This window comes from Mesocricetus auratus, unplaced genomic scaffold, assembly GCF_017639785.1.
Source record: "Mesocricetus auratus isolate SY011 unplaced genomic scaffold, BCM_Maur_2.0 Super-Scaffold_100025, whole genome shotgun sequence".
NCBI lineage: Eukaryota > Metazoa > Chordata > Mammalia > Rodentia > Cricetidae > Mesocricetus > Mesocricetus auratus.
The window spans coordinates 7,566,678-7,855,035 of record NW_024429206.1 but is presented as its reverse complement, the minus strand read 5'-3'; the positions used below and the strand labels follow the sequence as shown (position 1 = coordinate 7,855,035).

Below are 288,358 nucleotides of genomic sequence, written 5' to 3'. Positions count from 1 at the left end.
ACTTTGGAGGGGTGGGTGGAGATAGAAGTGAAGTGCTGGTAAAGATCAGACCTGGGTTATCAGAAAAGCCTTTCCGGAGAAAGGAGAAATCTGACCACCGGGTCGGGAGCTGAGGAACCCAAGGCTCATGACACAGACAAGACATAGAAAGAACGATGCTTCGGAGCTGTCGCTTTTGTGTGGACTCTAAAATAACCAGACTTTCCAAGAGAGTAGGGTGTGGCTGTCAGGGGCTGGAGATGAAGGGGAACAGGGAATTGGGGGCTGGGGAGTTAGTTCAGTCTGTATAGTGCTTGCCATACAGTAGGTTCTGTGTTCCAGCCCTAGAGCCCTTGGAGGAAATCCCAGTGTGGTGTCTTGAGCTTGTAATCCCAGGGTTGGGGAGGCAGAGACAAGAAGATCCTTGGGATTTGCTGGCCAGACAGCCTAGCCTAATCAGGGAGTCCCAAATCCCCATAATACATGTGGTCTCAATAATAATAATAATAATGACAAATAATCATCATCATAATTAATAATAAACAAGCTGGGCAATTACTCAGGAACAATGTCCATGGTTGACTCCTGATCTGCACATGCTTGTGCACACATATGTGACCATACCCACATGAAAGCACACACAAACACACACACACACACACACACACACACACACACCACAAACTGAAAAGAGGTACCATGGGATTCGAACACAGGTCGCTGTACCTCTGAAGCCCCAGATCTTCCTGCTGGGTTACAGGAGCTCAGATCACAGCTTCCACACACTGTCCTCACTCTACTCAGCTTCACAAACTTCCATTTCTGCCCCATCACCAGCTGAGGACTTTTTCTCCCTCTGAGGTCTGCTCACTTTTAATAAAGTCAAATTCTCCCCTGATCCCTAAGAGAGGCTCCTGTGGGGGAAATAAACCCCAGGAGGCTAACTCTCTAGTTATTTAAGGTCCCTTGCCCTGGGGCCCACATGTTAAACCAGCTCTTAATGGGAAATGAAAAGCAGTTAGTGTCCCCAGGCCCTAGAGGTGTCTAGGGTATTTAACACTCACCGGGGAGTCATTCAGAGGGCCTAAGGGATCTCTTTAACTTCTTCCCACATACTTGGGAAGTCAGCACTCTGGTGAGAGACCCTAATCAAGTCTACTCACACCTCTAGGCCTCAGTTTCTCCATGTACAAGGTCGTCCTTCTGGGCCAACAGGAAGGTCTTTGGGCTCTGATGTCTGTGCAACTTGCCTTTACGTATCTACAACTGTCTGTCAGGATGTCAACATGAAGGGATGGTGACTGCAGGGCATCCTAGCACCGCGACCCAGCTGCTGGGTCCTCTTCTGACACTGGCTCTTTTCCCTGCACGGAAACAGGATCCCAGAAGTCAGATCATCAGCTCACATTCAGACAGTTGAGAAGCTTCAGAATTTGAACACAGGTCTCCTTGCCTGCAAGGCCCGTTCTATGGTTGTACCAAGGGTGCTCACTGGCTGGCGCACAGCTAATGGTTAAACAGAGTTGGCCCCTCCCTAGCAGTGGGAGGAGCCGTGAGAGGGGCAGTGGGAGGGGGCTCACAGCAAGGCTTTGTCTTCTTGCTTCCCTAAGCTTGGCCTGGCGACTATCCAAGCCCTTCAGCAGCACCTTTGTTAATCTTCAGAGTTCCGATTTGGCATGGTGGCTTTGGGTGGACGTGGCTCACAGGGCCTCGGGCTTCTGATGACAGGAAATGACTCCCAGGGCCCTCGGGGAGAGTCCTGATCACATTCAGGGGTGGGCAGACCACTCCCTGCCTGTACAATAGGCCGAGCTAGTCTGGCCTATGGTAAGGTCTCTGGTCCCTGCAGATCCTGGCTCCTCTGACCTTCCTTCACATGGTTGGTGCTGGGGAAGCCGGAGAACTTTGGAGCCCAAAGTTTCAGTTCTGAGTCCGTCTGCTGGTGGGAATTGTGCAGCTTTGGGCAAATGCTCTATCGTCTCTGAGTCTTAACATCCTTGTCTGTAAGCGGGGTGGGGTAGTAGTAGAATCTTCTTGGCAGGATTCTTAGCAACTGAATATGAATAGACAAGTCAGGTATAACACCTGGAACTTTAAAAGTGCTCAGCGAGTGGTGAGGTTTTTTTTTTTTTTTTTTTATTCTTACCAATAGCGCATCCCAATGAAACCTTTAACGCGACACCATGGTTTGGGTTCAAGTTTGTTGAAGAAATCATACACTGGGTAGCTCCATTCACTCCAAATAACAAAGAAAAAAAATTTAATCCTTAGAACTGGGCGTGGTGACACATGCCTACATAGTCCTGAGGAGGTTCAGGAGCTCAAGGTCATAAGGCCAGCCAAGGCTATGTGAGACCCTGTCCCCTTCCACCTCTCAAATCTTGTGAGAAGTGAAATCAGATTTGAGTACAGACGTCCCATCTTTGGCGCTGAGTCGTTGAGCCTGACTTACCCCGAGTCTGTGAAACAGAAGCTTAATTAAGCCCGCGTTATTCACTCTTCTAAAAATTGACAACATGGGGCCTGAGTTCAGATTCGGACACCCTTAAAAGAGCCAGGCATGATAGCGCTCATCTATAACCAGAGGTGAAGAGATGGGGACAAGTGGATCCCTGAAGCTCATAGGCTAGATAGCCTCATCAAATCCATGATCTCCAGGTTGAGTGAGAGATGGCAAGCAATACGCGGAAGAAACCTGACACCAAGCTCTGGCCTCCACATGCATAACGTGCATGTGCACTCAGGTGCACACCGCAATACAAACACATACACGTATGGAACACACACATGCACATGTTTCCATGCAAAAGAACATTTTCTTCCCAACAAGTGCAATTGTTTCCGCTGTATGGAAAACAACAAATGGGTAAGATCTTGTGTTTTGCTCTCCTAGGCTTCCCGCAGAAGTGGATCCAGTGACCGTATTTGCCTCACTTTCCCCAGAGGGCCTGCTCATCATCGAAGCTCCCCAAGTACCTCCTTACTCACCCTTTGGAGAGAGCAGCTTCAACCACGAGCTTCCCCAAGACAACCCGGAAGTCACCTGTTCCTAAGAATTCAGCCTCGGTCCTTTGTTCCTGTCCCCAGTGCCAGGGAGTCTCTGGTCCGGAGGGTACATACACTACTTTAGCAGAACTCAGATGTTGGGGGATGGGAGGGAGACGAGAATGACCACAGAGTCCCTGGATAACATAGTAATAGATTTCTCCACAGGGTGACGCAATGGGCGAGCCTTGCTTGGTTGCGTTAGGTCAAAGTATTGGGAGGATGTCCCTTCACCTTGTCTGGTTGAAGGCACCATACGGTCTATAGTTGCAAAACAAGTGAAGGGGGGTTGAACACTTCATGTTACATCTTTACCTTGCAGCTAATGCGAGGGTTGCTTTTCTCTGGGGACCGTCCCATCACCCAGATCCCTGCTCTGGGCTTTCTTAATGCGTGGCTTGGTTGATGGGGCCCACTGGCTTACCCCAGTGTGTTTGTAAAGTCTTTGTCTAGGAGAACTTATAGGCAGGCCTAATATCCCCATGTGGGATTTATCAGCCACACAAAACAGTGCCTTTTGCCCCTTACCCAGATATATACGGCATGACCCATGGCTCTCAAACTGTCACCACCAATGATTCTGGGAAGCCCTCAGTTGATTCACTGACTAAGGTTTCCCTTTATTGTGTCCCTTGTGTCCAAGTCAGATTTTTACAGAGAGCTGTCTCCAAGCGGCTCTTCCAGGAACCAAGCAAAGGCCAGACAGCCTGGCATGCAGGCTAGTGGTATCGTGTATGTGGGGGTGGGGGGAATGTGTGTGTCTTTGTTGTGTGAATTGTGCTGTTGTTTAGGAGGAAAATAACAGTAAATAATAATAATACCAATAAAGGAGCTGATGTTCGTAGCATATTGTGCTTCATTTTATGAGAAACTAAATGTTCTGTCACGACGACGATACACACTATCAGGAGTATTACGGCTTTAAGTGATGATTCCTGAGTGGAGAGTGGGGTGGACGGCACACATGCCTTCAGCCAGCTCTACAGCAAGTTCAGGTGTGTGTTTGCAGAGCTGTTCCTTCAGCGCTAGTCCCTGTGTTCTGCCTCTGTCCATTGTGATGGTTCTACACAGCTACAGTCTGTCCTCATGGTTGCAATAAGGCTGGACCTATTAAACAAGAATCTCATCCTACAGCGACAGTTTAGGGGAGGAGACGGCCAAGGGTGAAAGGTTTCCTTGTCATTTCCCAGAAACCCAGTAAACCCAGTAAATGTCTTCTTTGATGTCCTTGGCCTAAAACTGGGTTGTTTGTCTGTCCATACACCAATTCCTGGACCCAAGAATGGGATGATATCATAGTTGCTTTTCCAGTTGCTGTGACAATTTCTTCTGACAAAAGTGACTTACGGAAGGAAAGGTTTGCTTTGGCTCACAGCTGAAGGGTGTGGTCCAAGCATCTTCCCCAGTTAGGTTTGGTTAGTGTATTATTATAGCAACAGAAATCAAGCTATGCCAGTGGCTGAATCCTTACTAGACGTCAGACGCCTCATCTGAAGCTAACTGATTTCATATGTTTAATCACACTAGGATCCTATGAGTTAGGTCCAATCTTGTCTCCCCCATACAGATGGGGAACTGAGGCTTATGAAGATGAAATGTGCCACCCAGATCACACACCAGGTAAGCAGTAGCCCCAGGCAGCCTGGGACTTTCACCCTCAGCCATTACACTCTCCGTTCTCCCAGCAAAGCAAAATCAAAGTTGTAGTTAAGTGAGTCCATCCCAGTTGCTAGGAAAGGAGAGATGACATTGCAGGTTGGGGCTTTGTGTGGCTGACCACAGGAGAGTTAGTCAAGTCAGGGTTGGTGATCAGGCACAGTTCTAAGACTTGAACAAACAGGGAGTGGTGTGAGGTGCCTGAAGGAGAAGAAAACACATGAGCCGAGGAGAAAGGCATGTTGCTGCTGTTCTGAAGTCCAGTGTTCTTCACAAGACTGCCAGATGCCTCTTGTGTCTGTCCGTCCATCCATCCATCCATCCATCATCTATATCATCTTTCTTTCTGTCCATCCATCTTTCTATCTATACCACCTGCTCTTTCTCCCTCTCCTCCCTCCCTCCCTCCCTCCCTCCCTCCCTCCCTCCCTCTCTCTCTCTCTCTCTCTCTCTCTCTCTCTCTCTCACTCACTCACACACACACACACACACACACACACACACACACACACACACACCTTTCTTCCCCATAACCTGATTCCCCATTCTCCTGCCCCATCCAGTTTCTCTCCCCTCTTCAGAAAAGACTGTCCCTTGAAGCCACAGGACCTTGATCACAGACAGCTGTCTCCTTCAAGGATGACTCCCCTACAGTGTTCTTCAGTTAATTCTTTAGGATCTCAGCTGAGCCTCTCATGCTGGCCAGAGCCCCTGTCACTTACCCCTCTCCTAACACAGTAAAACCTGCTGTACTAGGCTGGGTGCTCACAAGGCAAGACAAATAATAATGATGTCGACCAAAACCCATATGATCCTAGCTGGCCCACTTTCAAGGAAGAGAGTGAGAAATAATCGCAATTAGAGAGAAATTCCTACTCCTTTGATGTTTGTTCAGCAAATACTTTTTAGACATCTAGTGTGCACAAAACACAGTATTAAGTATTAACAATTCTTAATAATAAAGGATTCCAATTGGCTATGGTTTCCTCTTTAAGGGGACAGGAAGAGACAGGCAAGGGCTTTATTTCCAGGTCTGTGGATTCAGTTCTGGTCTTACTAAAGGACACTAAGTGGGTAGGATGGAAGGTTGAGCCCCGTGAGTCAAGTGCAGAGGGACTGGATGGAGTTGGACTTCAGTGTGAAGTGGCCAGTGGGGAAGGCTAGGCACAGTGCACACCTGCAAATTAAAAATATGGTGCCCAATGTTGCATTTAAAATCCTTTGCACTGTGATATAAACATGGCATCTCTGTCCCACCTGCAGCGACGTCTTATGCATGCACAGGTGCTTCATATGAGTAAACTTGGGGGCAGGGGTGGGGTAGGGTTTGAGGACAACGCAGCAAAGGAAACAGAGGGGAATTCCTTTCAGGAAGGGACTTGGAGTGAGAAGGGGCCACGAGACAGGACTTCCTGAGAAAGAAGACCATCCCAGGGAGGGCACTTCTCAGGAAGTCACATCATGCTTATCCAAATACTTCAGGAGAGTTCGGATTTCCCAGATTCCTGAACTGTCAACTCACAAAGTAGACTAAGGTCTCATGGTGGACAGACAGACAGACCTATGTCTTGGTGCTTCTCCATTAACTCTAAACACACTGCCTGCAGTGTAAAAAAAATGGCTCACACTTGCTGAATACACAGACCAACGGACTGAACAAACAAAACCCAAACTTCATCCCCCTGCCTCCATCATCCTGTGTACTCTGGACTGTGTCACCACCTGCTTCCCTTCCCGAGGCCCTCTGCTGTTACTTCCTTTCTCCCCTCAGACACACTGTGTTCACTCTCACCCCAGGACCCTGGCCCTGCCCCCAGATCTTTGCCTCACTGCCTCTTTCTTGTGCTCTCCTCAGATCTCCCCTGGCATCTAGCTGTGAATCTGTATTTCCGCTTGCTCAAGTCTCGCGGGTCTCACAACAGGCCTATGTGACCACGGTTAAACCCATCGCCACATACCTTCCATTAAAGCCCTTTCCCCAACTGTGCTGCATTGGTGGCAGGCACACAGGTGTGTTGAACGGGCAGCTCGCCAAGCCTGTCTTTCATAGCTATAAAATGCAATCCAGCCACAAACATACCTTTTGTGGTCTTTTGTGTTGCCCAAAAACGTTCAATAGAATGTTTGGTGCCTTAGAGAGAGCTCATACTTACTGGGTGGATGGAAGAGTGGGTTGGTGGATGCATGGAGCAAGGGGTGTAAAGACGGAAGGAGGCTGGGGAGACAAGAGGATGGGTATATGGAGGGAGGGAGGGAGGAATGGAGGGATGAAGAGGGGGAGGATTGGTGTGTGGTAAAAGGACAGATAGATGGAGAAATGGATGGATGGGGAAGGAATGAAGGGATGAAGGAGGAATGGAAGAATGGGTAGATAGATGGAAAAATGGGTGGAGGGATGGGAGGAGAGAGAGATGGAGGGAGCAGGGAGAGATGCAGGGGGAGGCAGAAAATGAGGAAACAGACAAAGGGATCATCCTTGTGAACTAAGCAAAGCTCACAATCTCAAGCTTCAGAAATCGTCCCCTTTCACTTGGGAGCCACAAAGACATGAGCCATGACATGAAATCAGGGGAGCTGAGCCCAGTGACTGGGGAATACGTCTCCTGACTGTACTAGTTACTTTTCTTGACACTGTCACAAGATTTGTAAAAGTGAAAACAAATCTCAAGGAAGGAAGGGTTTACTTTGGTCCACAGCTCATCGGGACAGGGAAGGCAGGATGAAAGCATGAGGCAGCTGGCCCACACACAGTCCACGTGCAGTGCGTCAGAAAGTGGACAGCAATGAATCCTTAGGCTCAGCCTGCTTTCTTCTTTTTTATTCGATATGGGGCTCTAGGCCATGGAATGGAGCCAGTCGCTTTTAGGGTGGGCCTTCCCTCAACTCACCTAGTTAGATGATCCCCTATAGGCATATAGGTCAGGGGTTTGCCTGCTAGGCAACTCTAGGACATGTCAAGTTGACCATCAATATGAGTCATCACACTGACCCTTCACTTGGATGATGTTGGGACAAGGGATGCCTGGAGTCTATTCCTTCCCTCTTCCCTATCTCAGCTTCTAGGATATCTGAACCACAGAACACCTCCACCCTTCCAGCTGCCTTCTAGCCAATCGGTTGCTGCTGATGGTGATATATGGAGATGACTTGATTTGACCTTGAAGGGAAGAAACAAATTAATGTGTCTCAAAATAAATTCCCAGAATCAGTGGCTGGCTTCTCCTCCACCCCCTCCCTCTGGTGTCTTGTGAGCTATGCATTATAATTTGAAAATCAATACTGTCTCTGAAATGATCCAACACCTGGAGCTAGCTGCCCAGAAGTCCCCTCCCTCCCAGTGTCCTAGGCTTAGGAGTTGTTAGAAGCAGTGAGAACTTTAAGGCCTGTTGTTGGCTTTGTTCTCTGGCTGCTGAGGGTTGGCCAGGCCCCTTGTCTGCAGGGAGGCTAAACCACCGGCTCTCCACCCTCACCTCAATCCAACAGCTTCCCAAGTACAAGGCGTGGTTATCTGGTGACTCCAGAAGGGAAAGAGTAGGGCAGCTGAGTGGGCAGCTTCTCCAAAGTTTGGAGAACACTAAACCTTTATTCACCAGTTAAACATATATGGACTAAGCTCTTGTGCTCAGTGCTAAATTCAGCTGGGTCGCCTGGATACAAAGACAACACATGTCCCAATCCTTCAATATTTGTCATTTAAGTGCTTCTGTATCCCTGGGTTCAGTTCACTGCCTGGGCCTCTAAAGTTTCTGTTTGAGTTAATCATGTCTTTCTACTATGATGGTTTGTCAAATCGGAGCCCGGCTAACCCTTGAGATGGTCTATCCAGGGCTACCAATGGTGAATGTGCCTTTCTTTTATGTGCAGAGTCCCTGTGCCCTCCTCTTTTGTGCTCTGACATGCTGGGTTCACTACCAGTCTTCATTACCCCAGAGTGAGGTACCAGACACCCAGGGACCATCTCTGTCCTTCCAAGCCTGCCAAGATTGTTATGCTAGTCAATCCTGAGTCTAGTTCCTTTCTTGTCTATTCCTTCCTGTGAAAGTCACACTTAATATTCTTGCTCCCTTGGCTTCCTGTCTCCTGATCAACCCATGTGCCATCTTACATGGTCCCTTGTGGCTCAGTATGCCCTCCTTCATGGAATCTGTGAGTATAACAAGATATCTTTTGAAAGTCAATTGTCCCAATGCTTAACTAATGAAATCTATGTATGTAAACAGCTTCTACTCCCCAACCCAAACCTTCATCAAAACCAGCATATGAAAGGATAACGTCTCCTAGGCAGGAGGCCTTTGGGACAATGGTCATTCTGAATGGTTGGTGTTCTGGTTCTCTGTAGCAAAGGCTTTGAAACACACACACACACACACACACACACACACACACCACCATCACCACCACCACCACCACCACCACCACCACCATACAAACCACCACTCCTGCTATAATGCATCAGGCCCAGCACTGAAATCCAGGCAAGGCAGATAGGGGTCTCTGCTTTGTCCCTCTTTCCCTCTTGAATATTACAAGGTTTCACGAAATGGGTAAACAAAGACTCAGCAGGATTTCAGGCAGACTAGTGCAAGCTTGCAAAGTTTCTTGGGTTCTTCTGCTTGCTGCTAGGTATGACCCTGACCCTCAAACCTCTGTGGTTTATTTCTTCATCTGTCTCAGCTTTACTTCTGTTGCTGTGTTACCGCAGGGCTTATTTTAGCTCTCAATCCCAGGTGATCGTCCATCACTGTGGGGAAGCCACCGTGGTGGGACCTTGAGGCAGCTGGTCATGCTACACCCACAGTCAAGAGCAGAAATGAATGCGTGTATGCTCACTTGCTTTCTTATTTATATGCCCAGCTTAGCTTCTCTACTCTTGTATAATTCAGGACCACCTGTGTAGGGAACGGTGTTGCTCACAGTGAGCTGGGCCTTCCCACACTAATAAACTTTAGACAACCCCCTACAGATATGCCCAAAGCTGACTCAGTGTAAATAATTTACTTCCTTGTTGAGACTCTCTTTCTAGGTGAGTCTAGGCTTTGTCAAGTTGGCAATTAAGGCTGACCAAATGTAGGTCACGTGTGTACAAAGTGTTTAGCCCACAGGTACCAAAGCAGAGAAAGCCAATAATAAAGGCATTCTACATTGGTGGAAGACAGCTCTTTGGCTTGGATGTGCCTGAACCAGACTGTCTCCGTCCAGAAAGGAAAAACCCTGGATCTTCCAGGAACCAGTGAGATGTTACTGGGTCAGTGGTCTCCAGAGTCTGTACCTGGAGTTGACACTCTGTGAATGTTGTCATCCCCACAATTTTTGTCTCTCAGAGAAAAAGGATTAGGAGACACTGAGTGGTCTTCCTAGTCTTCATTGTTAGAGGCTTAGCGTTGACTCTGACACCACCACATCCCCATTGTCTTAGTTAATGTATCCCCAATCCCTGTCCAGGAACAGACCCTCAATGGTAGACTAGGACAAATCTGCAGATATTACTTGGAGATCTGAATCCTGTACATTTCTGGAAAGATGGTGTCACTGATGAGTAGAATTTAGCAAGAAACACAGTGTAAGACACTACTATATTCACTTTCTTGCAAAACAATAAAGAGGGTTGTCTTCAAACATTCAGGTTCCTGCAACAGAACAGCACACTGGAACTTATACAGAAATGCTATTTCTCATCGTTCTTGAGACCCAAAGTCTAAGGTCAAATGGGTGACAGATTAGGTATCCAGCAAGGACTCACTCCCTGCTCCATAGAGGGCAGTTTCTCACAGAGTCCTTCCTCGCTTGGATGTAGGGGAGAGGAACTCTCTAGGGCTTTATTCCCATTCCTGAGAGCTCCATCCTCTTAGCCTTAGGCGCCCCAATTGGCCCCACCTCCACTGTCATCACTATAGGGGCTAAATGTTGATCCCCATGTTTGGAGCTAGGAGACACAAACTCAGAAGGCGGCAAGGGTTCCTTTAAAAACAGATCACAGTAGAAGGAGAGGACCAGGCAGCAGCTGGCAGCTCGTGAAGAAACTTCTTCCGTAAGGATTAAAAACCCAAGGAGAATCACTGGGCCATGCTGCTTGGCTGAAGTCTTGTCTAGCCTCATTGTGCGGCGGCCAGTCTTGAATGCAAGGGTCCAGGTGGTGTCCTAGGCTGCATTCCAGACACTCAAGATTCCAGAACCTGAACGGCCCAGGACGAGGATGAGACAGGAAATCCCACTGAATGAAACGTCCACATCCAGGAAGCTCACAGTCTAGAAATACTTCAAAAGACCTTGATATAGCCTGGAGAGAGGCTTGGACATGAACACTTTCACAAGCCTCCTAAGGGAATCTATGTTATAGTCAGGATTGAAAGAATCAGTAGGGGTTTGGGATGCTGTGATGAGGTCTTCAAAGAGCTATACCCAAAGGCAGCTTGGTCACAGAACAAGCTGGGTAATAGGAGCTTCTAAGAAGTTGAAATGGCAAGTTGAAACCTGAAAGATGACTACTGATGACGTTATTGAATGTCCATTAGCTGCAACACACTACCTGTGTTCCTCCCATCCATCGTTCCATTTAGTGGGTAGCCATCCCTGCAATGTGGCACCACAATGCTACAGAAATGTGCCCAAGGCTTTACAGGCTGGAGATTGCAGAGTAGCTGAACCAGTGTCAAACTAGGACAGTGTAGTCCCAGACTAATATCACCTAGGATGGGGACAGAACAGGTAGGATGAGGGGTTGAATTTTCTGACATCCGATACTCATTTTTCTGAGTCTAGTTTATTTCATTTAGCATGCTTATCTCCAGTTCCATTTCTTGCAGATGGCAAAATTTCATTCTTCATGACTAAATACAAATCCCACGTGCATCAGTGCATACGTGTGTGTGTGTGTGTGTGTGTATTTTATTCATCTGTCTGTTGGTGGACATTGTTGGCTGGCTGCATAACAGCTATTGTGAATAGCAACACAATAAGTACAGATGTACAGGAATCTCAGCAGCAAGCTGGCTTAAAGCCCTTCAGGTATGCTCTCAAGAGTGGTATGTACAGCTGGATCATATGATCTTATAGATCTACTGAGTTCTTTCATTTGCTTTGTTTTAGATGCCTCCATACCAATTGCTACAGTGGCTGTACTAGTCCATATTTCCAGCAGGGTGTATAAAAGTTAACGTCTCCATATCTTCACCATCATCTCTGTTCTCTCATACGTGGAATCTGGGGGGAGGCGAACAGTGAAAGGGGGATCCTTAGCAATTTAGAAGGAGAACAGAGGGAAGGGAATAGGGATTAGAAAGGGGAATGAAGGGGAGTGAATATTATCGAAGATACAGCACACATGTGTAGAAGTGACATCATGAAACCCATAACTTTATACATTATAGGCATGCTAATAAAATACAAACGCATAGGGGCTGGAAAGAGGGGCTTGGCGGTTAAGAGGGCTTGCTGTTCTTTCAGAGGAATGGTGTTCAGTTCCCAATTCTCGTGTCTGGTGGCTCACAACTGCCTGTAACTCCAGCCAGGATTCCCTCTTCTGCCTTTTGCGGGTGCCTGTACACCCATGCACAGCATGCACACATACACACATGAATAAAACTATTCTTAAGAAAAAAGGAGGAATAGCCTCCCAGATACATTTCTGGAGAATAATTCTCTTCAACCCAGAAGAGAATAATTCATAGGTTCAGTGTGTACTAAAAGGCAAAAGAGAAACCTAAGCTTTCAGTCCTCGCAGAGCCTTAGTTTATCTGTTCAATGAGAATTTCATTATGATTTTATTATCACAATATTATTTTATGTGAAGAACTGCTGGGAAATCAGATCAGCAAACAAGTTGGAGAGTAAACAGGACCAGGAATTATGACCACCAGCCCAGCCTCTGAGGGCAGCAGAAAGGACCGAGAGTCAGCTGTCCTGAAAACAGTGCAGTTACTTAATGTCATGGGGCAGCTCCTTCCATCGTGAGCCTGTGCGTGATCCCTCAAAGATGCAGGGCACACTTGCTTGTTCTGGATCCAACAGTGACAGCTCATAAAATCCACAGCAGACCTGACATCCTGTGTGTGTACGCGCGTGCGTGCGTACTGTGTGTGTGTGGGGGTCTGTGTGTGTGTGTGTGTGTGTGTGTGTGTGTGTGTGTGTGTATACAGGCATACCCACCCACTCATTTTCACCTCTGATCCAAGCCAGGAGAATCCATATATGCAAGGGGCAGAAAAGAAGACACTCAGAATGCGTCCAAGATTCCATGTGAACTCAGATGTTTCAGAGTGGGTCTCACAAAATGGCAAGGAGTAGGTGAGGGTTCTATAGTCAAGTAAGTTTGGAAAGTGCAAGGTTAGACCAAGGAGTCTTCTTTAGGCTGTTGTGTACATGGTAAACTTCCAAGAGCACCATAGAGTTGGGAGCAGTGTTTGAATAAAAATAAATTTAAGAATATGAACTTCCTATCTAGAAGGTCAAAACCATCCAGTCTTTACTGCAGTTTCTAAAACCAAAGCATTTGGCTGAGACTTCCCTGGAGATTTTCCATTCTGGGTCTCAGAAGAGGTGGCAGTCAGTACATTAACCCAGACCACAGGCTGGACCAATCTGGCCCTGAGCTCATTCTTGTGGCTTTCTGTAGGAGGCCTCAGGTTTCTGCCACACGAATCTTTCCAGGGGACAGACAGACTGCCGGAGTATCCTCATGACACGGCATCTGGCTTCCCCCATAGCAATTGACCCAGGAGACAGAACCTGAGGCAGCAATTAGCCTTTGGTGACCAATCCTGGAGCATGTCAAAGAGCATGGGTGAGTCTTGATTTGTCCCCACCTAGGACCAGGAAGCTGGGTCTAGATTTTCTGGCTCCTCTTTGCCTTGGGGATAGATGATCACGGCAGCTCCACTCTGAGAGCAGAAGCATCACACTTTAACCCTGTGTACAGAGTGGCTATAGTCACCCCAGGATTCTATGGGAGTCACAGTTAAAACAAAGTAATGCTGGACGGTGGTGACACATGCCTTGAGGCAGGTGGATCTCTGTGAGTTTGAGGCCAGCCTGGTCTATAGACTGAGTTCCAGGGCAGCCAGGGCTACACAGAGAAATTCTGTCTCAAAACAAACAAGAACAAAAAGCGTATAGTAACAAAAGCCCCCCAGAAACCAGGAAGGTGCCCACAGAATCAGCACCTGGGCCCAGGGAGGCCTGAGCAAACTCCCAGAACTACCAGCTTTGTTAGTCTCACAAACAACCAGAAAGGGATAATCTGCTCACCAGCAGAGGTCCAACTGGACAAATGACTCGTCCAACAGTCACACAGCCATTAACTAGCACATCTCTGGAGGTGAGTGTCAGTCACAGTCATGGGGAACCCAGAGTCAAATAATTAGTACCGATAGAGCCCCATTTTGAAGCAAAATGTAAAATAAATTTGCATTTGCACTTGTTGCTTTAAATGATAAAATAAAACAAGGAAGCTGCATCTGTTGGAAATCTGTATATCTCAACCTTGCATGTTGACACTTTCAGCCTTCAGTGTGATGATGTGGGAGAGAGAGGCTCTGGGAGAGGGTTAGGATTTGAGGGTGAGCCCTTAGACATGAGCTCAGTGCCCTTCTAAGAGACCCCGGAGCACTAGCATGAGGTCCTGAAGAGAGGCTTCTGACAGAGCTAACAGCACTTGGCGTAGAACAGTTCCTACTGCCACAACCTGCCTAGTTTATAGTATATGCCCAGACTAAGGCAAAGACTTTTCTGTTGTTTGCTGTTATCCTTTGGAGAATTAATGTGCCTCACCGGTAGCCTTGTAGCCCAGGCTGGCCTCACACTCAAGATCAGCTTGCCTGAGTTTCTCAGGTGCTGGAACTAACTACAAGCGCACACCATCACAGCCAGCTGTGAGTGGCAGGGCTTCAAACAGAAAAGGACCCCAGCTGTGACACAGAGGCAGCATCTCACAGCATGGCAACGTCACCTGATAGATCCTGCCCCCTGCAGGGTTCTGGCTTCATGTTGCCCTCTGGGTTTGTATGGATACATACTACCGCCCCCAGTTTGAATACTCTCCTGTCATTTATTAGCTGGGTGACAATGAGTAAATGCCTTAACATCTCGGTCCTCGGGCTCTCCTTGGCAACAGTACAGGGGTGATGACTGAGTGCCCTGTCAGGCTGAGGGGAGGAATAAATGAGCCCAGGTGTGTAAAATACTTAGGGCAATTTTTAGTCAATGCAAAAGCCCTCGGGCAGCCTAGATACCTTCTCCCCACTCGATCCTAATTAGTCTGAATGACTGAGGTCATTTTATGAAACACCTTCCCTCTTGTCAAAGCGCACTGCCCTACCATGTACCGCATTCCTCAGGGATCCCAACAGACCTAAGGCAGTCCTAATGAAGTCTTTAGGTTGGCCAACCACACTGCACACCTGGCTTACCTCCTAAGGGAATGAATGCCCTTGAGCCCAGTTTCTAAATATCCTGGGAGTCAGTCCTGTGAGGGAGTAGAGGTGTGGGAGGCGGACACCTTTGCCTTCTGTTCATTAGCATCTGTGGCCTTTCTTAGGTTCACAGCCCCCCCCCAAATGAAATGTGGTTGGGACGCTGGCTCAGCTGATAAAGTTCTTGCTGAGTTTGAGCTCAGATCTCTTAATTAAAAAAAAAAGTAAAAGGTGTATGTCTGTGCATATGTGTACATATGCATATTCTCACAAATTTAAAGACAAGATCTTGCTTTGTGTTAGAGGCACACACTTTTAACCCCCATAATTGGGAAGTGGAGACCAGATCCCTTGGGCTCTGGTCAGTCAGCCTGGCTGAATTGGTGAATTATGGGTCTCCCAAAAGGACCCCGTGTCAGTAAACAGGATGAACAGTTCTTGAAGAACACCACCTGAGGTTGTTCTACACCTTGGGTCTACCCTCAAACCAACCCACACCCACCCATACCCTCATACACACAACCTGTTGGAGCAACCTTTTCACCCCTGAGGGCCAGTTCACCAGGACTTTGCACCAAAGTGCCTCATTTTCCTCCAGCAGAGAGAGAAACATGGTCTAAGCTAAACCAACGAGAGCCTGCTGTTGGCATCAGAACCCTTTGCAAACAGGCTTGAGCACAGGCAATAGTTGAAATGGACTCATCTCAGAGACAGGGCCTGAGATATCCATCTTTCTTTGCCCTCCCAGAGAATCAGAGGTGGACCCATTCTTGTCCTCTCCTGGGATGCAGTGCTCAGCTTCTCTTTCAGTTCCGTGAACTATCCCATGACTTTATCATCCCCAGTTTAGTAGATCCTGTCCCTTTCCCCCAGAGACACGGAGAATCAAGAAGTAAAGAGAAGTTTGCTTCTAGAGATGGGACGAGAGAGATGCTGGGCTGTGTTATCTCCCACATAACCTATACAGTAATACATGACTTTGCTTTGGGGTTTTCTTTCTGAAGCCACCCTACATGTGCTTAGGTGAATGGTGCTGGAGTCCTGGCCTGGTCCCTAGGCTTCTCCCAGGATGTACCACCTGTACCCCATAGCTCTAGTAACCATTCCCACTTAATATCCCTCAAGCCCTACTCACAGTGGTCCTAGTTTGCTTTCTATTGCTGTGACAAAGACTACAACCAAAAGCAACTTGGGGATGAAAAGAAAGGGTTCATCTGGCTGATTTGTCTTATACATCCTGATCACAGTCCATCAGACAGGGACCTGGAGTCAGGAACTAAAGCAGAAGCCGCGGAGGGATGCTGCTTACTGGCTTGCTTCCTATGGCTTGCTCTCCCTACTTTCTTTTACCACTAAGGACCACCAACCCAGGGGTGGCACCACCCACAGTGGGATGTGGGCCTTCTCACATCAAGCATTGATCAAGAAAAGGCCCCACGGGCTTACCCAAATGCCAGTCTGAGGGAGGGAGGCATTTTCTCAATTGCAGTCTCCTCTTCCCAGATTATCCCAGTTGTGTCAAGCTGACAAAAACCCAGCCAAGTTCTCCTGACCTTCAGATAACTCTTGGACATCTCCATCCACAAGCTTCTCAAATTTCCATGTGTCAGTAATGAAATTCAGCATGTGCCTGCAAACATCTCCCTTTGCCTGCTTTAGCAATCAATACCAACACTCCTAGCTAGATTTTCCTTTTCTTATGGGCATGTCACCATCTTGCTTTCTGATACCCTCTGTCATAGATGACCCCATCATCTGTCCAGCAACTGACATTTTATAATGTCATGCATCACTTATCCTTTTCCATTGGTCCAGGAGGTGGGTGGTTTTTATCCCAGTTGGAGGAAGTGGGAGACCAGAGCAGGGAAAGTATTTATCCAAGGTCACAGAGGAAATAGGAAGCACGGTGAGATTTAAGTCAGGACTGTCTGAGCCCCATTGCTGGTTCCCCCATGATCTATTCTGTCCATGATGTCCAGAGTCTGGAGGGTGAATTTGAGCCCATCTCTCTCTGATTTGTTACTAAGGTCTCCATGCAAACATCCAAGTGTTGTCTATGAGCTCATCCGCTCCACCCAATTCCTAATCAGGACCTGACCTGGGAACTCATCTCCTAGGCAACTAGAGTGATGTAACAAACAGAGGCAGACCTGCCAGCACAGTGCTGAGCTGCCCAGACCAGACTAGTGGTGCAAGCTTTGGACAGATGGCTGACATGCTCTAGGGCTCCCAGCCTAGAATGTCTCTGCTATGGAGTTTGTTCACATGGCTCTTAGAAGCCAGCCCCATTCAACACCTTGTCCTGGCAGGGCAACCAGGAGCTGGTGACTCACCCTGATTGCACAACACTCCCTGTGCATGGTCCCATGGGGTTGGAAGGATTCAGGGCAACAGAGTCCCCATCTGTCCTGAGAGTCCTAGAGACAGCCAGGAAACATTTACCTCACAAATACATTAAGTCTTCAACCATCTTCTCCTTTGATCTAAGTCTGTATTATAACAAAGACATCCTATGTGTCTCGATGGTCAGAATTTTAATCCCATTTGTGAGGGAGGGGCATTCATATGCCACAGCACATGCGTAGGGGCTAAAGAACAATTTATAGGAGTCAGCTCTTCTTCTTCTTGTGGGTTCTAGGGAATTAAACTCATCAGTCTTGGCTGCAAGCTCTTTCTCACATTGAGCCATATTGTCAACCTAAGATGATCAAGTTTTTAAAACAGTGTCGTCATAAAAGAGAAAACTCACCCCTCCTTTCATCGTTTTTGCTGGTGAACAACTCGGACATTAATTATATTCAAATCACAGGAAATCATTACCATTGCTGGCAAGACATAACTCAGTCCTCATTCAGCCTGTCTCTAATAACTCTGATATGTTCTGTCCCTGAATGTGCTCCTCACACTACTCAAAAGGGTTCATACAAGTAAAACTGCTTGCATGGTGTGTGTGTGTGTGTGCGTGCGAGACAGAGAGAGAGAGAGAGAGAGAGAGAGAGAGAGAGAGAGAGAGAGAGAGAGAGAGAGAGAGAGAGAGGAGAGAAAGATTATGCCTGGCTTTACTCACTTAGCATAAGTTTTCAGTGGTTGTTCATATTGTATGGTGTCAGTACTTCTTTGCCTCTATGGCTGCATGGTATTTCACACTGTATGAACGTACTATGTCCCATTTCTACCTTCGTCTTCCGACAGATACTTCATATAATGCTCCTGGGAAATTGTGACTCAGATGACATAACTCTATTCAAATATTACACATCACATCTCAGTTCATTCAAAGAAAAATCTACAGTTCTTACTATAGGTCATGCAAAGCCCTAAAGAATTCCTCTGCCATGACCCATCCAATCTCTCTTACCTTTGTGGCCCCTCCAACCTCACCACTCCCCCCATTCTCTCTACCTCTGTAACTCAGAGGAGGTAAGTTGAATATCAAGGGCGCTTTCCTGTAATGACTCTCATTCCATTAACCCCACTTCAGAGATTGAGAAACTGAGGCTCTAGAGCAGGAAGTGGCTTGTCCGAATATTGCTTAACGTACAACCTACAATCGAGGGAAGTCAGAGTCTCAACCCAGCTGCCAGGCCTTTTTTTTTCTGCTAAACTGCTTCCATCTGTGAGATTTCAGAAGCTTAAAAGAAAACTCCTTCTCCAGAGACCATCTAGGAGCCCAAGGGAGTTGTAATAAAGATGAAGAAAAAAGCTTCTTTTTTATTAAGAGCTTCCAATGTGTGTGGAGCTTGCTGTACCGTGTGTCAGGTGTTTTCCAGATGTGTTCCTCCCAGCAAGGCAGGATGGAGAATCATCCACATAGCCGATGAGGAATGGAAGACACCAGGCTTCCTAGTTCATAACGAACAGAGGTGGTATTTAAGTCTGACTCCCACAGTGCCTTGCAAAGACCCATGATCATAAAGCCATTGGCGTCTCTAAAGCCACCCACACATTCATTTTCCCAGTGACCTTCCTACACAAAGAGGATCCAAGAGGCTGCTTACAGAGGCGGAGAGGTAAACATTGCGCCAGCGCTCACATACACCTTCTCCGTGTGAGTAGCAGAATAGAGAGGAACCAGGTACTGGTGTGGTGGGGGCTGTCACTGGGATCCTATGTACACAGCAAGGATAAAGAAAGACCCTGAGACAAAGAAAGCCAGGAGACTTCCACCACAGAGCAAGTAATCCTGACATTGGCAAATACATCACCAAAGTCCCATGCCAGACAGGCCAATTTCAGCGGGAGGAGATGGGTTCATTTATCTGCCTGGTGACATGTTTGGATGTCTTCGGGCTGTGAGAGGGTATGAAAATATTCCCAGCATGTACTTTGCCCAAGGCTGGCTCCAAGTGGGTAGTGAGAACCATTGGAAAGGTCTGAATGCCAGAACCATGTTTGTCTTTGACTTCCCAGGTTGCTTTGATACAAGGTCCTGGTAGTCTCTGTGGCATTTGGAATAACCACAGTCCTACCAAGTACCATGTCCTGATGGTACTTACTGTGCTTACTGTGTGCCAGGCTTTGTGGGGTGTTTTTTAGATGTATATTATCTCACTAACTGGGTACACAGAAATGATTGTGGGAAAGTCTACATCCTACAGGAAAACAAATTCTGAGTCTGAGGTCATCTATGCTTTACTCTAATGTTACATAACAAACATTTAGAGAGGTGGCCCAGCTCTGGGTCAGAAGTCATCTCCTAAGGATGTCCCCAATTTTCTCGGAGCAGTCACTCCCAGAGTCCCATCTCTGCAGTGAGCTCTGGAAGAGATGGAAGGAGAGTGGATGAGGCAGAGTGGGAGGCTGAAGAGAATGAATTGGAAAATTCCAGCCCTTGGGGAGGTAAAGGGCATGGAGGCCTTGGAACTGAGGCCCTTTCATTCAGAGGAACCTTGTCACACAGCGCTGCCAAGGTCCGCTGTGTGCTGCCAAAAATAAAAGGCCGTCTGGGCAGAACTAAAGCTACAATATGCATGGTCTGTGGGAAGCGGGAGGGGGATGCAGAACCCTCCCAAGGGAGTTGGGTGGATGGACAGAATGACACTAGATGGACATTTAACATGAGCATTTCACTCAACTCCCCAAACATCCATGAGACAGAGGCATCCTGGGTGAGGGACTCAGCCTCATGATACTAGTAGAATATTACCCCCAAGCTTTCCTTAAATGTTGCACAGCAGAATCTTCCAAGACACTCCAAACCCCAGAGCCCTCTTGAATGCTCTTGGCCCTACAGACAGGTAGCCACAAAGTACTTCCCTCTCTCACCTCTTTGGGACTAGGACATAACCAACAAAAGGAAATTGACAGTTACAAAAATTGTGGCAGGGCCTGAGAAGACAGCTCACGGGTACTAACAGAACCAGTGGCATCTGCTGAAGAGGTGGGGATGCCCGAGGCTCACTGACAAGTCCTAGGCCAGTGAGGGACCTTGTCTCCATCAACAAAGTGGATGGATCCTGGGGAACAACACACAAGTTTGACTCGTGGCCTCCACATCAGTGCACGCACACATGAATGCAAACAGGTACTCACACATGAACCCACAGAAACGCACGCTTAACAGACACGTTCACATACAAGCCTACGCACACACAAATCATGCTGAGGAATTGCCTTTATGATCACAATAAGTGAAATCCGCCAGTTTGCATATATGTACGCGATGATGCCGCTTTAAAACTGCGCAAAAACCAAAGCCCAAACAGACATATGCCTGACAGCACCAATGACACGTCAGTGTAGGAAAGGGTAGATTCATCGGGAGTCTTTATGGATGTTTTCTAACATACCAGCAATGCATTTGTGCTGGGTGTTTCCTAGAACACAAAGGGTCTGCTCCCCTAAAGAAGAATGAAGAGAACGCTTTGGGTGTATGAAGCCGCTGCTGCATCTATCTACTCTGGTGACCTTCCTTCTTGTTCTCTAACATCTCCACATGACCACTGGACAAAGATACAAATGGGAAGTCAGCCGGGTTTCCACGATCTTTGTTTTCACATGCCACAGAGAGAGCGAACTGGGCCTGTCCATCTGACCCCCAGCTGCTTCTCTTCCTTCCCCTAAGTTCTCTGCTATCCAAGCAGAATCCTGAGAGCTGCCCTCCAACTCCCAGAATTCCTCACCTCAAGTCCCCACCCTCCAGCTCCCAGAATCCTTCACACAAAATTCTGTGTCTTTCAGCTCCCAGAATTCCTCATTTCAAGTCCCTGTCCTCCACTTCCCAGAATTTCTCACATTACATCTCTGTCTTTCATCCCCCAGAATCCTTCACCTCAAATCTCTGCCCCTCCCAAGCTCCCAGAATCCCTCACACCAAATCTCCACTCTCCAGCTCCCAGAATCCTTCACACCAAGTTCTTCCCTCCGTCTCCCAGAGGCCCTTCTTGCAGAGTCCCTCCCCACTCAGCCCTCAAGAGCAGGACCCCATTTTTCATTTTTTAAAACTTGTATTTGTATGTGCATGTGTGCGAAAGAACGCATGTGTGTGGAGGCCCTAGGACAGCTTTAATTGTCATTTCTCAAGTGCCTCCCCCCCACTTGTTTGTTTTGAGGTCTCTTGGTGACCTGGAAGTCACCAAGTCAGCTAGGCTGCCTGACCAGCAGCAAACCTCAGGGATCCACCCATCTCCACCTCTTTAGGACTTGGGGATTACGAGCGTGAACCACCACGCCCAGCTTTGTTTCTTTTAAACATGGTGCTGGAGATGGGACTCAGCTCTGCAAGCTCGCCAGGCAAGCTCTTTACCCACAGAGCTACCCAATGAAGGTCTGGGAAAGCTATCTTTGCAGGGAGTTGAGGGAGGAAAGTACAAATCTGCAACCAAGGCTATTGGATTTTGAGTTCAAATCCCCATTCTGCCCTAGATGACAACTTTCCCTGCCTGAGTTCAAATTCCCAGCTGAGGAAAAATCCTATTCTAGGTTCAAATCTAACTCCGCCTAAGGGTGAATCATGTTCTGTCCTTGGTGATGAGATGAACTTACAGAAACCACTTCACCTCTCTTTTCATCATTATCCTCACGGAAGGCATAGTTTAAAACGTTTCTTTTATGTGTATGTATGTATGCCTGAGTGTGTGTGTGTGTGTGCACTATGCATGTGCAAATGCCCATGGAGGCTAGACAAGGGTGTCAGATCCCCTAGAACTAGGTTTACAGACAGTGGTAAGCCACCATGTGGATGCTGGGAACCAAACCTGGGAAGTGCTCTTCGCCGCTGGCATCTCGCCAGCCCTTAAAGGATGCTTCCATAGCCAACCCCGAGGATGGCTTATGGGAGAGAAATGCATGCAGAGCTCTGGGCCGCATATGGGAGCCAGTGTGAGCTCCTCCTCCTCTTTCCCTGCCGCTTTCTCTTATGAAACTAACCAAAGAGTCAGAGTGGTGCTTGGGGGCATAACAACATTTTCCTATCTGGAGCTCTGACACTTAGAGCTCTGAGGGGGGACCTGCCACACACTGGACTCCCATAGAAGTCGTAGGGTACCTAGCCACCTGGCCCGAAGCCAGACCATCAAATACACACATTTGCTGAATTTGCTAAAAGTGTGTTCTTGGAGATGGACGCTCTCATATTCAATGAATATGAAAATGGTCTTAATAAATTCGTCTTAAATATATTCAATGAACACATTCTCCTTGGCAGCATTTTAAGCCCCATTTGTCTGAAGCTAAATATCAAGGGGGCCGTTTAGCCTTCTTAGGACTGCTTGCTCCTAAGGAATATCTTAAACAGAATCTGGAATATAATTAAAATCCCTTGAATAATTTCATGATAAGAGTATTCAAGAAATATAAATTCACTGAGTGTTATCACCGAGTGAGTTAAAACAGCATTTTGCTGTCAACTTTATTCAAAAGGAATATATTCCTAGTCATCACTATTGATAAGAAACAGCCTTAAAATCGGGTTCTGAAAAATGGGCAAATTGAGCCAAGGTGATCAATTGATCAGGAGCATTTTGATCTTTAGGGAGCTTTGATGAAATGATTTTTGACGACCTGGCAAATCCTCTCACAGTGTATACAGCGCCCCCTGTGGAAACTGGAGGAAGTCCACCCAGGTTCATCTCCCACTCAGCTCATACCTCGGCTAGGACCCTCCAGCTCTGTTTAGGCGCTTTGAAAAACCCACCTTCTCCCGTCCCTGAGGACGATGGCCCACATTTTAAGGGGACCCTTATTCTTCAGGTCTTTTAACACACGCACTATTTTATGCTACGGACACACACATTATAGATGAAGTTGGGACTCAAGCACGCAGCTCTGAGTTTAAATCCTAGTTAAGGGCTTTGATCAGCTGTGCAATCTTGAACAACTGAGCTTAAAAAAAGAAGTAAAAGTGAGGCCTGCTCTAAGAATTGCGTCAAAGACTCCACGAAGCGCTAAGACACAGGAAGAACTCTGTGCCTGGTAGTCTGTGCCACCGCTGTCATCTGATAAATTCATGTCTCCAGCTCTTAATCTCACCTAGAAGTGATATATGTGGGTCATATGGTAGTCTGTCCATTTTCTGAGAATCTTCAATACATTTTCCATAAGGGCTGGAGTGATTAACCTCCCCTTCCATCCACATCGTAACCTCACCAGAATCTGTTGTTTCTTCTTTTCTTAATGCCTGACATCCTGACTGGGGTTAGATGGACTCTCACTGCAGTTTTGCTCATCGAGCCTCTGACAGTTAACGAAGCTGGAAATCTGCACATTTGTACTTTGCCTTTTGAGGATAATCTGTTAGCTCATTTGTTGAACGGAGTTATGTCATCTGAGGGAAAATGCTTGCCACTATAGTCATAGTAAGCAAATCAATATAACATATGCTTCCTAGATTTTATACGTGACTGTTTTACCATCTGAAAAATGGCAGTTGGTATAGAGGGACCGAGCACCTCTCAGGGCTGAGATGAGCACAAAAACTTAAGGTTGATAGTGTTCAGAGTGTGTAGGCAGGGCTCTTTCTCATCTGGTCTGAGGGCAGCAGGGGTCATCACCCCTAGTCAGTGTTTGAGACATCACCTGCCGTGTGTGTATATGTCCTTACCTCGACTCTCCATCCACCTTCCCCGCTAATGCCAGGGTGTGCTCTACCAACCTCAGTGGAGCGGAAATGCTTCATTAGTGTCTGCTTCCCTCACCCCATACTCAATGATCTCTTGATTCATAAAACCTGCATGTGTGTGTTTCTCAGTGGACATGCTTTGACCCCATTAGAGCAGGGGCTCTGTCTGGCCCTTGCATATATCCCAGAACCATACAAAGAGCTGGGTAGTAGTTCTCCTTAAATGTCTGCTGTAAAATCGTAAAATGGAGACAAATAAACCCGCATTGAGCATGTTGAGCATTTTGAATATAACAACCCTAAAGGTGGGCTTAAATGAGAGTCCATCAGACCCAAGATAATCGATAAATAGGTATTTATTAGGGAGTTACTTACTCAGATAAGAGCAAATAACCGCCACGGTCTTCCTGCTCCAGAAGATGCAGTCTTTGCCCTCCTGATGCTCTCTGCAACCCAAGAGAGTGGGAGCCCGCCCCTCCTCTACCTTATAATGGGTCACATCTGTACCTGAAACCACACCCAAAGGGTGTGGCCACCACCACAAGTTCACTGGCAAGGCAAGATGCCACTATACAACCCTCTTTCTCAAGTGTGTGTTTTTGGTGTCTTTATCAAAAATCAGGAGGCTGAAGCTATGCAGGTTTTTATCTGGACTTTCTGTCTTATTAACTGATCTCTGCTTCTGCCTTTGTGTCAGCATAATACTGTTTTGTTTTGTTTTTTATCCTGTGGCCATGTAATATAACTTCAAATCGGGTATGGTGGTACCTCTAATAGTATTTTTTCCCTTAAGACTGAACTATCCAAGGTCTTGTGTTTCCAAATGGATTTTAAGATTTTTTTCTGCTTCTACAAAGGATGATGTTATAATTTTTATGGGAATTGTATTGACTGCGTGCCACTTTTAAGATAGTCATTTTCACAGCATTAATGTTCCCAATCCACAAGCATATATACGATATTTTCTCCATCCATTCATCTGTTGTGGATATTTTTTCAGTGGGAGATGATGTGATTAGGCTATGGAAGACAATGTTAGCCCCTTAGTTCTTACTGCATTCAAGACGGCAAGTAGGCAACCATTATTTCCACTGGGCAGATGACAATGTACAGCCTCACAGTGGTGAAGGATATGGCCAAGGTCACACAGCCAAGCAATGGCAGAAACAGGTTTCTTTCCCTTCCAGACAATGCATGCAAGAAGCTTCTCAGTGTTGTACAGAGCTGAAAGCTGACCACAGGGCTTAAACACAGATGTGTATTATCTCACAGCTCCCCAGGTGTAAGTTCAGAATCCAGGTACTGGCCAGTTTGGATTTTCATAAGGACTGTTCTTTGCAGTTTCCAGAGATGGTGATGAGAGCCGAGGGAGAGAGATCTCTGCATCTCTTTGTGAGGCCACTAATCATGGAATCGGGCGGCAGGACCACACCTTTGTGACTCACTTAAACATGGCTACTTCCGTAGCCTCTCCATTGCTGTTAGTTATGCTCACAAAGCCCTGACCAAACACCTGAAAGAAACGAGAAAATAAGATTATTTTGTCTTATGGTTAACGCTGAGACAGCAAGAAAGCTGAATGCCTCTGTTCTCAGCAAAGGAAGCGTGTGGGGGTGACTCCTCACCTGCTTGGCAGTACCAAACGGAAGATGTTCAGACCAGGGGAGATTGTGCCCTTCAGAGGCCACAGTGACCTGCTTCTGCCAGTCAGGACCCCACCATCCCAGATTTCCAGAGCTCCAAACACAGCATCATCAGATCAAGAAGTAATGTCCAGCATCTGAGTTTGAGTCGGACACAGCCCAATTCAAGCTGTAATAACTTTCAAACACAGTCACACTGGGGCTGAGTGTTGATATCCTGGCTTCTCCCTCTCTCTGGGTCCTGGGCAACCTGTCCCTGTCCCTGCTCCCAACACCTCTCCTTCTCCTGCCCCGGGAGGTTTTTAAGAAGTGTGTGCAGTGTATGTGGTTTCCTGTGAAGGCCAGAAGACAGCCTCAGGCCCCCTGGAGCTGGAGTTCCACATGGTTATAAGCCATTTGACGTGAGTGCTGGGAACTGTGGTCTGGAGGAGCAGCAAGCGTTCTTAACCACTTAGCTACCTTTCCAGCCCTGAGGTATGCATGGGCTTTGAGGCCCACAGACATTCAGTCTCTAACGGATTCTTTCCCAGTCTTTCTACCTCCCTCATCTGGATTCCACTCCACACACCCTGCTGATGGAGAAGCTGTTCCTGGTGAAAGCAAAGAGACGGAGAGACAGAAGACGAAAACACTCAACCAAGCAGCAAATATTTACCGACTCTGTGGATTCCTCCCTGACTTCCCACACAAATGCAAACAGACCACAGCTTCCACTACTGTCTCCTCCGATTACTGAACTAAAACCATTTGCCACCAGAATTCTTTTATTAGTAGAATGATTAGATGTGTTTTTTTTTTTCTTGCAGAAAAGTCATTACTGGAGCAGGAGCCTGTGGCCATCCTAAGAAACACCTCAGAGTGGCTTAAGCTGACGGCTTTCTCTTGGCTCGCTGGCAGCAGGGACTACATTAATTTTCTTTCCCACCCTTAATCGTATTAGTTTTTAACTCCATAAAAACATTTTAGTGCAGCAAAATGAGAAAACTTAGAAGAAAAATAAACAATATTCTCCCTGTTCAGAGAAGGGAGCCAACTGTGATTCTCTTTGTTGATCCCATCAGCATCTTGATTATTGTGATTACTGGTTTATCAAAACAATAGCAAGCCCAGTTCTAGTGCATAGTGTGCCTGCCATGAGCATCTTTCCACCCCCTAACCCAATACAGGATTCCCTTTTAAATGTCTGCCTACTACTCCATTCTGTCAAACAGAGAAGCCCCACTGGCTCATACTTTGGATGTTTCTTGCTTTTGTTCTTATAAATGAAGCTGGCAGAAGTAAGTGTCCTGGGAGCTAAGCAGTTATGCTCATTCACACTTTCTCTCCTAGAAGTAGCATTTTTGAGCTAATGGATGTACATAGTTTTGTTGGTATTACTGCTTAGTCACATACTTTACTCTCAAAATCAGGGTTTGTTTTTGTGGTTTTTTTCCTTTTTGTTTTCCTCTCTTCCTGTTTCTCCTTTCAGGAGACATCTTTAGGGAGATAGGTGAAACGGAAATTTAAATAAATACAACTCATCAGCATTATACCAGAAGAGCTAATTGATCATTAAATTGGAATTGTAGGGCCTATTTAATTAGCTTGAATTCGATGGTATTTCGTCAAACGTAAAACAATTGATTTTAGGATGCACCATTATTTGAGATGAAAAGAAGGGAGAAAAGTAAAATCTCTTCTAATTAAGTGATGGCACACTGCCTCCACAGCCCTGTGCAGGATCTCAGCCAGCTGCAGCCTCCTTCCTTCATGTGAGTCTCAGCATTCTTCACGTGAGAGTATTTCAACCTGTTCTAAAGAACTTGGTAGTTTCCTCTCATCGCCACTGCCCAAGGCTTGGTGTATAGTATAATAAGAAATTGTTTTAAGGGCAAAGGGGATGATTTCATTGGTAAAGAGCTTACTGTGCAAACATGAGGACCTACAATGATCCCCAACACCCCCACAAAAAGCCAGGTGTAGTGGTCCATGCTTGTGATCCTAGCACCATAGAGATGAGACCCTGGGACTCACTGGCCCCAGCCCAGTCTATCTGATAATCTCCAGGCCAGAGAGAGACCCTGTCTCCAAACAAGAGATGTTTACAACAACACCTGAAAAACCCAAAATTGGCCGGGAGGTGGTGGCGCACACCTTTAATCCCAGCACTCGGGAGGCAGAGGCAGGCAGATCTCTGTGAGTTTGAGGCCAGGCTGGACCAAAAGCCTCCAAAACAATACAGAGAAACCCTGTCTCGTAAAAACCAAAAAAAAAAAGTGTGCAGCACGTATGCACGCACATCCTCATATACAAAAGCAGATGAAATTCTTTTATACATGGCTCTGTGACAAAATATAACACAGCTTCATCTGTGACAAAATATAACACAGCGTCATCTACTTGTGGTTGTTTTTATTCTGGGGGTCAAGCAAAGATTTGTTTGCTGCTTTGTAAGAAAAAAAAAGGAGACCAGAGTCATTCCCCCAAAACAACAGCTTGTTTCACTAGTGTCACACTTCTGTCCTTGCTCTATTGGGAGCCTCTATGGATGCACAGAGACTTTCTGTTTCAATGGGAAATCATATCATAACATAATTTTAGAGGACATTCCAAGTGGCAATTAAAACCAATGGGTCAAGTGTCAGCCACATGACTCAGCTAGAGTGGTCTCAGTGTGAAACCTGAGACCAAGGGTGCTCAGGAGCAGAAACTGCGAGTCCAGCGTGCTCACTGACTGACTGATGGAGAATTATTGAAGTCCAGCATGCTCACTGACTGATGGGGAATTATGAAACACATCTCAATTGTGAGGAGCTCATCATGGAAAAACTATGCATCTTAATGAAATATGGTTACTAGAAGCCTCCAAAATTAATGTTAAAAGTGGTAAGAATATACAGGTGCTTGTAAATTATGCCCCAGCATAAGGGTGAGACAGGAAGAGGCCTTTGCCTGCTGTACCTTCCCTTAGTACCATTGTCCACCTGCTTCTCAGACAGGGGACACAGGCACCATGATAGAGGAAGGTTCTAGAGTCTGAAGACACATAGAAATGAGCAGTACTCCTATTTAGATAGATGATATATAGGTGATAGGTGATTGATAGTGACAGGTAGATATAGATGTCAGATGGATAGATAGGTAGGTAGACAGATGATAGATAGATAGATAGATAGATAGATAGATAGACAGTAGGTGATTGGTAAGTAGAGAGAGAGGGATATAAATGATAAAGAAATAATATAGATGGAGATAAACAGACAGCAAATAAATATTACAGATATAGATATAATCTCAACATGGTTTATAACCACAAATGCAGCGAGCTATTCTCTGTTCTTGGAAGTAAGTCTTAGAAAGAGACCATTTAGTTCCCCCAACATGTTCCTTCAAGAACAATTTTGAATTTTGAGGCTGTAATCATAACATTTCTGATCTAGGATAGATATGGGACATGAGGAGAGAGAGAGAGAGAGAGAGAGAGAGAGAGAGAGAGAGAGAGAGAGAGAGAGAGAGAGAGAGAGGAAACTTAACAAAGGACTATAAGCTAGGGAAGAGAAAATGGGCAATGGTGGGGAAAAGGGACCGCACCCGAACAGGATCCTAAGGGGACTAAGAGGTTCAGTGGGGAAAGCCCTTATTGTCTCAGTCACTGAACTTGATGTCTGTTGAAGCCCACAGCTTTCTGCTGTCCATCCTTCCAGCTGTTGTAGGCACTATCACAGGACTGGTTCCTGCAGTCATTTGAATATGGTCTGTGCCGCCAAAATTCACATTGACCTTTGACCACCACTGTGGCAGTGTGTTGGGAGGTGGGCCCTTTGAAAGGGATTACCTCCTTAAGAGGGGCTAATGCCTGTGATAGCGTGAATGCCATTTGTCCTCATGGAAAGTTGTGTTGTGTTGAAACTTATGATTGTTCAACATTGGAGGTAAAGCCTAGTGGGAGGTGCTTGAGTCAATGGGAAAAACATCTAGGTGACCTTGGATTTGGCATTGTCACCCCAGATTCAAATATACATTGCATGACTTGTGAAAGAAATAAGTTGGAATTCATTCAAATTTATATGTTTCATTTCTGTGAAAGACAGGAAAATGTGAAGACAAACCACAGATGGGAGACAAACTCTTCAAAATTTACAAAGAAAACCCAGAAACACCATGACTCCTGAAGGACAATAGCAGAATACAATTCAGATTTTAAAAATGGTAAAAATGGGGGCTCAGAGGATAAAAGCACCAGTTGCTCTTCCAGAGGACCCAGGTTCAACTCCTAGCAACCACGTGGTGACTCACAACCATCAGTAATGAGATCTGGTGCCCTCTTCTGGCCTGCAGGGATACGTGCAGGCAGAACACTGTATACATAATAAACAAATAAGTCTAAAATGGTAAAAAAAAAAAAAAAAGGTCTGTAGAGACACCTCAACAAGGAAGGCATACAGATGGCAAATGTGTATGCAGTAGGCATGTTATTAGAGGACTGCAAATCAAACAATACTGGAGTACCACAGTTATACCTATAGGATGACCCAACAGCACCAAATAGTAGTGAGGACATGGCCGGATGACTCATTCATTGCCAATGGGACTACAAGAAGGCACATCAACTTTAGATGCAAGTTAGATTAGTTCCTTTGCTTAAATGATGACTCAGTGCTTAAGAGCACCTATTGCTTTTTCAGAAGACCTTGGTTCTATTACCAGGACTCACATGGTGGCTAAGAACCATCTCCAAGTCCAATCCCAGGGGACTGGGACTTCTGACCTCTGTAGAATCCCAGCACTCTTGTGGTGCACAGACATGCAGGTGAAACCTTCACACATAAAGCAAAATAGCCTCATTTTAAGATAAAAACGTAAACCCACGCATACCGTGGTATCCGTCCATTGTTCCTTGTCATTTTGTGGCATTTACCCAAGTGACTTGGGGGTGGAAATCTGCACGTGAAGGCTTAGAGTGGCTGTATTCATAATCACCCCAAATTAGAAGTAGGTAAATAGATAAATAAGCTGTCACACAGTCACACAATGGAATGTTATTTAGTGTTAAAGTAACAGGGACAGGGCTCTATGGATCAAGCTTGAGGACCAGGGCTTGGATTCTCATTATCCACTTACATGCTGGGGGTGGCCTGCCCTGTAAACTGAGTCCTCAGGAGGCAGAGATAGACTAGCCATATCAGCAAGCTTTAGGCTCAGTTGAGGAAATCTTGCCTTAATGAATAAGGAAAGTTCCTAACATTAACTTTGGCCTACACACACACACACACACACACACACACACACACACACACACACACACACCTATACAATATGCATGTACACCAGCACCTGCACACTTCAGGTGTTCCGGGCAGTGGGACCCTGCTATGTGAAACCATCATAGTAAAGGCACATCATTACACATGTATCACAACACATAGAATTAACAATACACAGAACAAACCCAATTATAAGCAATATAATTTATAATGACGTGCCCGTATTGACTCATCCCATAGCAGCTTACAACGTTCTACTGCTTGGTAATATTCCATTGTGTGGATGCATGGCATTGACGTGATATTAATGAAAGGGGGACTCTGTAGGAGGGATGAGGTCAGCCTCTGCACTTTGCACTCAATATTTCTATAAACACAAAGCTGCTTAGGAATTGTCAGTTAAATATGCATACTAGCCAGATGTGATGATCCACTCCTGAAATCTAAGTGCTGAAGAAGCTGAGGCAGGAGAATCTTAGTTTAGTACAGCCTAAGCTACAAGGGAAGACCCTGGTTTTCAAATATGTATGATATATATGCAATTGATATATTAATTTATAATTATAACCATTAGACATATTTAAAATAAATATATATTTTAAAACAACCACTATTTAGTTGTTAAACATCCAGTCCTGCTTCCATGCAGATAGATTTATGTAATTAACTTAAGGAGCACCTGCTAAATGTACATACCGGCCTTTAAGGGTTTCAATATGGAGGGTCAACCTTCCCCACAGGAAGGCATGGATTTCCAATACCCACTGAACGCACATGCATTCTTTACCCTGCATTCCTGCCTGGGCCCTAGCTGGGTTCACGGGAAATTGCATGGCTTCTGTGTGTGTCTGTCCCTGAATAGAGTGAGAGAGTGCTGAGCATGTCCTGCCAGTTGCACACTGTGCCTGGCTGGGCAGGGAGAAGGGGTGTGGGATTCACCTTAGCTCTAACATCTGAGCCCCCAAATCTGCCCTCCCTGCAGACATCAGCTGCATGGGGTCTAGAAAGCCAGGGCAGTTGGGCAGGATGAGATCTGTCTTTTTGCTAGCTCAGGTTTGTCAATAAAACTGTGACTGTGCTGTTGTCAATGTGGACTCTTGTGCCTCGTGCCTGTCACTCTTGGGATAGCACTGTTCTTCGGATAATCAATTCTTCAGGATCCCCAGTGCCTTGACTGCCCAAGATAAAGGTAGCCATAGAATAAGAGAACAAGCTGGATGTAAGGCTGAAGCTTTGGGATTGCCTTTAGTCAGACTTTCTTTGGACTGCCAGCTCCCAAATAATGGCATGGAGACTTCTTGTTATGAAAGCTTGGCCTTAGCTTAGGCTTGTTCCCAACTAGGTCTTAAAAGTTAAATTAAGCCATTCATATCTACAGTCTACCACATGGCTTGTTACCTCCTCAGTACAGTATCTCTCACTTCTTCCATGTCTGGTTGGCAAATCCCTGCCTCTCTGATTCTGCCTCCAAGTTCTTCTCTCTCTCTCTGGAAGTCCTGCCTATCCTCCCCTGCCTAGCTATTGGTCATTCTTAAATCAATCAGAAGTCGCCTTAGGTAGGCAAAGAAGAACAGAGACACATCTTTACATAGTGCTCCACAATTGCCAATCTAAACATCTGAGACCCCAGATTGGATAATCTTTCCCCAAGATGCAAGATGACTCTGCTATAGAATTCTAGAGACAATTAGGTTCTACGGCTGTCTTTAGATGCACCCAGCACTTAGCAAATGTCACCTGGCTCAAGCAGCTTTCCATGTCAATATCCTCACTGGTCATGCTCACCTCACAGGATTCTTGTGCATTTTAACTCCTTCCTTTAAAGGCGGTCTGAATATCCTAGGGTCATCAGAGATGGCTGAGTCCAAACCTCCTCACTTGGCCCACCAAAGCTCAGGGAAGGAAATGCCGTACCCAAAGTCAGACATTGAGTGGCTGGTAATGAAGGCTCAGCGCAATGCTTTTCAAGACATGAAGTACTCACGATGCAGCCTCTTACTGGTTGTTCATCTCTCTGTTGACTCTGTGGAGCCCTAGAGACATAGGGGTGTGTTAAATATTTTCTCAATACAGGGGCAAAATAATCTGATAAAAGCAGCTTCAAGAAAGGGTTTATTTATTTGCATCCAGGGAACACAGGATGGTAGGGAAGGTGTGGCAGCTGGAGATTGAGGCAGTGGTCCACACAAGCTCTGGAGTTAGGGAGCAGAGGGGTTAATGTGGATACTCAGCCCACCCTCTCTGTTCCACTCCACCTGAGCCCCATGCAATGGTGTTGCCCATATTTAGGGTGTGTTTTCCATCTCCATTAACCCAGTGTAGAAACTCCTTCACAGACACACCCAGAGAGTGATCTGCTAGATGATTCTAGATCCTGTCAAATTGACCAATACTAAGTGTCACATGAGGCAAGAGAGTGCAGTCAACATTGCAGACTGTAGCTCTCCAACAGAGTTCTGAGTCAGCATGTTATAACAATAGTCCATAGATCAATACTGTGACATGGTTTATAAGAAATATGGGGGTAGCTGGGACACACATGGTTACCAAGAATACTTTTGTTTGACATTTTTTTTTCTATGAGTCTCAAGCAAGCAATCCTCAAGTCCTCAAGTGTAGGGACCAGAAAGCTGCCACTCATGGGTGAGGCATCTAGCTTCCCAACAATGGCAAGATTCCCTCACACCCATCTCTGTCCAATGGAGTTCAGTCTTTATATTCTCTTCTCAAATCTTCTGTTTCCTGCTTTCTCTAAGGACCCCCACCTGAAGAGCCATTTCTTGACAGGTCCTTTTAAAATCGTGTGTGCACACATTCACTAGTGTAAGTGTGGGCACCCACATATCATAGTCATATGTGGAAGGCAGACTATCTCAAATGGTCCTTGCCATCCAACTTGTTAGAGCGAGGGTCTCCTGATGCTTGTTTCTGTGTGTAACTAGACTAGCTGGTCTAGAAACTTCTTGGGATTCTGGTCTGCATCATCCGTCTTGCTGTAAGCACCACATTCTGCTTTAATGGTTGAGATCTGAACTCAGGACCTCGCACTTGTATGGCAAGCACTCTACCCACTGAGCCTCCTCCATGATCTGGACTTCTATTAAAGGATACATTTCCAAATTAAGTCTTTGTAGTGAATATACAGAGCACTGGGATTCTTCATGACCTTTTCATCTGTATGTGTGCCTTTCCTAGCCCCCCACTAGTGGGCTCCTTCATGCCCTGACCCCAATTAGTCTTACTCTGTCTTCGTGTTATTTAAATCTAAGTTCTGCATGTGAGAGGGAATGTGAGATGTTTTTCTCTCCTTTTCCCTCCCAGGATCCTCTCTTATCCTCCTACTCCATCCCCCACATATCCCCTTTCTAATCTATCTAAATATATATTTCACATGTAAGAGAAAACATGATATTTATATTTCATTGAACACAATGATGTTCAGATTCATCCATTTTCTTGCAAAAGGCATAATTATATTCTTCCTTACATCTCAGTAAAGCTCCATTGTCTATACCACATTCTCTTTATCCATTCACCTGTTGATGGACAGCTAGGCTATTTCCATATCTTGGCCATTCTGAGAAGTGCCATGATAAACAAAAATGCCCTTTCCAGATCTTTCTACTGGTCTCTTTGTTTCCATCCAATCTCCTCTACCCCCAATCACAGAATAACACCAGTTGCTAGCATCATAATGTACTCACTGGGTTCAGATTATTTCCTGAGTGCTACAGAGTCCACTGTCCAAGATCACACTCCCTCTCTCCGGGATAGCTTATGTAGAGATCTTAAGGCCCATCCCTGGCTCAGAGAACTCACAGGTGCTGAGCCCTTGGGCAGTGCAAAGACCCTCAGGTAGGTTCATGCCTGACATGGATCAGTGTGCAGAGTGAGATAGGGGGAGAGAGGAGATGAGGTTAGAAGCATGGATAGGGGCTGGAAACCAGTGGTGCTTGGTAAACAATTCCAGGAACTTTGGCTTTTATCCGGAGCACACATGGGAGACCACCAGATAGTGCTGAGTAGAGAAACCTGTTTAAGTGGCTCTGATGCTTTAGAGTGACAGGTACAAAGGTGCATTTGACAAGACTAACAATAATCCAGAGGAGAAAGCACAGCGACTCCCATCAGGGACAAGATGGCACTAAATCTGCCAGTTTTCTAATGAAATCCCATTTTTCCTTTCTTGCTTGATGATGGAGGAATATGAGCCAGTTAAGCTGGGAACTACATTTCCCAGCCTCTCTTGGGGCAAGAACTTGTTGTACGAAGGGTCTAGTTAATGGAATGAAAGCAATAGTGATATGGCTAGCATCACTTCACTTGCTTGAAAGAAATATGTGTGTTGTGTTATTTTCCTCTTTGTTCCTGTCTACAAAGGGTGTGCAAGGATGTGCACTCCTACAGCAGAGCCTCAAAAATGAGGACAATGCTCCAGAAAGATAAGAGTTCCTAAGGAGCAAAGCCAAGAATAATAAATAAACTATCTCCTTGAATGCACTGAGGCGGGGGGGGGTGCTCTTTGTTACAGCAGCTTAAACTTCACCTCAACTAAGACATTCTTCAGCGGGGCTTGTAGTCTCATGTGCATTGCAACACAGTGAGGAATAGGAGATGATACACAATGTAACACTCACAGGTGATGGTATACAATGTAACACTCACAGGAGATGATTACAATGTAACACTCATAGGTAATGGTATACAATGTAACACTCACAGGAGATGATGTACAATGTAACACTCATAGGTAATGGTATACAATGTAACACTCACAGGAGATATTATATAATGTTAACACTCACCATCTCCTTCATGACTCTCCTTAGGCAAACTGTGCAGGGACTTTCCAGGCAGTCTTTCCCATTAGGTCCTTTCCTGATAAATTTTCTTTTGATACATTCACCTTTCCATCCTAGAGGTGCATCTATAACTTCTCAGTACCTGTAGACATCTGCAAAATGTATCAAGCAAATGAGTGGTTCTTTTCCCCACTCTCCTTCACAGGACAGCTCCCTGAAGTTGCCAGGTATAAATCCAAAGGCCTAATAGTCCATTCTCAAACAAGAAAGATATGCCTAACCCAGGCCATGATCCTTCTACAACAGATTACAGAACTATCTGACACACTCCATATGTGGTTGTTTAAATAGGAATGGTCCCCATAGGTTCATATATTTGAATACTCAGCATAAGGAGTGACAGTGCTTGAGAAGGATTAGGAGGTGTGGCCTTATTGGAGTACATGTGTCTTTGTTGGAGGAAGTATGCCACTGGGAGTAGGCTTTGAGGTTTCAGAAGCCCAAGCCAGGCCCAAGGTCTCTTTCTGTTCCCACTGTCTGCAGATGTGAACACTCAGCTACTTCTCCAGCACCATGTCTGCCTGTGTGTCACCATGTTCCCTGCCATGATGGCGATGGACTAAACCTCTGAAACTGTAACCCAGCCCCCAGTTAAGGGCTTTTTTTATGAGTTGCTGTGGTCATGGTGTTTCTTCACAGCAGTAGAAGAGTGACTAGGACACTACTCTCACTTGTCTTGTGGTCGACATTTTGGTGACACATCTCCCTTGCTTAGAAATATTCTATGCAGAAGCAGGGAGGCAGCATAACAGATAATCTGTTTTTCTCAATCTTCATCAAGCTTTATGGCTTGCCCCTGGGAGTTGAAAGCCTTCTCCCATTTACTCTGACACATAATCACACAGTGGCCACTCCTATGCATGTATCCACAAGGTTCTTTCTCAGAACACGAGCTCAGGCATGCACAGCCAGTAGTGCTGGAAGATGCCAGGCTCTATGTCCTCTTACAGTTTCTAAGCCCAGCCTGCAGCAGCGGCTTTCTCTTTCTGGCATCATGCCTTTCCCACTTGCTGGTTCTTTGTGTCTCTCCCTGAACGTCACAGTGGGTTTGCTGTGCTGACTCATTTCCTGCCTGCTTTTATGGTCTGTTGTGTTCACTAATGACACTTTGGGGCGGACTGTAACTGCATTGGAAGAAGGCTGCCAGGAAGCCAAGCTGTAGCGAGGCACTGTCATTACTGACTACTGCGTCAAGACAGGTCATACTTTCCCGCTGAGAGAGACAAGATGTCTTGCAGGGCCACTAGCTTAGATAATAACCATGGCTTGCCAGTGTTCACACCACCACCTGAAAGTGAATAGAGAAAATGCCACGGAAGGCCCTCGAAGCTTTTCTTAGTGTCTGTCTTAGATGAACTCTTCTGCCACCTCCCAGGGAATAAAGGAATGGACTAGAATAAGGAGGTGTTCCATGTGGTTTTAGGGGGCTTTGTGTTGATAGATGTGTGTGCATATACATTGTTGGTTAGGAGATTAGGTAGCTAGAAGCATGGGCTGCATACATATTATCATGTCGTCCTGTGGTTTGGTGTGTGCCATCATCTGCTTATGCTTTATCCATCCTTGCTTATTTCTCCAGCCCACCTCACACCATCCTTCCTCCATCCTCCATTGTAAACGATGCAGCTAACTCCTCTCTAATCCACAGTGCTCACTCTCTTTGGACCTGTTATTCACTGTGGTGCAAAAAAAATAAAACTAAATAAAAAATCCATAAATAAGGAGTTCATAAGCTCTACATAAGTGAGGGTTCCAGATCCCCTGGAACTGGAAGTTACAGACAGGTGTGAGCATGGGGGTGCTGGGAATTAAACCCAGGTCCTCTGGAAGAGCAGCAGTGCTCTTAACTGCTGAGTCATCTCTCTAGCCCCAATTACATTCTATCCCAATCATTCAATATTATCCATTATTGTTGCCATTTTTCTATGGCAGATTTATGAATTGAACTGGTCATAGATATCAATAGAAGAGGACACACTATATCCAGGGTTCAATACTGTCTGTGGTTTCATATACCCCACTGGTGATCTAGAAATGCATTCTCAGACAACCGGGACTACTCTCCTCTGTTCTTGGAACCCTTAATCCTGTCTCTCTCTGTCTTTCCAACCATTGTCTCTGTTATTGCACGATTGTCCCTCTCTCATTTCTCTCCTTTTTTCTTCTCGTCCTCTTTCTCCTTCCTCTATGCCCCGTGTCTTTCTTTTCTTGTCTCCTACCATAAGCATCTAGCTAACCCCTCTTTATCATACCCCAGCATAGGTACCCTTACTCACTGAGCTTGAGCTCCTAGGCAGTGTCAGCTCCTCCTGGGCAAGAACCCACGTCCCTCTTTCCTTCCTTTCCCATAATTCACCAACTATACTGCCAAACCATCTAGAAATCTTCAAAAAGCATAACTTGAATATGTTGAGTGTCCAGCACCAAAATGAATCCAAATGAAGTGATGCACCCAAGCCCCGCTGTAGCCTCCAGTCATTTCACACACCTTAGTCTCTGGCACCTATTTGAGCATCATTTGCCCAGAGCCATGTTCATGTGCTGTGCAGCTGAGACCTACGATGCTTTTGTTTTGTGATGATTTTGTTATGTCTGCTTTGAAGGTTTCTAGACTGTATTTTGTAAATAGTTTTAAATCTACCATTGAGCCAAACCTATGAGTGTGAATTCCCAGACAGGAGGAGTTGGTTATGCATGTATAGAAGTGATAGCAAGGGCTGGAGAGATGACTCAGTGACTAACAGCATTTGCTGTTTTAGTACAAGGATCCAGATTCAGTTCCCAGCATGCAGTTCAAAAATGACCATACCTCCAGATCCAAGATATGTCTTCTTCTAGCCTTCAAGAGCACACACACTCAAACACAGGCACAACCCCCCATCACACACATATAATTTTATATCAGTTTGACACATAGTAGGGTGATTTGATAAGAAGGAACCTCAACTGAAAAAATGACCCTATTAGAACTGATATGCAATCAAGCCTGTGCCACATTTTCTTGCTTGATCATGGGTGTGTGAGGGTCCATGTCAGTGTGGGTGGTACCAGCCTTGGGCAGGTAGTCCTGAGTAGTATAAGAAGACAGGATGGGGAGAAAGCTGGGGGGAGCACCCCTCCATGGCCTCTGCATCAGTTCCTGCCTCCAGGTTCCCTGGACAACAGTTTCGCTAAGTGCATGGTATTTCTATCATACAAGACTCTGAAAGTGATACAGAAGTGGTTTAAAGTATACAGAGGATGTGTATGAATTATATGCAAATGCCAGGCCCTGTTATCCACAGGGGTTGAGAATCCTCGACTGTGCAGACCTGATACCAACCTGAACTTAGATGACTTACTATATGTCACACTTAAGTCTGTCCTTAAGTCTGTCAGAATATAAATTACTATCTCCCACAGCACATGTAATGTGTCATTTCTTAATCCATTATGTTTACATGATGCTCTGCTTATGTATTTGATGTATACATATATGTATACATATATACACACACATACACATGTATGACTATGTTTACATGATGCTTTGTTTATGTGTGTAATATGTATATATACACATATCTGTATGTCAAAACACTGTCAGTCTGGGACTCCATAAGACTCCTTCTGATCTCATTTCTGTATGTGTGCTTTACCATAGGTAACCATAGGTAAAATGTCTACATTTTATAATGAAAATATACAGGTAGGAAGATGGCCTTTGGACAAAATGACACAGCTATACATTATAAGTTGTTTGTGTCAGCTGCAGTCACCATCACCCTTTCCTACCCACATCCTTCCCACTAGTGTACCCCTCACTCAAACACTGCAAATGTTGGCCGCTAACAGTTGCTCACACCCATCTATCTACCTTGCTCAAGGATGCCTGCATGGGCATCCCATGAAGAAATACTTATCTGATAGGTGACTGTTTTGAGATGTAAGAATGACCCCCACAGACACTGGGTATTACTATCTAGAGGGAGGAGAGCAGGGTTGGGGGCTGTGGGGAGAAGGAGCCGGACAAAGGGATTCTGGGAGGAAACTGGTCTGAATCCCCATATGTGGCTTTGCTTTTCAGGATCTCAATCTAGACATTATTGAATCAAACATGGAACATAGGTTCTGTCTAACTACAAAGCCTGGGGATTTTCCTCCATGCCACACCACGTCCTCCGTGGGTGTTTGCACTGTGAGATTCATGTTCATCATGGATGGTTTCTCTGTACCTTTCTCCAGAGGTAGCAGTGAGTAGGAACTGTTTGTTTGTCTAAGAGTAGAAGCTAACCCGTCTGAGACTATGAAGCGCATAATGGACACTGTGCCTGTTACATTACATTTATGGTTTTATAGCAATTACACTGCATTTTATGGTGTCATAACGTATTACATTTTATGGCTTAATATCAGCTTTAATACAAGACACCCTGGCCCAGAATTTTAACCAGGCAAAGGTGGTAGAATAGCCATGGGCTTTTGGCATGACCAATGCCTGCCAGCAGAGGGCCAGGAAGGGGACTCTAGGACCAGAATGAGATCTCAGCTCTATCACGTCACAAGCAAAAGCCCCAGTGAGTTTCTGGCCATTGCCAACCATGCCACACCCTTTCACAACTCCATGCCTTTACACACACTGTTCCATCCAGAGGCCTTTTTTAGATATATTTTAAACTGATGCATTCATTCCACAAACAGTAACTAAGAACCTTTCATGCTTGGTACTGTTCTGGCTGCTAAGGATGCAGCAGTGAGAGTCTCATGAAGTCTCTTCTCTCACAGAGCCCACTATCTAATGGGATGGATGATAATGTATCTGGCCCTTCAAAATGCATGTTCAGAGCTGGGCAGTGGTGGCACATGCCTTTGATCTCAGCACTTGGGAGACAGAGGCAGGTGGATATCTGTGAGTTTGAGGCCAACCTGGTCTACAAGAGCTAGTTCCAGGACAGGCTCCAAAAGTTACATAGGGAAACCCTGTCTCAAAAAATCAAAAATAGCTTCTGGCCTACTCAGAACCTCCTGAAGCTTGGGGACTGCACACTGGGGAACCCATCCTGGTGGTCCAGCCCACCCAGAGACTGCCAGTATCCTAGTTCCGCCTCCACTCACAGGATGAGGCAAGTGTGGGCCTGTTTCCAGCCTGCCTTCCAATTCCCTGCTTGGAGTCTCCTGAGGCCTAGGGACTACTGGAGAACTCATCACTGCAGTCAGGCCACCCAGAGGCTGCTAAGGTCCCGGTACTAGTCCCTCCTCCACTCACTGGAAGAGGAGAGCAATCGGAGAATTGGACCTGCTTGCACCCACCAAAAGGGAACCTTGAACCAGTACCCACCAGTAAAGTAAGAGAAGATTCTTCCTGCACTCACTGGAAGAATGGATGGGAAGAAAACAATATAAAAACACATTAAACAACAGAAAAGCCAATATGATACCAACAGAGTCTAGGGACTCTACACCAGCAAGACCTGAACATCCCAACGCAGAAGAGAATAACCTTAAAAACAACTTCATGAAAATGATAGAGGCCCTCAAAGAGGATATGAGAAAATCCCCTAAAGAAATGGAGGAATAAAACAAACCAAAAATACAAGAAATCAACAAATCTCTTAAAGAAAGCCAAGAAAAAAATAAAACCGATGAAGGAAACAATTCAAACAGATCAAGAACTTAAAACTGAAATAGAGATAATAAAGAAAACACAAACTGAGGGAATGCTGGAAATAGAAAAGCTGGGTAAATGATCAGGAACTACAGATGCGAGCATAACTAACAGAATACAAGAGATAGAAGAGAGAATCTCAGGCATTGGAGATACACTAGGAGAAATAAATTCAGTTACTAAAGAAAATCTTAAATCCAACAAATCCCTAACACAAAATATCCAGGAAATATGGGACACAGTGGAAAGACCACACCTAAGAATAACAGCTATAAAAGAAGGTGAAGAAACACACCTCAACAGTGCAGAAAACATATTCAACAAAATAATAGAAGAAAACTTTCCCAACCTAAAGAAGGATATGCCTATGAAAGTGCAAGAAACTTACAGAACACCAAATGGATTGGACCACAAAAAAGTGCTCCTGCCACATAATAATCAAAACCCAAACATACAGAATAAAGAAAGAATATTAAGAGCAGCTAAGGAAAAAGGCCAAGTAACATATAAAGGCAAACCTATCAGAATTACACCTGACTTCTCCATGAAAACTCTGAAAGCAATAAGGTCCAGGATAAATATTCTACCGACACTAAGAGATCACGGATGCCAGCCCAGACTGCTATGCCCAGCAAAGCTTTCAATCAATATAGATGGAGAAAACAAGATATTCCATGACAAAACCAGATTTAAATGATACAAGTCCACTAATCCAGCGCTACAGAAAGTTCTAGAAGGAAAACTCCAACCCAAGGAAGTTAACTACACCCAGAAAAACATAGGCAGTAGATAATCCCACTTTACCAATAGCAAAAGGACACAACAACAACAAATCCAAAACAAACAAGAATGAACAATCAATCAATGGTCATTAATATCCCTTAACATCAATGGTCTTAACTCACCTATAAAAAGACACAGGCTAACAGAATGGATACAAAGACAGACATTACCTCAGAGTAAAGGGCTGGGAAAAGATTTTCCATCTCTAAAATCTACCACATAGTTGGTTACATAGAAAACTTCAAGAGGTACAAAAAAATTGGAATAACCCCCTGTATCTTACCAGACCATCATGCTTTTAAGTTAGAATTTAACAACAGCACAAATTGTAGAAAACTTGCAAACTCATGGAAATTGAACAATGTGCAATTGCAACATTCCTGGGTCAAGGAAGACATAAAAAAAGAAATTAAAGACTTCCTAGAATTCAATGAGAATGAAGACACAACATACCCAAACTTATGGGACGCTCTGAAAGCAGTGCTAAGAGGAAAATTCATAGCACTAAGTACCCATATGAAGAAACTGGAGAATAGACACACTAGAGAATTAACAAAACAACTAAAAGCTCTACAACAAAAAGAAGCAAACTCACCGGGGTGGAGTAGATGCCAGGAAATAATCAAATTGAGGGCTGAAATCAATAAAGTAGAAACTAGGAAAACAATACAAAGAATTAATGTAACAATGAGTTGTTTCTTTAAGAAAAATCAACAAGATAGACAAACCTTTATCCAAACTTACCAAAAAGCAGAGAGTGAACACACAAATTAACAAAATCAGAAATGAAAAGGGGGACATAACAACTGACACCAAGGAAATCCAGAGAATCATCAGGTCATACTTTGAAAACCTGTACTCCACAAAATTCAAAAACCTAAAGAAATGGACAATTTTCTGGATAGATATCACTTACCAAAATTAAATCAAGAACAACTAAGCAATTTTAATAGGCCTATAACTCCTAAGGAAATAGAAGCAGTCATCAAAAGTCTCCCAACCAAAAAAAGTCCAGGGTCAGATGGTTTCAGTGCAGAATTCTATTAGAAATTCAAAGAATAGCTAATACCAATTCTCCTCAAAGTATTCCACACAATAGAAGCAGAAGAGTCATTGCAAAATTCTTTCTATGAGGCTTCAATAACCTTGGTACCAAAGCCATACAAAGACACAACTAAGAAAGAGAACTACAGACTAATATCCCTCATGAACATTGATACAAAAATACTCAATAAAATCCTGGCAAATTGGATCCAAGAGCACATCAGAAAACTTACCCACCATGATCAAGTAGGCTTCATCCCAGGAATGCAGGGATGGTTCAAAATACAAAAATCTATCAATGTAATTCACTATATAAATAAACTGAAAAAGAAAAATCACATGATCATCTCACTAGATCCTGAAAAAGCCGTTGACAAAATCCAACACCCCTTCATGATAAAGGTCTCGAAGAGATCAGGGATTAACAAGAATATACATAAACATAATACAAGTTATATCCAGCAAACCAACAGCCAACATCAAACTAAATGGAGAGAAACTCAACGTGATTCCTCTAAAATCAGGAACAAGACAAGGCTGTCCATTCTTTCCATACCTTTTCAATATTGTACTTGAAGTTATAGCTAGAGCAATAAAACAACAAAAGGAGATCAAGGGGATACAAATTGGAAAAGAAGAAGTCAAACTTTCACTATTTGCAGATGATATGATAGTTTACATAAGTGACCCGAAAAATTCTACCAGGGAACTCCTACAACTCATAAACACCTTCAGCAAAGTGGCAGGATGCAAGATTAACTTAAAAAAAAAATCAGTAGCCCTACTATATACAGAAGATAAAGGTGCTGAGAAAGAAATCAGAGAAACTTCACCCTTTACAATTGCCACAATTAACATAAAATACCTTGGGGTAATGCTAACCAAACAAGTGAAAGAGCTGTATAACAAGACTTTTGAGTCTTTAAATAAAGAAATTTAAAAAAATGGCAATCTTGCCAAAAGCAATCTACAGATTTAACACAACCCCCATCAAAATCCCAGCACAATTCTTCACAGACCTTGAAAGAACAATACTCAATTTTATACGGAAAAACAAAAGACCCAGGATAGTCAAAACAACCCTGTACAATAAAGGAACTTCTAGAGGCATTGCCCTCCTTGACTTCAAGCTCTATTATAGAGCTATAGTGTAGTGCACTCCTGGTGTGTTCGCGGCTATGGTGCTACCATACTTCACAAAGATCCGAGAATCAGGGCTAAGGATGTAAAATGAAGACAAAGACAGTGGCTCATTCTTACAAGGAGAATGGTGTTTATCATTACAAAAATTGAGCCTTAAATACCAAAGGCAGGCATGATGGAAAATCACCAAGGTAGAAGCCTGTGTTCCCAGGGCCCTCCTGCAAAGGGTGAGCCCAAAACAGGAATTAGCATTTAGACAAAGGATGGATGGAAAACAGGAACTTGCATGCAGGCCTTACTAGGAGGAGGGGACAAGAAGTGTTTAGCTAAAAGCTCCTAGTAACAAGCCATCAGCAGGCAGACCCCCATGGGGGAAGGGTGTAACACTATAGTCCTAAAAACAGTTTGGTAGTGACACAAAACTAGACAGGTAGACCAATGGAATCTAATTGAAAACCCTGATATAGACCCACACACCTATGAACACCTGATTTTTGACAAAGAAGCTAAAATTATACATAGAAGAAAGAAAGAATCTCCAGTAAATGGTGCTGTCATAACTGGATGCTGGCGTGTAGAAGACTGCAGATAGATCCATATCTATTGTCATACACAAAACTTGAGTCCAAATGGATCAAAGACCTCAACATAAATCCAGCCACACTGAATCTCTCAGAAGAGAAAGTAGGAGGTACCCTTGAACAAACTGGTACAGGAGACCACTTCCTGAACATAACACCAGTAGCACAGACACTGACATCAACAATTAATAAATGGGACATTCTGAAACTGAGAAGCTTCTGTAAGGCAAAGGACACAGTCAACAGACAAAACGGCAGTCCACAGAATGGGAAAAGATATTCACCAATCCCACAGCTGACAGAGAGCTGATTTCCAAAATATACAAAGAACTCAAGAAGCTAGTCACCAAAACACTAAATAATCCAATTAAAAAGTTGGGTACAGAACTAAATAGATCTAAATAGAGGAATCTAAAATGGCTGAAAGACACATAAGACAGTGCTCAACATCCTTAGCCATCAGGGAAATGCAAATCAAAACAACTCTGAGATACCATTTTGCTCCTGTCAGAATGGCTAAAATAAAAAACACCAATGACAGTTTGTGGTGGAGAGGATGTGGAGAAAGGGGAACACTCCTCCACTGCTGGTGGAAGTGCCAACTCGTACAGCCACTTCGGAAATCAGTATGGTGGTTCCTCAGGCAAATGGGAATCAGTCTATCACAAGATCCAGCAATTCCTCTCTTAGGCATATACCCAAAAAGATGCACATTCATACAACAAGGACATCTGTTCAACCATGTTCACAGCAGCATTATTTGTAATAACCAGAACTTGGAAGCAACTTAGATGCCCCTCAACAGAAGAGTGGAGAGAAAATGCGGTGCATTTACACAATGGAGTACTACTCAACAGAAAAGAAACAATAGAACCTTGAAATTAGCAGGCAAATGGATGGAACTAAGAAAAACCATCCTCAGTGAGGTAATCCAGTCACAAAACCACAAACATGGTATGCACTCACTCATATATGGATTTCAGACATAGAGCAAAGGATTACTGGCCTACAATCCACACTACTAGAAAAACTAGGAAACAAGGAAGACCCCAAGAGAGACATACATGGTTCCCCAGAGAAGGGGAAATGGACAATATCTCCTGAGCTAATTGGGAGCAGTGGGAGGGGAGAGGGAGGTAGGAGAAAGAGAAGGGGAGAAGAGAAGGGGAGAGAAGGACATGAGGGAGCATGAAGATTGAGTCAGGGGACAAATAGAGAAGAACAAGATAAGAGATACCACAATAGAGGGAGCCATTATAAGTTTAAAGAGAAATCTGGCACTAGGGAAATGTCCAGAGATCTACATGGATGACCCCAACTAACAATCTAACCAATAGTGAAGAGGCTACCATAAATGCCCTTCTCCAATAATGAGATTGATGACTACCTTATATGCCATCCTGAGTTGTCATCTATTAGCTGATGAAAGCAGAAGCAGACACCCACAGCAAAACACTGAGCAGAACTCCTGGAATCTAGTTGCAGACAGGGAGGAGTGATGAGCAAAGGAGTCAAGACCAGGCTGGAGAAACCCACAGAAACAGCTATCTTGAAAAAGGGGGAGCTCATGGACCCGGACTGATAGCTAGAAAACCAGCATAGGACTGTTCCAGACACCCTGAATGTGGATGTCAGTTTGGAGGTCTGGTTAATCTATGGGGCCTCTGGTAGTGGATCAGTATTTATCCCTAGTATGTGAATGGACTTTGGGAGCCCACTCTGCATAGAGGGATACTCTCTCAGCCTAGACACATGGGGGAGGGTCTAGGACCTGATCCAAATGATATGGCAGACTTTGAAGATCTCCCATGGAAGGCCTCACCCACCCTGGGGAGCATAAAGTGTATGGGATAGGGGATTGATGGGAGGCAGGGGAGGAGGGGAGAGAGAAGGAACTAGGATTGACATGTAAAACAAGCTTGTTTCTAATTTAAATTTAAAAAAGGAAAAAGATAAGAAAAACCAAAGATAAATAAATAAATATTTAGAAAATACGTGTTCAGGATGCTTTCCCCCAGTGAAGTTTATTCCATACCTATGCTATGACACGTGTCACTGCAATTGTCAATGTCTATTCACTTTTTGCCTTCCCATGGGACAGGAACAAAGTCCTACACAAGTTCACTTTTGTGTCACCATCATCAAACAAAGTCTCTGGAATTGTCTATCAAGAGGAGATAAATGTTGGGTGGAAGGTGAGAGGGGCTAGGAAGATCCCACTGCCACAGTGAAGCATTTCCAATATGGACACTTCAAATGTCACCAGGAGAAATTCACTCCTTTGGGATAAGCACCCTGGTGACCTATGCACCTGAACTCACACAGAATCCAAAGCCCCAGCATTCCCATAGCAGGATGGGGGTGGGACAGGGACTGGAGAACAGAAATAACGAGAGTCACTGCCTCATAAACAAGGGAGGAAAGAGCCAGCTTCCAAACAGTTATCCTGTGAACTCTACACGTTGGCAGTGGCACACACAGCTGAACATGCTCACATGCACGTGTGCGCACACACACACACACACACACAAACACACACACACAAATTAGTAATGAAATACTAAAACAGAAGAGGAGATAAGCCAGTCTTCACCTGGGGATCCTGTCTGATCAGGAAAGCAGAGCTGCTAGGCCAGATACAGCAGGAGAGAAGAAAGCTGTGATCCCGCCACTAGTTCTCATCCTGGCTTAGACACTAACTTGCTGTGCACCTTCTGGCAAGGCTTTAGGCCTCTCTGAACCTCAGTTTCGTGAACCATAAAACAAGGAGGCTGGAGTGGTTAGATGTCAGCCCTGCTGTTACCGCTGTGGCCTGGGGTAACTTTCCTATCCCGGGCTCCTTCCCTGTATGTGACAATCGTGCAATTCTCAGAAGATGGGGAAACCCCGAAGGATGATTTCATACAAACAAAGCAACTAGCACAGGACTCAGGACTCATAAGCACCAGGGAAGCCTAGCTAATGCTGTATAAATACTGAATGAACCAAAGGGCAAAGGGTAGACTATTGAGAACAGAAGCTATAAAAGACCCCAATAAAGATAAGGGCAGCCCATGTCAGGGATTCCTTGTGCAGCAAACACTTGACTACGAGCTCATAAACACATGACCTTGCAGTGATTTTAGGGGGCAGATGTCACACAGCTCAGAGCATGTGAGGCACATGCTTTATCTCATCTTTTCCTTCTCTCCTTTAGACTCCAGAGACATGTGTATTTCTCTGCTTGAAGCTGTCCACAGCCTTCCATCTTTCTTCCTTTTCTTTTAAATCTTCTTTCTGTTGATCTGATTACTATTAACTATCAACTCTCTATATCCTAGAATCACCTGGGAAATGTCTTAATGGGAAATTATCTAGGTCAGGCTGGCCTGTGGGCATGTCTGTGGGGGGTGGGCATGTCTGTGGGGGGTGGGCATGTCTGTGGGGGTGGGCATGTCTGTGGGGGTGGGCATGTCTGTGGGGGTGGGCATGGCTGTGGGGGTGGGCATGTCTGTGGGGGTGGGCATGTCTGTGGGGGTGGGCATGTCTGTGGGGGTGGGCATGTCTGTGGGGGTGGGCATGTCTGTGGGGGGTGGGCATGTCTGTGGGGGTGGGCATGTCTGTGGGGGTGGGCATGTCTGTGGGGGTGGGCATGTCTGTGGGGGATTGTCTTGATCATTACTGAGGTGTGAAGACCCACCTTGAATGTGAACTGTGAGGTAAGGCCTGAACTTCATGAGGGAAGAAAGCTAGCTGGGAATCAGCAGAAGGCAAATGGACAGCATGGGTCCCTACGTTTTCTCTTTGCTCTGAACAGTGCACGTTACCTCTCCTTGATGATGGACTAAGGTGAAACAGACCCTTCCTCCCTGAGCTGCTTTGGGGTGAGAGTGTTTTAACACAGCCATAGGAATGGAACGGGGTACTTGCAATGCACCTTGGATGGTTCAAACTCCAAATCTCTAACTTTAAAACCCTATCCTGTACTGCCTCTGCATGAGGAAACCCGAATCCAGACGCAGCCATCCTCTCACCGTTCCATATGCATGATGCCCAGGCCAAGTAATTGGGGCTGCCGAAGGGCTCTGAGTAGCCGTCCTAATGAGCTCACTGGGCTCCTCTTCTCTAATAGGGCTCCCTGCCAGGGCCAGGGGCCCCATCTGTCAATATCGATGCCTGTCTGAGATGCTCAGAACCTGCCATGGATGGAGGAACAGATACTGCTGAGAATTAAAGAGAGAAAGGAAATGAGGAACTCAAATCCCCTCAACAAAGTTGCCCCTTGCACACACAGAAGCACCCCGTGCAGCTAGTGGGAGGCAGATGAAGGCTAACTGATGTGCTATCGGGGTTCAAGTGCTTTGCTGGCCTCCCGCACCCAGCGTGTGGTCCCCTGCCTGCTCAGAGGGACTGTGGAAAGCTGGTGTCTTAGTCAGGGTTCCTATTGCTGTGAAGAGACACCATGACCAGGGCAATTCTTATAAATATTTCATTGGGGTGGCTCACTTACGGTTTCAGAGGTTCAGTCCATTCTCATCATGGCGGGAAGCATGGTGGCGTGCAGGCAGATGTAGTTAGTACTGGAGAGGTAGTTGAGAGTCCTACATGTTGCAGGCAACAGGAAATCGACTAAGACACTGGGAGGTATCCTGAGCCTCAAAGCCCGCCTCCACACTGACGCACTTCCTCCAACAAGGCCACACCCACTCCAACAAAGCCATACCCCTAATAGTGCCACTCCCTATGAGATGATGGGGGCCAATTGCACCCAAACTACCACAGCCTGACTGGGTACTTCTCTTGCAAGTGGAGGATGCCTGTTTACCCAACTTTCCTTGGAAAGTTGAGATTCTGATAGCTACAGACCCTGCCCAGCCTGGAGTTCCTAGAGGGCCAAAGCCAGGAGTAGGAGGTGTTTCTGCAGGGTGGTGTAGGGAAAACAAAACTATCCTTACAAGGAGCCTGAAGTATGAAGACTATTGTCTGGGAAGTGGAGAGTCTGGGATCCCATTCCTAATAAGCAGCCTCCTTCTCTGGCAGGTCGTGAAACATAATATAAGGCTGTGCTTTAAGCCTGGCACTGAGCTATCCTTAAGGGATGCAGGAAATCCTGATGGCTGGACAGCAGTCACTACCCTGATGATCTTGTCCACAGACAGAGTGACACTGCTGTCTTGTAAAAGCCTCAGAGACTGGGTGACTCCAACCCTGTCACACACTGTCCTTAGAGCCCTGGGCAGTCCATCCACATGTTATTTAAATTTGTATGTCAACTTGACTGGGCCATAAGGTGCCCAGATATCTGACCAAAATTATTTTAAGTGTGTCTTCAGGAGAGTTTCTGGATGAGATGAACATACAAATTTGTCGGTTGGGGAGAAGACATCCTCTGTGTGAAGTTCTCCAACAAATTAAAGACATAAAATGGGGCTGGAGAGATGGTTCTGCGGTGAAGAGCACTGGTTTCTCTTCTGGAAGACTTGGGCTCAATTCCCAGGACCCACATGACAGCTCATACCTGTCTGTAACTCTGGGGCCTCCTCCAGCTCTCAAACTTTAGGTCCGGAGAGTCTGTGACTATGTAGCCAATTCTATTTTTGCATTTCTTCAATAAGATCTCTTTATTATGTAGTCCTTGCTGTCCTGGAACCTTCTATGTAGACCATGCTGGCCTTGAACCCACAGAGAGCTATATGTCTCTGCCTCCTGAGTGTTGGTATTAAAGGCAAGTTCCACTACATCTAGCCTGTAAGCCAATACTTTATAGAAAATTAATGAATCTGTCTATATCTCCCTATCCTTATCTATCTACCATCTATACATCTAGTTATCATCTATCTACCAATCACCTGCATATCTATACATCCTCTATCATCTATCTAATTTATCTTTCAAGGTTTGCGTATTCTTCCACGTTATTGGTTGTTTCTCTGCGCCACTACCCTGACTGCCTCCCCCCTTCCCCGCTCTCCCACTTCTGCCTCTTCATCTGTGAACTGAAGACAGTTGCTCCCACTCAGTGGGTTGTTATGATGACAGCAATTACAATATAGATTACACTATAGTTTGCAATGTGCTACGAGACAGATTTAAAAACGTACCAGGCTGAAGAATCAAAAGGAGCACATTTCTCAGTCTTCAAGGATAGCTTCTTCTAGAATATGTGCAGAATGATTGACAGGCTGAGGGTTGGAGGAACTTCTCCGTGGCTGGAGGTATTGCTGCCAAACCTAATGACCTGAGGTGAAATGAGAGACTTGATTCAGGCAAGCTGTGTCCTCTGGCTGCTACATGAGGGCTGTGGCATACTCCCCCTCCCCCACCGTGTCTGTGTTCAAATAATAAATATTTATATGAGAACTCACTTGGCAAACTGGAGAAATTTTGATGGAATTCAGACATGTGTTAGCTGTCTCCCCGTCATCTGTGTTAATTTGGATCTTCTGCAAAACAGAGTTCAACATGCAAGGAATTAATTAAGGGGAAATGTCTGTGACAGATATAGGGAACACGAGGGTCACCCAGTGTAGTCTCATCACAAATGAATGGTAAAGGGGGGAAGGAGGAGGGAGAATGGAGCATATTAGCCTGCATAGTGGACCTCTGGGGATCTGGCCCCAGAGGCTATGAGAGTCCCAGGTCTCCCCCAGGAACCAGACAGCCTGAGGATTAACACAAGCCTGAGTCAGAGTATCACAGTACATAGGCTGTAGCAACTGGAACATATGGGGACACGTGATCCCTTCTGTCCAATCTGAGATGATCCAGAGGAATAGTAGGCAGAATAAACCCATGTCTTTCCTCCAGATTTAAATCTGGGAGAAGTGAGTTTAGGTCGTTGGTATGGCAGACCCTGATATCCACATGAGGAGAGGTCACGTGACCGGGGAAAGGGAAGTTGCATGTTAAAGACACCAGCTTGTCTCATACCTGCTTGGAGCCGATTTCCAAATGTTTCCTTAGCATCATTTAATAGCTTCACTGAGACAACGTGTGCAGTAAATAGCCCAGACATAAGAATAGAGTTTGATGCTTTGACCTATGAACACACCAGTAAAATAGTCACTATAATCAAGACAAAGCAGGGTATGATGGCACACATTCAAAACCCAGGCACTAAGGAGACAGAAACTGGAATATCCCTAACTGAGCTTGTGAATCAGCATGCAGGTTGGAATGCAGACACTATGGACTCTGTGAGCCCCTGTTGCAAACATTAAGGTGGGAAGTGGCTGAGGAAGGCTATGTTAACTTGTGGCTTCCACACATGTGCACACATAGTTCACACACACAAACACACTCACACACACACACCTCAAAGAACATATCCAACAAACCCACACCCAATTTTCTATCTGCTTCATTTAGTTCTTTCCTCCAAACCCCTTTCTGTACCATCACTGATTAGCTTTCTATTCCACAAATGTTTTCCTTCTTGTGAACTTTATATTAATGGAATTGCACTTTTGTCTGACTTCTCTCTTTCCGCACAATTATTTTGAAACTGTGTGTAGCTGTGAGGCAATGTCCTGTTGTGCACATTGAATACTTTGTTTCCCCGATTATTAAACAGTGTTTTATTATACCACAGACTATACCATGACACTGGATACATCATCATCCCACAGGACACATCACACATCATCATCTCACAGGACACATCATCATCCCACAGGACACAACATCATCATCTCACAGGACACATCATCATCATCTCACAGGACACATCATCATCTCACAGGACACATCATCATCATTTCACAGGACACATCATCATCTCACAGGACACATCATCATCATCTCACAGGACACATCATCATCATTTCACAGGACACATCATCATCTCACAGGACACATCATCATCATCTCACAGGACACATCATCATCTCACAGGACACATCATCATTTCACAGGACACATCATCATCTCACAGGACACATCATTATCATCTCACAGGACACATCATCATCTCACAGGACACATCATCATTTCACAGGACACATCATCATCTCACAGGACACATCATCATCTCACAGGACACATCATCATCCCACAGGACACATCATCATCATCTCACAGGACACATCATCATCTCACAGGACACATCATCATCTCACAGGACACATCATCATCATCTCACAGGACACATCATCATCTCACAGGACACATCATCATCCCACAGGACACATCATCATCATCTCACGGGACACATCATCATCTCACAGGACACACTACAGGTTAACTTTTTATTTTATACAAACCATGAACCATGCCTTATCCTTTCGAGACAGATAGTAATTTCTTCCATTTATCAAAAAGGAAAACTCGGACTGTATTCTGCCCCATGAATATATCAATCTATTTGCCATACCACACTGTCAGGGTCACTGTGGCTTCATAGCAAGTCTCAAGCTTGATTCTTTCTTGTAAAGGCTGTTTTGGCTATTTCTAATCAGGGATTGCCCCATATTAGAAATTAATCTGAGGAAAACTGACTGTTGTCCAGAGTATGGTTTTTCATCTATGAACATGGTATGTCTCTCCGTTTATTAAGTTTTTTAATTTTTCTATTGCATTTTATAGTTTTCTTTTTCTTTTTAATTAAATGTGTATCTGTGTACAAGTGCACATGAGTGCAGGTGCCCACAGAGGCCAGAAGAGGGCATTGGAGCCCTTGGTTCTGCAGTTACAGGTGGTTCTGAGCTGCTGAATGTGGATGCTGGGAACCAATACCAAGTCCTCTGTAAGAAAAGGACAGGATCTTATGTCCTGTGGAGCCTCTTCTCCAGCTCCTTCTACTTTCAAAAGCACCAGGTACCTTTTTGCTCAGATTTGTCCTTAAGTATTAAGTTCTTTTAAAGACATTTTGAATTCCAACTTTCAGTTTTCTGTCACTTCTGTACAGACAGCAACTCACCTTTGTATATTAATTTGTGTCCTACAACTTTATTAAGCTCAGTAATCAAGTAAAAGTAGCTTTCATTCCCTAAGATTTCCCACACATATGATGACATCCCCTGAAAATAAGGTAGTTTTTTTCCCTGTCTTTGTGACCTGGATATCTTTTATTTCTTTGTCTTCTCTCATTGGCTAAGACCTTTAGTGTATTGTCCAATAGAAAGTGTCACAGTGATGTCCTTATCTGGTTTCCAGTATCCCAACGTTTTTTGCAGTTAAGTATATTATCTCTATTAACATTATGTCATGCACAACAATGTTTGGTCTCAGGCTCATCATTACAATCATCACACAAGCCCTTCCATACTCACACGCTGTTTTCTTTCCAAGGGTATTTCCAGTCCAGCTAATGCAATGGTGCACTTGATGCTAGGCAAATGCCTACCAAGATTATTCTCGACCTTTTGGGATTATCTTTCCCCAAGCTTTGGTCTTCCCCACATGGGCAGGCTGACCCCTCATCTCTTGAAGATCTAATGCTCTACACATATCACATTTTCTCTTTTCATCAATTCTCTCTACTCTTCTGACCGGGGATCCTCTGGTATCTTTGCTTCCCCAGAGTCTGTATCTTCCATCTGAGTCTCCTCACATTCTCTCTCCCTTGACTGCATCCTGGAACTTCTCTCTAGGAAGTACCCTTAGGCAAACCTAGAGTTCTCCCTATTTGTTCCCTGCTTCCTGTAGATCAATATCTTGGAAAATCATTGCATGGTACATCAGTTACCCTGTTTCAGGCAGGAGTTAAAAATCCCATCCCTGATGGATGGGAATCCTGTGGGAAGTACACTTCTCATTGACTGATGAGTTAATACATTCTCAGCCCATGTGGTATTTTGTTAACAAAAGAACCCAAATTATCAGGGATGCATGACTTGTCCAGCCCAAGGGAGACTGGACCAGAGAAACCCACCTTGCTCTGAATGGAACAATAGAACTCAGCGAGATGAGGTGGACGCTCTTCCAAAGTAAGAGATTTGGAGAGAGCATCTGGGTGGCATGGATGGGCAGTGACCTCCAGATGACTTGGCGTTAGCAAATGCTGGGTGGAGTTACAACCCAGGTATTCTCCAGTCCTGTGTGACTTTAGGAAAGTTAGGTTAATACTCTGATTCTGCCGCTCCATCCCTGTCACAGTAATAATAATAATACTGACCTCACAGCTATGCTATTTGAGAAGCCATAAGGCCTGTGAATCCCACTGGCTGGCATGTAGGAATGCCCAGTATGAAAAACAATACTGGTTACTATCCTGGGTTTGCACTGATAATCTCACCTAACCTGTCTTACAGTCTAATCATGATTCCTCTGTCTGTCTTGTTTATAGCCTGAATGAAGCCTAAATTAGTTAGGTGTGTGGTTAGATAGGTCTAATACCCTACTATCAATTCTCAGAGCTGTGACACTAACGCAAAGATCAGTCAAAATCAAGTGAACAATTTATTCACTCAAAGCAGAGAATATAAATGCTGGACTAGGTAGATGGTTCAGGGATAAAATGCTTGCCACTCAAGGATGAGGTCCTGAGTTTGGATCCCCAGCACTCATCCATGAAACCAGACATGGTGATGCAGCCTGTAATCACAGCAGTGGAGAGGTGGAGACAGCAAAGCCCCATGCTCACTCCAGAAAGTCTTACAAATTCAGTGAGTTTCAGTTTGATGAGAGAACGGCTTCAAAAAGTAAGGTGGAGATATTGAGGAAGACACCCAGTGTCAACCTCTGCCTCATGTGCATACACACACACACACACATGCTATACACTTTCACAAATTAAAGACATAGGGGCCAGGTCGTGGTGGCTCATGCCTTTAATCCCAGTACACGGGAGGCAGATGTACATGGATCTCTGTGAGTTCAGAAGTAGCCTGGTCTACAGAGTGAGTTCTATAATAGGCATCAAAGCTACAGAGAAACCTGATCTTGAAAAACAAAACAAAATAAGACACAGGATCTGGCTCCCATGTGAGTATTTTGGATGTGGATTGTTCAGAGTATTTTGCTGGGATGCTGTGTTACAGATATTTATCATTGGGACAACAGAGCCTCATTAAGGGACATGTCTCACCCCTACTCCCCAGTTAAGAGCTAGGCTTCCGCAGCCCAAGATTGAACCATGTCTGACTAAAACTGAGCCACTCAACCGGGTCTGATCCAACACATCTGTGGACTGGATGGTGAGCCAGCCTGATGGGGATGAGATAGGCTGGAGAACCTGAACCACGCCTGGAATCTCTGTCTAAGGTATATCCAGAGCACAAAGACATTCCAGAGACTAAGATGAGTATGCAATGGCACCAAAGAATCAAAGTCAAAAGGTGGACTTCAGAACAGGATCTGACAGCAAAGCAGCAGAAGGCAGGAGGAAGCAGGAATAGCAATGAATAAGAGGAACAGTGAGGAGAGGGAGACAAGGTAAGTGGAAAAAGACAAGCCATTCAGAAGGCAGCCCAGCTGGCCCCCAAAACGGCATTAATTGCCCATGGTTCCCATTGCATTTCTGTTCCCATTCACCTTTTGAAAACAATAATTTTTTGAGCAGTTAAAGTGACACATTATGGGCAAGGGGTTTAAACAGGAAGTCACCAGAGGAGTCCATGAAATAGAACCTAGGAAGTGGGGCACAGCTCGCTGGTAGGGTGTGTGTTTTGTATGCCGGGTTAAACTTCTAGATCTTCTCCCCCAACAAATTAAAAGGGAAAACGAGGCAGATCCCCACATTCCTAGGGAAATGCATCTCCTTCCTGTCTCTCTTCCACGCTGCTGTGGATATCCATGTTCTTACATGCATATTTCTATTAAGAAAACTGAGACCATGCTTAATGCCCCCAGCAAATCCGCTTCTGTGGTAAACATGTAAATGCTTCCAGAGCACACTCCCTCCTGAAGCAAGAATTCATTAATGTGTGAATTCTTTTCCATTGGGCATTCCAGTCCCTCAGGGGTGCCTTGCCTCTGTGTTAGCAAGTAATGCTGCAACGAGCACAGCTGTAGCCAAATCTTTACACACGTGACAGATTATCAGACAGTCGGTTGCTGGGTCAATGGGTACACACCTCCCCTCAATCTTTGGATACATACTGGTAAGTCATACTTTGCATACAGCAAAAAACCTGTAAGTGTCAATAGTAGGAGTTTTGAGGAACGAGTCTACCCCACCCTGAAGATCCCACTCTGCAATCTGGCAGTGTGTCTGGTATAAACAGTAAGCACTCGCTACATGCGTACTGGCCCAAGCAGAAAAGAGTTCTTTTCCTCTTGTGTTAGGCCAATGGGTCTATGATCTATCCAGCTTCCTTGACCCCTAACTGACTCCCCACATGCTCTTCTTTGGGGGCTGTCAGTTATAATCACATCTGGGAATGCAGAAGCCTTGCTCAGCAGATCCAGGCTGGAAACTCTCCCATCCTGGAGTCCATGACCTCCTCAGGGAAGAATCTGTTCTTGTTCCTCACCCATACGCCAACTACTAGCAGGGAAAGAGGAATGAAAAGGAGACAGATGGAGAGCTCATTACACGATCAATTATTTCAATACATTGGAACACGACAAAAGTACACTAGGGTGTGTGGGTTTTTAATAAGACATGACCCGAGAGAGCAGCCATGAGTTCCCTGGGTGGAGACTAAGACACGGCTTTCCAGAAAGTTGCCTATTGTGATAAAGTTACCTGCCATTTACGTGGTGGCAAAAAAATAGACACAACCCCCAAGAATGTTAAATCTTGAGATAATGGGTTTTTTAATTGTTTTCAAATTTTGGATGAGCATTTTCAATGAAGTGGTTGGGAGGTTAATATAACTTTTGTATTTGATTATCCAGCAAGAAGATGGAGGAATAAAGAAAAGATAGGGAAAGTAAGGTAGTCTTTTTAGAAAAACACATTCTTTCATAGCATATTGCATGATAAATTCCATTTCTGCGAAATCATTTTCATTATATGCGGAAGGGGAGAAATGATCTCTGCATAATTAGTGCCAAGATCAGAAAAACGCTGACAGCCTGAAGTTCTACCATTAACTCTCTGCAGATTTGAGGGGAGGGCAAAGTTTCACTCCTTCAACACATCCTTGGGAAAAGTTAAAAGTGTTCTATTTTCAAGTGGTCACTTTGGTCAAATCATACCTGGGAGACTTTTTGTCTTTCTCTTTAAATCTCCTGGTAACTCTGTGAAGATTAACTTTAACTTGACATGACCCAGAGTCACCTGGGAAGACAGTCTCAGTGAGAGGCTGGTCTGCATCAGGTTGGTCTGTGGGAGTCTCTATGGAGGATTGTTTTAATGAAGCCGGTGGATGTGGGAAGACCCAGACCACTGTGGGAGGCACCATTCCCTAGGCAAGGGACCCCGGCCTGGAGAAATGGTGAAACAGGTAAACACAAGCAAGCAAGCAAATGAGCACGCCTGTGTCCATTTCCCTCTGCCCTCAAGTGTGTGTGTGACGAGAACAGCAGCTGCTTTTAGCTCCTGCTACCCCGACCTCACCACAACGAAAGACTTTACTTTTTAATGGTAAGGTGAAATGAGCCTTTTTCTCCCTGAGTTTTTTCTTTGTTGGGGTGTTTTATCATGGCCATGAGAATGAAAGCAGGACACTCTCAATGAGATGTTTTCCTTTTCTTTATTCCTATTTCACAGACAAGGGGAAGTTCAAAGGCTTGCTCAAGGCCACACAACTGTCAGGAGAAATCTGTTCTGACACAAACCCAGTGTTCTGCAAGGTCAGCACGGAAGAATGGAGACACAGACTCCTGAGGCTGAACACACACTCCTGTTAGTTGAGAGTTCTATGTGTTGGGCTTCATATGCAGCCTCTTTGAGCCTCAAGTTTATCTCCTTAAAAATGAAGGTTAGTTATTTTTATGTCACTATGACCAAGCTTTCGACAGAATCAACTCAAAGGAGGTTCATCTTGGCTCATGGTTCTAGGAGGTTCGGTCCAGGGCTACTTAGCCCGTGTGTGGTGGTTGAACACAGCCGTGGGAGTGTGGGTAAAGGAGGTCCTTCACCTTAGGGAAGGAGGGACAAGGCGTTACCTCAACAGGACTTCTCCAGGGAACTACTGAGGAGCCAGTCTGACTCCATCTTAAAAGTTCATTTCTCTTTTCTATAAAACCTAACTTCCCATATCTTAAGATTTGATCCGACTGTAACTTGAATCCTCCTGGAATCTAACTTGGTCTGGACATGACTGAGCCTTGGACCTATATGCATCCTCATAAGATAAGTTGTTCTTCCAAATAATTTTGAAATGTTCTCCCAACTTCCCACGTGACCAAAATTCCTCTGGAAATCCACAACCCCTTGGAGAGTCCCTACTCCTGAAGTTTTTGAGCTATACAAACCCTACTTTCTCCTGTGCTCAATGCTGCTGTTCTTCCAAGCTGTGTTTTAGGGAGACAGCTCTGTCTGACAGGTAGTAAAGCTTGCTTAATTTGACTGCAAGAATTTGGTAATGGGTCTTACTCCACCGTTGTGGGACTAACACTACTTCCTCTAGGGAGGTCCCTCCACCTAAAATAGCACCTCTGGTTGGGGACAAGCCTTCTAGACATAAGCCATGGTGGACATTTCCTGGTTAAATTATAACAGTGATAACAGTAATAAATAAAATGTCAGCAAATGGTGGTGGCATATGCCTTTAATCCCAGCACTAGGGAGGCAGAGGCTGGTGGATCTCTGAGTTTAAGACCATCCTGATCTACAGAGAAAGTTCTAGGACATCCAGGGCTACACAGAGAAACCCTATCTTTAAAAAACAAAATATAAAATAAAATAAATAAAATACTACCATGGATGATAGATGTTATCCTTGAAGAGTCACTAAAATATGAATTATTGCTATGGCTCAAGCGAGTGCTCCCTCAAAAGCAAGTGTGTTGACACCACAGCTGCCAGCAGATGGCGCTAGAGGAAGATAATGGAACCTTCAGGGCACAGCCTAGTGAAAGGAAGTGAGGTCACCAAGGACAAGGACGTGTCCTCAGAATGGGATACTGAAGCACAACTATTTCCTGCCTCTCGTGGTTTCCCAGTTGCCACGAGGCAAACAGTTTCCTCTACCGTCCTCTTTGTGACAAAAGCAATAGGGCAGGCGGACCATGGCTCAAAACCTCCAAAGCTATAAACTAAAACCAGCCCTTCTACTCTTTAAGTTGTTTTATCTCCGGTGCTTGTCACAGTGATGAAGAGCTGAGCAACACAATCATCAAGCACGTGACAAGGTCAAGTGCCTGCTGCAGGTTAGCTGTTAATGTCAGCAAGCGCCTGTGCCCAGCATACAATCTCTCATTTCTGAGGCCCAGGAAGAGGATGAGGCTACTAACATGAATGGATCCGAGCCCAGCGTGGTGGTACACACCATGCAATCTAAGCACTTTGGGAATAGAGGGAAGAGGTTCAGGAGTTCAAGGTTATCTTCAGCTACAAAGCAAGTTCGAAGCCAGCCTGAGCTACATGAGACCCAGCATTAGTGACTGGGGAGAAAGTCTTCAATTTTTATCTAAACCACCACAGACTCTTTCTCAAGAACCCCAGGTAAGCACAGGCGTTCCGTGTAATAACAGTGACTCTTGTACCATTGCTCTCCTCTTCACATGCATTAGTTGAGACTGTCCCTGATTCTTGCCACTCAGGATATAGTCTTGGACCCTGCCCATCTCTCTCCTGGTCCTCCTGCATTCCCAGACCATCATGAATCACTTCCCCCTCTGTACCAAATACTAAAACCATCCTTAGGGACACTCGGCTACTCTAGCACCCGCTGGCCTTTTCAGATGAGAGAAGCTTCAAATCAATTCTTATGTTTTCCAGGTGAGAGAGAAAGGCTGCTCAGTGACCCAGGAATCCCAGGGGTCTCTTGCAAGAAATCACTTGGCTTCTACTTTTCTGCTTAGATGAGCTGCCAGCTCCTCTGCAAACTCAAACTTTTCTCCAAATAATTCCCAGAAACAAAGACAGAAGCAGATCCATCCAGGAACTGGCTTCCTGCGGCAGAGAAGCATCCATTAATTAAATTGAAATGATAAAGTCATGGTGGCATTAACAGCAGAGCCTTCAAATCACCCAGCAAGTTTCAGAATCCAGGTATCCAGACAGAACAGCATACTCAACACCTCCCATAATTCCTTGCAAGGAACCACAGTCCCCACTTTATACTTGAGAAAGATAAAGCCCAGTAAACTCCTCATGTGTTTGAGGACAGCCAGCAAGTAGAGAAACCAAGAGGTAAACTCAGGCGGTCTGCCTCTAATTATTGAGCAGATGATGTCTAGCCAGACACTGTGCTGGGTGTTGGGAATGCAGGAAAGGAGTCTATGGTCTACTGAGCAGGGAGAAGGTGTCATTAATCGCACAATTAAATATCACACTTGCAATGTTGTCGGAGGGGGATAAAAGTCTTAAGATTGCTCTGGACTATCCCTTAACAATAAATGGTATGCTTGGAATTGGCCTTTACTGGGAGCTGCTAGCAGTTTTTAGACCACAGGATGTGAGACTTAGAGAAGTCCCATACCTGCTGTGACTTGGGTTTCCACTGACAGGTGGGTAACACAGCGGTCTGAGTGAAAGCGTCCCGACAGGCTCTAGCATTTGAACACTTGGTCCCCCTTTGATAGCATTGCTTGGGAGGCTTAGGAGGAGCAGCTGAGGGTGGGCTTTGCCTCACTTACTTCCAGTTTGCTTCTCTGCATGTGGATTTTCTTGACTTTTGGGGGGGCTGTGGCTGAACTGTAAACTCTGCTGCCACCATCATCCCTGCCTGCTGCCACATCTCCCCACCATGACAGATTCTTCTCTCTCTGAAGCCTTAAGCCAAAAAAATCTTTTTCTTCTCTAAGTTGCCTTATCACAGCAACAGAAAAGTAACGGTGCTTATACCAAGAGCTTTACTGGTTCGTGGTCTAATTTTCTTCCGTTATGGCGGAGGCAAAAACAACCTTTGCCCTTTGGAAAGATTGACAACTGACTCAGAGAGGACAAGGGGCTTCCCAAGATCAGCAGTGACAAGATGAGCCATGACTGGTCACAGTCAAGTTCAATTCTTCAGGCAGCCATCACAAATCCCATTTCTTAGCCTTAGTACTATGGGTGTCTGGGGCCAGATAATCCCTTTGTGGGGGCAGGCAGGAGAGGCTGCCCTAAACAATATGGGATATACAGAAATACCATCTTTGGCCTGTAATAACTAGAGTCCAACAGAAGTTGTCAACTTCCCCAAAATGTGACACCAAAAACATCTGCAGATAACCCCTATGTCTCCTTAAGGCGAAAGGGAGCCCCCTCTACCTGAAAACTACCACTACAGATGCTGACCTATCCACAGCCTGCAGCTTGTTCATCCCTGGCCACACAGAGCACACAACACAGTGCCCATGCGCAGGTACACAGGTATAGCTTGCTAGGTGAATCAGAGGAGAGAAAAAGGAAGAGAAGAAAATGGGAGAGAGAAGGAAGAGAGAGCCCAAGGCCCCCAGTGTTTATAAGACTAATCAGCCAGAGTTGATTTTGTACCCCATATTCTCTTTGAAGGTCAAAGTTTGGGGAATATTTAGATAAGTACTTACATTAGGTAGGCAGTCTCTCTAAGACATGGCTCAGTACATATGTATAACAGCCACAACACACACGCACACACACATGTACATGCACATATGTAACACTCATATACACATGTACACACAGACACACACACACACACACACACACACACACACAGTGTGGGGTGAACAAAGTCTCCCTTGCTCCATCCCAGTGGGGATTCAATGACTCCATCTGACAGAACAGCCCAGGGGCTCCTCCAGGCTCGTCCAAAGAATGATGCTTATGGCTGCTGTCATAACTAAGGGGAACCCAGTTTTCCCAGGAGGCCAGATCCTCACTGCCCTGCAGCTCTCAGGGGTCCATTTCTGCAGGAGATGGATCATACTCCCATCATCTCTGCAGCTCAGAGTTTCTCTGACCCAACTGCATTTTTATCAGCAGGAGCCCCAGAGTCTCCAAGGCAGACTCTTCCCATCAGTGTGTACCGTGCCTTGTGAAAGCTGTGTTGTTGGACAAGACTGCCCACCTAGGCTTTAATTCTCAGATAAGAGTGATAGGCAACAGGGATGGGAGAACCCATGTCAGACCCCAGGAAGGAGACTATCTACTGTCCTCCACTGACTTCCCAATGAGGCTGTCACCCTGAGTACTTGGGGCAACAGCAGGCTTGTGGGTCCATCTTCATATGATCAGTATCAGACAATGTGATTCTGTGGCACATAGAAGTGACAGACATGGATGCAAACCCCACTCTCCACATTTACTGGCTGAATGACCTTGAAGGAGCTCCTGTAGTTTTCTCAGCCACAACATCCTCATTTAGAGATGCTAGAGAGATGGCTCAGCCAGCTGCACGAGCGTGGAGAATGGAGTTTAGAGCCCCAGCACCTACATGAAAGCCAGGCGCAGCTGCATGTATCTGTTACCCCAGGGCTGCCAAGGCAGACACAGGAGGATCCTTCGGGTTGCCTGGCCAGCCAGTCTAGATGTTGGGTGAGAGGCTCCGTCTTAAAAAATAAGATGGTGAGAAACTAAGGGAGATACTTGATGTTGGCCTCTGACCTTCACACGAATGCATGCATACACACCAGCACACAGAAAGGAAAATAAAGATGCAAATGTCACTTACCTTATAGGATGAATGAGAAGAGTAAGTAAATCACTTGACATCCATAAAGTCCTTTCAGCACCCAATAAGTTTCCAGTACATGATTGTTCTTGTTTTGACAACAGTCTTGCACTGAGATCACAACCTGCTTGAACAATGAAACCTAGACTTGGATTGAACAAAGTCCCCATGAGTTCAGTCTAGTTGGGCAGCTACAACTCAACACAGATAATCTCCTGGTTCCATCATCCCCCAGCCCCATAGCCTGGACAAGTCATCTCAGCTGGAAGATAGTGTTGGTGAACCCTGCCTTATGTTATTGTAGCTAGATGCAGTTTGTCTTAGTCAATGTGCTGTTGTTGTAAAGACACCATGACCATGGCAACTCTTGTTAAGAAAAGCATTTAACTGGGCCTGGCTTACAGTTTCCATAGGTTTAGTCCATTGTTGTGATAGGGAAAATGGCAGCAAGTAGGCAGACATGGTTGGTGATGGAGAGGTAGCTGAAAGTTCTACATCTGGATCCTCAGGCATCAGAAGAGAGAGACTCTGGGCCTGGCTTGAGCTTTTGAAACCTCAAAGCCCACTTCCTGTGACACACTTCCTCCAACAAGGTCACACCTACTTCAGCAAGGCCATATCTCCTAATTCCTCTCAAGTACATATGAGCTTATATGGGCCATTCTTATTCAAACTACCACAGAGTTGTTCCTCAGTACCCACTGAGGATTCATTCTAGAATCTTCCACAGATACCAAAGTTTCCATGTGCTCCAGTCCCTTGTATATTCCCTCTCCCCTGTGAATCACAGTATTTGCACATAATATATGCCCATCATCTCATACACTCCAAATCACCTGTAGATTATTTGCTGAATTTAATGTACAAGTTCTCTGTAGATAGCTGCCATACTCTACTACTTAGGAAAAGATGAAAGTCAGTAAAGATGCACCCCCAATAGTTTTAGTACACAGAACAAGCATGTACTGAGAGCCTTAACGGAGTTCCTCCTACTTCCGCTCTTGAGTGCTAGAACTACAAGTATGGGCCACACACTCAACTCAGGTTTGGATTTCCTTTGCATACAGCCAAAAATACTTCTCACTGGTGTGCTTCACTCTCTCCTCCACCTAAAAACTTCAGAAAGAACTTCAGCAGCCTAATCAGGCATGCGAAAATCAGATGTAGTCTGTAAAGCACCACCCCAATTACATGGGCTGCTTCTGAAAACAAATGCTACATCTTCAAGACTTCCTGGCCTGCAATAATCCAATTTGTCCCAGACGTGGGATGTTTGCTTCCATTCCTCTGAAATGTATTAGTTTCATTACATTGAAATTATTAGATCGTACATTGATAATGGTGCCTAATGAGGCCAACAGTATTATATTCCTATAAACAGAAATGTATGTAATTAACAACTCTGATAAGGCTCTGTGTATTCATTGGTGTTAATTACAATCCAGTCATCGGTATGACTCCAGTATGGATAGTGAGAGAAACATGAGACACTTGGTCTGCGAGAGACATGAGACCCTGAACTCTGCGCTGGCTGTCATTCATCTGTGTGAAGAAGACAGCTGTAGCCTATCCCAGCTCTGCCACTGATAGGTAAGCGTAGCTGTGTCCCTCATCCTCCCTGAGCCTCTCAGTCTCCATTTAAACAGCAAGATTAGATTAGCCAGGTGTGTGTGTGTATGTATGCGTATGTGCACACTCGTGCATGTGTGTGTGCATGCATGTGTGTGTGCATGCATGTGTGTGTGGTGTATGTGCACGCGTGTGTAAGTGTGTGTGTGTGTGTGTGTCCAGAGACCAAAGGAGGACATCCGGTGTCTTACTCTATCTCCCACTACCTTATTCCCTTGACACAGAGTCTCTCACAGAACCTGGAATTACACTGGAAACAATCAAGTCCCAGCAATGTTCCTGTCTCCACTCCACCCTGTCCTTCAGTACTGGGGTCAAATGTGTGTATAACCATATAACCATCCATTCTTGGAGAGGTACACATTTTCTCTCTCTCTCTCTCTCTCTCTCTCTCTCTCTCTCTCTCTCTCTCTCTCTCTCACACACACACACACACACACACACAGGATTCCCAGGGTTCTGACCATGAATTATAAGCTCTGCTATGAGCAACAATGGACCCAATGAATGACCCTATCTGTTAGGGATGTAGACAGCCAAGGCTGTCCAGAAAGCCCCCCCCCCCCAGTATTTAGAGCAGTGGGTGCTTTCCTTCTATTCAACCACACTGACCACTGAATTTTATCCTTAGGGTTGGAGGTAGCTGTAAGAGTCCCAGCCATAACACCCTCTACTTCAGGGTATGAGAAGAAGACTAAAGGTGCAAAATGGAGCCCCCTTACCAAACATATCTGGGGCAAACCTTCCAGTGAATTTCATCAGCTGTAAGAGAAATTGAGAAGAGGAACCCTGTGACTGGCATGCTGTCTAAGACTCTACCATCAGGGATGAAGGAAGATACCAATGGCAGGGTTTACTTCAAAAGAAGTACAGAGAGGACTGGGGAGGTGGCTCAGTGGTCCAAGCACTTACCACACATTGTTTGTGAGGACCAGAGGTGGAATCCCGGAGACCAAGTGAATATCAGGTGTGTGTGGAAGCCTGCCTGTGATCCCAGCCTCAGAAGGCAGACATCACCAGAACCAACTGGCTAGCAAGACTAACCACATTCGTGAGCTCTGAGATTGATGGAGAGACCCTGGCTCAAGGGATAAGGTCAGGAGCAACTAAAGGTGAAAAGATGCTAACTAAGACTTAAAAGTTGGAAGCTAGCCTGTGTTACCTGAGACCCTGTCAAAAGAAAGAAAAAGAAGAGAGAGAGGACATTGAAGGGAAGGAGGGCTCCATAGCTCAGCTGATAGAGTGCCTGCCTAGCCCACGTGAGACCATGTGTGCAACCCCAGCACCACATAGAGATGGGTGTGGTTATACACTCCTGTGACCCCAGCACTTGGGAAGAAGAGGGCAGAGGGACCATTAGTTCAAGGCCATCCTTGACTACACTGGAAAACTGAGGCCAGTCTGCTCAACACAGAGACAAGAAGAGTTCAGATTGCTGAACCCCAGGAAAAGGTGTGGGCCAGAGCAGTAGATCTAAGATCTGTCCAAACATAAAGGATAGGCGTGACCTGCACATGGCCTTCAGACTAACAAACTGAGAGTGCAAACCTGTCCCCAGCCCTGAGTCATCCTTGCAATACCCCCAGTTCTCAAATTCCAAGGCCAGGCTACTGGGCCCTCAGACGGAGCGCCTCGAGCTGCCATGTGGCACACAGGCTTCCTCTGGAGTCTTCCCCACTCCGATCCTCTCGGAGACTTTAGCAGCCACCACCCCCACCACACCTTCCATCCTTACTTCCCCAGGTCTTCAGTTTGGGGCATCTCCTCTGTCAGCCTTCACAAACCTTCAAATGGTGAAAAATCGGAACATTCACCCTCATTGTATGCAGCAACAGCTCAAAGAGGGAAGAGGCCCGGCTAAAGTTGCCTGAGCAGAGACAGCCAAGATCAGAAATCAGAGGTGGGGGCTTGGAGTTGGCACTCCTGCTCCGAGCTGCTCAGGTGGGGTTGCTCTCCAAGCCATCAAAGGAAAGATGGACAGAAAAGGGTGGGTGGCCAGACACTCTAAGAGCCCACGAGAGCACGGGGCTCATTAAATCAGTCTGGACACAGCCTGCCCCACCGCCACTGGCTCCCCTCCCCACCCACCTTTGCTCCGCACCTCCCAGGGGAACCTGATTAATCCATTAGGTTTAACCTCTCTTTAACTTCCTGATTAGTTACATTTATAAACTCCGTTTGTGTTCGCTTTTTCATCAAACTGACACCCACCCCCCCGCCCCAGAAAAAAAAAGAGGGCCAATTTTCAGTGCCACTGATTTACTGCAATTTCTGAAAATCAGACGGAACCGAGGAGAGACGTGGTTGGAATTTCAATTCCTCCTCTGCACACATGCCGCAGGTATCTGCTTGAATGGGAGGGAAGGATAGCGGAAGAGGAGAAAATTAAATGATGCCCCGATTCCAGAGTTAGCCAAGGTGGCACAGCGCTGTGCAGGCGGGTACGGCTCTGCAGAGGTCCTGTGGTGCCCATCACCACAGACCGAGAGCCTGTGTTTTTATGGGCCTGGTGACAGACAGAGAATGAGGGCATTAGTCACCCCCGCTCCCATGTCTTCCCTCTATGCTCCATGGTCCAGGACATTTAAACATTTAATTCGTACTTATTTTAATAAAGTGTTAAATGCTCATCGTTAAACATTTTTCTAATTTTACACAGAAATCCTTCAACTCTTTCATATAACATCACCTTCCTTCCCTAGACTTGTTCAGCTCCATGTTTTAAGTGACACAGTGATGTCTTGACATGACTTCCCAGCTACACAATCCTCTCTCCCTGTCTCTCTGTCTCTGTCTCTCCCAACTCCCTCCTTCCTTCTCCCCTCCCCCTATCACCATCTCTTCCTTCCCTCCTCTTCCTCTCAGCCTCTCACTTCTTCTCTTTTCTTAGGTTCTCCCCACCCTGTCTCAGAATGGAACTGTTTCTCTTCTGGTCCTGCACATGGCTGTGTCTCAGGAGTTGCTATAAAGGATGCTGCATCTTTCCCTTATCCTCTGCATCCTCCCTGGGCTCCCTCTACCTGGCTCCCTGTATCTCTTCTGGATTGCATGTTGATTTTGCTGGAATACTTCCCTGGGTAATGCTTTGAGGAGGGTCGTTGGAGATATACCAGATTATTTGTATCTCTGAACATATTCTTTTTGGTTTATTTATCGAGCCAGATTGTTTTCTTGGTACTTATTCAAGATTGAAATAACTGTGAGTTTTGAAGGCATCCATGCATTTACTTCAGTCTTTGTTATTATTATTGGCCCATTGATACCAATCAGGTTCCCTTCATTGGTATGTGGTACGTGCTTTCCTTGTTTCTATTTGTCTTCTTTTCTGGGTGTTTTCATGATCTTTGTCTAACCCTGTCTGTTTTAAAAGCCATGATGGTGGGTCTTCATGCAGATACTTCTTCACTATAGAACATGGGTCACTCCGGAGGCTGGAGAGATGGCTCACTGGTTAAAAGCACTAAGGGGACCTGAGTTCAATCTTGAGCACCCACACAATGTACCGCAGCTGTCTGTAACTCCAGCTCTACACCCAGCTTTTACCTGAGTTCTGGGATCCAAACTCAGGTCTTCATAGGTGTAAGGTAAGCACCTTACCCACTGAGCCATGTCCACGGGAGAGCTGTCTTAAATGTTGGCCAAACATATGTCAAAAAATAATTGGAAATTAAAAATGTAAGAATCTAATTGATATTTTCTTCTCATAGTGTTGAAAAGGATCGGTCAACTGAAGGCCTGACCTATGGAAGGTGGCCTGATAGAAGTCTGTCCCACTGTCTTAGAGAGACAGGAACCCTGTGGGACAGATGAAGAATCCCATGGCACTGAGGACAGTCAACAAGCATCCATTGAACTATGTGCACTCTTTACAGCATACTGATTCTCTGGTTTGGATATGATATCCCCCCCCCCCGAAAGACTCAAGTGTTGAAGGCAGAGGAAAGTGTTCACAGCTGGAGTCTGGAGAAACTGACTTCCCTAATAAGTCACTTCTCTGATAGATACATAAGTTGACACCATCTTGGGGAGGGATGGAAATGAACAAGTGGGGTCTGCTGGGAGGAAGAAGGTCACCAAAGGCAGGATAACTCCACTCTCTGCTCCCACAGTCTCCTCACACATGCACTCCAGCATCCATGAGGGTCAGCCTCACCTTGGCCCCAAAACAATGGTGCCATTTTACCATGGCCCTAAAACCATGGAGACCATGAACACAGACACATCCTCCCTCCTCAGAGCTGTCTCCTCAGGTGTTTCACACAGCAAGGAGACGTCTGACTAATACAATTTATAACCGTGAAGAGTGGGAACTCTACTACCTCTTGTGTAACGTTTTTGTCACGAAATGCCAAACAGGAGGACGATTGTCACACACCCACCACACAGGGCCAAGCTTGTCTTCTCAGAATCGCATCACTGGAGTGTTTCTGGGTAGATTCCTGATGTCACATCACTTCACCAGAAGATGGCCAATTGTGAAGCTCTACATCAGCATATTACAGAGGATGTCCCTGACTTGAGTGTGGGCATCAATCTCCACTTACCCTTACTTCAGCAGGAGCCCTCGTTTTCAGCCCATAATACTCCTGTCCCCATCCCATAATATTCCTGTTATCATCACATAGTACTCCTGTTTCATCCCATAATCTCCTGTTCTCAGTCCATAATGCTCCTTCCAGTAGGTTTTTTTTTTTTGGCCCAAACTCATGGAACAGTCTGTGAAATATTGTCCTCAGAGAAATAATGATTAATTTATCTGAACCAGGGCTTGTCATTACCAGATCCTTCTCCTTGAGGAATGAGGACAGAGGACAGTCCTTATCCCCGGGAAAACCTCTGCTGCTATGTCTACAGGCAATGAGATGTTTATAGCTAAACTCCCAGGAGGGACTGAAACCAAGATTTATGGTGCATAATCTGCAATGACATCTTACACAGCCCCCTTTACCTCTCTTGTCACTATAGCAACCATATCCCATAATAGGTAGTGAGAACATTGTCAGAAAAGACAAGAGGCTGGAAAGAACAAGATTCGCCTCTGATCCCTCCCAACTCCTTGGTGTTCTTCCTGTTGAATCGTAGCCTCTGGTGGTTCATTCCACCCACTGGCTACTGCCTGCAACCATCGCCAGATGAGTAAGCTCCTAACATCTTGACATTGTGCCAATTCCGAGTTCTCGATGTCCTGTACCTAGGCAGTACTAAACAAGTCTCAGACATTTTAGTTCAGGCTTTCTATCATGAAATTCTAAAGTGAAACTGTTGAACAGATTCTTGGAGTGAAATTCAGACTCCCAATTCCATAGTCATAAAATAGGAATGGCAAGATCTCTCTCTGCCCACTGACTTGCAACTTACAGGCATCACTGTGGAGGAGCTACCATTAGGCAGAGTGTGTCTTCACAGAAACTTCCGTGTGGGTTCCATGTTACAGGGGAGGGCTCAGTGGCTAAGCACTCCCTGCTTTATAGGTGTTCAGATCCCAGCACGCATGTGAGGCACCTCAAAACACTCATAATGCCAAAAGATCCTAATGCCCACTTCTGACCTCCATGGACACCCATGCACGCACACAGACACACGTCCCTGAATGAACACCACAGAAGAAGTAGTGAACATCATGAGAGAAACAGTATTTCGTGGCTACAGGCACAGGTCACATGGCTAAGGAGAGGTCAGTAAGTGAATTCCACCCCCCTGTTCTTGACTGTTTTCAGTGTTGATGTGTGACCCAGAAGGGTCCAATGGGAGTGAGTCTCCAGGGGTTTCTATGACATTCAGGGACTAATACAATCTTTTCTCTGGGATCTGCAGTACATAAAGGTGAAACCTGCTTCTTCGGATGCTGACAAGTCCCCTTCTCCCAGATGACAAGGACACAAAGACTGGAAGGTCTGAGTAAAATGCTGAGAAATGTCGCCTTAGATAACGGTATACTGTGAACCTCTATTAAAATACAACATAGTGCTCTCCTCTCTCTTTCTCTCTCTCTCTCTCTCTCTCTCTCTCTCTCTCTCTCTCTCTCTCTCTCGTGTGTGTGTGTGTGTGTGTGTGTGTGTGTGTGTGTGTGTATGTGTGTGTGTCTAACCATCAAAAGCCCCTTTCTAGCTTCTAGGTCCTGGCTGTATACTTCCTTTATGCCAAGTGTTGCTTGGGTTGATGAAGAGTTTCTCACAAAAAGAAACTGTGAAATAACCCTGGTAAGACTCAAGTGGTTGATACGGGTGGAAGGCACCAATCTCTCACCATACATCAATCACTATACCCATTTTAAGAGAACCTGAGTAAACAAAGCATATATATTTGCAATCTATTAACAAATTACTATTTTTTAAGTAAAATCACACAGTGGCTTTCAGATTGTCCCCAGGAGGACAGCTTGACCTCCCTGTGGCCTTTGCCATTTCTCCAAATGCCCTATGCATTTTTATTGAACACTGTTAAACTGATTCGTGTGTGGTACTTCAGTGCACTTCAAGAGCAAAGGTCTATAATATCACTACAGTGGGAAAGCTAGAAGCACAGACATGAACAGAAAGCAATAGCAAAGGGGGTGATTCGGTGTTACCAAATTCAGAATGCTGGGACTTGCAAAGGGCCCTTGATCTTGCCAACGCCCCTGTCTTTTGTGAAATGGGGGGGGGGCGGAGAGCAAGGGTTTGAGTGTATTTAGGACATGTCAGTGCCAAAACCCAGGCTCTTTCTTATTTAGAGGGATTAAAGGAAGACTGAAAGCAGACATCAATCTCTCATCAAGAATTTGTTATTCAACACTCTCTTTATATACAGACACCAATCATCACAGTTGCACAAAATGTATTGCACAGGCCACTCTGTGAGAAATGCCATTTTGGCCAAATCTTAGTTTATAACTAAGCAAACGGAAACCCTGCCTGCTCTCTCCCGATATGCAACACTATTTGGTTATTTTCACTGGATTTATTTTGTGATCGTCTTCTCATTAAAACAAGTGGCCATTTGTTTGCAAGAAGCTTTGGTTGCTGAGTAACCTTCACACTGCTGAGAGCAGCTTGAAGCAAAGCAAACCCTTAGCAATGACCAGGGATGTAGGTCCCTATCAACTGCCATCACCTCCTATTCACAGCCTGGGCGGACCTGGATGGCTTCTATCTTTCAGTGTCTTGTATGTATTATAGTTAATTTTGAACTATGGGAGAAAAAAAAACAGATAGACACAATGTAAGGAAGGGGAAGTTTATTTGGGCTCATGGTTTCAGAGGGATCTGAGTCCACCAAGATGGGGAAGGAACAATGGTACTGACAAGAACCTCTCCGTCTGCAGCAGCAGAGGTGAGATGTACCCTGCCCCATCTAGGAAGCTACCACAGCAGGACAGATGGCAGAACTGTGCACATCTTAAGCATAAGAGTTACCTAAGAGAACATCAGGGATAAAGTAAAATCCTGCCAGGTTTGGAAAGCAGGTCTCTCTTGATGGATGCAACCAGGTAACATGGGGCGCTGGGAAGAAGAAGGTGAGAACCACGGAAGCAAGAGAGGAAAATGGATGCTACAGATTTTTGTCTCCACCCCTGCAACCTCCACAGCCCCTGGTGAAACATCTCCAGTCTATGTCCTCTGGGGTCGCAGACGGCACCCTTAGCATCCCAGGAGCTCAGCAAAGGCATAGACCCGTCAACTGATTTGCACTGACTGAGAGGTACATGACAGGGCAGGATACAGAGGGAATCAGGGGGTGGGGTGTGAGGGTAGATGGCTCTAATTATGCAGAAGCCATCTTCTGTTTACATAAAAATATCTTAAGCAATCAGCAGTGATGAGCAAGAGGAAGAGCGAGGCTGCCTGAGAGTCCAAGGATGTTATGATCAATTAAATACCACCTTTTCAAACGCTCTCACGGGGGAATTTTAAGGTGGAACTGATTTTAATCTGGCACAGAAAACATGAAGTGATTTTCCATGGATCTCCAAAATACGCACATTACTGCCTGGCTAGTGTTCCTTGTTCCAGGGTGGGGCGGGTGGGGGTGCTCCTACCGTCTTAACCACAACTATGCTTTTAGACTTATCTTTTAAGTCTAACTAATGACTGTGAGATGTCTTAAAATATGACCTGGAAGTTCATAAAGTGCTCATGGAGATGGGCATTAATTAACAACGCTACTTTCCCAGTAAGGAAAGGAACCCTGGAAAGATGAGGCGACCCAGCGGACTCGTTGCTTTCCTTGTTACTGTCAGGATACCTGACAAAAGTAATGCAAAGGGAGGATGAGTTTGCTCAGCTCACAGTTCCAGAGTGCAGCCCATCACGGCGAGGGAGTGATGGCAGGAGCTTGGGGAGGCAGCCGCCTGATGTCATTCCAGCTAACGCTGCCTTCACCAGTATTCCAGTGCAGCAAGGGGGAACAGACCAGGGCAGTGTGCGTTGCTTTCATGAACCGATATCCAAAGCAAGGCAAAGCTGGGGTTCTGGAACTCACCACTCTCTGCCCCAGAGGCTGCAAGTTGAGATTGAAGCAAGGACAGGAAGATCACAGGCTGGACTCTGACTCCAGCACCATCCCAGGATGAGGCATCTAAACTCTCGTGGCCTCTCCTTATCGGGGCCTCCTTTTGACCCAGTTGTTCTGAGAAGCAGATGTCCTGAAGAACAGAGCAAGGTGGAGTGTGTGTGCTTTCTCAAGCTAGATAACTCACAGGCTGTGTGACCTTGACCCAGTGACCCACCCTCTCTGAGGTCTGGGGCAATCTTATGTACTCTGAGTAATTAGTTCAAGATTCAGTGTCATGGGTCTAAAAAGTGGCTGGCCCAGGGTGTGTGTTTACCAAGGGTCAGCACCCGGTGTTCTTTCTCCACTCATCCCAGCTCTGCCCCATATGTGCACTCCTTGGCTTCCTTACGCTGTAGCGCTTGTACCTACTCTGTGCTCAGAATGGCTTCCTGTCTGTGAGTTCAGTGCAGTCACACATGTAATAATAATAACACAGCCAATGGCACCACCTATCATGAGGACCGTGGCAATTATTCCCGTCTAAAAGCAATCATCTACCAGCCAAAGACAATGCCCTGTGAGCCTTTTTCCAATATAGCCTTGGAGGGAAGCAGAATGAGAGGTCATCAAAGATACTTTAGCAACGCCGTAGTTTATTTATCTAGTAATTTATTTAACCCAATATGCTCCCATTGAACATTTTAATTCCACACAACCTTTAGTTCCTATGAAAAATAACAAGAGGGGAGGTGGCTGGGGGCAGGGGTGGGAGGGGACAGCTGGGTGTCACACAAGCATAAGGATCTCAGATCCCTGGTGCCCACGTGATAGCAGGGGTGAACAGGCTGTGCATCTGTAATCCTAGCTCTAGGGGTGTGAAGACAGGTCAGGTCAATCCCCAAAGCTCACTAACCAGCCAGGCCAGACAACCAGTGCACCCCAAGTTCTGTGAGAGAGATGGAGGAAGACATTGGATATTGGCCTCTGGCCTCCTCATTCAAATACATACGTGTATGCAAAACAATGAATATATGCACATACATGCACAACAAATAAACATTGCAAGCCACAGCACAAATGCTGAAATAACAAATTGGCAGATTATTTCCTTGAGACAAACTCTGAGACGGAGAATGAACAGAATTTGAGGAACTTTATGCGTTTTAAAGGTTTCTGATATTCTGGGCAAAAATTTCCTCCCAAAGAATCTAGGGGAGATTGTTTACCCACAAACCTCGCTCAGTCACTTCCATTCACTAAAAAACAAACAAGAAACAAAAAACCATTTGCTTCTGTAGGGAGCCCTCCTCACTGCTCTCCTTCTTGCATCACTGATTCCATGATGCACTTGGGATGCAGCGAGTCCTGCATCCGCATCCTCTGCCCCCACCTGAGAGACCTCAGGCAAGTTTTCCCACTTTCTGGAGACCAGTTCCTTTCTCCTCCCCAACCTCCCTGTTTACCGTAGCCGATCACATGAGCTGCTCTGTTTGAAGGCGCTTAGAGAGCTAAACACATAGAAGAAATTTACTGCACACACAACAGGAATTCCCCACATAGCAACTCCCATTATTTTGTTTGTGCACCAAACTTTTAAGTTTCCCTTGGGACTCTCATTAGGTTTTCTTAACTCTCCCTTGCTGTGGTTACTGAGATGCAAATTGAATATAATTGCTTAAGGGGGGAAACGGTCCAGAGGGAACTCTGGTTCTCTCTAGACTCTGAACCTCAAGGCTGCCATGAAACCCGCCATGGCTCTGCTGGGGGTACCACATTTCCCTTTTCCTGGATCAGCAGCCTGCAATGGCTGTTCCCCCAGCCCCTACAGACTGATGATCTTGAACAAATTCATTGCATCCAATGGTGCCAGCAATCAAAACACAAAGGCAATCTCCCCTCTAGTGCTCTGCTGCAATCAGATGAAAATGCGGTGGCTCTTTTTATTTCCCTCTCCAGAATATTTGGAGTCACCTCTGAGGTTTGGTGGGAAAGAGGTAGAGGAAATACATCTGTAGGTTCCTTGGGCATCAGGGTCACCATCTGTTGCTTCTGCAGAGGCCACTACTGTACTGATACTCAGAGTCACACCCACAGATGACTGGAGCTGTCACCCTTTCTTTCTGCAGTGGTTGGAGATCATTACAGAACGCCAAGTATCTGGTTTTGGCTACATCTGATATATCTACAACATGACTCCTGCACCTAATACTCAGGGAACATGGCAGAAGATGGGGTGGGACCATTGTTTGAGCCAGACTACCAGGAAGTAGCTGTGAGATTGTGTCTTCTAGATACACCCATGAAATCTCAGCAATGTGGCAGACCTGAGTAACAGCACAGATGACATGCCAAAGCTGGCAGAGACAATCTCACAGGGCAGGTCCCCAGACATAGATATACAGGCAACGGATGACTACCAAGAGGAGGAGAGTTTTCTCCCCACAGTTGTAAAATCCTTTGTGGGCATGTTACTGAAGGAACAGTTTCTTAGTTCTGAAGATTGTCAGCCCTTTCAAAAATATTTACTCTACATGCAGGAGCGCCAAAGTTTGGATCTCCAGAACCCATGTAAATGCCAGGTGGGTGTGGAAGTCTGCCTGTAATTCCACTCAGAAGGTTGAAACAGGGTCCTTGGAGCAAACTGACTAACTAGACTAGCCGTATCTGTGAGTTCTGAGTTCAATAAAGAGATCTTGCCTCACGAATAAGGTGTAGAGTGACCAAAAAAGGCTCCTAATGCCAATCTCCACCTCCACATGCCTACACACACATATACTTATATACATACATACATACATACATACATACATACATACATACATACATACGGGAATGCACACACATATACACGTGAAAACAAAAGGGTGACCTTGGAAACAAGGAGTAACTCTTTACAAATACCGAGGAGTGCTTGCAGCTATCCAAATTGTGTTGGGGAGCTGTGGCAAAGTGCTTAATAATCTAGCACAAGGACCTGAGTTCAGATCCCAGCATCCATACAGAAACAAGGCAGGGTAATGTGTACCCGTAACACTGGGGGCAGAAACAGGCTGGTCCTTGGGACTCACTAGCAATGAGCTCCAGGTCCAGTGAGAGACTCTGTTTCAAAGACTAAGATGGAGATCGATGGAGGAAGATAGCAGACATATAGGGACAAACATATCCCCTCCCCCCACCATACGAAACTCTTCAAGCCAGAAGATGCCTATCTTGAGTGTATGACCCATCAGGTTTTGTCCTAGCTCAACATAAGTGAATCTTTTCTTCCTTCCCTCCCATCCTGTCATTGAAGAAGCAAGCTAACCTTTCTACTGAGATTTGACCGTAGACCAGTCAGTCACCTAACCTCTGTACCTCAACTTTCTTAACTGTAAAATGGAGGAATTTTAACAGTGCCTGCTTTGTGGAGGGTGGGAGCACTAAATGAGATGATTTGGGTACAGCCTTGACACACCATTTGTGCTCAGTCAGTTGACTCATTATTCCTATTTTTGCTAGTAATTTTCCAAATACTAAGCAGTGATGCACATTATTTCATGTCTCAAAAGCAATCTAACAAGGGACAGTGCCTGCCGTTAGTTTTTTTAAACCTAACTGTTGTTGATTAATTTGCACAAGCATATGGTGTTTGTTGATCAAAAGTTTTTCATGATGAGCTGGCTCCTGAGCCTACACTTGCTTCCTTGGCACCCTGAGCCCTGTGTGATGAGAACTCTATGTGATAAATGACATACAACCTTGACTTCACAGGACTTGGAACAAGTGACACAGAAATCAAGAGGGAAAACCAAGATTTGAACCTGTATTGCTTTGGTTCCTGGTGCCACAAGGCTTCATCTGGTCTTTCCATGTGGCCTCTCTACCCGCTGTGCCGTGTAGACACCTTATGAGAAAACAAAGACATGTAACCACGATTCCAAGCCTGGCATTCGTACCATCGGTCTGCACCAGGCACTGTATTTGCTTACCTCTTCTGCTTTGGGTAATTACCACAGCTGCCCATGACCAGGACTTTGTGCGTGCCAATCACACAACCACAGAACAGCATGGCCCTAGTTGAAGTCTGAACTACAAATACCCAAACTTTTCCATGAAACCCTGGAGATGCCAGGAATGAAGAAAATAAGGGCATTGGAAACTAACATCCTTAGACAAGGTTCCACCCATCAGCCATGTTCACAGGAACCTGGGGCAGCTATAACCCCTCCATTTCTTCATCTGGAAGATGACAAACAATATTTTGACCTCACAGGACAGCCGATCACTCCTCTGCCCACTAAACATGTCAGAACTACGATGCCCACTCAATGTATGCCGGAAATTTCAACGGGTGTCGTCTCCGGCTGCAGAGCATTTCCTGTCTAAGATTAAAGGAGATTGTTTCCTTAAATGTCTTAGAACAGAGCCCGGCGATAAAAATCATTCACTAAGAATTAGCTTCATCGTTATTATTATTTTGAGCCAATTGGGATCTGAACAGAAGTTGTTTTGACTCCTGAGTCCTTTCAGTAAAGACAGGGATCAGTAGAGAAAGAATAGAAAGGAGAGTGGGAATGTCAAGAGCAGACATCAAATGCTGGATTTTCAGTACGTGAAGCACACCTTATCCCTCTCACTCTCAACATGCCGGGTCTGACGCGGGCATATTCATTGGGCTCCCATAGACACATCACTCTCTGTGGGATACATTCACTTCTCCGTTGCACATGAAGTCTGTGTGTTTGATTTGCCCGGAAAGGTGTGGAAACCACCCAGACACAGAGCTAAAGGGAAGTGACAATACTCTCCATTTCTCTAGGCCTGGAAGGAAGAATGTTGAGGAGGAAGCACTTGACAAGCTTTCCACCCATGTTTCAATTATCCTAACGAGCTGCCAGAGAAGTCCCCAGTTGCTGTGCTGTGTTCTGGACGGTTTTGATGGGCCCAGGAGGAATGTGTCCTGAAAGAAGCTGAGTGTGCTCAAGAAAGAAAACAATCTTCCCATCAGAGGGAGAGGTGGATAAGCCCAAGCCAACATTCTACTTTGTCATCTGGTATCTGAGAGGGTCCTCTCCTCAAAGACCACTTCCTTATTTGCAGTTCCTGCACAAGTATATCAGCTATCCTGAGACACTCTAACACTGTGCAACAAAACCCTCAGTAGCACACAATAGCTCTTATGCTTAGTCAAGTGGGTGGCTTTGACGATCTGAGTGGAGCTTGGTGGAGTTAACACATATCTCTGGCCAGCATCATAGCTCTGCTGATCTTGATTGAATTTTCTTACTCTCCTAGAGCACCCGAGATGACCTAGCATTATCCGTGAAGTCATTAATGCTCCTCTCAGGTTTGCCCTTGGGTCAGCAGGACGCTCCCATGAGAAAGGTCTTTGAAATCATGCAGGATCACATGTTCTAAGCTGGTACCCCAACTTAGAACAGGGCAGAGGTACTTTTTACATAGTCTGACGATCTAAATGAATGAAAGACTAATCTAAACCCAAGGGCCCTCGGTGCGATCTCCCAGGACAATGTAAAGGCAGCCAGCACCATGCCTTGACCATGAACACAAGTTTGAAGCTTATGCATAGCAGGAATGAGATGCTATGAGGTTTTGGTTTCAGGTGAAGCCTCACAGGCAAAGAGCCGTCTTCAAAAAGGACTGCAGCATAAAGAGTAACAGATAGGGAAGACAGTGCTCTGGCAAAAGGCCTAGGGGAAAATCACTTGGGATCCTTGGTCCCACGCCCACCTTCAGAGAACACAAAGGTTTCATACTAGGCAAAGGCTATGCTGGAGCAAGTGAGAGTCTCAGTTTCCCTGGGAGAGAACAGAGGTCATTTCCCCTGACCACAGCTTTGTAACCTGGGCTCCAAGCAGGCATCTCTCCTTTGCTATGCTTCTCCACAAGTGGGGGCAACCACAGTCTGAAAGTGGTATGAATTAGTCAGGTTGGAGTCTAAGGAACAAAGAAAGCAGAAGAAACATGCCAGTCCACGTCAGGGCTCCAAAGATATACGAGCAGCCCTGCCCTAACTTCTTGATATGTGGAAACTGCTCGGAGGCAAAGATATGAAAGACTATATCCCACGGTGACAGAGACACTGGTATCTCCCACTGGCTATGGTCCTTGGAGGAAGGTCCCAAACCAGAACTGCTGAGTTCTACCACTCTAGCGGACCTCACAGGTGCAAATGACCCAAGATGAACCTCAAGTAATTGACTTGGCTTTGACCACCCGAGGGACTCGGGAGCAGAGAGCACACAGTGAGAGGTCCATCTGTAAGCCAACCACACCCTTTCTCCAAATGTCTAAATTGAGAGATGGGTGATGGAGGGAGATCAGTAACTCACAGCAGTGCATGACATTAACTAGAAATGTGCCCATCTCTAAGAACTTTGCTTCTATTTGTCTGAAGGTGGCCAAATATACTAATTAATTACCTTTTACTGCACAGCAAGTTTCCCTCAGAGCTTCATGGTTTAAAGCAACACCATTCATCACCTCACATGTTCTGTGAGTTGGAAATCTAGGTGTGAGTTAACTCTGTCCCCTGCCTCAGGGTCTCCTACCAGACATCATTCGGGCTGTAGTCTCATCTGAGGATCTGATTTGGGATGGATGATCTTCCCAGGTTTTTCCTGCAGTTGTCAGGAAGATCCACTTCCTGAGGGGCTGATGGCCAGAGGACATGCTCCTAGCTCCCTACTGTGTAATTCCTCCACACAATCATTCACATCATGGCAGTTTGTTTCATCAGAATGAGGCAGAGGGAAGGACCACACAGAGTCAGCCTTTTCATCCTTCAATATTAGAAGTGACACCCCATCACATTTAGCATTTTACGTTCTTTAGAAGCAAGCCACAAGGAATAGTACAGGCACCACAAAGAAGAGATAATGGGGGGTAAGTCATCACTAGGGGATGGTGACTTAGGTTACAGGTACTAAAAGAAAGAGATAATGGTCAGCAGAAACCACCCACTAGTACAATTAGTTTTATAAAAACAATGCACCACTAACAGCCAAAAGACTGTTAGAATAAACACAGAGATCAATAGCAGCTATAATATGACAATACTCACTAGTTTTGTGTGGCATACAATCTGTCAATCATATGTGGTTGCCTTGGAGAGACACTTCAGCATCTTTTCCAAAGGCGTATTTGTAGAAGATTTTGAGAATTTACAGAGGTAGGGAGAATAAGAATGTAAAATAATAAACAGAAATTCTTGCTTCACTTTTGCCCAGCATCTCCTCCATCCAAACCATTAATTATTGAAAAGCAAATCTCAGACATGCTATTTCATCTCCAGCCAGTCATCTGTGTGTGTGTGTGTGTGAATCCCTGACTATTGGGAGTTTTTGGTTGTTGTCGTCCTCAGATTTCCACACATGTGTCATAGCACAGGGTATACCCCACACCAAATAAATAAATGTAATAAAAGCTAAATGAAAAAATGAGTCCAGATAATAAACTGCCAAAGGCATGGATTTTTTTCTTATTTCACTCAATGACAGTCTCATTGCTTAGTGTAGGGCCTGGGTCAGATTCAAGCAAGACTTATAAGCAGAAAGCAACAGTTTCTTCTAAACATCTCATGTATTGTTGCTTGTTGTGATGAATTACAAGTACCAAAGTATTTTGGGGAGAGGAAGCAATCAAGAAAAGATTTTTAAAGTCTTCTTTTCATTCAGGGATCTAAGGTGGGAAGTTACGCGAATAAACAGGCAGCCATGCCAAATGGGAGCTGAGCCCCCGGTCATTCTCCAACTGGAAAAAGCCGTGCGCTGCCTAGTCAGCAGGAAACAACACCGGGGATGTGGGCGAGGTGCAGCTGGGCTGTGTGGCAGCAATTTGGCTGACAATTTCCTTCTATGTTTCAGTGTAATTGAATTAGCATCCATGGAGACCGGCTCCCAGACATGGGCAAATGGAATAACGGGGAGCGAGCACTGCCATTCATCTGACATTACGAGGGATTGAATTGCCATCCAATCCCGCACCTCTCCTCGCTGCTCTGAGTGTGCTCATTAAAGGAAATTAGGTGGAGGCGACAAGCCTGGGAACAATTAAAATCTCCTCACCTAACGGATTCCCGGCAGCCATCAACTTCCTCTGACAGTCAGGTTTGTTCAGCTAGTGTACGCAACTGCTTCCCATTTTTTACTGGTGAATAGAAATGCATCGTGCTCTAGCTAAGGACCTAGAAAGATGTACAGAGACAGCCATGGAACCAACCAACCAACCAACCGGAACATCATCCATGACAGGAAGAGTGTTTCCAAAACAAGTGTGGGCTGGCTGATGGAGCTTGACGTCAAAATCAAGGACCAGGAGAGAAGCACCCAGAAGACTTGGTGTTTGAAGCTATTTCATTCTTGATTTTCTTAGGAAACCCATCCCAATGGAGACACCATGTCCCATTTTAACATGGGCGGTAGAAGTGGTCTGTCCTGCCAGGGCTCACATCAGTGCTGGAAGGCCAGCATCCATCTCCCCTTTCCACCCCTATATCCCTGTGTACCTGGGTGCTTCCTCTGAAGATGAGGAAGACATGTCTGCCACTCCTAAAGTGAAATTAGCACACACACACACACACACACACACACACACACACACACACACACACCCTCCAAGCAGTCATCCACCAAAGACTTACAGGAGTGTGTGGATGAAATTTCCAAGTCCTAGTGCCTGAGTTGGAATGCCGCCTGTTTCTCCAGAGCTTCAATGGGGTTATGCCAACAGTCACAAAAATTCTGAGTGGGTGATAGATGGCCTGTGGTACCCACCTCCCACAGCCTCCTTAAACAGAGGCATTTTCTGTCCCCTTCATCTTTCTAAGTGCCCTCGACAACACATGGGAGGAATCTGAGGGTGGCAACGCCACTTGGGAAATATGAGCCACATCCATCCCCACTGCAACCCTCGCCTGCAGCAAATCTGCTCAAGAGAACCACTGGAGTTGCTTTGGCCCTTACAGTAGGTAGGACGTGCTCACTACTCAACAGCAACGGTGTGTGGTCCGCGGGTGCCTCCGAGTCAGCCCTCTAGAGCTGCAGAAAGACAAGCGCGGTCAACTGAAGAGAAAGGAGGTTCACTTTGCCTCACGGTTTTAGAGCGTTCATGCCAGTGGTGGACTGGCCCCATTGCTCCATGGATCTGTGCTAATGTGGAGGGAGCATCGTGGTGGATCCACAGTGTCATTTAGGGTATAGACAATAGGGCTGTTCACCTTGTGATGGCAAGGAGTAGAAAATGGAGTCCAAGAATAAGATGTCCCCTTCAAAAGCCGCCTCCCCAAGAATTGGCTTCCTCCAAGCAGGCCCCTTCTCACGACAGTTCATTCATCTGTGAACTCAACAACTGATTGAGCTGTTGATGAAGTTGGAAGCTAGAGCCCTCGTGATGCAGCCGCCTCTCAAAAAGCCTCAACCCACCAGTCTTTCAGGGACGTTTCTAGATTAAAATCATAATAGATGCCAAAGACATTTTTCTTACCTACAAATAAACAAGTGAGAAAACTAGACTGTCCAGCATTCACTCTGCATCAGGAACAACCTGTCTGATGGTTGTCCGAGAGCTGTGGGGGTGAGGACGAAAGTAGCTAATGCCATATATAAATTATTCAGAGAAAGCGTTACATATGGACAGCATCTAAAAGGCACTTGACAAATGCTAATCCCCTACCTCGAACTGCTTGTACAGAAGAATGCTAAATCAGAACTTGAGAGGTAATTCTTAAGCGTCTGCACATGGTCAGCTCGGTGCTGGGCAGTGCCCAGCCCAGGGAGGGAGTGAAAGATTGAGAGAGCATGGTGGCAGGATCTTTGTCCTCAGACGAGGGGCTGCCGTGGACCGGCATCTCCAGGAAGGCCACATCTATTGCATCCAGCTTGCTCATTTGAGGTGGATGGAGACTGGATAAGGGGGTGTGTTCCTCATTAAACCTCAGGGTGGGTTGGGAAGCCAGTGTGGCTGAGAACTGAGGCTGTGACTGCACCAGCCTCAAAATGCAGAGTTGTTCATCCCAACTCAGGTCTCAGCCACAATGCCGTCACAGGTAGAGCGTCCTGCACCATTCGGGTTAGGGAAGGTACACAGATGGGTGCTGAGAATCTAAAGTGAGACCTGAGACAGAGTGGTGTCTTCTCACAAACTGTGCATCTTTTCCTTACCGGAGAGCACTGGGAATGTACTGACTTGTGTATGACCCACAGTTCCGTGGGGGAACTTCCTGAGGGCAAAGCTTGTGCCTCAGCACCTCTTTAGATTTGTGGGAACCAGGCCAGGACCTGAGACTACAACACAAGGAGAGTGAGTTTTGTATTCCCATGCGTCAGAATCTCCACTCTACCTCTTAGTAGCCATGTGATATCAGGGAGGTCACTTGGCTTCTCTGAGGTTTGGTTCCCTCATCTGAAACTTGAAGCAAAAATGATCAATATCTGAGCTTGGCTGGAACAGAACTATAGTTAGTATGTTGATTACAATGTCTGTCCTCTAGGGAAAAAAAGAGTAATTATCATTATTGTCATCCCCACCACCATCATTACCACCATCACCAATATCATTACCATCATCATCACTGTTATTATTACCACCAACATTATCATCACCATTATCGCCATCACCACCGTCGCCTTTGGCATTCTCTCACATCTTGAGGTTGTGTTCAGACAGTTCAGGTTCTCTTGGAGAACTTGCTAAAACGTGTCCACATCATTTATCAACTAAAGACAGCTCCTGTTTCTGTACAAGCCTGAGTTATGTAATGTAGACATTGTCAGGGCTGAAAAATGGTGCTTTTCTTATTATCAGAGAACATTCTTTCCAGTTCTTTCTGTCCCATGCTCCCCTTCTGTACCCAGTGCGTCCTTGGGGTATATGGTCACTTGACATGTATACCTAACACCAAAGTTAACGTCCAGGTCCCCAGCGAGGCAGGCGTGATGTTTTCACAATTACCATGAATGTCTGAGACAATAATAGCGGCACTTTTTGTTTTAAGCCGGTTTCCTCCAAATTCTGCTCAGTAATTCACCTCAGTCTGTTGCTCTATCTGTAAATTGGGTCTGTGAACTGGCCTGTGCGTGACTCTCCTCATTCTTGGGCTGCTCTGAAGATGGACGGCCACAGGCCTTGGCTCATCCGCAGCCACTTGCATGGCCCCCTTTTAGAGCAGTGGTGGGACCCTGTGCCCAGTCCACAGGATGGAAGTCGTCAGATGTGCTCCGTTGGGCAAGACGGACCAACTCCAGGATGCTCTTTGTGAAATGTGACCAAATGTCCCATCGTGTGTAAGTGTGTTCACCATATGTTTTCACTGTTTCACCAGTTCTAGGAAGGACAGAAGGACAAGAGAAGTCTTAGGGGAAGGGGAGGGAGGTGAGGGGTGAGGCTGGAAGGAAACAGTTGAGAAGCACAGAGGTGAAGAGGTAGCCATAAGGTGTCTGCAACTGGTCCCCTGGGCATCAGAGAATGAGGGGAATCAGAGCAGACAAGAGGCCTCTTTCTTGTCTGCCCCTAACAAATGACCCATGTGGACAGAGCATTTCTGCATGAAGTCTCCAAAAGAGAGGTGAGAGGGGATTGTGATGACAGCTGTCACTCACTGCACACTGTGGGGGGTGCCCGGTGTCAGTCACTGCGTTTAATCCTCACAGTGGCCTGAGTATTTGGGTTACTCCTCTTTCAGAGCTGACAGGACTTTTTTGGCCCTCTGTCCCCATCTCCAGGCCCTCAGCTGCATCGTGTATCCTGCATCCAACCATCCTTTTGTCTTAGACCTGTGCCAGGAAGAGAGACTGGGAGGAAAGGTAGTTGCAGGCAGTCGGAGTGTGGAGCCAGAAGCAGGAAACCTCTAAAACCTAAAAGAGCACTCAGGACATCAGGGAACCAAGGGACACCTAAACTCCACCCCAAGAAAAACTTACCCTTAATCTCATCTCCTTTCCAGTCCCATTGTCATAGCAACAAGAGAAGCCTCTGAGGTGAAGGCTCAAGCTTTGTATACTCCCAAGGATTCAGAGAATTAGTGCCAGCCATTAGCACATACATACACACACATACATACTCGTGGACACACAGGCACACACACAGATACATACAAGGGCACACATTCACACGTATATATACATATACCCATAGACATACACAGGTACTTGCATAGATACATACAAGTATGTGCATACACTCACACACACATATACACACGGATACAATCACACATATGTACACATGCATGGATACACACATTCACACAAATATTCACATACATTCATGGACACAGATAACAAATATTCACACATTTACACATATACTCACATACACACATGCATGAACACACACATGCACACATGTGAACACACACACACACAGTAGGAAGGAAACATAATAGTATACTCTCCAGGGTTCTCTCTGTGGTGTGACTGCTTATTCTCATGACCAAGCTTGGTTTCCTGTCCTATGAAGATGTGTTATTTGTGGCACTAAGACTATGGAACACAATCTCTCTCTCTTTCTCTTTCTCTTTCTCTCTCTTTCTCTCTCTCTCTCTCTCTCACACACACACACACACACACACTGGCATTGTAAGTTACCACTGGAATGGACAGTGAGAAGGACAGTTATTGAGGGGTCCTCTAGATATTCATAACCCCTAACTAGAAAAGGGACCGTGAAGGTGGAAAACTTACAGGGGTAGGGAATTGGACAGGAAAGAGAGCAGATGAAAGGATACATGAGGCATAGGGACAGAGTGGGGACTAACTACTGGATGGAAGAAGGGACCGGAAAGGCCAGGTCAGAGGGGTGTGGACAGCAGTGGGGATAGAGATGAAGAGGAGGAAGGTATGTGTGGAGATGCCATAATGAACTCCGTTGCTTTGTATGCTAACCCAAAGGTTAACTTTAAACTTAACACGCCGTTCTTGTGTATGTTTTCTAACTTGGGATAAAGGAAGAGTTGCGACAGGGTCTTATCCCATAGTCCAGACTGGCTTAGGACTCCTGCCTGAGCTTTCCAAGCACCGTGTTATGGGCATGAATTGCCATGCCTAGCTATTTTATAATATTCTATGGGAAGAAAAAACTAAACTATGTAGATACTAAAGCAAAAATAACTGACTTGGGCACTGAGTCTGTGTCTCTGCTTCCTCCCAAATAAAATGGGGATTAAAATGTTGCTTTATACTGTGTGATGTAAGGATTAGGAATAATGTATCTGGGGCTTGGAAGATCAGTTCAGGTCCTAACACTCATGTGAAACCAGGTATGATGCTACAGGTCTTTAACCTTGGCATAGGGGTGTGAAGACAGGAGAGTCCCTGCAGCTTACTGGCAGCCAGCCTGCTTAACAGAAATGCTGTATTAAATTGCATAACACGTACACAGTATTGTGTGTGTGTGCATGTGTGTGTGTGCGTGCATGTGTGTGTGCATGCATGTGCACATATCACACACAGGCACACACACTAAAAGAGAGAGAAAGTGAGGAGGGAAAAAATGGGGATTAGATAAATGATCAGGGACCTGGGAATACTCTTGCAGGTTACATGGCATGTAAGAACTTCAAATGGACAACATAAGGAATAAAAACCCTGCTAGAATCTGCACAGAAAGTCATAAACCACAGTCCCAGATGCATCTTCCAAAGAAGAGATGGAGTTCCTCATTTGTACAAAGGAATCTCATGGCTACAGCAGTACCAAGCAGAATCAACAGCTTCTGGGGGGGGTCTCTGCTGAGTCTAAGAAGTAAGTAAGGCTTTGCTTGGTTTTCAAGATATAAAAACAGAGATAGAGCACACAGCAGTATACTCAGGATCTGAACCCAGGTCCTCTTGACCAAAAACCCCTGGCTTTGCATTAAAAAACCCGCTCACCCATCTATGGGAAACAGAGGTTCACCAAGCTTATAACATGGGAAATGAGGCCAGTTAGCTCATGGAAACAGACTACTTCAGAGAGCCAAGCCCCCACCCCATCTCTCCCTCTCTCCCTCTCTACCTCCCTCCCCCACCTCTCTCTCTCTCTCTCTCTCTCTCTCTCTCTCTCTCTCTCTCTCTCTCTCTCTCTCTCTCTCTCTCACACACACACACACACACACACACACACACACACAACCTGTTTGCAAACAGCTTGAGAGTCACGGCGATTCACTTAAAAAGGTAATTTCTTGCTTGGAACAGTGAGAAATTAGATGCAATCTGTTTTGATTTCTTCCCAATTTAGGACACGCTTTAGTGACCAATTTGAAGACAAGCCAGCCTCCTTCTGTCTGGAGGATGTGTTAGCTTGGTTTATGTCTCTGTTCATAAAGGAAGCTTAAATCACCCCACAGGAAGAGTGGCCTGGAATTTATCTGCAGCAGGTGTGGAGCTCGCCCAGGCTGCCGCTTCATAAGGAGAATAATAGCCACCGTTTTCTGGGCGCTAACTGTATTTCAGACCTGGTGCTGAGGACATCCATATCTACTGTCCTGGTAGGAATCGGATGAAGGGCCGTTTGGGGAGCTGAGCACCCGAACATTCTTCTGTTTTGGGTAAACCCCGCACTAGGAGGTTCCTGGTAAAAGCAGGAGAGGGGATACTGGGGAGATGATTCAGTCACACAGGCATGAGGCTCTGTTTAATTCTAAACTCTGGCACCTATGTAAAAAGCCAGACATGGCGGTACACATTTGTAATCCCAGTGCTGGGGAGGCAGAAACAGCTACTAGATCCCTGGGGTTCACATCAAGCCTGTCTGACTGAAGGAGTAAGCCCAGATAAACTGAGAGACCTGTCTCAAAAAATAAGGTGACTTGTGCATGGGAGGTAACAGCTGAGGTTGACCTGTATGTGTGCGAGACACACACACAGCATAAGAGCTAACATCTCCATGGGAGGTGTGCTTAGTATTCCATTACCCTTCTAGAACATTCTATTTCTCAAAGGCTGTTTTTGTGAGAGTAGTTTTAAGTAGTTTGGAAGAGTAGTGGAAGGTCCAGAGATTTCCCAGCTACCCCTGTATTCACACATGCATAGACGCCTCCAGTTACCTAGCACCCTTTATTCCTGGCAGGATATTCCCAGAACCAATGGACTCACCTGGGCACATTGTGCTCAGCTGCGTCTATGCATCTACAGTTCATGTTAGGATCTGCTCTTGGTCTTGCATAGTCTGTGAGGACACACACATCCATCATGGCTCTATCGGATCAACTAGATTTCCCCACCCTGAACATCTTCCTATCCTTCTCCTCCCTCTCCCAACCCCTGGCAACTACTGATCATTTGACTGTCTCCCCCACTTAGCTCGAAGCACTGGGTGCAAATCTATCCACCTGGGTCTCTCCACTTAGTCCTGTGCACTTTCCTCCATGTGTCCTCATGGCTCACGTCTACATTCCTTCCAATGTTGTGATTAAATTAACCAGCGTCTGAGTGCCTTCTGACTGCATCCAGGGACCCTGTTACATGGAATGGCTGTGATCCTCATCTTATGCAGCTGGAACGACTAGGAGATAAAATATTTGGTGACGGGGTAAAAAAGCTGCAGACAGCGAGGCAAATCTAGGGGCTAGCATGAAGGTGAGAAGGTGCAGTCAAGGGACAATGCATTGCTGTGTAGTTGGGATGACTTGGGCATGAGTGTCCGCATCATCATTGATGGACTGCTAGGTTTCCTACAAATTATTAAACCTCTCTTGGGTCTCCATCCCATCATCGGTGAGGTTCACGTAGGTGTGCCTACAATGTGGGCTTTCTGCAAACGCTATTTTTAAGATTTCATTGTTTAATTACATGTATGTGTATGAGCATGTAAGTGCAAGTATCCACAGAGGCCAGAAGAGAGGGTGATGGGCTCCCTGGAGCTGGAGATACAGGCAACAGATGTGAACTGACAGATGTGGGTGCTGGGAACTGAACTCCAGCCCTTTGCTCTTATGCTAAACACTGGACTCCAGTCCTCTGAAAGAGCGGTAAGCACACTTACTGGTTGAGCCATATCCTCAGCCCTGGATTCTTGCAAATGCTTAAAACAGTTGAATATGGTGGCTGGAGAGATGGCGCAGCAATTAAGACAGCTCTTCCAGAGGACCTGAGTTCAGTTCCCAGCACCACATCAAGCAGGTTACAACCACCTGCAACTCCAGCTCCAGGGATCTGACTCCCTCTCCTGGCTTCCATAAGCGCCTACGATGGCATATGCACACATCCATGTACAGACACACAGAGACATAAAAATAAAAATAATTTCTTAAAAAACAATCATGGAGAGTGTCCTCGGGGCAGCATCCTATAGAAAGCACTAGTGTGAGTGGGCTTCTTTCTGTTTTTGTTTGTATACAGGAAACTCTTTCTATAATATCTCGCCATAAATGAGGGTTATATGGCCAGCTGTAGAATTTGCCTTTTGCTTTGTTTTGTCATCTCCCCAACTCCCAAAACCATGGTTGAAGGAACAGTGAGTGAGTGATCTTTCCTCCAGGGACTCCTTGACAGGGGCTGATTCTGAAACCAGTCATTTATTCTGCTTCTTGTGGTGTCCCGGGAAGACCTCAGACAGCCTAGAAGGGCCCAGCTTGTGCCCATTGATCACACTAATGACAATGTATTTCCTTTCCTTCGCCGCTTGATCCTTGGCTGCCCATGGCAGAACAGGCTACTCTACCCAACCCTTTTCTTCTGAGTCACCCAGAACAGAACCAATTAAGGAACTCATTCATCTCTCCACTCCCCGCCCCTTTAATTACAAACAGTGCTGAGAGTTGAACAATACCAAACAAAAGACAGATTTATTTACCCCAGGATGTAAACAAGATTACCGAAAATAGGCATTCAGAAGCCCTTGGCTCATGGGAGAATTTTAATTCGCTGACCCCTGCCTTTACAGAAATCTTGCGTCTTTCCACATCATTAAGGAGTCCCCAGGCGTTTTGCCTGCTTGGGTTATTTGTTGGCATACATTCACCAGCCGGCCCCTTTGCTCACACAGGCCAATTATAAACCTCTCCACTGGGGCTTTAAACAGGGCTCTTTGGAAACAAGGAAGGAAACCTGAAAGAAATTGTCCTTTCCTAGTGAAGCTTTTCCTATGGTAGGGGGCGGGGCGGCTTCCTGGAACTACTGGGGTAGGTAAAGCAAGTAGAGATGGGAGAAGACACAATTGTATTGGTTAAAACGTACTGGGATGCAAAACACCCACCGCCACACTGGAATTAAACCAAAAAAAAGACATATGCTGTAACTGGAGGGCCTGCTGTTGATGTTAACTTCATCCTAGCCGACAGTCTACCCCTGCACTTCTCACCTGGTTCTCCTCCGAACTCCAAGCTGCCAATTTACAGGCTCCTAGAGTCCCATTGGATCAGCACAGGTCACGTGTCCATACTTAGACCAATCACGGTGAAGGATGGATGGCATGCACCCATTGGCGGACCAAGGTCATTTGTGAAACCTTGTGTGTAACTAGGACATGAAGCCAGTCCTAAGTAACTTGTGGACTGATAGTGTCATGGGGAAAAACAGGCTTCCATTTCCAGAGAGATTCTGAGAAGACAAAAGCAGTGGCTTACAGCTGGGCAGGGTGATACAAATCTTAACCCTAGTACTTGGAAGGCTGAGGCAGGAGGATTACGAGTTGGAGGCCAAACTTGTCTATATAGGGAAACCCTGTCAAAACAAATGGATGTCAACTTGACTGCATTTAGAATTCCCTGTGTGATAAACAAATCCCTGAGTGCCTGTGAGGGCATTTCCAGAGAGGGCTGACAGAAGACAGTAGATGTGCCCTGAATGCAGACAGCAAACGCCATGGTCTTAAGATAAAGGAAGAAAGGAGAAAGTGTGAGACACTGGCCTGCCTCTGGGTACACCTACAGTGTGATTGCTCAGCCACCTCACACCGCTGCTACCACAGCCAGAGTCGCTATCACCACCACACCTTCCCTGCCATGGTCCAGGAAACCCTCAAGACTGTGATCCAGAAAAAAACAAAACAAAACAAACAAACAAAAAAACTCCTCCTTGGGTTGCTTCTTTGGGTGTTTTGTAACAGCAGCAGAAAAGCAACTAAGACAGTGTTCCTCTGGAGTAAGACTTGTAGGACACTCCATGGCCTCCCAGAGGCCACTTGAAAGATATCTCTTAGCATCTGTGTGGCCATTGTGCATTGCCCAAAGTTTATACATGGATTTTCCAGCCCCTAGGAACTCAGAATGTGACCTCACCTAAAAGGTGGAGTCTTCAAATAGGTAATCAATTTAAAGGAGGATATGCTATTTTGTAAATTTTACACAAGCTAAGCCCACCTGGGAAGAGGGAACTTCAGATTGGCCTGTGGACAAGTTAGTGGGGGCATTCTCTTAGTTGATGATTGGTGTGGGAGTGCTCCCAGCCCAGTATTGGTGGGGCCACTCCTGGGTAGACAGTTTTGAATTATACAAAAAAGAAAATTGAGCAAGCCATGAGGAACAAGCCAGTAAACAGCATCCTCCATGGTCTCTGCTTCAGTTCCTGCCTCCAGGTCCCTGCCTCTGGGTTCCTGTCTCCAGATTCTTATATTTAGGTCCCTGCCTCTGGGTTCCTGCCTCCAGGTTCCTGTCTTTATTTTAAATCTGGGAATGGAGAGATCAGGAAATTCCTCTTGGAGATGAAGGTGGGACTTTTGCTGGGAGGAAAGAGAATACTGAGAGGTACAACCATGGCAGTGACTATCCAGATTTTAAATGAGAACAGGATGTTTAATTTTACGGCTAACAAGGCTGGCCCATGAGTTGCCCAGATATGTGTTTAAACACTGTTTCTGGATGTGTATGTAGGGTGTGTAAGGGTGAGACTAATGTGGGCATATGGCCCACAGAAAGCTACCCTATGAATGTGGTGGGTCTCACTCACTGAAGGCCTGAATAACTCTTTCCCGCCGCCTCTCTCTCTCTCTCTCTCTCTCTCTCTCTCTCTCTCTCTCTCTCTCTCTCTCTCTCTCTCTCTCTCATGTGTTCTCTTTCCTTCCTCCCTTCCTCTATATCATCTTCCCTCCTCCCTCTCTCTGCCCTCCTATCTTTCCTCATTCTCCCTCCTCCCCTCCACCCTTAGGCTCACACATAAACATTATCAGCCTTCCTGCTTTTCCAGCCTTTTGACCTTGAGTGTTTGCCTTCTCTACTTTTTTATTCATGCTGAGATTTTAGCTGCCACTATAATGGTGTTGATAGGTGGAACCTTTAAGGCAGGACGGCTCCAGGACTAGTGTCACTGTTAAAGGCCAGTGCCCCCCCATCTCCTCTCTTGGCTTTCTGGCTTCCACCATGTGAAGGTGTAGCACAAAGACACTTGGCAGATGTGGGCACTGTGGTATAGGTCTTCCCAGCCCCAGGGCTGTGAGAAATGCCATTCTGCTTGTTATAAACCACCCAATGTCAGGGTCTTCTGCTTCACCAGCACCTTGTGGACCAAGACAGATTCAGACTAGAGCTGAGTCTAAGCTCAGCTCCACAGCCAAGTAAGCCAATTTCTTATGAGAAATACATGCCATAAACATCATACACAGATACGTGCATCTATGCAAACATGTGCACACCACACACACACACACACAGTTGGTCTATTTCTCTGATGCACCCTGGCTGATATAGAAGGCCACAGGGCAACATCACCTTCCTGTTAATGGGGCTGGAATACACAGAGAATTTCCACCTACAGGCACCTCGGGACAAGGGTCAGACACTGGGGCTGTGCAGAGGCCTTAGACTGAGTAATGGCAGGTTCACAGGAGCTCTAAGGCAAGACAGATGGTATCGTGGTAGGTAAGCTCCACAGAAAACCGCACAGTTGGTTTCAGGGGTCCTGAGCAGTTATAGTCAGCAACAGCTTGGAGTGGGCGTGGAGGACTCAGCCAGATCTTGGCTGCTGTCGTGGGAGAGCGGGAAGGCTCCATCCTTAGCTGTGAGGAGGCAGCCTGGGCAGGGTCACAGCAGCTGGAGGTGGAAAGAGAGTATGTGAAGCAGAGACAGAGCAGTGGCTTGTGGGAAACGGGAGGCAGTGGTCCAGAGAACTGCGGCTGAAGTGACAAGTAAGATGAATTTGTGAAACATGTTGTGCTCCCTGGTGAGGCAAACCTGACTTTACAGATAAAAATGAAAGTGGAAAAAAGGAACCGGAGGAAGAAAGGGAAAGACGGAGATCTGTTTCTAGAGACTGAAGGAAGTGGGAGCCTGAACGTCACAAAGACCGCCTTGAAGGGCTCGCGTGAGCATGGGCGGCACTATGGGAGAGCAGAGTCTGGGGCTGATTCATAAATAAGTAAATAAAATAAATAAGTAAAATCGAAATTGTATGCTTAGGTGCCAGACTGAAAATTTCTGTGGCTGCTTCAATTTACACATCACAGCCCCACAGAGACCAGGAAAGCTGTTTAATGTTATAGATGAGAAGATGGCAACTCGGAGTTTAAATGCTGTGCTTAAGATCCTGCCGCTAGGAGCTGGGAGAGTCGAGAGTTAAACTTGGTTCTGTCTGACTCGAAAATAGCTGTTTGGGCCTTTTATGGGTGTTCCACCGGATGCCAGGTCCCTAAACATCTCTGCTCCAAAGGGGGAAGCAGCTGGGAAGGTAGCTCAGTGGCTAGAGTTATTACTACACTATCTCAAGGGCCAGGGCTCGGACCCAGAACCTACGTCACAAGCTGGGCATCCAAGGATGCCCAGCTGAAAGGAGGTCACAGGAGAGATGGTCACTGGGGCTTGCTGGCCTCCAACTCCGTCGAGAAAATGCTGGCCTCAGGTACAGGGAGAGACCTTGCCTCAAAGGAGAGGATGATGGAGAATACCCAGTGCCCTCTTCCGGCCTCCATACAAGCCCACACGCCTGCAAGCACATGCGCACATGCACATACAGGAAATAAGTAAGTGGTGTGTGAAAAGGCACGGAAGGAATGTTCGATCAACAATTAGACCTGTGATACATCATATATTGTTACCCACTTATAAGGTCCTGGCAGATCAGCCAGCTGTGAGAGGCTGTGTCCATGATATGGTTATATAACAAAGCCAGCCTGTGGTAGTTAATTATATATTCCACTAGATGAGGGCACAGTGCCCAGGTGTTAGATCAGTCACCAGTCTAAATACTACCATGAGGTTTGTGTTTAGAGAAGCCTGACAATTAAATCTGCAGAGTTTGCAAAAAGCAGATCCACCTTCCATAATACAGGTGGGTTCCATCCAATCTGCAATCTGGCTGGTGTCTTCCTCAGATTGCAAGCGTAATGTCATCTTTCCTCTGCATCACCAGGCTCCAGCCCTCTCTACAGAGTTTGGACTTTGCAGCTTCCATGGTCCCGCAAACCAACTCCATGAACTAAATCTGTCCACATACAGTCAGATTCAAAACCCATATGGAACTAGTTCAGAGGCCTCTTGCAGATATCACAATCTGTAATGCTCTGTGTGTAATAGGGCATAGTAGGCACACAAAATCTAGTCACATCAACCCCGGGCATTTTTAAACCATCACTAGAATCAAGGAAATGCTATGTACATGGCTGTTCTACTGTGTCACTTAGGAGATGACAGCAAGAGAAAAGGACCTTACATGTCCAATACAGATGGATATGGAGGGATGACTGTATCTATGATGGTATCATATGCACGTGAACACATATTATGCTTTTAGACAGGGTCTTTCACTGGGCCTAGAACTCCCTGATTGGCTCGGCAATCGGCTATGACCTATAGCTGAACTGCTTATGTATAAACATGGGACATTCTCCACGACAACCAATCATTAGTCAATAGATGGATAGGTCGGCAGGTAGGTAAATACATGCATACATACATACATACATACATACATACATACATACATACATACATGCACAGCCTATGCAATGTATATCCTATGGAAATTTCAAGCATCTAAGTATTGAATATAGTTTAATGCATGCACATACACACACACACACACACACATATCCTGTTGCTCTGTATCTCTGAAGAAAACTGACTGATGCACAGCCTAAACTTAGTGTTTTAAAACAACCTTTCCAAGACTTGTGAGATGACCCAGATGTCAAGGCACTTGCTGTGCAAGCAGGAGGCTCCAGATTTGAATCCCCAGCACCCATGTGAAAGCTGGGGGTAGCAGTTTCATTCTCGGGGTCAGGGAGGCAGAGACAAAAAGATCCTGAGGCTTGTTGGTCAGCTAGCTTAGGTAATCTGTGAGTTCCAGGTTTGATGAGAGACCCTGCCTCCAAAAATAAATTTGAGGGGTTAGAAAGACAACTCAGCGGCTGATGCATCCACTCCTCTTGCAGAGGGAGCGTGTTCCCTTCCCAGCATCCTCACTGCAGCTCACAAGTGCCTGTTACTCCATCTGCAAGGGATCTAGTTCCCTCCACTGGCCTCTGCTGGCTCCTGCACTTACATGGTACACATACAGACACTCAGACATAAACACATACAAAATAATTAAATAAATTTAAAATAAACTAAAAAATAAACTGAAGAGTGATTAAAGAAGACACCAGTGTCAACCTCTGTCCTGTAATGCCTGGTTACACACATGTGCGCAACACCCAACAAACATGTACACACACACACACACACACACACACACACACACACACACACACACACAACTCATCGTCATGGTCCTGCAGCCTGAATCTTGGATTAAGGCAGGATGCTTAGGGGCTATCCAACTGTTTCACAATATCAGAGATTTCACCCAGGAGGCTTCAGGCGACTGCAGTTTGGGCTACAGGCTGGGGTGTAGGACCAGATGGCTTTGTCACTCACCTGTCTTTACAGGTAGATAACTGAGAAAATAGGTTTAGCTAGGAACTCAGGCCAGATTGATCAATATTTTTAGCAAAGGAGGTGAAATGACAGTCCATATGACCCATCCTTAGAAATCATATACTGTCATGGGTATCCTATCTTTAAGCCCCAGATTCAAGGTATGGGAAGCTACCCATGGGAGACTGGCCAGCACACCGAAAAACCGCCTTAGAGGCTGCAGAAGCACATGGGCCAGACCCTCAGAATGCTATGTTCATCAGACTGTAATCTTTGTGTTGATTAAAAATAATATTCACAAAACCACAATGGACGGGGAGATAGCAATACACTTCAGGGCCCATTGCATCTGTCTGTCTTCTTCCACGGTTTCTTCTTGCTCTCAGATAGCATCCTGTGGCTAATTTGGTTGACCTCTGTGTCCTTCCAGTTTCTGGGTCTCTAATGGAGTAGGAAAAATGACCTGTATACTCCTTCCGCTGGCTTCTCACACAGCCTCACGGGTGGCCTTAAGGCCTGGGTAGACTCACAGGGTCAGATGCTGAGCAACAAGACACAGAGACATTCCCAGCTTATGTGGAAGGAACCGGAAGGGAAGGGCACACAGTGACACAGAGGAAGCACGACTGAGCTAGGGAAAGAGGCTGGGTTTAGTCCTTTGTGTTAGCTGCCCACCACTGACTCTCCTCATGTTAATGCAGTCTGGGGGGGGGGAACACCCTTTCTCGTCACTTTCACTCCAAGGGGAAAACTCATGTGACCTCATCAGTAGTTCTAAAAGTGGGAAAACAATCCAACAATGACCAATCCCAGAGCATCCCATCATTTCCCTGACCACAGTGATCCGATCAAAGCCAGTCTTAGGATCCCAGGAAATCAGATGAGGAAGCTACTGAGTGTAATGACTTGAGAACAAATACAAATCAGAGGGAAGAGATAAAGGGATGCCCAGGTTAGAACGGCGTTATTAGAGGCCTGGGTCTAACACAGAATACACTGTGCCTAGTGTATTCAATCTCATAAGCAAACAAATACTCCCGGCTTGTTTTACCTTAATCCAATTTTAGTTGGGTTTCTATTGTTTGTTGGAGAGAGAAGCCTGACTAAATTTAAACCTTCCTGGAAAGGTGGGTGAATTTACAACCCAGAAAGGCAATCAGTGTGAGTGCAGCCTGCCGTGTTCTTGTTTCCAGGGCTTCCTGTTGGTTTTGTTCACTCGAGGGCTGCCCACCCCTGCTCCCTTCTCTTCTCAGTCCTACACAGCTGTTTATTCCTGGGTAGAGTGGTTTCGCCACTCCCTGCCCAGCATCAGCATTCCCATAAACATTTATGATGGTATTTCCCTAAAAAGAAAACCCCTTCCTTAATGGGAATTATGTTCCAGCTACTGAGAAAACAATAATCTCATTCCTCTGCATATAAAATGGAAGGCTGGGCCAGCCCTCCTCTGTGATCCCATGCAATTTAAAAACCATGGAGTGCCAAATGTAGGAGAGCTATTAAAAACCATGGCATAGGAGAATGCTTTTCAAAATGCACTTCATAACCCATTAGAGGGTCCTGGAAACAATTTACTGGGTCATAACCAATATTTTTAAAAATGAAGGGGAACAAAATAGAAAATAATAGGGTCTATCATATATAATAGAGGTGAGTCCAGGCTCAGGAAACTTTAATTATAAACATACATGTACTGTACATATGCTGTTCTGCCTCACAATTTAAATCTTTTTTTCACTGTGTACCATGGTACAAAAATCTTTGAAAACCAACGGTAAAGATGTGTATGCAGTAAAGAGGAAGTTTTCAGAAAGTTAGAAGTGAGCTTAATTTTTTGTTTAAAAGGTAAGGCAAAGGGTAATTTATTCTGAAAGGTGTTAGACCTCTGAAAACCTAAGAAAAATATTCACAGTAAATGTGCCCAATGCGATAATGCCGGCAGTAATAGTTTATTTTCTGTTGTTAAAACAACAACAAAAGCCGGGCGTTGGTGGTGCACGCCTTTAATCCCAGCACTCGGGAGGCAGAGGCAGGCAGATCTCTGTGAGTTCGAGGCCAGCCTGGTCTACAGAGCGAGTTCCAGGACAGTCTCCAAAACAATACAAAGAAACCCTGTCTCAAAAAACCAAAACAAAAAACAAAAAAAAACAAAAAACACCTGTGAACTGGTAGTTTCTACAGGGAAGAAGTTTGTTGAGCTTGTAGTGCTGGAAGCAGAAAGTCCAAACAGAATTCCACCCTCTCTGGTGAGGGTCCTCTAAGGTTGTATAGCATCATGGTGGATGCCTGGAATACGCACAAGAGGAGGGGGCCTATCTATGTGGCAGGAAGCTAGGAAGACATGCAAGGGTCAGGGCTCATTCTTCTACAACAACTTGCTCCTGAAGGAACTAATTTGGGGTCTGAAGAATTTCCTAAGTCAGTGGTTCTCAACCTTTCTGCTGCTGCAAACGTTTAACAGTTTCTCATGTTGTGGTGACCCCCCACCCCCAACCATCCATATAGTTATTTTCATTGCTACTTCATAACTGTAATGTTGCTACTGTTATGAATAATAATGTAACTATCTGATATACAGGATATCTGATATGTGACATCTGTGAAAGGGTTGTTCCACCCTCCACTGGGGTCGTGACCCATAGGTTGAGGACTGTTGGCCTAAATCTCTTCAGAGTACAGCAATGCCATTGGCCTAACTGCCTCCCACTAGGCTCTGCCTCTTAAGGGTCCCTCTGCTGCAGTCTCCAAAGAAGACCCAGCCTCCAACCCAGGAACACTTGCGTTACAAACCACATGTAAGGCAACTCTTTGTTGCTTTCTTTGATGTTATTGCTTATTAACTCTTTTGTATCTTGCATAACTAGTGTAAATATAGGAGGGGAGATATTTTAATTATTTTCTGCCTCCTAAAAGATTTTATTTTTGACAGTTTCATGCATCTACCCAGTTTATCTTGATCGTCTCCAACTTCAGATACCCCTTCCCACTCCTCCTTGTCACCCCCAACACACCCCTTTCTAACCATCATGCTTTCTCCCTTTTATATTTATAGCCCTCCAATTATTGCTGTTTGCTGGAATATTGGCTGCCCTTTGTTGGCTTGATCTTGTATAGGTAGCCACTGCTGCAATCAGTTCATGAGTACAATGGCTATGTCATACCCAGAAACAGCATTTCACAATACTCTTTCCTATCCTCCAGACTCCACATTCTTTCTACCTGCTTTGAGCCTTGTGGGGAGGATTTATATTGGTATCTCAATTAAGGCTAAGCATTCAATAGTCATATTTTCTCAGCACCTGAACTGGTCATGAATCTCAGGCCAAGGTTGAGAGTAGCAGTAATCAGTGGGTATACACAAATATTTAGGAAAGAGTTTTACAACATGACCATTTAGCAGACATCAGCAGTGGGTTTCCTAATAGGGTCTGAGCTTTTGATCAGGGTGACGGTACCAGAATGACTCCCCTGCTGTAGAACATGCCTCAAATCCAGCCAGGAAGCATTGTCCATTAATGCAACAGTAGACATATCTTACGTAGCAAGTCTAGCAGCATCTTGAATTCAGGGTCTAGTACTAGGTAAGACCAGAATTCTCCAGATCTGTTCCAGACATTTTTCTAAGTCATGCAACCATGTGGTGACATCAACAATAGGGTATTACCGACTAATTCTGGTGGACAACCAAGGGCAATGGAAGTATCCTGTGTTGCTTTGGGGATGAGCCCCTAACCAATAATTCATAAGGAGGTATCTCATGCCTAGCACTCGGGGAGGGGGACTCTTTAAACTCTTTCACATCTTGTTTTATTGGGGGTGGACCCTTAACCAATAACTCATAACGAGGTATCTCATTTCTGGCACATGTGGGAGGGGGGAATAATTTAGGTCCATGGGAGGACTGTTGGGAGATGCTTACAAACGAAACTTTAAAAAAAAAGAAATGTAGTTATGGGGAGGAATGGCTGAGTGTGGTGTGCATGGTCTGGCTGGACAAGTAAATCCTTTGCATTGATTTTTCATATCACTGGATTCATTTTCTTCCTTTAGCTGCTGTCTGTGTGTTAAGGTGCAGCTGTTTATATTCCAAACGTCAAATCCTTCCACATCTGTTTGAAAGAGCATAATTTACTGAGTACGAAGTGTCACTGGAGCTGAGAAAAGGAGAGACGGTTCCTAGCAAGTGCCAGGAGTCAGATGGCAGCAGACAGGCGATAGCAGTGTGTCTCAGAGGCTGTCCTTGGATTTGATGCAACAGCGACATAGGACAAAATCAGCAGACAGGACACAGGTAGAAAATAAAGTTAAAAAAAAACTACCGTTCTGAACCGAAAAATCAGGCTTTTCCATCTGAATAAAGATGCCTGAAAAGAAGGCAAAGCCAGGAATGCACAGACAAATTGGGGGCTTGAAAGTCTAAGTTCTGAGCAAGGAACTATAGGGGGAGAAGGGAAGGACGGAGAAGAAAGAGAGATGGAGGAAAATAAGGGAATTAAATTCCTATCTGTAGTTTGCGTGCTCCCCCACGACACCTCCAGCAAAATGGAGAGAAAAGCTGCATGCAAAAAAGAATGCATCATTGAGGACAGACACAGAGACAACAGTCTAACCTTGTGGTGCCGACTGATTTGGCAGCCTCCCCCCAGGATGTTCAGCCCTCCAGCGAATCTTTTTGAACCTGATAGAGGAAGTAATTTGTTTTCCTTTTCTTTTCAGATGGTAACATATTTTTCTTTGCTTCTGTGTGCAACATGGAGGACAGAATTGATATTTATTTTCATTGCTGTGTTTGGAAAATCACCCAAGCAGCTGAGTGGTGAAGGCTTTAAAGCCGTACAAAAGACAACCAAGTGTCAAGTTATTTGCATTCTAGACGGCTTCCTCTTGACCTCAGATTCACCTGTCACCTCTGGGACACTAACCAAGCTCCCATGTTGCCGCACTGCTTTTCTTTGGCGAGATGTGAACTAACTTCTATTCATCCCGAATAGGGTGCTGATGGCAGACTACCGGTAGAGTTCCAGATAGCTACATCGCTTTCCACAGCAATTCCTTCCTGAACGGGAACATTCCCTCTCTCCAGGAGTGGGAATAAGGCTCGAGAGGTAAACAAAGGTCATATGTCTTTGTGTACAAGATTCCCAAGGGTCCTTCTCCAGGGTTCTAGAAGCTGTAGATAGCTGCTGTGGGAAGAAGCTCGACCCACCAAGATGCAAAGAGCAAAGAGTGTCCTCTAGAGAGGCAGGGAGTGCCAGGGACACAGCTTTCATGAGTCATTGCCAGTGGTGGGCTGGCCTTTGCACCAGTGGTGTGTTAGGCTGGGCTTTTGGGTGACACCACTGCATTTATGTCATCCCTGTTTCTGAAATAACGCCTTACCCATACTCCTGCTAGTAAATCAATTCAGTTCAGCAAGTTGGACTTTGGTCTGTCTTGGGATCCCTATCTAGGTTATAGACGTGTGTGAAACACCCCAGGAAATTTTCACATAGCAATCACTAAAGAGGCAGGTGGTGGTGGCGCATGCCTTTAATCCCAGCACTCAGGAGGCAGGGGCAGGTGATCTCTGAGTTCGAGGCCAGCCTGGTGTACAGAGTGAGTTCCAGGACAGCCAGGGTTACACAGAGAAGCCATGTCTCAAAAACAAAACAAAACCGAAAAACAAAACCAGAAGCAATCCCTCAAGAATCCCACCCAGTGTGAAAAGGTCCCCTCCTAGTGAAGCTTCCACCTTATCTATATACCCCAGCACCCTACAAACCACATGCAGTTGGATCTGATTGCACGAAGCAAAACTAAGGACCCTCCCTGGCTCCTTCTGCAAAGGAATGTTAGCAGGCAGAGTACTGTGAGGGGGTCTTACGGATAATCCCCAGTGTCATAGTTTGTTTTGTAGTACCGTGATAAACACCACAACCAAAGCAACTGGGGGAGGAAAGGGTTTACTTCAGCTTACAGTTGTAGTCCATCAGGAAGTGCAGTCAGGGCTTGAACACCAGGCAGGAACTGAAGCAGAGGTCATGAAGGAGTGCTGCTTACTGGCTTGCTCCCCATGGCTTGTCCATACATAGAAGTGTGAGATCCATGTCAATGTCAGGTCTTTCACTGTAGCTGAGCTCCTGGTATCTGCCTATCTCTGGCCTCTCTGCACTGGGCATGCTGCCACACCTGGCTTTTTATGTGGGTGTGTATGACCTAAACTCTGGTCCTCATGCTTGCATGACAAGCATTTCACCCACTGAACCATCTACCCAGGCCCCAGTCTGCTACCCAGTCCACTGTTCCCCTACACTCTGCTCTAAGCTTCTTGAGGGTAACCCACTCGTGCAGTGACTGCGGGCTCCCGTGTCACATGGAGTTATAGCTGGGTTCAGATGCTTGGAGGCCAACTTCTCATTGAAGGCACTGACAGCATGTGGGAAGACGGGGGAAGTGAGGTGGGAGTCTTCACTCTTCCTAGGTATCCCACCAGGTCATGAAAGTCGGCTGACTTCGTCATCAGACCTCAGTCTTGCTGAGCAGTGTTTCTTTGTTCATTTGCAGGTTCTCATTCCACTAATTCTTCCCTTCAAGTTTAGGGTTACAATCCTAAGAGATTTCTATATTATGTCTTAGCAACATGAACAACATGATCTCATAATTCATATTTGAGCAGCTGAGTAGAATCCCATTGCAATAATGTCACACAATGCGTTGACCCAATTCCCTAGCAGTGTGTGTGTGTGTGTGTGTGTGTGTGTGTGTGTGTGTGTAAACATATGCACCCATAATCTACTCTGGGCCTGGCAACATCTCTTTATAAAGCACATCTCAGACCATTCTCATATCCAGACTATGAGGCAGTTATAAATGTTACATCCACTTCTGAGAAGAGGAAACAGATTCAGAGAGATGATGGTAGAGCCCAAGTGGATGTAGGGATTCGAATCCAACTCCACATTGCCCCAGATCTCAAGGTATACTGGGTCTCAGTATCAATCTAAAGATTAGCTCTCAGTAACGCACACTGAAATGTTACAGTGTAATTCCAACTTTAATACATCTAAAGCTAAAATAAGGTTGCCAGCTGAGGTGTACTCAGGCGTAACATTTGCAGAGAAAAATACACAAATAATAATGTAAAGTGTTTAACACTGAGCAGTGAACAGGCCCAGAGAACCATCGGATGGATAAAGAGGTAGGATATCATTGGCAGGATAAGCATCCTGCCCTCCTCCACTCAAAATCCCCTGTTCTTGCCCAACCAAACTCTATTCTCATTTCTTCTCAATCTCCTGTAACATTGTATTATTGGATCTGTCTCTTGGGTACAGTAATGATTGCACTGTGTATTTATAGACTTTCTGGCTATGATGTATAAAAATGGAATGAATTCTGCCTGAAAATACTAATAATCAAGCAATATTATGAGGCAAGGGTTTTTAAAACATCACTCTGTGAAGGACCATGACCTTCAAGGGCCAGGAGACACACTCGCAGACAGCCCCCAGTTTACACAAAACGGAGAGTGTCTTGAGTGCAGAAGAGAAATGGGCATGCTGATCCCTGGGGGGATGCAGAGACCCACAGAGACCAAGGCATCTAGAATTCATAGAGAAAGTACTCACAAAAATAGAGCCTCGGCACAAAAGAACTCAGGATAGCTCTCAAAGGCCCCCCACCAATGTTCCTCCAAGCAGTGACTCAGGACATATGTTCATCAACTCAGAAAGAAACATCAAAAATAAGAAGGAGCTGCCAGGCAGTGGTGGCCCACACCTTTAATCCCAGCACTTGGGAGACAGAGGCAGGCAGATCTCTCTGTGAGTTCTGGGCCAGCCTGGTCTACAGAGCAAGTTCCAGTACAGTTGGGGCTACACAGAGAAACCCTGTCTTGAAAAACAAAAGAGGAAGAAGAGCAACATCCAAACCTCACAGAGAGACAAGAATACCATCAAATCTGACTAACGAGACTGGAAAGGCTCATAACTTGTGGAACATCTTTGAGTTCTCAGTAAGGTTTGTCTCCGTATTGACTCAAACAGGCAGAAAAGCATGCCTGGAAAGGCTCAGCCTTTACTATGTCCCAGAACAAAGCTCATGAGCACTGACAGGAACACACAGTTATCCAGCATCTAGGAAGATAAAGGTGATAATGCCTGATAGCCTGTGGAAAATTACCATACGTGCAAAAAGGTGGGAAAACATGAACCAAAATAATATGAAAGTCAATGCACTGAAACTGACTCAGCAGTGACAATTATTCACAAATAAGATCATAAAACCATTGTTAGGAAAGATTGAGCCTGTTGTTCAGTGATACAGAAGACGGGGAAGGCTCACATTGAACCACGGGGGTGAAAAATACCCTGGATTGAGAGAAGCAGGCATTGAAGAAGGAAAAACTACAATGACATAAAACCATCACAGTTTCTTGGTACATTTGTCACGCTATTCTAAAGTCTTGTTATTTTAGATTCATTTTATTAGTTACTTATGTGTCTGTGTACAGGTGCCCACACCTGTGTGGGGTACCCTCAGAGGCCAGAAGACGGTGTCAGGAACCCTGAAGCTGGAGTTACAGCAGTTGTCAGCCTACCAGTGTAAACCCAGGCTCTCTGCAAAGGCAGCAAGCACTCCTAACTGCTGAGCAACCTCTCCAGCCCCTAAAGTCTTCACTCGATGACGCCAATATCTGAACTTCTTTGGGTTTGCTTTTTTGCTGCTTCTGTTTTCTCTTGGTTTTCTGTTATCTGGACCTATCTCCTATCATGGTGGTAATGTTTTGATTTAATATGTAGGAATATGTTTACTCTGAAATCCTGAATACTTGTGATTTCTGATGGTCAACTATGGGCAGAAGACCACTTTCATGTCAAAGATGAAACTGATTTAGCTCTGTGGCGGTGTGTTTTCTGTTTGTCATGACCCTTACTGAATACCTTGTTGGGGGGTCCTAATCTGAAAGAGGGAAACTAGAAAGTAAGTGGGGGATGAGGGAGAGAGGGAATGGGAAAGGGGAGTATGAATTTCCAGAAAATCAAAGGACTTGAGAGTCAATAATGATGGTGAAAACTCACTTTGTACCTCTCCTCTGTCTATTAAGTTTTATACCCAACTGTTCTGGTTAGCTCCAGTTGTCAACTTGACACAACCTGTAGTCACCTGAGAAGAAAGCATCAAATGAGGAATTGTTGGGATCAGACTGGTCTGTCTGTGAGGCATTGTCCTGAGCATGACTTGATGTAGGAGGATTAATCCCACTGTAGGCAGCATCACCCCTAGGCAGGTGGTTCTGGGCTATGTAACACAGTTTCTGCCTTCAAATTCCTGCTTGAGTGCCTGCCCTGACTTCCCTCCACAATGAACTGTGACCTGGAAGTATAAGTCCAATAAGCCCTTGCCTCCCCTAAGTTGCTTTTCATCAGAGTGTTTTCTCACAGCCACAGAACAGAACACTAGAATATCAACATACATGCCCACACACTTTTAACTAATGTGCACACAGACGATAAGACAGAAATAAACATAGATCCAGATAGACAATTAAATCATTTAACTTCATGAAGACAGAAATAAACATAGATTCAGATAGACAATTAAATCATTTAACTTCATGATGACACTAAAACTCTGATAGGTACCAGGTTGGTGAAGATGTCACGGCTGAACAGCATACACAATGACAACTGCATGGGTTGGAGAGAGTGATCATAGGACAAGACAGGAAACCAAAAAGCTACTGGGGGCTCAGGGCTCACACACACCTAAGAGGAAAACCCTAACTATTTGGAGGGCAATAGCAATGGCTTAAGGACTCCCCTAGGTCCCACCTCCTCAGCACTCACACCAGGGCATTTCCAGCATGTGAGCTCTTTGGAGGAGAATCCCTGGCCAAGTACTTAACTCCTGATCTCCTCGCTGTCCTTGGAAGGTTATGGGTTTGCTTGGGATTTTTGTTTTTGTTTTGATTTGTTTTTTGCCAGGCATGAATGATAAACTCTTTCCTTTGACTCACACACACACACACACACACACACACACACACACACACACACACACACACAAATCCTAAGTGGAGTAGGGTGGAGCTGTTTTCCCAAAGGAAGTTGCTACAATTTTATTATAAAATGCTCCCCAACCCTATAGGTTCATGTTGAGTACTTGGCCACCAGCTGTTGTGACCGTAGGGTAGCCTTCAGCATGAAGGAGATAAGTGGTGGAAGGGGGTCACTTGGAATATGTCCATGGAGCCCGTATCTTCTTCCACGCCCCTTCCTGTTTTTCTCTCTGCTTACTCCCTGCTATGAGGATGAAGCCTCCTCCTCCGTGTGAGTGATGGGGGATGCCCTCAGTATGCTGTGAATATACATTTTTCTGATTGGTTGGTGAATAAATGCTGATTGGTCCGTAGCCATGCCGGACCATTATGGGTAAGCCACAGCTTCGTGGCAATAAACAGTTTAATAGAAATGGGTTAATAATTAAGAGAGAGCTAGCCAATAAGAAGCCTGAGCCATCAGCCAAACAGTTTATAATTCACATAAGACTCTGTGAGGTTATTTGGGTCCAAACGACTGTGGGACCATGCGGGACAGAAACTCCATCTACACATGAGCTTGCCACAGTGATGCTTTACCATGGTGCATGGAGTCAAGAAACCACAGACTGAAGACTCTGAAAGCTTCAGTGAGAATACACCTTTCCACTCTTGTTCATTCTGTCAGCTGTCTCCTCATGGCTACCAGGAAGCTAGCAGAGTGAAGGTGCTAGATAGGACAAGAGCGAATGGTCATTGCATCAGGCCCCAGCTCTACATCCTGACACCATTGTCCCCAAGGTGAGAGATGGATGCTGGATAATGGCTTGCTCTCAGGCTCTGCAACCAACAAAACACCCTGGCACTGCCCAGCTGTAGACTCAGGATAAGAATGGGTTGTTTTCTAAAACAAAGGAAACAGCTTGACACACTGTTAGAAAACCATGCAGTGGAATTCCACATTAGCAGACTTTCATTTTGAAGCCACATTAAAATGCATCTATAAAATGAAGGATGTTTATAAAGTATTATTTGAGGAAAGGGCTGATGAACAGGAGAGATCATGGGATTCCTGATCTTTTTGTGTGTTACTACCAAACCATCTGGGACCTTAATTTTTTATTTAATTGAAAACCAGTGATGCCTCACATTTAATCTTCAGTCACCAACTATGGAAAGCCCTGGTCTTCTCCATTATCCCAAACCTCCAGTGAAACCCTACAATGGGCAGCCTTCAGGAGATGGCACACCGAGCACACTCATAACTGGAGATAGAAACAAAGCCTTAGTCGAGATGGATGGTGTGTTGTTTCTAGGATGCTCTGCAATAAATAACTACAAGCTGTAGCTACTCATTGTCTTGTCTCTGGAACTTGGCCCAAACCAAGCCATCAGCAAGAACAAGCCCCAAGCACTCCCTGTGCGTTACAGGCAGGGGTCCTTTCTTGCCTCATCTCAGCTGTGAGTGTGTGCTGATGAGTTCAATGCAACAGAGAGCAGAAACAAAGCTCGTGTTCAGGTTTTCTTCTCTTCCGTGCTAAGATCCAAGTTGCCTTCTCCCTTCAACTGCAGTTTGGAGAACAGGGCAGGGATGAAGTCGCATCAGAAAGTCCTCAAGGGGCAAGGGAGTATGATGTAATCTCCCTTTAATTTAATGAAGTTCCAGGATTCATGGAAGGAGTCCAAACACACATTATCCAGTGGTATTTATCCTGGAGGCCCTACATCAACAGATTGCCAGCTACCAGGTGTCAAGGGAAACCCAAGTTTTATTCTTGCCCTGGGCCCCATAATTTGTAACTCCAGTGCTGACATTTCAGTAAAAGCATCCAGAAGGAGTTCACGGTGGCACTAGATTCAACATAGTAAGGCATATTAAAGGTATTACGCACCAAAATGATGACGTTTTTCCAAACGGTTTTAATGCCAAACATATGTATTAGTCACGGAAATCCAAGTGATTACCAGATCTTGAGATTTCAATTCAGCCAACCCAGCTGGTGTCTGACACATTCTGAAATTTTCATTCTACTTGATGCATCTATTTTTAATCCCCCTGGATGCCTTTTGGCAAAGGGGGAGGAAAAAACACCCACCACCCCATGCCCTTCAGTTCATATTTTGCATAAATCAGGAAGGAATTAAGAATTAAACTATCACTTTGCATCGCAGGTGTCAAATACTTCACTGTTAGGGAATGTGCTCACCTATCTAGAAACATGATGGCCTCTCAGTGTTCAAGGAATGTATGGAGAACACTTGCTTCCTTCAAGTATCAATGAGGCCATGAACCAAGGGGGATTAGGGGGGCAGCTGATCAAGATGGTAAAAATCTCATGTAATAAGATGAGCGAGACAAGGCATGTCAGATGCCCAGACTATGAGCTGTAGCTTGATGTAGGGGCTTGACTCAATCCTGGCCTCCATGATGGTACCATCGACATTGACCCAGGCTGGGTTCCTCAAAAACTGAGAGAGGAGTTTGGAAATGTGTAGTTTATCTGAGAGACCATACAGGAAGTGCCAGCAGGAGAGAAGAGAGTGGAAAAGTTCATAAACCAGTCTGTGGGTGCCTACACTAACAAACAGGATCTACAATACCTGAGAGGAAGAGAAGGTGGGCCATCACCCACTAGCTCCCCTTGGTCATTGTCTTGAAGCTATTCTTAATGGGTGCTCAATTCTTGCACTCAAGAGTTTGCTCAGCATCATGGCAGAATATGTTCCCGCAGCCTGGTTCCCAGAGCACAGAGCAAGGTACCTCAGGGACCACCACAAACACACAGAACAGATGGGGGCTATCTTTCATATGACAGGAAAACATCTGTCGAACTGGTGCGGATTATGAGTCCAGCGTTAAACCTTGTCACAGGCTGACATCTGAATTTCAACCCATGTCCTCAAAGATTTACATGGAAGTCCTAACTCTATGTGTCTCAGAATGTGACCCTCTTTGAAAGCAGGCTCTTTGTAGAGACGGTTAAATAAAAGGTATACATTAATATGTTATAACCAGTGTCGTTATAAGAAATCTGGACTAGGGCACGCAGGGGAAGTCCATGAAAAGACAAAGAGAGAAAAGGCAGCCATATGCAACTAAAGAAAGAGAGTCCTAAGAAGGACCAGAATCTCTGTACACCTTGACCTCTGACCTTAGTGACTTCAGATGAGAAGAAAATTAGTCTCTGATGCTTAGTCCCCCAGTATGTAGTGCCTTTTCGTGGCGTTCCGGGCTGATTGACACACACACTTTCAATAGTAGATCACATTTTACTCATGTCTTCACACGGTTCAGTATAAAACATGGCTGTGACAGAAATCAGTGTGACACAAAGTGAAATTGATGGTGTCTAGCCTAGCATCAGGGTTTGAAAAATTGGGCACTTTATACATGTGTCCCCTTGGGAGGGGAAATGGTAGCTATTTAAGACTCAAATACAAACATTATTTTAAAAGTAATTTTATGTACTTTTTTAATGTGCTTCCCCCCCAATGGCTACCATATTAAAAAACACAAATACTAATTTGTGTGGACCTACCTCCTTAATAAATGGGACTCTCAAGATACTACTTTTGGTGCTTAGAGGTAATAAAATAAACAAAAAGAAATTAAAATAGCAAAGAGAATTACTAGGAAGCACAGGGCGCCATTTCCCAAGGAAGTGTGGATTTCAGGCAAACGAAAGCAAAGAGCTCTGCTTGGGAATTGAGAGTGTGAGAAGACTGGGTACCAATCGTGTTGGCTACTAATGTCACTTTCTACTGCCACGGCACCTCGGAGTACATGGAAGCATTCTTTCCAGTGGCCACTGGATCTGGTCATAAGCAACCATCACACCAGCCAAAAGCAGCTGGCTCCATAGGGTTTAGGAATCATCTTTTAAAGCCATTGCTAAACTGCAAGCCCTGAAGTATTGTGTGGCGTTGGCTTGGCCAAGACTTTCTCAGAACTGTGTCTCAGTATGTGGCTCCTCCTATCCCATCTTCCCTTTCAATGTGTTCTCACTCCCGCTTTTGTTTCTTGACCCCCAACCAATCTCCTCCAGGTTGTATTAGTGTGTCTCCATTTACATAACAGGATGCCTGAGACCAAATATCTTAGGAAGGAAAGAGGTTTCCTTGGCTCACAGTTTGGAGGCCCAAACAGCATGGTGTTGGCCCTAGTGAGGGTCCACCAGCTGCATTACATCGTGGCAGATGACATCATGGTGGGGGAGCACCAGAGAAGATCACAAACAGACGTGGGAAATTGGAGAAATGGGGAGAGGACAGGCTTGTTATTTTGTAATAACCCTGTCACAGACCAACCAGGGTGGAGGAGAACTGCACTAATCCTTCCCAGGGAAGCACTCCCAGCCACCCAATTACTACCCTGGAGACCCTGACTCCTAAAGTCCCACCTCTTCTACATCACCACAATGATGACCAAGCTCCCAAAACATGAAATGTTGGGGGACACACTCAGATCATACCAAGACAATAGCACACACAGAACCCATTCTGGAATGGTCTCCTGAAAGATCTCAATTGAAATGAACTTTTGTATGCTCTCCCTCTCTGTCTCTCTCTGTCTCTCTCTGTCTCTCTCTGTCTGTCTCTCTCTCTCTCTGTGTGTGCATGCATGTGTGTGAGTGTGTATGCACATATGTATGTGGGTGTGCTCCCCAACTAAGTAGATTTAGAGGTATTCTGGGAGCTTTTCCCCCTTAAGTAGTTGATCCCTGAATTAACAAGTTGATCGAAGAAGTGCTTTGGTTCATATGGCTATAAAATAAAATAGTTAACATTTGCCACGTGTTTATTACATGCCAGCCAGTGGACTAGATGTTTTCTGGACATTATATCATTTTCATGGGCGTACAATTTCCACCACTCTATAAGGAGAAAATTAAAGCTCTAGGAGAAATTATTTGGCTAGTGTTGCACAGCTGGTAATTGTGGGTTGGGATTTAAACACTGGTTTAATTCATGAACCACATGCCTGTGAAGAAGCCAAATGGCATTTGCTTGGACGCCTCAAGCACTGGGGAGCCCACCCATGGCTTTAAGCTGTATAACCCTTGACCAGAGGAGGGAGATGACACCAACCATCTGGGACCAGAGCTCTGTGCCCTTGTCCCTTAGTCCTCCGTGATGGGAATGAAATGGGTGAACTGTCAGCGCACGTGACTTTCACACGGGACAAAAACTGAGGCTGAGGGAATGGGAAGAACTTCACTCTGGCCTTATGACCAGTCAACAGCAGAAGCAGGATTTGAACACAAGCCTTCTTATTCCAAAGCCTTTCTGATTTCCCAATTTTCATTTGACACAAACAGGTGACTAATGGCAAAGAAATGAACACTGACCTCATTGAGCACTTTCTTTGTGCTAGACCCAGCAGTTCATGGGAACTGGCTCCTTTAGTTTCAGCCTGTTCCAACTAGATGCTACAACTGAGGCTGTTTGGTGACCAAGTTGAGGGCAGAGCCCAAGCCACTTTCCAGAAACTATCCACAGTATCCAGGTCTTAGAATCACCCAAGAGCCCCTCTGCAAGTGAATGAACAAAACATGATCTCAAGGCTGGAGAGATGGCCTCACAGTTAAGGGTGCCTGCTGGCTTGGTTCCCAGGGCACACATGGGACACTTCACAACTTCATGTAACCCCAGATCCAGGGGAATCCAACACCATCTCTGGCTTCCATGAATATTGCACTTAAGTGAGCATGGGTGAGCGTGGGCCCTTGAGTGCACACATACACACACACACACACACACATACAGAGGCATGTACAAATAAGCATACATGCACAAACACACATGTAATCTTCAAAGAAAACATTGCCTGCATTCACAATAGAGGTTTTCTTTTCCCACCATGAAGAATGAAGTTACACAGTTTCAAGGAAATGGCTAGAAATGAAAAGTGTAGTGTTGGTGAAATAAGGCAGACTCAAAAGGACAAGAATCGTGTGCTTTCTTGTTTTCTCTTACATGTTAGAACCAAGGGGAAGAGTGTGGAAGGGGAGAAGTGGGGGAAGGCACAAGAAGAAGTGAGCTGATTGAGTCACATTGCACACACACGTGCAAACACCCTAATGGAGCCGGTGCACAGTTAACACTACTAAACAGATGCTAGGCTTGCGTGTAGACTTCCTCGGGCTGGGTTCGAACCCTTCTCCTCCGGTTCCTCCACTTCACCACCCTCACCCACATCGCCCTTGTAAGCTGTCCCTCCTCAGCTCTCTGCTTTCTCACACCCAGCCCTGCCCTCTAAACATGGCTTTGTTTATCATCAGCCTTCAGGAAACACTCCATGGTTGCTGAACGCTACCCACAGAGGACGTAGACAGACCCAGGCTTCCTGTGGAGAGGAAGGTCAGATTCAGTCTTGGTACAGAAGACAGGAGAGAAAGCAGCATTGTCAGAGGGAGGCAGTTTGCATTCTGTAGAGAGCTTCCAGCAGTGGGACCCGGTCGAAGGAAGATGGAGCCATGGTGAGATCGGAATCCTCACACCTCAAGCTTTAGGAATAAAACTCAGACGGGATTGAGGCAGAATAAAATACAGCCAAGGGGAAATCAAATCAAAATATATGGATTAAATTGCTGCAGGCTGGCACAGAGCAGGTGATCAATAAATATCAGACAGCATTAACATCTGCTCGGCTGTGAGCCCAGAGCAAGCGAGAACGTTGATACTTCCCAGAGCCATTAACAGCACCCCTCCACCTGCGCTACCCACTTGTGTTATTTCTTTAATCCTTCGCCAGTAGTAATTCCACAGCCCCCATTTAAAGACCTGGAAACCCAAAGCTTTCCAAGTTAGGTTTCTTACCTCAGTGAGTAAAACCTTGGGGTTTAGAAACAAACGGTTCTGGACTGGGATGTCAGCCAGTTCAGGAATGTTGTGTTGTGAAACACACAAACAGCGCATCGTATATTGTTGGCTCCCAATAAATGCCATGTACACACACACACACACACACACACACACACACACACACACACACGCATACATCTATATCTGCATATGGGTTTTAAAAGTCATGTAGGAGTTTTCAGGTTGGAAGGGCTTAAATAGGCACCTGCAATTGACAACTGCATACATTTGAGCGTTTAATACAAAGTCCGAGGAAACACTCTTAGATGAACAACAGGAAGAACCCGAACTTTGAAATGAAGAAATCTTGGAGGCAAGTATAGAGAAGGCTGCAGTCCTCCGGCCTGAGCAGAAATAAAACAAACAAACATAAAACACCTCCTCCACCCCACCCCCTCCCAAAAGAGTTTAGACAATGTGGTTCCCTGGCCAGCCACCTGCTCAGAGCCAACTTCTGCAACCAGGAAGAGTCCCTGTCCTCACCTCCACCAATCCCAGGCAAGGAGGAAGCTCTCAGGCGTCCGGTTGCCAGGTAACCGAGCCAGTCCTACCTGGCAGTTAGGCCCCAAGGCTGAGCCCCGTGGTGGGGCCGCCTTGCTCCCTTGTCTGGCTGGCTGGGCGAGGGGTGGGGCTTTTGTCTGTAGAGTTTTATATTTTTCAGCTCACATTTTATTTTGCTTATATGAGAGAGATATACCCTCCTTGAAAAGAGGGGGCACTTATAAAGTGACTTTGTGCAAGTTGAACAGTCCGGGTTTGCCTGTGGAACTTCACCAGATTTCCCTACCTGGGACATCGGATGCTCAGCCTTCCAACTAGTCCTGGGAGAGACCTCCTTGCGGTTCCTGGACTTGGGACTTGTGGGATTTGGAAAATCTTGTGGGCCTTTTCACACTAGTGAGTGCTGAAGTCGAAGATTCTGGATAAGGCAACAAAAAAAAATCCTTCTCTTGAAGGCGTGGGCTAAAGCCTGAGGTATTTTCAAGATGACCAAAGTGCCAGCCAACAAAAAGTTGCAGAGTGTCCCCAGCAAGAAGGCCCTTTGGCCCTCTTTGGACTCAGATCAACAGACTCAGGTGAGTTGCCTTTCTCTGCTGAATCAGAGAAATGGGTTAGGTTTGGCCGCCTGGGAGAGGGGAAGGGATGAGGGCCTAGGTATAATTAAATTGTCCAGACATCCCTGTTGCTTTGGATGGTTGGTTTCTCGCAGAGAATGAAAACACGAATCAGAACTTCGAGCTGGGCCCATCCTATTAGCCAGTAATTCCAAAATGATGAGCTAAATCGGCAAAGACACTGTAGAGCGTCAGGGGGAAATGAAGATGAATTGTAGGCTGGGATCACAGAACTCAGCTCCTGATATCCACCGAGTGAAAGAGACAGGTCCTCCCCCACGCTTTGTGGATGGAGTGACTGGCTGCTGGGTGTCACTTTTGGGGCTGAAGGCTGGGCTGACTGTGGCACCTGCTGTGCGTCCTCAAGCAAGTTTCTCAGTATCTCTGAGCCTTCTCCTCCTGCGTACTGAGAATGGGAATGTCAGCTAGGACTAAATAAGGACGAAGAGAAGTCAAGTACAGTAACTGGTCTATCTACATGCATGTTAGGTGGGTCTGTGTCATTGGTCCAGATGCAAATATCATAACTGGGTAGATTATGCTTTAAGCATGTTTAACTCTGAGATGTCTTAGAAGTCATACTCCACCATGGTTAGGCAAGGGAGGGAGGTGGAAATGCCCACCTTAGTCCGCCCACAGGGATTCAGGAGGGCTCAGAGTCATGCCCCCAAGAACCATGGCTTGTGGTGGAAGAGTCTTAAACTCACACATGGTCCAGAAAAGCAGCCTCTTTTGTTTTTTTATGATTTTGTTATTTTTATGTTATGTGTACGAGTGCTTTGCCACTGTGTGTCTGATACCTGTGAAGTTCACTGGGTCCCCCAGAACTGGAGCTAAGGAGGATTGTGAGCTGCCATGTATGTACAGGGAATCAAACCCTGGAGTGCTCTTAACCTCTGAGCCATCTCTCCAGCCCCAAAGCTGCTACTCTTGAAACAATAATGCCTCTTCACTCACCGCTCCTTGCCCCACCCACTGAGGCTGATACACAGCTATGGGTCTCTCCTGTCACCTCTAAGCACTTCGCTGAGTGTGTTTGGCCCAGAGCATCCCCCCTCTGGAAACAAACTTCCAGGCGGAGCGGGAAGGGAAGGAGAATGGTGCAGTGAGGTGACTGTCACAGGAGGGGGGTTCAAAGGACACACACAGCTGGCTAACCCCCGAAAGTTGTTCTCTGACATAGGAAGTGGGTCTTAAGAAAATGACCACACAGTGCAAAAAATTTCGGAAAGGTAAATAGCCTTACTTCTTCCAAAGGGTGCATAGCAGCCAAACGAGCAAACATTCCCAGTGGAAGTCCCTTTGAGGTTTATTATTTATTTATTTATCTATTTATCTATTTATTTATTCGGTTTTTCGAGACAGGGTTTCTCTGTATTGTTTTGGAGCCTGTCCTGGAACTTGCTCGGTAGACCAGGCTGGCCTCAAACTCACAGAGATCCGCCTGCCTCTGCCTCCTGAGTGCTGGGATTAAAGGTGTGTGCCACCATCGCCTGGCGAGGCTTAGTTTTTTTGAGGTCCTGTGTCTCACTCTTTAATTTATTTATGTGCATTGGTGTCAGGGTGTCAGAGCCCCTGGAACTACAGCTACAGACAGCTGTGAACCACCATGTGGGTGCTGGGAATTGAACTCAGGTCCTCTGGAAGAGCATCTCTCCAGCCCCCTATGTCTCACTCTTGAGTGATGTCAGTTCCTCATCACATTCTCATGCCATTGGCTAATACAGAGCATCATTTTCTAGGAAGAAAGGGAAGCTGAGCACACATTTTGATTTCAACAAGTGCTGACCCTGGAGGAATTTGAGTTTCTGATAAGTGGATGCTTCACAATTTTTTATGGAGTTTGTTTTATTTAACTTCCATAGAAAAGACAGTACATTTTGTTTGCATTTCCATATGACCTCCTCATGTACACCACACAAATAAATAAAATTTATTGTATTTATTAAAAAGACATCCTTTACCTGCTGTTCCTCTTTCTAAGACATACAACGACCTCAGGGTCTCTCTTGCCATCATTTGGAGGATCGCACCTTTCTGAACTTCAACATTTGAGAGCTACAGGAATGCACTGATTAACCCCACCTAGGCTTATGACAAACTACAAGGAAATATAGTGGCTATAAAGACAGATCTTGGGGCCAATAAAACTAACAATAATTTTAGTTGCCACCACCGTGATGATGGCAAACTAAGGACCAAGGCTCAGAAAGGACAGGACCCAGGCAAGGGGCAGGGCTGGGATTTGAACTGGAACTTGCTCATTCCAAAATTCAGTCCTCTGCATCCCCTTGCTAACCCAGAGTGCCCAGCGTGTAAGTGGCAGGAAAACAATCATGTTGTGGGAATTCATTCCGCCGATAGGACTTGGGGTACTTGGCAGAGTTAGGGCAGAGTTTCTTGTCTGCAAACATGACCCTTTAAAGGAAAGGGGGGGCAGTTACGCTCTCTCTCATGTGGTAGTTGGAGGTTGGACTGCAAGTTCCATTTGCTCCCCCCCCCAGGCAGAATAGAAGACCACTACGTTATGTATTTGTTGTGTATTCGTGAGTGTATTCTAATAAACACTAAGCACCCCCTTAAATGAGCTCTTGTGAATTTGCCTATATCTGCCTACACAATTAGATGATTTCCAGGCCTGTTTTGGAGAGGGAAGGGAAAGATTACATAAAGAAGAATGACAAAGTGCCAGGCTGGAGGAAGAGTGCAGGAGACATAACTCCCATGAGTGATTGGGCATCCCCAGGAGGAAGGTGGGGCCCTACTGCATCCACCACATGGCCATAGTGTCGACTGCCAGCACTGCCACAGATGACTCCAAAGCCTCCAAGGCTAGTCATTTCTCCTTCTCACGGAGACAAAGGTTGTGAGATCAGAATTAATGGTGCACTGATTGCTTTCCTGTACAGCCTCTTCATGTGACTCCGTTTTGCTGGGGTTATTGTGGGGTTGTGCGTGCGTGCGTGCGTGCGTGCGTGCGTGCGTGCGTGCGTGTGTGTGTGTGTGTGTGTGTGTGTGTGCGCGCGCGCGTGCACTGTTTTGTTTCTCCCAACAGACGGAATCTAAGCATGCAAATCCCCTGGTTGAAATCTTTTGTTGAAGAAAACTTGGGGCTTCCTGATCTCTTTAGGGGTTCTGTTTCCCTTTGCCCACCACAGAAAGCCAGAGAGAATCCAACAGAGGAACCACAGTAGAGAGAGGGTTCAAGTGGGAGATTGCAGGGAACCCAGTTTCTGACTTGGAAAAGGCTAAGAGCCTTATCAAACATCCCCTCAACATTCCAGAAGTGTGGTGACATTGGCTCTCCAGACCCAGAGTTACTACTTGTCATCATTAAACTCTAAGATAGAAAAGAATGTTTTTGTTGTTGTTGTTGTTTTGGTTTTTTGAGACAGGGTTTCTCTGTATTGCTTTAGAGGCTGTCCTGGAACTCGCTTTGTAGAGCAGGCCTGCCTCTGCCTCCTGGGTGTTGGGATTAAAGGCATGCGCCACCAACACCCGACAAAAAGAATGGTTTGAACGTGGCCAGATCCTAAAACTTCCAGAAAAACGTTCCGAGAGAGTCCCCTTCTAACTCAACAGAGTGGCACAAATAATGGCAAGATTCTCCAATAAGCCATGTGGGTTTCTGCCCTAGCTCTGCCTCTAGGTCGATGACCTTAGACAGATTACTTCCTCTCCATGTCCTGCTATGCAATTTAGTGAAACACATGTGCCACTTTAAATTTGTATTGGGGGCACTAACTGTTGAGGGGTGGCACGTGTCCCCAAGTACCCACAGTGAGGTCTGAAGAAATTCTCTCCTTTCAATTTAACATGGGTTCTGGGAGCAGGGCTCAGGTCACCAGTGTTAGGAATAAAGCATGTGGGGGACCTTGGCGGACTCAGGTGAGAGACCAACACACCAGACAGACAGCTTAAGTGACTAATAGTCGGAAAGAGAGCAGAAGTGGGTGGAGTTTTTCTTTTAAAGGGTCCTTTGCACCTGAGTGCAGACTACATAGTGATGTAGCAGCCATAGGACCCTGAGCTGTCCAGGATACTGCCTGAGTGCATTCTGCCAGGTACCACCGGGCAGGCCAACATAATGCCGGCATCCTTACAATCAGGCTTTCACAGCAAGCCCCTTTCCTTCAAGACCCGCCTTGCCCATTCTCATTTCTTTGGAAAAAATAGGACACTTCTCTTTTATGATGCAGCTTCTGTTTTATAATGGGTTTTGATTTTTATATTTATTTATTTATTTATTTATTTGGGCCACTATAAAAGCAAGCTGCACCAGTTAACCAGAGGAGATGTTAAAATGTGGAGCAGTTATTTATTTATTTATCTATCCATTTATTTATTTATCTACTTATCTATTTATTTATTTATTTGTGCCACTCTAAAAGCAAGCTGCACCAGTTAACCAGAGGGGATGTTAAAATGTGGAGCGGACTGTGTCTCTTAACTGCAGACGACTTTTGGCTAAAAGGCTCCACCCTGGCAACACCGCTCTTAGAATCAGATGGGTTTGTGGGGGTAAAATTCAAATGGAACCTGTCACAGTCCGCGTCACTGAATGCTAGCCGCCATGGTGGGTGGTAGTGTTTAATCTCTTTAATGCCTGGAGGGTTGGGGTCACATCCCTGAGTACACTGGGCCCCTCAGAGCCCGAGGTCCAGTTCTCTGCTGAGAACCGAGTAGGCAGGTGAGGAGAGAAGGGGATGAGGAGCCAGGTAGGACCCTCATACCGAATGCACCCGAGCCTGAACATTCACGATGAGGGCTCTGCCCAGAGCCCCAGCTCACCCAGCACTCTGGGTTCCCGGAGTCCAAGAGGGACAGGCAAGAAGTTTTAGAAAGAGTCTCTGCTGCCACAGGAAGCCCCGCTAGGAGGACAGCTGGTTCTCCTCTCAGCAAAGGTTGGAACAGTGGCCTGGAGAGGGAAAGGCACTGTGGAAGCCAGCCTGGAGTCCGGTGATCTCCAGACCTCTAATCAAGGACACCACACTCCACTAAATCACTGATTACCCAGAAAACATAGTAAATTGTCTAATGACCGCTTGTGATTTAATGCTGGGGAAAAGATAGGCAGACAGACCCCTGTGTGCCTGGCAAGATTTGGGCCAGGAAAATAGCAGGAAGCCATTCCTCTCGCCAAGGGGACCTATGGTGACTGCACAGGACAATTGCACTTCACAGTCTTGAGTTATTATTTTTTGTTGTTGTTGTTTGTGTGTGTGTGTTAATGTTTGTTCTTTCTCCTTCCTTCCTTCCTTCCATCCTTCTCTCGTGGCCTAATGCTCTGAGCTGGTACTACTCGCCATAGAGAACCTTCACGGTGTCTAATTGCAGACCCCATGACAGCGACTCCCCTCTCTGTTCAATCGGGAGGCAGGAAAGATCTGGTCCACTCCCTCCTGAAGTAGGAAGAATGGTAGGCAGGCTCTGCACTGGACAGAATGTGGTAGCTCTTTGTCGCTCTCCAAGGAAGCAGCTGTGCATCCCGAGGAGGGGGAGAGTGGAAGGACGGGATGGGCAGAGCACAGTCTTCCTCCTGTGACATAGGCAACAGAGACCCCTGAGGAGCCCCAGCTTTGAAGTCAGACAAGTCAAGTTCCCCCTTTGGGCCTGTCTAGGGTGAGATCTGTGAACTAACTGAATTGAATGGCATTAGGTCCATGAGGTAGGTGTTTTAACAGGTTACATAAAGTGATGGGTAGGGGGTGCTGATAGACAGCCCAGGGTCTGTCGGCTCCTGCTGTTTCTCTTCTCCACCTGGCCATGAATGCCGCCACCAGTCTGAAGCCACACTCATCAGTGCAAAATCTGGAAGAGCTGACAGTAGGCTGGGGCCCCAACATTAACAAGGCCAGACCCCAGCTCAAGGAGAGGCACAGGAGGCAGGTCTGGACCCATTTTAGATTTGTATGAAAGCTAAAAAAAACCTCCCAAGAGTTCACCCTGGTGGCAGAAATTACCGACCCAGTTTGAACCTTTAGGTTGCTGAGAAGGAAGCGGCCATGGAGGGTGACTCAGGCCTGTATGTCCAGCCTCTTGGAAGGCTATGGCTGGACAGATCATGAATTTGAGACCAGCCTGGGCTATATAACCAGACTCTGTCTCAAAATAATTATTCTTAATTAACTAGTTAATTAGAACGAGAGTGCCCACGAGTGTAGTTCAGATCGCTTGGATTTAACTCTCAGCCTGGTCCCGTAACTCACACTGAAATCCCATAGGGAACCAGAAGTTACAGAGAAAAATCAAAGGAAAACACCAGGTATTGACTGCAAACAGACACACACACACACACACATACACACACACACACACACACACACACACACACACACACGCACACAGAGAGAGAGAGAGAGAGAGAGAGAGAGAGACAGACAGACAGACAGACAGACAGACAGAGACAGAGACAGAGAGAGAAAAACCAACAATCCAGTGACATAAACATGAATTTGTTTCTGTCTGGAGGTGGACAGCTTCTGTATTGATTCAATCACTGTCTGTAATGCTACAGATTCTTCTCATGGTTACAAAATGGCTGCCCCAACTCCAGGTCTCACAGCCAAGCTCCCTGATTGACTCTCTAATGAAACAAGTCAAAGAACCCTCCCCGTTTAATGTCAACCAGTGTCTCACTTGCTGGAGTGGTTTGCCATTCTTTGCTCAGTGTAAGAACGACTGGAAAGGCTTTTCTAACCCTGACACAGAAAGCAGGGCAAGAGGCAGATGGTTGTGTTGGAGATGGCGCTGGCGCTGGGTTGACAGATCAGTAGTGACTGATATAAATGAGCTCATAAAACCTCCAGCACTGGGAGTCCTGTGTCACACACCCACTGATAGGTGAATCTTAAAAAGACAGGCATTCTTGTCTCAGCCCAGTGGTTTCTCAACCTTCCTAATGCTGTGACCCTTTAACACAGTTCTTCATGGTGTAGTGACCCCCAACCATGAAATTATGTTTGTTGCTACTTCGTAACTATAATTTTGCCACTGTTATAAATAAATTGCGATGTAAGTATTTTTGGAGATAGAGGTTTGTCAAAGGGGTCACGACCCACAGGTTGAGAACACATCCTAGTCCTACCCAACAACTGTATTTGCCCACATGGGTATCTTATGGAATCCATCAGAGGGCCCAGGGTGGTCATCCATCTCTGTTGTCAACTAGCCTGGGTTTAGAATCACCCAGGAGATGGAGGCACAGTGCTGCTGGTGTGAGCCCATTTCCAGGGAATGAACTCATTGGAGAGGCCCACTCTGAGTGTGGTCTGCACTATCCAATGGGCGGGGCCTAGACAGCACACACAGAGAAAGGGAAAAAGCCACCCAAGTCTGAAATTCTGCTCCTCTCAGTTTCCTGGCCACCATAGTGAGATATGAGGACACACCCTCACCAGCACGCCTCGTCAAACCCTTAGAAACTGTGGGCCACAGTAAAGCTGTCCTTCCCAAGTCATCCCCATCAGACACTGTAGGCACGGTGACAGGAGAAGAACAGTAACCCAGTTGGAACACTCAGCTAATACAGAACCCCAAGCGTGTAGCAAACACAGTGGATGCCGGGTGTCACTGGGAACTTCATTCTGGGAGCTGAGGAGTGCACTCACAGCATAAGGGGAGATCCAGAGCTAAGGGAAGTTCAGGAACTGCTTAGCTAGGCCATCACATGGCTGTAAGGCACTTGGTCTTGACCCCCCTCGCTACATCTGCACATTCTGCAAACCTCAGCCATCACTGCTGAATCCAAATGTTGCATGAATCCATATGGGCTTCAGTAGCAAGAGGCAAAAGAAGCCAATTAAATCTTTCTCAGGCTGAACAAACCATCATCCTCCCCCCCAATCTTTCTGACAGCTAAATTCCAAATCTAAGAAGCTAAAATCACCAGTAACAGAAACCGTCTATCATGAGATAGTGGCATTTTCCCCATTCTGAATTCCTGTTTTCAAACTCTGCCAAGGACACCTTCTGGGGCTCAATTCAGATCTCAAAGATTTCTGCCCAAGCTGGAATATATACAGTCGGAGGCTTATGTAATAACTTGAAAGTCAGCTGTGTGTAGTGATGTGCATTGCTGTTGGCTTCAACGGATGCTGTAACGATACGCGACACACAATTACTGAAAATAACGCTAAGTATTTTATGTAGAAAATTACTCACAAGTTACCAAACCCAGAGAAGCCCAGCAGATCTCAGCTAGCGACTGGACTGGAAGCCGAACTCCAGGAAAAGAGAGCGAGACTTCCTGTGTGCTGTCTTTTATGCCTTCCCCCGTAACGCCCCTAGCCATGCCCAAAAGTGGGACTGGCTAGTGACGTAGTTCCGCCTACGTACGTATACGTCTTTACGTCCAGCCGTATACGTCTTTAGTCCTGCCTAAAGTGGGTGTGGTTAGCGGTGTGGTAAACCGCCCTTTTATTACCTCATCTGTATGCACCTCTAGTAAATCACATGTTTAATGGCGGCATAGACTTAGTAAGTCACATGTTTAATGGCGGCATCAGACTTCCTCCTACAATTCCCCTTTTAGTCTAAAAAAGGACAACTAACTTGTGTCCATGAACAAAATGTATCAAACATCTATTCTATCTAAACCTAAACTCATCTGAAAGAAACACCCAAATATGAACACCTCCTTCCAATCCCAACTCTAAAATAATTGAAAACTAACACTAACAGGTGTAATCTTATAATATCAATAGTAGGGAGAGGGGGCGTGGAATTCTCAAAACTACTTCCTGCTGAGATGGGACGATGATAATCTCATGGGGACCTGTGAAAAGAAAATGTTAGTATAACAAAATCTCAGTAGATCAGACAGTCTCAGTATGGCAGGAGATGCTTGATTGAAGTTCCTGACTAGGGTTCTAGTGTTGATTGAAGCTCTTATCTTGAAGCTCTGGTCAGATTGTAGAAGATGTGCTGTTTCAGTTTCTTGGTCCGGAGATGTGTAGAGTGATGTAGTTTCAAGCCAGTTTCAGGATAGTGCTTGTCAGGTGGAGTCAATGATGTGGGGCAGTTCAGATGCCTCCAGTCGAATCAGGTGAAGTCAAGGAAGTGGATCCTCATTCTCTTTCGGAAGCAGTTGAAGATTGCTGTCAGGAAATCCCTTGTTCTCTGGAAAACTCAAACATTACTGTTAACAAAGAAATATTTTAACTTTCATATGTAAGCATACAGAAGAGGTGACAATAGGGAAGATGGAAAACCTGGAGGAAATTAGACTGTTCAGAAAAAGAAATCCACAGATAACAGTCCCTCATTTTATTTCTTCTGTCTTATATCAATGGCTCTTTGATATAATACAGAAATTCTGAATTGTATTTAAATAACATGCTTGGGTTTAGAGTAGGAGAGCCAATCCAACTCCAAAGCCAGCTTCAGTTAAATGAATGGGAATTGAGGTATGTGAAGAAATAAAGATAAAAGGATACTATGAAAAAGCAATATAGAGAGATTTAGACTTTGATACCACACAGTGTGTGTTTGATGGTCCTCAGGGTAGCTATTCATTCTTCTACAGGAATCCATATGTCCAGTATTCTTTGCTGAGTTTACCTGTGAATACAAAAAACAAAACACTTCTCTTTCCTTTTAGGAGGTCCCTTTACCCATGGTGGACTATGAATTTGTAGATGGGCTGTTATCTTCCTCCTCCTGAGATGTTTTCTGTTCTGATCGAATTTTAATTAATTTTGATGGAACCCAAATCTTTTCTTCTCCTGTGGAAACAAAAGCATAACCCCTTCCCCAACGTAACACATATCCTGGTTTCCAGACTGAGGTCATAACATCCTTAAAATACACCGGTTGGTTCAGTTCAGAAGTCTTCTCTGTAGTCCAGTGTCTTTCTGCTGCAGTTTGTCCTTTTTCATCAGCATTAAGAAAATTCAACGTTAGTAAAGCATTGTGTAACCTGTGTCTAGGTGTCTTTGTTTTCCCTGGCTGTTTATGAAGCATCTCTTTTAAGGTTCGGTTAGACCTTTCAATTATTGCTTGTCCTGTGGGATTGTAAGGTATACCAGTTACATGTTTTATATTATAATATTTGAAGAATTGTTCCAATTTACTGGAGACATATGCTGGACCATTGTCAGTTTTTATTGTTTTAGGTATACCCATAACAGCCATTACCTCTAAGAGGTGTGTAATAACAGAGTCAGCTTTTTCAGAGCTGAGGGCAGTAGCCCATTGGAAGCCTGAGTACGTGTCTATAGTATGGTGTACATATTTCAAACTGCCAAATTCTGGGAAGTGAAATACATCCATTTGCAAAAGTTCATTTCTGTGAACACCTTTAGGATTACAACCTGCTGGTAATGGAGTTTGAGTGTACAATGAGCAACTGGGACAATTTCTTACTATTTCTTTGGCTTGTTGCCAGGTGATAGAAAAATCCTTCTTTAAACCTTTGCTGTTAACATGGTGTTTCTTATGAAATTCTGAAGCTTCCAACACATTACCTACTAATAAACGATCAATTTCATCATTGCCTTGTGCCAGAGGACCTGGCAGACCTGTATGGGATCTGATGTGTGTTATATATATAGGATGAGTCCTGTTTCTGATGATTTCCTGCAATTGTAAAAACAATGAGGTTAATTCTGTATTATCAGGAACAAATTCTGCAGTCTCAATGTGCAGGACAACTCTTTCTGCATACTGAGAATCCGTGACTATATTGAGAGGCTCTGTAAAGTCTTTAAGTACCATGAGAATGGCATATAACTCTGCCTTTTGTACGGAGTTGTAAGGGCTTTGAACTACTTTACTTATATTTCCTGATTTATACCCTGCTTTACCTGATTTGTTTGCATCCGTGTAGAAGGTAAGAACTCCAGAAATAGGTGTTTGCCTCACGATACGTGGAAGAATCCAAATTGTTTTCTTTATGAATTTGATTCTCTCTGTTTTGGGATAGTTATTACTAATACTTCCCAAAAAGTCACTGCAAGCTATTTGCCAATACTCATTATCCTTCCATAAGGAGGAAATTTCCTCATTCGTTAAAGGTACAATAATTTCAGCTGGGTCTTTCCCAGTCAGTTGACGAAGCCTTAATTTACCTTTTAATATCAAATCTGAGACCTTTTCTATATAGGTTTTCAATTTTTTATTCTGTTTATGTGGCAGAAATACCCATTCTAGAATGATGTCGTCCCTCTGCATTAATAGTCCTGAGGGGTATTCTCTAGATGGTAAAATAACCAGAATACAGTCCAGATTTGGATCCACACGGTCCACATGTGCTTCTAATATTCTCTTTTCTACCCATTCTAATTCTTTTTCAGCCTCAGCTGATAGTACTCGTGGGCTGTTTAGGTCTTTATCTCCTTTTAAAGCCATTTTCAGGTGTTTTAAATCATGCCCTTCTACACCAATAATCGTCTGTAATTGAGAGATTTCTCCTAATAGTTTTTGAAGATCATTAAGAGTCCGGTAACGATCTCTTCTGATCTGTACTTTCTGTGGTCTAATTTTCTGAGCATCTATTTTATAACCTAAATAGTTAATAGAATCTCCTCTTTGTATTTTTTCTGGGGCAATTTGTAATCCCCAGCGAGGCAAAATTTCCTTTACTGCCTCAAACATCTTTTCCAAAGTATCCTTATTTGAATCAGACAATAATATGTCATCCATATAATGATATATTAACGAATGTGGTCTTTCTAGAATCCTAAAGGCAGATGACTCGAGGGAACCAGAAAAGAGAATCCAGTATCAGGATAATCAGGACTCCAGGTTTACAGTTTCTAGGAATTAGAGGATGAATCAATTACATCAGGAGGAGATACAAAACATATATTTTGGCAAACTTCTATACAATATCATAGACCCAAACTTCCGGTTAAGGTAAATAATAGGGTGATTTACGGATTACTGGACACCGGAAGTGACGTCACTATCCTTAATCAGCAGTCCTGGCCACAAAACTGGGCTTTAAAAGAGGTTAATGTTCAATTCTTAGGGATTGGAACCCTATCTGAAGTTAAACAGAGCGTTAGATGGATTGACTTTATTGGGCCAGAAGGACAGAGAGGAAGGTTAAAGCCATACATTGCCAGGCTAGGGGGTGCCTGAGATTGCTCAGAAGACGGTGGAGCTGGGGTGCTTTGTGAGATGAGTTGTCAAGGGTTTTATATACCGTAGATTAGGGGCAGGAAGGACAGGCATCCTACCCCCGCCCTAGGCTGGAGTACTGTCAGGATCATCTTCTAACGTTACACTGGACACCTACCCTGTGACAGATGTTTGAAGGATACTAAAATGAGCCAAACCCAGGGTCTTCTCCCAAGGAGCCCACAGTTCTGTCGGATACTCATAAGTGACTGTTAATCAAAGGGACTAATAACAAATAGTGGATAAAGCATTTGCTGTGGGAGCATAAAGACCAGAGTTGTCATCCCCGGATGCACATGAACCTGGGGATGTAGTGAACATCTGTAACCTGAGTGATCCTGCAGCAAGATAGGGGGCAGAGGTGGGGAAATTCCCCGGAAGCTCACAGGCCAGCTGGTCTGGAAAACACAGGGATGAACAACAAAGAGACCCTGCACACACAAAATGAAAGGCAAGGACCAGTTGTCCTCTGTCCTCCACAAGTGCAAACACACACACACACACAAATGCAAATGCACATACATTCAGAGAGGCACCCATCTCTCTCTCACACACACACAATCCAGGATGAGAACTTCCATCTTCAGTGGGGTTTAGAAGTTAACTATAGGATCCCACCAAGTTTACCTCATCTGTGGTTTTATAATATGACATGCCCTCCATCTTCTTCCTCCTCCCAGAATATGTTTTGGTATTAGCTTGACTGCCACCTTTTAGACAAGACAAGCCTTCCCAGGGCATCACATCCCAGACTAGGGTCGGGCTCCTGTTTACCAGCTTTTCTGACTTAACACCCTCTCCCTTGGCAAACTCACAGCTTCTCAAATGCAAGAAGCAGGTTATCTTTGTCTATCACTGTAACTCCAGGATCCAGCAGAACCTGCCACATTTTAGACATACAGTTAAGCTTTGGTTGAAGCAGATCAACCTGTCCAGGGCCTGCTTGGTTCACAGTCAGCCACTCATTGGTGTTAAAGCCAAATCAACTCCACTTGGGATAGAAAGAGGAGCCAAAGGGCCAGGTGGAGCACAGGAATGGAGCAGCACAGTTCAGGGTTACCTCTCAACACAGTCCCGAAAGACAGCCAAACCCACCATGGTTGTCCATGACAGGATGTTCCTGAGGATCCAAATGGTGGCAGAGCAGCCACAGCCCTTCACCTGGAATGGGGAGGCCTGCCCCCCAACTCTCTTGCTGCCCCTCTGGATGACTCAGAAGGAAGCATGTGACCTCCCCAGTTCCTTCATCCTCACCTGAGCAGAGAATCTAACCTAGAATTTTCTCACCTCTCTTGTTGTAACTTGACTAGAGAGGGAAAAATAACGACCTTCTATTTATCCATCAAACAACAGGTACTCTCTGTGTGTGATTGACACAAACGTCTCAGTTCTGTGGAACAGATGAGATCATAACCTACTATGTGCAGAGACGGGAATCTGAACCTTAGAGAGAGGGTTCCTGCTCAGGTAGACCAGATGTACTAGCTACTTTTCCTGTTGCCTTGATATAAATAGCCAGAAAGAAGTAACTCACGAGAAGAAGACTTTATTTCCATTCACCGTTACAGGGTGTGGAGATGTTATAGTGACTAGAGCTTGAGGCAGCTGATCTCACTAGATCCCCAGTCAGGAAGCAGAGAGTGATACGTTCCGGGACTCATTTCACTTTCTCCTTCCTGGTCCATCCAGGACCCCAGACCAGGGAATGGTGCCACTAACATTCATAGTGCGTCTTCCCACCTCCACCAATCCACTCTAGATAATCCCTCACAGATGTGCCCAGAGTTTGCCTCCCAGGTGATCCTCCATCCTATCACACTGACAATATTCCCCATCTCATGGATAAATTGAAGTTTTAATCCCAGACCAAATGACTTCAGAGAGCCTGTTTTGCTGAGAGGAGCCTACAGGCTGTGGTGACACCAAGCAGGAGGTAAGCGCCTCTCTCATCGGAGAGGCATCTGTTGGAGCAAGGTTTTAAGGGGTATATTCAAAAAGTCTCTGACAGAAAAAGGAGAATGCCAATTTTAGCTCTAGGCAACATGCATGAGAATCTGACTGTGCCCGTGACCACGGGCAAAGACATTTGCATTTTCTTGAGATCTTGCTAAAATATGCTGTCGGGCTCCTGGCACAGAGCAGACCTAAAGATGGGGGAGGAAGCAAGGGAAGAAGTGGTGAGCATGGCTTAGACACAGCCTCCCAAGGGAAGAAGTGGTGAGCATGGCTTAGACACAGCCTCCCAAGCAGAGCCCTTTTAATGCATGGCACTGACGCCGTTTCTAGTCACAGCCACGTTTCTAAGAAAGGCATGTTTTGATCCCAGGTCAATACGCTGCCACGGAAGGCCTGCCAGCTAAAGCAAAGGGGACAATAGGCCCAGATAATGAGGACTGGGGGTGGGCGAGAAATGCTGATCTTTTAAACAGTTTAACTGGGTTGGACTTCCCTCTGAATCTAAGCTCTGACCCATAAGATTTTGTTTTCTTAAAAAAGAACAACAACAAAAAAAAGGATGCTACATGGTAAATTGTCTCCTTTTCCTGATGTCTGAGCACTCGTCTTAGAGAAAAGAATGTCCAGAAAGTGCCTGTTCACAGGGGCAGAACCCCCGGAGAGTCCGTCTGGGGGAACCAAGGACAGGTCCACACCTGCACACCCATCCTCAGGGAGTTGTCTGTCCCCCCTTATCAGGGACCCACCGTGTCCCATCCACCTGTACCCCAACCTGTGCTGAGTGCCCCACAGAGGGGTACCCAGTGTATTGGCAGGATTCTCTAGAGAAACAGAAGCAGTAGAATGGGTGTTTACCTTAAGACTGATGGCTAATTTTATTTACATGAGTGTGTGTACTTATGTGTGCCATGTGCATGCAGGAGCCCTTAGAGACCAGAAGTTGACATTGAATCCACTGGAAGCCGGAGTTACAGACAGCCATAGGTACAGGGAACTGAACCCAGGTCTTCTATAAGAACAGTAAGCATTCTTAACAGCTGAACCATCCCTCAGGACCCAGGATAACTACAAAAGGGATTTATCCAAGTAGTGTTTACCAAACAAGGTCTGAAAACCCAGAATGGCTATCTGCACTCTGGAGAAGCAAACGGCCAGTTCAGTTCTGTCCATAACACCTCAACAGTCCCAGTAGGTCTGTGAAGGTTCAGAAGCTCCCTGGTGGGAGTGTGTGTGGGGTGCTGCTGGTATTCCTTCCATGTTAAAAGGCCAAAGAAACTGAGGTGTGATGCAGCCAAGGAAATAAAGGCCCTCACTCTGTAAGAAGCGAAGGCAGGCAGAGGACACTGCTTTTTCCTTGGGGGAGGGGGGATGTTGATATTCATGTGAGGCAAACACTGCCCCATCTGTAACCCTGCCTGGGCCTTCACTGTAGCTCAGACCACCAAAAGTAGCACCACTGTGAAGACAGGCCTTCCTTAACCTGTCGCTCTCCTCTGGAAACTCTCTCACCCAACACCACAGAGGTGTTTCCAGGTGATCCAGTCAAGACTAGCCATCATTATCCTAAGCATACCAGACCATAACCACAGACAAGGTACTCTCGGCGCCTCAGTTTCCTTCTCTCTCCCATGTAAACAATAACAGTTCCTCCTTGATTGGGTTGTTGGAAGGACTGGTGACACAATGCCCAGAAGTGTCCCTGATATGCAGGAAGTACTCACCAAGGATACTCATCCAACTATTGCCATGTAGGGATCAAAGCCAGTGGCCCCAATCATCAAGAATTAAAAAGTTTAAATTCTGACATTTCCAGAAATGATGGCTCCCCGGCTGAACATTCTTTATGTATTCAGGGGAAGGCACCAAAAGGGTAATGCAGCCGCAATGTTTCTTTCCCAAGAGCCCTTGAAGCAAATGCCCAAAAGGCAATTAGCACACGATTGCTACCTATGTTCCCTTGCTTATTAGCGGATCTTGTCATCTGCTAATCAAGCCTTTCTCCGCTATTTTTAAACCTTTTAAAAGAGGCACCAAGGAATTTGAGGAAATATCAACCCAGCTTCCTTGTGGTGAATGGAAGGATGGTGGGAGTTGGGGGACAGTCCAAACGTCTTGTGAAGCAGAAACAGAAAGCCTTGATTTTTCCTTATTTTTAGGGGTTTATCAGCATACACTAAGTATACAGAGTAATAGGCATGCATTTCATTCACATTCATCCATGTTACCCTCTCTTGTTAAATCCCCTTCTTGCCAAACAGTGCCCCAGTGTCCCCTCCACCACCCCCACACTTCTCCTTTCATGTAGTGGGGTGTGTGTGTGTGTGTGTGTGTGTGTGTGTGTGTGTGTGTGTCCCAGGGAACTGTGCATTGTTACAGGACTGAGCCCATAAATGCCCTAAGAAGGGGAATTGGCAATGGGGCCCCACCCTGCTTGGAAGATTTACGGAATTAATCATTGCTGTGGTGGCAGGGACATTTTCTTCAGTATTGTAGCCTTCAGCAAGTTGCACATCCCTGTAGAGAAGCTCTGGGCCATGAGGAAGCATGTCAGTACACACTCAGTGACACACCCCTGACCCAACAGCCTCCACTCTTCATTCCCCCACCCCGCCCCAGAATACTCTAGCCTATCTCTATCCTCTAGGCTTTCCAGGGAGGCGTTGGGAGACCCCATTAGTCCCCCAGTTGCCATGTTCCCTCTGTATGTACCTCTTTCTCTGTGTGACCACAGCCCCACATCACAAAAGCCGGTGTGGAGGCAATCAATTCACACACCCATCCCTCCCTCCATCCCACCCTCCCTCCCTCCCCACTCTGTCTTCTCGAGTGGCCAAGGTTCATGAGTCCATTTTTCTGCATCGACCTTGGAGACTCCCACGAAGCAGGTCTGTCTCACTTGTGTCTGAGTTTGCTTCCTGTGGCATCTAACACTTTAGTCCCCACCAGAGCCTGTCCTTTATCTTCCTGTATACTAAGGCATTGCCACATACCCCGAGATTAACAGACATTATCTCCGGGCCTCAGGACAACACTATGAGGGAGCAGGTAGTGCCACTTCCATTTGGTACACAGGAAAACTGTCCCAGAGGGAAAAAAGGGACTTAAATGGAGGCAGTGGTGGTTTGAATAAGAAAGGCCCCCACTGGTTCATATATTTGGATCCTTAGTCATCAGGGAATGGCACTACTTGAGAAGGATTAGGAGATGTGGCCTTGGAGGAAGTGTGTCATGAGAGATGGACTTTGGGGTTTCAAATGCTCAAGCCAGGCCCAGCACCTCTCTCTTCCTGCTGCCTGTGAATCCAGATGTAGAACTTGCAGATACTTCTCCAGCATCATGTCTGCCTGCATGCTGCCATGCTCCCCATCATGATGACAATGGACGAAATCTCTGAAACTGTAAGCCAGCCCCAGTTAAATGCTTTCTTGTAAAAGGGTTGCCATGGCCATGGTGTGTCTTCACATCAATAGAACACTGACTGCTACTCACTACTCAGGGAGAAATCAACCCTCAAAACCAGGCCTGTCTGTCCCCAAAGGTCCACCTGACCACCCCCACCCCCAGTGTTTGCTCATGGCACTAGTCCTTCTTGGGGTGCAGGCTTGGCTTCTTTTTGTTGTGTTTCTTGAAATTCGGTTTCCAACTTTGCTCACACAGCCTGTGTACTCCTCCCGAGAAGTGACAGGCATGAGTAGAGAGAAAGCTGTCCACAGAACTGGCACCACAGGTGGCCAGGCTGTGGCCACTCGCAGATTGACCTCTTCCTCCCCTCCTGGATCTGCATCCAGCCTTTGTCCACTGGTGAAGGATAACAGCCTCTTCTGGGGCTTAAAGGATCTGAGTTTAATCCACAGTAGGGGTGTGGACAGAAGAGTGGGGATGCTGGGCCAAGGTCAAGTGCGACCTAAGCAGCCAGCCCCGAGTCAGGGGAAAAAGAAAAAGCTATTTCTCCGAAAGCAAAAAGCAGTGTTTATTTCCCGAGAGTGTGAAAACTATGCCTTCAATCAGTCTTAAGTCAATCTCTCTCTCTCTCTCTCTCTCTCTCTCTCTCTCTCTCTCTCTCTCTCTCTCTCTCTCTCTCTCTCTCTCTCTCTCTCTCTCTCTCTCCCTCTCCCTCTCTCTCCCTCCCTCCCTCCCTTCCTCCCTTCTCCTCCCTCCTTCCTCCCTCCTCCTTTCTCTCCAGTGACACTGTAATAGTGAAGAACAATATGTTAATTATCCCTTTCCTCCCTTTATCTTAATTAGCTTAATTAATGACTCTAATGATTTCATATGCTTAAAAAGATGGAAGACAAAACCATGCTGGCCCCTTGGACAAAGGAAACAGCTTTCAGATGGCTTAGCAGTGGTGCTGTGCAATACCACCCCATCTCTCAGATACATGAATCTTGTCTGCCCAGGGTTGTGGTGGGGTTTGTTGGGCATCTGTCTGTAGCCGTGAACCTCAGGTAAATAGATCATTAGGCAAGATTGATAACAGCAGCCAGAATGACGTTTTAAGCCAGATGCAGAAGATCACGAGGGTGTCCTCTCGGCAGTGAACAACAGGACCGAAAGTGCTGTGATCTCAGGAACAGCCTGGCCTGTTTCGCAGCATCAGTGGCCCTTTGCTGAAGGTTTGCCTTTCTGCTTCACAGAGGACAAAAGGGAAGATTTCCTCTGAGCTCCACATGGGCACAGGACTTCCCACAGGGCTGCCTCCCTGCAAATGGATGGGCGGTTTTTTTTATAAAGAACTTGGTATCAAGTTACAAGGCATTAAAGGAGCCCAGGGAATGTTATTGCAGATAATTTCTTCTTTTTCTATGGCCCAGTTCCCAGCTAAGCATATCCCTGACTTTGGAGTTGGAAGAGTAGGTGCCACAGGCCCAGTGGGTTCAAGGCAAAAGATACACTCTTGGGGTGGGGTAGGAGCTCACCCAGGAGCCTCTGTGCTTCTTTTCAAGGTTGAGGAGTTTGCAGGCACTGGCTCTGTGCCTAAGAGGAGATCTGAGCTTCAGGCCATAACCTGGGTGCCCAGTGCTGTGTTGAAAAAGCTTCATGAAAGAGACAGGGTTGTTACGGATTTCCTGCCTGATTCTACAACCACCTTGCCCCAGATGAACACACAGATGCTCTATTTATCATGAAACAGTTGGCCAGTAGCTTGGGCTTCTTACTGGTTAGCTCTGTCTTAATTATTAACCCATAACTACTACTCTATGTATTTCTTCATGGTCTTATCTTATCGGAGAATGTCTAACTGTCCTCTCTTCCTGGGCTCACATGATGACTCCTCTCTGGCTACATTTCCCAGAATTCTCCTCCTCTGTCAGCCACACCTATCCTTCCTTCCTGGCTACTAGGCACACAGTGTTTTATTCATCAACCAATAAGAGAAACATATACACAGGAGGACATCCCCGTCACAGGGTCAATAAACCCTTCATCTTCCTCAACTAGCAGGCCTATGACCTCCTTGTCTGTCAAGTTGTACAAATCCTTTTGGGGATGAATTTTTTTAATGTTCCCATTTGATCTTACCTTCTATGCAACCCGGATTGTTCTAAAATATTGTAGAGATCCAATCCCTCCATGCCCTCCTAGCCACAATAGGTGAAACCACTTTGAACACGTGAACCCAACAGACTTCTGTAGGAGCCAAGGTTTCCTGTGTCTCTTTTCTTTGTTATTCAAACCCTGTGTAGATATTTGCTTCTTTTGTTCTGATCTCTTTCAGATTCACATCTGCATGCAGACATGATCCATTTAGAATTTCCTGTCTAGAGTCTTTAATGCTAGATTTCACTTTTGAGACCTGGGCTGTGAACTCCTGTCACACATTCTCACCGGTTTTTGGACAGTTTGCCTCACAGGTCTAGGACAGGATGTTCCCAGAATGCGAGGTACAGATTCCAGCATCAGCACTGTGGTCTCTTTCTAGTAACCTGCCCTCCAGACTCATCCCTGGTCCATTTTGCTTTATGCCTGTATCTATCCAGATACCAAAATTTCTCCAGAAATGCAAACAAAGGATGTCCAACGGCTCTTTGTCAGGTTCACAGCAAAGGTCAAAGAGCCAGCCTTTCCTCATGGCTGTGTCTCAGGTCAGGAACAATTCTGAAATGTCTTGTACTTGGCTATGTGTTCTGAAGTCTTCTCCCTTGTAGATTTTTCCCCAAATAACCTTATTCTCCTCCAAATGCTTTTATAAATTACAATTTTATTGAAGTAAATATCATGTAGGTAGAAAAATGGACACAGAGCAATATACACTTCTAGGAAGCAAACATACAAAACCAAGATTCAGAGGACCCCAGATCCCCCAGAACTCTCAAACTTCCTGAGACCCCAACCCCCTTCTCCTCAGTCACTGTCCCCATACCTTTTGCCTACTGTGAACTTTGTCTACCAGGGCCAGGCTGAATGTATTTATTTGTGTGAGGGGCTCACTGGGGCAACTCATCTGTCATGACTCTCGCTCCTTGTTGTGGCTGTTTGGTTTTAGACTACAAGAATGTGCCTGTGTGTGTTCATTCATTTTCCTGTTAAAAAATGTTGGGGCCTGTGGTTTTTAAATAGAAGAGGAAGGGTGGCAAAGCAAGCACACACACACACTCACACACTCACACACTCTCTCACACACACTCACACACTCACATACTCTCTCACACATACTCACACACTCTCACACACACTCACACACTCACTCACACACTCACACACTCTCTCACACTCTCACACTCACACACACTCTCACACTCTCTCACACTCACACATACTCTGTCACACACACACTCAGTCACACTCACACACTCACTCACACTCTCACACACTCACATACACTCTCACACTCACACACTCTCTCACACACACTCACACACTCTCACACTCACACACACTCTCTCACACACTCACACACTCTCACACACACACTCACACACTCACACACTCTCTCACACTCTCACACTCACACACACTCTCACACTCACACACTCTGTCACACACACTCAGTCACACTCACACACACACTCACACTCTCACACACTCACATACACTCTCACACTCACTCACACTCTCACACACTCACATACACTCTCACACTCACACACTCACACACTCACACACTCACACACACTCTCACACTCACACACACTCTGTCACACACACTCAGTCACACTCACTCACACACTCTCACACACACTCACACTCTCTCACACTCTCACACACACTCACACACACACTCACTCACACTCTCTCACACACTCTCACACTCTCACACTCACACACACTCTGTCACACGCACTCAGTCACACTCAGTCACACACTCACACACACTCACACACACAAACGCTAAGGGTGGTTTTGGCATTTGGTTATGTTCCCTTCTGGTAGATGCTTCTGGTCATCCACAGTGACCGTATCATGGGTGCTGACCACTAGCTATGTCAGCAGTTGGGACAAAATGCCCACAGAGCAGCTTGGTGAGGAAGGACCTCTCTTATCTCCAGCTCCAGAGCATGGAGGAACTGGAGTGTCCACAGCGCGGTGACAGCAGGAGTGGGAGGTGCTTGTTCACATCTGGCAGCCAACCATGAAACAGAGAGGTCAGCCAGAACCCTGCCAGGCTGGAATCCACCAGCCCTGGCTGCTCTGCTAACCAGGCCCCATCCCATTAGCACAGCACTGAGAAAGTCCCTGTGTGTGTGTGTGTGTGTGTGTGTGTGTGTGTGTGTGTGTGTGTATGCTATTCCTTTGCTGTAAGGGGCGTCTTCACTGGCTACTGTACTGTAGTGGGCGGGTCTTGTTGTATGATTGCTTCTTCAAAGGCGTCATTATGTTGTTCTGTGCATTCTGTAGCTCCTAAATACTATTCATTCTGGAATATTCTCTCCTTTAGTCTTTTGGCTCCATGGCTCTCCAGAAACTTTGAGATTATAATCTTTGCTATTAATCTTATTTTCCTGTCTTACAAGGAAAACAAACTCCCCCCACACACACCCAAACACCCCTCTTCCTTAGAAACTGTCAGTGCTTAACTGCCAGGGATTTCACATGAGTTCAGTCCCCTTCTCTCATTGCTTGCCAATAGTTCCTTACCTGAATCTGTTCTATTAAGGGGAGGGGATGTTACGTGTTTATGTGTGTATGCTTAGGTGCACATACATGTTTGGTATGCACATTTGTGTGTGTATTCTTGTATGCACACAAGTGCACATTCATGTGTGTTATGCGCATGTTCGTGTGTGTATGCTTGTGTGCACACAGGTACACTTGCATGTGTAGAAGCCAGAAGTCAGCATCAGGTGTCTTTCTCCATCACTTTTCACCTTTTTAAATTTGGAGAGCGGGGACCGGGTCTGTCACTTAGCTCTGAACTCCTCAGTCTGTCAAGACATGGACTGCCCAGCAAATCCCAGGGATCGTCCCACCCCTGCCCCATCACTGAGGTTACAGGCGTGTGCTGCCATGCCCAGCTCTTACCTGGGCTCTGGGGATCTGAACCCCGGTCTTCACACCTGTTGTGCAGCAAGCCCTTTACCCACTGGGCCATCTCCACAGCCCCCATCCATTCATTTAAAACTGTCCTTTTGATCTCCCAACTTCCATTCGATGCACATATATATACAATACAGCACATACACCTCACTTCTGCAGCTTAATATGGTATGGCAAACACGTGTGCCACACCGTGCCATGTAACTGCCAGTGAACTCAACACAGAGCACCTGTAAACCCCAAGTTCCTCCCCGCCCACCCCAGCCAAACACCATCCATACTGTGAGGTTATAGGCTGGTTACTCTCAGTGGGGAGATTAGTATGGTCCATGCATTTCTGTGGCTGCCTCTCTCATCCCACAAGTGTTTGGACCTCATCCACATGACCAAGCATGTCAGAATGTGTTCACTTCTATTTCTGAGTCATCATACTCGGTGTTGTGAATGCATCAGACTTCCTCCATTTACCAGCTGGTTGGGTTTGAGTCCCTTCCTTTTTAAAATCCAAAGAATGCTCAGAGATATTTGCTGGCATGTCTTGTACGGGACACTCCTACTGGTGAGCAGAGCTCGGTCTCAGCCCTGTTGTAAGCCAGAAGCCCGGAGGCAGAGACTCCTGTCAAATAAGCCATTTCAAGCCAGATGAACATGGCAGAAAGAGCAAGGCACAGGCTACCACGGGAGCCAACAGCTGGAAGAGTGACTCCAGCTGGTGCCTCGAGAAGGGCTCTAGAAGAAGCCTGGAATGAGGATCAAGGATGACTGGGGAGAATGAGGTGACGATTAAGGCCGGCCCTGAGGTTTGCAGGAAGCTTCGCAGCCCTGGGAAACAGATGGAAGCTGACACTTTACTGAGTGTCCGCCGGGGAGGCAGGCATGGTGATGGACAGATCTTAAGCATATTATTTCATTTAACCCTCAGAACAACTGTGAGAACTATATTAAGCTTCATTTGATAATGGAGGCATCAGACTCTGGAAGATGAGGTGACACTTCCCAGGTGATGCCAGGGCTAGTGATAGCCAGATTCAGACTTTCCGTGTTCAAGCTTCTCTCCGCCGGGGGCCAATCCCGAACAGGCTGATTGTGGCTGGGGTGGAGCATGGCACGGGTGTGGTGTTGTAGAGGCCGAGTAACAGGTCCTGGCCTGTGGTTTAACCCACTGAATATACACAGGCAGCATTTGCTGGATTAGCCAGTAACCGCCAGCTTAGCAGAGTCAACGAGCTTACACACAGGCTCAGCGAAAGACCCTGGCTAAGAACAAGGTGGATGGCTCCTGAAGAATGGCGCCAGATGTCACACGCAGCTCTATGGCTGCTGCAATGTGCACCTAGGACTCTGTCTTCCTATTCCAGGAAGTGGAAGCTGAGATGTGGCAGGAAGTGGGCCCACTCCCAGGGAGCCTCTTGCTCCAGTAAGGTTCCACATACGGAAGGTTCCAAAGCCTTCAGAAGTGTCCCCACACCAGCATCCCCACCCCCACCAGCATCCCCCGACCAGCGTCCCCACACCGGACCAACATCCAATGTGCTTTCTACTGCTGTGCCAAACGCTGACCAGAAGTCACCCAGGGAGGAATGGTTTTCTCATGCCCATCACTGACGGAGGTCACGGCAGGAGCGCCGAAGCAGGATGGAGGAATAGCGTTTTCATCAGCTTGCTCCCTGTGTCCTGATCAGCCTGCTTTCGTACATACCCAGGACCATCTGCCCAGGGGTGGCACCAACCACGGTGGCCTGGACCCTCAGGCATCAATCATGAATCCAGAAATCCCCCTGACACGCTTGCCCACAGGCCAATCTGATGGAGACATTCTCTCAGCTGAGGGTCCCTCTTCCCAGCTGACTCCAGTTCACATCAAGTTAACGAAAATTACCCAGCATAACTAACTAGGGACCTAATATTCAAACATATGAACCTGGCAGAGGACAGTATTCACATTAAACTATCACATACACCTGCAGGCTTCTGAACTCTGGGCCTGTAACTGAAAATGCACCTGAAGTCGGGTGCGTCCTCATTTGCTCCTGAAGATGCTATCAGCAGAGTCTGCAAACCCAGTCCCTCCTGCCCCCTTTCAGTACTGGGGAGCTCTTCACATAATTACCAGGAGTTTATAAATGTACGCAACTTAGGTTTCCATGTAATGAACACAGCCCCCAGGTAGAGCATCGAGCATAGGTTCCCGCCATCTTACTTTTAATGCCCCAAACTTAATTGGTGTTTAAGGTGCCTCCCCCTGGTGGGTGTTCCTCTAATCACTTTTCAGTCTCTCCTCCTCCTTCTCCTCCTCCTTCTCCTCCTCCCCCTCCTCCTCCTCCTCCTCCTTCCCCTCCTCCTAGCTTCTCATCCGAGGAGGAAGGGAAGAGGGTGGAGAGAGCGACCTGTTTTCTTGGGAGAACTGGGCATGGGACTGATGCAGTCCCTACTCTGGGGTTCCTGGCAGTCTGGCCCATGGATGCTACATAGCAGGGACAGCAGAGAGGAAACCCAGTCTGGCAGGCTGGCACAGGATGAAAGCCACAAGCCTGACCTTATATGGAAATGGAGCACTCCTGGCCCAGGCTGAGGACGGAGGGCTAATGCTGGGCCTGAGAAGTCACCATATTTGGAGAGAAAGGGCTTGGAGTGGAGACTTTCAGAAAGATTTACAGTACACAGAGGGCTGATGCTTTCTCCTAGTGCGTCCCCTGTTGCCTAGAAAGGTGAAAGTTGCAGGCAAAGGTTTGGTAACTGGAGTATTCAGGGTGGGGGTGGGGGGAGCAGAAATTGAAAACACACACACTCTCACACATATACACACAGTCTTTCACACACACACTTGCACACAAACATGCTCACACACACTCTCATTCATGCATGCTCACAAACATGCTCACATACACACTCTCATATACACACTCACACACATGCTCACATATATAATCTCATACACATATACTCACCCACATGCTCACATGGTCACACACACATACACACACACACACACACACACCCTACACTCATATGCACATGCTCACACACTGGTGTAACTACATCATGCTCACTGTATTTCTTAAATCTGAAGAGTGGGAGAGACTCCGAGGCTGCAGGAACTTAAAGGCAGCCCCTGAATCTTTGCAAGCTGCCTTAAGCTCCTGAGAATCAACTTTGCCAGACAAAGGCTGAAGTATATGGTAGTAAGAACATGGGGGAAAGACTGGGAAGATGGCTCAGCAGTTAAGAGCATTTGTTCTTGCAGAGGACCCCAGTGGAGTTCCCATTAACCACATGGTAGCTCTCAACCATCTTAACTCCAGTTCTGAGGATGCAGTGCCCTTTCTGACCTCCACAGGCACCAGGAACTCAGGCAGTACATACATGTACACAACAGGCAGGCACTCACACACAAGAGACAAAACACAGAAATCTAAATTGTCTAAAAGACCATGGGTGAGTTTCTCACCTACTGTGTGACCACAGGCAGGTTACTCTGCCTCTCTGTGCCCCAGCCATCCCATCCATAAATTGAGAACAGGAACAGTACACACCTTGCGGGTTGTTATGGGGATAACTGTAGAAACTCGGGCTGGTAGTAATGATCACAGAGGTTGATTGGTAATGTCTGCCTATTCTGGCCCCCACCACAGTGGTAGCACAGACCAAGGGCTACTAGGGGATTGTTGAATGAATGAGTGTGATTAAAGTGGGAGTTCAGAGACCTGCCAAGGGTATCAGGAAGTGTGTGAGTCACCTAGAACCCGCTCCTGAATGCAAGAAGTTCAGATTTCAATCTCTTCAAGACTCGATCAGGAAATACTGTGGATGAGCAAAGTCAGTGAGGGCTGTCAGGCCCCAGGTCAGCCTTGAAGCCCAGCTGGAGAAAGTGGTCATTCGGCCCGTTTCAACCTGCCGGAATCTGCTGGACATCAGCTTCATCTCCCCAGGTCACCTTTGCTCTTGGATCGTCACAAATAACACAATCAATTTTTTCAAGTTCAATGCCCCTCCAAGCCACAGAATCCAAAATGAGTTGAGGGAAGCACATCAAATAAAATCACTGTGCTGTTGTTAAATTCTTGACAGAGTCGCCCAACATAGCGAAAAAGCATGTGTTTTACCACATGGGTGTGGGACAGATAGAGTTGTGTTGATGTCTAACAATACTCACTCAAGTTACAGGAGAAAAAACATGTTCTGCAATAAGTGTACATCAGATACAGGCAGTGGTCCCATAAAGAACATGTCACTGGACAGAAGGATTTCTTGAGGTTGTTAAAAAATTCAATGATTTCATGCTTGGGACTTAGTTGAGGAGATTGAAGTGCATTTCTCTTCAGTCAACTGTTGGCGATAAGAGGTGATGTGATTATGTCAATATATGAAAGCAGGTTCTTCAGGTAGACAGAAAAGCTTTATAATAAAGCATACTGAGACTGGTTTGAAAAGATTTTTGCCTCTGGGCAGTCTTTGTGAGCTTATCAGCCATTCAGTGCGTGGGTTTGTAAAACCTCACATTAATCAAATAAAGTCTCATAGTCATCATCATAGCAGCTACTTCAAAACTAAACCAAGTTCTTCATCATGAAAAGATATAAAACTAATACTAAAGCTTCAGGTAAAGATCTTGGTTTTATCCCACCCTGAATGGATTAAACTTTGAGAGTGAAATAGTGAAGGACATCATTTTATTTATCTTAGAACAGATAATCATGACTTGTTTGTGTATATGGAGACATGTGTAGAATGTGAAAATGCTAAATATGAATCATTCTCACTGAGTAGAAAAGAAAGATTCATTGACTAAAGCATGATGAAATAGAAAGAGAAGAAAAAATGCAGTGGATGTATTGAGTGTAGAAAGTCTCAGAAGAGAAGAGGAAAGACATTGAGTGGATGGAGCATGAAGGGAGGGAGGGAAAGATGGAAGGAGGGAGGGAGAGAGAGAGGGAGGAAGGGAGGGAAGGATGGGTGGATGGATGGAGAATGATAGGATGGAGGGAAGGATGGGTGGGTGGAGGAAAGTAAGAAGGGAGGGGTGAGTGGGTGGAGCATAGGCAGATGGATGGATTTACCATCTGTCTGTACATCAACCTTACAACTGCCCTATAGTCAGAGCTAATTAGAATCACAGGTTTACCAGGTGGTCAGTTCTTCCTAAGCATGAGGGTTTTCCCACTTGGATCTCAAGGTGCTCTTAACTATTGTTCAGAGTGTGGAGAAAACCTCAACATGTGCCCACATCCCTGAGCAGCTATGTACTTCAGCCCCAGGGTTGATCCTTCCTTGGGGAATAAGTTTTTCTGAAGAGAGGCCTTGGTGTCAGGAGTGTTGGCATGTGCCCACCTAGCTCTCAGGAGACTGAGGCTGGAGGATTAGGAAGTCAAGGTCAATAGAAGGCTGGGGAGATGGGTCAGTAGGTAAAGTACTTGCTTTTCAAGCAGAAGGACCTGAGTTTGGATTCCCCGGCACCCAGGTAAAAAGCTAGGCATGATTGCACAGGTCAGTTAAACTAGCAATGGGGAAGCAGAGACAGGCAGAATGCTTCAGGCTTGTTGGCCAGCAAATCTAAGCCAAATGAGTGATCTCCTGGTTCAGTGAGAGGGCCTGTCTCAGAACATAAGGTAGAGAGGGATTGAGAATGTGTTCATGTGGCTGTACATGTGCACATGCACACACACACACAGACACACACACACACACACACACACACAAAGACATCAGACTCAGAGAGTCAGAGAGTACTCTGGAGATATATAGCAATCCCCTGGGAAGACACCAATCACCATGGCTCACACCCACTGTTCAAAGGGAACTAACTCTGCTGAGCTCCCAAGTGACTCTAACCTTCAACCCTCCTGATCTGGGGGTCAGAGGCAGGAGGTTGCACCAGGACAGGTTTCAGGGTGGAGTTACTAGTGTGTCATCTTCAGGAATCAGGGCTTTGATGTGAGGTAACCTGTGCTTGAGGCCAGGCCCCTCTGCTTGCCAGCCTGTTTGCCTCTCTTCTGGAAAATGGAATAGAAATGTCCATCTTTTGGTGAACCAATGAGGTCTGGGATTGCTGCATAGGACCGAGGGTGCCCAGGAGCCGCCTTCCTGTAACTATGACCCAGGGGCCTAGTGGATCATGGAATCAAGACAGAGATGAACATCAGACAGAACAGTAGAGACCTGGCTGACATCTGGAGGAACTCCCACATCGTGGAAGTTAGGTGGTGCCTGGGATCGAACCATCTTTGGAAGTACTGCAGTCCTAAAATTCCCCACACAGAGCTCATGAAGCTCCAGCTCTTTCCCACCCTTCACAGAGCAGAAATTCCATGCAACTCCTGAGCCATGGGTGACACGTGACAGTTTCATGGACAGTCACTCTTCCTCGTAGCTGTTCACCGTGCATTCACTTACTGGTACACCAGAGAAACTCCAGTGAGAACGTGGGACAGCATGATGTGAGGTGTGTTGCTGCTTAAGAAGCTGACACCAATGTTAAGTTTCTTAGTCTAGTGCTGATGTGAAGAAGAATATTGATAGAGAAGACGTGCGTACTGTCATGATGGATGCAGGTAGAAGAGTGTCATTTACAAAACATAGCGTGATGGTCCATGGTAACTGCCAACTCAACAGGATCTGGAGTCATCTAGGGGCCAGGCCTCTGGGCACACCTGTGGGGACTGTGTTGATTGGATTAATTTGGTGAGAAGGCCCACGCTAAACTGGGCAACATGGTTTCAGGGCTTGGTTCCGGACTGCCCGGGAAGGGAGCACTTGATAAGTGTGAGTCCCTCACTCTCCGACCCTGACCAGCATGGGTGTGACAGCTGCTTCAAGCACCACGTCTTCCCTTCCCCACCTGTGTCCATAACTGTGAGCCACAGTGAGCCTTTCTCATCGAAGGGGCCTTCCCCTGGGCACCGCCTCCCAAGAGTGCGCTGACTGGTGACCAGTCCTCTAACACATGACTTTGGGGGACACTTAATAGCTAAATTTCATCAAATAATCAGTTTTATTTTTTAATCTCACACAAGTCACACAAGAGCTGAGGAAATGGCTCAGTTAATAAAATGTTAGTTGTGAAAGCTTGAGGCCCTGAGTTCGGATACCCCAGCAGTCATGTAAAAGCCAGGGGTGGCAGTATACACTATAATCCCAGCACTAAAGAGAGGGAAATGGGGGGGGTCCTTGTAGTTTGCTCTCCAGCCAGTTTAGGCAAATTGGTGCACTCCAGATTCAGGGAAAGACAGGGGACAATTGAGGAAGGCCAATGACATCAGCCTCTGCCCTCCATGCATACAAACACACATAGCCACACACATGCATGCACACACAGACACATAAGCATACACAAATAATAACAAATACATTGACCTGTCGCACCTGCTGTGCTGCCTGCATCCGAGAATGTATCGAGGTGGTCGGGATAGATGACACAGAGACTGGTCGGTTGTTTAAGAAAACTTTATCTTCCCAAGTCAGCTTAGGAGGAGACCCCAGTCCGCTTAGGAGAGAGCTCTCAGGAGAAGTCTCTCTAAGAAAAAGGAGCTTTCCTTTTTAAGGACTTTTGTCATCTATCTACATACCATTTTTTTTTAGACTTCTCACCCTCCTGGCTGGTGGTTAATCTCTGGCCCCAGAATCGGGGAGACACCGCAGGGGGGGGGGACAGGAAGAGGCATCTAGCCGTAGGGGGTGTGAAAGTCATGGTGTTTCAGTGAGCTAGCCCTTATCTGAGCCCTATCAAGAGCTTTATAGCACTGAATTGTTTTCAGTAAACATTACACAGCTGCCTGCTCCCAGGCCGAAGGGGAAGTGGGTTTCTGTTCAAGGTCTGGTGTCCCCACAATTTACCCCTTTTTATTTTTAAATGAGGCACTCCTGGCTTAGGTCAAGTAGGGTCACCCTCCCTGGCCCATCTTTGGGGGACCTTGAACCCCTGTCTTAGGTGGGAGAGGGTCTTCCCCACAGGTTGCCCGTCTTTGGAGTCACCCCAACCTTAGAATCATTTGTAATAAGGCTTTATGGCTATCGGGATTGTCATGGGCTAAGGCACTTTGAACTCAGCATGAAGCCAGAATGTCTACTGTCACTGTTACCATTTCTAGGACCCCCACTGACATAGCACCTCTCTGTCACCTGCCCATCCCCCGATCTGGGCCTTAACATTCTACTACCAGTCTTTTTTTGCTACAAGGGTGATTTATAGTTACAATTTGACAGTTAAAACAGTGATAAAGTTTACAATCATTTTAAGATCTACTTAGGAAAGCATTAGATAGTGCACTTGCACAGATACATTAGGTACAATCATTGATGTTACACATGTAGTATTATAAAAAATATGAACAAGAGGCTTGTGCACTATTTACAGAGTACCAATTTGTTTCTGTGGTGATGTAGTCTGTCGATTTAATGTCAGTAGTATCAGCCGAACATGTAACCCGAGTCAAAGTCTTTTTGTCGCACCAGGACAAACCACATTTCTCCAGAAGAACACACTGGCATAGGTGTGATTCCAGAAAAAGGAACTACCAAGTCTGATATTTCAAGTGACCATGTCCTGTTCAAATACTGAAAAGAGGCTTTTGTCACTCATCACAGTCCATACCAATGTCCAAATGTTTTAAATGGGTCCTTTTTCCCCCAAAGGGAAAAGCTGGCAAAATGAATTCTGTTGTTTTAAGGTGTATCAAAGGCTAGCTGCTAATCTTTTAGTTTTGTTGGCTTTGGGATGAAAACTCACGGGTCCAGGAGGTTGATGTAGCAAGCCTGATGAGAAACTGGAAATCTCGAACTGACTGTTTTATTTCTTTCTTGGGCTGTAGATGTGATGACATCAAGGGTTAGGAACACCGACTTAGGAGATCTCGAACTGGCTTGGGCAGGCTCCCACGGTCTCAGGTCTAGTTTTTTTTGCTCCATGCATCTCACCAAATGTTGTGACAGCTACTGAAGCTTTATTCTTTTCCTGTAAGAAAACACAAACATGCCCTCGACCCCAAATTAGGGTCTTCTCTACTGTCTAGTGTATGGATGTTTCCATTTGACCTGAGTAATAGTTGTTTAACTTTTATTATGTCAGAATCTGTCTGAAGCAGATTCCTCACTGGCATTTACATTTTAAAAATTTTTAAATGAGGAGTGGATTATTTAATGAATCATGTGGGGACTGGGGACATTACTCCCCCTTTTATTTTTAAATTTTGTTTGAACTGTTGAAGTTGGACCATAACAGTAGAAGGATTTGTCTACCCTCCTTAGTCAACTATCTAGGTGAATTGGGATCACTATTTAAAGTATTAGTAGATGTCCTTTAAAAGGGACATAACCATTAAGTACCTTTGAGAATCATTTAAGGATTGTAAACTATATTATGTCCCAAATAGTCCCTTTTTTTTTTTAACCTGTAGCTCTCACTAGCTGACAAGGCCTCATTTGCATCTGAACTGACAAGGCCTAATTTGCATCTACACAGACGCCTTTGGGGGTGGGGGCCTGCCAAAGTGGCAGGACAGTTCCCTGAAAAACCTCTCTCTCTCTCTCTCTCTCTCTCTCTCTCTCTCTCTCTCTCTCTCTCTGACTGGCTCTGAGGGCTTAACTTGAATTTTTTGTTAAAATATTAACCGACTGACTGGATGTTTCTTTTGGCTATATCTAAATCGATTTAGGTAGTTTTTAACTGTTTGAAGGGATTTAAGTATCCCTTTAATCATATCCAAGGCAATTAGAACAGTTGCTTTTGTCAACATTCACGCATTTACATTTTACACTTCATACATACTGACGTGGCCACGTCCATACACACAGACCATGCATACATATCTCTCCTTGCCTAGGTTATGATTAGTTTGTTGAACTGAAACTTCTTTAACAGAACAACTCCAGTCAATCTTTGAATTAAAATAAAAGGTTGAAAAAGTCCTGTATGTCCCTCGTCATTTCTTCATTAGAGAAGTTTTGAGCTACACTCAGGGGCTACAGCCATACCCACTCCTTGTAATTTTGTAGATGCAAAGTGGAAAGGCCAGGCTTTTGCCAAAAGTTTTTAGAGATGACTCACAAAATTCAATAACCTACCCTATATAAATGTAACCAAACATTTTTATTTTATATACCTTTGTCTTTTTTTTTACTGAATACTAATACCTCATTTATTAACTGTTACCAGTTTATTTAATTTACCCATCTTAATCTATCTTTTCATTGAGGATGATCCTCCAATCTACCCTCCAACTGAGGGCAACTTCTTATCTTAGGTTCCCTTTCTTTTTTGACCTTTGTTAGGTGAGGGCCTAGACATTTAATCCAATCCACCCTTCAACTGAGGGTTTAATCATGGAGATATTAAATATTTTTAATAAAGCAGAGATTCCCCTTTTAGGAGGGGGAAACTCAGACTCTCGTGTTGGCAGCAGCCACTCCCAATGTATTTATTAGTGCTATAAAGGTGATGAATGGGGAGCTGCAGTGACTAACTGGCATCAAAACGGTGGGAGGGGTTTTCCTCACCAGTGCCCATACTTCCCTTACCTGAGTTTGGCAATGTTTGGATCATTTTTATCATGGCGAGCATTCCTAGTGTCGGGAGCAGAGTCGGGGTCAACATGCCTGATGCACCGTTCGGGGACCCAAATAGGCTTCTCACTTCCTGGAGGGAAAACACAAACAGCCCCTCGGACCCTAGCTAGTAGGGGAATGGGTGGCTGCCATTTTCCTGTAATCAAATCCTTTCATCTGACCCATCCCAAAGACTGGGAGGGTTTGTTCCAATGTCTCTCCATAGCAGACAAATTATTACTGTCTATGGTCAAAAATTTTTAAATATAAAGTATGGCGGATAACTGAATATTGGGGGAGGTGACATATTTCTCCTTTTTTAATTTTTTAAAATACTGTTTGGGAGTGGCATGGGTGCGCTCCACAATGGCCTGTCTGGTGGGGTTGTGAGGAATACCAAAAGAATGGACAATGTGATGTTCCCTGCAAAAGGCAGCAAAGCGATTGCTGGCATAGGCAAGGCCATTGTCCGTTTTTAGGGCATCAGGAACGCCCATGTAGGCAAAGGCCTGCAGGTAATGGGAAATAATATCTTTAATCTTCTCTCCTGAGTGGAGAGAGGCAAAAATCAGTTTAGAATACGTATCCACCGAAACATGTATGTATTTTAATTTCCCTGCCTGTGGCAGGTGAGTTATATCCATTTGTCAAAGATGGTTGGCCCTGAGGCCCGGGGATTTACCCCCTCATTGGGAGAATTATGATAAGGGGCACAGTCAGGGCACTGAGAGGTAATCTGTGTAGCCATGGATAGGGGGCACCCAGTAAGAAATTTAATGGAGCGGGCATTTAGATGATATCGCTCATGGAGCTGGTGGGCAAGCTGCTCCTGAGTGTATAAGACCCTAGGGCGGGTCAAGGAGTCAGCAAATTGATTGCCCTGGGCAAGGGGTCCTGGAAGGTTAGTATGTGTACGAATAAATCCCACATAAGCAGGGTGGATGCGCTGCCAAATAAGATGTTGGAGCTGAACTAATAAGGAACGGATCTGAGAGGTTGGAAGAACATATGGAGAGGTTTCTAAAGGTCTGACAATGTTGGCAACATAGACACTATCAGTATATAAATTAAAGGGCTCCCCCTCAAACATTTGGAAGGCCATCAAACAGGCAAACAACTCTGCAGCTTGTGTTGACATTTTCCCTATGGGTACCCTCTTCTGCACCTGAGAAGAAACCATCACCGCAAAACCTTTGGAGGAACCATCTGTAAAGACTGAGCGAGCTCCAACTAGGGGGCTCTCCTTTAAAACCTTGGGAAAAATCACAGGATGTTGTTTAAAAGAAGACATCAAGGGGCTATTAGGATAAAGGTTATCAAACTTGGCACCTGTAGATGTAATAAACAGGGTCCACCCATCATGGAAGGTCTGTAGATATTTCATCTTCTCTTTATCATAAGGAAGAATAATTTTATCAGGACTCTTTTTAAAGGTTTGGATGCTAAACTTGTGTGTCTTCCATAACAATTGTAAAATGAGATCATAGTAAGGGGCCACTACCTTCTTAGGGGAGGCTGACAAATGTATCCAATAAATGGGGCCAGTCTGCCAAAACACAGCAGTGGGCGAAAAGCTAGATGAAAGTACAACCAGAACAAGAGGCTGTCCATAATCTATACGCCAAAGGTGGGCTTGCTCTATACTTTTTAACAACAATTGTAGGGCATTCCTGGCCTCTGGGGTAATCTGTCTAGGGGAAGTTGGAGCGGGATCCCCAGGAAGAATATCATAAAGGGGTTTAAGAGCTGCTGTTTTAATAGAAAGAGAAGGGTGAATCCACTGCACCTTTCCCAAAAATCTCTGCCAGTCATGAAGCGTTTTTAAATTTGAACAATCAATTTGGAGTCTTTGGGGCCGGAGGCCAGTTTGTTGAATTTGATGACCCAAGTAAGTATAAGGGGGTCTCTTTTGGATCTTTTTTGGAGCCAAAATAAATCCGCTGAGCCTCCAGGAGCTCTTGTAGCTCTGCAAAGGCTATGTAACATTGCCTCTCCTCGGCTGCAGCCAAAAGAACATCATCCATGTAGTGGATGATGTAAAGATCAGGGAACTTACGCCTGAGGGGATCTAAACAGGCAGCTACATAAATCTGGCATATAGTTGGACTGTTAGCCATCCCTTGGGGGAGCACCACCCATTGGAAGCGAAGTGCAGGCTCCCTAAAGTTAATTGCAGGAAGGCTAAATGCAAACCGAGGACTATCTTGAGAATGTAGGGGAATGGAAAAGAAGCAATCTTTTAAATCAATGACAATCAAATGCCAGTCTTTAGGAATGGCCACAGGTGAGGGCAAGCCAGGCTGGAGCGCCCCCATGGGCTGCATGGTCGCATTTACGGCCCTCAGGTCTTGTAGTAACCTCCACTTTCCTGATGGTTTTTTAATTACAAATATGGGGGTATTCCAGGGGGACGTGGAGGGGACCAGATGGCCCGCCTACAATTGTTCTTGAACTAGCTGATGAGCCGCCTGGAGTTTTTCTGCTGGTAAGGGCCACTGTTCCACCCATACGGGATCATCTGATAGCCATGTGATAGGTATGGGGGCTGGCGGCGCAACAGTGACCCTCATTAAAAATGGTTAAAATCCTTCCTGTTCCCTGGGGCCCTGGTATTCAAAGGGGGGGATGCCACCGGGCAAGCCTCTCCCTGTTCTAGTTTATCTAGTCTCTTCCCCTGACTCCAGCCCATCCCTTGCTGGGGGGCCCTGCTTTTGGACTTGGGTGCCTGGGTGGTGAGGACCACTCCCATTTCTCGTAGGAGGTCTCGTCCCCAGAGGTTGATAGGGAGGCCAGACAAAACATATGGTTGAAAAAACCCTGTGTGGCCCTCAGAATCTTGCCACTTTAGCATTCTGAGGCTCTTTTGTGGCACAGCCTGTCCTATTCCCTGGAGGGTCACCTTCCCTTCCTGCTTGGCCCAGGCAGGGGCCCAGAATTTATCTGAGAGGACAGAAATGTCCGCGCCAGAATCTAAAATGCCTTTGAAGGACTTGCCTTCTATCTTTAATGTAAGCTGGGGGCGGTTCTCCATGGTGGCTACCCAAAATGCTGCTGGGCCAGTACTTCCAAAACCTTGGTTATCCCTTTTCTCTTTAATTTTTTGAGCCTCACAAGGAGCTGTAGGGAGGAGGAGTAACTGAGCAATCCGTTCTCCTGCTGGGATGGCAACAACCCCACTGTCCACTGATGTCATTATTTTAATCTCTCCCTCACTATCCTGGTCTATAACACCAGGGTGTACCTGGATGCCTCGAAGGATAGTACTGGACTGTCCCAAGAGTAGTCCAACTGTGCCTGGGGGCAATGGCCCATGTACCCCAGTAGGGAGGGCCTGGATCCCCATCTCGGGTGTTAGGACTGCCCGGGTGGAGGGACCGATGTCCAGTCCTGTACTGCCTGAAGTGGCTCTAAGGAGGTCTGAGATATGAAGGGGTTGCTCTGGGGGAGTAAACGAATCTTGCTGCTGTCCACAGCGGGGGTCATTGCCCCATATACATTGGTTTTGGGGCCCTGGGGCGGGGCCCTCTTCCAGTTTTTTGATTATTATTAGTAGGAAGGAAATTGCCCCCCAAGTCAGTTCTAGAGTAACAGTCAGTGGCCCAATGATATCCCCTTTGGCAGCGGGGGCATAAACCAGGTCTCTTGAGACTAGTAGTACTATTTTGAGGGCACTCTCTATGGAGGTGTCCCTCCCTACCGCAGCTGAAACATGTTTTTCTCCCTCCCTGATTAGATCTTTTTTTTTCCCCCTTGGGGTCGAATAGTAGTAGCTAACACTTGGCCCTGGATGAAATTACCATTAATGTCTCTACAGATCCGGATGTAGTCATTTAGACTTTTGTTGCGGTGGGGGCGAAGAGCCTCCTTACAGTACTTATTTGCATTTTCAAAAGCCATCTGTTTGATAATTGGCATCGCAGGCCCAATGCCCCCAAATATTCTCTCTGTTACCTGACTGAGGCAGTCTACAAAGTCTTGGAAAGGTTTGGAGGGTCCTTGAAGGACTCTGGACAGGTGATCCCCTCCTTCCTTAGAAGGCAATGCTTTCCAAGCACCTTGGGCTGCTGCCGCCACTTGGGCATAGACAGCGATGTCATATTGCATTTGTTGTTGAGCGGTGGCATACTGACCACTCCCAGTAAGCATCTCCACATTTCTCTGGGGCTGTCCGGCCTGTGCATTCCTTGGGGCTATCTGGCTGTATCTTTCTTGAAACTCACCTCTCCAAATCAAATAATCTCCCCCGGACAAAGCTGCTCTGCAAAGCGGCTGCCAATCGCCAGGTGTCAAATTAAGAGGCGCAAAAGATTCCATTAAGGAAAGTGTAAAGGGAGCCTGTGCTCCATAATTTAGAGTTGCCTCTTTTAGTTGTTTTATATTTTTGAAACTTAAAGGATTATGGCGCCTAATGACCCGCTCAGGGTTGTTTGGGTCTGGAACTTTCATTACTGGGGCCACCACCGGATAGCATTGGACCCCTCCTCTGGGTCTTCCCTCCAGGTCTGAGAAGGAGGAGTCCCTTATTTTAGAGTATGGAGGGTTTCTCTCCCTGTCCTGTCTTTTTTTAATTTGAGTCCTTTTTAGTGCCTTTTTAAGGGCCGAGACCTCAGCAAGTAACCGTTCCTTTTCAGACTCTGACGAGTCAGAGTCTGGGTCTGAGCTATTTTCATTTTCTAGGTCTGACAGAGTAGGATATACCCGATTCTGACTGAAGTCCTTCCTTTTGGGTCGCACCCCGAGATTTCTATTAACTCTTTTGTTGTTGTTAAGAGGCTCCTCCTCATCCTCACTAACAATGGAGCCTCTAGTTTCAGTCAGGGTTTTTCCAGATGATTCACTGTCACTCTCTGCCTCAGAACTCAGGGAGGCTTGAGTCTCAATCTCTTGTAACTCTGAAAAAGCCTCTTTTGTGGCCTGGACTACCTCTCGGTGGCTAGCCTTATCTGTCAAGAGTGTGCCCTTCACTAATCTCCATAAGGAGAATGTAGATGGGGGCAGGGACTCAGGTCCCTCTTTTCGTAAAAGTTGATGAAGATCACGGCGAACCTCCTCCCAATCTGGGATATTTAAGCTCCCCCCCGGTAATGAACCATGGACTGGCTCATTCGATCGACTTTAGAAAGCCTTCTAAGGTTTTAGACTTTACTGTAGTCCCATGTCCTTCAAGTAACTTTTTAACTTGATACTGTAATTTAAGCTTCCCAGAACTATTACCCATGGTTTCTTTTCTTTTTTCCCCAATCTGTCCCTGGCCAGAAAAAGAGACGAACCTGCTCACTTACCTCGCTTTCACGATCTCGGTGGGACCTCCAATTGTCGCACCTGCTGTGCGGCCTGCATCCGAGAATGTAGTGAGGTGGTCGGGATAGATGACACAGAGACCGGTCGGTTGCTTTAAGAAAACTTTATCTTCCCAAGTCAGCTTAGGAGGAGACCCCAGTCCGCTTAGGAGAGAGCTCTCAGAAGAAGTCTCTCTAAGAAAAAGGAGCTTCCCTTTTTAAGGACTTTTGTCATTCATCTACATACCATTCTTTTCAGACTTCTGCAAATAATAAGCATATTAGCATATTGCAATATCAAGAACTAAAAGTATTCATCAACACCATATCACCCCAAACCTGCCCTCATCCCCAAAGTAAATGTGATTATATTGACCACATCTGAGTCTCCCTCTGTATACCAGTTTTGATTCACAAGAGAGCTTTGGATCAAACCCAGTACAATTCAGTTCCAAAGCCTCTCCAGTTTAACTCTACCCATTTTCTCCCACACAAACTGGGCTCCAAGGCAGTCAACAGGAAGCATAAAGGCCTGCTACATGCCAGCACTGTGCAAAGGCCCTCCATTAACCTCACCACAAGCAGAGGGGTTTGTTGCCCATCTTGTTCTTGAGACACACATACTGCAGCTCAGAACCAATCCATAACTGGCCATAAGGCCAATCAGCATCTAAGATGCTGGTTCATGCTCTTGGCACACATGGTGCTAGCTTCCCAGAACAAAGCCCGCCTTTGCTCCCAATCCACCCTGTGACAAGAGGGGTACTGAAATTGATTTTGTCTACCAAAGTCCTCCAGGCACAAAGTTAGATCACATGACATGCAGGGCCTTCTTCTCAGGTATAGCTCAGCACAGGTTTGTGGGGAGAGCAGGCATGCGCAGAGGGCCAGACCCATACATGGAATCTTGGCTCTGCACACACCTGGCAAGTCACAGACCTGAGACATCAGTGACATAAACAGCCCAAATCCAACACATTGTGGTGGACATGGGACCAGGAAGTGGGGTCATTAAATGATCATCAGTTCTCCACTTTTCTAGAACACCTCCCACCCAAGCTTGGTTGTATTAGATGGGTGCCGATTCCAGAATTGAGGAAAGGAAAGGAAAAAAACAGATAAGCACATATACAATGAGAGCTCATGCCAAGCCTTTGCCAAGATGCTGAAAACAGCTGTTGCAGATGGCCACAGATGATGAAATGCATATGCCGGCATTACAACCTTGTGCGAAGCCACCCATGAGGGGTGTCCTGCCAGCCATTCACAATTTAGGTACAAAGCATCGTTCTCCAAGTGGAGCACACCCAGATGCTTTGTGCTTGAGGTACCTAGGGGGTGTGAGGAGGGTGGGGCTGGACTGAAGGACAGCCAGGGTCTGTGTCAGGAGACAGCCACCCAAGTGTTGATCAAGAAACCAGGGCATGTGGAGCATGCCATAGGCTTTGCTAGGTTCCAGAAACAAAGAGTTAGCATGGTCTAGCAGGAAAGGGTGGTTTCAAATCCTACTTAGTACTTATCATGGTTCCCCGGAATGGATGCTGGGATCAACATAAAACTGTTGGCACACAGTGGGACTCATATTGAGATGGAGCTTTCTAGAAAACATGTAGAGTGAGCTCTGCAAACAGCCCCAATGAGACTGACCTACCATGGCCAGGTACAGAAACCCATGCCTATTGACTTGTGGAGATTGCTGAAGCTTACGGGGAGACAGCTGATCTGGACCAACCCAGGAAAGCCACCAGAGTGGGGGACTTGTATCTTGACTTTGAAGTCGAGCCGGCTTCTTGGGAGTCTGAATTATGTACAGATATCAAAAGTAGAGGTTCCATCCCAGTGGCCACCAACATATAAGGAGGGATGTTGTCTTAGGGTTTCTATTGCTGCAAAAAGACACCATGACCATGGCAACTCTTATAAAGGAAAACATTTAATTGTGGTGGCAGCTTACAGTTTCAGAGGTTCAGTCCATTATCACCATGGCAGGGAGTATGGCAGCATCTAGGCAGACATGGTGCTGGAGAGGTGGAAGTTGCCTGACTCACTAGGTGGTATCCTAAGCACAGGAAACCTCAAAGCCCACCCCCACAGTAACACACTTCCTCCAACAAGGTCATACCCACTCCAACAAAAGCCACACCTCCTAATAGTGCCACTCCCCATGAGATTAGGGGGGGATCAATTGCATTCAAATCACCACGGTTGTCAACATCTCCAGCTCTGAAATGGCCCTCAAGACAACATGGTCAAGGGCCAGGAATGCTGGTTTCTAGGTCATTCCTCAGGCAAGTATTCCATCTCAAGATTCCAGCTTTGTTTTATGCCCTGAAGGGAACACCAGAACCACTGGAACAGGCCTGTCCAAGAACCCACCCCGCACTGGCTCCTTGAGAGTCCACTGCATCCATCCAGCTTGGACAGCAGGAGCTGCCATGAAGAGAGAGTTTACACCGGGGGGATTGGCAAACACTGTGAAGCCGGCTTTTTATCCTCTCCAGAAAGTATTACTAGCATTTATTGATTAACTCCTCGCAATAAAATGCATCCAAAATGTGAGGCCTGAAACTCGAGAATGACAAGGACTTGAGGTTTCCCCTCACCCAATCTGGATTTGGGTGGTGGTATTCTTCTCAGAGGGCCGAGGGGTCCCTGGCACACTTGATAGCAGCGGGCAAGGGGGTTTTCAGTGTTACAGATTTATAGCATGCATCTCACAGTGGTAAACACGCATTTGACTTTAAATTCTCCCCTGTGCCTTTTATGATGCAAACCAGAGCATCTCTGCTTGTGGTCAGTTTGATCTTCAAAACCCCCTTCCACCTGTCCTTTCTCAACAATGCAGCAGCCTTGAGCTCAGAGCCCGTGCAGGCCAGTGTCTGGCTGCAACTGAAGGGCATTGTTTGTCCCTTACTGCTTCCGTCTCTTTTGTGGTCACTTTCTATTCCTGCTGCCAGTGGCTTTCTCTACAGCCGTACAGTAGTGGTGCTGTTTTCCTCATACCAGGTTTTTAAAATTATTTGTATAGGATTCTTAATGATGTGTTCACGCAAGCATATCAAAGTTTTGACTACATTCAGTCCCTAGTTCCCTATCCAGCTCCCTGTCCCCACCCCTGCACGTTCCCTTCTCATCCTAAACAGCCCCCTCTATTTTAGAAGAGTAATTTTTAGAATCCATGTGTCTATCTGTGTGTGGGTTCAGGCACAAAAGTTCAGGTGCACGTGATTAGCCAAAAGGGGGCATCAGATTCTCTGGAGCTGCAGTTACAGGCAGTTGTGAGTAACCTGACATGGGTGTTCTCTTACTACCTCCGTAGTCTCCTAAACTGTCCTCTTGTTTCATGGGATGTGTGTGTGCGTGCATGTGCGTGTGTGCGTGTGTGTGTGTGTGCATGTGTGCGCGTGTGTGCATGTGTGCGTGTGTGCATGTGTGCGTGTGTGTGTGCATGTGTGCGTGTGTGCATGTGTGCGTGTGTGTGTGCATGTGTGCGTGTGTGCATGTGTGCGTGTGTGCGTGTGTGTGCACGCGCGCGAGCATGTGTGCAAACTCTAGGGTCCACATATGGGAGAAAACGTGATTCTGTTTTTCTGAGACCGGCTTATTTTGTTTAGGGTGACACCCCGCTGTTGCGTCTGTTTTCCTGAAAACTACAGAACTTTGTTCTTTATGGTTTGAATGAGTCCACTTAAAGGCAAATGCAAAGTAATTAGTCACACGAGTGGCAAAAGACACAAGGAAGATCCCAAGGGCGGTTTGTGAATGATGAGCTCTGAAACAAGCCAACTTTGCCTGGTTACACCCAGCAAAGAGGTTACACCCCTCCTCATTACTGTAATCAGTGAAGCTTTCAAATCAAGGGTCTCTTTTTGTTTTCCTCTCCCTTCCCCCATCTCCGCTTCTAAATGAAGTGCATCCTCTCATAATATTTCCATTGCTGGACCAGAAATACTCATCCCTAAAGCCTTCTGCTTTTCTCAAGACTGCCACTCTTTGTCTTGAGCTGCTGGCATTCGTGAGGAAGTGAGCCATGAGGGCTTGAAGGTCTGACAGCATCTGTCCCAAAGAGGCTGCTCTCTCTACACAGAAGGAACCAGAGCTTGTAGCTGACAAGCCAGGCCAGCAGCTCAATTTACTTCTCTGAACCCCACATGGGGAAGCCCATCTAGCTGCCTACCTTGGGAAAATCAGTACCAAATCCCACCAAGAGGTGGGATGTCCCTATGTGCACTGATGGTTGTGGCTGTCTCCTGCGCCAGGCATGATGCTGAGGCCTTCCCATGTGTGTGTTGCTTGGTTTTTATCAACGTGACACAAGGTTGAATCATCCGGGGAAATAGGAACCTCAATGGAAGAATTGTCTCCCTCACACTGGCCTGTGGTCTATGGATTATCTTCTTGATTAATGAATGATTGACATGGCTTGGTTCAGCCCACTACCGGTGCTGCCATCCCTGGGTGGATGCAGGTGGTCCTGGGTTATATAAAAAGACAAACGGAGCAGCCTATGAGGAACAAGCCGGTAAGTAGCACTCCTCCACAGGCTGCTCTTCAGCTCCTGCCTCCAGGTTGCCCTTGAGGATGGAGTGTCATCTCTAAGCCCTTCCCTTCCCAAGTTGCCTCTGGTCATGGTGTGTTAGCCCAGAGGCAGGGAAGCAACGAGCACAACAGCATGCAGCCTCTCACTCCACCTGCATCCCACTCTAAAGAGAAGAAAACTAGGGCAGGAAGCAGCAAAGCCCAGACCCCAAATCAGAAACCCAGGACACGGGCCTGTCGTTTCAAACCTTCAGCCCTTCCAGAGGGAAGCTGGAGCAGGTAGCAGGAGGGTGTCCCCACTCTCTGCACCTTGGATAACTGAGCCAGAGAGAAGCATGTGATACAAGATGTCCAAAATCTGAGAATTTGAACTCTGTGTCTCGGGAGATCCACAGACACAGCTGTGGAGTATAGAGAGTCCAGGAAACCCCAAGGTCAGAACTTCCGTTCTGGCACAGCTGCGATGGTTTGTGTGCAGAAACAAAGCGTTCAGAGAAGAGGAAAAGCAAAGAGGCCTGTGCTCAGAAGAGAGCAGACTCAACTGAGGCTTCCACCGTTGGATTCCATGAAGCATCCTACCTCTTTTCAAAGTTGAATTGGGTAAATGCATTTCCTTTCCTATGGAGCACAGATTTCCCAAATAAGACAGAAGTCTCAGAAGCCCACAAGAGATCAGAGATGGCTGAGCATCTCAAAGACAGACAAGGGATGTCGGCGGGCAGGTCTCTCTGTTAATGCCTCTGCCTGGCTGCTTTAAAGAGGCAGAGTGGAGGCATCCTACAAAGAAGGGGAGTGTTTGGAGGAGGATGCCATGCTCAGGGCTGCAGAGTGAAGGGTGCTTCCATTTGGAGTTCAGCATCCGCCTAAGAAGTGACCACAACTCGGGCCTCATCTCTTCCCCACAGCTTCACCAAGATAAAAAAAAAAAAAAAGCAGCAAGGTGACAGGCTTCCAGATCCTGCAAATCAACTTCATTTTTCGTCCCTCTGTCGACTGCAATGTGAGACAGCTTGAGGAGAAATTAATACTCAGAGTCAGTGTCAGCCCTGCTGACAGCAGATGAAGGCTGAGAGACAAATTGCTCATTACAGTTCAGGGAGCCAGAGCCAGGAGGAGAGAGCAGTGCAGTCCCCGGTAAGCTCCAGGCAGCCCCCACCCTGGTGCCTGCCTGCCCGTGAGGTTTGCAGGGGGCTGGTGCTACTGGAACAGCCCATTCGGATTTTACAGGAGCCCCTGGTTGGACACTTTTGTCACCATGTCACTATCATGTTCTGGAAAGGCTGTGTGTGTGTGTGTGTGTGTGTGTGTGTGTGTGTGTGTGTGTGTGTGTGTGTGTGTGTGTGGCCTGCTTATTCTGGGTCATGGTGGTGACCCTCTATGGCAGCAAGCCTGACAAGGCAAGTGGACCCCCTAGAACAATGAGAACCCAAGCAGGGACACCCACACACACTCCCTGTTGCCTCATGCCCGAGTTCCCTATCATTCTCCCCCGCTTTCCTCTATCTCATGACACTTTAGATAGGTGATGGTGACAGTCAGAGGGGTTGCATTTTGTGGGGTGAGCCCCTGATCCAAACATCACGTGGGCACTGCCTCGAGCTAACCCATGTGTCCTGAGTTCTTGGACCAGCCTTTTCTAATTTTCCTGAAAGTGCTTGCTTGGTTTAGAATACAAGCTCCAGTGAGAGCTAAGAAGGTTCTAGAAAGATTCCATCTGCCCCTCCATGTTCCTGTGCCACTCTTCCTCCTGCTTGCTTCCTTGGGGGAGGGGGCAGAAAGTCAAAGCTCCCCCCCCACCTCGTTCTGATTCCAGCTGGATTCAGCCAACAGGAAACACCACGGAGAGGTAAAAGGTGGAAGAGAGAACCCAGAGGTTACACTGTAGGTTCCCGGTCACCTTTGTCTTAGGGATTTTGTCTCTATGTGGACCTGCCCAAAGTCACGGTGTCTGTCAAAGGTTCTGTCCTTGCAGTTTCAACCTTTTGTCTCAGCTGCTAAGGTCCCTCCCTGTTAGGCCTGAGGCTGGGAAAGGCTCCTTGTTGCCATTTCACTTGGGATAATCCCTCCTGGAATCCCCAATTAGAACCTGTTTGTTCATTGCTGGTTCCCCTGCAGGATGCCCACAGTGACCACCAGTGTTGGCTGAACAAATGAATGAATGAACAAATGAATGAATGGGCTCAAAGGGACAGGCTTTGCACAGTGCTCCACCCAATACTCGCTGGCTCATCCCAGTCCCACAGCCGGGCTGTGAGCAATGTGTCTAGAACGCCGTCCCTCCCACCTCATTCCCCAGCACTCAGCCACTCTCCCCTTTCCGTTCTCAACCATTCTTTGTGGATGGCAATCAGACCCTGCCTGAAAAATGTTTGCTTCCATCTCTCACCAAGAAGGGAAAATCTATTCTTATTTTTTGGGGGGGAGGGGATACATTTTCCCTGCCTCCTTGTTTTCTTCTCACCAATCCACCAGACCTGGTCTCCTAAATGAGTACTAGTGGATGCTCTTACCGATGAGCCAGGATAAGCCCACTCTGTAAAAGCACAGAGCACCGGTGGGCTCTGGGAGCTGTTATCTGGGGGTCATTGTACAGCCACATCCAAGGAGCATCTTTGGGAACAGCATCCAAGGGCTGTTGTGCATAATGACCCAGTGGCAGCATTCCAGATCCAGAGACAGTGTAGCGCTGCATGCTCCCTCCCTCCAGGGTGTTTCAGAAATGACACTGTCAGAGCAAACGGTGATTTAATGGCCACACGACAGGAGCTTTGAAACAAATGGTACCCAACCCAGAAAAATGTAGGTGACAACTGGAACACAATTACGCCACAGTCCATGCCCAGTGCTGTCATTACCAGTCAAGCATCTCAAAGAAGCCTCTCTCCTTTGGAAGGTCAAGTCCGTACGGTGCCAAGTCTTTGAGGGAAAAGAATCAGGGGTTGATATTTTTCTGGAGAATCCCCTAGAGCTTTGTGCAAGGGGCACCCACCCACCACTCCTGCCCTCTCTCCCCTCCCCCACCCCTCTCCTCCCTCTCTAGTCTCTCTCTCCTCTCTCTCTCTCTTTCTCTCTCTCTCTCCCTCCTTTCCTACTGTCTTCCTGGTCTCCCTCTCACATTTTGTTCTTGTTTTGAGATGGAATCAGATAGCATGTGAACTGTCCCCCTGGCTCTGTAGCTGAGGAAAACCTTACGTGTCCAGTGCCCCTTCCTTTGCTGTCTGGGTGCTGGGATTACAGGCACGTGCCAGCAGGTAGACTGATGTGTCTTCCTGGGGAAATGTGGGGCTGCAGGAATACTAGACAAGCATTCTACCAACTGAGCTATATACCAGCCCAATTCTTTTAATTGTTTTATACCTTTTGTCATTTTATTAGTATGTATTCACCATGGGACAGGTTTCCTAACGGCACTCACTCAAGTGCATGACACACTTTTAAGACCCATCCCACCCTCTGCCATTCCCCTCCCACCTCCTCCAACTCCCTTTCTCTTCTCTCACACTACATGCAAGAAGATGAAGACGTGTGCAGGGTTGAGGGAGCTCTCGCTCTGTGTTTCCCAGAGGCCTGAAATAGAGGTTCCCTCCTTCAAAAAAAAAAAGACCTCTGTCTTGCACAGTTTGAACAAAACATACATTCATGCCTTCCGACATTTGCAGCATTTTCTGTAATGAGCAGGTGGGAAACTTGCTGGACTTTTTTTGTGACAGAAGTCATAAATTCATCCATTTTTCTGCCTAGAGGATAAAGTGCTACTGAAGAGAAGAGAAGAGAAGAGAAGAGAAGAGAAGAGAAGAGAAGAGAAAAAAACTTCAACTAGAGTTCTCTGTCCATCTCCCATCCCTACAAGAAACACATGTGTGTGTGTGTGTGTGTGTGTGTGTGTGTGATGCAGCTCCTCAACACCTTTATTACAGAAGTATGCATGCATAGGTGCATGGATACATGAGTGCATGGATGCATATTGCATGGGTGCAGACCTCCACAGATTTTACTTTTAGAACTGTTTTCTTGGGGCGCTGGGGAGATGGTTCAATGGGTAAAGTGTTTGCTGAGAAAGCATGAGCACCTGAGTTTGGACCCCCAGCAAGCACAAAAAATTGGTGCCTGCCTCTAATCCCAGTGCTGGCTATGCCAAGGGATAAACAGGAGGGTCTCTAGGGCTCTCTGACCAGTCATCCTTGCTGAAATGATGAGTTCTGGGTCTATCGAGAGACCCTGCCTCAAATTAATTAATTAATGAAGAGTGATAGAAGTAATCCAAAGTTGACCTCTGAATCCTAGATGCACATACAGAGGTGCATACACCGTGAACGAGTGTGCAGGCATGTGCCCACATGCACACACACACACACACACACACACACACACACAAAACTATTTTCTTCTTCACTAATGGAGTTATATTACATGCATTTATTTTTGCTTGATTTTAAACCATGAGAACGTGTCTCGGGGACTTTCCAACTTTCCATGTTGGAACAAGTTAGGACTACTTTTTCTAATCAAGCATGTTGTTCCAAACTCTCAGGAGTCTGGGGCTGGGGGAGCACAAGTTTGAAGCTGTTATGGGTCATGTGTGGAGATCCCGCCTCAAAAGAAACACAAGAAGCTGGAGAGATGGTTCAGCGGCACTGGTTGCTCTCTCAGAGGGAGGGACAAGTATTTGGTTTACAGCATCCACACAACCACCTTTAACTCCAGCCCCAGGGATCTGATGCCCACTTCTGGACTCTGAGGGCACCTGCACTCCCATGCACAGATACACACATAGATCCACCTAATTGAATTTTTTTTAAAAAATGAAAGACATTTAAATGTTTGCAAGAACATTTGCCAGAGAAGCCACCCTCCTCCTTGCTGTGCTGTCCTGGTGACTGACAGACTGAAGAGTGTCTATGTATTTGCCATCAGTTTGCATTTTCACTTGTAAGAATCAAGTGTGTCATGCCTTTGTTTCTGCTGGATGGCTTGTTGTGCTTTGTTGATGTTTTTTAAAAGTTCTGCCTTGAAAACAGAATTAGGAAAGGTTTGAGAAGGTTCTTAAGAATATCATGAATCATTTCTGTTTTCACTCGGATCCTTCAGTGTCCTGTAACTGTGCAGGAAGCAAACACAAACACTCTTCACGCAGAGGGTCACGGCGACCCAGTTTCCAAGCTGTACACCTTAGGTTCCCAGCTCCTTGCCAGTCATTCAAATGCAATAAAGGAGTGTCACGTGAAACACCGTTCCTTCACAATGCACAAAGTGGCGTAGGGAATGTTTCCGTATGGGTGGCCACGGGCCCTCCTTGTCCATCCTTGTCAGAGGTGTCCTGGATGCATTTGTCTTCTGCATGTAACCCCCCAGACTCTTACCATGGCACAACTGCCCACAGCTTCCTAGCACTCATTTCTCTACAGACCTGTGATCTGCAGTATTCTACAAAGGGCAGGAAGGCAGGACTCCTAGGAGCACCCCTTCATGCTTGGCAGAAGTCCAGAAGTATCATGGATGCTTGCCCTGTAGACACAACGTCTCTAGGACATGTTCTGCACCAGGGTCAACAGCACCCACCAGCCACATGTGGCCCACCACTTGTTTTTATAAATAAAGTTTTATTGGATCAAGCTGTTCCTCTTACCCAGAACACCATCCTCACAGAAGTAGGCCAGGGGCCTTCCTTAGCCTCAACTGCTGTAGTTGTTACATCGTGCTATGTTCAGGATTAAGCGCTCGCTTCAGGTCTTCTCCCATCGGCAACGTGCTAAATGAAGTCAAGAACTCTCAGGAAAAAAAAAGAACTTTGCCTCTCTCCTTTAGAGCCATATCCCTGCAGCCTGGACCAACAACAGATTTTCAGTATTTTTTAAATAGATGAGTGAGGACCACCAACAAGATGGCTCATTGGGTAAAGGTGTCTAACAATAAGACTGACAGCCCAAGTTTAAGCCCCAGGACCCATATGGAGGGATAAACTTCTGCTAGTTTCTCTCTCCTCCGTTTCTTTCTGTGTCTCTTTCTGCCCCCCCCAGCCCCCCCCACACATGCACACTGTAACTAACCAGGGCTGTCTGTGTGACTGCGGGTTTGGAGCTGTCTTTTGGAGCCTGGTGTGCTCAGCAGTGGATGCACACCTAAAGACAGCAAAGAGAGCTTTGGTGGATGGGTTGAAAGGGATTTTCTATGTCTAAGCCTTCCCCTTCTGAGCCCTGCAGAAATCCGTGCCTGGGGCTGCCACCTTCCGGCTGCCTTCTGCAGCAGGGTCCTGCAGCCCACCAGTGCATGCTAGGGATGAACGAGGGCTCAAGGTCCCCATGCCTACATGTGAATGTGGGGACAGTGTGGCCATGTGCATGCATGAGAGTGTGGGGACCAGGGGGCCGCCTCCGGGGAAAGCACTTCTCCCTGTTTCCTAGATGGGGTCTTGTCATTAGCCCAGAGCTCATAGATCAGGCCAGGCTGGCTGGCCAGTGAGTGCCAGGGACCCTCCTGTCCCCACACCCACAGCACTGGGGTGACAAGAACACCATTATACTCAACCTTTTGTGTGTGTGGGGGGGGTGAATTCAAGATTTCATGCTTGCAAGGCAAAGCACTTTTACTGATCAAGCTGCCCCAACAGACCTCTTGAGGACACACTTTTCTGCATGAGGACCTGGGCTCTCTCAGAAAACCCCAAAATTAAAAACAGCAGTGCTGAGCATTGTGTGACAGACTTTAACACACACACACACACACACACACACACACACACACACACGCACACACACACACACACACACACACCTACACACCCCAGAAAGGGAACACATGACAGACCAAAGCAATGAGCACCCATAAGTCCAACTCAGTGACCATTGAGGTTTTTCCAGGGTTACGAACAGGAATGGGTGAGGGATTACATTCAGGGGCAGGGGTGACTCAGAAAATCAGTTACATCTCCAAAATGCCCACCCTAACATGACCACCAAACCCAAAAATCAGTCACAGTAGTGGTGCTCCCTGCACAACTTGGGGGCAGCTCAACCAGTCAGAGATATCTCTCCTTTACCGCTTGGCAGGTCAGAGCTGCCTGCCCACCAACCCCCACACTGACCCCACCCTCCCCACCCCCACCAGCAAGCAGGCTAAGGAGGGGCATTCCGGAACCCTGCCAGTTTCCACTTTCCCAGACACTTGACATTTTGTTTACCTCCAGGGTCTCCTGAGCCTCCCTCACTCCTGTAGGGAATGTTTCAATGCAAAGGGAAGTGCTATTCAACCCGGGGAGTGCGTTGACCTTGAAGGATGGTAGTGGGAATCAGATGAGGGCATCCACATGGACGTCTCACCCGGCCACAAGGTGTACACTCCACATCCAGTAAAACGCACTGCCGTTAGTTCCAACACTATGCACCAAATACAAAGCCTGAGCGATACCGATGCTCAATAAACAGCTATGGGATGAGCAAGTGAGTGAATGAGTGATTGAATTAGGACTCCCACCTGCCATTTGGTGTTCATTTACAACACATGGACCATAGACTCATAGACTGGTGCAGTGTTTTCTCTCTGGGGGGCATTAAACTCTGCCCTCTAAACCAAGCCAAGTGCAACATCCCAAGCCTAGACCTGGAGTTTGAAAGGTGCAAGCACTACACAGAAGAGCGTTTGAGGGCTGCCAGGTGCTCGGGGCACATTTTACAGGTCATTAAATCTCTAGCTAGACAAACTCAATCATGTGCACTCGTTAAAATGAGATCTGGGCCATTTCCGAGATGAGGTTCCTACGGCTGCAAAGACAGCTTCAGAGGCAGGGGTGGGGAGGCAGGGGTGGGCAGGAATGCACAGACCATAGTGTGGAAGAGTTCTTCCATCCATCTCTGGCTTCATCCTTCCTGCACTCTCCTACTTTGCCTTTTTGGGTCCTGTGAACACAGTATTTTTCTTGCATCTCCACTTAAACCAAATATGCAAAGCTGTGCATCCCAGGAACCTGTACCTGCATTAAAGAGTGGGTGTGTTTAGGGTGCTTAAACCTAACCTCTGTAAACAACCTTTGTGATATACAATGAATCTATACCAACTCAGACAATAAGTGATGGGGAGCTGTGTGTAAATGGAATCTCACTCCCAGGGGCTTGGAAAGGGCCTCTGAAGTGTCACCCCTGTCCCCACAAGCAGACAGGCTTCAGGAGGAAGGGAAATGCCAGCAGCCTGAGCTTCCTGCTCCTGTGTGACATTCTCAGCAAAGAGCAGGCATCAAGGAAAGGAAGCCTGCATGCATTGATGGAGCTCACAAAGGCCTGCAGGGCAGAATCACAGAAGGTCCAGTGTCCTTCTGTGGCTCAGCAGGGCTACACTGAAGCCATCAGACATTAAGGAGCACCTTCTAGAAGTTTCTGAAAGCAAGTGTACATGCGCATGCACATACACATACACACATACACACACACACACACACACACACACACACACACACTGTGGTCTTATAGAGACAGCTTAAATGGCATCACCACTGAGCGCATACTCCCTCAATTTTTTCTTCAGTAACTTCATTTCTTGTGCCCATGTTTCCACCCTTGGCATCTTAAGCATATGCCTTCTCAAATCCCAAGATCCCTTTCCAACAGCAGGCCCTTAATACGCCCCATGAAATGTTTGTTGAACTAATCATATCCCTGCTAGACTTTCAAAAGACGATAAATACTGTTTGCTGATAGCTCGCTTCATGTCAGGCAGGCTAGGCACTCCAGGTGTAACTGACACAGTCATGCCACGAGGCTGCTATGACTCACATCCTCACCAGTGTAGACACAAAAACATTGAGACTCAAAGAGAATAAAGGGCACATCCAGGGTCACGCCACCAGAGAGAAGAGGTCAAGGGTTTGAAGCCTGCATCTGTCTGGGGCTGACATCTGTGCACTTGTTCTTGTCTCTGCTGCCCATCCCTTTAGCTTCAGACCATTCCCTGCCATTGCTTTCCACTTCTGTGGAGGACGCAAGTGGTAATTTCATGGCACATGGGAACCAGTGTCTGTCACACCACACGCAGGAGCCTCTCTCCAGTTCCTGTTGGGTGTGGGTGTCTCTTACTGCTCCCAAGCATCCTCTCAAAGCTCAGATGCACCCTCTAATTCCTCCCAGAATGAACGGGAGGTGTGCTGATTTAGGTAAGAATGGCCCCCGTAAGGCTCACATATCTGAATACTTAGTCCCTGCTTTTAGACTGTTTGAAAAAGATTAGAAGGTGTGATCTTGTTGGAGGAGGTGTGTCATTAGGGGTGGGCTTTGAGATTTCAAAAGCCATAGGGGTGAGCTTTGAGATTTCAAAAGCCATCACCATTCCTAGTCTTTGCCCCCCCCCTCGGTTGTGTCTCAGATGTGAGCTCTCAGCTGCTGTTCCAGTGCCAAGCCTGCCTGCCTGCTGCCATGCTCCCCTCCATGATGCTCATGGACTAGCTCTGAAGCTGTAAGCCAGCCCTCAGTAAACTCTCTTCTGTACGTTGTCTCTTTGTAGCCATAAGAACTGAAGGACAGCATGCTCAGGAAGGTTTCTGGTGGTCATGTATGAATGTTGAAGGGTGAGTAGGAGTTTTTCAAGAGAAAGACAGGCGGTGGAAAGAGAAGAAAGAGAAGGACATTGCCATCAGGGGACCTAGAGTGCTTCCGGGAGCTCAGTATGTTTCAGATGATCCAGTCACTTCAGGACAGTGCGTGTGGGAGTGGAGGGATGGGACTTCCTTCTGAGGCCAGCAGGGAGCCATGGAAAGGTTTTAAGTGAGCATAACAAGGTCTGTGCTATAGAACGATGGTTCATTCATTCTCTATGGCTACTACCATCAATCACCCTATAGTAAGGTCATTTCAAGCAACAGAAATTTCATCTCTGGCAGTTGAGGAAGCTGGAAGTCCTAAGCCAGAGTCAGCAGGATTGATTCTCTCTAGAGGGAGACTGCCTTTCTTCCCAGCTTCAATTTCCAATGACTCCACAGTACCCTCCCCACCCCCATGCCCCCACCCTGCTCCCTGCACCCCCCCCGTACTCCCACCCTGCCCCCTGTACCCCAGTGCTCCTTGGTCCCGCCATCGACTCTCATGTCCAGAAAGCTCCCTGCTCATTGCACCATCATCTTTTCATAAGGACTCCGGTCCTGCCCTGATCCACGGCACCTGTCTCGTTGTATCTGCAAAGACCCAATGTCCAGCTCTGATGGTTAATGCTCGTCATCATCAACTTGACCAGGTTTAGAATCACCATAGCAGCACGCTTCTGGGCATTGCCAGAGAGGATTGTGCCATAGGGGAAGAGTCTCCTGAATGTGGGCAGCACCAGGACATAGGCTGGGGTCCTGAACTGAATAAAAAAGGATAGGGGGACAGAAATGGTCTGAGTGCCAGCATTCATCTCTGCTTCCTGACTCTGCACGCATGCCATGGGGCCCACTGCCAGCACACTTGCCACTGTGTTGGACTGTACCCCTCAGCCTGTGAGATAGAGTAAACCCTTTTATCCCTGCTTTCCCAGGTATTTTATAAATAAGAAATGTAAAATTCAATCTACGGTAGTTTGAATGTAATTGGCCCCCATAATCTCAGGAATTGGCATTTTTAGGAGGTGTGGCTTTGTTGGAGTGAGTACAGCCTTGTTGGAGAAATTATGTCACTGTGGAGGCGGGCTTTGAGATTTCCCATGCTCAGGATACCACCCAGTGTCTCAATTGACTTCCTGCTGCCTGCAAGATGTAGGGCTCTCAATTCCAGCACACATCTGCCTGAATGCCACCATGCTCCCCGCCATGATGACAATGGCCTGAACCTGTGAAACTGTAAATCAGCCACCACAATTAGATGTTCTCCTTATAAGAGTTGCTGTGTCTCTTCACAACAACAGAAATCCCATTCCCATTCCCAGATCCCAGGAGTGGGGATATAAACCCTGAGGGGACTCTACTCAGCCCACAACAGACTATGAAAAGACCAAGGTGTTGAGGGAACGGGGAGACCATCCAGGGAAGCCAGCTGGGTGGAGAAGGAAGGAGTCACAGATGCTGCAGGAGAAGGGTGTGGCACCGAACTGTAGTTGGATGGTTTCTGTCCCATCCCCCCAGTTCCCCAATAACCACTTAGAGGCTTAATATTAATTATAATTGTTTGGCCAATGGCTCAGGCTTGTTATTGACTAGCTCTTACTTATTAAATTAACCCATTTCTAATAACCTGTATATCACCACATGGCCATTGCTTACTGGTAATGTTCTGTCATCTTACTTCTATGACCATTCCCTGACTCTGTATTCTTTCTCTCCACATCTTTGTTTGGATTTCCCACCTGGCTCTACTCTGCTTGGCCATTGGTCAAAACAGCTTTATTCATCAACCAATAAAAGCAACGCATATTCGCAGCATACAGGACATTCCACATCACCCTTCCAAGGGCTTCCGTGAGGGCCTGCGCTCAGGAAAAGGGAACTGGTAACCCAGGAAGGGGGTTGGAAGGGAGCTTGGTGCAGGTGCTTGCTTCACCCTTATTTTCTGATGAACACAGTCACAGATGCTCTTCACCAAGGTAACCACCTGCCCACCTTGAGGCTTATTTGAGTCTCAAGCTTGTTGTAATGCATACTGGCCTTTTCTTGGGAGGCTTCCTTTAGGACAGGCCTTCAGGACCAGACGAGCCCATTAGCAGAGGTCATAACTGCCTTAACAGCCAGCATTTATTAGGCACTCACTAAATGCCAGGTACTGTGTGAGGCCCCTCAAGTTCATTCTCTGCAATTCTCCCCACACCTCTAAAGAGAAAGGCAATATTTCTAACACCTCCGTTTTTATGGATGAAAGAATTATAATCTACCCAGGGTCACAGAAGGGTGAGCTGAACTGGGACCCACAGTCGCGTGATGCCCAAGGAAGCTCCTCAAAGAAAGAGGTAGGAGATCAGTGAGGGGCACAGAGCTAGGGAGACTGTGAGTTATTAAAGTATTGGGGAACCTGATTTAAGATCCCCAGCACCTAGGTCAGAAAACCAGGCATGGCCATGGATGTCTATAATCTCAGCTCTGGGGAGGTTAAAACAGGAGGTTCATTGAAGCTCGCTGGCCAGTCAGTCTAGCTAAATCAGTGGATTCCCAGTTCAGTGACAGACTCCAGGTTTTCTTTTTTAATCCTTGGAGGGCCTTTGTTTTCCATGTTAACTACATTTATACTTAAGGGGAATCTGGAAGCTAAGGAGCAAAGACCAGGGTATCAAGAGGGACCCTGTTCCCTCTAACAGCCCCACGGTGAGACTCTGAAGATAGAGACCCAGCTGTCCCCCACCCTACCTGTGGCCATCTGCCTCTTCCCATGCAGGTGCCACTGGGCATGCTACTCAGCCATCAGGCCCCTCCAGCACAGTCAGAATAGGAGGCTTGCATGAAATTTGAGGATGAGACACTGGCGCCTCATACACACCTGAAGTCACACTACTTGCCACACCTCTGTTTGTGTCAAGCATTGCCCACACTCTATTTTCAAGGTTTAATAATGCCTCCCACCAGTCCCATCTTAGTGTAAATTAGTCTACAAGTTGGTTTTCACAGGTCAAGGCAGCAGGAAGTCATGTGGCTCTCACATGATGCGATTAAGAGAGAAACTATATTTAGGCATCACTAGACTAGGAAAGAAAACTAAAGGTCAACGATCACTTAGCTGTTAACCCAAGTAGGTCTGTCTGTCTTTGTGGGATCAAGCATCCCTCCAGGTTGTGGTACTACCTATTTAGTCTCCTTTTACAATCCCTGTTGTGACTCTCCCTCTACTTTGACCCAAGTCTATGAGTTCAAATCCACCCTTCATCCAGGGGTTGAGTATTCCTGTTCCTGTGTCCACCCCTCTGTCTCTCCACCAATACATTTTCCCATCTCTGTCCATCCTTTGCTCAGCCCACATACCCACCTCCTGTCTATCCACCCGTCTCTCTACCCATTTGCTTCCTACTGTCTATCATTTCCTCTTCTCACCCATTTGCCGTTATTTCCACCTGTCTACCCATCTTCTCTCCTGTTCATCCATCCATCCTTCTGTCCATCTGTCTGTCCCCCACCCTTTCCTCTGTCTGCCCATATATTCATCCACCACCCATCAAACATTTATTTAGTAGTTGTTGCATGTCAAACCTGTCTCAAGGCTGCAGAGCCCCTGGCAAACATGATGGGGCCTTGGCCATGAGGGAGCTCAACTACCTCCCAGATCTCAGGATCTCCTTCCATACCCTCCTTACTTAGGGCACAGAGATCATCCAGCAATGCCCAGACACCCTGCCCGGGGATTTCTAAAGTGGTGGTGGTGATGGCGGACAATAAACTGATGAGGAATCATTGCAACAGGGAACCAGTATGTTTGGCTTACCTGTGAATTTCTGTCCTTCCGGCCACGGGAGGTGGGGGACACGCACCGTGTTCCACGGGCCGGCGTTCTTTGGCACAGCCGTGGTGCAGTGTGCCAGACAGGCAGCAGCAGGGTCCCCCGGGAGGCTGGTGTCCCCAAGCCCGAGTTTGGGGGGCTGGGCAAATAACTTGTGACATCAGCTGATGAGGAATCAATGCAATGGGGAACGAGTATTTTTATTAACAGAGAAAGCACTTACACATAAACTGGGAAGATGAGAAGCATGGCCGCCTTCCAAGAGAGAGAGCTTTTGCTTTTCCTTTCCTTTTAAATCCTCACCTGTCCCACATATCCCTGTCCACGTCCCAAAGGGTGTGGACAGTATTGTGAACTCACCCCTACAAAAAACACTTAGACTTCTTTCACTGGACTCAGATGGTTTCACACGCATCCAGGAGGTTGGGCTTCCTTTTCCTTAAACACCAGTAGAGCAATTCAAGATCCTCAGTAACAGGGTTTATATAACTATCCCACCATCACACTCTGTTTATAGATCATCAAAGTGCACAGCACACTGTAAAACTTCCAATTAATCCTCATAAAGCCCCAGTGTCAGGAGCAGAGGGCAGATAATAACCCTACCTCACCGATGGGCCCAACGGACCAACAGCCACTGTAACTCCATACCTAGCCTGAGGTCCTGCGGCTGCTTGCCTGTGTTTTATCTCTTCATTAACAGTACATCTTATTAATTACAACAATTACATTAACGACCGGCATTTCTTGCGTCCCCTTGCCATAAACCCAGGATCTATCCTAAGACAGTTACTTATGTATCTGGCTGAATCTCCACTGTGGCCATGTGAGGTGGCCCCGTGACTATTTCTGTTCCACATGCCAGGGAACTTAAGCTCACAGACCGTCTCATCTGTCAGTGACTCTGGTCACAGTGATTACAGATCTATGTGATTTCTATCCCAGGCCCTTCTCTTTGTAGCACACCTACTAGGTGAGGCACTATGTTGTCTCATCTCCAGCTGTGTGTCCTTAGGAACATTCTGTTGAAGAAGAAGAAAGATTACAGACTGTGTCGCCGGTACACAGGTTGGGTTTGAGTCTTCTGTGGCTCTCCTGTGTCTCCCAAATGTCAAGTACTGCAAAGTCAATCCACTAAGTCCCATGGTCATGGACATGGAGGCGGGGCCTCTGGGGAATGCTTAGAACTGGGTGACAATCTGAGTGTGGGACTTCTGTGGCTTTCTAAGAAGAAGAAGAAGACCTCAGCTGACAATCTGGCTGTCTCCCCAGGAGAGATCCCAAGCCCTCCTTCCTCATCCATTACCACTCTCCCCTCCCCAGCCCTGTCTGTGTGCTGCATTTGGGTGGAACCTCCTTCAGCTCTGATCGTTCTGCACAAGCTGTTGGCACACCATCCCCCTCCCTCTTACCTATCTTATGCTTTAACTGATGAATGAAGAGTGTACATAGTGGTGGGAGACAGCGAATGCTCTAGTGTGTGGCTCCGCTGTGCAGGGATTAAATCAGGCTAAGGAGCATCTCTGTGGTCTCACATGCCTATCATTGTTAGTCCCTCCAGAGCCTGCTCAGACTTGGAAGTTGCTTCCTTTAACCCTGACTGCTCTTCCTCCTTGCTGACTAAATGCCCACAGCCTACATGACGTGGCACTGCAGCAGCCTGTCTTATCCACCCATGAGACCCACTGAGGCAGCTTTAAGGGAGGGTTGTGTTGTGTACGGTGGTGGTGGTGGTGGTAGCTGTGGGGTTTGAGCTGTTTTATTGTGGGTGGGTTGGGAATTTGAATCAAGGTCTCACTACATAGCCTTGGCTAGGTTGAACCTCACTATGTAAGCCAGGTTGGCTGCAAACTGGTAGCGATCCTCCTGTCTCTGCCTCCTGTGTTCTGGTATTGGAGGTATGAGCCGCCATGCCTAGCTGGAAGTCTTTTTGTTTTGTTGTTATTAGTTTTGAGTTTTGTTTCTGTTTCGTTGTTATTGTTGTTGCTGGTGGTGGTGGTGGTTCTTTTTCTTTTTCTTTCTTTTTTCTTTTTGTTTTTGTTTTTGAAATGAATCCAATGTCATGGGCAGTGAGGATGATTTGTTGACAAGTGTCAGGTTGGGATTGCTGGAATAAGGGGCAGAGTGGGAGAGAAAAGCAAGAAGACTGCAGCCAATCATCGAGAGACTCCAGTGGTGTGGAGATGAGGGGAAGAATGAGGTTAGGGAAAGGGGTCAGCTTTGAATCAGTCCCAGATGAGACCTTAACCCAATGCCCAAACCAGGAGGGAGCTGAGAAGTGTTCCCAGAGAGGTGAGAAATGTCCCTGGAGACCTGAGAAGTGTCCCCAGCAGGGCTCTCCCAGCCCAGATCCATACTGCCTCCGCCTCTAAGTACATCCAAGACAGAGTTAAAGAAGTCTTTGTAGCCCTGCCTAGAAGCTGTGCTCTGCCTTCAAGCAGTTCTCCTACCTCTCTGGCACTTGGTCACCTCTCTCTAATTTGCATGGTGAACCTGCCTCTGTCCCCGATTTGCCCGGGGAAGGCATGAAAATGAATATTTGAGGCCATCAAAGGCACCCCACTCCCCCTCTTTGAAGGGCTCTCCTTGGCTCAGCATTTCACATCTAAAATTAATAAGCCGGTGGCTGCAAGCCGCAGTCTTGTCCTGTCCTGCCTCACCCCACACCCAGGAACAGTGTTTGCTAACTGCGGAAGGGAAGAGGCTTTGCTTTTCAAACAAGTCCAAACCCCAATTAGTTCCTGGACAGCCTGATCCTCACTGGTGGCCACTGCGGCTTCCCATCCAGCCTTGTTATTGATTTGGTCAGAAGTAATTAAGGAGATAATTCTTACTCAATTACATTTCCCTGGATTTCTTGAGGTTGCTAACTCTGCTCCCTGGCTGTATTTTCTTTTCCAAATTAATTTCATCTTGACTCTGAAATGAGGGTGGATATTACTGGGGCTCTCTATACTTGTTGATTTTTGTGGGAACAAAGTGGGGCTCCCTATTTTAATCCCAACCAGGGTTCTCAAATTCTTTTGTTTTTTTTTTAGAAAAATGTAACAAGCTTGAATATACCACAGAAAATGTACTGAAGAACAGGACACCCCACCCGCACCCCACCCCACCCCCACCCTTTACACCCCACCAGAGCAGCCAATTCTGACTCTTTGGATATCACGGTTTAGATGTGGGATTGTCCCCTGTGGGTTCACGTTCTGCAAATTTTCCCCTCAAGCAGCAGAGCCATGTTTGGGAGGCTGTGAAAGCTTCAGGGTGTGTTATGGACGTCTAGGAGTTCAAGACTGTGTTTGTTTCCCCCACCAAGTAAAGGACCCAACAGGCAGGAAAGAGTTTGAAAGCCAAGCTGATCTGAGGTTTATTCAAAGCAAAAGTCACAAGCAAAGAGGCAGACCCTAAGGTGGGGGCTGGGACATCAGGGGAGGGGAACTCAGCCACAGCAGGGTATGCCTTTCCTATCCCCTCCAGACTGGCTAGCCTGAAGAAAGATGCTGTCTGGGTCACAGTTTGTGCAAGACATGCCTCCTCCGAAGAGCCCACGTTCTAGTGCCTCGGAAGAACCAGGAAAGAAAGACCACTTTCCACCCATGCCAGTTAAAATCTATTCCTAGAGCTCCCCGCTTGACTGGGGAAACCATCTCTCTTACGCTGCCCCTCGGTGGGGTCTAATAGGCAAGCATAATCTCTGGGGGTGGACTTCGAAGGTTACAGCTGGTCCCTAGTTTCCATCCTCCTCTCTGCCTCCTGTTCTACCATGAGGTGAACAGAATATGCCACACACTGCGGCTGTGACAGACCGAAACCACGATCCAAGTGAACCTTTTCTCCTAACTCATTTCAGCCAGGCATCCCATCCCAGAGACACAGAAGTAACCAATATGCACACATGACTCCAAGATCTACCTGCAGCTCTCAGCTCATGCACATTTAGGACTCAGTGATTCACTGTGAGAGATGAGCTCAAGGTTCTTTATGCTCCCACACCATTTCCTGTGCCCAGAGCCCATCCCCTCAAAGGTTATGCTACCTCTACTTCCCCTGTGGGTTCTGTATTTTTTTAAGTTTTATTTTTATTTTGTGTATCTGAGCGTTTCACCCTGAGTGTACATTATGTACACCATATGCATGCAGTACCTGAGGACAACAGAAGGGGAATCTGTTCCCCTGGAACTGGTGTTCAAGACGATGGTGAGCTGTCATGTAGGTACTAGGAACCAAACCGGGTCCTCTGCAAGAGCAGCCAGTGCTCTTAACCACTGAGTCATCTCTCCATCCTTGAATCCTACAATTCTTGAAATACGTTACATACAAAAATGTTCCCTTCTCCATGCACTGTGAAGAGAGCATCACTGGCTCCTTGCCTTACAGATGGGCATCTCACCAGCCCTCTGAGTTCCTCATACTGCTACAGCATTGCCAGGGTCAACTGTGTTCTTACTTAGTTCTACACTGTGACCTGGGCTTCCTGGCTTTGTCTCTGGGTGGAGTCCAAGAGTCAAAAATCAATGCATTGATGATCACATCCATTCATCCACTCACTCAACAAACAACTGCCAAGAAACCACTCAGTTCTTGGCATTGTTCCCTAGACCAAAGATGCAGTATGACAAGGTCACACTCCCTGCACGCATTGCATGGCTGGGGACCAGAGGAGACAGAGAGAAGACACAATTTACAGCATGAAAAGAAGAACCACTCAAATGGGTGTTTAAAATATGAATGCAAGAGAGAAAAGAGCAAAGCCTAATACAGGGAAGAGATTTTCAGCCAGAGAGGTTGGCTTCTCTTTTAACTTCATAAACATAAGCAGAATCTTGAACCTCAAACTTTGACCCACTTGCCAACCTGGGGACCCCCGCAGGAAGCAGCATGTGAGGGGTTAAGCTCTTCCTCTGGGGACTGAGATGTCAGGGTACCACAGCTGCTGCTGGATTCCGCATTTGTCCAGCCCCTTCTGTCATTCCCCTTGCTGCCCAGAACACACCAGCTCAAAATACAGCTTTGAGAACAGCTGGGGACACACATCTGCTCATCATAAATGGTGCCAGATCAGTCCCAGTGATACCACCAGGGCCAGCACAGAACACACAAGGGATATCTGGAGGGACGGCGGAAGGGAATATTGTGTCTTTGCCATGCTTAATAAAGACATGACAATAGAGAAGCTGTATGACCAAGTGTGCTGAGACATTAGAATCAGATGCAAAATATGGCATGAATACCAGTTAAAGGCTCAACAGCAAAAACAAAGTCTGACAAGGATGGGTGGGTAAAGAGAACTCACATGGTATTGGAGGGGATATAAATTAGCACAGCCACTGTGGGAATGAGGACGGAGGCTCCTCAAGTATCTAAAATTGGAACGACCACACGCTCCAGCTGTGTAACTTCTTGATATCACATCCAAAGGAAATAAAGTCAGCATGCAACCATGACAACCTGGGTACACCCTTTCTGAGGCACGGTTCCCAATAACCAAGATATGGAATCAGCCTAGATACAAATCAACAGAGGAGTAGACAAAGCAAAGATTGCTCACATACACGATCGACGTGGCTTAAGTAATGCACCCATACTAGGGAGTGGAACCAGAGGATATTATGGTAAGTGAAATAAGCCAAACACAGAAAGATATAGCAGTGGCTGGGAGATGGCCCCGAGGGTAGGAGTGCTTGCTGCATGACAGCCCGAGTTCAAATCCCTGGCATCCAGAAAGCTGGGCAGGGCAATGCACACACCTTTAACACCAGCACTGGGCAGAGAAGGATCTTTGGCCCTCATTGGCCACCATCATAGCTCCAGGTTCCTGCCTCAAGGAATAATAAGAAACATGTATATGTCATATACTCACCTACATACCTATATAAAGGACACATAAATACACATTCAATGTCATATACAGAAAAAAATTTAAAAGGTAATCTGAAGGACGATGATAGACCATTGTGGAAGGGGAAATTGGGAGTGAGAAGAGATTAAGAGAAGGTAGAAAGTAGGGTACACATGAGCAAGACATGATGCTTACATGTATGGAAAAGCTATGGCGAATCACACGAACCTGTCCAGTAACACATGTTAATAGTTACAGTCTGTCTGCTGTTGGCCATCCCCTGTGGTAAGCTGAGTGACAATGCTGTCGGCAAGCTGTGTCCAGGACAGTGCACACCTTGGAAAGGGTTGAGACTGCCATGGTCTGGAAGTTCTTTTTAAAGCTGCGATTGGACCCCAAAGAGAAATCAAATGAGTTTATACAACCCCAAGTACCTCCAGTTTCTGGAGAGAGCCCAGTGTCGCATGGCTGCATTTTTGGTGATGTATTGCTGTAGATTGCTCCTGAAGTGGGTGGCTTAAGCCAACAAACGCTTATCATCCCCATCTGCTGTGCACTGGGAATCCAGGTGTGGCTCAGATGCAGGCCTCTGGCTCGGGTGTCTCCACCCTAACCAAGATGGCCCCAGGGCAACTGACCTCTCTGGCTCAACGTGTGAAGAGGGGGCTTCCAAGCTCATTCGCATGGCTGTCTGCAGGGCTTTGGCAGAGGATCCTTGTTACATGAGTCTGTTTAGAAGAAAAGTCTCACAACCAGGAAGCTGGATTCTCCCCCAACAAAAGTTCAGTGGCCTAGATAGAACCATGTTCGCTCTGCTGCACAATTCCAGAAGTCACCATTGCTGTCATTTTCTACTCATTCCAAGAGAGTTATAGGACCGAGCCCACCTCCAAGGGAGAGGGTTACACAAAGAGGTGGAAATGGGTTTCTGGAGACATCTTGGAAGCTTCATACCAGAAATAGATGTAGGAGAAAACAAATCCTGAATGTGTGTGTGTGGGGGGGGGGGTATGCTGTGTAGTATGGCATGTGTGGTGTGGGTGTAGTGTATGTGTGTTTCTGGTATGTGTGTGCGGTATGTGTGGTGTGTGTAGTGTGTGTGGTATGGCATGTGTGGTGTGTATGTAGTGTATGTGTGTGTCTGGTGTGTGTGTGTGTGTGTCTGGTGTGTGTGTGTGTGTGTGTGTGTGTGTGTGTGTGTGTAAACTCTCTCTAGAAAGATCCACAAGACTTGATAACACTAGTCGTCTCCAGAGAAGAACATGAACAACTCCCTGATGATGGACATGACGTGATTTTAGCTGCCCCCCTCTGTCTGATTTTAAGTCATTTAGAAATACTACTATGTTGATTTTTTTTTAATGAAATGGACTTTACTACTTCATCTTCAGTACTTGGCTGGGGTCCTCACTTCTAAATTGCATTTGCTAAAGTGAGCTCTCATGGCCTCTTCACAGCACCAGCAGCCTCAGGCACGTTCTTCCCTGTTTTCGGTCATCAGAAGAACCTGCATGAGGCTCCTTCCACCCCAACCTCTAATCACACTCTCTATTCCAAGCTCCCACTGGCTGTACGCCTCCATCTAAAATGCCTATAGGGGAAGAAACGTAACGTCTCCCATCACCCGTCTCCAGAACCAAGGCTGTAACCTATAGCAAAAACAGACTGACAGGAGGAAGGCATAGCGGGTTTACTGAAGCATGCTTCTTCCATGATACTGGAGTCTTCGGGATAATGGCAGGAAGACCTGGGATATATATGTGTTTTTATGCTAAGTCTAATGAAAGAGATAGATCATGGCAGGGAAAAATGACTGGGGAGAAAGACAAATGATAGATGTTAACAAATTAGTGTTAGGGTTTCAGCTAGGACTGCTCAGATATCTTTCTCCTCTCCCTCCCTCCCTCCCTCCCTCCCTCCCTCCCTCCCTCCCTCCCTCTCTCTCTCTCATACACACTCAGATATGGGGCAGACACTTGTCACAAGAGGGAGGACCTTGGGGCATTAGGAGGCACCTTTTCTAGATTTTATGAATTAGAGATCAGAATTCTACAGCCTCCATGGCCTGTTTCAGGGAAGTGAGGGGGAGGGGGCAGACAGAATGGAGAGTGGAAAGGTCAGAGATAAGTCACCCCTAGTTTTCAGTTTGATAAAAAGCCTGCTAAGCCTGTAAGATGTGTTTGGTGTCTGCGTGGCCCCACCCCTCGAAGGGTGAGCCATCAACAGAAGTTGCTGCTGCCCAGCTCAAGCCACCAGCTCCCTGAGAAACATGATGCCCTCTCGTCCTCCATCACATCCGCAAGCGGTCACAAACTCATAGGGCATTTTAAATCATTGACTGTTATCTCAGTACTCAGTGGTTAGAGGAAAGATGGCAAGTTAAAGGCCAGCCTAAACCCCACAAGATCCGTAGATGCCCATCTCTGTCTCCTAGGGAGGTCTGTGCAAATGGGCACTGCCTGGCATCCCAAGGAAGGCTCTGCAAAGGTCACACCCCAGGAGCCCAGTAGTCACACCGGCTGGTGCCCAGGGTCATGCTCCAACCAACTCCAGCCAGCTCTTTTGTCCCTTGGTTCTTTTCTGTTTTGCCAGCAGCTTAAGCTCAGTTGCAGTATGGAAGATTACGTGTTCTCCATGTGAAAGCCAAGCTTGAAGAGCTGGGTACCAATGGGAGGCTGCGCTAGCTAGCTCCCAGCTGATGCAACTCAAGAACGGAAGGGTGTATTTGGGCTCACAGTTTGAGGGTACAGGTCACTCAACTCTGGGGATGATCAGGCTGGCAATCATGTATCCTTGATCATGCTAATTCCTCCAAGGACCATGGCAGACATTGCTTATCAACTACAGAAATTCTTCTGATGACATTGGACCCCTCGACTGCTGGCGGGTAGATGGAAGCTGGCACTGGAGCCAAAGTCCTTGTCTCCCAAGAAGTTTAGTGCATTGTCAGACAAACAGAACTTGAGTGTGATCCCAGAACCTTAGGTTCATCCAGGGTCATGGAGGACAGCCTCAGCCCATCACAGGGACTCAAGTCGGTTACCAGTATCTGAGAGTTGTACACACTGGTCCCTTATAGACAGTCTTTCAAAAAACCATGTGCAATTAGTGTGTTTCATTATTTTTTTAACTAGTGCCTTGGCTATTGGCAAACCAGTTTAGTCCCCGGCTGGTGAGGGTGGGGGGAGCTCACGGATGTTGGCAGCTGATTTCCATTTCAATCAAGTGAGAGCTGAGAGACACAGAGGCCGAGGGATCAAAGAAAGGGGAATTTGATGGAAGCAATGGCTTCCAGCGCCACCTACCGGTACATCTCCACATCGCTGCCCTTGCTGACCTGGAAGCCCTTGCTAGTTACCCGGCTGTCAGTAACAAGTTTGTTTGCAAACATTCTTATACTCTTTCTTGATTTATTTTTTAAATCGTGGTCTGTGATTCAATGTGTGAAATCCACAGATGCTCATGACACTCTGTCTGGAACGTTTGCTTGGTAAACTTGGTTGAGCTCCCTGTTATCAAGAGCAGAGTTGAGTTTCTCACCGTTCCCAGATGAAGACCAGGCAGGTGCTGCTTTGCAGCCCTGATGCCCGGTGTAGGTGGTCAAAAGAAACAGGAGCTAAGAGATGGGAGGCTGTGTGTGTTGTCCGCATCTGGCATGACTTAAGACTCACGCTGGGAGTGAAGAGCAGACAGCATGAAGAAATCCTTAGGGGAGAGGGACAGTCACGGAAGGCAGCCGTTGGAACAGGAAACCACCCACAGACAACAGTTCCACAAGGGTTTGGTCACGTACCAGCACAGAAGGTCACAGTTCACTGACCCCTGTGTCAGAGAAGGGTGGTGAGAGCAGGGGCTACACCCCACACTAATGTCTTCGTGATCTTGAAGAAGTCACTCTGTCTCTAGGGTCCTGAAGTTTCTTTTTGAATCGATAGGAATACGGATGCCTGGGAGGGTTCCTTGGAAGGCGAAACAAAACAGTGTAGGTAAGGGAAGGATGCTCCACACACACACAGTAGGCCCACAAACACATAGTGGGTCCACACATCACAAGCACAGGGAACCCGTTTGTCCCAGCATGGCCGGAGTGGTCCCCCGCTATCAGACCTTACCACATTAGAGGTACCTTGTCCCCTTTATAATCAGCTATTACCCAGCAGTGCTGCCATCTCTCCACTCATTGTGAAGCAGAGATGGGAGCTCAGAGCCAAGACAGCAGGGTCTCTTCCCCAGGACTGTGGCTGCTAGTCACCTGCCCCCTGCACACTCCCAAATCTCCCCAAGTTCTTAGCAGGAACTTCCTTTTCTCCACCCCAGGAGACAGTCACTTCTATCATTGCTGTCTTTCAATGTCCAGACCCAACTTCCTGTCCCCTGGGTTCACAAGAAAGTGTGGGAAAGGGAAGGACCACTTGCCCTCAGAGAAAGGTGTTAGTACTCAGGCATCTGTACTGGCCTGTCCTTGGGGTTCTGACAGGATATGCCCTCAGCTGTAGCCACTGAGAGCACCACCTGTGCACGACTACATTCCCTTTAAAAGGGTCCTACCCACCTCCCATCCCCCCCTCTCTCTCCTCCCTCCTGCTGCTCCTCCCCTTTCCCCCTTTTTAAGATCCCTTTCCCAATTTAAAACAAACCCTCCATTTGAACTGTTACATGGCATCTTTCTCTCACACACAACTTTTCAAAATTACAACAAAGGGTTTCTTGACGAACTCAAGGGAACACTCCATCCTTCACCTTTGCCTGTGGCCAAGGTCCCTTGTCTTGTGTATCTCTGGCTCCCTGTTGTGACACAAACCTCGACCTATCTAGGAAGAGGGGATCTTCATTAAGAAAATGCCTCTCCGCAATTAGCCTGCAGGCATGACTATGGAGGCATTTTCTTGATTAACGATTGCTGAGCAAAGGCCCAGCCGACTGTGGGAGGTGCCACCCCTGAACATCTCTGGGGCCCTGGGTGTTACAAGAAAGCAAGTTGAGCAAGCCAGGAAAAGCAAGTCAGTCAGCAGAGATCCTCCATGGTCTCTGTTCAGTTCCTGCCTCCAGGTTCCTGTCCTGACTTCCGTCAGTGATGAACAGTGATGTAGAAGTATAAGTTGAATAAAACCTTTCCTCCCCAAGTAGCTTTTGATTCTGGGGTTTCATCACAGCAATAGAAACCCTGACTAAGACAACAAAAAAAAAGTAAAGACCTCTCTCCAAAGGAAGCCCCACCTACCACCACACACACAAACACACACACACATACACACACACACACACACACACACACACACACACACACAAAGCTTAACTCTCAGTGGCAAGCTGAAGTCTCAAGAGCCCACCAGCAGCCCTACCCCGCAGTCTGTCCCCAGAACAGTCTGGAATTTGCAGTCACTCACTTCTCACTACTGATCTCTTTTCAAACGGTCTTCTCCCTTCCCCCTCACAGCTCCACAGAGCATCCCAGCTGTTCCCCTGATGTCTACATCAACACAGGCACATTTAACGAGAATTCGTTTCCATCTTAATCTGATTCTAGGAAGATCATATTTTAAGGCCTAACAGAGATGAGTTTGTAACATCCTTCCACAGAACAGAGGAAACATCTATTTAGGAGGCTGGCTCTCTAGCGGTGACCTTCAATAAATCATGTTAGTTTCCTGCCTTATGGAAGTCTTTATGGCGAAATCTAACAAAAACTCAGTGGATAAGCTATCTTTAAGTCAGCAGCTAGTCCCTGCTATGCAAACAGGACACCAACCGGGGAGGGATGCTCTTGCTATTAAGAACACACACCTTGCTGACTATGGCCGGTGCATGCCTGTAATCCCAGCACTTGGGAGACTGAGGCAGGGAGATGATGAGTTCAAGTCAAGCCTGGGCTACAGTCATGAAAGCCTTTTACAAAGGGAAAATGCTCCGGTGTCACTCGAGCCCATTTCCACGGCCAGGCTTCGCCATTTGATGTCTTTCTCTTCTCATCTTTCTAAGTCTCCACCGATGCCTTACAAAGTGGAGCTGCAATGTGATGCAGACAGATGACATCACACATCTGAGTAGGAACATCGTTAGAATCACAGGTAGCAAATAGGTGAGCACTTTGGTAGGATTAGCATGAGTGCTGTTGGACAGGTGGGGAAACTGAGGCTCACTCAGCAGCAGTCAGATCCTAAGCAAGAGAGCCAGGCCTCCAGCTGAGAGCCAAGCCCTTCTCTCTTCACCCAAATCACTTCCAAAGGCGGGTGTTGAAAGAGGCCGCACACTTGCCCACCTTCTCACACCCTTCAGCCGCTAGCCTGGTCCACCACAGACATCATAGCGCATCTCTCACAGTCCTCTGCTGCAGGCCCCACAGAGGTGGTACGTGTCAGCACCTGCTGAGGGAGACTCACGCAGGGCAGACCTGATACTTGTTTTCCAGGAAACAGAGGACGATGCTATCACTCATATTCAGAGAGCAACAGGAAAACCAGAAGTTTCTAAAGGCCACTCACACATCCAAGGAGAGCAGGGACAGATAATCCAAGTGAACTGTCCCTAAGACAGGTCTTCTGCAACCTGACTAAGAGTCATAACCCAAACCAAAAGGCACAGATGAGTGTGGGCTTTTGGACAATACTTGTGCGCTCTTTTTTTTTTTAACTCTTTCCCTGAATTTCTATGATGTTTTCCAGCGTTGAAAGGAGAATAAATTCTTCATTGTGGAGTTGTTTGGGAGTTGTATGCCCTGGGTGCAAAGACCCAGTGTCAATGTTCATATGGAATGCAAGGACACAAGGCAAGAGGGACCCAGGTCAGGTGCATTCCAAGGGAGGAGGTGGTGGCCTTTAAGGATAGGAACATTCAGCAGTTCCCTGAAAAGGAAGGGAGGTGTAAGAGGGTTGTAGCTATCCTAGAATAATGGCCCCGGAATGTTCCACCATGGTTCATGTGTCGAAGGTGGGACACTACTGGGACATGGGAGAGACTTTGAGGGCAAGGACTCACAAGGAGGCCTTTAGGTCTTCGGAGTGTGCTCTTTAGGGGTGCTGTGGGCCCAGGTGCCTTCTTGTCTTTCACACAGCCATGGTGGAGTAAGACGTTTGCCCTTCTGTGTGTCTCTACCATCTGTACCGCCTGCCTCCCCATGGCCTCACAGCCACGGGCCAGCCCGTCAAGGACCGAGACTGTGAGCCACAATAAGCCTTTTCTCGTTATAAGCTGTCCGCCACTCGGGGTGTTTGTTGTAGCATCGGAAGGCAGGCTAACACAGTGGCTTTTGACAAAGACTTTCAGGAAGTGGCATGGAAAGACCCTAGTTCTGGGTGTACCTCAAAGCTATGGGAAACTCGGGGAGTGCTGTCTCTGGATCCCGTGGTGCCCTGCTTAAATCAAACTGCCAACTGGCTCTCCAGTGCAAAAGCCATCTCAAAGCCAAGGTCACTTCTGCTTTGCTAAAACCCAGCCTTAGCTATGACCCAATCACTAAACCCATGCCAAGACCCCCACACCAGCTCCTTTGCACTTTGATTCCATTTCTCAAGCCCCGCATAGGAACCTGTTGTTAAAAACTATATTCCCCAGGACCCCTAGGTTCAAACAGTAGAAAGTTCTGGCAGAAAACTGGAGGCAGGGTGAAGGGAAGGCCCAGGGTTTCTCCGCCTGCCTCTCAGCACCTGCAACTGAACCCGCCTTCCCAGGAGTCCAGCAGAGGCCAGGCAGGCCAACTCCCCAGTTTCTCAGGGCCCTTTCCCTTAGTCCTGCCCTAAGGGTGACCGTGGTGGCCTTCCTTGGCCATTTTGCACGGGTTCTTTTGCTGTCCCTGCTTGACTTTGCAGATCTTCCGACCCTCTGTAACTGCTCTCCAATGCTACGCTCCTGCGGAACTATGTGGAGTGAGATTTCACGTCCCATCCAGAGCCCGCTGGTACCATGCATAAAACTCTCATCGCTCCAGGACATTAAACAGCACAACTGAAATCAACATTAAACATTTATATTTTTCTGCATCAAGAGAATTAGTCAAAAATTGTTCTACAAACATGAAAGACACCATTATTTAATTAGAATTAATATATGTAAATTAGAGAAAATTAGGAAAAGAAACAACCCACGTCAAAGTGATTGTTTAATTAACTTACAATTCAGACACCCTGATATGACATCTCTATTGTGGATTTATTTGTATTTACTTCCAGATTATCCTATTATGACATAAATTCTTTGCCATCGATTTAAAAAATCATCTGTATGAGATGATAGAAAATTGTTAGAAATTTCTAGACAAAGGAAATATGAGCACTCTCCATGATCTAATTTCCTTATGACATTTTCCCCTGAAATTATAGCTCACTGCCACGCTCTCACACCAATAAACAAACATCTACAGCAACTTGAAACACTGGCAATGGAAGTGAGCCGTTTTACTGTCTGGGCAAACCATGGCTTAGCCCCACAGTGCCTGTTTGCTGGGCACTGAGGCTTCTACAGGGTGAGTCACACTGCCGTGGCGGACATCCGCATGGGGAAGCTGCATTACCTCTACGGGAGTGGGATTGCTGGGGCAGGGAGCATAGAGCCATGCACTGCTCTCTGATGAGGACACCTGAGGAATGCATTGTTGGGTCTCACAGTTACTGTACAGACATCACAGACTGCACTTATACAAAGCTAGGAGGCACAGCCTGCCTGTATATATGTGCGTGCATGAGAGAAAGAGAGATCCCTGTTGCTCAAAACTTGGTGAGCAAAATCACCCTAGATTAAATCTGTCACAGAAGAAAGCAATACAATCAAGAGGCTGGATAAACATGGGACATCCAAGACTGCTACCAGAACAACAGCAGCCTGGCTTAGAGCGAATGGTTCTTTATAAATAAGAGACGTGCATAAAAATGCAATACAGCAAACACGTAAGCCAGCAGCACAGGCAGTTATCAGCACAAGCGTCCTGTATCACATGCAATTGCATTCACTGTACTTTTTAATCTTATTTTCATGGTTATGCATGTGTGGTGTATGGCACATGGCGTGCATGTAGGTGTGCCTTTTGCACACGTGTGGTTGCCTGTATATTGGGGCACACATGCACATGGGTGTGTGTGCATGTGTGTGTGCATGCACATGGGTGTGTGTGCATGTGGAAGCCCAAGATTGATATCAGGAACCATTCTTCACTGTTCTTCTACCTTATTCAATAAGACAAGGTCTTTCTGTCAAACCCAGAGTCCACCAATGTGGCTAGTCTTGTTATCCAGTTTGCTCTGGGAATCCCACACCTCCACCTTCCCAGACTAGACTCACAAGAGGGCTTCCATGCCATCTGGCACTTATGTGGGTTCTGGGGCATCTGAACTCTGGTCCTTAAGCTTGTACAACAAGTCTTTTAACCGCTGAGCCAGCCCCTGGAGCACTTTTACATAAGTGGCAGAGTAGTAGCTGTGCTGACTCCATCATTACCACCCAGGAGTACTGCATTGCCCTATGACATCACTGTGCAGCTCTACTGCAATCTCTCTTGCTGTTCTTGCTGCTGCCACTACTGCTGTTTCTGCACCTGCTAGGCAAGCATTCTACCAGGGAGATACAACCCAGCCCCATTAGTGTCTCTTGAGACACCATCATCTGTGATGCCTGTGGGCTGGGGCTGTACTTTTGCAGCTTCTCACTATAGATATAGATAGATAGATAGATAGATAGATAGATAGATAGATACATACATAGGCAGACAAACAGACAGACAGATGACAGGTAGGAGGATAGATGATATATATATAGAAGACAGATAGGTAGATAGATGATAGATAGATGGCAGGTAGGTAGCTAGGGAGAGAGGAGAGAGAGAGAGAGAGAGAGAGAGAGAGAGAGAGAGAGAGAGAGAGAGAGAGAGAGAGAGAGAGAGAGGCTAAGTGACCTCTATAGTGGTTGTAAAAAGAAGTAATTTGGGGACCCCGGGGTGGTGACTGCACCTGGGAGGCTGAGGCAAGAGGACTGTGTGTTTGAGGATTTCCTGGGCTACGAAGCAAGATTCCCTTTAAAGGGGTAGTTCTGGGATGCCTCATACACTTTTAACTTTGTTCATATTCATTGGTACTCAAATGTGTCCCAAGAACCGGGACCCCCTCTTCCAGGTGACTGTCACTGCTGCATTGCGACTGTTATAAAAAGCAATAACAGATGACAATGAGAGTTGTTCCTGACGACCCACTGAAGTGCTGACAGATGAGGCACATCCCATCTCCCAGATGTGCCAGGCTGAGACAGGGCTGTCAATCCTCTAATCAGATGTGCCAGGCAGAGACAGGGCTGTCAATCCTCTAACCAGATGTGCCAGGCTGAGGCGGGGCTGTCAATCCTCTAACCAGATGTGCCAGGCTGAGGCGGGGCTGTCAATCCTTTAACCAGATGTGCCAGGCTAAGACAGGGCTGTCAATCCTCTAACCAGCTGTGCCAGGCTAAGACAGGGCTGTCAATCCTCCAACCAGCTGTGCCAGGCTGAGACGGGGCTGTCAGTCCTCTAACCAGATGTGCCAGGCTGAGACGGGGCTGTCAATCCTCTAACCAGATGTGCCAGGCTGAGACAGGGCTGTCAATTCTCTAACCCTGCCTCTTAGGCTCTTTGTAGTGTGGCGACGTGGACCCCTGATACACCGGCAGGTGTCACTCAGTGGCCCATGGAAATAATACACAGGCTGGACAGATGAATCGGTGATTAGGAGTGCTTCTGCCCTTCCACATAACCCTAATTTAGTTTCCAGCGCCCACACCTGTGGGCTCACAACCTCCTGGAACTCTAGCTCCAGGAACCAAGCATCCACTTCTCTCTGGCGTCTGTAGGCGCCCACACTCGCCTGCACAGAGTGACATGTGTGCGTATAATTTAAGAATGAAGTAAAAATTTAAAAATATACTTCAAAGCGGGACATTGTCATGGGTTGGTTACCAAGTGTCATTCCCCCACACACAAGGCAAAGGTTTCCATGTAATAGCTGGGGTGATGGCTCAGTGAGTAAAACACTTACCTTGCAGGCATGAGGGCCTGTGTTTGATCCCAGAACACATATGATCTCTACACTAGCTAAGAAAAAATAAATAAAGCCTGCCACAGCCCCACCCACAGAGGAAACACTGTGTCTGGGAGCCATGTCTTTGAAAAATATATTTTCATTTTTTAAAGTAAAAACAGAATCATGCTGTAGACAGTGCTTTCTAACTCGTCCTCTCACTTGAAAGAACTCAAAACATCTCCATAGATCACTGATGGTACTTTCATCACCACACTGGAAGTACGTCACTTTTAATTGCTGTATAGCATTCTGCCATCTAGATGCATCGGAATTGTTTAGTCTGTCTTCTCATGTGAAGTACGTAGCCGGAAGTTTCTGTCCTGCCCTGTCCCGCAGCTATTTAGTCCCAAATAAACATACAGAGGCTTATATTAATTATAAACTGTTTGGCTGATGACTCAGGCTTCTTATTGGCTAGCTCTCTCTTAATTATTAACCCATTTCTATTAATCTGTGTATCTCCACGTGGTCTTAACTTATGGTGATGCCCAGGTTCCTTTTGTTATCTACAGCTGCATGGCATCTCCCGCATGACTCACTCTCTGCATCCTCTCCCCAGAATTCTCCTAGTGTGGTAGCCCTGCCTATACTTCCTGCCTGACTACATCCTGCCTGTCCATTGGCCAAAACAACTTTATTCATCAACCAATAAGAGAAACATATATTCCCAGCATACAGAAGGGCATCCCCCATCAAAGACTTGCAGGCAGTTTGCCTTCATAAGAAACTGAATGGTCTTACCAGGGACCCTCCACATCTGTCAGGAATAGTCTCTTGCAGGATCTAACTGCAGATGTTAGGTCTAGGGGAAGACTCCCTTCTAAAGCACTTGGAAGTCCTGGATGAATGGTCCTTCTGAAAGGCTGCCACAATGCATTTACCACCTCTTTATCTGAGGGGACCCATTTCCCATCATTCCTTAGCATTTCTTTTTACTTACATAAGATCCTAAGGGGGAATATTAATTTCAAAGCATTCTGACAAGTATTTCTCCATACTGGATCCTAAGAAAGGCAGCTTTCATATAAAGTATAATTAATTAAATCATCTTTTTAAATGTTGGCCCAGTTCTGTATAATGAAATTGTGGATTGTACGTTTTACCCAATGTCTAGTTAAGGCTAATAAAAAAGTGAAAAGAGAAAGCCTCAAATAATTCCCAGGATTCTCCACCTGGGATCCTGCTTGTGTGAGCATAAAGGGGTCAAAGCCACTGGGAGGGAATGGATTCAGTGTTAAAATCAACTGCCAATGACACAAACAGTAGCAATTTTTAAAGTTCTTGTTCTTTCTTTTTCTCAATTTTAAGTTATATTTTTTACTTATTTATCTGTTTGAGGGGGGATATTCACACACCACTGCACACATGTATACGTGGGGGAACATGCTCACACCACACACACACACACATACACACACATACACACACATACACACACACACACACACACACACACACACACACACGGAGGTCCCAGCATAATTAGACTGGTTCTTTGCTCTCTCCCTCCATGGGGTTCTGGGAATCCAACTCAGACCATTGAGGTTGGTGCCACCTCCTTTAATCACTGAGCTCTCTGGACACTGCCAAATACTTGCCAAATACTCAGGAATCTGGCAATTCAGTTAGTCTTCAACCGGGGACAGGGGAGGGGCAGAGCTAGAGACAATGCCCCCTTCTCCTAAAGATGCTGACCAGCCCACAAAGATGGAATGCTTCCCCAGTCCACACAGCTAGCCATTTGGCAGACCAAGATGAGAACTCAGCTACATTCCTCCAGAACCCTCACCATGCCCACTGTGCCCCGCGGCCCCTACCAGGGTAGAGAAGAGCGCAGATGCCTGGAGCCTCCCAGCCTGGACAGGCATTGCTACAGTTTGGATGCAGGATGCCCTGGTCCTCGGTGCGAGGCTGTTTGTAGTGAGAAGTCTCTGGGTCACTGGCTGCATGCCTTCTCCGTTTGGCTCCCCAGCTGTGAAGTGAGCCATTCCACTGTGTCACACACCCTGACCCTGACACAGCCTGGAGCCTCCCAAACCATCAGCTGGGGTGGAACTTTTCTCTCTGTGTATTGGTTATCTCACTGGATATGGGGGATCTGTTATCCGACTCCACCTGGAGCAACGGTATTAATGTCTCCTTTCCTCTCATCTGTCTGTCCATCAGGTGCCAGACAAGACAGTGAAGAGCATGAGGTATATAGACAAGGAAATCGCAAACCTCAAAAAGGATCTTGTACGAAGCCGGTGAGTGAGAGCCCCATAAGGAATGACTTGTGAGCCAGCAGACTCTGCCAGTCAGACTGGGGATGAGGGAAGGGAGGGGCACCAGTCTTTCTCTGGATTACTTAGAGGAGGGTAACCTGGGAAAGAACAGAGAGCGGGGTCTCTATTTCATGTCTCAGGGAGAATTGTGGGCCCTCAACAAGCCCAGCTGGCATTCATGTGGGTTTCTAGGGTCCTGGCACTTGGCAGCAAGCTCTTTAACAACTGAGCCATCTTGTTTACCCCTAGATAAAACTTTTTTTCCTCTTCACCCCTTAGCTCCTTCCAGGGAACTGGCAGGAGGGTAAAACAGGATCTTGGCTTTAGCAACTCGAGGTGGAATAAGAAGTGGGGGCCCTTTTTATCTGTTTGCTTTGGCACTCAGGAGGTGAGCACTGAGAATCAGTGTGTCTTAGACAATGCCCCTGTAAGACAGACCACAAGGAGGGGCACAAGTCACCCTCCTTAGCCCCTCACCACCTGGAAGGTCCCTCGCCTCTGGCCAGCAGCACAGAGATGGCTGAGCCCAATTGGAGGATGGGAGGGAGGGGCAGTGGATAAGTAATGGGGCTAAGCAAGGGGTCAAAAAAGTCCTTTCCACAGGAGGGGTGGCCCTGTCCACTCTCCAGGGGCCGTGCCATGATGTAATCTTTAAGTCTGTGACTATCCACACTTGAAAAGGAACAGATGGAAGCAATTCCAGTAATGTTTTACTTAACCCAAAATACTATCACTCAAATTGTATTCAATTAATAAAAAAACGACATTTAGGAATGGAGACATGCTTAGTTTTGATTGCCAGCTTAACTCAGTGTGGGCTCACCCGGGAAGAGGGTCTCAGTGAATCTCAGGAGGGCCTGAGCTGTCCAGGTTGGCTCAGCCTGTGGCCATGCCTCTGAAGGTTTTTTTCTAAAGTGGGTTAATTAAGGTGGGTAGAGCCACCCTGACTGTGTGCAGGGTTACCCCACGGGCTGAGCCTGGACTGACTGACAAGGAGGGGGCAAGCAGAACAGTAGGCATGTGCTGGCACTCATTTCTCTCTGCCCATGACTGTGGATGTCATGTGACCAGCTGCTTCAAGTCCCGTCCTTGGCGTCCCCAGAGTGGTGGACTGCAGCCTGCAGTTCTAAGTCAGATAAACCCTTTGCTCCCCAAGCTGTTTTCAGTCAGTGTTTCGTTACAGCCACAGACAGCAATTACTAGAACATTCTACACAGTGAAAGGGGAGAAATGGCGGAGAACACTGAAGGACTTAAAGGCCAAGGTGTGGCTCCCAGCCGAGGCACACACTAACCCACACCGGCCAGGTTTCGAGTGTCTGCTTCTCCCTTTGAATGAATTACTCCTCCCACGCTTGCCCTGGAGGAAGTCCCCGTGACTTTATTTGGAACAAGGGCCACTAAAGAGGAAATTGAGGTTAAGTGAAGTCAAGAGAGTCCTTATCCGGTCTGTGCTCTGATAAAAACAGGGGAAAACATCAGAAATTCATGCACAGAAGGACAAAGCAAGCAGGTGGCGGCCAAGCAAACCAGGAAGAGATGTTCCAGGACAAACCCAGCCTGTTGGTGCCTTCCTCTTGGACGTCAGTCTCCACAGCTGTGGGAAAGCAACACACAGCCCGTGGGGCCCTGTGAAGGCAGCTCCAGCAGGTTAGTCGTCACAGCTGGTGTTGCAGTTCCCACAGGTGATGTCCTCAGCTCAGGGAGGACCAACAGGGCTCAGTCAGGGTCTCAAGTTGAGCTGATCTCAGGGATGGCAGGTGGACTCTCTGAATCCACAGCTGAGACCTATCAGGCTGAGACATGTTGTGTCTGAAACCACGTTATGGGTGCTTTTTGGCCTTGGACACCATGATGCTCTAGAGACTAACAAGAGGTAAAACTAGAAGCCAAGAGCTACCTGGCAGTAGCTTTAGCAGGAAGCCAATAAGGAAGACTTTGTGGCTGAAGAGGAATCTTCTAAGAGTCTTGCACTAAGTTCCTTCATGGTGCCACTTGGAGGGTCTTTGCAGGCTTTATAGGATGTTGGGTCCAAAAAGGCCCAACCACAGAACTGATGGATCCATATGGACACCATTACACGCATGTCCAATCTTTTTATTTTGTTATTATTTTCAATCATGTGCATTTGCTCTTGTGAGTACAAGGCCTGCAGAAGCCAGAAGAGGGCATCAGATCCTCTGGAGCTGGAGTTAGAAGCAATTGTGACTTGGGTGCTGGGAGCCAAACTCAGGTCCTCCGCAAGAGCAGCTGCACGCTCTTAACTGCTGAACCATCTCTCCAGCCCAACCGTATCCATTCTTACCAGCAGAAGTCACCTCAGAGTCCCCTCGAAGAGGCATGCCAGGCTCTTCAGGCACCAAGTGAGGCTCCCCACAGCAATCTGTGCATTTCCTACTAGTAGCTGGTAAGGCCACAGAGGCCTATGGGTGCCTGGATCTGTGTGAGCCTCAGATACCTGCCTAAATCAGGGTGACCCAGGCTCAGGAAGCTGACAAGCACGGGCAAACCAACTTGCACCTAAAACCCATCATTAAATTTTCAGGAAAATACCGCTGTTATTTAAATTTATAGTTAAATAAATATTAAAACACAAATACTGGAGAGCCATCGTGTGTGTGAGGGTGTGTTGTGTGTGTGTATACATGTGTGTGGGGTTTGCACATTTGTGTGTATGTGAGTGTGAAGTCCATGCACATACATAGTTGGTATGGAGGACATTGGATGTTTGGCTCTGTCACTTTCTGCCTAGTCCCTTGAGATAGACAGGGTCTCTCTCTGAAGCTGGAGCTAGGCTGGTGATCAGTGACACACACCCCTGCCAGCAATCCCCCCTCGTCTTCCAGGCTGGAGTTACAGTCACACACACTACCACTCATGTTTGTTTTTACAGAGGTTCTGGGGATTTGAACGCAGTACATTTACCCGATAATCCATTTCCCTACCCACACTCATCTTGATGACTTTATATGTTTTACTTTCATCTAGTTTCTCGTGGTTATTGGTGGTTAAAACATCCGCGTGGCAAGAATACTGTGGAGGGCACATTGGGGTTTAAATATGAAATGTTTACTTGGTCCTCAATTGGTGGTGCTGTTTCCGGATGCTATGGGATCTTTAGAAGGCAGAGCCTCCCTGGAGGAGGTATGTCACTAGGATGCCACCTCAAGGTTTTATGGCTTGGCCACATGTCCTGCTCTCTCTCTCTCTCTCTCTCTCTCTCTCTCTCTCTCTCTCTCTCTCTCTCTCTCTCTCTCTCTCTCTCTCTCTCTCTCTCTCTCTCTCTCTCTCTCTCTCTCTCTCCCTCTCTCTCTCTCTGCTTCCTGACAGCCAGGCCAGCCTAATGCTGCTGTATCCACACCTTCCCCACCATGACTAACTGCACCCAGGCCAGAACTGTCAGTCGAAATAAAGCCTTCCTTTCCTAGGCTGATTTCAGTTGGGTTGTTCTAACCCAGCAACAGCAAAACCAATGAACACAGAGTGTACTAGAAAATGCCCTCCCAGGTCAGGGTCCACTGATGCCCTCTTACCCCCAAATCAGCCATGACAGGAATAAGACAGAAATCAGTAAGCAAATCAGGGCTTTTCTGCCTCCTGCCCCACCCTCAACCGACTGGAGAAACTCACAGAGCACCTCTGAGAGAAGCCTGAAGAAAGACAAAGGCGGGAGGGAGCCAGCACCAGCTCAGGAGAGTGGGGATGAGTGATGGGCAGGTGACACGGTAGCTTTTCTGACATCCTTCCTTTGACAGGGACTCTGTCACTGGCACCTGACACAGTCCCCACAGATCTGGAATAAGCTAGGATTTAACATCCTCATCAGAAGACAGGGTCAGCCTGCTTGACTGATGAATGTGAACAAGAGAGGAAGACAAGGACACACAGAAGAGCCACGAGCAAGAAGCAGAGAAATGGCATTGAGAAGTTCCACCTGACCACACCGTGGGGGCCCACTGACAGCTAAGGAATGGGGAAAGTCCCTCCAGAAGGAATTGCTCTGTTTTTCAGCGAAAGTTGCTTTGCAGAGAGTTACAACACACGAGTACTCACAATTGCACGTGCACACACATGCACACACAATGAGTGCATCCCCATTATTAAGTGAGGTGAATTGGTAGCAGAGAGATGTTGCCTCCTCTGCTGGTTTTATTTTCCCCTGATCCATATCGCCTCCCATAAGGGTCGAGCCCACCTTGAGCGAAACCCCCTGCCTCCTGGATTTTTATTTAATGCTCCAGCCTTCCTATAATTCAATCACACCATCCCTGGCTTCATGGCCAATTTAACATGATGCTAAAAAAGAATGAAGCCCTAACGGCCTCCTCCCCGCTTGTTCCACCAGATGCTGGGTGGGGAAGAGCAGCCGGTGCTACTCCGCATTGCCGATGCTCTGCTAGCACAGGCTGACAACTGGACCCACCCTGGGAAACGACGGCCTGTTTTCCTCCACTGACCCTCGTTGACGTATGTGCCCTGAGGAAAGCAAACATCCCTACCACAGAAATGTCCCACCCAAAGCCATGACCTACCCACGATACCCCGAGCTGGGCTCAGGGACCTACAAATGGTGATGGGTTCCGAGCCCCTCCTCCCCACAGCAGACCAGCAGGGCACAGATTCAGCAAATATTTCGGCGATTTGTTACACTGTCTTTCCATAGGCATTCTGGGCATTCTGTACACAGCAAAAGCAAGGCAATTAGAAACAGCTGAGGTGGGTTTGGGGGCAAAGGAAGAAGCTGTACGTGTTGAGTGAATACTTCTCTCCTGTGGGTTGGAGCCTCCAGGGCCCATGTAGGCTCAGTGCCCTGTGAGGTGGAGCAGTGGAACTTTGGGAGGTGGAGACCATCGGGAAACACTTGGAGGTTCAGAGCTGTCTCAAAGGGGATCTAGGGCCTAGACTCTCCCGCCTTTTTTGCTTCCTAGTTCATGAGGTGAACTGCCCTGCCACACGCATCTCACCAGAGGCACAAAGAGCAGACCTGTTCACTTGTGGGAATTCCAAAACCAAGAGACGAGATAAACCTTGTCACTTTCTAAGGGTGCGGCCTCCAGGGTTCCGTCACCGTGACGGGACGATGGCTCACACGTCCTTCAGATCCATATCGATTAGCCAGTCCTCTTGTTTCTGTGATAAATCCCTACAAGAACGACTCATGGAAGGAAGAATGGCTGTGGCTCGTGTCAGGGAGAGCAGGACAGCATCTGTGTGGGGTGGCTGGTCACACTGCATCCACAGTCGCGAAGCAGAGAGAGAAGTTCAAGACCCCATTCCGCGGACTGGGAATAGTACCTCCCACACGCAGTGTTCGTCTCTATAAACACCCCCACAGACAAGGCCAGAGGCATTCTGTGTGCTAAAATCAGAGCAATGAACAGAACTGAAGCCTCTCATCCTTGGTAAGAGGCGATGGTCTGCTTTGCAATGGGATGAAGTCGCATGTCAGCAAGCAAACGGAACTGGAGATGGACAAACCAAGGAGGTGCCAAGACTGCTGATGCCTAGACTAGGTGGTGGAGGGACATGGCTAATTTTGGTATGTGTGATTTGTAACCATTTATACAGAGAGGTCATGGGCCTGGCACCTGAATGGGAGAGAGAGAGACTCACACAAAGCAGGAGGCAGGTGGAGTACATCAGAGCATTGAGTGAGTGAGTGAGTGAGTGAGTGAGTGAGTGACTGACTGACTGACTGACTGACTGACTGACTGACTGACTGACTGACTGAGTACCAGGACTGCCTGCCTGGGGATGGTGTCACCCACAGTGGGCTGGGTCCTCAAACATCAATTAGCAATCAAGACAATCAACCTCTCCCAGACATGCCCACGGGCCAAGCAAGCCGGGCAATTTATCAAGCAACACTTTCCTCTCAGATGAGTCTAAGATGCATCAAGTTGACAGTTAAGGCTAACCAGGACACCTCTGAACTCTCCTGGACTCCCTTGTGCAACTGTAATGCAGGAGAACTGGGTGGATGGCTCTGCTGACCATGTTCAGAGGTCACGTAGACATATCATGGCCTTAGTCAGAACGCAATGTCTCATTCTCAAGGTTAACCTGGGCCTGGCCTCCAGGTGGGTGAGTGAGGTCCCCCAGAAAGACCTTGAGACTTGGTCTTGAAAGTGGTGAAACATCACTTCTGCCGTGTTCTACGGACAAAGTAAGCCACAACCCAACCCCGATTAACGGGGGAGTAGAGACTCCACTCAGGGCGAGTAAGCTCTGCAAAGGCTCCTTGCAAAGGTCTGCACGCTGAGGACCAGCTTTTCAATCTATCACAGCCACACACAGGACCCTGAGCCATGAACTACAGACTGAAGATGATCCTCACACGCCAATCACACTTACACAGCAGAAAACATGCCAAGAGTCAAACAACTGGCCGTGGGAGCATAAGGTACCAGGCTATAAAAAAGGTGGGGGAGCCAGAGGTACCACGGTGAAGCTGAGCAGAAGACACAGAGAAGACATGGAGAAGTGAGTTAGGGAGAATCAGAGAACAAAGAACACTCAGGAGGGGAGGGGAAGGGAGGGGAGGGGAAGGGAAGGGAAAGGGACAGCCCTTGCCCTTGCTCTGCAGCACTGCTCAGCCAAGAGACCACGCCCCCTGGAGTGATCTAAATGCCAGTCTACAAACTTTCTGACCTTGGATTTCCATGAGGACTGCCATAGCCCTGGTCCCTGCACATGTACTCCAAGAAGATATCCTTCTTCAGGGGTTGGCTCACCAACCAAGGAGCCTGAATGAAATGACTTCCTAGCTCATAAAGTCAAGAGGAAATGCAGCACTTTTTATCATCCAAGCCCATTTCTCAGGCTATTTTATAAGTTAATGATGTTTGATAATGTTATTGGCATTCACTTGGAAGTATTATTTATATCTGGGCTTGTAAGTAGAGTGAGGTGGTACTCCCTCTCTCTCTCTCCTCCCTCCTCCCCGTGTGTGTATGGGGGGTGAGTGTGTGTTGAATATGCACATTTGTGAGTGGATACACACACATGCAGAGGCTACAGCAGGGTGCCAGGGTCCTACTCCTCCACTCACAGGGTCTCTCAGTGAAGCTGGAGGCCAGTAAGCCTCAGGGGTCCTGCTGTCTCTGCTCTCCGTATATCTAAGTTACAGGAATAATGCAGTTATTCCTAGCTTTGTATACGAATGCAGAAGATTCAAACTTGGGTCTTCATCATTGCTCAGCAAGCAATCTTTCCAACTGATCCATCTCCCCAGCCCCACTCTCCAAATATGCTATAAAATTTATCGCTGAAATAAAAAAATTAAATACAGGGTAACAGATACATGGTGCATGTGCACTTACCTTGAGCCCATGACAGACATTACCAATGGATCACAGTGCTGTTTTCCCTTGAGCCCATGACAGACATCACCAATGGACCACAGTGCTGCTTTCCTTTGAGTACAAATTTGATTTCAGATTCTCAGTCATTTACCATGGTTGATGTTATGGCACAGGTCTTAGTTTGTCATCCCTAAATTAGAAGCTGCAGGAGGAAATTGTGGTATCTATAATAACATTTTATTAATTGGAATTGGGGTTTGGAGTAAAGGGATCAAGCAGGAGGGACAAACTCATCCAAATCCCTTTCTGGATGAGCCTGGGTTTCAATCCGTGAATTTAAACGTTTGACGCATTGTTGCTGGACTCAGGCATCCGCTGAGTTCATCCGTCTCTAGCTTTTGCATCTCACCAGTCTGTGCCTCAGGCCTTGCACATCCACAGCCCCAGAGTCCAACCCTGCTTCTTGCCTTTGCTTCTCCACTGCCTCCTTGTCTCAAAGCCCCAGAACTGTCTAAGACCTGAGATTCGTGTGTGTGCTGGCGGATGTGTTGGGTGTAGTCCTAGTTGAAATTTCTGGATTGTACCCAAAAGCAGATCTATGTCAATCACCTCTCCCCCATGCTCCGAAGCCAGCAAAGTTGCTACTAATGAGCCCCTTGTATGTTCTACGAGGACGAACATTTGGCCGGTGTCCTTGACTCAGAATTAATAAACCCAGTCACACAGCCATGCTGGGGCAACCTGGCTCAAGTTAATTGCATTTTTAGCATCGTGGCTGTGACCCAGGTGCCCTGCCCATTCCTTGTCTGTCTCTGTGTCTCCATGCATCAGATACCTCCAGTCAACCAGAGTCCCAGGGTAAGTTTCTCCTCTGCTTTTCCTCCTGACACTCTCAGCTGAGGGTAAATATCTGATTTTGTTCTTCTCCTCTCCTTGAGGCTAAGGCTTCCTCACAGCATCTCACTCCCCAAAAGAACTTGGCCAGAGGACCAAGTGTTCAAATCAAAACACCAAAATCTCTGGGACCTTTGATCCCTTTGTCATTGTGTGTGTGTGTGTGTGTGTGTGTGTGTGTGTGTGTGTGTGTGTGTGTGTGTGAAATTCTTTCCCAGATAAGTGGTAGTACAGCCATTTTATAGTGAGGCCTGGAGGGTTCTCTTGGTATAGTCACAAGTTGGCAGACTTTTGAATTGGGTTCAAATCCTACCACTGCCAGCCATTAGTTGGGTGGCCATGGGTGAATCAACCCAATCCCTACCTCCCAGACTGATTATCAGAGGAAAAGACCAGAAGGTGAATAAAACTGAGACCAACAGGAACAGACCAATGAAAGGAGGCTTTATTGTTTCTGTGCTCAGTTTCCTGAGACAACCTGAAAATATTCCCAGACTCCAAAATACATGAGCTTTAGAAAGCCAGTGGCCCAGCCGGCCTCCTGTCAGCTCCATGAGCTTGGACGAACCTCTCCCCCCCCCGTCCCATTTCTCTGACGTCTCCACTGGATGGATTCAGGACCTTTCCTCAGGGGCCTCTGGGAAGAAAAGGACAAAATAATCCATCCTGCAGGGAATCGCCTGTTCCTCCTGGTTCCTTCAGTGTTCTGAAATAGAAGGGAAGCCAGAAGGCCTGAGCCCGAGATGCCACGCCTCTCAGATGAGCCAAATCCCTTCAGTCCACCCTGGCCTCATTCCTCCTTAGGCTTTGATGGTCCTGGACCAGGCAAATACCTCCTCAGCACCAAAGATGGAGGATAGGTCCTCACTCTGCAGAGCACAAGCATGTTTTTCTCTTCGCTGGACACACACACACAAACGAGTTAGTTTTGTCCTTAGGGTCCCCGCACTTCCTATCAGGATTTTAGGAGTGTGTGTGTGTGTGTGTGTGTGTGTGTGTGTGTGTGTGTGTGTGTGTATGTGTGTGTGTGTGTGTGTGTGTGTGTGTGTGTGTGTGTATAGAGGGGGGGATGGAGGAAGGGATCATAATATCGTTTCTCTCTGTCTCCCCCACATAACCCAGGGGACTCAAAGAAACATATTTCACTCTAGCTGTGTAAGCAAATGGGTCACAAGCTAGGGAGATGACTCAGTGAGTAAAGGTCTGTGACCTGGGCTTCCCAGGACCCACATGGCAGAAGGAGAGAACTGTCTCTTGCAAGTTGTCCTCTGACCTAAATACACAGACTGTATTACACACACAGAGAGAGAGAGAGAGAGAGAGAGAGAGAGAGAGAGAGAGAGAGAGAGAGAGAGAGAGAGAGAGAGAGAGAGAGAGAGAGAGAGAGGGCAGGGACTCACTCATGACACTCACTTGATATTCATTCTTCCTGTATCTGTGTGTTGTTCTCTGTGTAAACGCAGCAGCATTTATCTGCTCTGGCATTGATGACATTTGTTTGGTTTGCACTTTGGGATAATTAGAGCTGCTGGGAACACTCTTAAGACAGTGTCTGCCAAGTGTGTGTAGGCATTTCTATCGGGATGGCTTCTAGAAGGGTGTTGTCTGCTCACCCACTAGGTGTGTGCTTGGCATCAGTAGAGAACGTCAGTTTCCCAAGTCTGGGTTTTCAACATTATTTATTTTGTGTGAGTGGCAGGCACACCACAGTGCATGTGTGGAGGTCAGAGGGCAACTTTCAGGAGGTGGTTCTCTTCATCCACCACGTGGGTCCTGGGGGTCGAACTCAGATTGTCAAGCTTGGCAGCAAGCTCTCCTAGCCACTGAGCCATCTCACCAGTCCTCGTCCCAACATTTTAAAGGCCTTTTCAAAGTATATAAATAGTGCAGTGTGGGAAAGTTAACCACTGAGCCTAAGCATCCAACATGCACTGACTGTGCACACACAAGGATGGAAATATTTTCATTAAAGGATGTGTTCTGAATACACTATTGGTAATATGACTTTAATTTAGAAAATGATTGTTAATATCTTCCATAATTTAAACAAATGCACATAAGTGGTTTCATCTTTTACAGTTTTTAGTATAAATACATTTAAACATCTACAAAGGCAAACAAGAAAACACAACCAACTCCTGTGAAAGTGTCACCCATATCAATAAAAATATAACTAAAGCCAATGTGCTTCATTGAAAAGTCATCCTTGTCTTAGTTAGGGTTTCTATGGCTGTGAAGAGACACAGTGACCAGGGGAACTCTTATAGGGGGAAATATTTCATTGGAGGCTGACTTATAGTTTCAGAGGTTCAGTCCATTATGATCAATATGGCAAGAAGCACGGCATCATGTAGACAGACATGGTGCTGAGAAGGAGCTGAGAGTTCTACATCTTGATCAGCAGGCAGCAGGAGACTGTATGCCACAAGGGTGTATCCTGAGCATATGAGACCTCAAAGCCAGCCTCCACAGTGACACACTTCCTCCAACAAGGCCACACCTCCTAATAGTGCCACTCCCTTTGGGGGGGCCATTTTTTTCAAACCACAACTATCCTCTTTCTCCTTATTTTGCAACATTATACATTCTGTCTATAAATATTTAATCGTATAAAAAGAATTCTTTTTAAAGGTACATTCACCATAACATCATACCTGAAAGACCAAGAATTCTTTGATACCAAATATCCATGAGAACATCATAACCACATCAATGCTTATATATTTCACCATGAAAGTGAAGTCTAATTGATACAGCAATTTCTTACCATTAGACTTCCTGACTATTTTAATTTTCCCCCTGTTACAAAAGCAATGCGTAGATAGAATCCTCAGAGTACTTAATCATACATTTTGATTCTTAAATATACATAGCTCTGGGATCCTTAACCAAATTCTCAAGATTCGCACAGTATTTTTTGTTGCAAAAAAAGAGGAGCTAATTCAGAAATACTTGAAACAAAATGAGTCGCTGATCAAAAATGAAAGGAAAGTAATAGACGTTGTTTAAGAGGCTGGAAACACTTCCGTCATGACTGCTTGCCCTTTTCACTTTAGTGCAGTCATCATCAACAATAGCTGGATCATGGAATCAAGATGAAAGCAGAGAGTATTCCTGGAGGAAAAAAAAAACCCTGAAATTCCCAGATGATGCCCTGCTGAGCCACAGGCAGAGCCAGGCACCCATTTCCACCTCCCGAACTCTTCAGCCAAAATCATACATAGTCTTACCAATAATATCATGGGCTCAGTGTTTCCTTTAATGTCCACATGTCCATCATCTTTCCATTTCTATAATGAAATACCAGAGATAGATTTTTTAAAATAAATCTTATCTTGGCTCATGGTCTAAGACGTCTCAACCCCTGGTCATTTGGTCCCATTGCTCTGGAACCTGTGAGACCCATATGGCAGAGACTGCTATTGTAACCATATAGCAGCCAGGGAGGGAGCACACAGAGCACGGGACACCTCCCTCAAGGACACACCCCAGAAGTCTCCCTCTAGGGTCTACTTTTTAAACTCCCACCACCCATAGCACCATCCTGGTCACTTGGTGCTTAAAGCATGATAGTGACTGCACAGTCTAACCTTCAGCCACCTAATGGGGGATGTCCTTCTGTATGCTATGAATAGATGCTTCTCTATTGATGAATAAAGCTGACAATAACCAGGCAGGAGGTATAGGCAGGGCTTCTAGGCTAGGAGAATTCTGGGAAGACTGAGTCCCCAGAGAGATGCCATGAGGCTGCTGAGGAAAAAAGACCCAGGCTTCACCAGTACACCAAGACCACGTGGATATACATAGATTAATAGAAATGGGTTAATAATTAAGATAGAACTAGCCAATAAGACTGATCCATGGGCAAAACAGTTTGTAATTCATATAAGCTTCTGTGTGTTTATTTGAGACTAAATGGCTATGGGACCAGGCAGGACAGAAACTTCCATCTACAGCCACCAGCATCTCCAAACGACTGCTATGGTAGTCTGATGGGGAAGTCCTATGTTTATGTCAATAAAGCACTGTTGGCCAATAGGGAAGCAAGATAGGTGGGACTAGGAGTCCAGGAGGACTCTAGGTAGGAGAAACACAGGGAGTCAAGATGTAACCGCCATAGGGGTAAGAAGCCCGGAAACTTTACTCGGTAAGAGAAATACTAAGTTTAACAACTATGGGGTAAATACTTAAGTCAGAGCTAGCCAGTAAGAAACAAGCAAGGCCAACAGCTTCATAATTAATATAGCATCTTGTGTGTTATTTGGGGACTACAATGCGGCAGAGCCCATAAAACCAAGCGGCTGGCAAGGAAAAGGCTTCACTCAACAGTAGTCTTTGCTCAGATGGGGTCACTGCCAATGTCTCTAACACACTCAGCCTTTCCGACCCAGGCAATGTTTGAGCACTTCTTTGCCTCAGTCTCCTCTGTAACACTAACTGACATCTCCCTGTCACTCATGATCTCACTTAAACATGAAGTAAGGGCTGAGGTGGGGGAGGGATGGCTCGGCAGTGAAGCGTTTGTTGCACAAGCTTGAGGACCCGAGTTCACATCCCCAGGCACAGCCGCATGCACCTGGAGCCTCAGCAGTGACGGCAGAAACAAGAAAACCCCTAGGACTCCGCTGGCTTAGCTGCTCTGACCACAGTGGTGGGCTGTAGGTTCCCTGAGAGATTCCATCTCAAAAGATCCAGTAGAGAGAAGACCCTCAACATAGACCCTTGAGCTCTGCACACATGTGAACACACACTCACACCTACATGCATGTACATACAAAGTAAGACAAAGTTATATTGAAAGACCATACAGCGAATGAGCTCCCAAGCTAGCCTGAGATGCTGGGACAGTGCTTGGGTACAAAGCTTGGAAGCTGGATGTGCATTTGTCTCAGAGCCAACGGGTGAGAAAAGTGACACTGCTGTCACTTGCAACCCCCAACCCACCTGAGTGCAGAGGAACAGCAGTAAAATAGGAGGCAGGTTAAACTTTCTAGTCCCACAATCAATGCTTATAAGTACATTTCAATGGGCATTCACCCCTCCAACTCTATCCTCAAAGTGCCCAGCAACCAGGATAGTCTCCAAATGACCTGGGTTTCTCTTGGCCCTGTGATTGCCAGGCAGTGTAAGCCCACAGAATCTTGGAGCCAATCCTGACTCTTGGCTCCACTCCAAATTCACCAGCTGTTTGAATATGGGCAGGTCACCCACGCTCTCTGAGCCTCACTGTCTTCATCCATAAAATGGGAATGATAAATCTAGCTGGGACTTTGTCATCATTTGCCCAGTGGCCCTAATTTGTCAAATCCCTGTCTGACTGTGGAATCGGATGCTGTAGCACAGAGCACATAGCTCAGGGGCTCTAGGTGCTGAGTCTTGTAGGATAATTGGCAGGTGTTTGGGGACATCATTTTCATGGCTCTAGCAAGTACTCGGAAGGCAGAGACCCCACAGCATATGCCCAACCTCATCATTATTAACATTTTTGTTGCTATTACTTTGATTTAATAACATTACTGTTACCAGAGACAATGGCTTGAATCAGTGGGATAGTAAAAGGTCACCCTAGAGGTGACCAGACTATTTCCTGCCGCCTTACCCATGAGCCCATCAAAGGGAGGACATTACAACATAAGAGCTGTTTCTTTTGTGGCATGAACCACAAATACCAATTTGCATCTCTTGTTTTTCCAGATAGCCCTAGAGCTGTGCGTGCATGTCTAGTGTCTGCCTCTAGGTGCTTTGCCTCCCTTCCCCTCTTGACTTTCCAACAAACATCTTTCTGGTTGATTTCAAGACAGCAGGGAGAACAATATTGGTGCAACACAGCCATCGCTCCTCCCAGCCACAAGGTGTCACTGTAGAAAATACACCACCTTGATCTTAAAGACCATGCTGGCCCTTTTTGACCAACATCTCCATGATCCATATCACCACAGCTCCTAAAACCCAAGGGTTAGACACCTCACTCCAAGAGACTCAGGCAACTGCATAAGAAAGGTGGTCTTGCAGGCTTCCAGAAGGCCCAGCCCTAGGGTTTTCCTGCCCTTTATTTGCTGAAATTTTAATATGAAGAGCACAAATTCCCCCTCCTTTGAGGCACCTAGATAGATCACACGAAGCATGTCAGTGGATGTACAGTAGTGTGGAAGGAAATGCTTCCCCAATGCCAAAGCTCTCTCAAGCTCATCACGGCCGGCCACTCTCACCCCAGCCCTGGATTAAGAGGACCCCTCAGGGATACCTGTGAGCTGTGAACTTTATCTTCCCCAGACTTCACACACACACACACACACACACACACACACACACACACACACACACACACACACACACACAAACAAGCCAGAATGCCTGGAGAAGCATCTCCTTTTCTGCATGAGAAAAAAAAAGTCAAACAGTCCACAAAGCATGGAGACTAGTGGTCCCTCCAGGTCCCCGAGGCTGTATCAGAAGCTGAGTTTGAGGGTCAGGAAGTTCTGACTGCCGGACTCAGGGGTCCAATTTAAGGGAAGTGTACAGCCAGCCAGCCCTACAGCACATCAGACTCTCGTGTTCAGCTGCCAAAATAGCTCCTAGTGAGACGTGGGTACAATATAAAGACACCAACTTAGAAAGCGTCTTATACAATGGTCTTTAAACAAGAAATGTTTCCAAAAGTACTTTAAAGAAAGCCAAGCTGTAGCTACACGTCAACGAGGAATTTAGCTCTTCACCCTTGTCTCAATACATCTCAAAATGTGCATTACTGCAGAGCAGCCCGGAGTCCCCACGAGCTTTGCATGAGGCCTTACCATCACCCAAGCCCAAGGGCAGAGCAGGAGGGGCAGGATGTGTGCTGAAATGTCACTTACAGCGTGTGATCCAGATGCCACTTACAGTGTCATGGGGCCCAAGAGATTGCATGCTGAACCTCACTCTACTGGCAGTTATAGAAAGAAAGAAATAAGAGCTTACAAAGCTGGGACGTCACTAGGGGGTGTCACTAGGCACAGCTGTAAAAAGAGACCTGGAAAAGGGCTCCGTCTGTTGGCTGAAGTACCAGCAGCACAAACAAGAGGTCCTGGGTTTGGATCCCCAGCATCCAATGTTTTAAAAATGCCAGAACTGAATCCAGGTTCGTTAGAAGGGCCAGCCAGATGGATAACAACACCTGCTGGCAAGCCTGGCTGCCCGATGATCCCCAGAATCCACACAGTCGGAGGAGAGAACTGACTCCACACACGTCTTCCAAACTCCACACACGACCTATAGCACCCCGACACACACACACACACACACACACACACACACACACACACACACACACACAGTAAAAACAAGCAAACGAACCACAAAGTGGCTGAGGAAGACATCTGACACTGATCTGCTGACTGGCTTCCACACCCATGGCACCCATGCACATGCCACACGCACACACCGAGAGGGTATGCATGTACATGTGCACACCATGTTTGGGCTCTCTGATTTCTTTCCTCATTGCCCCTGTAAGCTTTTTTAACTTGCCTTCTGGAAGTCTTAGGACTACTTAAAGATAAGCAGTGGCTGAGTAAAGTGGACGCGGTGAGGAGGGAGAGAGAACCTGGGCAGAGAAAGCAGCCTTCTTAGGGCTGTAGCAGAAAGGCGCGGGGTGGCGGGGTGACGCTACTACATCCCTGCTCTGTGCCAGACCCTGGGGCAGGACTTGGTGTATGACCATCTGAGAGGTAAGGGGAAGATGAGAAATGGCAGTCTCGTCATCGGGGTCAGGCAATTAAGGGAACACCTTCAGATGAACAGCCATCAGCAGACTAGGAGGATAGGGAGAACCGGCTGTGTCCTGCCGTGGGGTGTGGCATTCTTCAAGGTCAACGAGTGACAGGCAAAGTGAGATTTGTGAATTAACAGAAGCCATCGACCGTACCCTTCTCCTCAATCTCATCACACCCCAGGCCCTTCCCACTTCCCCCTGGTGTGACTATTAGTTAGGGGAAAGCCACTGCAAATTCCTAAGGACATGACTGTCTCCAGCCAGTGGTCACACTGTCAATCAAGCAGGGCCCAGCCTGGTGGTCCCATGCCTTGTTCTGTTGTGTGTCCTGAAATTAGAAGCCAGCAGTGCTTCAGATTTTGTGTGCCCTGGGGAAAGCCACTCTCTTCCTCCTAATGCATTTTTAAATGCCCACCCTGGTGGGTCCAGGAAGATCAATCCCTCCCATTCTATTTAGTCATTAAGCACTTGGAACACAATAGGAAGTGATTTCTATTGTGGGGTGGGGTTTTCATCCATATCTATATGGCTCATATGCGGCACTAGTTCACCTCAGAACTGAAAGATGAGGTCTAGTCTGTCCACCCGCCATACAGAATTTCTGCTTGCCAGCAGCAGAGACCCGGCTGGATGCTGACAGGTAACAGGATGTGCAGAGGTCCGGATCCTATGCTGTATTGAACACCTGAAATTCATTAACCAGTGAGATCCCAACTGTCGTCACCACCAAAGGGGAGAGTGGGGTGTGAGATGTGGGTTGTGCTAATTATCCTGACGATGGCGATTATTTCATGTATGCAGATACTGGGCCATGAAGTCGCTCATCTAAATCTATACCATGGGAGGAGGAGGAGAAAGAGTGACGGGGAGGGACGGGGAGAGGAAGAGTAAGTGAAATGACTCTGGGACTCAGACTGGCAGAGTCAAACTGTTGGCACCGAGCCTTCCTGCGGTGTGAAGTTAGGAAAGTGGCCTCGCTTCTCCCATCTCCAAAACGACAGTGCCTGCAAATGATGAGGTCATTGTGGGAATCAAATGGATTTACACAAAAGACACGAGTCCCCCAGGACACAGAGAACATGCACCATAAGCGATGGCTCTCACCAGGGGGATCTTGCAAGCCTGAGCTCTCTGTCAGGGCCTCTGCCCTCAAGGATACCCACCTTCATCAACACCCACCTCCCAAAGCCATCCTCTGCTTCTAAATGGGGTGGGGTAAAACAGACAAGAACAGAGGTGGGGAGGGAGGGGGCAGGAAGAGGCAGTTATGCTTGTTAACAAGTCAGGCTTGGTGATGTTCCCTCTCCGGTGAGGTTCAGAACTTCTAATGGCAGTTGCTTAGAAACCGGAGCCATGGTGGGGCTTCAGCTGCCTTCCAGCAATCACCCTAATTTGGATTCGTATAGAACTGTTTGTTGACGCTCAGCAGGTTTTTTTCTTCTTCTTCCAGAAGAGATTCAGGTCTTCTTGTACAAATGCTGACTCATATTAATTAAAGAGTAGTCCTGAGCTGAGGCACCTGTTAATCTGAGAAAGAAGTGTGTTGCATGGAAGGAGGGAAGGGGAGGGGAGGAGAGGGGAGGGGAGGGGAGGGTACTGGAGGGAGGGTTGCATCGATGGTCAGCATCCTCCTCCAACAAAGTAACTATAAGACTGCCACCTTTGCAGACAGAGGTAGGTGTGTGTGTGTGTATGTGTGTGTGTGTGTGTGTGTGTGTGTGTGTGTGTGTGTGTGTGTGCAGTCAGGTCACAAAGCTTGAAACACCCATACTCATGTGATCCTGTAACAAACAAAATGTGACACAGCACAATGCATGCATGCTGTGTGGCCTGGTACTAAATACTGCAGGTCCTTCGAGAACTTAGGTACCACATGTAGTCACCTAGCATGGGGTCATAGGTCAGAGACTACATCATGGTATAAAGAAAAAACTTTCCTCAGTGGCATGTAGAGAGAGGGCCATTCTGTTTGATAATTTCTCCCAGTGAATGAAGAAATATGTATGTATGCATGTATGTATATGTGTGTTTATATTTGTGCATTTGTTTTTTATCTTACATGTTTATATGTGTATATGTATATATATGCACATATACATATATAAGCAGCCATTCCTCTTTATACTAATTTCCAACATTCTGCTCCTGTACAAACAGTTCTACAGCCTGCTCCACCCAAAGAGAAAGGGAATGTGCCCAGAAATGCCCTCATTATATGCCAGGCAAAGCCAATGTGTGCTTAATTGGCATTATAAATTCAAGAATCCCAAGCGGCCTCATTAGCCATGCAGCAGTGTTCTGTGGAGAGCTCTCCATGTGGAAATCACCACAGCAGCACACAGAAGAGAGTTTAGAAAACGCAGGTTCCTCGAGAGCTCATTCTAGAGCTGGGGCAGGAGGAGGGACCCTGTGGCCACACAAGTCAGCTGGCAGGTCACAGGTGCACAGGCCGGGGACAGCTCACCACCCGCCCTGGGCAACTTCCAGTGAGCATGGATGTCAGGGCTCATGACTGAATAAAACCTGAGAGATGAGGAACACTCCAAAGAGTGCCATAGGTGGTACGGGGTTCACACAACGCACGGGGGTTCATACAGAAGTAGGGGGCTGCGGAGCACAGTACTTGGTGCTGCTAGGATAGCCAGCGTCAATGAAGAGGTTAAAGAGGTGGGACATCCCAAGTGGGCTGAACTGCAGAATCTGGAAGTTCTTTCTCTGTTGGGACAGGAGCAGCTTAAGGCAACAAACATTTTTTGGTGACTCACAGTGTAAGAGGCCATGCAGTCCATCAGGGTAGGGTGCACACAGCAAGAATGTGAGGGAAGTGGTCACATCCGGATAGTCACTTCATGTCCTCAATCAGCAGAGGCACATGAATGCTAATGCTCAACATTCACGTGCCCTCCTCTATCTCCTTTTACTCAACCCAGGACCCCAGCCCACAGGGCGTGGTACCCACATTCAAGGTGGGTGTCCCATCCTGCCCCTTAGTTAAGCCTCTCTGGAAACAGATTCACAAACACACCCAGAGCTGTGCCTCCCAGGAGATTCCAAACCCAGTCCCAGAAAGAGAGAAGAGAGGGCAGAGAAAGGGGGTAAGACGGTATATTTGGAGGGAGCAGCTGTCCGAGGGAGAGGTGGTAACAGCGGAGGCTGTGGCACAGATGTTTGGGTAAGATGTTTGGGAACCACCCCCAAGGGGACCCAGTCATCGTGGAAGTAGGAAGTCACAGAAACACTGAGAAAACCCCACGATGGATTTTTCACAGCACACACATCCCCGTGTTTAGGAGGTATCATTGGTGTAAGATAGAGAGACAAAACACCAGGGGGACATAATAAAGACCCAAGACTATTCTGGTTACTCTACCACCATTTTAAAAACTGTAGACTCAGGTAGATGAGCCAGTCTGTACATCTCCTTGAGTGGTGCCTAAGTTGGCACATGATGCTGGGACCCCAGGGACACCCTACTCCCCTCACAACAGTCCAGTTCTGTCTCTAACTTGGCACAGGGTGTCTCTCCTCTCTGTGCCTTTGAAAACCAGAGTCTTCCTCAAATACTCAGCTCAGCTTCTCATTTGGGTTGGGAACAGCAATACCCAGTGCCAGGCCAGAAGCACAGGGAGGACGGGGATGTGAAGGGAAGGAAGGGAAGACTCCAGGCCTAGAAGCCATCCATCTATACTTAACAGTTTTTGAAGAGAAGGACCAATGTCAGGTTTTGCATCTTTCCTGAATTATGTCTACTAAAGATATCGGAAGGGCAGGGTGGAAGGAGGATGGAAGAGGAGGGGAGAGCGGGAGGGAATGGATTGCATTCAGCACCAGGCAGGATGCATGCAAATGGCAAGCAGCTAGGTCATGTTTACTTAGTGACAGTAAATTTGTAAAAGGGGAAAGATTTATGTGATCTGCAGAGAAAGCCGGGTGCCTCTTGTAAACCAGTGAATCATGAGAAGTGTGGCCAGAGGTGTTGGCCTCTAATGACGGCAATAGATAATAACAGAACTGTCGATATTCAGCCTTGGGGCTACAATCGAATGAAATATAAAACAGACCATCAACAGGAGATAAAATTGTCAACCTAATCTTCCTTTTCTTTCTTCAGTTAGTAAATTGGCTGTTTTATTCATTGGTGATGAATAATATGAGGTTCCCACTGTGTGCTAACCAATGAGGGAGAAGGGGGTCTGAGGGCCCCTACTATGCGCCAAACAATGGGGGAAATAGTGGGGGTAAGGAGTCTAGTGTGTGTCTGTCTCCGAGGGATTTCCAGAGACTGGGGTGTTGTTTTTCACAGACGTTCATATTTTGCACCTTATTTTGTCCACCCCCTCGTCAGCACTTGCCTCCTACATGATGAGTAGGCTTGCCGCAGACCTGGTGGCTAGTCATAATGTGCTTAGGTGGCAAGGATCAATCCCTCCTCTTTCTAAAGCTGCTCGAATATTCTCCAGAGAGTTCTGTATTGGGTTCATTTGATATTTTTAAAAAATCCTTCCAATGTGTGCCATATCTTTCACAAAGTCAGATAAGATAATACAGTCTTATAGAATCACTAAGAGAAATTAGGCTTGGAGCAAATACAAGTGCTACCCTACCCCAGCTGGTGACCCTGCCAAAAATGTCACTGAACCTCCTATGCTTCAGCAGCCGCAGGGTGTCTTCACTGAGGTGAGAATAACCACTACTAACAGCTGCCTTGATGGCTGGCCTAAGACATGGGAGAGCTTGTAGCCTTTTCTCCATAGCTACTGCTGAAGCACAATTATTCATAGCCTCATGATGATGCATGGGATGCTACTGGTGGCGCTGATGGTGGACGTGGTAATGGGTGTGATGATGGTGGTGGTGCTGATGAAGGAGGTAGTGATGTGTATGATGATGATGGTGGTGCTGATGGTGGATGTGGTAATGGGTGTGATGATGGTGGTGGTGCTGATGAAGGAGGTAGTGATGATGATGGTGGTGGTAGTGGTGATGTGTGTGATGATGATGGTGATAGAGATGATGATGGATGATGGAGGTGGTGATCTGTGCGATGATGGTAGTGATGTAGGCTGCTGCTGCTGATGGTGGTGGGGTAGTCATGGTTACACATCCCCAGTTGACAGAGCAGAGTGATCAGTTCTGTTTTTATCACACAACCAGTTGTTAATAATTATAGCTGTAGCCTGGACACCCCAGTCTAGCCTCCCCTGAGTATATTATGCTGCCTCTTCACACACCCGTGGGTTTGAGTAGTGACTAACCTTCAGGTAAAGTTCATGTGATCTGGGGACTGATTTTCAGTGAATGTGAATTTTGTGCTGTCACAGAGCAGGGGCAGAAACTCAGATTCTCCTTCAATATTAGGGGTTTTGCTTTGTGAAGATGTGCGTGCGTGTGTGTGTGTGTGTGTGTGTGTGTGTGTGTGTGTGTGTGTGTGTGTGTGTGTGAATGTTGGACATGGGTACTCTGAAAGAGTAGCAGGCCACTCTTAACCACTGAGCCATCTCTCCAGCCTCTAACTTGCAGCTTTGCTCTGGCTTTGTTTAAAGGACTCCTACAGAAGCTTTTCTGGTCTAAAGACTACAAGCTACCTTACAAACAACATCCCTATCAGCCTCTTTAACACTGCACCCACATTTGCCGGGAGGCTTTAATATTTATCATGTTGACAGTTCAATGTGTGAATGTTGGGATCACAGTCACTCTGTCAGACTTTCTTATCCCTGACTGGCATTCACGCCCCACCCCAGTCACCTTCGTACTTTCTAACTCTCTTGTTGTGTGTCTCTGTGTGTGTGTATGTATGTGTACATGTGTAGGTATGTCTATGTGATGTGCATATGCACATGTATGTGTGCATATATTTGTATATGTATGTGTGTGTATTGTATGCATATATGTGCGTATGTATATATTTGAGATGCGTATGTGAATGCATGTGTGTATGTATGTATGTATATATGTGTATGTGTGTGTATGTATGTCTGTGGGCACAAATGCGTGTAAGTCGCCACAACAGCTGTTCGTGTGTTCACTATTGCAATGGCCATGTCATACCCAATAAGGCAGTAATTTACTGGACAATTTATTCTTCCCCATCCTCCAGATATTACCATCTTTCCATCCCTCTTCCACAGTGTTCCCTGGGCCACCCCAGTGAAAGTCCAGGAAACACTTGTAGGGGGCTAAGTGCACACTCAGATAAGATGCATGGCTGGCCATGAACTCCCCTTAAATGGGATTCCCAAATGGGTTTCCCTGGCCTGTGATCTCTGTGGACTAAACCACCAGGTTTGAGTGAGATTCGCTGATCAGCAGGGCCCCTTGTGAAACACCTGCCAGGCACTGACGTGAGCTTTTCGGGCTCTTCCTTCTCCCTTTCACTCTTTATTTTTTTTCTCCCCGTCCCGCTCTTCCTGCATTTTCTTTAGTGACAATCGGAGATAGAGATTAAATTAAAACCCAGGAAAGAAAACCACTTAAAATAATTAGAAGGCGTCCGCATGCAGCTTCTTCTTCAGCAGAGTGGAGGTTAATTCCCCGGTCCTTTGGTTTAATAAATTTCATTACTACTTGAGAACCAAGCATTCATTCCCACCACCACTCAGCACAGCAGACTCACAGACCTTTGTGGATTGCCTCATATCGCAATTCACCAAATCCCAAAATAATTGTGGTCTAATTAGACTGTTCTTGCCATCACTCCTGGAAGACAACCGCCTAAACTTGCTATTGAGAACAAGTGCCTCTTCCCAGAAACCTGTGGGGCTTGCAGCCAAACCACCACCCTGGCTACAAACAAGTCAAGAGTCATAACGCCGTGCAGGGCATCAGTGACTGTGCCGGTCTGTGATGAATGACAGTGGTGAAGAAAAAAGCAGTAGCTGGTGCTGTCAATCAGACACCTCCAGTGTGCCCACAATTGCTTCTCATATATGATTTCCAACAACACCCCAGGATGGTATGTTGACTGAATGTTTGACCAAAATAGCTTAGAGAAGGAAAGATATTATAGTGTGTGTGTGTGTGTGTGTGTGTGTGTGTGTGTGCCCATGCACACTTGTGGCACATTCCGTGTATGTACACATGCATGAGGAGGTCAGAGGTCAATGTTGGGTGTCTTCCTTGGTCTCTCTCCACCTTGTTTTTTGATGCAGGGTTTCTCTCTCAATCTCTCTCTTCCTCTTTGTCTGTCTGTCTGTTTGGGCACATTAATGCCCAAGATCATGGTGTCTTCTACTAAGGAAGCTTGGGGGGTTGGTATTTAGAAACCAAGGAGAAAGAAGACAAACTGTGCTTTATGAAGCCCTCAGCTGGGCTGGAGCAATGGCTTGATGGTTAAGTGCACTAGCTGGTCTACCAGGGGACCTGGGTTTGACTTCTAGCACCCAAATGGTGGCTCTCCATAGTCTGTAACTCCAGTCCCAAGGGAGTGCCCTCTGGTTCTCCCAAACAGCAGACACTCATGCAGTGCACAGACACACATACACTCAGGCAGAACACCTGTACACATATAAAATTTCAAGTGTTTAGTCAAGAATAAAATCAAACGGCCCCATGTCCTGGAAGTAAACAGGCCATCGACATCCAATGTGTCCAGTGCAGGGCTGGAGAGGACGTGGAGACTGGGGCCCTGGGGGTGCTCTTTATTCAGCATGGAGGTGGTGAGGGGAGAAGGAAGGAGAGTGTTGAATGGCTAAGCCAGGAAAGACCAACAGAAATCGGCCAAGAGAAGATGGAGATGGAGGCAGTGCTACAGCGAGAAGGAAGAGCACATCTGTTGCAGAGGGCAGACAGATGCCCTGGAGAGCTTGGGCACGCAGCTAGAGGCCAAGGCCCAGAGGCCTGCCTAGGAGGAGGAAATGTGACGTCATCACATGGGCGGTCACGGGTGAGCTGGAGCTCTTTGGTCATGGGAAGAGCTGTGCCAGTGCATGTGGCCTACACCTGGAATCCCAGCACTTTGGAGGCCGAGGCAGAAGAACTCTGGGTTTGAGGTCAACCTGGGATACATAGTGAGACCCTGTCTCAAACGGACAAAAGCAAAGAAAAAAAAAGAGCCCTGCAGCCCCGTGGAGAGAAGGCTGGGCAGCCCCGTGGAGAGAAGGCTGGGCAGCCCCGTGGAGAGAAGGCTGGGAAGACAAAGAGTGCTTGAGGCTTCAATGATGGTTCTCGGCTGGAGCGGCATCCGCAGGAAACAACTTTTGATGTCACTTGTGGCTGGTGTTTGGATATGATGTCAAGGGGACACAGAAGCTCCTCATCTGTACCCTGGGTTTGTCTGCTCTGGGAACAGGGCACATACCCGAGCCAGAGGAATTCTCTGGGCCTTGCCTTCTCTGGAAACTCAGAGGACATGGGGAGGGAGAGGAGTCGTTCACCCTGCCATCTGGCAGAAGTCACTCACCAGCTGACAGTGAGGAATTCTGGCACAATTAACAAGATGTGCTGTGAAGATTGCGGGTATACAGACCAACCACGTTCCTTTTCAAAATAGAGGTGTGCTATGCTTACGGCCTGCGTGGTTTTTAAAATTTTAACCTTCCTTCTTGCCAAGCTGTAAACCTGAAACTTTGCAAGGATTTCACAAACAAGATTGAGAACCCTCCTCATAGTCAGTAGCAAACTCCTGGCAAGAGGCTGTGTCTTCAGAGGCTGATGGGCCAGTTAAATGTTCAGTACAGTGGAGAGGTTGGAATGTTTCAGCTCCAGAGGCTAAGAGGGCATCAGGCCGGTCCTAGCCCAGCCATTCATTCCCCACCTCTGTGTCAGAACTAACATTCCATGATAAAAAGATGAAGACCTTTTAGAATGCACTAACTCAGCAGACCATTAGCTTCCACCACCCAGAAGCTAGGAATATCATGGGATAACACCTTGGGCCTGCAGAAAAGCTTCCCCCACATGCTGGGCTGCTTTCTGATGTCCTCAGATGTTTGCACCCTTGGAATTGGGTGTAGCAAAGACCCTTTTGACCCCTCTGACTGGTTTCAGATCAGTCTGAAATTCCACCCAGTGACCTCATACACCAGGGAAGAGAACAGAACGTTCCTTAGAGACCCCTTAGACAATGTAACTTCAGACGCCATCAAAAGCCTCCATGTTGTTTGGGCAACTCTGTAGAAAGGCTCAAATCCACACTCGGGTGTGTACTGCTCCCTTCTCTGTCTCTCTCTCTGCCCCTCCCCATGCCTGCCTCCCTCCCTCCTCCATTCCTCTTTCCCTCTCCACCTCTGTTAACTCCACATCAAAACCTCTTTAATAGACTCCACCTTCCCCTCCATACTGACTATCCTGAAATTCTCAATTCTTTCTACGGCAAAGTCAAGACTCTGGGCTCAGGAGATCTCTGAAAATGCCACAGGCTGCCCACAGGCAGCTGATGGGGGATGTCCTTCTTATTGGTTGATAAATAAAACACTGATTGTCCAGTAGTCAGGCAGAAAGTATAGGCAGGACTACCAGATGAGAATTCTGGGGAGAGGACTTAGAGAGTGAGCCACCAGGGAGATGCCATGTAGTTGCAGAACGAGTAACAGATCCAGGCATTCTCTGGTAAGATAAGGCCATGTAGAAATACATTGATTAGAAGTTATGGGTTAATAATTAAGAGAGAGCTAGTCAAATAAGAAGCCTGAGCCATTGGTTGGCCAAACAGTTTACAATTAATACAAGTCTCTGTGCGTTTATTTGGAGATGAAAGGCGGCAGGACCAGGCAGAATGAAACTTCATGTACAGGCAGCAACACAGAGTCACCTCATCTCCTGCCCCCACCATCCCAGTCACTGACTGCACCAACCAAGCAGCAGTCCTCAGGGCACAGAAGTGCTGTCTGCCCAGACCTAAGAACCACCACATGTACTTCACAGAGGAGCTGAAGAGAACACCCCCAAAGCCGTGATGTCTTCCACCCCCAAGAACCCATTCACGGGGTCCTGCCCACCATTCAGTCATCCAGGAAGGAGATCTGTCTTGTATGTAGATCTGAGAGATGAAGTCCTGACTCCAGGAATCCCCTCCCCATACAAACATGCACAGTGGTTGGGTTTCACAATCAGCAAATGACCCAGAGACAGTTCTGCTTTGATTTAATAAGAAGGGGGTTGCAACCGGCACTCAAATCTGCTTTTAGTCAATTTGCTGTTCACACAATACGCTACCAGGATGACCCTTTGTGTATGTAGCTGACCTTTGTCTGGGCAATCTTGTTCTAGCAAGAAGAGAAAACCCTCCCTTACAAACCATTAGCACTCAGGAGAGGGCTTTAATCCCTGCACTGACAAAGATGCTAACTTGGGAGGGGCCTAACACATACTGTCCTTTTGTCTGAAAGGCAGTTCAAACTCTGTTGTGATTACAGTTGAGTGAGGTTCAATTACTGCAATAAATATATCCCAAATTTCATCTCAATTGCATTTGCATTTTAATGAATGATTCTCACCTTCTTGTCAATTTGGCAGCCAGACTGGATTTATTAAGTTATTGTATAAACAGGGCATTCTAATGCAGGGAATTTAAATGCAAAATATATGCTCTGATATATCTGAACCAGGGCTGCATTATTAATTTGCCCCATCCAGCTTGTCTGAATACTCGAGAACCATGGGATGGTATTTTAGATCCTTCCCACTCTCCATCATGCTTGCCCTGCCCTCTTCAGAAATCAATATGTCTGGGCGGGCTGACAGAGCAAGGCATAAACCAGCCAGACCAAGTGGGCTCTCTACACTTCCAACCTCCACACACTGGGAATACACTGATTTGTCTGCTATTATCTGAAAACAGTAAAATTTGTTAAGTGAAAATTTCCCACATAGGCCATAACCCACTGCAAGAGCAGGACTCCCCGAAATCCAATTGCAGGAGCGTTTGTCCGTCTTAATGTCACTCAGTCCTCCCCGTCGCAGCACTCGCAGTTTTATAGCCTCATATTTCTTGTAGGCAGAGACAGAAAATATGAGCAAACACCAGCAGGATGCGGAACCGTAACACCATTAAAAGTTGGGGGTTTTTCTTTGGAGGTACATTTGGGCTGTTAGTCCTCAACAAAGTGACACAGTTAGTCCTCCTCCCCTGTAACAGAAAGACTGAACACAGTTCCTGTCACGTGCCACCTCTCGGCTCCAGGATCAGGGAGAGAATCTAAGCCAAGGAAACAAGATTCAAAGTGACAGAGAGCAGGACACATGGCATCCTCCCTCAACCTCTGCATGCAGGCACCTGTACATACACACACCTGTATAAACTACAAACACATACATACACATGCATATACCACACACACACACATACACACACACACACACACACACACACACACACACACACACCACCCAGAAAAGTAACAAAGCAAACACCCCACTTGAACCTGTCCCTTCCTCTGCCTTCTCATGTCATGCTTCTGTTCCTCTGCCCTATCCCCTCTGAGCCACGCAGAGTCCTCCCATTGGCACAGCAAGCCATCCTCTCATGGGCTTACATTAGACTCCCGGACTCCCATACAGAGAACATGCATCCTTTGAAGATGCAAACACCACCCCGTGCAGCAGTGAGGAAGTTGTGTCTGGCAGAGGAAACTCTGCATTGTGTAACCCGCCTCCTGCCTCCTTCTCTGGCACCTACAGTCATCTCCCTCCACATCATTCCTCTTCAATGTCAGCTAAGGGGGCTTTACACCCTGTGAAGCAATGAGCAAAAGGCCCCCCGTGAGTGAATTTAAAGCCAAAAAACTGCTCTTCCCTGCAAATAGCTCTCATCCTACAAATAGCCTAGTAATCAGCAATCAGCAATAATGATGAGGAGGATGTAGGAAACATACAGGGAATTAAATGAGAATCTGCAAAATAAAATTAAGCATTTTTAAATGGGCCTCTGCAGTGTCTGGGGAACACCTCCAAGCTCATTCCGCGATCCCACCGTCTCAAGTTCCTGGAATAGATGGGGATGTCTGGCATCAGGGCTAGATTCTCCCCTCCACCAACCCTGTCTACCGGTCACTTGGGCCCTTCCAGAAGGCGCAGCAGCTGGGATTCTGGCTGCCTTGGCTGGAGAAGGGCTGAAAACTCTGTAGCTTCCTCAAGTTTTCCAGTCCCATCCTGTCTTTGAATCTCACTAGTTTAGAAAGTCAGTGAGATGTTTGCGGATTCCAAAGCACCTTTAGAAGGCACAGCCCCTGAAGCCCCCAATCCAGGCTCACTTCAGGATGCACGGCTCCCTGCCTCTGCCATACAGGGGCTGGACGTCCGCTCCCCCACAGCAGGGCACCCCCACACGCAGACTCAGCTCTGCATTTATGCTGACCAGTTCACCCATTATCATCTCCATTTCCTCCTGGTGGGTTCCTACTTAGCCATAAGGTCACCTCCTCCAGGGAGACCCTTCTCCCAGTTTCCCCATGCGTGCTCACAGCCTTTTGGCAATTGTGGGGAGCCTGTCCTGGAACTCACTCTGTAGACCAGGCTGGCCTCAAATTCACAAAGGTCCGCCTGCCTCCACCTCCCGAGTGCCACTACTGCCTGGCAATCTCTGGTCTTTTTACATGGTCCTGGAGACCTGAATTCATGTGGCAGGCACCGTACTCACTGAGTCATCTCCCTGGTCTGGCCTGTGGATTTTTATGTCTCCTCACAGTATTCTTTTGTGGGCTCATGGTAGAAAACATACTCCGTAAACACCAGCTGGAAGGTAGAGCATAGTTTTCCAGGGATTAAACACCAGCTGGAAGGTAGAGCGTAGTTTTCCAGGGATTAAACACCAGCTGGAAGGTAGAGCATAGTTTTCCAGGGATTAAATGGCCTGTTCCAGGTCTTAGTAAAAGACAGATGCAGCCCTCAAGCTGAGGGTTGTCTGACTCTGGAAAGGCAGCGATGGAAGGGGATATTCATTACTTCACGTGACTGGGACAAACAGCTGGCAGAGACAATCTGAGGAAGGAAAGGTCTACTTTGGCTCACAGCTTCAGTCCATCCTGGCCGGGATGGCTGGACACAGTGCAGCTCAGTCTCTGGTGGCAGGAGCAGGTGACAGGAGTGGCAGGAGCCACTCACATCTCAGGCGACCAAAAAGTGCAGTGAGAGGAAGCAGAACCAGGACCGTCAAAATCCTCCATGACCCACGATGCCAGCTACTCCCCGAATCTCAAAAGTCCCACCGCCCCCCCAAAAGTAGCACCACCAGCTGGAGAGCCTGTAGGGACAAGTCGCACTCAATCCATTATATAAGGGTCCTATTCTGTGGGTATGAGAGTGAGATAGTTGATCCTAAGACTGAAGAATATTGTCCTAATACAGTTAAGAGCTTATCTTTGATGTTGCCCCCTCCTCTCTATCCATCTGTCCATCTATTAATCCATCCACCTGTCATTCTCTGTCATCTCTCTCCCTCTCACTTTATATCCATCTCCCTATCCACCTATCTTGGTATCTGCCTCTATCTCCCTCCCCTGCCTCCTACCCTGGCTTTTCCCTCCAGCTTCCTGATCCAGTGTGTGAAGATAGGTCGCGGCTATTTTGCCATACTTCGAGAGGAAAATGCCCTGAAAAAGCAGCAACAGCAACTCCAGAAGCTAAAGGAGGAAGAGTTAAACAAATTCCAACCGGCGAAGAAGTACTCGGACATCCGGTGCAGGGACACGCTGCTGACGTAAGCAGGCAGCATCCTCAGGGATACTGGGCAGTGAAGGTTCCCTCAGGGTGGCTCCCCTTTCCTCGGTTGGTACCCAGCCCCTTCTTCAGCTTTCTCCAAGCTGCCTGGTCATCCTCACTCTCCGACATTAAGTGGAGCATCGTCCATGGCACATTCCGCGCTCCTACCTGATGACACTAAGGGCAACAGAACAAATCTTGTTTGTTCCCATATAAACCTCCCCATCTTTTCCAGATCCTCTCCATTCCTGGTCCTTCCCCACTTCCTCTTCCCACCAGTGCTCGCCTCAGGACTCAGGGACTCAACACCCATGTTCAATGCTGCCTCCTCCTGGTACTTCCTAGCTTGCAGCCAACAACCTGCTGTATCCTTTGTTTTCTCTGGATCCTCATAACGTGTGCTGAATCTATCACTTTATCCCGTGTCGTATCTCTACTCTACACCCCCAGCTACAGCCCCTGGTCTTACACAAAGCGAATACACTGAAGAGTGTCTGTTTTCTGAGTAAAGTCACTTCCCTTTCAGGAAGGCTTTCTCCCAGCAGGGGGGAGACCATCCACAGATTATGAAATGCTCACATAGATAAAACAGCAAGAGGAACCATCCACCAAGCACAACGGTAGTGACAAACATTTACCGTGCAGCATTCCTACAAAACGGGAATTTATTAGCCCCGTATGAGAGTTGTAGAAACATGGAGTAAAAGATATCTGTTGGTTTTCCAACATCACTAGTTAGAAGCATCCTCAGTTAAAAACCCAGTGGTACCAAAAACCATGGGCTTCGACGACAACCATCGTGTACAAGGCCCCAGGAAACTTAGCTTGTGAAGGCAGAACACAGCACACTCTGGGGATGAAAAGAGAATGCTAAAGCAGAAGGGGGTGGGGGGTGTGCTCACACAACAGAAACCAGCCTTAGCTGTAACCAGTTAGCAAAGCTCACCCTAGCAACCCATTAGAGTCACCTGGTAGCCAGTGGCAATTACAGCTACCGAGAAGCTGAAGCAGGAGGTTGAAAGACCCAAGGCAAAAAAATAATAACAAGACTCACCCGGAGAGATTTTTAAATCACGAGTGTCCATGCTACACCCAAGCCAGTTATAATGGATTCTGTCATAGCATTTTTAAGTCCCCCTCACAGGTTCCAAAAAAGTCATGGCTGAGCCAATTTCCTCTGCACCATTACCCAAATTCTGTCATGCAAGGTGCTAGCTAATATGCATGTTCTATATACCTTTTTAAAAAGTCCTCTGGGCAGAGTCCTACAATATGTGACCTTTTTATGTCTGGCTTACCTCACATAGTACAGTACGTTTGGTGTTGATTGTAGGTGGGACCAGGTGAGTGGCAGTGAGGGGAAAGAAGACAGAGGGGCAGGGAATGACTGTTAATGGGTTGAAGGGTCTCCGTTTGGGATGGGCCTAGCTGTCATTCATTTATCATTTACAAAACTTCCTCCGGCAAGGCTCCACCCCCTTCAACAACCTCCCCCAACAGCACCACCTTCTGGAGGCCAAGTATCCTCACGTGTGAGCCTCTGGGGGCATTTCACATTCAAACCACAACAATCTGGTACGTTCTTACCACACAGCTTATGGTGATACATTGAAAGATCTCAACGCACGGGACCCCGAACTCTGTTCCACCTATCCCTTTCCGCTAGAAGAATAAACTTGCCTAGAAGAAGAAAAAAAAACACTCCCGGGAGTAGAGCATTAATCAGGACTATAATGATGCCAAGAGGTACATCTATGACACACCAGCATAAGCCCATCAGAAAGTGTTGGCACCCAGCATGCACCACTAGGGCAGTACTGTATTTTCTTTCTTAAAAGCACCTTTAGACATTTATTTGACACAGAAATGACTGGATGTGTTGATAGAGTACAGCGTGACATCTCAAAACACACATGTAACATGCAATGGTCAGATGGGGGTCATTCCCAGACCCATCACCTCAAACACTTTTTTGTTTTGTTTTTCTTTTTGGTTTAAGTAGAAAACATCTGAAGTCATCTACATTCACAATGTAGGAGAGTATGCAACCCACTGTGATCAATCAGTTTTCCAACTGCTGTATAAGGTTAGACGTTATCCTCCCCAAGAGGGCATGTCAGCCAGTGGTAGGGCACTTCCTAGCATTTGCAAGGTCCGGAGTTCAATCCCCAACACCTCAAGAAAAATGAATCACGTCATTCATCATTGTCTTTGTCCAAAAGTCATAAATAATATATTCAGGGCCAGAACCACTAAAATGTCCTCATTAGACCCTGAAAGAGGGTATTTAATACAGAGAGAGCCGATTAGTGATACCCCCCCATCTTTCTTTTTCTATGACAGTCCCAAGACCTTGGTGCAAACTCTGCCTTCTATCCATAGCCAAGTCCAGGACTCCTAGTGTTGCCCATCAGCTGGCAGCCTTGCCCTAGGATAAAGAGGAGTAAAGTCGTGGCTCCTTTTTGCAGAAACGGTAGTCTAATGGGCAAGCCGCCCAACCTGCACCACACAAGGGGAGGAAAATGCTGAAGAGGCTGCACAGAACATCCCACTTTTGTGGATGTGGCTTTAATCCAACCAGAGGACCCTTTCTCTCCCCTCCACCTGGTCCATGTTTGGGTATGCAAGGCGTGGTTCACTTAAAGTTTAATAAGTTAAAACATGCATGCGGTCGCTCCTTTCATTGGCCCATTTGTGTACAAGACCAGTCACTAAAATAAGTGGATGCCCACTTCAAGAGTGTAGTATCAAATGCAGGAGTGGAGCCTACTTTGTAAGTTAGCATAAAGAGACTGTCCACAGCACAGCGGGGTCAGAGTCAACAGCACAATTAGGACCTCAATTCGAGTTCTGACTCCACCTATACAGCTGCTGAATTGGAAGCAATTCACTGTACCTCTCTGGGCCTCCTTCTGTTTTACCCATATGAATGGTACCAAACCCCCATGCTTACTATGAGGGTTACATAAGATGATGCGATGCTCAGCCCAGCACAGATCACAGCACGCATAAAACACGCTCTGTGGCCGTCAGCGACTATAACACAACAAAGTGATTTTGATCTCTCTAGGCTTCTGTTAGCTAAACTCCTTGTATTTTTTTGCATAAAAAATCTTATTTTCCATGAAGGCAGCCCACATCTAAGAGTCCACCTTCTACAGATATGGTTCCAGCACAGAGGTCTCAAGAATGCAAGTGTTCATTTATAAATGTTTTCTAACCAAGTATTTGATCTTTTGCTTTTACAAAGCAAACGGGATTATCTTCACCACCACCACCCCATCTAGGTGATTCCAGGCACAAGTTTTAAGTCTGACAAACTAGGCAAGAAAGGGGAGATCAAGCATGCCTCACACGCTTCTGCAAGCTCTCCTCCCCGCTGTGCAAATTCAGCTGGAAAAGGTGGTGGAGGCATGGAGTTTATCTTATTATTGGAGCCAAGAGACGGCATCAAACCCGAGGTTAAGGAGTGTGAGGGCTGGGTTAATTTCTGTTTAGTCTGGGAGGCATGGTTAGGTCAGTAAGACAGAACATGGCAACATATTTGCCAGTGAGATTTTTTTTTCTAGTTTGTTTGTTTTCCAGCTCTAGTATCAAATAAGGAGTCAACGGACATGGAAACTAGGGCACCTAGGTTCTGAGGCTATCTTTTAATTAGTTCTATGTTCTCAAGAGTGTCCTCAAATTCCCTAGAGGAAGGTGCTTGGTCCTCACGTGTGTGCACCAGCTTGACCTCACAGGAAGCTAAGATGATGGTTTCAAAAGAGAAACTGCTCCCCACAGCGCCCTCTGGAGGGCATCCATTCCTCGGTGGACAAAGACAAAAGCATGGGCAGAGCTTGCAGGCCCACCCAGGCGGACTTGTTCGTGGATTGCTGCTTCTGCCTGGGCGTACAGCCTCCTCCTGCCCCTCTGACCAAACGCCCCCTTGTAGCATCTGCCTCCCAATACAAGCCCATCAACTCGTCTGTTGGCCTAGTTAATTCCATTCAACCTTCAGATTTCAGTTCAACATTTATTTCTGTTCCCATTGCTGTAGTCATGAAGTTTCGACTGCAAAACTTACTAACTCAGGGTAACGAACACTACTTCCACAGGTCAGTGATCAAAAATCAAAAGGCTGTCACTGCCCCATTTAGCATCAGCCAGGCCTCTCCCCAAGACATTCCTCACAGGGCAGACATTAACAACATCCCAGGATGCAGGGAGGAGAGGCTGCTCACTCCTGAACCCTGACATGACATCACTCTCTGCAAATTCTATTGAGTCAACCTACCTCAGAGCCACCATCTAAGGACGGGGGAAAGAATGGGGACCCACCCCTTATTTGGGGGTTTATCAGTGATCAGTGAATCTGGGTGATGTCCTTTTTAACTGTCATGACTCCCTCAGGGATTACAGTCAACATTAGGTTGTCAAACTCTGTGTACTCTCTGTACTCTCCCTATACACACCGAGCCCCATTGTTCTTGGTTACCCAACCCCACAAGACTATCAGCCTCAGGAGGGAAAAGGTGGGTCAGTCTCCTTCCTAGAACACAGTAGAGAGCATGCCAGTCAATCTTGGTTGTCAACATGACTGAATTGAGAATCGCCTAGGAGATTTGCAGTGACCACCTCTGGGTGTATCTAGGATCAGATAATAAGGAGAGATCTGCCCTGAGTGTGGGCCACACAATCCCACAGGCTGGGGACCCAGATGGAATAAAAGGGGGAGACTGAGAAGCCAGGTCACCACAGGTTTCTCTCAGTCTCCCTCTCCTCCACCTCTCGCCCTCCTGCCCTCTCCCCCTCTACCGCTCCCTCCCTCTCTTCTCTCCTCTTCCCCTTATCTTTCTCCTTTCACCTCCCCTCCACCTCTGCAGGGTCAGCTGATCCACCATCCTCCTTATCTTTCTCCTTTCACCCCCCCACCTCTGCAGGGTCAGCTGATCCACCATCCTCCCCATCCCCGCACTGTGAGGCACAGCAAATCTATTTCACTCGTGTATTCGTCACACAACGACAAAAAAACTTTCTTACACTTGAGGAAGCACTCCCAACACCTGATATGGTGTCTCTGAAACAAAGAATTTACCTCCTTGTTTATTTTCTTGGCTCCTCTGGTGGGGCAAGTGTCGTTTTCCTTTAATGTGCTCTGTTCATAGGCCGCTTCTAGAATTCTCACTCAGCAAGCTGGCACAATTGCCAGGCACACTGTAGTCGCCCCGAGATGAGTGACAAATAAACCCCAACGTAGACAAGGTCTAAAGCCGCTACTTACGATTCACTCTTCTCCTCCTTCTGTTCTTCCCTCAGTACCTACGAGGATGAGAAGTTAAAGAAGTTGGAGGCCGGCATCATTATCCGCCCATTCACGCCAATCCACAGCTGCATCATGGCTCCCAACTTGCCCAAGTCTCACGTGTAAGCAGGTTCCCCAAGTTAATGTGTCAGGAGTCACTGACTTGCTCCTCTGTCCTTTTGAAAGGAGCAAGGAGCTTGGAGCCAGCAAAACTGGCTCATTAAAAAAATAACAGGGAACAGGTACCACAGGTGTGGTGGATTAGACCCTAGCGGCAAATCAGATGCGGCACTAGTCAGGCCTTTCCTCACCTAACCAGACCCTCAAATGTCAAATAGTTTGCAACGCTTGATAAAAGTCTTTCTTGAGCTCTTGCTGTAGAGCTTGTATAAAAACATCTCAGCTGAGGCTCAGGGTATATGATCCAGAGAGCTATTTCCCAGGAAAGCCTCTGTGGTCCGATGCCTAAAGGCACGGTCTCCTCATCTCATGGTGTGCAGAGACTAGACAACCTTCCAAAGTGCATGCTTTTGCTTCCTGAGGCCTTGGTGCCTGGTTCTTCTCTCGTCTGTTCTGAGAGCTACAAGTGATAGCTTTTCCCATGGGAAGGTTCAGGCAGAGACAAAACCTAGTGACCTCAGCCCTGTAGGCATCTGGAGACTGAGAATTGCTTGCTGTGAGGGGCTCTCCCTGTGTAAGGCTGGATGTTATTTAAAAGCGGCATTGGCATCCTTGGCCTCTGCCCAGCAGATGTCAAGAGCACCCCTCACCCTGCAAGCTGTGACAACCACAGATGTCTGCAGACATGAACAGATGTCCCCTCAGTCCAAACCCACACAATCCCTCCAACCTCAGTGTTGAAAACCTCTGCCTTAAGATAAGTCAATCACAGCGCCACGGTACACTCTGTATTTATTATTCTCCCACAGTCTTTACAGTGATAACGCCACTCTGTGTGCACTCAGCCCTCTCCAGAGCCCTACTGTGTGGGTGTTTCCTCATCCCTCTCTGCAGAAGAGAATGGAAGCTCGAAGATGTAGACCCATCTCTTCTTGGACACAGAGCATAAACAGAAGGTCACCCTCCCAGGCTTTAAGCCAGGTCCTTCTGATGTCACACTCCAAGTTTCTCCTCTCATGCACTGTAGAAACCAGATCCTAAGGCCTTGTCTTTGGGGAGTTCCTGACATATTTTGAAAGCCAAGGCTCCTGGACTCAAAGAGAACCCAGGAGCAAAATTGCAGGACTATATAGGTATTAAAGATTATTAATAAGAGCACTTAGTTCATGGGTAGAAAATGCAGGCAGCCATTACCAACTCCTCCTCCTCCACCACCACCACCACCATCATCATCATACTCCATCATTCATTATCTTCCATCACCACTGTTATCAACAGTATACACTGAACATGCCCTCATCCCTTCCTAACAATCCAGGTTAATCCCACTGGCCTCCCGCCCACCTTGGATTGACATTATCTGGGTTTCTTGGTAGACCTATTCATCATGAGCATTCCAAGTGGCAGCCTAAGTTGGATGCCCTCAAAGCATCCCCTTAGGAAAACAGGCCTTGTGACTGCCTAGTGTCTCTTGGAAGCACTCCCCCATCTCCTTGCCGTTCCCAGGGATAAGCCCTGTGGAAGCATGAAATTCACATATATCCAGAGATGGGAAGAGATGCCTAGAAAAATGGGTAAGTCCCCATCCATTTGATCTGAATAATGAGGCTTAAACACAATGAACCTTAAGCGTAGTAAACAGAAATAGTTTCCTGTTGCGGCATTCCCGCCTGGGTCCCATCGCCACTTTAGCTCCCAAATAACACATGAGACACTATATTAATTATAAAGCTGTTGGCCATTTGCTATGGTCTATTAATGGCTAGCTCTGATTTAATTATTAACCCATAATTACTAATATATATTTTTATAAGGTCTTATCTTACCAAAACTCCAGGCTTACATCCTGTCCTCCCGGGATCACATGGCGACTCTCTACTCTTGACTATATTTCCCAGAATCCTCCTCGACTCCTAGCCCCACCTTACTTCCCTATTGACCAACACTGCTTTATTTATCAACCAATCAGACAAACATATACACAGAACTTCCCCCATCAGTTTCCTTTCAATGACAAATGAGGAAAGTGAACTCCAGTGGTAGGTGAACCCTGCCAGAGGTCTCACAATGGGATTCTGAATTCCCTGGCTCCAAGCTCAAGTGTATTAGATATCATTACAGTTGTCAACCTACAGCAGATGTTATAGTAATATATTTATTGTTACTCTATGAGGGATCTAGTAAATGTCTTAGGTTTTGAACATCACATGGTCTCTCTTGCAACTACTTTTACAATTGCAGTATGAAAGAGACAAGGATGGGTTGTATGTGTTCCAATAAGATTTTCTTTATAGAAACAAGGGACAAACCCACTCATTGACTACAGTTTGCCAACCCTTGCCCTAAACTAACACTTGCCACTTCTTTTCCTTGGATTATCAAAGGTTCTGGCCATGTTGAATAGCTAGAACATCAATGTATTTCTCAACTTGGAGTGATTTAGAACCCTCTCTTGTTGCTCTCAAGTCTGCATAGTTCTGGGTGAACCCAACCTGGCTGCTTCTGCCTGGGTCTATTTCCCTGTTTGTATCCAGTTGTTGGGTAAATTGGAGACTGGCTAGTCTTGGCAGGACCAGTCTTTGGTTTAATTGGTTGCCTGGTGGCTAGGATGACAGATGCATCTCTCAACATCTAGTGTAGGCTGATATAGGCTTGCTCACACTGTATCCAAAAGCAATTCTAAGAACAAGGGCCTGAACCCAAGGCTTCCCAAGGCAAAAGCTCACAAGAGGCATGGTGTCCCTCTGTCATTCTGTAGACCAAGTAGTCGAAAGGCAGAACAGACACAAGGAGTGAAGGAAAGACTCCACCTCTTGATAAGATGAATTGGCCAAGTCATAATTAAGGAATATGCAAAATGAAGAGTAGACAGGAACTGGGGTATTGTAAAGATGTATTTTTATCACTCTTTAACTGTGAACATATGTGTATCTGTGTATGTGCATGACTACAGTGCCCTCAGAGCACAGAAGAGGGCAGCAGATCCCCTGCAGCTGGAGTTACAGGTAGTTGTGAGCCCCATGTGAGTGCTGGGAACTGAAACCAGGTCCTCTGGAAGAGCAGCCAGTGCTCTTCACCACTGAGCTGTCTCTCCATGACTTGGAGCATTTTGTAATCAGTTGTATTGGTCATTTTTCTTTCCATTGTGACAGAATACTTAACAAAACATAACATAAGGGGCTTGGCAAGTAAAGTCACTTGCTGCCACATCTGATGGCCAGGGTTTGATCTCTACAGCCTGCATGGTGGAAGGAGAGAATTGATTCTTGCAGATTGTCCTCTGACCCCCACAAGTGTAGCACAACACATCCCCTCCCCCGTACACTAAATAATGCTAATAATTATTTAATTACTTGATTGATTAATTATCTAATGTAACAAAATGGTAAGAAGACAAAAGAAAAAGAAGCAATGTAAGGGAAGAAGAAATTATTCTATTTGTGTTTGAGGGAATTCAGCCCACCCTAGAGGGGAAGGCAGGCCAGTATATGCATCAAGCAGCCTGCTTATATCTGAGCTGATCACAAAGCCAAGATACAGCTCCCAGGGCCTGCTCCCAGGGCCCTAAGTGTGCCATCTAGTCATCATGTCCCAGAGGGTTCACAATCTCCCCAGACAGCACCACCAGTTGGGGACCAACTCAAACACTGAGCCCGTGGGGAAAATGTCACATTGTAACCATAACATTAGTTTACCACAAGGCATGAAGACAGGCTCTGCTTATCACCTCTTAAGCTCTCAGCCACTGCATCAGCCAGTGTAGATCAGAGCCTGGTTAGCCCCTCAGTCCCAGTGCAATTGATCCCAAAGCTGACCGATAATCCTGAATTAACTGTGTGGGGATCGATCCCATCACCTCAGGGGAGTCTTGACTTTTACTTTTCAAAATGGGAGGGGAGGACTGAGACACAGGTTCTTACCATCTCTATAAAATGACAAGGTTGTCCCTAGCAGCCTTTTCTAAATACTTGTTCAGTAAAAGCATGCCCACACCCCATGTCCAGATCTGTCATTGAAAACTGGTGTAGACAGCTATAACAGCATTGTACACACAGTCTGGCAGCTGGTGAGAGGAAACTACTACTGTCTCTCCCCCAGTCCCAGGGATGTTGGCACAACCTCCCCAAGCCTGGGGTTCCTATTGGAGTTTCCAGGTGTGTGGCTGCTGGTTCTCACCAGGTTCTGAGCCCCGGGCACTGCAGATGTGAGCTTTGCACAACCCTGTGTGGAGAGTTTATCTACCATGCCATGCATCCAAGCAAATAAGTGTTTTCTCTTTAAGTCTGAGCTATTGTTCTGTGACCTGGAGAGAAAAGTCAGATTTCTATGAAGCATGTTTCCAGGTTTTGCTTTTGCTTATTTCCCAGTTTGCTCACTACAGATGAGGTGAGAGAGCGTGGAGTTTTCCCCTCCGTGTACACAATCTAGACCCATCCGATGAAACCATTTCCTGGTGAAAAATGGCTGTACCCTACGGCAGGAAACATCAGCAGTTTTATTTTACAGCAGTGATTCAGGAGGCTGAACTCAGGTTCCAACTCTGCTGTTTGCTGACCTTTCATGGTCCTTTATGCCTCAGTTTGTTTTATCTGCAAAATAAGGATGTGAGCAGTACCCTCCTCCCAGATTCCTAAGAATGAGAACAACCCACGGAGAGTGAGCAAATAGAACACTGCTCTTGGAGTGTTTACAGTTACTATTGGGGTGGTGCTGTCACTTCACATTATCCCAGTGGCCCTGAGGATGAGGACTGCACCCAAGCTATCAGTTAGGGAAAACTGTCAGCTCCAAAGCAACTGATTCCCACCATCTTCCATTTGGGAGCCAGAAAGATGCTGAGCCCATGTGCACACATGCAGCAAGGACAGTAAACGAGCACAGAGCTGAGATCAAGCAGGAGCTTGAGGTGTAGAGAAAGGAAGCTCTAATCCATGCTGGGTGAATGGACGGATGACTCTCAGGGGAAACCCTAAGAGGGGAGAGCTCTTCCTGGAAACCAAGAAACCATCCCTTCCTGCTCCTGGGAGGCCTTCCTTCCATTAGTACAAGATGAGAAATCTTGGGGGTTGGAGGGAGCAGCTTCCAGGACTGCACATTGTTTCCAAGAAAACCAGAGACAGCAGGTTAACCCTCTCCTGACCTCGCTCACTAGCAGAGTGATCACCACACACTGGCTTCATCAGTACCTAGTCAGAGCTCAGCTCCCTAAGGCACAGTGTCTAGTGATTACTCTCTAGATCAAATCCTCACCTATGCTAGCTGTGTGCCCTCAGGTAACGCACTGACCCTCTCTGAGCCTCAGGTCTCTCCCAGGTACAATAGTCTTTCATGTTGCCATGAGCATTAAGCCAAACATCTAAATGTTGTCTCTGTGTAACATGAGAGTATGATCTTGAGCAAAACTGGTTGTGCTCTCTGGGCCTCAGTTTCCCCTTCTCTAAAATAGAAATGATAATTCATATCCCACTAGGTTACTGGAAACATTAAATAATATGGAAAAAGCACACCAGTCAATGTCTGGTTTGCTGTGGACAGCATAAGGTCTCCAAGTGATCAGAAATGTCCACTAGACATATGGTTAAGCAGTGTTTTTTGTTTTGTTCTCAAATTACGTGCTCAGTGTGTTTTTCTTCAATAGCCAGCTATGTTTCAACCCAGTTAATACTGTTTCCCATTTCCAGGCTTTCTTAATGCCCTCAGGCTACTTATTGCATTTTTATAAGATAAATGACTGGACATCAGTGGGATATTAATTGCCTTCAATTCTCATTTTGTTGCCCTGAGTCATGACCTCCAGCTAGGAGAAATTACCCACTACACACAGATTCGGAGGAACTGGAACAGGATGCTCATGTTTCAGTCATGGCTCTGCCACCTCTAGCTTGATGACACAACCGTGTGATCTCCAGTATCCTCAAGTGCAATGTGTGCAAAACACTTACCCATGTGACCGAAACCAGCACAGCTGCAGTCTCTGTGAATGTGTTCTAAAAGGACCCCTGTTCCTCCCTCTGTCTCTGCAGGGATCCCCTCTACCGCCAGCTATGTGCACTCCACTGGCTCCTAGAGGCCCTGACTATCGACCACACCCACCATATCATGAGGCCCTTGATTGCCTGCTGGAACCCCAAGTAAGGCCAGCTGCCCTGCCTCCTCCTGTAAACCAGCACTTACTTGCCTAGGCGGTAAGAGGTGGGGGCCTTATCCTTCCCACCCACCCCCTCTTTGGTGTTTTTGCCGGGTGACTTGTGAGTTGACATGCTCTATGGATCCAAACCCAGGTAAGCTGGAGACAGCTCCTCCACTCTCTCCAGAGCCCACTGTACACACTTCTTTATAAGCATCTCTTCCTGATGCTGTGTGGCAACACGACAGTAGCACAGGGAGAACGTTTAGACCACAGAATTAGGCAAGCTACACCAGCATGATGCAGACCCACAACCGGATTTCTCTCCAGGCCTCCTCATAATCCCACTGTGTCTCCTCAGCATTGGTTCTGAATGCTCCTCTACCTCAGCCACCATCACCGCCCCCCACACACACATACACCTTTGCCCTTTGTTCTTATTTTTCCCATTTAGCTCAAGGGAATTTTGTTTGTTTGTTTGCCTGTCTGCCTGTCTGCCTGTCTGCCTGCTTGTTTGCTTGGATTAGTTCATTTTCTCACTGGTTCATTGGTGAGTGAGTTGGCTGGTTGGGTGGGCTCATTGGTTGGTTGGTGGGTAAGTTGTTGGGTTGGTTTTTGGTTTATTGGTTCATCGGTGGGCAAGTTGGTTGGCTGGGTTGGTTTACTGGTTGGTTGGTGGCAAGTTGGTTAAGTTGGTTCATTGGTTGGCTAATGAGTAAGTTTGTTGAGTTGGTTTATTGATTGGTTGATGGGCTGGTTGATTGGTTGGATCATTGTTTGTAGTTTGATTTTTGCTCTGTTAGTTTTTTAAATATATATTGAAGGTTGTTTCTCCACTTAGACCTAAGGTACTTGTTCCAGATTCTGGAGTAGCTAGGTACACCCAGATGGAAACTCTAGAGAATGTTGACCAAGCCATGAAAATATAAGCCATGTCACCACCACAGGGATTACTCACACCAGAGCTTTGAGGCCACTGTTTCAGGAGCTGTAGAGATAGTTTTCAGCTTGTATAACCACCATCTTTGAGAGACCCAGACGTTTGCCAGAGTGAAACAACAGTAACAAAAGAGGGTAAAGAACCCAGACTTGAGGAATTGATTTGCACCATGAAAACCAACGCCCCATGTTAGCAGTCCTCACATGCATGCCCAGAGCTGGTAGCCCCAGCACTGAGGAGTGGGCATAGGTGGATCCCAGGGACTCACTGACCAGATGGTCTAGATGAAATGTTAAGCTCCAAATTCAAGGATAGACTCTGTCTCAAAAATCAGTTGGAGAAAAATGGAAGACAACATCCAGTGTTAGCCCCTGGCCTCTGCCTGCACCCACAAAGATGAGTACACTCCACAAACACCCATGTACACACATATATGCAGGCATACATCAAACACACCAAAATTTAATTCACAAAAAGCTACTTTCCATGCACCATCTATATTTATTTAAAACAAAACCATCCAAGTTATAAGTGGATGCAGTTTTCTCTTGCAAAATCCTTCCCCAGACCTCACAAGTAAATACATAAGGTGTGAAAATTTTTATACCACCTTGGAAATCCCTGCCTCAGAGTATAAATCCCTTTCTAAGTATTGGGTATAAGGGTGTCCCACATCTTCATACCTCCCTTCCTTGTGACTACACACAAATATAGCAACAGCAGCAATGACCCATGGCCATCTTTCCATTGCACCACACACAAAGCTTCTGCAGTCTCAGATCATGGAAAAGAGTACCCAGCAGGGAATTATACGAAATGGACAGAAAAGCACTCGCATCAAGTCCCTGTGGACAGATACCGAGGTGTTTTCCTCAAACTCTTGGCCTTGCAAGTCATGCTACATAGAGGGCCCCGCTGCATCTCTTCCATGCCCAGCTACAAAGATTTCTTGGGGCTGGGTTATGAGAAACACAACTTACTAGGTCAAAGCAGCAAGCATGTTATTTTTTTTCCAATCTCCATAATGTTAACATGTGAAAACCCCACCATGGCCTATTTCAACCCCATGAACATAGTGTGGTGTGGTTAAACTTGGAGCTGAGAAGCTGTGATGGCCGTTCTTAGTTGTCAGCTTGACTACACCTGGAGTTAACTAAAACCCCCAAATGGAGGGGCACAACTGTGAGGGATCTCCTACTCCTCATCTGGACCTATGAGGTAGTAAGACACACACCTTTAATCTGCATCTTTTGAGCTTGGAAAGCATACCTCTATAGGCCATACCTTCTTCTGGAAGCCTATATAAAGACATGAAAGAAGGAAGCTTTTGATCTTTGCCTGCATATGCTACATACCCTAACTCTCAGTAGCAAGTCCATTCCTTCACTGACATTAGAGCCTACTTCTTCAGGATTCTGTGATACATCCAGCTTGTAGAGTGAACTAATAACAATTCTCAGACTTTCCTATTCATATCAATCGGTAGTTGAATTAGCTGGACCACAGCCTTAAGTCATTCTAATAAATACTATACACACACACACACACACACACACACACACACACACATATATATAATATGTATATATATAGAGAGAGATGAGGGATGGAATTCATTCTATAAGTTCTGTTGCTCTAGAGAACCCTGACTAATACAGAAGCCATGTGTATCAGCTCTTAATAGCCAGTGAGAACCAATATAAACTGGCCCCAGCACATCACCATATAGGATTCATAAATATATATGTTACTATTGTTGTTAATTATGGGGTTAAGGTCCATAGAAAGTACATGAAAACGTCTTTTCAGCCAGCCAGAAAGTAGGACACCTTCTCCTGGACGCTTCGTCCATCCTTGAGGCCTCACCTGATGCCATCACATTGATTTCCCAAGCCTTGGATGTGTATTCCTAAAACCCAGGTGGATTTGAATGACTGAGATCAAGAGTTTAGGCATCAGTTCTGCCTGGTATCCCAGACCCATAACCACAGCTAATTATAGTGGTTGAGGCAGGAGGATTTCAAATTCAAGGATTGTCTGGGCAACTTAGCATGACTGCATCTCAAAAAAGACTAGAAAGAGCCCTTGAGTATACATCTTTGCCAGTGCCTTTGTCGATCATGTGCAAAACCTTGGTGCAAAGGCCCTAGCTTCAATCCCCAATACTGAAGGAGAAAGTAGAGATTTTGGACATCAGCCTAGATGACTCCACACCCTGCCACCTGCTAACTGTGTGATCACAGGCAAGTCACTTAACCTCTTAGCTTGTGTTTCATCACCTATCAAATGGATTTCTGACCCAACAGACTTATTCCTAAGACCGGGCAAGCTCATGTCTAGAAACACCGTGAATGTTCATTCTGTGACAGTCATTGAAGATAAAAATCTCTGCCTTGAAGAGCAAACAGAGTTGTGCTCATCAGCACCTCTGAGACCTCAAGCCAGTAAAGAAATAAACGCAGGAAGAGAGTTCTACTACCATGGTGACTGGGCAAGCATGCAGGTTGGGGAGAAAGGCCACACCAGCCCTCACCAATGGCAGCAAGCCTCAAGGAGCAGAGAGGGGAGTCAGCAAAAACTGGTTTACCCCGAGGGAAGAACACGGGAGCAATGTGATTATCTAAGTCTGGTTACCTCGGGCTATACCAGAGAGACAGCATGGGCCTTGTCAGAAAACCAAGTGAGTGGAAAGCTGACTTTAATAAGCTAATGTTCATGCATATGCTGTTTGCTTCATAATTTGTAGAACATTCCCATGAGTTCAAGGCCTCTCAATCTATGGAGTAGAGTGAAGTAACTGAAGATCTTGGTACCCTGAAGCCACCCAATTGATAGATCTGAGTGGGCCTGAGAATCTGCATTCTAGCAAGCTCTGGCTAATCCTAACTTTTATTAAGAATCTAGACACTCGGGGCTGGGCGGTGGTGGCACACGCCTTTAATCCCAGCACTCGGGAGGCAGAGGCAGGCGGATCTCTGTGAGTTCGAGGCTGGGCTAGACTGACAGCCTCCAAAACAATACAGAGAAACCCTGTCTCGTAAAAAACCAAAAAAAGAAAAAAAAAAAGAAAAAAAAGAAAAAAAAAGAATCTAGACACTCAGGGCTAGTGACCTCTTGCTAACAACAGGGCCTCCTCCTAAAGGTTCTGAAGCCAAAACGGCACCATCAGCTGGGACAGGCTACCAGAACATGACCCTGCACGGTCTGATTCAACCTTGATAAAGTGAAAGTCTTCTCTTATAAAACAGTTTCAGAAGCCGATCCAGATGTGCAATTTTGCAAATACAGAATGTGTGCTATTTGATCTAACAGAAGAAGAACCCTTCCAAATGTGAACCCCCATCTTGGAGGTGATCAGTAGCTACACTTCCGAGATTTAAGTTCTCATTGTGAAAAGTGTGGCAGAATTCTGAAGAACACACATAATAAGCAATTTTCTAATTTAACCTTTTTTATATTTAAATAGGGTTCCCGGCCACTGCTGGAAAATTCGAGGTAAAGGAAGTGGCCCACATCACTGGCCACCGGAGCGACCACCCCAGGAAAGGGGCTGGAGGATGCAATCAGTAGTGAACATGCATAGATCAATACAATCTGCAAGGCTAGAGGGATGGCCCAGAGACTAAGAGCACTTGCTGCTCTTGCAGAGGACCAGAGTTTGGTTCCTAGCACCCACATGGTAGTTCAAAGCCACCTGCAACTCCAATTCCAGGGGATCCAATGCCCTCTCCTAATCTCTGTGGGAACCAGGCACACACGTGGTGCACAGACCTATATGCAGGCAAAACACTCATACACATAAAATAAATGGAATTTTTAAAAATCTGCAATAGCAACAGTCACAACCACAAGGAATCCGATGGGTGACATGACAGTGACGGGAGAGGCCTGATTTCAGTTTGGTCATCAAGAAAGATGCTCTTAGAATGGGCATTCTGGGTGAAATATCTGATTTGCCCCCCCACTCTCCTCTTCTCAGCCAACACAAGGGTATCCCTCCCCACTCTGGCCAACATCTCAGGGGTGGAAAAACACCACACAATCATCGAGTCACCTTATTTCTGAAGAAGCAGGATAGGACTTCCTGGCCCGGAAGATTCCAGAGCTTGGACATTGCAGCCGCCCTGGTGTGTAATCAGCATTTCTTCCCCTCAGCCACAGGCCAGGTGAACATCCTAAACTAGCCCAGAGATTCTCCTCTTGAGAAGAACACACTTTACTCTGAATTGGAGTCGGGAAAGTGAGAGTAAAGTGTTTGAGAAAATTGCTCTGATTGCCCCGACAGATAGACATCATCAAGTGACCTTCAAGAACAGAATGTGCCCGGAGGATCCCGGGTGCAGAGCTGAGTCTGCGCCCAGTGCTCTCTCCCCTTGAGTTCTGGGAAACAGGCACCTCCAGAAAGCATCAGCACGGGGAAATTATGGTCTGAAAACCACAGCTTTCTCCCCTGGAGAGCCACCTGCCCCACCTCATTTCCCACCATCGCCAACTCCTTCTCGAAGCCACACCCAGATCTCGGTTGATGAATGTGCGCTATTCTTTTTAATAGCTGAGCCCGATGCACCCATTAGTGACTCGTTTCTTTTCACGCCCAGGACAATCGAATCGGATGTGCTAAACGAGCCACGCTGGCCTCCTCCTCCCCACCTCTGAAATTGGCTTTTGGCTCAGCCTCCACAGTGACACCGGGCCTTGCTCATTATTGCCACACAGGGAGCCAGACGGATGGAGGCTCTATCTAAGCCAAGCTCCCACCATGAGCAAGAAGGAGTCTACTGACTTGGGGACTGGCAGGCAAAACATCCACCCAAACAGCCACCTGCCACTCTAAGGTCATGTATTAAAAAAAAAAAACAAAAAACAACAACAAAAAAAAAAACGCAAGTCACAGAGAGACACGGACTTCAGGGGACAGGGAAGCAGGGTTCCACTTGGTGAACAGTGCTAACGGGGAAGGCTCACCAACTGGATTTTAGCCCCCTCAGCGAGGGGCAGAGTGGACTTCCCTTCTCCGGCCGCTTCTGATCTTTGCTCCCCGCCTATCGATCCTCCTTTTGGGTTTATTTGCTACTGAGAGCGAAACATCAGAGAGACTGGTTCTGCCTAACCTGGCCTCTCCTTTATCAATAGCTTTGCAGAGGGCTTGCTGAGGGCTTCCGAAGGTCTACAGGGACCTGGAAGCGTCTTTAGTTCATTTAGCCTGCCGCTTGAAGTCGCAATAGACTTCAGGTCTCCTTGGAAGTCAGCATTAGCAGAAGGCTTCTATCTTCCTGATTGGGCCTGAATATTTAAGATTTTGAAAGCTTGTCTGGGCCCAGATTTAATTTTAAAAGGGGAAGGAGGTTGCTTTTGAACTTCAAGAAGGCACTGGCAGCTCAGCAGGGGCTGCCTTAGCAAAGGAGAAAGCCAAAAGCCCCGCGGTCATGAAAGACACCGTGGAACACCAAAGCCGCCTGTTGGTTAGCCTGAAATCAGGCTTCAGAAGTGCCGCTGTTTAAATACTGTGTATAAGGCTGGAGCTTGGCTCCTTCCTCTGGCTGGATTTTAAATATTCCTAATTTGATTACTCGAGGGAAAAGCAAGCAGAACCAACTCAAATGAACTTCTCTGATAATTATTCAGAGCTTTTTATTGTGCAATCAAACATAAAGTTCTAAAAAAAAAAAGCCTGGTGGCCCATCCCACCCCCACCCCAGCCTGGCACCCACCCCTGGGGAATGTTTCTTGTGTTGTGGTTGTGTATCACTAGACACCCATCAGGCCCAGCCTAAGGGGCAGAGGGGTCCCGCTCCTTATTGGTGACAGCCTGTGAATCTGCTACCCAGAGCCCCGCATCATGAGAAGCCAACCTTAAGTTCAGTTCATCTGACCGTGTTCACCCCCTGTATCTGAATACTTTGATCCACAACCATCATTCGGGCAGACTTTGACAAGCCTAGACACTGTGAGTGCCACCCCACCTCACCCCAACTATCAAAGTTGTTCTGGTCACTTTATCTCCTCAAATCCCTGCTCTGTGCAGGTTGAGAGTCAGCCAAGTACTTGACAGGTCTCACACATTCAAAATCATCCTTCAAAGAAAAGGAGATTAAAAAGGAGATGGATGGATGGATGGATGGGATGGATGGATGGATGGATGGATGGATGGATGGATGGTGTGTGGATGGATTGATGGGTGGGTGATGAAATTTATGAATGGGTGGGAATGTAGATGGATGGGTGTGTGAATGGATGGAAGGATGAATGGGTGTGTGGTTGGGTGAATGGATGGATGGATGTGTAGATGTGTGGATGGATGGGTGGGTGGATGGGTGGGTGGATGGAAAGGTAAGAAGACAGATGCTAGATGGCTAGATGGACAGACAGATGTATGGAGAATGGAAGGATAGAGGGATTCGATAAGCCAATTGATTGATTATACAAGAAGTTAGATCACATAGTAAGATTCCTCATTTGTGTATCAGTAAAGACTTAAGGTCCCATAACCATTAAACTCAAAATCTAAAGGCTCTAAAAACTCAGCTTTTTCATAACTCATCTGGTCACAAAATTCAGACTTGAACCAAAATGAACTAAACTGAGAACCCCTATTTTAGAGTCTTTATTTCTCTCACCGAGTATAAATATCTATCTACTTTATTCCAGACACGTTCATGTGTTTATAAGTGTCTGCCCCGGGCCTGTTGGAGGGGCCTTAGTAATGCACACAGTGTGTCCCATTCAAAAAATGCCAGCATGGCAAATTTGGTAACACGATGAGGGAGGGAATGAGTCACCCACGGAGCCTGTTTGAGGGAGTGGTAGAAAGTTCCCAGGCTACAAGGGAAGACTTGCATGATGATGTTGCAAGTCTTGAAACTTACTTACATGGAGGAGGAGGACACTCCAGTAAAAACAGCTCAGGATCACAGCATAAGAGAAACACAGAAGCCCAGCTCCATGACAGGGACCTGTGCAAGGGAGGGGCCTGGTTACAAAGGGCAGTGACAATGACCCTGGGTCAAGGTGACAGTGATTGGGAGGATTCCCTGAGAGCCCGGAGGCACCTGGCACAGAACATATCCCTAACTCTTGGCAGTAAGCTAAAAACCAATGACTTTACTGTGCGACTCATCATGCACGCCCGCACCCACCCTCCCCTGGACGTCCAGTCACACTGTGCCCTGTGATACTCAGAAACGTTCCTGACCATGGTGCCCATGATCCTGGACAAGGCATTAGTGCAGGAAGGAAGCCACTTTTCTGTCCACCCCCAGCATAACTGCAACCTCACCCTGGACTCAGTAAAAGTGCCCAAGTCCAGAATACAAATAGATCCAGAACTCATGCAAATATACCCCACCTCCCACAGTCCTCACCCAGGAGAGAGCGATCTCTCTTAGCCTCAGGAGTTTTTACCCCAAAAGCGCCACCTATGGATAACTGTCCCCCACAAAAAAAAAAAAAAAAAAAAAAAAAAAACAGTAGGGGAAGAAAATCTTACCAGAGACCGTTCAGCCTGAATTTATTGTTTCTGTAGGATGGGGGGAGACGCTGTAATAAACCGAGATCCTGCAAAATGAAAACTCATTAAGTTGTTTGTCACGCAGGGACCCAGGTGGCAGCAAGAGCACAATAAAGAAGATCAACAAGGACAAGTCCATGGGGCAGAGGTGGGATCACTTCGTCACAGCGCCGAAGGTAACCTGGAGCCCACCATACTGTGAGAGCTCAGGCCCCGGCCAGGGGAAAGCCAGTCTCTAATGGGAAAGGTTTATTTATGTGTGTCTATGTGACTTCCCAAGCAAAGGGAAAAAACCACATGCCATTGGATTTGTTTTTTGTAAATTTTAATTAAAATGGTTATCTGGGGATTATAGGAAAAATGACATTTGGCCAAAAACACTGGAAAGAGAAGAGAAGGAAAGGGAGGATGGGCACTTAGTAAGATGCCATTAGAAGGAAAGAGACTCACCTCACTCCATCTTTTAATCAATAATCTCTCTCTCTCTCTCTCTCTCTCTCTCTCTCTCTCTCTCTCTCTCTCTCTCTCTCTCTCTCTCACTCACCTCCCTCTGTCTTTCCCCCTCCTTCTTTCCCCGCTCCTCTCTCCCTTCACTTACTAGACAGGATAGTCTTCCAAACCACATGGGTCTTCACTAATGAGAAGATATTTTGAAGTCTGTTACCTTCAACCCAAAGCTCTGCCTATCCTCGAAGCCCAAGCAAACTACTCCACAAACAAGCACCCAAATAATAGCGAAAATAAACGGATAAAGCTGCTCGTAGATGGGGCATGTAGCCCCTCACCCACAGAACTGTTACAGTGCCCACCCCGCCTCCCACACAGTGCCCACCCCCAGCTACCTCATGGTCAGTGAGAAGCTCATGGAAAGGATATGCAAACTCATGGGAAAGTGTAAAAAGAGAAACAGGCTATGAGGCTCAGAAGTAAAGGCGCTTGCACCCAAGGCAGATACCCTGAACTTGATCTCTAGGACCAACGTGGTGGAAGGAAAAAACCACCTCCATCAAATTGTTCTCTGACCTGTGTCCTCTGACCTACACACACACACACACCTAATATGTACAAATTTTAGGAAGTATTTCCCAGCATACTGACAAAAGGGCCAATTTCTTTAATTGTTACTCCATGATATCTTCTGAATGTCCCACAAGGCACTGTTCTTACACTCTGACGGGAGAAGTTGTTGGAGCTTAGGGAGACTAGTGACTTGCAGAGGCTCCCACAGCTGGGCCAGGGTTCACCTTGGGCCTGTGTGTTAAACACAATGTTCTTCAGAGTCACACTCTCCACAATAGGACCATTCCCTCGTTTCCTGCTCTTTCATCGGCATCCTCAAGGATCCAAAAAGCAAGAGCCTTTGTTTTCTCACACAAAGTTGCTATGGAGACTCTGTGTGCATCTGTCTCTAGAGACCCACAAAGCAGCAGGAGCTTATGAGCTGCAGGGTTTAAAAAAAAAAAGTGTCCTTCTAGAATGCTGAGTATGGCTACAGCCGTATTCTCACAACTGAATCTCCCACAGAGCATGCGTGTCACACCCTGGCGGAGGAGCCATCCGGTCTGGGGGTGGCAGGGCACTGGGGCACCCACTCTGGCTTGTTGCATTCTGTGACTTTGGACAACCCTTTCTTCTCTTCACCTGACCTCAGTTTACCACTCTGTAAAGTGGAGATCCAGAAAGAGACCCTAGCCAACAGTCCCCCATTGGGTTTTTGGTATGCATAGACCTCATCAGTAGCAGGCAGTGTTCCCTGAGGGAAATCTTGTCGGTGGAAAAATCAGGCTGAGTGGAACACAGCAGGGAGTGGTGAAGTCTGTGGCAAAATGAAGCACAGCCAAAGGGAAGGCAGAGACTCATATTACCACATGCAAATGGAGCCCAGGCAGGGTTCATTATTTTGAATGAAAAGCCAAACACTCAGGTCTTTTCCATAAAAGTCTTCAAATATGTAAAAAAACCATGGGTGGCTAAGTACGTCTCCCCATGGCATCCAACCCCTGCTTCTTAGAAAGCATAAGGATTCACTCTGGGGAAACTTCCCATATATATATATATATATATATATATATATATATATATATATATATATATATATATATATATTGTCTCTCCTGAGGCAGACTGTGACAGCTGGGTCACATCACTCCTGAGCAAACTGTGAAAGTCAGAAAGGCACCTGGGGACTTAAGTCAGGCAGAGTCAATTCAATAAAGGTCAGACAACACACTGAAGCCCCGCACGTCTGTCTCCCCCAACATTTTATCTTCCTGACACTCTCAATTAATCAGAAGTGTCAGCCCTTTACTTAGGTCCCCTGGCTGGGGTGGCTAATTGAATGTTAATTAATGACGACTTTAGGAGCACAAGATGGAATCCCAGCTCAGAGAAGGTGCAGGAAGGACAGCAGTCACCTCAGTCTGTCCCCACTTTTTATAAATGAAGAAACTGAGGCACAGTGATCAGTCCCTTGACTCTGAATCCAAGGCTACTTGCAAGACCCTGGGGTCGCCCCCTGAGACACAATCTGTTAAACCTTCAATAACGGTGTTGGCCTAAGGAGTCCCGTCTCCAGCGCCAGAGACTCAGAAGTGGTTGCTGAAGCAGGAAGGGTGACCTCAGCTTGTACGTGCTGTCCCTGAGCTCTGACATTCTCTCTCACAGGGGGCAGGGGGTGTGGAGTGTCCTGTCAGGCTGACAAGCTCCTGGCCACCCTGCAAAGTCAGGACAAGGGAAGCCTCCTGACTGATGCAAGCTCTCGCTGTTGAGTTCTTCCATCATTCTGTATCCCGTGCACTGCCTTGGAAAACTGGATAGACCCAGTCCAAACTCCAGTCCCCCAGCCCGTTGCACACTGAAGCTGCCTTCTGTTTGTGCAAAAGCAAACTTAGGGAAGGGAGCAAAGCAAAGGAAGAAATGGGAGGCAAAACTCCACAGCCTTAGTCCTTTTCCCTTCCCTCAGCTCTAACCTTCCTCTGTGTAACCAAGAAATCCCTCCCCTCTTCTAAGGCAGGGACAGTCCGGTCCACCTATGCTCAAGGCCTAAAACATCACAACACCTGTGCTTCCTTCCGTGCAGTTGACCCGGAAGAAAACCCGCCGAGCATACGTCTCCTCACCTAGTGTTGTGATGTTAAATCTTGGTGTGGCCTTCAGGATCCCTTCTGCTCCTGGCCACCCTCCTTCCTAGGACATTAAGCACTAAGCATTTCTTACAAGTATGACACCAATCTGAGTCATTCTAAAAGCTCTCAAGGAAAATTATTTCTGGGGTTAGGGAGATGGCATGGTGAGTAAGACGGCATGCCACACCAGAGTAACCACCTGAGTTCTAATCCCCACCACCTACATTAAAGGCCAGGCAGGGTGACATGTGCTTGTAGCCCCAGCACTGCAGGGAGAGTGGAGGAGACAGGAGGATCACTAAGATTTACTGAGCACCAGCCTAGCTCCAGGGTCAGTGAGAAACCCTGTCTCAAGGGAATAAGATGGAGAATGATAGAGCGTGATTCATGGTGTCTTCCTCTGCCCTCTTCTTCCACTAACACACACACACACACACACACACACACACACAGAATTTAAAATACAATCATCTGCATTGAGCTCTTTTACATCTCTGCAGTCATTGTGGCATTTTAGGTGGCACTTCCACAGAGAAAAGAATGTCTTCTGATGATCTTGGTTGGTGACAAATGGTCGTTCCAGGTCCAGCTTGTGTCCATGGTGTTTACAAGGACCCAGGAGTGTCCTTTGACCTTCCGCCTGGACCTCAGCAGAGATCAGAAATACCATTTCCCTTTTCCTTCCTTTCTTCCTCCTTTGCTTCCTCCCTCCTTCCTTCCCCTTCCTTCCTCCTCACTCCCCCTTTCCCTTCTTTCCTTCCCACTTCCCCCTCCCTTTCTTCATCCATCCTTCCTGACATCCTTCTTTTCTCTCTCTTTCCTTCAGACCAAGAAATTCAAAATCCCCGCCCTTCGCACAGCCAGCCGCAAACCCAGCCGGCGAGGCTCCACCCTCAGTCTCACTAGGACCAGTGGGGGTTCTTCTCCCCAGAGCAGCATGATTTCTGTGAACCCCGGCTCTGACGAACCCCCAAGTGTAGTCACGCAGGCCACTGGCAGCAAAGACATTGAAGACAATGAGTCATCATCAACTAAGCCAGAAGAAGAAGCTCTCCATGCCCGTAAGTCCAAGATCCCATCATTGTCTGTATTGATATCTGTAGTCTTTGAGCCTCTCCTGCCCTTCTTCAAGCCCCTCTCAGCAGAGACACAGAAGTCAAAGGTCTCCATCACCTGTTTTGTTCAATGTCTTTGGGTCCTTTCCTTGACAGTCCCTCCCCAAAAAGGCTGAAAATACACCCTGTGAGTTGTGTCACTCTGAGTCACTCCTCCACAGGGACACAGCCACGATCACCATTTACTTTTGTAACACTTTAAAGTATATTTTTATTTTTCTCATTTCTATACAATTTTATCCTTTCCACATTTCATGAATATGGACATTATGATCAAGATATTTCTGCCTTATTTTCCCACATTCTTCAAATTCAGTACCTGATTTTTTACACAGATCTGTAGATGTGGTTTTTGATTGTTTGTTTGTTTGTTTGTTTGTTTGTTTGTTTGTTTTTGCTTGGTTTGGACTATTTTTGTGTGAGAGAGAGAGACAGAACACATGCTCATATAGCTCAGGATGTTCTGTGGTTCACAGTCCTCCAGCCTCCTGCCTGAATGCTAGGTTAAAGGTGTATGTATGCAATCACATGCAGCTAAAGGCACCATGCATTTTAACCAAGCATTGTTAAATGTACAAGCCAACAATTTTATGAGGTTGACAGAGCACGTACCTGTCACAATCTGACACATTGTTCCATCAACCCATCAGAAGACATGCCCATCCATTGTCCCTGTCCCTCCCCAGTCTGAACCTGAGGGGGCCATGAATCTTTCCTACACAGAGGTGTGGGTTTTATCTGCCACCTTCAGTAACTCACAATGCAATGTAGACTCCTTGGGAGTCTACTGAAAGCTATGAATCTTCTTCTAAGAAAGAAATCCAAAACCATGAATACCATCCAAGGGTAAGGGAGACCTCCAACCTCAAGAAGAGAAACTTGCAGCTGGATTCCACAAACCTGCATTGAACAAGTATAATAAAGTCAGACATGTAATAGAACCTGAGCGGGTAAAAGGACCAACCTTGCAAACACAAGGACCTGGGTTCAAATCCCCAGAGCCACCAAAAACCAGATGCCCAGCTGAGTGTCTGTAATCCCATCACCCCACAGAGAGGCAGGAAGCCAAGGCAAGACTCCCTGGGAGCTGATGGGTCAGCTAGCCTCATATACACAGTAGGAAAATGACAAGGAGATCCTGTCTAAACAGATGGAAGATAAAGTCAGACATCTGAGCCAGGGCTGGCCCAGGAAGAACTGGCAAAGACCTGGTGCTGTTTAGATTCAAGGGTCCAGATAGGGCCTGGCTTATCAGAGTCAAAAATGTGCAAAACTCCAGAGGTGCAGGAAGGAGCCAGAACCTATCAAGAAAAGCCCAGGGAGGACTCAGAGCTCTCACAGCTATTCTCTGGACCCAGAGGGAGTCAGAGAGTGAGTCCTCTGAATTTCTGGAACTTTCTTCTTTCAATGTTTGCGTGTTGAGTGCCCAGGATGTGGAAAGATGTGGTGAAGGTGCATTTAAGAAGGAAAACAAGGAAGGTGGTAACAAGCAGCAAGACCACTGAGGTCAAGGTAAAGGGAGGACAATGACAGTGAGTGATGATCCGGAGAGAGGGCTCAATCTTCCCGTCAGCCTGGATGGTCCACAGAGGCCTCTCTCATCTCTGACCATTGAGCTGAGACCTGAAGAGATGGGGCTTGACAGCTTTCTAACAGTCTCTCTACTCCTTGCCCCACCCCCACTCATTGATTTCTTTTTCTCCATGTTGATCTGGAGGGAACTTCTAAGTTAAATACTGGATACAGTGACCCCACCACGACCGCCAGTTCAGCATCTTTTTAGTGATGCCCATGGCCTCTAAACATCTTCTTACTCAGGATGCTTATACCTGGCTTAGCATTGCTGCTTCACATCTTTAGCAGACCAACCTCAACCTCACCAGTAGACTTTCCACTGTTCAAAGCACCATCCTAAATGACATCTTTATCCCCTGACGCCTGGGGCTGGTAGATGCTGTCTTGATCTTCAAGCCCCAATTCAAATGCATCCCCCTCTCCCTGTGAAGCCTCACTTGAGGTGCTCTCTTTTCAAATTTCTTGGTACTTTATATTGGTTCTTATTGATAACTTAATTTTAGTATACTGTTTTCATCTCATGGTATCAAAGAGGTTCTTTTTTTGGTTGACACAGAGGCCTGAAAACAGTGACTTTAAAAAGATCAAAGTGTCCATTTTCCTACAGAGTAAGAAGACCAAGCAAAGATGAGTAGAATGACTTTCAAAAGTTTCATCGCACATCTTCTTTATCCTGTCCTTTTAATTGGCCAACCTCAATCTCACTGACTGATAGAGCTCTCACCGTCACACCCACATTCCAGGTAGGAAGCAGAAGGCAGTAGATAGGGTAGAAAAGTGCCCACACTCGATGCGTATAAGCAGCCTTCTCAGCAGCTCCACATCACATTTGTAAACCCCATCGTCAAGGAGGAAAATGGATGAGCAGGTGAAGATGCTTGACACCGAGCCTGATGACCTGAGTTGGACACCTGAGACCCGAAGGGTGGAAGGAGAACTGACTCTCCAAGATTTCATTCTGACCTCCACATACATACACACATGGAGAGAGACAGGGAGGGAGGGGAAGAAGGACATATGGAGAGAGAGAGAGAGAGAGAGAGAGAGAGAGAGAGAGAGAGAGAGAGAGAGAGAGAGAGAGAGAGAAAGGAGAGGGAAGGAATTATAGACAACTTCATTGTCTAGAACTCAGTCATAGGGCTACACCCAACTGCACCTAAAGGATGCTGGGGAAATGATCTGGAAAAGGTTCCCCTTCTAGGTGGAAAAAGAATAAAAAGTCCCTAAGACTAAAGCATGAAGGGGAAGGGAGATCAGACTCCCGCAGGCCTGGGTGTGTTGTTTCGTACCTTCAGCCTGGCTCACACTAGATGTACAGCCATTGCTGAGAAATGTTTCCACCGGGGAGACAGAGCTGTCTCTGGCGGGGGGTGGAGGGATCCCTTCTTAGCTGACCCACTCTTTCCTTTCAATAACACCATCACCTCCATCCTGTTCATCACAGCCTTGGCAAAGGCTGACTTATTTCCAGGCCTAAAAACTACCTGAAATTGACGTTGGGCCCACTGGCTATCCCAAGACAGCTCAACATTGCTGATATTTTCCAACTATACAGAAAAATGTAAGATTACAACTCTAATAAAAAGGCTTAGAGGTGTAGTTTAGTGGCCTGGGCAGTTGCCAAATAACAACCTCGCCCAATGATAACTCAGCACCTTGGACAGCTACTGGCTTCTGGAGAAGGCTGCTCCCAGTGGTTGTGTGTCAAGCAGGTCCCTGATTGCAGTGGGAAAGAGTGGTGGGGGGGGCAAGAAAATATGTATCCTTGTAAAACACTGCTGCTCACTTAGAGCCCTGTCTTCTGTGAAACAGAATGTGAAACACTCTGTGTTTCATATTCTAACTTTTAGGAGTATTATTAGCTTCCTAGGGCTACACAATAATATCTTGCCTCAACGTAGTGGGCTCCTGACTTCCAAAACCATGGTGTCAGTGACTTGTGACACCTTCCCTTTTCCAGCCTTCTAGATGGTGCATGCTGAGAAGGCTTGACATCCCCTGCTCACAGACACACACACCACTCGTGTCTGCCTCTGTCACCACATGGCCATGCTCTCCTCCAATGTGCCCCCCTCCTGTTACAAGGACACCAGTCATACTAGACTAAGAGTTCATCACACTACACTACAGTGTAACCTCATCTTTACCCATCCAAGTTACCATAACTGCTTCCAATTAACATCACATTTTGAAGACTTGGAGATTAGGAGACAAGAGTCAACTCATGGTGTCCAAGCCTGGAGAGGTATTCAAATAGTACATGGAACAGAACATATAAAGTAGGAAAAGTTGCTTTCATGACTTTCTGTCACTAAGACACCTGGGGGAAGGTTTGTTTGAGGGAGGTGGGGTTTGTCATGCTGCAGGGTTTCCTTACCTAGGCAATGGCATCATTGTTTCAGGAATGTGGTGAAGGGGAGCCTCACACAGTGTCAGGGAGCTGAGTGAGCAGAAAGGACAGGACTGGACCAAGGCCAGTCCTGTGAGACATATGCTCCCACTAACCTATTTCCTCCAACCACACCCTGCCTCCCAGTTAACTCAGAATGAACTCACCATTGGATTAGCACACTGGCAAAGTTTGTACCCTCATGACTCATGCCATCATTTGCAAGACCACCATGAGCTGGAGACCAAGCCTCAACACACAGAAGTTATTTCACTCCAAAATCACAACAAGGGTCAACTGGCATGGTGAAAGGGGTGGAAATCACAGGCCTGTCTGAAACATCCGTCAGTGAGAGGCAGAAATGAGGACAATGACAATGTGTTCATGTCTTGGATTCTTACCAAAAGGAGTAGAGGTCTGGACGCTGATGCAGAAACTTAGTTTCAAATGCTGGCACTCTCATCAAATCAAGCAAAAAACACAATTGTGATCTGGATTCAGGATGTAAATCACCAGTTTGGAAAGTAAGCAGTCAGGGCTTCCCAAACAATATTTCTTGTCAGAATCTGAGACAGTTTTCTCTGGTTGAAGCAGAGCTTAGGATCCTTTATGGAGCTGGAAAGATGGCTCAGTCAGTAGACTGCTGGCTGTGCAAGCATGATGACATCAGTTTAGTCCCCTCACCCACATAAAAAGCCAGGTATGGTGGTGCCTGCCAGCAATCTCAGTGCCCAGCAGAGAGAGACAGTAGAGCTTTGGTGGCCAGGCAGACTAGTCAGTCAATGATCTCCAAGTTCAGTAACAGACTCTTATTTCAAGAACATGGGGTAGAGACAAAAGACACCACATGTGGACCTCTGGCCTCATGCATGGCCACACATGAGAATGTACATACACACACACACATACAGAGAGAGAGAGAGAGAGAGAGAGAGAGAGAGAGAGAGAGAGAGAGAGAGAACATGTACAGAAAATAAATCAATTTTAAAAGACCCTTCAAGGTCTTTCCAGGCAGGTAGAACTCTGCTGCCAAGAAAAGAATCATGGAATTGCTTTAAGTCAAGGAGTGACACGGTCAAATTTGTAGCCTGCCACACCCTATGAGCTGCTCCTTCTGGGGCACAGTGGAATACCTGTCTGACCCCCTCCCCGCTCCCAGAGGCCAGGCGTGAGGTCCATGCACCATCCTGTCTCCTATTCCCATTAGACCTGCAGAAGCTCCTGGAGATGGTCCGAGAAGACGCCCGAAGAGCGATGATGATGGAGAGTGAGCTGCAGAAGAAAGTTCCCAGGTATATTACTTTATTTCCTTGGGCAATTGAAGGATGTCAGTCATATAGCCATGACAGCCACAGCTATTGATCCAAACTCTGAGCTATATACTTTGTATGTGTCTAACTACCCTGGATTCTTACAACAACCCTTTAACATATCTCCTTCCTACCTCCATGTCCTTTCTCTCTCTCTCTCTCTCTCTCTCTCTCTCTCTCTCTCTCTCTCTCTGTGTGTGTGTGTGTGTGTGTGTGTGTGTGTGTGTGTGTGTGTGTGTGTGTAACCCACTAAGGCCTGGGGAAAAGGCCTATCTGTCAAAGGTGATGGACACATGGGAGTGGAGGAGAACATTCAGTCAGTCACCTGTAGTCACCGTCAGAAGGGGGCCACAGCACCATCAGGGAACAGGACTGCCAAAATGGGACAGAGAAAAGCATACATTGGTGAGAAGGGACTTTGTCTTGAAAGTCCTTGCCTGGAGGATCTGAAGTCTTACCCTAAAAGCCTGGGCATCCTTGGATAATCCAAGCAGCAACTAGAATAACTGGCTCATAAGAGGGTAGTGCTGAACTTGAACCTGAGGTGTTTGTCCTTTGGGAAAAGCTCTGCCCGTGGACTTGTGGCCTCTATGAATGCTCCAGAGAAGACAGGATGGAGTCAGACTTCCAGTCTCAAGTATAAATTCCTCTGACCAAGCAAATTAGTTACAGAAAATAAATGGAGCCCAAGAAGAGGTTTATCATGAGCCTCAGCCTACTGGGAAGCCAGCCATGACTTATTGGTTATCGTTAGTGCTGTAATTACCCTTCTCCCAATGTTTTCTAATACATCACACCCCACCTCCGCCTGTTAATGATGAATCTGTCCACTGCAGCCTCAACTCAAACCCACCCCCTAAGGTGGCACCTGGAGGCATTCTGAGGCACTGGCCTGGTCAGCATTAAGTGACAGACAAAGGTGACAAATACAAAGGCTCACAGATGGAGCACTGGCTTGAGTCAAGTTGGTAGAGACTCAAAGCCTGATTGATGCTGAGGATGATGTCTCCTGTGGAAGTGAGATTGTGAAGCACCTAATAAACTAGCCAACATCTCCATCCCACCATTCAGTTTCTGTGTGATACTGGTCACATTGCTTCACCTGAGTCTTGTTGATACACAGTAAAACGAAGCACCTTAACAGCTTACCCCAAATGGTTGTAGTGAGAATGAAGTCATACTGTCTTTGTAAAGGCCTAGGAATATTTTCTAGAACTTATGTCTGTCTCAGTGAGTCCTTATATCGTTTAGGGATATAATGCATTTATTAATATGCCAGCTTCCTCCTGGCATACAGTTGGCAACCAATAGATGTGGTGGTAGTAGTGGGGCAGTCCTGACTTTCATTCTTTATATAGGAGCCACAAACCTTTACAGAACTTTGCCAAGGCAGGTGCATCAGCTGTCACCATTGTCATGTGTACCAGTTGGCTTTCTATTGCTGTGATGAAACACTAAAATCAACCTGGGAAGGAAAGGGGTTTGTTTTAGCTTACAACCCAGGCCACAGCACAACACTGGGAGAAGTCGGGGCAGGAACGTGGAGGCAGAAACTGAAGAAGAGGCCAAAGAAGAATGCTGCTTACTGGCTTGCTCCCCATGGCTTGCTTCCTTTGCTTTCTTATACTACCCAGGACCATTTACCTAGAGGATGGCACCACCCACAGTGGACTTGACTCTCCCACATCAGTCATTAATCAATAAAATTCCCTTCCGATGTGCCTACAGGCCAATCTTATGGAAGCATTTTCTCAATTGAGGCTCTCTCTTCCCAAATGCTCTAAGCTTTGTCAACCTGACAAAAGAAAAAAAAACTACCCAGCACAGCCTATCTCACAGATGGAGAACATCCATGATGACTTCCATCTGGTTTATAAAGCCCATGGCTCTGAGGAACCCTGTCACATGTGAACTCTGCATTCAATTCAACAATAACTGTAGTTACAGAGAAATGATAGAACTCTCCCTTCCTCAGTAATTCTATGAAAAATTAAATCTCCCCAACTCAGTAAAGCATCAAATACTGATGCTTACGTGAGACCAATAGGGACACACACCACGCTAGCTCACACTGAGGTCAGCCAACAGGTTGAGAGGTTGATGGAGACCTCTGAAACACAACCCCACCCCACCCTCAGCCTCAAGACTGCAGGGATATGGCTTCTTTGTAAAATGCAGTAATGCTTCATACATGATGCTGGGGACCAGAACCGCTGTGTTCATGAAGACAGTGCCTAGAGCTCATCTTGGCCCCACAAAGGCAGAACCTCCAGAGCAGCTCTAGTTCTAATAAGCACTTCAAATGGGCATGGTCTTGGATTCTGGGAAACACTACTGTGTATAGAATTCCATGGAGTATGTAGTTCTGGGTTTCTTCGTGGAATCTGATGAATGTGGAATTCTATGTGAATATGGAATTCTTGGTGGGGGATGGAATTCTAGGTGATTGGAATGCTGGGAGGGTGTGGAATGCTGGGAGAGTGTGGAGCTCTAGGAGGGTGTGGAGCTCTAGGAGAGTGTGGAATGCTGGGAGAGTGTGGAATGCTGGGAGAGTGTGGAGCTCTAGGAGAGTGTGGAGCTCTAGGAGAGTGTGGAATGCTGGGAGGGTGTGGAGCTCTAGGAGAGTGTGGAGCTCTAGGAGAGTGTGGAGCTCTAGGAGAGTGTGGAGCTCTAGGAGAGTGTGGAGCTCTAGGAGAGTGTGGAATGCTGGGAGAGTGTGGAATGCTGGGAGAGTGTGGAGCTCTAGGAGAGTGTGGAATGCTGGGAGAGTGTGGAGCTCTAGGAGAGTGTGGAGCTCTAGGAGGGTGTGGAGCTCTAGGAGAGTGTGGAATGCTGGGAAAGTGTGGAGCTCTAGGAGAGTGTGGAGCTCTAGGAGAGTGTGGAGCTCTAGGAGAGTGTGGAGCTCTAGGAGAGTGTGGAATGCTGGGAGAGTGTGGAATGCTGGGAGAGTGTGGAGCTCTAGGAGAGTGTGGAATGCTGGGAGAGTGTGGAGCTCTAGGAGAGTGTGGAGCTCTAGGAGAGTGTGGAATGCTGGGAGAGTGTGGAGCTCTAGGAGAGTGTGGAATGCTGGGAGAGTGTGGAGCTCTAGGAGAGTGTGGAATGCTGGGAGAGTGTGGAGCTCTAGGAGAGTGTGGAGCTCTAGGAGGGTGTGGAGCTCTAGGAGAGTGTGGAGCTCTAGGAGAGTGTGGAGCTCTAGGAGGGTGTGGAGCTCTAGGAGAGTGTGGAATGCTAGGTGTTCTTTTCAAATTCCCCATCAGTCTGTATATATGTGTGTAATTATTGTTGTTTATGTGAAATTCTAGGTGTGTTTTATTTCTAAAAATGTGTATAGAATTGTGGTGTATGTGTGCATGTCTGTGTGCATGCATGTGTGTGCATGTGTGTAATAAATTGTCTGAGTTTCTGAGTTAGGTGAAATTCCATAGTATCAATATGTGATTCTGGGGCTCTATGGTCCCCCAGAGGAGGTGGTCCATCCTGGCGTTAGTCCGTGTGTGTGATTCTGGGGAAGTGAGGGGTTCCACCTGCAGTTTCGGAGCACAGCTTAAGCCCAGCACAGCAAGTGTCTGAACATGCGGTCCAGAACCTGTGTTCTCAGCAGACTCCCCAGACATTTCCTCCACTGTGGCTCTGTAGCTCACCCTGGGAGAGACAACTGGTCCTACATAGACACCTGCTGCTGCGGGGGCACCTGGCATCTGACACTTTGTTACAAGACCCCTCTCGGTTTGCAGCATCCTGTCTCTAGTCAAGCAAGTCAAGAGTGATTCTGCCTGGAAGGAGTGGCAGACCACCCACAAGTCCAGGTAGGAAATTCTGAAGCCTGCCACAGGTGATGCAGGGGGACAGGCAGGGAAGCCAGCCCTGATCCAGGGTCACCCCGCAGATGTGGGGGGCTGGGGGCTGGGGGCTGGGAGGGACACCTCTCCCTTTTTTTGTTGGTTTGTTTGTTTCTCAAGACAGGGTTTCTCTGTGTATCTTTGGATCTCCCTTCTTTTGACCTCACTTAAAATTAGTTCCTTTAGCTGCTGGGCTAGCAGCAAGTACCTAGACACCTCTCAGAATTTATATTCTATGCTTTTCACTAAACTCTTCCAACCATGAAGAAACACTGTTGGGAGAGCACGGTACAGGACCCCCTTCCCTCCTATTTTAAAATGCAATCCCAGTTTGGCTGTTTGAGGTCTGCAGCATGATAGTGTGAGGCACATTAGCATGGGCCTGGAGGACCTTGCTCTGATTAACTTCACTCCTTCCCCTTGAGTAGTCTGTCACATGACATGGAGTCGGTCCCCTGATTCCCCCAAGTCCCCTCTGTGGGCCAGGAGCTATGCATTGTGTGTTCCTACACCTGGCTGGAACGTCCTCGTGCTTTGAGCTCGTATATAGTCCAAGGGTGGTGCCTTCCAGAAGGATGTTATAAAGGCACATGATAAATTATGAGGATTCTAAAGGTGATATATGTTGCTAGTTTACCTCCCAATTTGAAGTATCGTCTTCTAGGAGCTTAATGATGCATTACAGAGTAAAACTGTACAGTAGGGCTAACAAACACTGTGACTTTGGATTAGGGTTGAGTGTAAATAATTCTTGAGACTCTCTCCCACAGTTGTCATGTGATATCTAAATGCCCATCATTTCCATCTCAGTTAAAGACTATTTAAAATAGAGATGAGCATTTTTTTCTCTGCCTCCATGGGCCTCCTGGATTCTCCCCGTATTTGAGAACTGATATTGTAATAAGTAAGCATGCCTTGCTTAACCCCATGGTTAGGGGACAGGGACATGGCTCAGTTGGTAAAAAGTGCTTGTCATGCAAGCATGAAGGCCTGAATCTGAATCCCCAGGATCCACATTTAAAGCAGGGTGTAACAGCATGTATCTGTCACATAAACACACACACACACACACACACACACACACACACACACACACATACACACACACAGATATTCAAGTGTCCTGAGAGAAAGACAGAAAGACAGCATGGGGTGGTGGGTTTGATCTGGAAATAGTCCAAGGATGTGATAAGTTGGGTGATCCCAGAGGAGATGATTAACAACCAGGCTGGACTCTGAATCTAGACTCTGGACTCTTATCTGCCTCCAAAACTGAGGCATCTGAGTCTTTGGCTCAGAGGGTGTACTGGCCAGCGTTCCTAGGAACCGAACTGATAGAAAGAATCTATATATACATGGAAGGGGAGTTTACTAGAATGGCTTAAGGCTGTAGCCTGGCTAGTTCAACAACAGCCGTCTCCCCAAGAAAAGGTCAAGAAGTCCAGGGCCTGATCAGTCTATGAGGCCGGAAGTCTCAGCTGGCCTTCAGTCTGTGTTGGGATCCAGAAGAAGTGGGTCCTAACAGCAGTGAAGGAATGCCTCAGCAGCAGGCTAGAGAACATGACAAGAGTGAGGGAAACAAGCTTCGACCTCCCATTTCCTTCTATGTGTGATGGCACCAGAAGGTGTGGCCCAGATTTAAGGTGGGTCTTTCCACCTCAAATGACCCAGATTTAGTGGAATCAAGAAAAGTCCCTCACAGGTGTGCCCAGCGCTTGGGTTTTAGTTCATTACAGATGTCATCAAGTTGACAACCAAGATTAGCCATCACAGGGACCCAGCTTAGGAAAGGGTATCCTCGAATGAAGTACAGCCTGGAGTGAAGAACACGGGGTGGAAAACTCAGCCACCCCTTTCCCAGTATGCATCTGTCCTTAGAGAAGATAGCATGTGATCCCAACACAATGCTGAGGCAAAAGGTCAAAGTTGAAGAGTGTGGGGTTATAGGACTCGATATGAGACAAAATAACAGCAGAGATGGTGGGGGAGGGACAAAGAGGACAGCCCAGGCAAAGTCACGACAGGGGCAAGGTCCAAGCTTGGAGATGGAGTGCACTAAGTGCCGGTGCCCAGGTAAGGTGTCCCCTGTACCTGAACTCTGGGGGACTAGCATACATCAGGAGGGCCTCAGAGGGACGTCTCACGAAAAACAGCTAGAAATTGCCCCTTGGTGTTTCAGCGAGAGATCCAGCACGACGAGTGGAGAAAGTCACACCCAGGTGTCCCAGAAGAAGTCAAAGAGGTAAGCCAGGTGGGGAAGTGTACATCATGGCCAAGAGGCCGACTTTACCATGGTAACCACATTCTTTGTCTCCCACGGGTATGGGAAAAGCTCAGTACAGACTCCCCGAAAGAGAGACAAGGGTCTCACACATATCCTGGGCAGCCCTGTGGGAAAATAGATGAAATCCCTCTGTAGCACTGAGCACCTTGGGCTGTGTCCTCCATTCATGGTCTTATTTATTTCCCAGGTCCAACCCTGCCAAGCAGGAGCATCGTCTCATTTCACAGATTAAAAGGCTGAGAGTTGGCCACATACAATGTCCCAATCAAGGCCACACAGCTGAGAAGGGGGTGACACTGGGGTTGGAGGCTCATTGTCCTTGACACCTGTTGGGATCCAGTGAAAGCTACCTCACTGTGGCTCATGTGTACAGCCTAAGCCACCAACTATTCTTCCAACCTCCGAAGGGGATGCTGAGGGAGGCTCCACTTGAAAACAGAGAACCCAGCTGGATACTAGAAGCTCCCACTTCGGGGCATCTTGGGCTCAGGGAGGTCAGTGGGACCCATGAGACTACCAGAAGTATTCACTGGACCCCATTCCCCCAATGGTTTCTCTTGTCAACAGTCGTATTAACCGTGACATCATCCATTGCAAGAGTGGGGTGTGTAGCATAATGCGGGCCAAGTTTTACAGCGTAGCCCAGGAGGCCGGCTTCTGCCTACAAGACAAGATGGAGATCCTCATGAAGTAAGGGCACACACACGTCCGGCTCATTGCAAGGACATGTACCTGGTACCGTATGTTCAGCGTGTGTCCAGTGCTGGGGCTGGAGCAGAGACAAGGGGAGACATCTTCACTGCCCTTGGGGAGCTAACTCTGCCTCTTGAGGAACAGAAACAAAATCATTGCATCTAGGAGAGACACAATGAGAATTGTCCCATGTGGGAAGAAAACGGGTATTACATCAGAGGAGGACGGAAGGAAGTGGGAGAGAAACAGCAAAGGAGAAAGGGGGGGATCAGGAGGAGATGAGGAGGAAGACGAGGAACAGGAAGAGGCAGGGGAGGGAAGAAGCAGGAGGTGAAGAGGAGGGAAAAGTGAAGGCAAGAAGGCCAGAAATCAGGGATCCCGATTCAGGTTGGGTAATCAGGGAAGTCCTCTCTAAGGAGGTGGCTTTAGGATGGCCATGAAGGAAGCAGGGAAACCCAGAAGAGAAGAAACTAGGAAGAGGAGTATTCCAGGTGGCAGGCACCTGGGGACTCCGATAGGAGCAGGAAGCAGCAGCGACACCGACAGCACACACAGTCAGAGTACTGTCAGTGGAGTTCTCCATTAAGAGGCCACCAGAACCCTCCTCCTCCCTACTACAGCCCATCCCCTAACTAATATGACCATGTGTCCCAGGGAGCTCACCCATCCCGTCAGGATTTCCAGGGGACCCCTTACACTCCCTCTCCTGCTCAGAGCTCACCATCTAGAGGCACAGGTGAGTACACAAGAATCTACCACACAGGGCGGTGAGGGCCAGCAATGGTGGGGAAGAGCAGAGGGTTAAGGGAACACAGAGAGCTGGTGCCCCTCCTGACCTGGTTAATGAATGGCAGTGCCATCTCCAGGGTACTGTGTTAGGCAGCGTGTGCTCCACCACCAAGCTAAGAGCTTTGCAGTTATCCACCATTTATGGTTTCCAACAACCCCACGGGTGAGGGGCTTTACTTAGACCCCTGACAGATGCCACAAGCACACTCAGAGAAGTCTCATAGCAAAAGCCCATACATGTCAAAACGGGAAAGGTGGAACCCAGGCCCAGGGAATCTGACTAAGAAATTAAGAAGGGGAGGAGCTCCAAGAAAAAGCAAAGTCCCAGAGGGTAAAATGGAGCTGCCAGGTATTGGCTGTACTGGCTCTCGTGACACTTGCAAGGAGACAACGCTGCAGAGAGCCAGACAGAGTCCAGATCACAAAGGCTTCACTGACCGGGCCGCGTGGAGATCACACTTTGTCCCAAAGATTGTGAGGAAGAGGCATCCAATTCTAAGCATGGTGACTCAGTTAGAAAAGTGTGGAAACTGGATAATCCAGGGCCTTAAGGGATGAGTTGCTCTAAGTTCTTTATTCTAAGCAAGACGCAAAGCACTGGGTGCTAGGTGTGGGGCATTGGGCACGGGCATAAACACAGCACGAATTCTCTTTGGAGAGAGGGCATATATGCAAAATGACCAGACTAGGGAAGAAAATAACCAACATGAATTAAGCACCTACTGTGTGCCCTGCAGAACAGGCAGGGCTCTGCACATGAAATTTAATTGTCATCTCTGAGAGGCAGCAAAGGCATTTCAGCATGTTGGAGGGAGCTAAGGCCTGAGAGGCTGAGCATAATTTACAGTGGTGGGTGGCCTCTGGAAGAGCTCGCCAGTAGCTAAGGGGATGGGGATCTGTGTCTCTAATTCCTCTCCCACTTCTTCACGCCACCTCACAGGCGCCAAGAAGAACGGGGTCTACAGAAGTTCCACTCTTTTATTCTTGCCACGAATTTCCAAAAGGATTTGTCAAAGATGAGGCACCAGATCCCAGTGGTGAAGGGGGACGCAGAAGAGATTGCGGATCACTGGTAAGACCCCGGGGACCCGACAAGACGGTCCCTTAGTGTTACATCATGGTCAATTTCAGGGTTCTTCAGCAGTCTAGAGGCATCACCTCCCAACTACCAGTTGGGTCCCCCAGATCAAAACATGGTCAGGGAAGAGCCTGTAAACCTCAGAACCATGTATCATGAAACCTATCCTGGTCTTCATAGATACCACATTTTTGGTCCAGACTCAGAAATAAGGAGCGCCCCCTTACTGCCACCCCCGATGCACAAGCGCATGTGCACACAAATCCTGAAGAGTGAAACCAAACCTGTCAATCAAATGTCTACAGAGTCTGAGTTCTCCGAGGTTATCACAGCATAGCCCCGGGAACACTGCATCCAGCACATGGAAGAGGATAGGTAGCAATGAGGTGAGGGCTGGGGTCTGCTGCACTGCAGGGTGATGGCACTGAGTATTTCAAAACAACTGAAAGGGAGGGTGCTGAATCTCTCACTGTAGAGAAGTGATGGATGCTTGGTGGATGTACTAAGCTTCTAGATTAGGACATTACGTATTGTATGCCAAGGCATCCAGTTGGGACATTATACACTGTATGCAAATTCTGACACTTGCTGGGTATGATTCCACACTACTTTAATTACAACACTCAGAAGGCAGAGGTAAGTGGTTCTCTATGAGTTCAAGGCCAGTCTGGCCTCCACGATAAGTTCCAGGCTAACAAGGCTACATAGAGAGATGGTGTCTCAAAAAGACAAAAGAGCAAATTTTAAAAAGTCCTGATGTGTTACACAAGTACTCTAGAAATAAGTTCAGTGATCATGTCAATTAAAATAAGATTTTTAAAAATTGAAAAGAGATGCTGACCAACCGTAAGAAATCACTATGAACCGAATGACTGATGGATGGCAGAGGCTACCCTAAGGAAATATAATGTTTCATATTTTGTCCCTCCAAATTCTTGAGGATACATATGAAATCCCTATTTCACAAGAAAACTGAGTGTCTGAGCAGTGGGTTCACTTGTCCCAGGTCACGCTGTTTGTAAATGCTGAGCAGAGGACGTGAGCTTCTGACTGGTCTCAAACTGCACATTCATTTGTAAAATTGAATCGGCATCAGACATACTGTGTGTTGTAACCCCATTCTGCCAGGATGAGGAAAACAAAATCTAAGGAAAAAGATGGGGAAAATGGAGAGATGGACCCAGGCTCCCTCACAGATTATTACTTATATAGAATAAGAACTCGACAGAGAAACCCTGAGCTGTACGAGAGATGTGGGAACCACGCACAGTGCCTCACACTCCCAGGTCTTTGCTACCCCATGAAGGTACTCAGGCTCCCAAAGATGTCCTATGTAAGGGGAAAGGGAGAGCTAGTTTGCAACCCCCCTCTTTGGGAAGAAAACGGAAGGGTAATAGACTAACTCACAGGACAATATTAGAGTGGGAAGTCTAATGATGGAGCGTTTGGTATCATTATGGGGAAACAAGCTCCCTCCATAGAATCGTTAAAATCAAGTCAAATGAACCACAGCCTGCCAACAAGGGTGCTCAGCTGTGCTCCTCACTCATCCAGTTACTCTTCCACTCTTTCCAATAATAACTACTGAACACCTACTATCTGTTAGGCACAATTAGTTCAGCCCTACGTGCTGAGTAACTCAGGCATTGTTCATGTTTTCCTGAGGATGCATGCTATACAAAGATACATGGACAGATACATGAATGCATAGCATATGTACAAAGATGAGCAGTCAAGAATGTTTGGTGTGTGAAGCTATTCTCCAAAATCTTCTACAATGGTACACATGTGATGGATGACAGCATTTTCATCATCATCGTCATTATCATAAATGTCATAATTCTATAATTGAATTTTTATTTTATTATTAGTAGTACTTGTGAGAGATGGGAAAAGAGAGAAAGATGGGGGCACATGCAGTTAAGAGAACAAGTTTGTGGAATCTGTTCTCTCCTTCCATCTCTTTGTGAGCTCTGGGGCTCAAACTCAGGTTGTCAAGCATTTGTGACAAACACTCTACCCAAGAACACTTTCTACACACACGCCATCACTTGTCTTAAGCAAGCCCTGCCCACATTCATGCTCTTAGACCTAAGGTAGGTTAGGTCAGACAGAGATGGGTTAGAGCCCACCTGTCTCCACCTCCTCAACAATGCATTCCCAGTCGTAGCCTGTTGGCTAAGCTTATTATCATGGAGATGGAAAATGCACAGGCCATCATCTCCATTTCTATCACCACCATCATCACCATAACCACCATCATCTCCATCACCACCACCACCAACATCATCACCACCATCATTTCCATCACCACCATCATCATTGCCCCAGACACTGTCACCTAGAAAATACCCACAGATGTATCTACATCCACCCTGGCATGATTAACACTCTGAAGAGAATCTCAAATGCCCCCCATTATGTTTTCTGGATTTCTATCTGCTTCGTAGAAAACTGTTCTATGAATTCAGTCTCTTAAAGCATACCATTTATTTAGTTGCCAGTGAAACAGAAACTGGCTGCCCTTAAAAATAAAATTTTGCCTCATGGGTAACCCTACAAAAACTGGGTATAGAAGACAGGGCCCCCATGAGAACCTTATGCTGCCCTAAAGATATCCCAAGAGTATGAAAGAAAATGGAGCCCAAATCCCCATCCCAGGACCTCCCTCACGGGGTCTCTCCTCTTGGGCTTGAAGGTACTTTGATCTGTTGTCCAAACTCCCTGAGGATCTGAAGAGCTTCCGGCCTGCGAAAAAGATACTGGCAAAACTGCAGAAGTTTGGAGAGAACCTGGACCTGAGGATCCGGCCGCACGTCCTCCTGAAGGTGCTCCAGGACCTTCGGATCTGGGAGCTGTGTTCCCCAGACATTGCAGTGGCCATTGAGGTAATGACCATCCCCACCCACCCTCCCCATCCTCACCCCCACCCCTGTGCCCTCAAGTGCATCTTAAACCCTTTCCTAGAACACAAAATCAGATGTCATCAAAGCTCACAAGAAGCACTGAACCAAAACAAAAATTTTAAGGGCAAATGACATTATAAAAGCTATTCATGGCATTTACAGGGAAGTGAACACAAAATTATTATGCTCAGCTTAAAAAGCCAGACTACCAGATTTTCTTTTTACACACACATGTGCATGTATGAACACACACACACATGCACACACACACACACACAAGCGCACAGGCACACGACATGAAAATCTCAGGGGACTAGCAGCAGTGTGGACAGGGGCAGGTACTAGAATGATACTGTCAATGAACTTGATCATCCTGAACTTTAGGAACTCATTACTCAGTAACAAATATGTACTAATAAAAATGTTAAGACATTAACAAGAGAGCAAAGGTAAAAATGTATCCAACTGGGTATTTTTCCTCTCTTCAAGCTTTCTTAGGGGAATGGCAGCAAGATGAGCATAAAATTGAAGCCAGCAACTGGATTTCTCAGAAACAACTAGTCTAGCCTGATAGGACAAATTAGGCAGACTAGCTGAGGTTTTAGACAGCGAGTTTTGTGTCCCTCTAACAAGGCACATGCTTATGAGCCAGAGCAGGAGCCATTCTGATCAACACGTTTTTGCCAATGAGACATGCTTGTTTTTCCTTTCCCGTGGTGTAAAAATCCATGCTTTCAGATTCAATAAACCCTTGGAAAGTGCCACATAGATGCAGCTGGTTACAGAAGTGTCTCCCTGCAAAAGTTGTTCAGACAACTGAAGAAGCAGTCATCAGTTGGTAGGAGGTCAGGGGAATATGGTGGGTGAACATGCTCCACAGTGCCATAACCCAACTCCACAGACCAACATTCCATAGCCCAACACTCCATAGCCCCAAACTCCATAGCCCAACTCTATAGCCCAGCACTCCATAGCCCAACACTCCATAGCCCCAAACTCCATAGCCCAACTCCATAGCCCAGCACTCCATAACCCCAACTCCATAGCCCAGCACTCCATAGCTCAACATTCCTTAGCTCAAAACTCCACAGCCCAACACTCCATAGCCAAACACTCCATAACCCCAACTCCATAGCCCAACACTCCATAGCTCAAAACTCCATAGCCCCAAACTCCATAGCCCAACACTCCATAGCTCAAACTCCATAGTCCCAAACTCTATAGCCCAACTCCATAGCCTCAACTCCATAGCTCAAAACTCCATAGCCTCAACTCCATAGCCCAAAACTCCATAGCCCCAAACTCTATAACCCAAACTCCATAGCCCCAAACCCCAAAGTCCCATACTCCATAGTCCCAAACCCCATAGCCCAAAACACCATAATATGATCCATTCAACTTTTGAAGGACTGGTCTGTTGTCAAAAGGCAAATGCATTAGCCAGGGTTCTCTAAAACAATCTAATGTATAGAATGAATATATATATGTGTGTGTGTGAGAGAGAGAGAGAGAGAAAGAGAAAGAGAGAGAGAGGGGGGGAGGGAGGGAGGGAGAGAAAGAGAGAGAGAGACAGAAAGAGACAGACAGAGACAGAGATAGGGGGGGTTATTACAATGACTTACATGCTGTGGTCCAGCTAATCCAACAATGGTTGTCTACCAATGGAAGGTACAAGGACCCAGTCATTGATAGTCCATGAGGCTGGATGTTTCAGCTAAGCTGGTTTTCAATATACACTCAAATTCCAAAGAAGTAGGCTCTAATTAATGCCAGTGAAGGAATGGACTTGTCAGTGAGAGCAAGAGCAAGTGGGCAAAGAACTTCATTCCTCCACATCCTTTATACAGGCTGCCAGCAGATTAAAGATAAACCTTCCCACTTCAGAAGATCAGATTAAAAGTATGTCTTCTCACTGTAAATGCTTTAATTAAGAAAAAAATCCCTCACGGGTGCACCCAGCCACTTGGCTTTTAGTTAATTCCAGGTGTAGTCAAGTGAACAACCAAGAAAATTTGAGTGGTTTTCTTCTTTCAAGATTTATTTTTATTTTATGTACATGTGTGTCTGGCCCATGTGAATGTATGATCACCATAAGCATGCTTGACGCCCACCAGAGTCAGAAGAGGGCAACAGATCCCCTGGAATGTTCTCAAGTGTAATGGATTCAGAAGTCCATTGTGGACCAGACCAGCCGCAGCCCAGCAAACAGTGGTCATGACAAGTTTGGCTTTGGGAGTCCTTTCGACTATCTTTTCAGTCAAGCCACTGAGATGGTCACCATCAGTTGTCCTGTCCTATCCTTTTTTTTTTTTTTTTTTTTTGGCTGGTGTCACAATCCAACTGAGATATGGATGCTATTGCTGGGCACAATGAGAGAAATTAACAGTTCAAACAAGAACTTCCTTGACTGTTTGCAGAGGGTCAGCTTCAGTGATTGCCCTCAACCAGCCATTGCCTTGTCTCCTTGAACCATTCTTGCAGTGGACATTCATAACAAGGTCCCAGGCCAAGTGCATTGTCTCTGCTGCTTTAAGACCTATTGTGGATTCAAATAAACATCACTCAGAGGGATGGAGAGGCGGATCAGTGGTTAAGGTCACTGGCTTCTCTTGCCAAAGGCTTTCGTTCAGTTCCCAGCCCTCAAATGGTCATCCACCCCCATGTGGCCATCCACATTGGTGTCACTCCAGTTCCAGGGAATCTGATGCCCTCGTCTGGTCTCCACAGGCCCACACACACAATCATACATATAAAATGAAATAAATTTTTTCCAAAAAGAAAATGGCTATAATTTGTCTTGTAACTAATATCAATTCTGTAGTATACAATAAACATCAAACAATAAGTCACCATCAAGCATGTAAATCAAGAAATATGCATCAAAATGGTATATAGCACATCCTTATTTTTTAAGAACACATTCCAATGTCAAACAGCAGATTTCAACAATGCAACAATCTCAATTTACCAACCTAAATATGAATGTCTAAATCATCGGAGGCATCCTGGATTTCAATCACACAGTCTTCTGAAATGTCAAGGAGAGGTTCACAGAGGGGTTTTCAAACCAGACTCCGAGAGTAACACTATGTTTACCCCACAGTTCGTGCGAGAACACATCATCCATATGCCGCAAGAAGATTACATCACCTGGCTACAGAGCCGGGTCAGCATGCCCATCCGGCAGCAGACTACCCAGGCATAGTGGGGGCCAGTCCCAGTGGAAGAGGGCAAACCAGCACCGTGTTTCTGAGTCCAGCGTGGTCCTCCCCTCTCCTCCCTTACATGGTTCCCTGTCTCTGCTCACTGTTGAACCCTGACTCTGCCTACTCTTCCAGAATCCCTCACCACACCCCTTTCCTAAAAATCCTATATAATAAAATTGAGTTGGATATTTAACATCTGCCCAAGAAAGAGTTCAAGCTATGGCAATTGGGTGTGGCAGTCAGATCTTAGAAGAACAAGTTATCACTTGCTTAGCTTTTGTATTGACAGCCCAGTGCTGGGCACTTTGCCTGTATCATATAATTATTTACATTAGTATATAATATAACTTTGCTGGGTTAATACTAATGATATACCTATTCCATACCATTGGAGTCAGAGTGTGGTTTTCTTTTTTTTTTTTAATTGAAACAAGATTGCTTCACATGTCAATCCCAGCTCCCTCTCCTAGTCCCCCTCCCAATCCCCACTCCGATCCCCAGGGAGGGTGAGGCCCTCCATGGGGGATCTCCAGAGTCAGTCATTTCATTCTGGGTAGGGCCTAGGCCCTCCCCCTAGAGTCCAGGTTGAGATAGCATCCCTCACTGTGGGATGGGCACCCAAAGTCCATTTGTATGCCAGGGATAAATACTACTCGAGGCTCCATAGACTGCCTAAAATCCATATATGAGTGAGTACATACCATGTTTCTCTTTTTGTGACTGGGTTACCTCACTCAGGATGGTTTCTTCTAGTGTCATTCATTTGCCTGTGAATTTCAAGATTCAATGGGGTTTTTTTCTGCTGAGTAGTACTCCATTGTGTAAATGTACCACATTTTCTCTATTCACTCCTCAGTTGAGAGGCATCTAGGATGCTTCCAGGTCCTGGCTATTACAAATAATGCTGCTATAAATACAGTATAACAGACTTCTTTGTTGTATGAATGTGCATCTTTTGGGTATATGTCAAAGAGAGAATTGCTGGGCCTTGTGGTAGACTGATTCCCATTTTCCTGAGGAATCTCCATACTGATTTCCAAAGTGGCTGTACAAGTTGGCACTCCCACTAGCAGTGGAGGAGTGTTCCCCTTCCTCCACGTCCTTTCCAGCATAAACTGTCATTGGTGTTTTTGATTTTAGCCATTCTGACAGGAGCAAGATGGTATCTGAGTTGTTTTGATTTGCATTTCCCGGATGGCTAATGATGTTGAGCACTTTCTTAAGTGTCTCTCAGCCATTTTAGACTCCTCTATTGAGAATTCTCTATTTAGTTCTGTACTTTTTAATTGGATTATTTGATGTTTTGGAGGCTTGCTTCTTGAGTTCTTTTTAAATTTGGGAGATCAGGCGTTTGTCAGATGTGGGGTTGGTGAATATCTTTTCCCAATCTGTGGGTTGCCTTTTTATCTTGCTGACTGTGTCCTTTGCCTTACAGAAGCTTCTCAGTTTCAGGAGGTCCCATTTATTAATTGTCGATCTTAATGTCTGTGCTACTGGAGTTATGCTCAAGAAGGGATCTCCTATACCAATTCCTTCAAGGGTACTTCCCACTTTCTCTTCTAAGAGGTTCAGTGTGACTGGATCTATGTTGAGGTCTTTGATCCATTTGGACTTAAGTTTTGTGCATGGCGATAGACATGGATCTATCTGCAGTCTTCTACATGTCAGCCTCCAGTTATACCAGCACCATTTGTTAAAGATATTTTTGTCCCATTGTATAATTTTAGCTTCTTTGTCAAAGATCAGGTGTTCATATGTGTATGGGTTAATATCAGGGTTAATATCAATTCCATTGGTCTACCTGTCTATTTTTGTGCCAGTATCAACCTGTTTTCAGGACTATGGCTCTGTAATAGAGCTTGAAGTAAGGGATGGTGATGCCTTCAGACGTTGCCTTGTTGAACAGGGTTGTTTTGGCAATCCTGGGTCTTTTGTTTTTTTTCCATATAAAGTTAAGAATTGTTCTTTCAAGGTCTGTGAAGAATTATATTGGGATTTTAATGGGGATTGCGTTAAATCTGTGATTACTTTCGGCAAGATTGCCATTTTTACTATGTTGATCCTACCTATCCAAGAGCATGGGAGATCTTTCCATTTTGTCTTCTTTAATTTCTTTCTTTAAAGACTCAAAGTTCTTGTGACACAAGTCTTTCACTTGTTTGGTTAGCATTACCCCAAGGTATTTTATGTTGCTTATGGCTATTGTAAAGGGTGATATTTCTCTGATTTCTTTCTCAGCCCTTTTGTCATCTGTATATAGTAGAGTTACTGATTTTCTTGAGTTGATCTTGTATCCTGCCGCATTGCTGAAGGTGTTTATCAGCTGTAGGAGTTCCCTGGTAGATTTTTTGGTCACTTGGGTAAACTATCATATCATCTGCAAATAGTGAAAGCTTGACATCTTCCTTTCCCATTTGTATCCCCTTGATCTCCTTTTGTTGTCTTATTGCTCTAGCTAGAACTTCAAGGACAATATTGAAAAGGTATGGAGAAAATGGACACCCTTGTCTTGTTCCTGATTTTAGAGGAATCGCGTTGAGTTTCTGTCCATTTAGTTTGAAGTTGGCCGTATATAGCTTTTATTATGTTTAGGTAAGTTCCTGTTATTCCGATCTCTCCAAGACCTTTATCATGAAGGGGTGTTGGATTTTGTCAACGGCTTTTTCAGCATCTAGTGGGGTGATCATGTGATTTTTGTTTCTCAGCTTGTTTATATGGTGGATTACATTGATGGATTTTCATATGCTGAACGATCCCTGCATCCCTGGGATGAAACCTACTTGATCATGGTGGATGAGTTTTCTGATGTGCTCTTGGATCCGATTTGCCAGGATTTTATTGAGTATTTTTGCATCAGTGTTCATGAGAGATATTGGTCTGAAGCTCTCTTTCTTAGTTGTGTCTTTGTGTGGTTTGGGTATCAAGGTTATTGAAGCCTCATAAAAAGAGTTTAGCAAAGACCTTCTGTTTCTATTGTGTGGAAAACTTTGAGAATTGGTATAAGCTGTTCTTTGAATTTCTGGTAGAATTCTGTATTGAAGCCATCTGGACCTGGGCTTTTTTTGGTTGGGGGACTTTTGATGACTGCTTTTATTTACTTAGGGGTTATAGGTCTATTTAAACTGCTTATCTGTTCTTGATTTAATTTTTGCAAGTGATATCTATCCAGAAAATTGTCCATTTCCTTTAAATTTTCAAATTTTGTGAAGTACAGGTTTTCAAAGTATGACTTGATTCTCTGGACTTCCTCATTTTCTGTTGTTATGTCCCCCTTTTCATTTCTGATTTTCTTAATTTGCATGTTCACATTCTGCCGTTTTGTGTGTTTGAATAAAGGTTTGTTTATCTTGTTGATTTTCTCAAAGAACCAACTCTTCCTTACATTGATTCTTTGTATTGGTTTCCTAGTTTCTATTTTATTGATTTCAGCCCTCGATTTGATTATTTCCTGGCGTCTACTCCTCCTGGTGAGTTTGCTTCTTTGTGTTCTAGGGCTTTCAGTTGTGCTGTTAATTCTCTAGTATGACTATTCTCCAGTTACTTCATGTGGGCACTTAGTGCTATGAACTTTCCTCTTAGCACTGCTTTCAAAGTGTCCCATAAGTTTGGGTATGTTGTGTCTTCATTCTCATTGAATTCTAGGAAGTCTTTAATTTTTTTTTATTTCTTCTCTGACCTATTCAATTTCCATGGGTTTGTAGGTTTTCTGCAACTTGTGTTGTTATTGAATTCTAACTTTAACGCATGGTGGTCTGATAAGGTACATGGAGTTATTTCAATTTTTTTGTACCTGTTGAGGTTTGATATGCTGCCAAGTATGTGATCCATTTTTGAGAAGGTTCCATGTGGTGTTGATAAGAAGGTATATTCTTTTGTGTTTGGATGGAATGTTCTATAGATGTCTGTTAAACCCAATTAAGTCATAACTTCTATTAGTTCCTTTGCTTCTTTGTTAAGTTTCTGTCTGGTGGTCCTGTCTAGTGGTGAGAGTGGAGTGTTGAAGTCTCCCACTATAAGTGACGTTTTATGTATGATTTGAGTTTTAGTAATGTTTCTTTTACAAATGTGGATGCCTTTTTATTTGGGGCATAGATGTTCAGAATTTATACTTCATCTTGGTGGATTTCTCCTGTGATGAGTATGAAATGACCACCTTCATCTCTTTTGATTGATTTTCGTTTAAAGTCTAATTTGTTAGATATTAGGTTTGCTACCCTCACTTGTTTCTTGAGTCCATTTGATTGGAAAATCTTTTCCCAACCCTTAACTCGGAGGTAATGACTGTCTTTGAAGTTGAGGTGTGTTTCTTGTATGCAGCAGAAAGATGAATTCTGTCTTTGAATCCATTCTGTTAGCCTGTGTCTTTTTATGGGCAAATTAAGACCATTAATATTGAAGGATATTAATGACCATTGATTGCACATTTTTGTTCGTTTTGGAGTTGTTGTTATTGGTGGAATTGTGTGTGGATTTTCACTCCTTTTTTCTTTTGGCTGTTGGTAAAGTGGGATTATCTATTGCCTGTGTTTTTCTGATTGTAGTTAACTTTCTTGGGTTGGAGTTTTCCTCCCAGAACTTTCTGTAGGGTTGGATTGGTGGATACATATTGTTTAAATCTGGTTTTGTCATGGAATATCTTGTTTTCTCCATCTATAGTGATTGAAAGCTTTTCTGGATATAGCAGTCTGGGCTGGCATCCATGGTCTCTTAGTGTTGGTAGAATATTTACCCATGACCTTCTGGCTTTCAGAGTTTCCATGGAGAAGTCAGGTGTAAGTCTGGTAGGTTTGCCTTTATATGTCACTTGACCTTTTTCCTTAGCTGCTTCTTAATATTCTTTCTTTATTCTGTATGTTTGTGGTCTTGACTATTATGTGCGAGGCATTTTTTTTTTGGTCTGGTCCACTCTATTTGGTGTTCTGTAAGCTTTTTGTACCTTCATTGGCATGTCTTTCTTTAGGTTGGGAAAGTTTTCTTCTATGATTTTGTTGAATATGTTTTCTGCCCCTTTAAGGTGGTTTTCTTCACCTTCTTCTATACCTATTCTTAGGTTTGGTCTTTTCATGGTGTCCCATATTTCCTAGATATTTTGTGTTAGGGATTTGTTGGACTTAAGATTTTCTTTGGTTAATGAATCTATTTCCCCTAGTGTATCTTCAGCACCTGAGATTCTCTCTTCCATCTTTTGTTCTGTTGGTTATGCTTGCATCTGTAGTACCTGACCATTTGTCCAGCTTTTCTATTTCCAGCATTCCTTCAGACTGCCTCTGTTTCAGCTTTCAATCTTTGCACTGTTTGAATTGTTTCTTGCAAATTTGCTTTGTCTTTTCCTTCCTTTCTTGCATTTGTTAGATTTTTTTGTTTGTTTTTTCTTCCATATCTTGCATTTTTGGTTCTTTTTTTTCTTCCATTTCTTTAAGTAATTTTCTCATATCCTCTTTGAGGGTCTCTAACATTTTCATGAAATTGTTTTTAAGATCTTTCTCTTCTGCTTCATCTGCATTGCTGGTGTAGAGTCTCTAGACTCTGGCAGTATCATATTGGTTTTCCTATTGCTGAGTGTGTTTTTATATTGTCTTCTTCCCATCATTTCTTCCAGTGGGTGCAGACAAAGTCTCTTCCTCTCCTGGTGGGTATGTGACCACAATTCCCTAGCGGTGGGTCCAAGCAGGTCCAGTACTCTGGTGGGGTTCCTCTTGCGTGGATGTAGGGGGTCCTAGTACTAGGGCCTTAGCAATCTTTGGGTAGGCCGGACCCTGTCGGATGGGATCCACAGTGTGCAGTCCCCAGTGGTTCTGCTCAGGGCACCGGAAAGCAGGCTGGAAACAGGCCCACGCTTACCTTGCCCATCCCATGGATGGAGAATGGGACTTGGGCACTGGCAGTCTCTGGGTGGGCTGGCTCCTGCCAGGATGGGAGCTGCAGTGTGCAGTACCCTGGCCTCAGCTAGTTGTGCACAGATCACTGGAAGGTGGCCTATAAACAGGCTCAGGCCTACCTAGCCTCTTGGGTGGAGAAAGGGACTATGGTGCTGGCAGTCTCTGGGTGGGCTGAATCCCATCAGGATGGGATCTGCAGTGCACAGTCCCTAGGTCTAGAGTGTTATTTTCAATATCACATATATTGTTTTAGATGGATGAACAAATAAGTAAATAAGTGAATGGGTAGAGAGCTGGATAAATAGGTAGATGTACAGGTGGATGAACAAATAAAATGGATGACTAAATGGGTAGGTAAAGAGATGAATGGACAAATAAATAAATCAATGAATGAGTAGATGGATAGATGGATGGGTAGATTGTGGATGGATAGATGGATGGATAACAGCAATGTACATAAAGAAGTGGCATGTAGGTATGCATGTGTGTATACAGTTGTGCATAGACACATGTATAATCCAGAGCTTGATGTCAGAATATCATCCCATCCTACAGGTAGAGATAAAGTAAGACATCAGAGGATAGAAGAGATGAGGAGAGGAGAGGGTGGCCCTCAGGACAGAATCACAAATGCACAGAGCTGCTTGCTCACCATGCACCATTTACCAATGGGCTACTTCCTTCTGTGCAGTGTGCCAATACCTGACATGGATCCTCTGCTTCTGTCTCCCCAGCCCCTATGGGCTGACTCTTCCATCCCTCCTCTTCTGCAGACAATGAGGCAGAGGCTCAAAAGAATTCTTGCACTCTATTTAGATTAAATTTATTTGTGTGTGTAGATGTGTGTGCATATGTCAATATGCGTGTCTACATACACATAGGCCAGAAGCCAATGTTGAATGTGTTTTTCTGGCACTCTCTGTCTTAATTTGTTTTATGTTGCTATGATAAAGGCTCTGCCAGGCCAGGAATGGTGGCGCACACCTTTAGTTCCAGGCCAGCTAGAGCTATACAGTGAGATCCTGTCTCAAAAAAAAAAAAAAGACTAAAAAACCTAATAATAAATAAAACGCTGACCAAAAGAAACCTGGAAAGGAAAGAATTTATTTGGCTTGCAAGAAACAGTCCATCATCATGAAAATCTAAGACATTCACTCAAGTCAGGAACTGAAGCAAAGGCCATAGAGAACACTGCTTACTGGCTTGCTCTTTATAAATCACTCAGCTGGGCTGGGATGGTGCCACTCTCTGGATTGGGCCTCCCACATCAACTGGCAATCAAGAAAGTCCCCCACAGACACGCCCACAGGTTAACATGGCCATCAAGAAAGTCCCCCACAGGGCTGGAGAGATGGCTCAGCCGTTAAAGGCTAGGCTCACAACCAAAAATATAAGAAAGTCCCCCACAGACACGCCCACAGGTTAACGTGGCCATCAAGAAAGTCCCCCACAGACACGCCCACAGGTTAACGTGGCGAGGGCCATTCCTCAACTCATCTCTCTCTCCCCCGGTGCATCCAGGTGAGTGTCAAGTTGACAAGCACTATGACATTTCTCGGGTATGTATTTTTGAGACAGGGTCTCTTACGGAGCCTGGGGTTTGCTGACTCCACTAGGCTGACTGGCTAGCAAGCGTCTGAGATTCTCTTGTCTCTGCCTCCCAGCAATGGGAATCTAAGCAAGCTTCCCTGCCTGGCTTTCTGACGTGGGTCCTGAGGGTCTGAAGACAGGAGTTCATGCTCCAACAGCAAGCCCTTTACTAACTGAGCCATCTCCCAAGTCCCTAAATTTATTTGTAGCTGATACATAATTCCATAAAATATTAAAACCATACATATTATACCAGGAGATATTTTATGGCATATATACATTGTATCATGTTCAATGGGGGGGGAGCAAACACAGCTCACTCCTCAAATGATTATCATTTATATGGTCTTTCAAAACAAACTGCAGCGTCTGTAGCCACAGCTATCCTGAGTGTGCCATGGTGCCCTAGAACTTCTTGCCCTTATCTAGCTGTGGCTCAGAACCCTTTGGTCAACCCTTGTCCGTGACTGTGTCTCCCATGACCAGCTGTGTGTTTCCCCACTGCTAGCCCTGTACCAGCTTCTCACTGTCCTACAAAGAGGTCACAGAAGGGTACCCAAGGAATCACTTTAATGAGCACATGTGTGAACTGTGGCACAGTGTTCCAAGTCTGGTCAGCCACGTGTTCATGGCATCTCTTCAGGGGGAAAGAGGGCTTTACTACAGCGCAATTAAGCATAGGAAGACAGACACATAGCAGATTTGTGCCAGAGTCGAATAAGGTTTGTCTAGGACAGGAAATAGATTAAAAATCACAAGACTTCTTGCCTCCTCCAAGCCAGGCACCTTCTCAGCTTATTTCTCAGAACTATAGCGCCATCTAGTGGCAGCTGTTCAGCTGTAGTATTGCTTTCTCTATGCCCTTGAGCAAAATGTAACTGTCCTGGCAAAAAGAATGGCAGCGACTGTTGACAACAGTAACAAGACCTATGAGCTCAGACTAGGAGTAGCATGTTCACACAGAGGAAGGGAGTTACTACTAAAACATAACCCGGAACAAGGGACAACAACCAATGCATCATATTCTTAGTTCCTGAGCCCAAAGAGCTCCCGGGAAAATTATTTTTTGGAGTAAACAGCTTCATCAGAATCAAAGAAAGCAGCGACAATGTCTGGTCCCCAAAGTCACCATCCCCCAAGCCATCTGAGTATCTGCTGTCTTAGATTCTAAAGTTACACCTTCTGGTTGGATTTTCTGTTTATACATATGGTCCTTCTGTTATTTTTTGGCTTTGAGATAGGGTGTCATGAAGCCCAGGGGAATCTTGAGTTTGCGTGTGTATATGAGGCTGACTTTGAACTCCTGACCCTCCTGCCTCTGCCTCCCAAGCATTGTGGGTCACAAGTGTGTACAGTTCCATAGCCCTTTAAAAAAACCATTAAAATAAAGTTGTATAAAGCAAACCACAGGTAAGATTTGAGCCAAGAAGCCATAGTCTGTGAACTCCTGCTTAAGGGTAAGCTTAAAGAAGATGTTTTTTCTATTCTTTCCGAAAGAACACACAGGAGGACTGACAAAATGTAATGATTTCAGTATCTGCTTAGACATTTGGACAGCATTGACAGTCTTTTCATGGGAAGAGAACCATGCACGGGGTAAAACTTCACAGCGTGAACTGGGTAGTACCCATCCCCTCCCACTTTCGGACCGTGCTCACCGCCAGCACAAGTCACACTGTACCCAGCAGCTTGGGGTCCTCCCTGAGACCTCCTGTCTGTGGGCCAGCAAAGGATAGTGATGAGCAAAGGTGTCAGCAGGCTGTGCGTGTGTGCTGCATGCCAGGCATTGCTCTAAACCAGCGGTCATCGACCTCCCTAACGCTGTGACCCTTCATACAGTCCCTCGTGTTGCGGCAACCCCCAACCATAAAATTGTTTTTGTTACTACTTCACAACTGTAATCTTGCTACTGTTACCTTTTGTAACAAATATCTGATATGAGACCCCTGCAAAGTGGCCCTTCTGTCCCTCAGAGGGGTTGAAAACTACTGAGTTAGAAGCAGGGTAAGGGATATACGCAGTACAAGGTCCTTCATGAGACAGAAACACCTTCAGCCCCAAAGTCCCAAGAATCTAGACACAGATGCGATAAGAGAAAGCTGGCCATCAGAGATTTACAACACTGGGTTTAAGGTGTCGGGGGCCAGCAAGATGGATAAAGGTGCTTGCTGCCAAGCCTGACAAGCCAAGTTCAATTCCCAGGTTCTATACATAGCAGGAAGAAGAGAACTGACTCTCAAAAGTTGGCCTCTGGCCTCTGCAGACATACACGTGCACATACATACATACATACATACACACACATACACACACACACACACGTTAAATAAGATCTAATAAAACAGGCATGTGTGGAAAGGGAGTAGAAATGGCTGGTAATGAACAGACGATAAATTCTGGAGGTAACAAGTAAGAAAAGGGAGCTAAGGGGCGGGGGCTGAAATGGAGTTCGTGGGAGGCAGGCAAGTCCTGAACGTCCGTACAGTATTTGGACCTGGGAGATGTAGCTAGCATATCCCACGCCATGTGAGAGATGCAGAGACATAAAGATAGCCCCTCTCTCCCAGGAATAAAAAAGAACTAAGCAGTGGTGCTGCTGTGTGACTGGGTCCATATCTCAGCTGCTCTTCCACTCCCCGCCCGGCCTTGACGGGCACCGCATCTGTCCAGGGCCCTCGAGGATGCCTGTGCGCAGCACCCAGCTCACAGTAAGAACTCAGTGCACATCAGAGATGGCAACAGTGGCAGTGGGGACAGGGAATGGGGAGCACACAGTCGCACATCCCCAGCCTTGCATGTCAAGGACGGTTCATCAGTCACTGTCCTCACGTGCGTGCATTAGTGTCTGGTTCTGGCTAACTGAACCCTGCGTCTGTCCATCACTGCCTCTGAACATAAAGACTGATTGGAAAGCCCAAGTCACATGACCCCAACTCGGGGACCAAAAGAATTGAGAATTCCACACGAGAGTACTGGATTCACATTACTTCCACCCATTCCCCTGCCCACTTTCTGTGTTGCCCACTCTCTCTCAAATCTATTACATTTGATAGACAGACAGATAATTGATAGATGATAAGATAGATACATAGATAACTGATAGATGACAGACAAGATAGATAATTGGTACATGATAGATAGATGATAGATAGATAGATAGATAGATAGATAGATAGATAGATAGATAGATAATCTGTAGAATCCAGAAGGTGCTGCTCATTGCTCATAGGTGTGGTTAAGGCTGACCAGTTGGGATTGGATGACCTATCAGGGGTTTGTCGTCCCTGGAGAAGACTGACTCTCCCTCTTTCGGCAGCCATTGATTGCCTATGGCTCTTCACCTAGGGGTGGGGCCTTGTGAAGTCTCCCCCATCCACGCTGGCATACTGGTTATACTGGTCTTGTTTAGGGAACCACATTGTAGAGATTTCATGTGCCAGCTTTTTCAATAGGAACATTAAGCCCACCGAGTAAAATATTTCCAAGGAAAGGAAGGGATGGAAATTTCAGTTACAAAAACCCAAAAGCAGCCTCCAGAGAAGGCATCTAGACAAAGAACCATCTTAGCTGGGCTGAACACATCCCATACTCAATATTTCACTGATGAAGGAACTGAGGCATGCAGATCAAACATTTCCAAGGTCACAGGCTTTGGGGGAGAGTCAAGGCTGGGAGTGAGAGCAAGTGTTCAGGAGGGTACCCCAGAGGAGGCTGTGATGGGGCACATGAAGATGCTGTGACTGCCAGGCTCCTATACTGATATTAGACACTCCTTCTGGCTTCCAGCATAGACCAGAGTTGAATCTAGACACAGAGGGTCACTGGAGTTGACCACCAGGCCTGGGGAGAACCTGGGATACAGCACAGAAGAGAGCAGGGAATAAAAAATTATCTCATCTTTATTTCCAGTTCCTGAGATGAACATCTAAACTTTTGAGCTCCCCAAGTGATAAATATTTCTTAGTTACTCACATGGGATACTGAAATCACCCTTAAGTTTATGCAGATTGGTGACCCATGCTGGACTCCTCCTTTTATAATGGGGGCTGGTCATTCAAGAAAGATCAGTTGTGCAATTAGGAGATTGGAACTTCTAGCCATCGAATAGTCATTCGTTCTATTCTATAAGGACGGAGGAAGAACAAAGGCCAAGTTCAATCACAGAATCAATGATTCAGTCAATCATGTCCATTCAGGGACAAAACTATTCTATTCATAATGATAATGATGGTGGTGGTGGTGGTGGTGATGATGATGGTAATAATGATAATTACTGTGATAAAAGTAAACTATAAACATAGGTGTCATGCTTCATCGAGTATTCTAAGTTGTTCTAATAAATGTTTTTGGACCTGGTGGTGACTAGTGAGAATCCCCAAATTGTAGTCAGTTGGGCAAAAGCGTAGCCTAGGCACTCCTGAAGTCATGGTTTGTGTCTTGAAAGCAATACTGTGAAGTGCAACCTAACTTCAGGACTTAGCAACACAGTTGGATGGCAAGGAGGAAGCTGCAATTCAAAGGATCACACCCTTCCTACTCTGTAGGTGAGCCTCTGGCTAGAACACTAGGCCAGAGGAAAAAGCCCAGTTTGTGCCAACCTAGTCTGTCTCCTTTAGGTCTAAGTTGGGGTTCTCTAACATGAGAATGTATTAAAGGGGATTTATTAGACTGGCTTACAAGATATGGCCCAGGTAGTCCAGCAGTGGCTGACTCTCAGTAGTTGTTCGGTCCCCAAGACTGGATGTATCAGTCCCAACCTGACACCGATGTCCTGGAGGATTCCTGGAGAGTCACTGCTCTTTGGTCTACGCTGGAAGCTGGAAGGGGCATCTGATATCAGTATAGGAGCGTGGCTGTCACAGCAACAGGATAGATGGACTTGCCAGCAAGAGTGAAGGCAAGCAGACAAAGAAAGCAAGGCTCCTGCTCTCATCTCCCTGTTGCCTGGGTTGTCACTGGGAGGTGTCACCCACACTTAGAGTGGGTCTTCCCACTTCAAATAATCTGATCAAGAAAACCCCTCAAAGGAGTGCCCAGCAGCTCGTTTTTTGGTTAATTCCGGATCCAGTCAAATAACAAGCAAGATTAGCATCACAGGTATGCATGCATCCATGCTCCCACCTCTGATCTACCACTGTGGACCAGGAAGTGTTTCCAACTCAGACATGGGTGTGGTCTCGTGACCCAGACCTGAGCAGTCCAAACATTACATTTCTTTGGTCACAGTATTTCTGAGGTAGTCACTCAAAGGGATGGTACAAATCAGTCCCTGGACTTCCAATGACTCTAGAAGGCTGGCTGCTCTGTCTTCTGAAACCACCAACAAAGGAAGCCAGGTATGGTGTCCTTGCTCCCGGGGACAGAGACAGGAGAATCTCTCATTCAAGATGGGCCTAGGCTACAGAGCATGACCCCGTCTCAACAAAACAAAAAAGAAAACTATCCTAAGGTTTCTGGGAGCTACCACCGAACAGAGACACCATCAAAAACAAAGCCAAGAAATAATGGAGTCTGGGCTGCCCGCTTTTAACACCTTTGAACTGTTCAGTCACAGGAGCTAGCAAACTTCTCTGCTTAAAGCAGAGCCAACTTGTTTTTCTTTGCTTGAAACAAAAAGATGCCTAATGAGTGCAATAGGAGGGAGAGGGAGAGAGAGAGAGAGAGAGAGAGAGAGAGAGAGAGAGAGAGAGAGAGAGAGAGAGAGAGAGAGCTGTGAATTGTGTATGAGCACAGCTGAATTCCATTCCACTCCCCTGAGGAAGACCCCTCCCTCTAACAGGTCTAGTGAGACAACAGAGGAGAGTCTGCCACCTTCAGATCATGCAAGTGAAGCTGAGAGAAAATCCTGAGTGAAATCTGCCATACTGAGGGGGAGAGAAGGGAAAGAGGAGGGTGCAGATGTTCTATTGCTCACTTTTGAAGCTGGTATGACGGTGCCACTTTGTATTTAAAAGATCATGAGACCAACATAAGGTGGGGATTGCCAGCTCTTGGGTATCTGCCACTGTGCAAAGGGTTGTTTCAGTGTCTGGGTTTCCTAGCTGAATGGACTCCGGAGTGGAGGAGACGCCCAGAATGGCCACTGAGGGAGCAGAAGGAAACTCAGACCCGTATTTGTTGCTGTCTTAGTGAGATGGTGTTAGATGTGAATAGACTCTGTGCATTAGTTACTTTTCCCTGCTGTGACAAAATACTGGACAAAAGCAACGTAAGGAAGGATGTGTTTATTCTGTCCCAGTTTGAGAGAGTACAGCACATCATGGTTGGGAAGGTACCAGTGACTGGAGTCTGAGCAGTTGTTCACATTGCATGGGCAGTCAGGAAGCAGTGTAGACAGAAAGTAATGTACTTCCTCCATCGAGGCTCAACCTTTTAACAATTCCACAGTCTTTCAAAACAGCACCACCATCTGGGGATCAGGTGTGTGTGTGTGTGTGTGTGTGTGTGTGTGTGTGTGTGTGTGTGTGTGTGTGTGTGAGTTGGGGGGGGGAGGGTCCACACAAACACTTGCACTCTGGCACCCCCTACATTCTATGCTTAGAATAACACCACTTGGCTGGTAGCAACCCAAGCAGGAAGCCCAAAGCTGGATGCATGCCACAGTATGAAGGAACTAATGGGGCCGTCTCATCTTCTGGTCCTCAGTGCAGGAAGTAGGTCTTACTGTGCCGGTCTGCAATGCCTCTCAGGTCCCTGCCCGTTTACCCCAAAGCATGAAGTTTGCCTATGACATCAGCACAGCTCCCTCTGTACCCCAGCAGCACAGCCAGATGGGCATCCTCACTTGTCCTTCACTCAATGACTTCCTAATTACATTCCTCCTTTGTCTCCTCATGGGCACTCCAGCTTATCTCCCAGCAGAAGTCGTGTTGCCAAGGAAAACAGTGTACCAGAGGCTGGAAATTCCCCAGCAACAGCCAATCAGGTGCACAATTTCTCCTTACCCCAGGCTGCTTGAATTGTCTGTTCCTGGTGATAGGGGAAGCAGTATCCGCCTCCTGAAGATGGGAACTCTCACCTGTAGTCACACATGCCCTGTTTGCTTCTCACACTGGAGATACACTGAGATAGGACACCAACCCAAGGCTCAACAATCCTCCAGCCTAATGAGAGAGACAGAGAGAGGAAGGAAGACAGAGGGAGCAGACAGAGGCAGAGACAGGGAGAGACAGGGAGACAGACACAGAAAAGGAGAGATAGACAGAGACAGAGATAGACAGAGAGGCAGACAGAGCAAAGACAGAGAGACGGAGATAGACAAAGAGAGATAGACAGGACAGAGAGACAGAGGGACAGACAGAGACAAAGATACAGAGAGAGAAAGACTCACTTATGCCCTTGCACTCTCACAGGTCTCAGGCTCTGACAATGCCTGCCCTTAGACCAGACTGATTCAAATTACACCTCTGACATTCAACATCTGTGTGACCTTAGGCAAGTGTGGTAAGTTCCCACACCTGTGGGATGTGGGCGGTGAATGCCTGGCTAATGAACTCATGGTGAGGATTAAATGATTCTTGCACATGACTTCACACTTGATCCCTTAGGAAGCTTTAGAAACGCCCCCATCGACTGAGCATCAAGACTCATTTAACTGCTTAGGGGAGTCTAACGCACAGTGAGGCTTCCGAGCCTTTTAGTTAGTAAGAAGTAGACCGTTGAGAACAAACAGCATCTGGCATATGGTAACCATAATGTAAGGGTTTGCTATTCTTATACCCTCATAAAGCCATGAAAACTTCACAGGATATTTAAAATGCATAGCCCAGACCTACTGGGTGCCACTAAATGCTGTGGCAGGGGCAAGACTTCTTCCAATTGAGTTCCCAGAGTGCCTACTGAGCACATCAACATGTCTTCTCTGGTGAGCACAGGTGGACCAACTGGAGATCAGCTCACTCGGTACTTTCAACTTCTTGAAACTTTGGTTGATAAAATAGCATAGCCCATTTCCCCTAAACACTTAATTCCAACTAGGTTTCAGTATTTGGCAACAGAGAAGCCGGAATCAATTAAGCCTTGGAGATGCACACTGAGAGCCTAGCAGCTGGAGTAAAGGGGATGTAGCCAAAGGGACAAACCCATCTGTGCCTCAACCCCCACAGTGGAGACACTGAATGAGAAGTGACCAAAAATGGAGAGGGGTCTTCAGAACCCAAATTGTCATCCGCCAAACAGACAGGGATTGGTCTAATAGAGACACCAGCAAAAAGACACATAAATGGGATTTCTCTTTTCAATTCTGCTGAAAGAAGCAAACCCATCATTTCCTACACTACAGTTTCACAGCCTAGAGACATGGTCTTGAGAGCTACGGGCTTTGATTCAGGAAGGAATTATTATCAAGATACTATCAAAATGACTAATGTACACAAACAATGTAAAATATCTGGGGCTAACTCTAACCAAACAGGTGAAAGACCTGTATGACAAGAACTTTGAATCTTTAAAGAAAGAAATTAAAGAAGACACCAGAAAATGGAAAGACCCCCCAAGCTCTTGGATAGGCAGGATCAACATAGTAAAACTGGCAATCTTACCAAGAGCAATCTAAAGATTCAATGCAATCCCTATCAAAATCCCAGCACAATTCTTCGCAGACCTTAAAAGAACAATTCTCAACTTTATAGGGAAAAACAAAAGACCCAAGATAGCCAAAACAACCCTGTACAATAAAGGAACTTCAGGAGGCATCACCATCCCTGACATCAAGCTCTATTATAGAGCTATAGTCCTGAAAACAGCTTGGTATTGGCACAAAGAATAGACCAGTAGATCAATGGAATCGAATTGAAGACCCTGATATTAACCCCCACATCTATGAACACCTGCTCTTTGACAAAGACGCTAAAACTGTACAATGGAAAAAAGAAAGCATCTTCAACAAATGGTGCTAGCATAACTGGATGCTAGCATGTAGAAGAATGCAGATAGATCCATATCTATCACCATGCACAAAACTTAAGTCCAAGCGGATCAAAGGCCTCAACATAAATCCAGCCACACTAAACCTCTTAGAAGATAAAGTGGGAAGTACCCTTGAATGAATTGGTACAGGAGACTATTTCCTGAACATAACACCAGTAGCACAGACACTGAGAAGCTTCTGTAAGGCAAAGGACACAGTCAACAAGACAAAATGACAGCCCACAGAATGGGAAAATATATTCACCAGCCCCACATCTGACAGAGGGCTGATCTCCAAAATTTGCAAAGAACTGAAGAAGCTAGTCACCAAAACACCAAATAATCCAATTAAAAAGTGGGGTACAGAACTAAATAGAGAACTCTCAATAGAGGAATCTAAAATGGCTGAGAGACACTTAAGAAAGTGCTCAGCATCCTTAGTCATCCGGGAAATGCAAATCAAAACAAGTCTGAGATACCATCTTACTCCTGTCAGAATGGCCAAAATCAAAAACACCCATGACAGTTTATGCTGGAGAGGATGTGAAGAGAGGGGAACACTCCTCCACTACTGGTGGGAGTGCCAACGCATACAGCCACTTTGGAGATCAGTATGGAGATTCCTCAGGAAAATGGAAATCAGTCTACCACAAGATCCAGCAATTCTCTCTTAGGCATCTACCAAAAAGATGTACATTCATACAATAAGGATGTCTGTTCAACTATGTTCATAGCAGCATTATTTGTAATAGCCAGAACCTGGAAGCAACCTAGATGCCCCTCAACTGAAGAGTGGATAGAGAAAATGTGGTACATTTACTCAGAAAAAAAATGGAATCTTGAAATCCACAGGCAAATGAATGGCACTAGAAGAAACCATCCTGAGTGAGGTAACCTGTCACAAAAACACAAACACGGTATGTACTCACTCATATATGGATTTTAGACATGGAGCATGGGATTGTCAGTCTACAATCCCACCGCCAGAGAGTCTGAGAAACAGGGATAACCCTAAGAAAGATATGCATGGTACCCCAGAGAAGGGGAATGGGACAGGATCTCCTGAGGGGATTGGGAACATGGAGGGAGGGGAATGGAAAGGAAGCTGGGAGAAAGAGAGGAGAAGAGGAGGGAATAGGAGGAAGGTTGAGTCAGGGGAAGAATAGAGGAGAGCTGGATGGGAGATAACATAATAGAGGGAGCCACTATTGTTTTGAGAACAGATCTGACACTAGGGAGATTTTCAGAGATCTACAAGGATGACACCAACTGACAATCTAAGCAATAGTGGAGAGACTACCTTAAATGCCCTCCCCCAATAATGCGATTGGTGACTACTTTATATGCCATTCTAGAGTCTTCATCCAGTGGCTGATAGAAGCAGAGGCAGACACCCACAGCTAAACACTGAACTGAACTCCTGGAACCCAGTAGCAGGGAGGGAGGAGTGATGAGCAAAGGAGTCAAGACCTGGCTGGTGAAACCCACAGAGGCAGCTGACCTGAACAAGTGGGAGCTCATGGACCCCAGACTGATGACTGAGAAGCTAGCATGGAACTGATCCAGACCCCCTGGACATGGGTGTCAGTGAGGAGGCCTCAGCAATCTATGGGGCCTTGAATAGTAGATCAGTATTTAGCTCTGGCGTACAAATGGACTTTGGGAGTCCATTCCACGTGGAGGGATGCTCTCTCAGCCTGGACACATGGGGGAGGGCATAGGCCCTGCCCAGGATAATATGACAGACTTTGAAGATTCCCCATGGAGGGCCTCACCCTCACTGGGGAGCGGAGGGGGAAAGAGGTAGGGGACTGGAGGGGCAGGGAGGAGGGGAGGGTAAGGGAGCTGGGATTGACATGTCAACCAAGCTTGTTTCTAATTTGAATAGAATAATAAAATTTAATTTAAAAAATGACTAATGTTTAAAAAATTCAATGTAGGAATGATTGTGGAGCAAAACAGATCCCTGCAAAGTCAGCCAGGACCAGGACGTAAACTAGCATAAGCCATTACAGAAAACAGTATGGATACTCTTCAAAAATTAAAAGTTATCATGTGTATGAGGTCCAAGCTCTGAGACCAGGAACAGAAGATGGTGATGGAAGACCAGGAGACATGGGTAAATAAAACATGATTTATCACTGTTGTAATTCAAGAAACATGGTGTGAGAAAGATGCCACGTGACAGGGTTCAAGCAGAGGGTTGTTTTTTTTTTAATTAGGGAAAGGGATCATAAAAAGGGGAAAAGGGAGAGGGAAGGCTGGCCTCTGGAAACAGGAGCAGCAGGAGAAAGGAGAAGAAAAGAGAGGGAGAAAGGGAAGTGGGGGAGAGAGAAGGGGAACAGACCGAGAGACGGAGAGAAAGATGGGAGGTGGGCAGGGCCGTTTTAAAGGAAATGTAGTGAATGTGCACAGCTGGTGCTCTTAGTGGCTGCAGGTGAGGGTGTATGCTATCAGAACCCCAAGGACAGGCCAGCACAGATGCCTGAATACTAACACTCACTGCACAGGCTTATGGGCAGGCCGACACACACAGCCATCCAGGCACTCACTGACACACATGGGCCGCACACAGACACACCAGCTGGCACGAAAGCTATAAAAGTGAAGGCCAGAGTGCTCACCTCTGACCTCGGGACCATACATATAAAACCCAAACAACAGTGGGATTTTGGCAGCAACAGTGATATGACCAACTCCATCACTAACTACTTGTGCTCCCTGGACATCTGGTGCTGGCCATCATTCTCCCTCTATGGCTCTGCAGATGTCTGGTGGCAGCCATGTTTTGGCAGACTTCGGTGGATATTCAGATCAGCACCATGTTGTCTAAGCGTAAACTCACTTTGTGTTTCCTTCAGTGTGACCCACCAATCGCACTGCCTGACCTGAGATGTATCCAAATGAACTGCAATCTGTGTGTCAAAAACACATCTGCACATTCATGCTTACGGGCAGTGCTATTCAGCAACAGCTGAGATGTGACTTTAATCTGTGTCCATCAACAGATGAACGGCTTAAGAAAAGGTAATCAATATACATGATGGACTGTGATCCATCTGTAAAGGATGAAATCCCACCGTACCATAACATGCATGAGCCAAGGGGATATAGCCAGGCACAGGACAAACCCTGCTTGATCCCACGTACGTGTGGAAAGAAGAAATGCTATAGGAGAAGCTCAAGGAAGAATAGCGGATACCAGAGGCTTGGAGTGGACAGAGAGGGGAGACTGGAAGAGATGCCAGTAAAACACAGAATTGCAGGTAGTTAGGATGAGAAGCAGGGGTATTTAAGCATGGTAGATCAAGGCTAGCCTGGGTTGAATAGCCAGACCCTGTTGGAAAGAAGAAAGGAGCCGGGCGGTGGTGGCACACGCCTTTAATCCCAGCACTCGGGAGACAGAGACAGGCAGATCTCTGTGAGTTCGAGGCCAGGCTGGACCGACAGCCTCCAAAACAACCTGTCTCATAAAACCAAAAAAAAGAAAAAGAAAAAGAAAGAAGAAAGGAGGAATAAAAGGGGGGAAAGAGAGGACAGGAGGGAGGAAGGAGGATCACTGGAGCTCACTGGCTGTCAGGCTAACCCAAGGCTCAGTGAAAGACCCTGCCTCGAGGGGATAGGTGGACGCCCAGTGTCCTCCTCTGGCCTCTGTAGGAAGGAAGGAGAGGAAGGGTAGGAAGGGAAGAGGAGGGGAGGGGAGGGAAGGTCCCCTGGAAGGGTGAGCAAGCCACACCAGCAAGTCAGAGAGGCAGTGGTCAAGACATTCAGTTTTCTTCTTGTAAAATATCTATAGCATAAAATTTTCCCTTTTTAATGTTGTTTTTGATAGTGTCTCTACATATCCCTAACTGACCTAGGGTTCACTGTATAGACCAGGATGGCTTTGAACTCAAAGATCTACCTGCCTCTGCCTCATGAGTTATGAGATTACCAGCATGCAACACTATACCAGGCTTCCTTTTAGACATGTTAAGTATATAATTTGATGCTGTTAATTACACACGTGTTTTTGTACAGCCATCACAACCACCTGCTTCCCAAATCTCTTCTATCACCATGAACAAAAAAACCTACCCACTGAGCAAAGACTTCATCCCAAAGAACATATTAACCCCTAATTCCCTTTCCACCTCCTTCAACTGGTTTCCATCCTTTGGCATAGGGCTTTTAAGAACGGTAGCATGGCCAGGCGTTGGTGGCACACGCCTTTAATCCCAGCACTCGGGAGGCAGAGGCAGGCGGGTCTCTGTGAGTTCAAGGCCAGCCTGGTCTACAGAGCGAGTTCCAGGACAGGTTCCAAAGCCACAGAGAAACCCTGTCTCAAAAAACCAAAAAAAAAAAAAAAAAAAAGAACGGTAGCATGAACCAAACTCCATCCCTTTGCTGAACAGAATCCCACTACACAGAGAAGCCACCTCTTTGTAGATGAAACACCCCTCTGCTATCCTGAACAATGCCTCAGTGAACAGTGATAAACACGGATCTATCAGATTCATTTTCAGTGCTTGGGGGTACGCAGGTAGAAATGGAGTTGATGGATGTGGCAGAAGTCTGTATCTGGCCTGCTGAGGTCCCACCATACTGCAGTCCCTGGCAGCTGAAGCCTAAGTAGCTTTTCCAGCAGTGGGGGAGAGGCCAGTGTCTCTGCATCCTCACCAGCGTGTGTCATACTCTATATTGGTGCTGGTCCAGATAACCATCTTAGCCAGGGTCGGTGGCATGCCATTGTGGTTTTGATCTGCATTTCCCTAATGACTAGGGATGTTGAACATTTTTTGGTATGGGTTTATTCAAGCCACCCTTTGGAATTGATGCCCCACCCAAAGTTATAAAACTAAGTTGTGAAGATTGTACTGTGCAGGCAACTGGGAGTCAATGAGAGTTTGAGAGTGGATGACGGATATGATCAGAAATTAAAAAAAAAAAAGAAAACACCTTGACAGAAGTAGGTAAGATGAAGCCAAAGATCCAGTTCAGAGAGCATTGTGATGGTCTAAGCTCAGAACCACTGAAGCTTGACTTGACAGAGTACCTCTAACAAAAGAGGCACTCAGAGGCACTGTCCCTTCCACACACTGCGACAGCTACCTGAAATCACAGGGGCCTCCCGTAAGAATGTTACAGCCCGTGTGATGAATAGCTCTGCGTCTATAAAATTAATGATGCAGATGAATATATCATGAAACAGAAAGCTGCTCACACTATATTAAGTGAAAAAAATAAGGTTACAATTCAGGTCATTTGTCACAATCCCATCCTAAGACAGATGACACATAATTAGGTCGGAATGGGAGAGGAGGACAGGTGTGGAGGGGTAGAGGACCTTGAGAACAGCCCGCCCTGCGATGTGAAGAATGGCTGTGTCTTGCCAAACTCACCTCCCATCAAGTTACTCTCAAGCTCTGTTTTATTTTCTATATCAGCATTGTCATCACTTGAGAATATCCGACTCACCGGACCCATGCTGCATTCTCTCTGCATTCCCAGGACCCTTACAGAGCCAGAGACATTTCATAGCTATGTCTAATGGCTCTCTCAGTGGGAGGGCAGAAGTTTGTTTCCTTACCTATATTTTTAAGTATGCATGTGTGTGTATGAGTTTTGTCACGAGAAAAAATAGCAAAGGGAGACAAGCCGCAATTATTGCCACCACCACCTCTACCAACACTAACGTCGTTTTTCGGTTGTTCTTTTTTGTCCCCAAAAGAACCTCAAGGCCACAGGTCACCATCAGAAACCACTAGTAAAAAGTAAATGAGCTGTTCTCCTTCCATGAGCCCTGCCAGTGTGGTCTGCCTCCAGTGCCCTGTGTTTCCTCTTCCTCCATAGAATCAGCACGGGAAGAACTTGCTGATGCCCACGTAGACCTGGCTCCCAAATAACCTGCCCAATGCTACGGCTGCACCCGGGAGACTTCTCCAGAAAGAAGTCATGAGCAGCATCCATGGTGGTCCCCTACCTTCACTTCCCATCCTCCTGCCCCAGTCCTGGGAACTATAGGCATTATCTTTAAACACCACAGTGGCTAATACCAGAGATGGGTGCCAGGCTGTGCCTATAGGAAAAGCAGAATGAAACCAACAAGTAGCATTCTCCAAAAGCCATCTGCAGTCTGGGGTGTTAGCACCCAGCACTTGAGCCCAGTATTTCTAAACCAAAGATGAATCACCCTGGAGTTGGAAGTCCTATGAGGTTACTCAGGCAAAAAGCACCAATGATTTTTAAATCACTCAAGATCCTACAGTGAGTTAGCACATAATTGACTATATAGTAAATACACTCTACTTCATGATGAGCTATGAGAAAAGTACATGTATGTGTATATAATACATAAAATCACACAGATTATTAAGCTTTATACATGTGTAGATGTATATAGAAGATGAACATTGCCCCCTTTGTGTATTATTTTATAAAATTGGACCCTGATATTTCATTTGGCCTTGTAGGCTAAAGGAGGGAATGCAAACAGATTTTCATCATGGGATGCAGATGTATTTTTCAAGCCATCAAAGTATTTCTCAGCTGCTCTTTGGAGAAAGGTTGGGTTCGTTATAGGAAATGTGAGGAGGAAGGAGGTGAAGGAGGTGTTTGGTTCTGGGAGAAGCACTTTTAGAAGGCTTTGAATTAAGCAGAAGTGTGGACAGTCCTCTCTGGGAAAATCTCCATTAAGAGCAGAGATGCATCTGTCTCTCTAAAGTACACTTCTACAGCAGGGAGATGGCTCAGGGGCCAAGAGCACTTAGTGCTCTTTCTTGCAAGTTTGGTTCCCAGCACCTGTGTCAGGCAGCTCACAACCACTTGTAACTCCTGCTCCAGGGCATTCAATACCGTCTTCTGTACACACACACACACACACACACACACACACACACACACACAAAGAAAGGAAGGAAGGAAGGAAGGAAGTAAGGAAGGAAGGAAGGGAGGAAGGAAGGGAGGAAGGAAGGGGAAGAGACAAATGAAGAAAGAATATCTCTTGTCTTTATAGTCACACCAGTCTAAACTTGCCCAATCTTGTCTCATCCCAGAAGCTAAGCAGGTTCAGGCCTGGTTGATACTTGGGTGGGAGACTATGTCTATGTGACTGGGCACAAGGAATTCTCCTCTCTCTAAAACCAAATAGGAGTTGGGGGCTCTAACTCTGGTGGGAGGGGAGGAATTCAAAGGCTGGGGGACTGGTTGACTCAGTCCCACGACATAGACAGGAGAGGAAGGTGCCCGTGAGCATGGCATATGTATGAACTCTGACATGTGTGAAGGGCAGGATTAAGGATCTGTACTTTCCATATATTTTCACAAATTCACCATCAGACTTCCAGTGGATGGGTATGCTCTAAGGTTACCAGAGATGCTCAGAAAAAAAACCCTTAAGGATAGGACCCAGAAAAAAAACACAAAAACAGATGTGGGGATCACAGTAGAATTCCTCTGGTACCCCACCCCTGGCCCCAACCACCTGAGGATTGCCTTGTTCAAGACTGCAAATCTTGGACAAGATCTCCAACAGTGGTAAGGCAATCATTAAGGGAAAGCTGAAGACTCCCAAACACCTGGGTTACAAGGGAGAAACTTGGCAGAACCAAATGACTGTCAAAATCCCCATGCCCAGAACCAGAAAGGCAATGGCAAGCAAAACAGACATGATCTCAGGAAGGGAGATATGGCTCAGTGGTTAAGAGCATTTGTTGCTCTTGCAGAGGACCTGGGTTTGATCCCCAGCACTCAAATGGCTGCTTATGACAGTCTATATAACTCCAGTTCCAGGGGAATAAAACATCCTCCTTCTGGTCACCAAGGGGATTGCATGTATATGGTGCACAGACAAGACAAGACACATAATCCTAAAAGATTAAAGGCATACATGATCTCCAACCTCACAGACACAATAAATCATCACAGGTGTGAACACTAGTGAATATTTTGGCAAGCTCTTCCTATAAGGAGCCAGAGAAACAATTGAGACGTGTCATTTTGTCTCTGTTACAGCTACTCAACTCAATTGTCTTAGTGCAAAAAATAATCACAAAGTGCAAAAAAATAGGCATTGTGTGTTCTGGTAAAGCCTTTCTAATATTTGCATCTCATACATCTCCCCAGCTACTTCAAAATGCAAAAACCGTTCTTGGTTCA

The 288,358-nt window shown here is 46.4% G+C and overlaps 2 protein-coding genes and 2 long non-coding RNA genes across 5 annotated transcripts in view; 2 read left to right on the top strand and 2 right to left on the bottom strand.

Annotated features, from left to right (window-relative positions):
- The window catches only part of Hspb8 (heat shock protein family B (small) member 8), a 14,544-nt gene extending 10,676 nt beyond the window's left edge, over window positions 1-3,868 (top strand). Inside the window, exon 3 of the mRNA XM_005078985.4 lies at window positions 2,873-3,868. Within this exon, the coding sequence (XP_005079042.1) occupies window positions 2,873-3,032 (160 nt within the window). The 3' untranslated portion in view covers window positions 3,033-3,868. The remainder of the gene's footprint in view (window positions 1-2,872) is intronic.
- A 20,614-nt stretch (window positions 3,869-24,482) lies between these two features.
- Window positions 24,483-49,624, bottom strand: LOC106021848. Its single transcript, XR_001196995.3, has 4 exons — window positions 49,577-49,624; window positions 35,836-35,984; window positions 32,816-33,063; window positions 24,483-25,657 (listed from the first exon to the last, which is right to left on the bottom strand). It is a non-coding gene; the product is annotated as an uncharacterized LOC106021848 (long non-coding RNA).
- Window positions 49,625-51,166: 1,542 nt separating this feature from the next.
- On the bottom strand, window positions 51,167-63,837 carry LOC110342588. The gene is made up of 4 exons (XR_002384706.2): window positions 63,699-63,837; window positions 51,997-52,105; window positions 51,432-51,509; window positions 51,167-51,304 (listed from the first exon to the last, which is right to left on the bottom strand). It is a non-coding gene; the product is annotated as an uncharacterized LOC110342588 (long non-coding RNA).
- A 50,151-nt stretch (window positions 63,838-113,988) lies between these two features.
- Ccdc60 (coiled-coil domain containing 60) lies at window positions 113,989-264,039 on the top strand. Of its 2 annotated transcripts, XM_040731530.1 has the most exons (14): window positions 113,989-114,521; window positions 189,877-189,956; window positions 219,387-219,557; window positions 224,858-224,965; window positions 230,987-231,094; window positions 239,623-239,713; window positions 243,489-243,723; window positions 248,949-249,033; window positions 252,786-252,857; window positions 255,070-255,132; window positions 255,742-255,864; window positions 257,597-257,728; window positions 260,433-260,622; window positions 263,744-264,039. In XM_040731530.1, exons 1-14 carry the CDS (start codon window positions 114,432-114,434, stop codon window positions 263,843-263,845), a joined length of 1,650 nt encoding a protein of 549 aa, XP_040587464.1. In that variant the 5' UTR covers window positions 113,989-114,431; the 3' UTR covers window positions 263,846-264,039. The 2 variants fall into 2 exon arrangements, with proteins under 2 accessions (XP_040587464.1, XP_040587465.1); XM_040731531.1 differs by lacking the exon at window positions 219,387-219,557.
- The last annotated feature ends 24,319 nt before the right edge of the window (window positions 264,040-288,358 follow it).

What these genes read in the sequence shown, in the direction of transcription:
- Ccdc60 (XM_040731530.1), top strand. Translation starts at nt 114,432, where the DNA reads ATGACCAAAGTGCCAGCCAACAAAAAGTTGCAGAGTGTCCCCAGCAAG. An exon ending in AGAAGAAGCTCTCCATGCCC is followed by an intron (nt 243,724 to 248,948) that starts GTAAGTCCAAGA and finishes TATTCCCATTAG; the next exon opens with ACCTGCAGAAGCTCCTGGAG. An exon ending in ACATTGCAGTGGCCATTGAG is followed by an intron (nt 260,623 to 263,743) that starts GTAATGACCATC and finishes TTTACCCCACAG; the next exon opens with TTCGTGCGAGAACACATCAT.